The following is a 288,358-nucleotide window of genomic DNA, read 5'->3' on the forward strand; positions in this document are numbered from 1 at the left end:
ATGGAACTGGACACCGGATCTGCCCGTTCTATCATGTCCTGGAGCACCTTCTCTTCTCTTCTGCCTAACTTCCGAACACGTGACCTAACTCCTGCCCGCTGCCGTCTTCGAGACTACCAGGGCAACCCAATTCCGCTGCTGGGTTGCGCGACGCCTACTGTTACCTATGGTTCTTTCAATGGGCGTCTGCCACTATTAATTGTAAAAAAAACCCTAGCTTCTTTACTAGGGATGGACTGGTTCCGTTCTCTCGGTCTATTTGTTTCGGGGATCCACTCCACCCGGTGTTCTTCTTCCCTTGGGGATGACCTTTCTTCCCTTCTTTCTGAATTTTCTGATGTCTTCTCTTCTTCTCTGGGCTGCTATACGGGCTCTCCTATTTCCCTCAACCTTGATCCTACTGTTGCTCCTATCCGTCTCAAAGCCCGACGTCTGCCTTTTGCCTTAAGGGCAAAGGTAGACGCTGAAATTGATAAGCTTCTTGCCCAGGGGGTGCTTCAACCTGTGGACTTTTCTTCGTGGGAGACTCCTATAGTAGTCCCCTTGAAGTCCGACGGATCCGTAAGCCCATCCCTATTCTGTTCCAGTTGAGCAACACGTCCTGCACACACTTGGCCAGGGCAAGATTTTTGCTAAATTGGACCTTGCGCAAGCGTATCAGCAGCTCCCTGTTGACGACGCCACGGCGCTTGCGCAAACAATCGTGACCCACTGCGGCGCTTTTAAATGCAAAAGGCTCCAGTTTGGCATTAGTGTTGCTCCTGGCATATTTCAAAGTCTCATGGAGCGATTGCTCCATGGGATCCCTGGCATCACTCCCTACTTCGACGATGTCCTGATCGCTGCTCAGGATCAATCAGGACTCGCCAAAGTTCTTCGCTCCGTCCTACAGCGTTTCCGTAAAGCTGGCCTCCACCTTAAACCCTCCAAATGCCAGCTTGGTGTTCCCTCTGTTGAATTTTTAGGTTTCCTCATTGACCGGCATGGCGTCCATCCCTCCCCTTCCAAAATAGACGCCATTCTCTCCGCCCCCACTCCCTCTCACAAAATTGAGTTGCAGGCCTTTCTTGGCCTCCTCAACTTCTATTCCTCTTTCATTCCTCATAAAGCTTCCCTCACAGAGCCTCTCCATAGGCTTTTAGATAGCTCTGCCGCCTGGACATGGACTAGCCGCGAAGCGCAGGCGCTCGCGGCTGTCAAGGAATCTCTCAAGCACCCACCTGTCCTGGTACAATACGATCAGTCCCTTCCTCTGCTCCTTGCTTGCGACGCCTCCCCCTTCGGCGTCGGGGCTGTTCTGAGCCACGCTTACCCTGATGGCTCGGAAGCCCCTATTGCCTTTTACTCCCACACTTTGTCCAAGCCTGAGCGAAATTACAGCCAGCTGGACAAAGAGGCGCTGGCCGCCGTTGCGGGGGTAAAACGTTTCCACCACTATCTCTACGGCCGTCCTTTCTCCCTCCTTACGGATCACAAGCCTCTTTTGGGCATCCTCGCAGGGGATCGCCCTACTCCTCCCATCCTCTCCCCTCGCATGTCGCGCTGGGCGGAATTCCTCTCTGCTTACAATTACTCCCTCATTCATAAGCCCGGCCGCCACATGGGCCATGCGGATGCTCTTAGCCGCTGCCAGCTTCCCCTGCTTCTTTCCGACCCAGCTCCCATCGAGCCCATCCACCTCCTGGACGAACTCCATCTGCCCATTACCGCCTCCGATATAGCCCTGTCCTCTCTCTCTGATTCCACCATTTCTGCTGTCCTTAACTATGTTCGCAGGGGATGGCCTCCCTCCTCTGTCGAGCCCCGTTTTCTCCCTTTTTACCGGCGCCGCACAGAGCTCTCCGCGCTTCAGGGTTGCCTCCTATGGGGCCATCGCGTGGTCATTCCTGACCGTTTGCGCCAGTCTGTGCTTGCAAGCCTCCATGAAGGGCACCCAGGCATAATCCGGATGAAATCCCTGGGCAGGGGGTATGTCTGGTGGCCCTCCATGGATGCAGACATTACGGCTTGGGTGCAGCGCTGCACCACATGCCAACAGGTCTGTCCCGCCCCTCCCTCCGCCCCTGCTCGCGAGTGGGAACATCCTAGGGCTCCGTGGAGTTGTCTTCATATAGATTTCATGGGCCCCCTCGCAGGCACTTCCTTTTTCCTTGTCATAGATGCCTGGTCTAAGTGGGTGGAACTTTTTCCTATGCCCTCTACCACCTCCGCGGCCACTATCCGCATCCTTAATTCACTGTTCAACACCAATGGGTTGCCGGACGTCATTGTCTCGGACAATGGCCCCCAGTTCACTTCCCAGGAATTCCAACAATTCCTTGCAGTTTTGGGTATTCGCCATGCCCCAGTCGCTCCCTTTCACCCTGCAGGGAATGGCCTGGCTGAACGTGCTGTGCGTTCCGCCAAGGAATCACTTGCCCGCATGGTTAATCTTCCTTTATCCTCCCGGATTACTACCTATCTGCGTTCCCAGCATTCCACCCCGTGCCCCAGGCAAAAGTCCTGCTGAACTCCTCTTGGGCAGGAAAATCCGGACCACCCTGGACCGTTTACACCCTCTGTATTCCTCTTCCCCTCTTCCTACCTCTCCCCCTCCTAGGGCTTTTCGGGTGGGTGAGAGGGTTTTTGCACGGAACTTCGCAGGTGATCCGAAGTGGGTACCCGGAAGTATTGCGGACATAATGGGGCCCTGCTCTTACAGGGTCCTACTCGGCGACGGACGAATGTGGCGGTGCCACATAGATCAGCTGCGGCGGCAAACTGACGATGGGTCTCCGGATAGAGCATCAACTCCGAGTAGACTAGGCCCTAGCGACGTCGCCTGCCGGCCCAACGACAACAACGCAGCTAGCTCCGAACCCGTGTCCCCCACCACGTTTAGATCTGCAGACTTATCTTGTAACTTTGGTGCACCTCCTGGGGTGGGGCCTCTGGAACCGCTCTGCCTGCCTTCTGGACCGAGCCATCCTCCTACGTCAACCACAGACACTCCTCCCCTGCGAAGATCTCTGCGCGTGCGCCAGCGTCCCGAGTATTTACGGGACTACGTCTGCGCGAACCAGGGGAAAGGGGTGTTGTGTACTGAGCCGATCCACCAGTAGGTGGCGCGCGTAGACCTTCCTTTTATTGGCCCATACATCCAGCGGGAGAATCCTGATTACCCTATTGGTTCCCCGACTGTCGGCGTTTGTATAAATTGCTGTCAGCCGGGGATTGTGTATCTTGGCTTAGTCAGTTACTGTTGTTTTTTTAAATAAAGATTAACGTCTAGCAGCCGTCTTTTACTCCTTGCCTTGGAACACAAAAGGCACGCAAAAGGCACACTGTTTAAGTACAGTGCTGTGTAAAATGTTATTTTCCGGTTCTGGCCGCATATAAGGTAAGTTGTTTTGATATGGGGATCCCAATGGGTCATTCGTTTGGTATCTAGACCTGGCAAGACGTGAGTGAGCTAGGGAGTGAGTGCCGGAACGTCCACTGCCCTCTCCCCCCCCCACCCTGCACTGCCGCCGACTCGCTGCCCATCCTTCTCCCACTCGACTGCCCGCTCCTGAAGGACAGCTGTGTCCGCCACTGAAGGGGGAGAGTTGCAGCCAAATTTCAGGAAGGTGCGGCTCGTGAGTAGGCAAGGCTTCCTTCCGTGCAAGCGGGCAAGTTGGCAGGGAGCTACCCAAACCAAAGGCCTTCTTCCTCCAGCCTTGGCTACCAGACCCAGCAGGCGGCGCTCTATCCCCCATTTCCTGCAGGGCCTGCTGGCAAAGTGCCCCTCGCGTGCACCCACAGCTGCAGTCAGGTGGGTGAGGGGAACATGCTTCCCGTGTAGGCCAAGAACAAGACCTGTGAGGGGGGCCAAGGAGATGACCAGTGGTGACCTGATGTCCAACCGCAAGCCAAAAGAGATGGGATGGAGTAGGCAGCAGCCGCCACACACCCATCTCACCTTGTCTTTGCCCACAGTGGGAGCAGTAGCCGAAGGCAGAGGCACAGGGGAGAGGAATGCGGTCCCGTGGGCTGGATGCATCAGGCAACCACGTACCATGTCCCAGCCACATGGAACGGAGCAGGCACGTCCGGTGGTCTGCATCACGTGCCTCACCCGCCCCCCCAGCCTGTTGCTGATGCAAGTGCTGCCGCTGCCATGCCTGTTTCTTGGAGGGCCAGCTGCGGAGTCCCTGCTGCCAGACATGGACCTTGCAGTCCCTGGCCGTCCACCACGCCCTCTGGCAGCCATGGCAGGCGAGGCACCTCTTCCCCAGGCCCCTGTCAGCTGGGAAAAGCCAGTCATGTGAGGAGTGGCTGGGAGGGGAGGGGTGGGTTGCTGAATCCCACCACTGCATGGGCCGGATACATTGTGTCAGTGGGCTGTATCCGGCCCGCGGGCCGTATCTGGTTGCCCTAGAGGGTAAGATGTTCCAAAGGGTGGGCACTGCAGCACAGGCGGCTCTTCTTCTGGCTCCTGATAGACTCAGTTTTTTCACTGGTGGGATCTGAAGTAGGCCCTCTCTGCCAGCGTGACTCAGATGGGCTTGTCCTAGTGCAGTGATGGTGAACCTTTTCAGCACCGAGTGCCCAAACCGGAACATGCATGCATGTGCATGTGCCTCACTGCTGGAAACCTGAAGACCAGCTGGCCAGCACATGTATGCCTGGTTTTCTGGGGGGTTTTGGACTGTTTTCAGGATGTTTTTTCAGGCCATTTTCAGGCTGTTTTTGACCTGGAAAACACCCCAAAAATTGCCTCAAAAACGACCTGAAAAATGGCCTGTTTTTTGGCTGGTTTGGGGGCCTTTCCTGGCCTTTTTCCAGCGCCCCAGGACCTGCAAAGACCAGCTGTGCATGTGCGCACCGGAAACCAGAAGAGCAGCTGGAGATGGCGCGCATGCCCACAGAGAGGGCTCTGCGTGCCACCACTGGCACGCATGCCATAGGTTCACCATCACAGTCCTAATGGGATGAGGCCTGAGACCAGGTAGTCTGGTGATACAGTATGTATACATTTCCATCTGATAGGAAAGCCCAGTGAATAACAAGAACCAGGAATGTTTCTAGTACCAAATGGCCTTCAGAATTGCACAGGAAGAATATGTTAAAAGATTATGTAAACTTCAGAATATGGCTCAGACCACCAAGATGTTTAGATCAAAAGCCAGAGCATCATGCTTCAATGGGAAAAATAGATCTAGGCAGGTTTTCCCCACTATTATCCTAGCCCACTTCTGTCCTCCTTTTTCCCATGGCCACCCCAGTCTCAACAAAATGAACAAAGCTGTGTTTCAGGCATTTGTTTTTGCAAAGAAAGGTGTTTTTCTCATTTTGTTGTGTACACAGTATACAATGTGAGTTTTACATATTGAAAGAAAAAAACATCTCAGACACTAATAATGAACAATAAAAATATATAGGAACATTCAGTAATACAGAACACAAATCCCACACCTTGAGGCGTGAACAAGATACACAGAAATACACATTGTAAAAAAGGGGGCCTTTCAAGATCCAAATACAAGGGTGGGTGGCAGAGGAGGAATGTCTCTTTTTGTCACAGGAAACTGGGTTGTGCATGTGTGTGTGTGTTGTGCTTGTCCTTGTTCAACTCAGAGCTGGGTCTGTCCAATTCTGGCTGCTCAAGTTTGGCTACACTGTCCCTCCAACCGGGAGCAATCGTTTAGCAAGGTTCTCCATGGGATTGGTGTTGCAAGTCTACAGGTGAAACTTGAAAAATTAGAATATCGTGCAAAAGTTCATTTATTTCAGTAATGCAACTTAAAAGGTGAAACTAATATATGAGATAAGACTCATTACATGCAAAGCAAGATAGTTCAAGCCGTGATTTGTCATAATTGTGATGATTATGGCGTACAGCTCATGAAAACCCCAAATCCACCATCTCAGAAAATTAGAATATTACATGCAATCAATAAAGCAAGGATTGTACATAGAACAATATCGGACCTCTGAAAAGTATAAGCATGCATATGTACTCAGTACTTGGTTTGGGCCCCTTTTGCAGCAATTACTGCCTCAATGCGGCGTGGCATGGAAGCTATCAGCCTGTGGCACTGCTGAGGTGTTATGGAAGACCAGGATGCTTCAATAGTGACCTTCAGCTCTTCTGCATTGTTCAGTCTCATGTCTCTCATCTTTCTCTTGGCAATGCCCCATAGATTCTCTTTTCTGATGAGAACAACTTTTGCCAAAAGCACCAAAAACTGGTTCAATCACCGTGGGATTACTGTGCTTGATTGGCCTCTCCATTCTTCCTCCATACTCTGGGTCCTTGGTTTCCAAATGAGATGCAAAAGTTGCTCTCATCAGAAAAGAGGACTTTGGACCACTGAGCAATAGGACTTTGGACCACTGTGTTTCATTAAGACCAGGGTCAACTCAGCCGTCTACCAGGAGATTTTGGAGCACTTCATGCTTCCTTCTGCAGACGAGATTTATGGGGATGCTGACTTTATTTTCCAGCTGCCCACACTGCCAAAAGCACCAAAACCTAGTTCAATGACTGTTGGATTACTGTGCTTGATTGGCCAGCAAACTCGCCTGAACCACATAGAGAATCTATGGGGCATTGCCAAGAGAAAGATGAGAGACATGAGACCGAACAATGCAGAAGAGCTGAAGGCCGCTATTGAAGCATCCTGGTCTTCCATAACACCTCAGCAGTGCCACAGGCTGATAGCTTCCATGCCACGCCGCATTGAGGCAGTAATTGCTGCAAAAGGGGCCCAAACCAAGTACTGAGTACATATGCATGCTTATACTTTTCAGAAGTCTGATATTGTTCTATGTACAATTCTTGTTTTATTGATAGCATGTAATATTCTAATTTTCTGAGATGGTGGATTTGGGGTTTCATGAGCTGTACATCATAATCATCACAATTATGACAAATCACGGCTTGAACTATCTTGCTTTGCATGTAATGAGTCTTATCTCATATATTAGTTTCACCTTTTAAGTTGCATTACTGAAATAAATGAACTTTTGCACGATATTCTAATTCTTCGAGTTTCACCTGTATTGTCCCAAGAAGTGCCAAGGCTTTAGATCCCTCTAAAATTAACCCTATACTATGAAAGATTCCCCTCAACTTATTCTTCTCATTTCCACAAACCCATGTTCAGCTAACCCCACTTCCACACACAGCTATTTGTTACAATCCATCACTTCTAAGGCCAAACAGCTATCAGTAACCCAGTTTATTATGGAAAGCTGTTTTTGAAAAAAGTCTAATTTGTAAGTTTTAAAATACTCAAAAGAAACTAGGCCACTCTTCCCTTTAAAACCATTCTCTTTGATTAGGGCTCATTCACCAAATCTCCCCCCCCCCCCCAATGCACACTCACATACACACTTGCCAACCTCTATTCATCCACAATAAATAAGAAGGGGAGAAAATGAGATTCACCAGTATCTGTGGTGAATCTAGGTATCTAGGGACACTAAGGTAAAGTTATAAGAAAATTCAAATGGAGGAATGGTTATGGTTAGTGAGGAAGGAAGAACAGGGTTCTACAGGAGATGGGCCAGGAATAAAGGATTACTTGACGGGGAAAGAAATCTAATTTATTTATTTATTCAATTTATATAGCCACCCATCTCAAACAAGTGACTCTGGGTGGTGAATGTGGAAAAGGGAGAAATAGCAATGGAGGAAGAATGAGGTAGACTTTGGCATGGAGTTGGGAATCTGACATAGGAAGATCTACATTCAAGTAAGGGACTGCTTTGGGAGGTCAGTAGAAGATCTGGGGTGAGGAATGATGATAGCTGGCCAAAGCATATGACTGATTTAAGGTTACCAGGAAAGGGGGGGGGGTTGCAGAACCACGCAAGATAATGAATAGCTGGATAAGGGGTGGAGAGCCCGCCTGAGAATAGAAGAGGACAAGATCTTCATCCTCTAGCTCAGTGATGGCGAACCTTTTTTGGCTCGTGTGCCACAAGTGGGGGGAGCGCAGGGGGGTCGAGTGCGGGCGTGCTGCACCCATAATGCAACGCGCGACCCCCCAGTGCGCATGCGCGCACAACGCATGACCCCCCCATTTTTACATTCTTTTTTTGCCCTCCCCAGGCTCCAGGGGCTTTATAGGAGCCTGGGGAGGGCGAAAGGAGCCTCCCCCGACCCCCCGGAGGCCCTCCAGAGGCTTCAGGGACCGTCCGAGGCTTCCCTGAAGCCTTCGGAGCACTTAAAACCACCCTCCGAGCAACCCGGAAGTGACTTCCGGGTTGCTCGGAGGGTGGTTTTAAGCGCTCCCTGAAGCCTTCGGAACGCTTCGGAGCGCTCCCTGAAGCCTTCGGAACGGAAAAATAGCTTTTAAAAAGGTGAACTCAGCTGGCCAGCGCGCACATGCACGCTGGCCAGCTTACAGGGCAGCGCCTCACGTGCCCTGACAAATGGCTCCACGTGCCACTTGTGGCACGCGTGCCATAGGTTCGCCATCACTGCTCTAGCTCATCAGAGTTTATCATTTCAGTTTAGGGTTGGATTGGGAGCTTTGTTTAGGAGGCAGGATGGGGTAGGAGTCACAAAGTCTCCCTTCTCACCTCAATAACAATGATAAAAAAATTAACCTAATAAAAATTTCAATCAAAACCAAAGAACGTCACAGCTACAGATGAAAGGAGAGAGAGGGAGAGCAACTCCTGCACATCATGAATTTCAAGTTAGTCAAATACAATATGGTACATAGACTTTTTATGCTATACAGTATATACAGCTTCAGGGAGGGGGCAGCAGAATCCTGCCTTGCCATAATATGTGGAGAATGGGGAAAATAAAAAATATTCCTCCCTCATAGAAGTGCAGATCTACCACTGGGGAAGGATTTTTGTCATATGTGTTTTTATGTTGTACGCCGCCCTGAGTCCTTGGGAGAAGGGCGGCATATAAGTCCAATAAAACCAAACCAAACCTTATCTAAAGCCTTCTATACATTCCTCCCATGATCCAAGGGTGGGGTGGGGTGAATTGTGAAATCTGGGGGAGGAGAGGGGAATTGGCAGATTGCTATAGATGTCACTAGGCTCTCCCCTGCCCATTTACTGCTATCTATTTAGAAAGTATAGGGAAATGTTCCACATATCCAAATGAGTTAGAATCACCCAAATCAATAGCAATAAAAGTGAATCCTCCAGCAGCAATTGCCTCATGAAAACACATGGGGAGGGAGGGAGAGAAAGGGAAGTTTATCTAGAAAGGGAGAAAATTGGTGCTATCAGATATGATTGGGAACAACAAGTTTGGCAATAAATATTCTTGTTGGAAGCAAAAATAGAAGTGATCGCCATTAGTGTATGGATGGATGGCTTCCCTTCACTCCAAACATTTATTTGGCAAAGATGGGATTAGAGATGTTGGAGAGCAGGGGTCATATTTCCTGATCAGACTGTGGATAAAAGGAGCTAGACACTGTATAAAGAGTGGCCAATGCACCATCACCCCTTGCTCAATTCTCAGCTCTCCCTAAGGAGAAGTAAAGGTTCTTGATGGAAGAGATGTAGGGTAGAACTTCAGAAGACCCTGGTCCTTCTCTTTTCACCAATCTCACTACTGTCAACTCACTCCACGGTGAGAAATCAAGAAGTCTTTTGGCTCTAAATCACACACCGTCATTTCTCTGACTTTCCAATAGGTTCCCCTGTTCTCAACCCCCACCCTGAGCAAGAGGCAAGACTGTTCAATTAGATATTTATACATTTATATATAAATAATATTTCTCTGTACAGCCAGGGCAAAGGGGAAAGGGGTGTTCCAACCATCCAATTATTTGATGAGAACCCTCCTCAAAAACCTCCACCCTCCACCAACAACACAGGCTTGTCCCATGTCCTGTTTAAGGAAAAAGAGAAACCCCCAAGGAGAAGGGGTGGTATTGGTGGTGGTGAGCTGAGTCTGGACTCGTTGCCTGTATTAGTACCTCTCAAATTTCCTCTTCCCACTTCTTGCTCTGGCTCTGCAGAGGGGCTGGCATTAGGCAGCCCCTCCTGGGGTGTGGCTCTGATGATGATGTCACACACATTTGCTTTGAGCCTGTGTCAGCAATTTGCTGAAGGAGTCAAACAGTTTCTCCAGCCATGGCTGGTTGCGCATGCACTGCTGCACCACCTCCTCCTGGCCCAAGTCTTCGTTTTGACCCTCAATTGCCATTGTCTGGAAAAAAAGGAAATGAAAAGGTTGAAATATTAGCCATGAAACCACACAGGTGGCTCTTTCAAGAAATCCACAAGTAGCCAAAACTGATTAGTCTGTACTTGGGGCCAAAGCTAAAAAAACATCACTAAAAGTCCTGAGACTTTTTAAACATGACACCATTCTGTATTTTTAATGAGCTTCAAAAACTACAGCTTATTTACAACTCTACTTGTACATATTTGTGATGTAGGTGTAGATGAAGACCTCTTAATTTAAGAAAACCCACATTGTTATGTTTTTAGTAATTTGTGTACTTATTTTAGTCTTTTTTTGTATTTTATTTCATTGCTGTGTGGTGGAATTTCCAGCTAGACTAGAGGCAGAGGTCAAGAGGGCGCCAGGTTTAGAGTCATTACACTGCAGTAAGCAGCACAGCCAGACCTCCCCCAGAAACTTTGAAGCCTTATGTTATTTCCAAGGGAATGCAGTCAGTCTTGAGATTATTATTATTATTATTTCTTTGGATTTCTAAACCGCCCCCTCTCCCAAAAAGGGACTTGAGAGATTCTTGTACCAGTGGTTCTGGTTGCTTTCGCCTGACAGTTGTAAGCCACCCAGAGTCAATTACAGGTGGCATCCAATAATAATAATAATAATTATAGTTAACTGTATAAAAAGTATAGTTAACTGGACACAAGCTGATTTGGACATTTTGGACCGAAAAACCAGGAAACTAATGACAATGCACTACAGTTTACATCCACGTGGTGATATTGATAGACTATACCTACCCCGAAAATCAGGTGGCAGAGGATTATTACAAGTGAAGCAAATAGTTGAAGAAGAAAAACATGCACTGGCTGATTATTTAAAAGAAAGTCAAGAACATCTATTAATCGAAGTAAAGAACAAAAATCTATTGAAGGCCCAACAGACGAAACAAGAATACAGAAAAGATGTGATAAAATTAAGAATGGAGAGTTGGCAGAACAAAGCATTGCATGGCCAATTTCTGGAAAACATAAAAGATAAAGTGGACAGTGAAAAAACTTGGTTATGGTTAACAGCAGGTACATTAAAGAAAGAAACAGAGTCACTAATCCTGGCTGCGCAAGAACAAGCTATCCGCACAAATGCCATTAAGGCCAAAATCGAAAAATCCTCTGATGATGCCAAATGTAGACTTTGCAAAGAGGCTGATGAAACTGTTGACCACATACTCAGCTGCTGTAAAAAAATCGCGCAGACTGACTATAAAATGCGGCACAATTCAGTGGCACGAATGATCCACTGGAATTTGTGCAAAAATTATAATATTAAAACAGCAACAAACTGGTGGGAACATAAGCCTGAAAAAGTCGTTGAGGGTCAGATGGTCAAGATCTTGTGGGATTTTCGCATACAAACGGATAAAATACTGGCGCATAATACACCAGACATCACACTGGTTGAGAAAAATAAGGTTACAATCATAGACATTGCAATACCAGGTGATAGCAGGGTCGCCGAGAAGGAATATGAAAAAATCGCGAAATACCAGGACTTAAAAATCGAAATTCAACGATTATGGCACAAACCAGCAGTGGTAATTCCAGTGGTAATCGGCACACTGGGTGCTATTCCAAAAGCACTGGAATTACATTTAAAACAGTTAAAAATTGACAAAATCACCATCAGTCAAATGCAAAAGGCCGCACTGCTTGGATCCGCACACATATTACGAAAATACGTTATGACGTCCTAGGCCCCTGGGTGGGGCCTGACTAGTAATTAATGCCAAATCCGGCGAAACAACTGGCCGCTGTGATACAATTCTGTTGATGCAATAATAATAATAATAATAATAAATAACAACAACAACAACAAATGCCAAACGAAGAAGAACACATTTAAATATGGTGTGGGTAGATTACAAGAAGGCATTTGACACATTACCCCACAGCTGGATTAATGCCTGTCTGAAAAATTTTGGAATCAGCAAAAATATCTACATTTTTGAAAGCAAATATGGAAAAGTGGAAAACAGTTCTAATAGCAAATGGAGAGAACATTGGTGAAGTCAACATCAGATGAGGAATCTTCCAAGGGGACTCACTTTCACCACTACTGTTCAACATCGCATTAATTCCCCTGACAATAATTCTATGAAGCACAAAACTGGGATACCAAATCTCAAGCCAACATGGCAAGATAAACCATCTACTATACATGGATGGCTTAAAACTGTATGTGAAAAGCTCCACTGAACTTGAATCAATACTCAACACAGTTCAACTGTTCAGCAGCAACATCAAAATTAATTTTGGACTTGAAAAATGTGCTATACTATCCATGCAGCGAGGAAAAATGGAAAAAATAGAAGGAATAGACCTGGGAAATGGAAGCACAGTGAAAGCATTATCAAAGCATGCCAGCTACAAATACCTAGGCATATTGGAAGCAGATAACATATTGAATGGAAGAGTCAATGCAAAAGGAGGGGCTGCAAAATATTAAAATCAAAACTGAATGAATAATCAAAGCCATTAATACATGTGCAGTGCCAGTGATGCGCTACCCAACTGGAATCATCAACTGGACTGTGACTGAACTGGAAAAGCTGGACTGAAAAACGCGTGAACTCTTGAATATGTACCATGTTTTACATCCACAAAGTGACACCGACAGGTTGTACCTGCCAAGAAGAATAGGGGGCAGAGGGCTATTGCAAATCCATCAAACTGTAGCAGAAGAAAAATGAAGTTTGAATGATTATGTGAACCAAAGAGTCAATAGTCGTAGGCTGATGGTGTGTAGTGGCCCGAATGGTGTGGAGGTGAGAGCCTGTAACGCGATGGACAATTCCCAGGTAGGGAAGCAATGCACTGCAGTTCTGAGGTTCGCTGCCCCCTTCAGGAAGGTACGCACCCGTGGGTGGTGAGCAAGAGTCTGGCCCTCTCTGCCTGAGAGAATCGTAGACAGGGCAGCCAATTGACAACACAGAGTGTTAGGAGTCAGGCCCCTGTCCAGCCCATCCTGCAAAAAACCCAATAACTGTGGTATGGAAGCAGACCTGGGATCTATGTGTCTAGAGCGGCACCATCTGCAAAATGCAGTCCAGGTGGCATTGTATATGCGCGTGGTGGAAGGTCTTCTGGCTGCCTGAATCGTGTGGATGACTCTCCTGGAGAAGTTTTCCCGTGCTAGGATATCCCCCCTTTTTTTTTGCCAAAAACTTTTTTATTTATTTTTAATTTTCAAAACAAACATAAAAATCCTCCTTCTTTACATCCTGTAGAAAGTGTATCAGTTGGTTACAAACGGTTTTTGTGCATCTCTTATACCGTCATCAAGTATAAGTCATATTAACTCTAGTATCTTAACTCAAATGTTTATACATATTACCATCATCATACCTCCACTTTTATTTGACTATAATTGTTTAAACGTCCTTCATCATGAAATATAGCAAAATTTAATACATAACCACATACTGGCATTTCATTTACTTATTTATAAAATCCTCCATTAACATTAAATCCTTATATCCTATTCTAGCTAAACATCCATAATATTTAATAACAGTTTTCTAATCCTCCTTTCCAAATCGTTGTTTACAATTTACATCCAATTTCCTTATATTATACCCATACATTATATAGATTATTATTATTATCCTTTCTTTATTTGGCTATATTCTATGTCACAACATTTTCCCCCTAATAATCAAAACTTAACTGTGTCTAATTTAGTTCTCTTTTTTATTGTTATTATTAACCTTTATATATAATCCCGGGTATCATTCAATATTCATATCCAATTATTGCTTATCATAACACTACACATTGTATACAGTATTATCATTATCAATTTTTTATTTGACTATACCTATTGTCACTAAGTTTCACTAGGTTTAGCTAGTAGTTTTAAATTATACTCTTCCATCTATCAACCTGTATCTTTCCAATAACAAAACAATCTTATGTCCTCTGCCATTTGTGGTATCAATCTTCTAAGCTTCTTCTTAATCAGCTTTGTATGGACTAGTCCTAGCAACTCCTTGCTTGTAAGATCTCTCATATAATCCTGATGCCCTCTTTCTGCTTCTTTATTCCACTTGTCTTTAGTTGTCAGCAGTGTTAGCAATATTTTCGTTAATAAAGTTTCATAGTCCATAAATTCTTTACTTTTTTCTTCTTCTTCTATGTCTTGCCCTTTGAAATAGGTTTCCTCTCCATTTATTTCCTCTTTCAGTATTCCATTCTTTGCATTTTCAAAAACAAACCAATTACCATAAATGTCAGCAAGTTTAATTGCTTTATATTCATTTTCCACTTCAATTCTTTGAATTTTAATCCCCTCATTTTGCATTTGGTGAACATCATCAAATTTTCGATCACGTCTTTCTGTTAACTGTTCCAAAAGTTCCAGTTTTTGTTCAATCCTCTCATATGTATTTGTTAATTTTAGTAATTCTGAAAATATTGTCTGCAGGCTTACAGTCTCTCCATTTTCCTGACACTCCGCTATCTTAAACAAAGAGCTCTCGCTTGGAAGGTTTTTTAAGTTAAAACATGGATTCACAAAAGCCGTTTTTCCCCTCTTCTCTGGTTGAAAACATGCTTCAAAGGGACATTTGGCTTACCCCTATCTCTCTGTAATGAGCTGTCAAAACAAACCGCGAAGAAAGGGAAAAGTTCCGCTTGAATACACAAGCTCCAAACAACAAAACCTCCCGGCACGTAGCACTTTTAAAATATTTCTTTTTTTATATCTGTTTTACATTTCAAATTAGAAAAAGAGGTCCAGTCTTTAAATGAATTAAAAAATAATAATACAGCGATGAAAGAGGAAAGCTTTGGTTTATAAATCACCGAGTCACAGAAAAAAAAGATAAAAACAGAAGACTTAATCCGTCCATTTTAAAAAGCTTGTAAAGGTTTCATCCATGAAGATAGCATATAAAAAAATGGGATAACCACTGTCCAGAACTGTTGCAAGATTAATTTCGCCGCTTGATTCTTCTATTCTTCAATTTAAATCAATTTTTAAGTTTTTATAGGCAGTCTCTCTTTTAAAACAATGAAGATTCCTCACCAGCTGGAAACACTTTCACTTTCCATTCCTTCCGTTTTGGGGCCGCCCCGACTTCATCAGCCTTGGCTGGATTTTTTGTCACCGGCTTGAAGAAATTTCTCTTGCTTCTTTCGGGGATTTTGCGATATCCCCGAGTTCAGCAAGACGTATTCTTCCTGTTCACTGTCTCTACGTGACAGTTTAGATCCGTTTGGACCCCCCCAGTGGCAAATGTGTCAACTGCGATCTCAGAGCATTGAGACCGCACATCGTGTCGTTGCGACTTCGACCCCGCCCCTCCAGGATATCCCTTTCAAGTGCCAAACGGCAAGTTGCAGCCACTAGCACTCTGGATGTAGAAGAGCCCCCTGGCTAAGGGATATCCTGTCTTCTGGAATTCTCCAGGGCCTGGTGATTGAGAGGTTGACTAGGTTGGCATACCAGGGGCATCTGGGCCAGTGGGGGGTTGACAAGCAGGACCTCTGCCCTCTCCGCAAGCACCTTCCAAATGACCCTCAGGATAAGAGGTAGAGGTGGAAATGCATAGAGCAGGCCCTGTGGCCAGGGACTGCAAAGAGCGTTGATGCCTTCTGCCCCCAGTACAGGAAACCTGGAGAAGAACCTCAGGAGGTGAGTGTTGCTGGGATGGGCAAACAGGTCCACAGTTGGCTGGCCGAACCTTTGGAACAGATCCGGATGAAGGCGCCATTGGAACAGATCCGGATGAAGGCGCCGGATGAAGGCGCCATTGGAACAGATCCGGATGAAGGCGCCATTCCATGTGGTCCACTGTGGCCCTGCTCAGCCAATCCGCTTGCATGTTCGTGCTCCCGGAGATGTGCTCTGCTCTGATCGATAGAATGTGTCTCTCTGCCCAGAGGTGCAGTACCTCCACCTCCCGCATGAGGGTCCTGGAGTGCGTGCCCCCCTGGTGGTTGATGTGCGCCTTGGTGGCCACGTTGTCGGTAAGGATCAGGACGTGGCACCCCCTCACTAGATTCTGAAAGTTCTGAAGAGCAATGCGGACGGCTCGGAGCTCTAGCTAGTTTATGTTGTTCAGGAGCTCCTCTGGGTCCCGTGTCCCTGGGCTACCAAAGATTGGGCATGGGCTCCCCATCTGAATAGACTGGCATCGTTTGTTACTGTGATGCGGTCTGGCTCCCTGAATAGGCACCCCTTCTGAAGCACGGGGGACTTCCACCAGACCAATGATCGGGGTGGTACTCAAACCCTGGTGTTGGACCTGCTGGTGCGGGCCCTCTGGAACGGGAGCAAGAACCATTGAAGAGTCCGTACGTGTAGTCGCACCCAGGGAACAATATCTATACAGGAGATCATTTCCCCCAGGAGTTGGGAAAGGACCGTTAAGGGCACTGACCTCTGAAGCAGCAATTGACTCACCAGCTCTCGGATGCTGGCACATCTCTCCTGAGAAAGGTAGACCACGCAGGCCTCGGAATCAATCACAGCTCCCAGATGCAGTAGACTGGTGGATGGCTGGAGATGGCTCTTTTGCAGATTCACAGAGAACCCGTGTTGCTGGAGGACCTGTATTGTGGTGTGAAGGTCTCAACGTGCGTGCGCTGGGGACGACAACAGTATTAACATGTCATTGAGATAACACTGTATCCTGATCGGCAACTCCTGTAGATACGCCACGACTGCTGCCAGCAGCTTTGTGAAAGTCCTGGGGGCTGATGACAGGCCGAATGGCAGGGCCCTGTACTGGTAATGTCACTGTGCAAAGTGGAATCTCAGGAACTTTCTGTGCAACGGGCGGATAGGCACATGAAGATAAGCCTCCCAGATATCTATGGAAGTTAATCAATCTCCCTGCCGGATGCAGTCCAAGATGGATTGGAGGGACTGCATCTTGAAGCGCTTGTACGCCAAGTGTATATTGAGCTGTTTTAAATCTAAAATGGCTCTCCAACCTCCTGAGCCCTTTGGAACGAGGAATAGGATTGAGTAGAATCCCCTTCCCTCTTGCCCCGATGGAACCGGCTCGATAGCGAGAATGTCCAACAGGTGTTGGATCTCAGTGTCCATGAGACCCCTCTTGACCTGGCACTTGGGAACAGGGCATCTGATGAAACGTCTCGTAGGAGTGGTGAGAAATTCTACAGTAAGGCCCAGCCTTACCATCTGCAACACCCAGGCGTCCGTGGTGGTTGCATCCCATTGGCTCATGAAATGCGTGAGCCGACCGCCAATGGGATGAGATGAGCGGGAATCACTTGTATCTGCGAAAGGATTGGTTGCCTGACCCTCGAAATGGCCGCTTAGGCTGAGGCTGTTCCTGCTATTGTGGCCTACCTCTGTCACGAAACCCAAATGATCTGTCCTGAAACCTGTCCTGGAACCTGTTGGAGGAGGACTCATATGCAGGAGGACTCATGCAGAAGAGGAACTCAGCAACCTAAAGCAGAGAGGCTGCCCCATCAAAGAGCACATCCGTGAATTTAGGAGGGTAATAGGGAGGCTACCCCTTTTACCAGAGCGGCTGCTGGTGCATTTTTTCAGAACAAGCCTGGACAAGCAAATTGCCCAGGTAACTGCATACTGCGACATCCCAAATCAACTCTGAGTGGTTCCGAGTAGCAACAAAAGTCGACAGTGGGCTGTGCACCAACGACATGCCAAAGCAACCGGACACACAAGAGAGAGGTCAACCCGACCTGAAACCACCCAGCCAGCGGGGAACCACAGCACCACAGCAGGCTCTGAGACCAGCCTTCCCTTGAAGTCCGCTGAAATGCTACAGATGGGGGGGGATGGGCCACTTGGAAGCTGCATGCCCAACCCCAGCCCCCAAACCAAGGCCAGACCCACTGCCCCGGGCACGACCAGAACGAGGGTCCAAATGGACCACCAACACCTCCGGGAAAGCCCTCCAGGCTGCAAAGGCCCCTTTCCCCTCAGGCGAAAGTGATGGAACCCCAGGTAACGACAACCAGTCGCCTGAATCATATGACAGCGAGGACGAGGGAGAAAATGACCCAATGGTGAGTGAATCAATTCACCCTTTCCTTTTTCCAATACGCCTCACAGCCCCAAAAACAGGAAACCAGGGGGATTTTCAAGCCCTAATAGACTCAGGCTGCACAAGGTGCTTGATCAACCTAACCACAGTCCTGAAACTGGGGATCAGAACAAAAAGACTGGCCCACCCGATCCGGTTCGAGCAGGTCAACGGGTCCCTAATGGGAGGAGCCTATGCCACCCACCTAACTGAACCAGTGAGGATAGAACTAGCGGATCACTGGGAAATAATTCGATTCATAAACCCCCCAAAATGACAGACGCAGTCATACTGGGACTTTCCTGGCTAGACAAGTGGGGACCGACCATCTGGTGGCAAGGGTGTACCCGAAGACTTAGGATATCAAGGGGCCCCCAACCCCTCCCACACCAGCAAGCAGAAACACCATCCACACTGGAAACCCCCCAAAAGAGCCCAGGAGAACAACTTGCAACCGCATCCGACAAAACCCCAGAAGCCGAACTGATTCCGATGGAATATCAGGACCTCGCAGAGGTATTCAGCGAGGCCGAGTGCGATGTTCTGCCTCCTCACCATGAGACAGACTGTGCCATCGAAATCATCCCTGGGACAAAACTACCCAAGCCCAAACTGTACACCATGACGCCCCGGGAAATGCAAGAGATGCGCAAATACATACACAAAAACCTAGCAAGGGGGTTCATTGAGCCAGCCAAGCCACGGGTCGCGGCACCAGTCTTCTTCAAGGAGAAAAAAGATGGAACTATGAGGCTGTGTGTGGACTTTCGAGGGTGCGTACACAACCTATACCCCCTCCCCCTCATGAAGGATATGCTATCTCATCTGGCCAAGGGAAAAGTCTTCACCAAACTAGACCTCAGAGAAGCATACTACCGAGTACGAATCAGAGAGGGAGATGAGTGGAAAACAGCGTTCAACTGCCCCCTAGGGAGCTTTCAATTCAAAGTGATGCCTTTCGAACTGCAGGGGCCCCCAGCGGTATTCATGCAGTTAATAAACGAGGTGTTGCATGAGCACCTCTGCAAGGGGGTCCTCGTCTACCTAGATGACATCCTTATCTACATGGAGACCATGGACGACCACGTACCCCTGGTCCGCCAAGTACTGGAGAAACTTCTGGCAGCCAACCTGTACGTCAAGTGTTCTGACCCCCCTTCCTCCGTTGCCCACACAGAACATACACTCCGGTACAGTACAAGGGAACAAGGTTTATTGCACAAACAAACAAGAGGTTCCGTGGCAGCAAGCCACCAAGACAAAGCTCACAGGAACAGAACACAAAAGCAGCTATCCAGCTTGCTAGACTTCCAGACTGGAACTTCTGGCATAAGTCTTCTGTTGACTGCTGCAAAGGGCGTATGCGGAGTCAACCCTTTTATAACCTGGAAAGGGAGCCTCCCAAACAGCAGCTGAGAGCTCTTTACCGCCTATAATTACGCCCATGCTCCTTGTGTCTGTGGGCGCGCCGGTAACGGGCGTCCAGAAACGCCCTGCTGAGTTCTGACTCACTGTCTCGTGAGTCTTCCCCGCTGCTCCAAGGCATGGCATCGGGAGCCCCCCTCCTCTGGCTCTCACCGCTGCTGCATGCCTCAGGCGCCTCCTGGTGGCCGACCAGACTCTCGGATCCCTGCTCAGCGTCCGAACCCTGTCCAGGGTCGCCCATCTCCTCTGGGGCTGACTCGTAGGGACCCTCACTCTCGGAGTCTGGTGGCAACGGCAACGGCAACGGCTGGGCCACAACAGTCAAGGTATCAAAATGCGAATTCCACCGTGCACGGTTAGACTACCTGGGTTACCGAGTGTCAAATGTGGGAATAGAGATGGACCCAGCGAAAGTGCAAGCCATCCTAAGCTGGCATCCCCCTCGCACCCGCAGACAGCTACAAACCTTCCTAGGGTTCGCGAACGTCTACAGGCAATTCATCCCCTCCTTTGCAAAGATTGCCAAACCCCTGACAGACCTCCTGAAGACAGGGACCCCAGGAACGAAACCTCATCCGGGACAACCCCAACCATGGGATCTAACCTGCCAAGAGTCATTCGAGACACTAAAAGAAATGTTTGCAAAGGAGCCAGTGCTGAAGCATCCTGACCCCGAGCAACCTTTCGTGATCCAGGCAGATGCCAGCGATGTGGCAGTGGGAGCGGTGCTACTCCAAAGAAACAACCAAGGAAACTTACAACCCTGCGCCTACACCTCCCGCAAGCTCACACAGAGAGACGATGGGCTGCATGGGAAAAGGAGGCTTTCGCAGTGAGATGGCCACTGCTAACCTGGAGACACCTGCTGGAAGGGGGCCAGAAACCGTTCAAATTCTGGACTGACCACAAAAATCTAGAGGTGCTTCGGACCCCACGGAAGCTATCACCCAAACAAGTCCGAAGGGCTCAATACTTCAACCGTTTTGATTTTGTTTTAAAGCACATTCCAGGGGGGAGGAACTTTCTAGCTGATGCCCTCTCCCGCATGCCTCGGTACAAATGCGAACGGGAGCACGTAGTGGACGCCATCATTCCCTCTACCCAAACCGCTGCCCAAGTGACCACCAGACGGCAACGCCGTGACCGGCAAGACCAACTTGCAAGCAACCTAACCACGAGGCTCAAAACTGAACTGCTAGCAGACCCCTGGTTCCAAACCAAGCAACACATCGTACACGTACCCTAGTTCTCCAGAGGAGTCATGATGCCAAACCAGCAGGCCACTTTGGGTTCCTAAAGACTTTACACTTAGCCCGGAGGCAATTCTGGTGGCCTGGCATGAAGAAAGATGTAGATAGTTACGTGAACAGTTGTACCATTTGCACCACAATGAAGAGACGACCAGGAAACCCCCCCGGACTACTGCAAACAGTAGCAGAGCCAACGAGGCCGTGGCAGGAGATCGCAATGGACTTTATAGTAGAGTTGCCAAAAAGTGGGGGAAACACAGTGATTTGGACAGTAATACACCTGTTCTCCAAACAGGCACACTTCATACCCTATAGCGGACTACCCTCGGCTCACAAACTGGCTAAACTGTTTGTGAAGCATATCTACCGACTGCATGGAATACCTCGAAGAATTATCTCAGACAGAGGGGTCCATTTCACGGCTAAGTTCTGGAGGGAGTTCCTGCGGTCCATTGGATCATCATAGGGTCTTAGTTCAGCTTTCATCCGAGCACCAATGGGGCAGCAGAAAGACTGAACGCCATGGTAGAGCAGTACCTGAGGTGTTACGTGAACTATCAGCAGTCCAATTGGGCAGACCTTTTAACTTTTGCTGAGGTCGCATACAATAATGCTGTCCACAGTAGCACAGGACTCACGCCATTCAAAATAGTGAGCGGTATGGACTTCATCCCAATGCCTGAGTATCCAAGGGATCCCCCCTCCTCAGTCAGCTTGGCTGACTGGATGTCGATGCTGAAAGCAACCTGGGAAAATGTCAAAAAGGCACTGGCTAAAGCGGCACAAACCTATAAGAAACAGGCAGACAAACACTGGGCTCTGCAACGGCCATTCCGGGTGGGAGAGAAGGTTTACCTCTCCACAAAATATTTGAGATTAAAACTGCCTAGCAAGAAACTGGGGCCAAGGTTTATGGGACCATTCCCCATAGTAAAGATCATCAACCCAGTCACAGTGCAATTGAAACTGCCTCGATTGTTGGGGAAGATACACCCAGCATTCCATAGCAGCCTCTTAAAACCCGTGATTGGATCCACTCTGAGACCACTACCCCGGGAGCCCCTGGGCCCTATGGACATAGGGGGCCAAACCCATTATGAAGTTCAGCGTATCCTTGATTCAAGGCGGCACAGGAGACAACTCCAATACTTAATCAAATGGAACGGCTACCCCTTGTCAGAGGCATCTTGGGTGAAAAGTAGAAATATCCAGGCTGATCGCCTTATAGCAAAATTCCATGCAGAAAATCCAAGCAAGCCTGGGGGAGGGACACATTCCTAAGTTATACACCTGTACTCAAATTGCTTTGTTTTATACAGGTTGCTTTCAGGAAGTGAGGGGAGCCGGATGTCAATGCCTAAGGCGTTTCCATGACTATTATCAACTTGAGAAGGGGGGGGGAATGCCATGCATACTTTTGGCCAGAGTAAAAGTCTCATATTTCTGTCCTGGGATGTGAATGCGCACGTCCAGAAACCTGCCATAATGTCCTGTTGGAGAATGTGATTGATGACCTCAGCCAGAGAGGAGGGGGCACAGGGGTAAAGGTCAGATGCCATTAAGTGTGATTTAGTTTCAGCTACACAGAAGTCCGTGCCAAGATGTTAGTCCTAATAAATGAATGGGTTTTTTTTTAACCTTGTCTCGGGGCTCGTAAATTAATTAGGGCAACTCTTGGAAACTTCGCAATGAGATCACGAATCTCCCTAGGAAGACTCATGGGTTGTTCCTCTTCAGGGCGGAGCCCCGCCGCTGTGGGGGAGAAGGTAGCCACTGGTGCTGAGTGCCTGGTCATAAGATTGGGGGCCAGACCCACCCCTGAGAGACAAGCTGGGGAAGCGGGCCCCAATCCAACCTCCTCCACTAATAACCCCTGGGGAATGGTGACATCAGGGGACCATCCCTGAGTTGTGTCCAGAGCAGGGGGGGGGGGGAATCAGGCTGTGAGTGGGAGGAGAGAGTCTCCAATGCCAAAGGCAGAGGAGAGCTGCTGACCTGTGCTCTTTTGGAGGCCTTGGAGAATTGCTTCTCCCATGTCTTCTTCCCCCTCTTAGCAATCCCTATCAGGCGCAGTGGAAGTGGCCTGAACCACCGACCTGCTTGCCCGGGACCTGCTGGAAGTGCCCCTGGTGGTGGGTCTGCCCACCCTGGCACTGGATGTCCCTGGGGTGGGTTGCGTTCTTGGGGAAACCTCTGCCCCGGTACTGCTACCAGAGATGGAATGATCAACCATTCTAGGAGCTACCTGTAGGATGTAGTGCCTTAGCAATTGGAAGATTGGCAATTAATGGAAAGGCCCTGAGCAACAGAAAACTAGGCTCTCTGTATAACCGGGCCCTTCCAGGGAAGCGGTGGAAGCAAATTTTGCTGTCAGGCTGCCTACTCCAAACCACAGTAATAGTCCAGCCAAACTCCACTCATGCAAAACAGCGATAGAAAAAAACTCTGCCTGGAGGGACCAAGAACCTTTACGGCGAGAACGGCTGGGGAAATAGCAAGCTCTGATGAGGTATGTGAAAACCCAGGCGGCAAGGTGTCGCTGAGAGGTTCTTTGTGGACCAGAACTGTCCTGTAGGGATGGGGCACAAGGAGAGGTGTTTCGGACGTGTGCGGGGAGAAAGGCAAGCTCCCCAACAGGTCCGATTCCAAGCTCTCTGGAGATCAGCGGCAGCAGTGGTGGCCATCTTCGTATGACTGCTCTGGAGCCGGGGCATCTGGAACAAGATTTGTGCAGGTGCAGAGAAGCAGACAGACTGTTCTGTCAGAAAATTTCTCCTTAATTCTAAGTTGCTTCTCTCCTTGATTAGTTTCCACCCATTGCTTCTTGTCCTGCCCACAGGTGCTTTTCAGAATAGTTTGACTCCCTCTTCTTTGTGGCAGCCTCTGAGATATCATAACACTGCTATCACGTCACCCCTAGTCCTTCTTTCCATTAAACTAGACATACCCAGTTCCTGTAACCGTTCTTCATATGTTTTAACCTCCAGTCCCCTAATCATCTTTGTTGCTCTTCTCTGCACTCTTTCTAGAGTCTCAACATCTTTTTTACATCGTGGCGAACAAAACTGGATACAGCATTCCAAGTGTGGCCTTACCAAGGCATTATAAATTGGTATTAATACTTCACAAGGTCCTTTGTGGACCAGAACTGTCCTGTAAGGATGGGGCACAAGGAGAGGCATTTCAGACATCTGCGGGGAGCGCGGCAAGCTCCCCAACAAGTCCGATTCCAAGCTCTCTGGAGATCAGCGGCAGGGGTGTAGCCCTTCTTCGTATGACCGCTCTGGAATCGGGGCATCTGGAACAAGATTTGTGCAGGTGCGGAGAAGTGGACAGAGTGTTTGATCCAAAGGAAGATTGGCCGATGTAAGAGTAAGAGAAACAAACTTTGGAGTTTAAAAATTTTCCGGAACTAAACCTAGCGGCTAAATGTCACTTGGAATACGGAGGACAGAAAGAAAGGAGGGGAAAGCTATCGGTGAGAGAGTACTGAGACCAAGAAGAACTTTGTTAATAAATTTGGAATTGGAAAAACCTAAAGCTAAAGAAGAGAAAAAAAAGAGGGAAGATCAGGATAATTGGAATATGGATTTTGAATTTTTGGTTCGACTACTGATAAGATTTGACAAATTAGTGATCTGATTACATAAAGGAACATTAAAAGCCACCTAGTGGAGAGAGGAGACATAATACCATCTTGAAACAAAGGGATAGAAGAAGGGTGTGGTCCGTCTTTTTACTTGATTTTACTTTGTCTACACTGGAAGAAAATATAGAACTTTTGAAGTTTGGAAAAGGATTGGATTATCTTGTGTCACTGCGTTTATTTGGCTTGCCAGATGTGCTTACATTCCAGGTTATATGGTAGAATGAACTGACTCTTATCTCAGCTTCACTGCGCATGTACACATTCCTTCATCATTATTATTTCACCTTACTTTCTTTTGTCCATCTGCCAAGGCAGACAGGAACTCTGCCAAAATGTAATCATTAACTTAGTAAGTTTTGTTTTTACTATATTTACAATAAAATGTTTTTCTTAGAATATATCTCGGGTTTATTTTGCTTATTTAAGAAGTATGCTTCAAGGAAATGCCACGATTCATACCTCGTTAATTACAGGGCTCAATTTACCCCTGACAAATGGTAGCAAGAGGATGGTTGATTTATGGCTTTTTCCTTGCTTGTTACTTTGAAGAGAAGCGCCTAGGCCAATTTAGACAGATGATTTATCTCACAACTGAGGAACGCTGATTTTAAATCACTTCTAAGATGCCGAAACATTAAAAGAAATTTAGAACACATTCCGATGGCTCTAGTCTCTCTGATGAAGAAGTGAAAAGCATCTTACACAGATTTACAACTCTTGAAGCCCCGTTTGCTTCAGCAACCGGACTGGGTGGAGAAACATCCATGGGAGAAACGTTCTTACACAGGTCTCAAGAAGAAAGGGCTGCTTCTGAAGGCGACGTGCTCCGACCGAGCTCAGTAACGCCTCCTTATAATTATGCATGCTCCCAAACACTTCTTGGAGATTTTGAAACACTTGGTGCCAGGCCAAAGCTTTCACACCCGGAGCAATTTCACTCCAACACAGAGAGACAAATGTATAATTCTCCCTGAAGCTCTGAGCAAGCTATAAAAAGCTATCGTGATCACATAGAATTTTTTGAACATGAAATATTCCAGGCCAAGAAGATTTTTTCCATGCTCGAGTCAGATAAGAGGGATTCTCCTGCTTTTCAAATTTCTGAAAACGCCATCTTGGCTCCTTCTTCACAGCCTAAGGCACACCCCCTGGAGGATATTGTGTCAGGCAAATCAGAACAGAGAACTGTGTACACGCCACAATTGTCACGTGATGTCCTTTGTTCTCCAATTGCACATGCCACGCAGGCAGAAATATTACAGCCAAAAACTGTAACTGCAGCACCATCTCCTGTCAGAAATAATTTGCTACAGAGAGCCGACATGCATGTTAAAATCCAGGAGCAATTACAAACATTGCAACAGACTTTATCAAACATGTCATTAAATTACTCAGATATTCAGGCTGCAATGCAACAAGTGCCTCCACAGGCCCAATTTTCAGCACCCCCTGGTGGTGCTGGTGCCTTCTTTGATGGAGCACAACAGTACTTAATGCCTCCAGCAAGCCATGTTAATATTGCTGCTCAAGCCCCAGCCCCAGCTGTAGTACAACAACCACAGTTTCGATTACAGCGACCATAGGTGCAACAACAAGCATTTTTACCTGCACAACAAGCTTTTCAAATGCACATTCCTCAACAGGCGTTTTCTGTCACTCCATTGACTGGTGAGTCAAAATTAAAAATGTCAGGACAGAATTATAAGGCCTGGGTCAGTGAGGTTACAATCTTGCTTTGCAGAGAAAGTACCCATTGTATGGTGTTTAATCCTCCTGCCCAGCCATGGACTCCTGCAATAAGATACTTAGAGACTAAGGCTTGCACAACATTATTGATATCCATGGATACTGAACTGCAGGTTACTTTTCTGCCTGATGCAACAGCCCAACAAATTTGGGTCCAATTGGAAAATTGCTACAGGCCCGTTTCAATTGAATCTTCATGTTTGCTCATGTCTGAGTTCCATGGTTCGAGATTGAAACCTGGTGAACAAATTGGTGGACATTTGACCAAACTGAAAGGCATGAGAAAAGAATTGAGAGAAAGAGGCCATTTTATTGATGATGTTCAAATGATCAACATTATCATTAACTCATTGAATTATGAATGGAAAGATACCATTGCAAAGATTAACCATGTGCCTATTGCTCAACGCACAGTGGACAATGTTTGCAGGCTCTTAATTGAAGAGGGGGCCCTAATGTTAGCCATGTTGCATTTGCGAGGACTGCCCGCATCAAGAGCTCCAGCTAGACATCCCTTCCGAGGAAGAGCCTACGCTCCAAGGATGCCAAGATGCTACATCTGTAACCGTGTGGGACATGACACCCGGGATTGTCCCTAATGAGTTCCAGCTCCCGTCACATACCAGCCCAGAGGAACAGACTCCAGAGGCAGAGGTAGAGGTGGAACACAAGGTCGTCGTGGTCCAAGGCGTGATCCACAAGCTCCACTTGCCACATTGGCCTTAACCAACGATCCACAACCTGATCCAGAGTACAACAGACAGCTTTTGTGGACTTTGGACAGTGGTGCAGCGTTGCATGTTACCTACAGAAAGGAAATTTTCAGAGATGCACGAGCCTGAACCTGAACTACGTGAACTTCATTCTTTCTCCAATCATCCTTGTAAGGTCATGGGAAAAGGAACTGTTTATGTTGAAGAGCTCGATGCATTCATCCCTGATGTTCATTACATACCTACAGCAACTAGTAATTTGCTTAGTCAAAGTCACTTGTCTAGAGTGTTAAAGTTCCAGGTTCACCACCTCGAAAAAGCAAGTTACATAGTTAAAAATGGAGATATTGTTGCTGAAACCATGCTAATTGGTGGTGTTTATGACATAAAACCATTGCCTAAACCACAAACACAGGCAAGAATACAAACTCCAAAAGAGGAGAGCACAGGCACAGAGAGAGATGTTCCAGTGAGAGATCCTGTAGCTACTTCAAAGGCTCCAAAAGCCAACAAACAGAAAATAAGGAAACAGGTTGCTCAGAGCAAGCCTGAGGTTCCTCATGAAACTGTTAATGTTGAAAATTCACTAACTGGTAAACCTTTGCATTCCAGGTGTATCCACAAGTGGCATAGAAGATTGGGGCATGCCAGTTTCCGTGTTCTTAGGAAAATGCTGGAGTTCGCAAAAGGTTTGGATCTAAAGGGATGTAAGGTGTTTTTGGATTGTGCCGTCTGCAAGAAAGCCAAATCCAAAGCAGCAGCCATTCCCAAACACGCTACATGCCTGTCAACACGCATTTTTGATTTGGTACATACTGACATAGTGGGTCCTTTTCCACCAACACTTGGTGGTAAAAAATATTTTCTAACAATTGTTGATAATTACTCTAGATATGGATATGTATATCCTATGAAAGAGAAGTCTGAGACCTTTCAGATCTTTAAAGACTTTGCAGCTCTTGTTTCTACCCAACACCAAGTTCGCATCGCCAGAATCCAGAGTGACCGTGGTGCCGAATTCATGTCTCAGCGTTTCCAGGACTGGATGCGTAAGAATGGAATTCTTCATCAGACATCCGCTCCGTACACACTGGCTCATAACAGAGTCGCAGAATGAAGACAAGGGGTCCTACAAACCATGATGTGTTGTCTCCTAGAAGACGCCAATTTCAGTAACCCATACTGGGGTGAAGCTATCAAATATGCAAATTACATTGTCAACCGTACTTGGAGCAGTGTAATAAATCAGACTCCTTTCTTCATGATGTATGGCTACAAGCCCGATCTCAAGAACCTCCATATTTTTGGTTCATACGCTATGGTGAACATTCCCTTAGCTCAAAGAAGAAAAGGAGGTCCAGCAGCAAAGAGACTGAGATTTATGGGTATTGATGATAATTCAAAATGGAGCAAATTTATTGACTCTAAACATGTAATTGTGATTTCCCAATCTGCTAATTTTGAGGAAGATGTTGACTGGTCCAGGATTCATTCCAATGATCCTGGAGTTTATTTTCCTAGAGATGATATTGTAGATGCCATGCAGCCTGATGACCAAGATTCACAGGCAGATATTCCATCTACTAGTTTTTCTCAACCTGATGTTCCGTCTTCGCGAGCCGCGGATGCTGATGCTACCGACAAATGTGAGGACGAGGACGAAGCAGAAGAATGGACTGTTGTTCCGAGACGTTCCAAGAGGGTCACAAAGGAAATCCCTCCACAGCGATATTCATGGCAACTGACAAAAACACCTTTGCCTTTGATTTGCAATGTTACACTTCCTCCTGATACATTCACACAAATCAAGCATCTTCCTGATTTAGAGCAAGAGAAGTGGTATGAAGCAATGCAGGATGAAATGGACAGTTTAAAGAAACTTAATGTATTTACACCTGCAAAACCTCCAGCAAACAAAAAAGTCATTGGCACTCGATGGGTCTACAAAATAAAAAAATAGCCAAATGTTGAGTCATTGTACAAGGCCAGACTTGTAGCTCAGGGTTTTGCTCAACGTTATCCTGAGGACTACACAAACACCTACTCACCAACAGTCAGAACTGAGAGTGTAAAAATTGCTTTAGCCACTGCAACTATTCTTGGTTTAGAAGTTTTCCAGTTCGATGTTGACATGGCTTATCTACATGCTGACCCAGATGAAAAGATCTACGTGAGAGGCCCTCCAGGATTCCGACAGCAAGAAGGGGATACCTGGTTTCTAAACAAAAGTCTTTATGGTCTGAAACAGTCAGGTTTAATGTGGTACTTATGTCTTACTGACAAACTAAATTCAATGGGCTTTATTAAGTCCGAAACTGATGAATGCGTGTTCACAAAAAGATCTAACAATGCATATGAGATAATTTTTGTTTATGTTTATGATATTGTTTATTTTGGTCCAAATAAGAAAATGAGTGAGATTTTTGCTAAAGCTTTGCAGAGATACTTCACATTGAAATCTTTAGTTCATATTAGCACTTACTTAGGTGTTCAGATTGACAAAACACAGAAGGGGTTTAGTCTTTCACAAGAGGATAAAATTGACCACATTCTGCATCATTGCAATATGAAGGATGCTAACACAACAAAGACACCCATGCAAACAGATTTTCACAACTTGACACATGAATCAAGTCCTGAGTTCGAGGACCAAACACTTTATCGTTCAGTCATTGGGTCACTGTTGTACATTAGTAGTTGGACCAGACCCGACATTGCACTCAGTGTTAATCTCTTATCACGACACGTAGGTAAGGCAACACAATTTCATTGGACATGCGTTAAGAAGTTATTGAAATACCTGAAACACACTAAACACATGAAGTTATTGTTAGAACCAACACATACTGATTATGCAGAATTATGTTGTTATGCAGATTCTTATTGGGCAAGTGATAAGAAATCACGTAAAAGTACTTCAGGTTATATGATGGATGTCCTGTTTACTAGCAAGTGAGAAAACAGAATTTTGTTTCTTGTTCATCTACTGAAGCTGAATATGCTTGTGTTTCAGATGCATGTAATTCTCTAACATGGTTTGATGCTTTGGTCACAGATATCTGGACACGTCCGATTCGACCGATCACCGTGATGGAAGACAATGAATCGGTGGTTTATATTTCTGAGTCACATTTCACAGGTTCTAGGTCCAGACACATTGACATCCGTTATCAAAACATAAAGCAATTAGTTAAACAAGGTTTTGTTAAATTGCAATATGCATCTACACATGATCAAATTGCTGACATGCTCAACAAACCGCTTTCAGCAGCTCAACACAAGTATCTGCGTAAGAAGATGTGCCTTATTTGATGAGGTACCTGATGTCCGCTCAACTGGCAAAAGAAGGGGTGTCACTGCGTTTATTTGGTTTGCCAGCTGTGCTTACATTCCAGGTTATACGGTAGAATGAACTGACTCTTATCTCAGCTTCACTGCGCATGTACACATTCCTATATTTACAATAAAATGTTTTTCTTAGAATATATCTCGGGTTTATTTTGCTTATTTAAGAAGTATGCTTCAAGGAAATGCCACGATTCATACCTCATTAATTACAGGGCTCAATTTACCCCTGACATCTTGGGATATGATATCAAAGAAAAGAACTAAGGAGGACTAAATTAATTGTGGTAAAATATAAAAATATTAAAATTGTATTAAATTTGATCATGGAGGGTGGGATGTTTGAGGAGTTGGAAATGTTAAAAAGTGCACGAGCAACATTAAAAGGTAACAAAGAGGTAGAAAAGGAACCAGAAAAATTGTTGAAAGTGGAGACCGGAGGGGAACAGACAAGCAATGTAAATGAACAAGAAATTAACAAGATAGAAATGGAAAATGAAACTCAATGGGGTAAAGGCACAAAGAGAGCAGAGAGGAAAAAAGGGAAACGATATCCGAAAAAGAAATTAGCCAAAAATAAAGAGAAAAATAATGGGAGATGAGAAAGAGAAATTTGGGGGAGAGATACTCAAAAAATCTATCGAAAAGTGAGAGGGAAAATGCAGAAGAAAAGATATAAGACACATAAAAAGAAGAAAAAGCAAATAAAATTTAGAAGTAGGAGAATAGTTGAATGATATATTGTAGAAAGAAATATTGTAAACAAGGTAAAAATATGTTTTAATTAAAATATGTGGGAATTATATTAAGAACCTTAAAGCTGATAAATAATTATGTTATGTTGATTATATAAAACCTGAAATTTGAAACTTGAAGATTCATATTGTTAATGGAAAATAGATGGAAAAGAAATGATAAATTGTTCATTTTTGAAGAGAAAGAAAAATTATACTGTTTGTACATGTTAAAAACTAGAAATTGGAAAATATGAGAAGAAAACTAATATGGCTAAAATTGGAAATAATGGAAATATAATGTAAAATGAATTGTTTTTTGGTGGGAATGTTAAAGGGGGAATTCAGACAACACTGTTCACAAAAGAATTTTTACTATGTAACAAAAATGTCAGTTGGTCTTACCTGAACTGCATGTCTCGAAGATGGCGTGGGAGTAGTCACACATGGGTATTAACACAGCCCTTTTGCCCTGGAGGCTGAGGTAAATCTTGAGGCCACACCTCCGCACCTCCTCTGACCTCCCAGATTAACCGATGGTCGTAGCAAAGAACCTGAAAGAGGAAGGGACAGATAAAACACACACACATCCTTTCTGCCTGGTCCCTGACTGACCACTGAACTAACTCAGGCCCCTGGCGCGGGGTGCCCTAACGGGGGGGAAGTGACTACTCCCACGCCATCTTCGAGACATGCAGTTCAGGTAAGACCAACTGATAGTCTCCGAAGAGAGGCGTGGGATGAGTCACACATGGGACATACCAAAGCTAGATGTCCTTGGGAGGGATCACTGGGCCTGAGCCCCACGAGAGTCTAAGACTCCCTGAAGAACCCTCCTCCCTTGAAGGTGGCGTCGCTCGTCCCGGCTCTCTGGTGTGGAAGCAGAAACCATTGGAGCTCTCTGGCGTGAAGGCGAGCCCAGGGTACGATCCCTATGAAGAGATGAACTTTCCGAGAAGCCTGGAAAGAAGAACTACAGGAACAGAGCGTGACTCCTGCACCACCTGAACAATGCTGTCCCTACGCTCCTGGGAGAGGGAGACCTCTCCAGACACCGAATCTATGATGGCCCCTAGGTGTTGGAGCCTGGTAGATGGAGCTAGTTGGCTCTTCTCGAGATTGATCGAGAACCCCAGGGACCTTAGGGTGTCGATGGTGAGACCTAGGTCCTTCTCGGCACTGGCTGGGGACCTGGCTAGGACGAGGATATTGTCAAGGTAGCAATGAAGCCGGACCGGGAGGGAATGAAGGTGACCCGCAGCCGCGGCCAGTACCTTGGTAAAGGTCCTGGGGGCTGAGGCCCACCCAAAGGGAAGGGCCCTATACTGGAAGTGGTTGCCCTCATGGGAAAACCTCAGGAATCTACGATGCTCAGGAGCGATTCTAATGTGTAGGTAGTCCTCCGTGAGGTCGATGGAGGCCAGGAAGTCCCCTTGTCGGATACTCTCTAAAATGGATTTAAGAGAGGCCATCTTAAACCTACGGTAGACCACCCTGGAGTTGAGCAGGTTGAGGCTCTCCACCCCCCTGAACTCTTGGGAACCAGGAACAGGTTAGAATAAAAGCCCGAACACTTCTCCCCCCTCTGGGACCCACTCTACTGCCCTGATGTCCAGCAGATGCTTGATGGCCTTGCCCAGTAGGGCCCGTTTGGCCGGGTCTGAAGAAGAGGTGAAGGTTCGGAATCTATTCAGGGGCTGTGAGCGGAACTCCAGCTGGAGCCCGAGCCTAACGGTTTGGCGGAGCCACTCGTCCGAGGTAACGCAATTCCAGGCATCTGCAAATAGGGAGAGGCGACCACCGATGGGGTGATCCTGGGCCGGGTCACTTGAACCTGCAGAAAGGACGGCCGCCACCCCCTCGAAAGGGCCGCTTGCCCTGCTGCTGGCCCCTGAATCTGTCTCTGGGGAACTGCCTATCCCCCTGTCTGGGAAACCTGGAAGCCGTGTACCTCTGATTCTGGAAGTCCGAATCTGGTGGACGATAGGGTGCTCTCCTGGGATAGGGAGCCTGTCGATGCTCTGAACGCCTGGTCGTGGCTGGGAAGACCTTACGCTTATTCTTGTCTTCCACAAGAATGGGATCCAGCAAAGAGCCGAACAGCTTGTCCCCGGTATAGTCAGCTCCTGCCAGGTGCCACTTTGCGCAAGATTCTGCCTGCCAGTTGCGCAGCCACAGCAGGCACCGGGATGCTACAGAGAACGATAAAGCTCTAGAGGCATACTTAACCACGTCCAAGGTGGCGTCTGCCGAAACCTGGGTGGCTGCCAACACCTTGGAGATGCCCTGCAACAGGCGTACTTCTGAGGCCGGGGTCCTGTCTCTTAGTTGCTCCAACCATAGGACTGTGGACCTATTAAAAAAGGAAGCGGACGCAGCCGCCCTAATAGCCCAGGTTATCGCCTGAAATGACTTACGCATAACAATCTCCGCTCTCTTGTCCCCTGCTTTGAGACAGTTAGAGATGTCTCCAGTCACTACTGCGGAAGATGAAGCCAAACTAGCGACCGGAGTGTCCACTGGCGGTACCTGCAGAGCTTGGGCAAAGGTAGCGTTGAGATTATAAAATTTACGTTCATTGCCCCCTGGGTTAGGGAAAGATCCTGGCTTAACCCACTGGGATTTAAGCACCTCTAAAAACATGTCTGGAGTAGGGATCTCTTCCTTTTCCGCCTGGGGCCTGTGGAAGGGTCCCTTTTTGTTCCCCCCGCCTGTGCCGGGGGTGGCAGTCGCTGGAGTGGGCTCTGTAGGAGAGTCCAGGTCTGCCGTGGATCTGGCCTTACGCAGTAAAGAAATAAACAAAGAGGGAGGGAACAGCCCGGTAATATTTGGCGCCTCAGGGGTCTGGGCATCCTCATCCTCCGAAAACCCCATCTCTTTCAACTCTCCCTCCTCCAGCTCCGAGGTCTCGCTGGCAGTGGAGAGGGAGGGAGACCTGGATTCCATGGGGGCAGAAGACCTGGGGTGATCCTGATGACCTCTGGCAGGATGTCGGGAAGACCTTCTTCTGGAGCTCTGGGACTGGTGCTTCATCCCAGAGGCTATCCCCTGAGCTATAGCCCTGGCTAAAACCTCCTGGAAGCTTTCAGGAAGCTCAGGGAGGGCAGGGTGTAGATCTGGGGGTTGCAACCCCTCCCCTGGTACAGGGGATTGGGGGGCCAGTCAGTTCCTAGCGGGGCTGGATGCCCTGCGCCCAAAGGGGTCTCCCCGTGTCTCTGATGGGTGAGCAGGTGATGGGGGGGCGATAGGGAGCTAGGTCCTCTGCCTGAGCCCCTAGGGGAGGCTGGGGATCCAGACCTGGCCTCTTTCAGAGCAGGGAGTCTGCGAGGGGAGCGGGATCTGGAAGGAGAAGGATGATGGTGGCCCTGAAATTTCTCCTAGAGGCCCTGGTTACCCGTACCTCCTTAGAGGTGGTCTCTTTTCCTAGTGGCTCTGGGGTGGCCTTGCCTAGCGGAGGACCACCCTCTGGTGGCTGGGGGCCCTTTGGAGGTCCCCTCTCCCGGATCCGAGCCCCCTGGGGATCTAGGCCTGGTCCCCCTGCTCCTCGCCGCCTCTGCCATGGTACTCACAATTACGTTGTTCACCACCTCCTCCTTCTGCCGGCCTCTGCTGCTGTGTGCGTGCTTCTTACAAGCTCAGCGCTCTTCTTAGCAGTCCCTGCCGCCGATCCGCGGCCCGATCGCTGGCTCCCCACGCGTTTTGGCCCTCCCCGGATCACCGGCAGAGTTCAGGCCTTTTGAATCCTCTTCTGGCTTCGGTGGAGTCTTCTGAGCGCTCTCGGCGTCCGTAGGAGGATCGCCGGTCACGCGCTCTCCCACGTGCTCTTTTCAAGATGGCGGGGGTGCTAAGATGGCCCGATTCTCCGCCACTCAGAAGCGTTGGGAGCCGATCCTTCAGTTCCTGGCTCCAACGATGTCCAGCGAAGGTCTCCTGGAAGGCGCGCAGCCGCCTCAGCGGTCCTCGCGGCACGGGGCTTCCTCCCCTCTTACGCGGCCGCCCGGGGCTTGCGCTAGCAAGCGGAGAGGATTTGGAGCTAGCTGCGACGAGCACGGATGAGGAGGGGTGAAGAAGCAATCCGAAGGTAAGCAACCTAAAACCTGTGGAAAAAAACCTTGAAGTCTTCGAAGAGAGGGAGAGTCAGGAAAAACACTCCTTCTGGGCCGAAGGCTGAGGTTAATCTGGGAGGTCAGAGGAGGTACGGAGGTGTGGCCTCAAGATTTACCTCAGCCTCCAGGGCAAAAGGGCTGTGTTAATACCCATGTGTGACTCCTCCCACGCCTCTCTTCGGAGACTAAATAAAATCTTTTTCAAAAAAAAAGAAAAAAACTGCCTCAAGGCACTCTGGAACAATGAACCACACTGAAGGAATCGATCTGCGCAACAGCGCGAGAGCGGTGAACTGACCCTCCTGGCGCCAAAATCAACCGCCACGCAATTCAAAATCGCAGCACACCAAAATGGCACGAACAGCAAAAAACAAAATTGTGAGAAATTGTGGAATTCAAACCAACAGCCAAATGGAGTGGGAACGGCGTACCAGCTCCTCCACGCTCCGAACAACAATCGCCGCAGCTCCTGAAGCTATGAACAACAATGAAGCGGCACAAAAACCGCCATACCGGCTCTTCGAACGTCGCCAAAACCAATGCAGGGCTAAGGGAGGCTAGCCCAACTGATCAGGTAGTATCTTCGGCTGCTAAAACTCCTTGGCGCAAGGGGGGCAGCGATTAAAATTTCTGCCGTCCAGTCGCACTTGGGTAGTGGCGGTTCTAACCAGCGGACCGGGGAAACAAGCACACTCACCCGCAGCCAATGAATAAAACAAAAAATTCCAGCTTGAACAAAACAAAAGATTAACAAAAAACACGACAACTAAGCCGAAAAGGTCCAAAAGGTCAAAAAGGAAAATAAATAAAATTGAGAATTTGAGCTATGAGTAATCTTTGTCTAGATTGCATTAGAGAAAAATCATTTACATCTCTCCAAGGCTGGACTGAGTTAAAAAACTGAACATTGCCAGCCCGAGCAGGCATGGTCAAGACTTTTTCCTAACTCAGTCTCTAGGCAAATGGACAAAATTAAACCCATGCTTGGATTCTCCAAGCAGTGCACAGGAGAATGCAGGCTTGCATCCTGCGACGATATCTGTAACAACATCAAAAAAATAGTGAAAAATGAAGGAATCAAGATGCCCCAAAAAATAACATTAACAGTCTGTATGAAGACCATTAGAACAAATATCTGGGTAGCCTTCAAGCTGACAATATCAAGCACACTGAAGTCAAGAAAAAGATTAGAGGTGAATACAGCAAGAGAGTGAAGAAGATCTTAAAGTCCAAACTCAATGGAGGAAACACCATCAAGGCAATCAACACCTGGGCAATTCCAGACATTAGATACACAGCTGGAATAGTGGACTGGACTCAAGCAGAACTAAAAGCAATGGATAGGAAGACCAGAAAAAATGACAATGAATCATGCCCTTTATCCTCACAGTGACATTGACAGACTCTACCTACCAAGGCAAATAGGTGGGCATGGAATGTTGCAAGTACATCAGATGGTTGAAGAAGAAGAAATGGCTTTGGAAGAATATCTGAAGGGCAATGAAGAAGATGCCACTGACATTAGTATACCAGGAAGGCTTAACTGACTACTGGAGAGACCAAACTAGACTACAAAAAAGACCAAATGAAGAACAGAATGGAGGCATGGGAAGACAATGCACTACATGACCAGTACATTAAAAAAAACAGCAGGGAAAGCAGATAATAACAAGACCTGGCAATGGCTAAGAGCAGGAAAGTTGAAGAAAGAGACTGGGGGACTAATTCTGGCTGCACAAGACCAAGCCTTAAGGACAAATGCATACAAAGCCAGAATTGAGATGACAATAACAGACAGTAAGTGCCACCTATGCAAAGAAGCTGAAGAAACAGTGGACCACCTGGTAAACTGCTGCAGTAAGATTGCACAGACCAACTACAAGCAGTGACATGACAAAGTAGCAACAATGGTGCAATGGAAGATCTGCAAGAAATATCATTTGCCTGCAAGCAAAAACTGGTGGGACCATAAAATAGAGGAAGTCATAGAAAATGAAGAAGTTAAATTGGCCTGGGACTTTAGAGTTCAAACAGACAGGCACCTACCACATAATACCCCGGATGTAACAATTGTCGATAAGAAAGACAAAAAAGTCTGGATAGTGGATGTGGCAGTGCCTGGAGACAGCAGAATAGAAGAGAAAGAACTGGAGAAGATAACAAAATACAAAGACCTACAAATAGAAATAGAACGACTGTGGCAAAGGCAAGCAAGGGTAGTACCAATAGTAATAGGTGCCTTGGGTGTAATCCCAAAACAACTGGAACACCACTTGAACACCATTGGCATTGACAAACTCACCATCAGTCAATTGCGAAAGGTGGCTTTACTCAGAACAGCTTCCATCCTGCAACGATATCTGTAACACCATCAAACATCCACATCTGCCTATCCCAGATCCTTTGGAAAGGACTCGATAGGTAGACAAAATGCCAAATCCACTCTAAACATTAGGCTGACTGTGTGACGAAACAATAGAAGAACTGGAGAAAATCACAAAATACAGGTAGTCCTCCTTGTTAAGTGAATTTCCTTGTTAAGTGAATTTTGCCCCATTTTATGATCTTTCTTGCTAAAGTTGTTAAGTGAATCACTGCAGTTAAGTTAGTAACAAGGTTGTTAAGTGAATCTGGCTTCCCCATTGACTTTTCCTGCATCATATCTATCAACTACATAAGTTCCCACAAAGGAAAATATCTGATCGGGGGTGGGGTGGGTGGGTTTCAATTCACTTCAAAGTTTTGGAAGGCCTTTTTGGACCTTCTCAGAACCGGCCAAGGCCTAAGTTCTAGTCATCATCTTCAGAGTAACGGATTGACAGAGAGACTGAACTTGGTTCTGGAACAATATTTAAGATGGTTTGCCACGGTAGCTTCGACAGCCTGAGGTGAGACCAGCGACGCCCTGAGCGCCCTGAGCGGCTAGCGACGGGGATACGATGGCGTCCTCACTTGAGAGAAGGCGAAGGGAGGCGGGGGTGGCAGAGGCGGCCTGGAAGATCATCGGGGGCTCTAAACATCAGTCCCCGACCCGCTGGACCTGCTGGGAGCCCCGAGCCTACCAGAAGCCCAGTGGAGGTCGTGGGAGGTTTGAGCTGGGCGTGAAACATTGTAACATTGAAACATTGAAACATTGTAACATCTGAGTCGCCGGAGTTGCTGGAGGGCGCCGGAGGCCGGCAGAAGGTGTGGATTGAATAACTGAAGCCGCCTGAAATGTGGATTGAATAACAGAGGCCGCCTGAAATGTGGATTGAATAACAGAGGCCGCCTGAAATAGCGCTTAGGCGACGCTGGGGCTTGAAAGGTTCACGGGGAGCCGCCGACACCACCTCCCTCCCAGTATGGATGATCCGCTTGTCTTTGTACAAACTTTGAGGACGACTCAACCCCTTACCATCTGGGGCATGGAAGGACTATGGGGAGCTGTTGAGCCCCCCCCCCGCCTGCTATGGACTATCTGCTCACTCTCTTACGGTTTTTAAGATCTGCCTAACCCCCTACTATTAAGAACTGTAGATTATAGGCCCTACTTATTTTTTTAACCACTTCTACCTATTTCTCTACCCATCTCTCTCATCTCTTTCATCTTGTAATCTTGGTTGCCGTTCTGTCATGATTTTTAAGGGGTAGACTTATTTAACACCTCTAGCACCCAGTAACCATCTTTAGCCCGGTGTATTTATGTATCTATTATTTACCATTTATTATGTATACGAGGTCTGACCTTATTTTAATGCGGGAGTCCCCCCTCTCGCAGCTATGGCCTCCTGCCCTCTCAAGGGCCCACCTCGAGGACGGGTTCATTAACCCAGAGAGGTGGAGGAAGCGCACACTGAGGGGTTTTTTAATTAATTGTTTTTTAAAAGTTGTAAGGGGTTCCAGGGGTGGGGGGGGAAGTCAGGAGGGATGGGAGAGCCAGGCACCTAGGTGTGGTCGAGGGGGGAGGGAGCGGAGTGGGGGAGGAGAGGGAAGGTAGCATTCCTGTGCAGGGCTCCTTGATACCAACGGTCGTGGGGAGGGGCAGGTGCGAGGACAGATCAAGAGCGCGTAGTCGGTTGGGAGACGGGGGTTTTTGGTCATTCCCGGTCGTTCGTACCAACCCCTGCATACTAGGTGGTCAGGTTCTACAGACCCAAGGCCTGAGACTGATGTTATGCAACGCGAGGTCCGTTGTCAATAAGGCCCCCCTCATCCACGATCTAATTTTGGAGGGGGAGCCGGACCTCGCAGGAATAACCGAGACCTGGTTGGGCCACGAGGGTGGTTTACCCCTCGTGGAAATGTGCCCGCCAGGTTATCGAGCATTTCACCAGCCTCGGGCCCAGGGAAGGGGTGGTGGGGTAGCAGTGATTATCCGGGAAGACTTAGAGCCGAGAGAGTTCACTGTGCCACAGACATCCGGGTGTGAGTCCCTTGTCGTGAGATGGGGCCCAGGGAGGCAGTTGGGCCTGCTGATAGTATACCTGGCTCCTCGCTATACGTCAGCGGCCCTGCCTGAACTCCTCGAGCTGATCTCATCGGTGGCGGTTGAGACCCCCAAACTGTTAGTGATGGGGGATTTTAATCTGCCGTCGATGGGAGAAGCGTCTGAGGGGGTTCGGGAGTTCATGGCTTCCATGACAGCCATGGACCTGACCCAGTTAATTCAGGGCCCTACTCACGAGGGAGGCCACACGCTGGACCTTGTCTTTGTCTCTGGCCAGTGGACGAGTGATCTGGGAATAGGGGATCTAGCCATTATTCCCGTCATGGTCGGATCACTCACTTCTCCGGCTTGACTTCCCTGGTGCTACCCCCCACCGCGAGGAGGCGGAACCGGAAGGCATTAGATGGTTCCGCCCCAAGCGCCTGATGGAACCAGATAGGTTCCAGACGGAGCTTGGGCCACCTCCTGTGGATCTGACCCGCCCTCGAGTAGAGGACCTGGTGGACGCATGGAATAGTGCGACTACCGGGGCCCTAGACCGGGTGGCGCCTTTGCGGCCTCTCCTGCGGCGACGAACCACCCTGGCCCCTTGGTTTACTGAGGAGCTAAGGGTGATGAAACGCCACAAGAGACGCCTAGAGAGTCGTTGGAGATCCTCCCGTTCCGAATTTGACCGAGCACAGGCACGAGCCTATTTGAGGACGTACCTTGTGGCACTAAGAGCGGCCAAACGTCAATATTGTGCCGCTCTTATTGCGTCCGCAGATAACCGCCCTGCCGCCCTGTTTCGGGTGACTCGCTCCCTCTTGTTTGAGAGACCGCGGGAAGCCCCTTTACAGGGCAGAGCAGAGGAGTTTGGGAAATATCTACAGGACAAAGTCGCTCAAATCCGGATGGGATGGGCCCCTTTCAGTGGTCCAGTAGAGACGCCCGTGGCGAGTCTTGAGGGACCGCTTTGGGAGGAGTTTGACTCGGTTGCCATCGAGGATTTGGACAGGTTGCGTGGACGTCTGCGACCCACCACATGTTTATTGGACCCGTGTCCCTCCTGGCTTGTACTGGCATCCTGGGAGGTTACGCGCGACTGGCTCCTGGGCCTAGTGAACGCCTCGTTGGGTGAGGGGTCTCTACCGGCCGCCTTGAAAGAGGCGGTGGTGAGGCCCCTGCTCAAGAAGCCTTCCCTGGACCCAACGGACCTAGCCAATTATCGTCCTGTCTCCAACCTTCCTTTTTTAGCGAAGGTTGTAGAGAATGTGGTGGTACAGCAGTTCCCACGTCACCTGGAGGAAAATGATTATCTAGACCCGCGCCAGTCCGGCTTCCGACCCGGGCACAGCACGGAGACGGCCTTGGTCGCATTGGTTGATGATCTCTGGAGGGCCAGAGATAGGGGTTGTTCCTCTATCCTGGTCCTATTAGATCTCTTGGCGGCATTCGATACCATCGACCATGGTATCCTGTTGCACCGGCTAGAGGGGTTGGGAGTCAGGGGCACCGTTTTACGGTGGTTTGGCTCCTACCTCTCTGACCGGACGCAACGTGTGTTGGCAGGGGAGCAGAGTTCGACCCGGAGGTCACTCACATGTGGAGTGCCACAGGGATCGGTGCTCTCGCCTCTCCTGTTCAACACATACATGAAACCGCTGGGCGAGATCATCCGTGGCTTTGGGGTGGGATATCATCTGTATGCTGATGATACTCAGCTATACATTTCCACCCCGAACCACCCCAATGAGGCCGTCGAAATGATGTCCCGGTGTTTGGAGGCCGTACGGGTCTGGATGGATGGCAACTGACTAAAACTCAACCCTTCCAAGACGGAGTGGCTGTGGCTTCCGGCCCCCCGGTTCAACCAGGTGCTTCCATCTCTGGCCATTGGGGGCGTGCAACTAGCCCCCATGGAACAGGTGCGCAATTTGGGCGTCCTCCTAGATGCCCGGCTGTCCATGGATGACCATGTAACAGCCGTGGCAAGGGGGGCGTTCCATCAGGTCCGCCTGATGCGCCAATTGCGCCCCTTATTGGACCGGGATGCCCTACGCACAGTCACCCATGCGCTAGTGACGTCTCGCCTGGACTACTGCAATGCTCTCTACATGGGGCTTCCCTTGAGATGCACTCGGAGACTACAGTTGGTCCAGAACGCGGCCGCGCGGGTGATTATGGGGAGGTCTAGATACTCCCCTGTAACACCTCTCCTGCGCGAGCTGCACTGGCTTCCTGTGGTCTACCGAGTGCGTTTCAAGGTTTTGATTATGATCTTTAAAGCGCTTCATGGCATAGGACCTAGTTACATGCAGGATCGCATCCTGCCCCACACATCCCTACGACCAATTCGCTCACACAGAGAGGGACTTCTCCGGGTGCCGTCCGCCAAACAGTGTCGGGGGGCGACATCCAGGAGCAGAGCCTTCTCTGTGATGGGCCCAGCCCTGTGGAATGACCTCCCCCGTGACATCAGGATTATTTCCGATCTCCGCTCCTTCTGTGTACAGTTGAAGACCCACCTCTTTCAATTATCCGGCCTGGCTCAACCGTAATTTTTTCATATCCCTCCTGACTGTCTTTTTTAAATTTTAAATTTTTATTGTATATTGGGTTTTTATTCAACGGGGCATGTTAATGGTTTTAATTTGTCTAAATGTTTTAATCTATTACCTCCTCCGTGCATGTATGTCTGTGTATATATGTATGTTTATATATGTCTTAGTGTACGCCGCCCCGAGTCCTGCCCGGAAAGGGAGCGGCTAATAAATCCAAATTTATTTATTTATTTATTTATGGTTTATTAGCTATCAACAAGATAACTGGACTGACCTCCTGCCTTTTGCAGACGTTGCCTATAATAACTATGTGCACTCTTGTTAGGGATTTAACCCTAGGCTTGGCTTGGCAATGTATATAAGCTATGATTACTTTACTGTTACTTTAAATGATTAAGAGATGTAATTGGTTTGTTACCTCAAGCAGCCATAAGAGGGAGCCAGAATTACTGTTAGCTCTCTGTTTTGTTAGACGCTGGTCGGTGTATTGTGAGGTGTTGTGGTCCAGCAGGAGCCGTTGGAGCTGCCACCAGACTCCGAGAGTGAGGGTCCCTATGAGTCGGCTCTGGAGAATGAGGAGGACCTTGGGCAGGGTTCTGACTCTGAGCAGGGATCGGAGAGTCTGGTCGGCCACCAGGAGGCGCCTGACGCATGGAGCAGCGGTGAGAGCAAAAGGAGGGGGGCTCCTGATGCCATGCCTTGGAGCAGTGGGGAGGAGTCACGGGACACTGAATCAGAGATCAGCAGGGAGTTCTTGGATGCTCGTTACCGCCGCACCCACAGACGCAGGGAGCAAGGGCACAGTTATCGGCGGTAAGGGCTCTCAGCTGCTGATAAGTAGACTCCCCTTCAGGCTATAAAAGGATTGACTGAGCATACGCCCTTTGCAGAAGTCAACAAAGGAATTATTCAAGAAGTTCGGTCTTGGAAACGTAGCATGTTGGATAGCTGCTATCGTGTCTCGCGTCTGTGAACCTTGTCGTGGTGGTTTACTGCCAAGGATCTGTCTGTCTGTCTGTGCAATAAATCCTGTTAAAGTAGTATTGTTCCGGAGCGTGTTCTGTGTGGGCGAGGGAAGAAGGGGGGTCAGAACAGTGAGGTATTGTGGTTTGCTACTGTTAGCTATTTTGTGTGTTAAACTGAGACTATTTGATAACTGAATTACTGAACTGTGTATGACTTGGACTGTTAACCGGACTTTGAATACCTCTATATTTCTACATAGTAAACTACTATATTTTTATACTATTCAGTGTCTCTGTATGCTGGTTTGTGCGTGTTATTCCATATCACTCTCATTACGCTTCTCTGCATACTCGCTCTTCTAACGGGGAGCTTAATTACTTAACATTGGTTATGGGCCCAGAGTGTACCAGACGTAGCTAAAAAGAGAGTTGGTGTTGATACGCAATACCGTATACAGATAGCTGTTTAGTTTATAAGGGTTTACTATTATGGAGAAGATGGCACACGCACCATCAGCAAATTTATCACTGATAACCTTGTTGGATGGAACAAACTATGTTTCCTGGTCAATGAAGTGCAGCTTACTCCTGCGAACTGAAGGGTTGTGGGATGCTGTACAGAATCCACCGGACGTGACTTCTTGGAATCCAGATGACGAGGATGATGCCAAGAAGATAGCAGAGTTTCAAAGATGTAACGAACGAGCATTGTGTATAATTGGTCTAACACTGACTGACCAACAATTAGTTCATATTCGTGGGGAGAATTCTGCAGCAAGATGTTGGGAGAATTTGAAGAAGATATATGTACGTGACACTGTAGGTGCACATATACATCTTACCCGCAAACTGTTTAGGGCACGTCTTCTGAAGGGTGGAGATATGTTAGCTCATTTAAACTTTATAAAAGGAGTTTTCCAAGAGCTACATGAAAAGAACTTATTTTCTCAGAGTTACATCAAATTTACATCATTCTGTCATCACTGGATGAGAGCTATGATGATTTTGTATCGTCCCTCGAGGTCCTAACCCGAATTGAACTAACATTGACTGACATAACTGCACGCCTGTTTGAAGAGTCCAGAAGAAGGTTGGAAAGAGAGCAACTGAGAGAGAAACCACCACAACATGAAGAGTCTTCAACTGCCTATACTGTTAGAAAATGTTTTTCTTGTGGGGCAAAGGGGCATATAGCTAGATTCTGTAAAAATGCAAAACAACAGAATACTAGAAAGGCTAAGAAACATGCTAATGTCAACTTAGGTATGTCTACTTTGACTACCTCTAGAAATGCACCAATAAGCCATGATTCATGGGTTGTTGATAGTGGAGCACCACAGTGCATACTAGAAATAAGAATTGTTTTATAAAAATGTCTGGCAGCAAGCAACATGTATTTTTGGCAAATGGATGAAGGGTGAAAGCACCTGGTGAAGGTATGGCAAGCTGTTCGTTTGTAAATGAGCATTTATCCATGTTGTATATACCTAAACTGAAATTTAATTTGTTATCAGTAAGAGCTCTAGTTAACATTGGCTACGTAGTAACCTTTAGGGGAGATAACTGTATCATAGAAAAGGAAGGTAATAGGATTACTGCAGAATTAACAAATGGTTTATATATTATAACCGACGACCATACTGCTAATTCATTGTATGATAATGTGAAGCCACATGATGAATGCATACATCTACTACATAGGTGTATGGGGCACATTAATTTTAAAACGCTGCAACAAACTGTAAAGTTGTCAGAAGGAGTGAAATTAAAACCTTGCCGTAAGTATTTAAATTGTAATGTATGTAGTAAGGAAAAGAGCAGGGTTACTCCAGCAAACAGACTTAATGGGTTTAAAACAAAGGAACTTTTAGAAGTTGTTTTTGCTGATCTAATTGGACCTATAAAACCCAGTTTGGGAGGTGCCTGTTATGTTTTGAGTATCATGGATCATTACTCAAGATATGGTTTCTGCTACTTAATGAAAGACAAGACAGAAACATTTCAATATTTTTTTAATTGGCTGAGATTTGCGGAAAGAAAGATAAAAGCCAAGGTTATTACCGTAGTTACTGATAATGGGATGGAGTTTACAAATTATAAGTTCCAAACTATGTTAAAAACAGCTGGTATTGAGCATAAATGTTCTGCTCCTTATAGACCTCAACATAATTCGTTTGTAGAACGGAGAGGGCAAACATTACAAGCTATTACTAGAACCATGTTAGCCGATTCAGGATTGCCTGAAACATTATGGGGTGAAGCCATGATGTGTGCTAATCATTTACTGAACAACGTTGTAAATGCTTCTACTGGAGAGGTACCATTTACTCGTTGGCATGGTAGGAAACCTGATTTGAGCTACTTGCACACATTTGGAGTTCCTGCATGGGTGCATATTCCAGCACAGATCAGATTAAAGGGAAAAACTCGTGCAAGGCAGTTAATATTTGTAGGTTATGACTCAAACCATAGATCTTATAGGTTTTGGGAACAAGGGACAATCAAGATCTACCACAGTTCTAATGCAAAGTTTCTGGAGCATGTTGGTTGGAACAAACTAGAAACTAATGATGAGGTAGTAATTGAAACCCAAGTAGATCAAAATAATGTATCAGGAATACCAGAAACGTGTGATGAAGGGAAGGAGTCTACTCAGGAGGATGAAGTGCAAAGTCAGGATGAAGTGAAAAGTCAGGAGGAGTTAGAAGAATGGGAACAGACGCAACAAGAGAGTCCAATAGTGAGCCCTGAGTTACTCAGAAGGTCAACCCATGTAACGTGGCCATCTGATAGGTATCAGGCATCTGTTGCATGTAAGGTGGATAAGGTACCTGCTGCATACCATGAGCTGACTACGTATCCAACAGAGGATAAAAAGGTAGGGCAAGCTGAAATGAACAGTGAGTTTAAGTCATTGCAGGATTTGGGAGTGCTTGACAAGACTGATTTACCTTCAAGTAAATATGCAAGGGGACGCAAACGGGTATATAAGCGTAAAACTGGAGTGAATGGGAATTATGTAAACCATTATGGATGGAAATTATGTAAACCCCGATGAGTTAGATGATGTTGATATAAAAGGTTCTATGTTTGATAAGGGATGCATTATGCAATGTATCTTGAACCTACATTATGTACTGTATTGTGTGTTAAAGAAAAACATAAACAATGTTGTGATGTTTATGGATTGAGAATGTGAAGTTGTGTGTAAATACATTGACAACCCAAGAGGGGAGAATGTTAGGGATGTAACCCTAGGCTTGGCTTGGCAATGTATATAAGCTATGATTACTTTACTGTTACTTTAAATGATTAAGAGATGTAATTGGTTTGTTACCTCAAGCAGCCATAAGAGGGAGCCAGAATGACTGTTAGCTCTCTGTTTTGTTAGACGCTGGTCGGTGTATTGTGAGGTATTGTGGTTTGCTACTGTTAGCTATATTTTGTGTGTTAGACTGACTATTTTGATAACTGAATTACTGAACCGTGTATGACTTGGACTGTTAATTGGACTCTGAATACTTCTATATTTCTACATAGTAAACTACTATATTTTTATACTATTCAGTGTCTCTGTATGCTGGTTTGTGCGTGTTATTCCATATCACTCTCATTACGCTTCTCTGCATACTCGCTCTTCTAACGGGGAGCTTAATTACTTAACAACTCTAGCACTGGGTTCACCCCATTTCGAGTTGCCACTGACCAGGACTTCATCCCAATGCCAGAATTACCAATAGAGGAACCAACCATACCCTCACTGAAGGAGTGGATACAACAACTACAAAACACCTGGCCAGTAGTGAGACTAGCCTTGAATGAGGCTAGAGCAGCTTTTAAAGCCCAAGCTGACAAAAGAAGGACAGAACCAAACCCATTTAAAATAGGTGATAAGATTTACCTGTCCACAAAATTCCTATAATCCTTACAACCCTCAAAGAATTTGGGACCCAAATTCATTGGGCCTTTCCCAATCACTAGAATCATCAACCCAGTAGCAGTAGAATTACTACTCCCCAAGACACTTAGACAGGTCCATCCAGTTTTTCGCTGCACCCTATTTTGAAACCCAAAATTACATCCCCTTTTAAGGCCCCAAGAAAAGGCTCCTCTGACCCCTATTATGGTTGAAGGGGAACAACACTTTGAAATCAAAGAGATCCTTGACTCCCGCACCCACCGGGGTTCAACTCAATACTTAGTCTCCTGGAGACTTTTACCTCCCTCACAAAATGAGTGGGTAGCTAATATGTTAGGGCCCCTGCATTGCTGAAAAAGTTTCACTTGAAGTATCCTAACAAACCGAACTAACCCTCTATGATGTTCATCTTTCTGTTCTCTCTTACAGGTAATCCCCTCATTTTTTTGAAGGGGGGCAGAATGTCAGATCCCTATTGCGACACTGCCATTCAAGTGGGGAGCGCCCCCCCCCCCCGGATTCTTTTACTCATTTATTGCTCTCATCCTGTTTTCCTATGTATCCTGTAATTCCCTAGTTTATAACTTTTACCCTGTCACCTATTCTGCCCTGTGCTTTGATTTACCTTGGGGGGTGTACAAGGGAGGGAGGGCCATCTGTTTTCTCTCTGTTTGGAAGCCTCACAGAAGAAGCACATGGGAATGACTCCTTATCTCTTTCTCAGGATGACTTTCTTAGGATGACCTGGAACAGCTTGCCTCCAGAGGTTGTGAATGCCTCAACACTGGAAGTCTTTAAGAAGATGTTGGATAGCCATTTGTCTGAAACGGTATAGGGTTTCCAGCCTAGGCAGGGGGTTGGACTAGAAGACCTCCAAGGTCCCTTCCAACTCTGCTAGAGTGCAGAGAAGAGCAACAAAGATGATTAGGGGACTGGAGACTAAAACATATGAAGAACGGTTGCAGGAACTGGGTATGTTTAGCTTAAGAGAAAGAAGGACTAGGGGAGAGATGATAGCAGCGTTCCAATATCTCAGGGGTTGCCACAAAGAAGAGGGAGTCAAACTATTCTCCAAGGCACCTGAGGGTAGAACAAGAAGCAATGGGTGGAAACTAATCAAGGAGAGAAGCAACTTAGAACTGAGGAGAAATTTCCTGACAGAACAATTAGTGGAACAGCTTGCCTCCAGAAGTTGTGAATGCCCCAACACTGGAAGTCTTTAAGAAGATGTTGGATAGCCATCTGTCTGAAATGGTATAGGATTTCCTGCCAAGGCAGGGGGTTGGACTAGAAGACCTCCAAGGTCCCTTCCAACTCTGCTATTGTATTGTATTATTGTATTTCCACAACATCTTTGCATCTGTGGATTGGCTCATTCAACATCAAACTGAGAAGAGGGGTTTCTAACCACTTTATCCTAACGAAATTGCCTGGGGGGAACTCAGACGCTGCTTTGCATTGTCTTGCATTCACTTCAATAAGTTTCTTTTTGAAATGCTAACGTTTCGAGAGTCCACAGTTTTTTGAAGAGGAGGGAGAGGCAGGACCTTACAGTCAGTAGTGATCACATGACCCCAGGACACTGCAACCATTATAAATATGAGTCACTTGCCAAGCATCTAAGTTTTGCTGTTACCATGGGGATGCTGCAACAGTTGTGTGAAAAATGGTCATAAATTAATTTTTTCAGTGCCGTTGTAACTTTGAAATGGTCACTAAACGAACTGTTCTAAGTTGAGGACTACCTGTATCAATCAATTGTAAAAGGCAGCTTCACTTGGAACAGCTTACATCCTGTGGCAATATCTTTTAACACACTTATCTCAGGTCCTTGGGAAGAACTCAACAGGTAGAGTGATGCACGTTCAAGTCCACCCTCAGCCACGGAAACTCACACAGGATAACTTTTGGTCATTCACTCACTCTCAGCAAAACCTACTTACCAAAGCTGTTGTGGGGAAAAAAAATTAAGAGGAAGCAATCCTATGCCTGCTGCCTTGAGCTCCTGAATGAAAGATAGGATATAAATCTAACGAACAACCCGGAAACTCAAATGGGGTTACTCAGGGCCTTTACTTACCTCATTTTTACAACGCAGAAAGGTGTGGTACTTGTAGTGGTGAAGGGAATGGTACAGAGTGTAGAAAAGGGAGTTCTCTGCTTCCACACTGAATTCCTGTCAGCAATAAGGACAAAGAGTGAAGTGAAACCCCACTGCATGTTATATTTCCATACAACTTTACAACAGCCATGAACTTCTAAAATCTTATATTCAATATTCCCTCTGAGTGATTAATTAAAAAAAAACCTAGGAAGTTTTCACCTGCCCTCATCTTCTCATTTAAGCCTTTGTTAAACTGATTAACAAAGTTAAAACTCTTTCCTTCCTGTTACATGCAGCCATCCCCACTAATTATGGCAATTAATGGGCCTGGTCATGCAGGAGAATGAGGTGCAGGGATGAAGCCACAGAATCAGGTGTTTGATGGACAATGCTGTTTCAGAATGCCGGAGGTGGGGATGAAAGATGCCATTGTAAAGTCCATTTTACAATTTACAAGAGCTATTTTTTTTCTCCAAGTTAAAAGAGAAAACATAAATGAGCGTCCACACAGTGGAATGGAGTATTCAAAAATATGATATGAAAATGTAGATTTTCTTACCCCTCACTTTCATGTCCATCACTAAGTTTCCACTCTTAACTTACCTTCTTTTACTCCCCTTTCCTGCCAAAATATACTATACGGCTTTCCAAAAGTGATTTCCTCCTGAAGGGATAGGCTTGAACTTCCATAACTGGCTACATCTGTTGGCTGAGAAATCTATTACTATCATTCTTCCTTTCATCTACATTGGTTTACTTCACAAGTCCTGCATTGGTTGAGCCTTTCATCTCCACAGCTGTTGATGGCAATAGAGACTTACAGTATCTCTTTTTTTCCTTTCTCTGCCCATTTTTCTTAGGACAAAGTGCATTTCAAGCCAGTGTAAAAAGCAGGGAGAAAAAAAAATTCCAGTCATATTGCTAATAAATAGAAATTTGTAAACCCTAATGGTTTCTTGGACTATCAAGATCTGAGTATTTTCTTCCCTTAAAGACATACAGGTCCTCACTTAACGACCCTTTGTTCAACAACCATTCAAAGTTACAATGGTGCCAAACCAATGGTAGTAATGGCCAGTCCTTGAGGCTACAGCTGTTGCAGTGCCCCTGTGGTCACATGTTAAAAAATTGGGTGGTTGGCAGCCTGCCTGCATTTGTAACCATAGTGTGTGCTTCAATTCCCCCCACCTGCCAATTCCCCCTCCCCATCTCTGATCTTGCACTCCACTGCCACCTATTCCTGCTGCCCCCCCCCACTGCTCTAAGCTGACCTTTGCCTTCTTCCTCCTGCTGCTGCTGAGGCATGCCCAGAGGCCTCATAGTCTTGTGGAGGGCCAGATACTGTCTTGACTGAGTGCACCTCATTAATAGTGGGAAGGAAGAAGACAGCAAAGGTCAGCTGGGGTTGGTGGGGGGCAGCAGGGGTAGGAAGTGGTGGTGGAGTGCAGGGCAGCCAAAAAGCCAGAGATGGGGGAAAGACAGGTGGGTGGGGGGAGTTGGACCAGAGGTGAGTGCGACAGGGCAAGAGAAGTGTGAGGTTCTCACCTAACATTGGCAATTGAGACTACAGGAACTGCCATCGCTAAGTGGTGCGGTCACATGTTTTGTCTAATGACCATTTTACTTAGTGATGGAAACTCTGGTCCCAATTAGGGTTGTTAAGTGAGGACTATCTGTATTAAATTTTCAAAACTGAAAATGTAAAATACTCGAAAGTTACAGTTCCCAATATCAAATGTTTGTATATTTTACGTATACACTCAGAATTCCCAAGGGAAAATATTAAAAATGGCATTTATTTAAGGTATTCCTAGTTGTAATACCTCAAATAGTTTAAAGAAGTGTTTTTCAAACTTGGCAACTTCAAGATTCTGGCTGGGGAATTATGGGAGTTGAAGTCAGTATGTTTTACAGTTGCCATGTTTGAACAACACTGGTTTAAACGTTTTTTTAAAATTCCAATTACCCTAGATATTTGGGCATACATGCACATATATACACACACACATTTTTCTCCTTCACATCCCCCTAACTGGTGTCTGCAGAGATTTAAAACCTCTTTATAAGTATTTTTATGGCTACTAAAAAGTTGCTTAACAACTTTTGAGCCTTAATTGTTAAGGAAATTTAACAAAGTGTGCGAACTATCATACAATATCCTTAATTTTACATGCTAGTAAAATAATGCTTAGGCTCATGTAACAGATTAGAGCCCTATATGGAAAAAGAGTTGTCAAATGTTCAAGCTGCCTTTAGAAAAGGCAAAGGAACACAAGACATTGCTGATGCACGCTGGACAATTGAGAAAGCCAAAGAATACCAAAAAGAAGTACCGTATTTTTCAAAGTATAAGATGCACCCTTTTCCCTCAAAAAAGAGGGTGAAAATCTGGGTGCATCTTATACACTGAATACAGCATTTTTGGCCTCCCCAAACCCTGCCCCCTTCACCAAAATGGCCATGCAGAGCCTTTAGGAGGCTTCCAGAGTGCTGCTGAGGGCTGGGGAGGGCAGAAATGAGCAAAAAATGGGGCATTTTTTTCTCAATTTTGACACCCCCCAAGCCCCCAGAAGCACTCTATAAGCCTCCTAAAGGCTATGCATGCCCTTTTTTTGCCAAAAAACGGCCCGTTTTTGGGAGGTCTGCAGAGTGCAAAAACTTTTTTTTTAATTTGCCTTTTTGAAATCTTGGTGCGGCTTATACTCTGAAAAATATGGTAAGTCTTTATTTTTATTTATTTATATCCCAACTTCATTATTTTTATAAATAATTAAATGTGGTGAACTTAATGCTAGTATGCTAATTCCCCACAACAACCACCATGTAAAGTGGGTTGGGCTAGTATGTGCTTCATCAATTATACTGTAGAAAAGCCTTTGACTAAATTGATCATGTCAAGCTGTGGAAAGTGCTCAAAAAAATGGGAATTCCAGAACATCTAACTGTCCTCCTGAAAAACCTATATATACGTCAGGAAGCTAAAGTGCAGAAAGAACTGGTTGAAATAGACTGGCTCCAGGTCAACAAAGGAACGTGACAAGTCTGCACATTCTCTCCTTATTTAACTTACAGTCATGTGAAAAAGAAAGTACACCCTCTTTGAGTTCTATGGTTTTACCTATCAGGATATAGTAAAAAAACATCTGGTCCTTAGCAGTTCTTCAAAGTAGGTAAATACAACCTCAGATGAACAACACATGACATATTACAGCATGTCATCATTTATTTTACAAAAAGAAAGCCAGTATATATTAAGGGAAGCTGGATTGGAAGTAGAAAAGCATACTTTTAAAATTGGAGTAAGAAATATCAATAACCTGCACTATACCAATGACACAACTCTGATAGCTAAAATTGCAAAGGATCTGCAAGCCCTAGTAAAAAATAGTCAAAAAGCACAGTGAAAAATGGGACTAAAATTAAATATAAAAAGACAAAACTATTGACAACAGGTAGAACCACCAGCCTCAGAATTGACAATGAAGGTATCAAAGCGGTGGATAGCTTTTGCCTTTTAGGATCAATTATTGACAGTAAAGGATAAAGCAATCAAGAAATACGATGCAGGACTTCCCCCAAGATAGCGTGCTGAGCTGTGGGCAATTCTTTTTCTCCTGCTGAGAAACAGCTGATTTCGCCGCCAAAACTTGTTATTTCGTGGCTTTGTTCCCAGTTTTTTGAAGGGAAGACTAGGAAAGACCCAAGACAACCTTCAGACGATCGTGTCCTGACAGAGAAGAGGGAATCCTGAAGACTGCAATTCTTGGTAAAGGGTCACTCCATGTCAAGTGGTCTGATTTCAGAAAAGTGCCCAGCTCAACCATCACGGATTTCAATGAAATTTGTCATGAACATGCACACACGTCCCCAATGAACATTGGTAAAGTTTTACGTGTGCCAATGCAATATTTGCAGAGATATAGTCATTTGTTTGACCCCACACCGCAGCCTTCTACAGTATGACCCTGAGGGTTCAGCAACTTTGAGACATAATATCTCTGGCAATATTTTGTTGAGAGAAACAAAGCTTGGCCATCTTGTACAACTTGTTGTGCTCTATTAAACAAAATAATAAAAACATTCTCATGAGCGATCTCCATCTAAATAAATTGGAGCAAAGCACAAGGTTTTTGAATATAAAATTTCATTCTCCTACTGCTTTCCAATAGTTCACAGATTGAATGTAAAGTTGACGGTTTTTGTAAAAACGCCAAAAATAGGGTATTTTCAGTCCACCTTTACCAAAAAAGACATTCTGGAAACTGTGAAATCATTCTCATTAGAAAGAGCATGTTTCAAACCTCCTAAAAAAGTAGGGTTGGTGTTTCATCGCTGACGTATAAAGCCCTAAAAATAGGGACAAAGTTGAGGATGGTGCTATGGCAATATCACATGCATTCTATTATTGTTTCATCTTGTTTGTTTTATATTGACATCATTACTACTATATTTGGTTGGTCCATGGTGACATTGTCACTACCAGTTCAGGCACTTGACCCAGCAACCTCATCGCCATAGGGGGCACACCCGATAGCCATGCAATACCAGTCACGGGTGGGTTTCTTGGATCAGGATCCCAAGCCTGTAGCTTGTTTTGTTCATCAAGGTTCCAAAACCTTGTGTGGGTATCTGTCTGGTTCCCAAGCTGACAATTGGACAGCTTATCCTAGGTTCCCAAGGCTAAAGTGCATATCTTATATGGTTCCCAAGCCGAAGTCCGTACTATTCGTATAAACTGCCAAATTCCAACGATCGCTTATTTATTATTGAATTTATGCACCTTGTTCTTTAGCGTAGCTTCTGGGAATTGATACTGTCGACCTGATGATGTAACTGAAGGCGCTGGAAGCACGGAAATAAGATGTGGTTCTGGAACCCAACAAACATCTTGTCTTTCAGGCAAATAAAATGAATGAGCAGGGCCTCACAGATGCATAAATGTTACCAACACATCATTTTGTTTGATCGAAATTTCCACAATGTTGCCTACCCACCATTTTTTGTCATAAATGCAGGCAACATAACAACTGGGAAATATGTCAGCCAATTTTAAATTTGGATTGACGGTATTGGACATTTTGGCCACAAAGTTAATTATGTCATTTGAAACTTTGCTGACAGAAATCGAATTTGAATCAACTGGCACAAACTGGTGATGATCTCTTGTGCCAGCTATTGTGCTACCTTTCCATCTTTCTTCTTGCAGCATCCTGCTTTCTTTGATTTCTTCCTTCGGAACGTATATATATTTAATTCTGTGAATGTTTCTGTCGCAAAAGTTCAACAGATCCGTTGGCGTCAGTATTTGGTTGGTTGATGGAAGCTGGAGGCTGGCTCGAGCAGCCAAATGTTTAGTCGTGCCACCAACTCCATTGCATGGTGATTTGGTGAAACAAAATCACATGGTGAAACATTAAAACAAGACAAAACAATAATAGAATTCATGTGACGTTGCTATAGCACCGTCCTCAACTTTGTCCTTATTTTTTAGGGCTTTATACCTCAGCAATGAAACACCAAACCTACTTTTTAGGGGGGTTGAAACATGCTCTTTCGAATGATTTCACGAAGTTTCCAGAAGGTCTTTTTTTTTGTAAAAGTGGACTGTCAGGGTTCCAAATAGCATCCAAAAGTAAATCAGAGTCCAAGGCAAAGTATTGCTCAAAGTTCCAATTTATTAAGAGAGCCATGCTGGCACATCTAGGAAAACCCAAATCTGAAAGCTTCCCAGTTTTCCCCACCCATTTGAAAGTTAAAGATCTTGCCCCCACACCCACAAGTCCGTCACATGGTCCAATCTTCCACTGCCATGCTGGCAGTTCCACCCATCTAGTTCCGGTCAGGTGTAGAGGTGCAAAGACAAAGGATGACCTTGGCTTTCTAGAAAGAATTTTGTTATGGCTACATAGCATCTAACTCCGTACAATCCCCTCTCCCATTTTCCCACAATAGAAAATGCATAGTAGAATAATAGAAAGTGTGGCATGCCAAAGATCCAAAAGAAAAGATGGCTACATGCCTGACAGGGTGCCGCCCCTCAGAAGAAAAGTGTATCCTGTAAATAGAATAATATAGGGGGTTAACATAAGCATAACTAACCTCCTCTCCCCCCCTCCCCCCAGGGGGGCCCTTTGGCTTATCGGGAAATTTAACATGGAATTTTTTACTAACTTGTCAGCATTTACATTCCAACTTTTCACCCATGTAGCTTCCGACAAAGGGTACCCCTTCCAATTCGCTAAATATTGCAAATGACCTCTATACAATCTAGAGTCTAAATTTTTTTTCACCTCATACTGAGTTTCTCCCTGTATTACCACTGGGGGAGGGAGTGGTTGGGTCAGCGGTCTTAGATTAGACCCAATCACAGGTTTCAGTAAGCTACAATGAAAGACTGGGTAAATTTTCCATAGAATTCTAGGCAGACTGAGGTGAACTGCAACTGGGTTAATTATTTTTACTATTGGGAAGGGACCTAAAATTTTTGGTCCTAATTTCTTGCTAGGCATTCTTAACTGTATATATGGTGGATAAGAAAACTTTATCCCCCACACAGAAGGGGGGTTGGAGCGACCAGTGCTTGTCAGCTTGTTACTTGTATTCATCTGCTGCTTCTGCCAGAGATTTTTTTGTATTCTCCCACCCCTTTTTAAGAGCGTCCATCCATTCAGTCAGAGACATGGAAGAGGGGGGCTCTCTGGGCAGTTCAGGCATGGCAACAAATTCCATGCTGCTGGTAACTTGAAAATGAGCTAATCCAGTGCTGCTGTGGACACCGTTGTTATAAACTACTTCGGCGAATGGTAGCAGGTCCGACCAATTGTCCTGCTGGTAACAACGGATGCAGTGTTCGACCATTGCATTCACACGTTCTGCTGCTCTGTTCGTGCTCAGATGGAAGGCCGAGCTGAGTCCTTGCGTGGACCCAATGGACCTCAGGAACTCCATCCAGAACATGGAGGTGAATTGAACTCCACGGTCAGAGATGATTCTCCTGGGTACACCATGTAGGTGGTAAATGTGTTTGACAAACATCTTCGCTAGCTTCTTAGCGGATGGTAATCCTGAGCAAGCGATGAAATGAGTTTGCTTGGAAACTAAGTCGATGACTGTCCAAATTTCTTTATTCCCACTGCTGTATGGGAGCTCTACGATGAAATCCATTGCTATCTATTCCCATGGTCAGCTGGGGCTGGCCACCTGTTGCAGTAATCCAGGGGGCTTGCCTGGACGTATTTTCATGGCTGCGCAAGTGGCACAACATTTCACCTAGTCTTCCACTTCTGCTTTCATCTTAGGCCACCAAAATTGACGTCTGGTGAGGTGGAGCATTTTTAAGAATACAAAGTTACCTAACTTTGTGTCATAGCTTTGCTGTAGTACTTCCAGCCTCATGTTCGCAGGGACATATGGTTTGGATCCTTTCTAGGCTAAGCCATCTCTCATTGTCAGGATGTCTTTGTTGTCCTTGAGCCAGGGGTCATTTGGCAGCGGCAATTCCATTGCAGCGGTCAGCTTGTCCTGGCTGAGAGTAGGCAGCCATCTGGTCTGGCCTCGGGTGGTGACTTGAGCTGCCATTTGGTTGGGGGGGGATTTATGGCATGAATCACCTCCTCCCTTCAACTGTTGTACTGCGGTTTCCTAGATAAGGCATCCGCCAGCAAGTTCTTTCCAGCAGGGATTTGCTTCAGTTCGAATTTAAATCTCCTGAAGTATTGTGCCCAGCGGACTTGCTTTGGAGACAGCTTCCTGGGGCTTTTTAGGGCTTCAGGGTTTTTATGGTCAGTCCAGATCTCAAATGGCACTTTCCCCCCTCTAGGAAATGTCTCCAGGTGACAACGGACCGCATAGGCTTCCTTCTCTCAAATGGCCCACCTTCTTTCAGTGGCGGTGAGTTTTTTGGAGACATAAGCGCATGGCAAGAGGTGCCCTTCTTTCTTCTTTTGCAACAGCATTGCCGCTACAGCCACATCACTGGCATCTGCCTGGATTATGAATTGCTGTTCTGGGTCAGGGTGGTGCAGAATGGGCTCTTGGGCAAAAAACCATTTTAATTTCTCAAATGCTTTTTGACAGTCCATTGTCCACCCAATAGGCTGGTTTGGCTTAGGCTTTGTCAGTGATGGCCCTGTTTTTAACAGTTCAGTCAGGGGCAGAGTGACTTCTGCAAAAGCCAGGATGAATTGCTGATAGAAATGAGCAAATCCCAGGAAACTTTGTAGCTGTTTGCGGGTGAGTGGGGGTTGCCAGTCTAGCACCGCTTTCATTTTTCCTGGATCCATTTCTATCCCCTCACTGGAAATACGATACCCAAGATAATCCAGGGAGGTTTTGTGGAATTCAAACTTTGATAATTTTGCATATAGCTTGGCAGCCAGAAGTTTTTCCAGGACTTTCCGCACCAGCTTTACGTGCTCCTATAAGCTCTCCAAAAAGACGAGAAAGTCATCAAGGTAAATGAGCACCCTCCTGTACAGGTGCTCATGCAGCACCTCATTAATGAATTGCATGAAGACCACAGGGGCCCCTTGTAAGACAAATGGCATGACTTTGAATTGGAAGCTACCAAGGAGGCAGTTAAAGGCGGTCTTCCATTATCCCCCTCCCGGATTCGTATGTGCTATTACGCCTCTCTCAAGTCCAGTTAGGTGAACACCTTGCCTTTGGCTAAGTGATTCTACATGTCCTTCATGAGGGGGAGGGGGTGTTTTCTACACACATGGCATTAATCCCCTGGAAGTCATCGCAAAGTCTCACACCCCCCCCCCCCCCAAATCTTTCTTCTCTTTGAAGAGGAGCAACGGAGCTGCTACTTTTGACTTGGCTGGTTGGATAAAACCCCGCTCCAAATTGGCATCAATGTACTTCCTTAATTCCTCCATTTCTTTAGGGGTCATGGAGTACATCTTAGGCTTTGGTAGTTTCGCCCCAGGCACGAACTCTACTGCGCAGTCGGTGGGTCAGTGAGGGGGGAGACAATTACAAGCTTCTTTACTAAAAACCCCTTCCAAATCCCAGTATTCTTTTGGTATTTGCTGGATACCTGGAAGTTTAATGTATGCTGCAGGGGCTGCAGGCTCTGGATTGTCTGCTTTAAGGGGCTTGATGGTCCCCAGGTGGCCTTCTGGCTTCACGGGGTGGGGGGTAGCAGCCCAATGCCTAGGGTCGTTTGAACACCATCCTCCCACTTTATGGTAGGTGCCCATTTGTCCAACCATGTAAGCCCCAAGATGATTGATTCATTCATTTTTGGTGCTATGATGAATCTGCGGAGTTTATGGTGGTGCCCTATCTGCAACTTCACCAAGTTGGTGATTAGCTTGGCCGGGGGCCCTCCGATTAGCGTCCTGTCAACTTGCTCAAACCGGATGGGATGGGCTAAGGGTCTTGTGTGTATGTCCAGCTCAGTGGTGGGTTGCAAATCCCGTTCCAACCATACCGCAGTGCGCACATGCGTTCCAATTCTGGATACGTTCTGGCACCCCTCTAATGCTGCATGCCCTTCTCAGTTCGGGATCTAGGGCATCTTTGAACATGTGCACAAGGAGTCATTCTGGTCAGTCCTGTAGTTTTCCAGCCACCCTTCTAAACTCCCAAACTAATTCCTTCACAGGATGGATGGCCTACTGCAACACTTGGATTTGCTCTTCTGCTTCCACATGTTGGGCCACATTGTTAAATTGGAGCTGCATCAGTTGAACGAATCCGTCGGCATCTTCTAATCCAGGAGCCGCCTCATTGTGGAGCTCCACTACCCATTTGGACACTTCCCCCTAGTTCATTTCCTCAGTTATGGTCGAAACCAACTCTCGGGCTGAAGGGTATTGATCTCCAAATTGATCAATGTGCGCCCGACGGGGCTGGTGCCTGAACTTGCGTGGGCGGTTGGGGTTGCCCCTGTGGTGGCGGTTGGGCTGGAACCGCTTGAGGGATCACTACTTGGGGTTGAACCGGGCCAAGTATCTGAGTTGGTGCCATCTGCTGAGTGGGGGCCAGGCATCCACTGGTACTGTGCCCATCCGTGGCCCGGGAAGAAAGCCCACCCTGGTGGGGCTTGACTTGCTGGTTGCAACCCACATCGGTGTCTGGCTAGGGGTCGAAATCCCCCCAACACTTTGCTGCTGGCTGGGTTGGGGGCCCCAGCCCGGTTGCTGGGTCATCTGCACCCCAGGGTGAAGTGGCGCTACCGTTGGTCTTGTTCCAGCAGCTAGGTTGTGGGCTGACCCGCTTTTCGCTGTATGGAAGGAGCATAAATCTCCATTGGTCCCCTCCACTCCACACCCATCTGTGGCTCCAACAGCAACTCCTTAGGGCAGGTGAATCCCGAGGCTCTATCTTTCGAAGTCAGGTCCAGTTGCGAGGTGTGCCTAGTAGCCGGCTCTTTGCGCCTGGCTCCCAACCCTCTCCACGGCCTCCTCAGCGTCCACCATGGCTTGGGAAGGCACGTAGATGGTCTCAACATAGATAGGCGATCCGTCATCTGCTGCTTCCCCCATGGGTTTCTTCTCTTCCTCCATCTTCCCTGAGTCTTTACACCGCCCGGGTTTGGGTCAGTGCTAGGACTCAGGACCCAGGACAGCACCCCGAAGGTTGGGATAGCTGGTGAAGTATTTTAATGGAGATTCAGGTTAATGTCAGGGTTCCAAATAACATCCAAAAGTAAATCAGAGTCCAAGGCAAAGTATTGATCAAAGTTCCAATTTATTAAGAGAGCCATGTTGGCACATCTGGGAAAACCTGAATCTGAAAGCTTCCCAGTTTTCCTCACCCATTTGAAAGTTAAAGATCTTGCCCCCACACCCACAAGTCCATCACATGGTCCAATCTTCCACTACCATGCTGGCAGTTCCACCCATCCAGTTCTGGTCAGGTGCAGAGGTGCAAAGACAAAGGATAACCTTGACTTTCTAGAAAGAATTTCATTATGGCTACATAGCATCTAACACCGTACAATCCCCTCTCCCATTTTCCCACAATAGAAAATGCATAGTAGAATAATAGAAAGTGTGGCAGGTCAAAGATCCAAAAGAAAAGATGGCTGCAGGCCTGGCAAATACCCCATTTTTTGGTGTCTTTACAAAAACCGTCAACTTTACACTCAATTTCTGAACTATTGGAAAGCAGTAGAAGAATGACATTTTATATTTGAAAACCTTGTGTTGCTATGTTATTACGCACAAAGTTTCACATTTCTCATACCTTTCCTTCCAGAGATTTTTTCGTGCTGCAGTCATTTTCAGCCAACTTTGCTCCAATTTATCTAGATGGAGATCGCTCATGAGAATGTTTTGTTTAATAGAGCACAACAAGTTGTACAAGATGGCCAGGTTTTGTTTCTCTCAACAAAATATTGCCAGAGATATTATGTCTCAAAGTTGCTGAACCCTGAGAGTCACACTATAGAAGGCTGCGGTATGGAGTCACACAAATGACTATATCTCCGTAAGAGTTGCATCGGCACACGTAACACTTTACCAATGTTCATTGGGGATGCGTGTGCATGTTCACAGCAAATTTCATCGAAATCTGTGATGGTCGAGCAGGGAGCCCCTGACCACTTGACATGGAATGACCCTAAGGAGTTATCAGAAGTTTTGGTCTCCTACCACCTTTCCCTTCAGCTGTTCGTTTTTTTAAAGCATGCCTGGGTTTCAATTGCACCCTTTAACACTTTTCTACCTTCTGATTTACCACTAGTTGACTGCTGATCTATTTTATACCCCCTTGCTGGACTTTTGCAACTTTTTCCCCCTGTTCTTTCATTGTTTACTATTGAAGTCTAAACCAATTTCACTTTTGCCATAAGGAAATCCATGGTGAAAATACATTTTCTGGCAGTGAAAGTCATCAGATTGGATTTATACAGGATTATATTACACATTTTGTAATTTCTAGCGCTTAAAAAAAGAACTCTGGCCTTTATTTTTAAACTTTTGATGGGGAAATTACCCCCTTTTTTAATCATTTTATTTTGAGGGGGAAAAAACTGATCTCAACTTTTATCTGTGGACACTGGGTTACGATTTATCTGCTTCTCTTGTCCTTGGAAAGAATAGTGTTTTTCAAAATGTCTCTAAAAGGAGATAAATTTTCTGGGAAGCATTTTGAAAAAGAATGCTCTCCAATTTACAGGTTTTATTTGAAAATATAAATAAAAAAGCTGATGGGTCAACAACAGCTTTGAACCAAACACAGGACAATATCCAAAAGCAGGAAATAACAGTTCGACTTAATTTGCAACTTGATGAATTTGAATCTGACCTGCTGCTGCCAGATGTGAAGAAAGTTCTTGGTTTGAAAACTATAGATGTCCCAAAAAGATTGAAAGGAATATGAATACAAGAAATTCTGAGATAATGGTATTGATAAATGATGGACTAGACTTTCTTGGCAAGATGAATGCTCTGTTTTTAAAGAGAATTTTTCAACAATGGATGCTGCAGAGATATTTACAACAGAGACTTACAAACTTTGGAAATGAGGTGTAATTTCTGTTCCCAATTAAAATCCTTAGAAAAGGTTTTATTATTAACAGCCAAAAGTGGAAATTTAATCCTTCATGTGTCAAAGATGATTGGGATGATCTGTGGTAAATAAGAAACTGTTGTAGACTTTCTACAAGTAAATTACAGTAACAAATTGTTAACAGAGCACCCTGAACTTCAACTTTGCTATTAATTAACATGTTAACTATTTTTTCTGGATATACAGTATACAATGTATGACAGGTCCAATTAGGTTGCAAATAGATGTAGAAGTTTATAAATTTTGGACCTGTTTCGCAAGGGGGGAAGCTATTATTATTGCAATATATTTGTCAGTGTTCAACTAGGGCGGATATGCGTTTTTGTTCTTTGTCTTTTTAAGTCACATTAAAAAAAGTTGTCTAGTTTTGTCTAATTTTTTTTCTTTGTATTTTGTATTTTAATCTTTTGAATAAAACATTTTTATATAGATTGATAGAGATAGATACACACACACACACCGAGTTTCCCTGAAAATAAGACTTGAGTCTTATATTTTTGGGGCCACCAAAAAAGGCACCAGGTTTTATTTTCGGGGAGGTCTTATTTTTTCCCCCCAGTACCGGGAGGCAGTGGGGTGGGGGTGAGCTGCGCCTTGCGCCTCCTTGCCTAACGGTCTTACCAGCAGCTTGGTCTGTGAAACAGCTGATCTGCAGGTGAGCTCCTGCTGCCTGCTCTAAGAAGCATGGCCACTTTTGCAGACTCAATCTGCAGGCGCCTGGCATATAGCTACACTGACCCCGGTGCTCTTCAGGCGCTGTAGCTCTCTTGCTGGCTGTGCGAAGTAGGTGTGGAGCCACCCCTGGTCGCCTTCAGCGTCTGTCTCACCAGCAGCTGCTCTGCAGCCATCTCACCTTCCGCCTGGCCCACCGCCACTGGAGCTACCCCATGCAGAGCCAGCAAGAGAGCTGCAGCGCCCACCATGGCCCAAAGAGCATCAAGCTCAGCGTAGCTGTAAGTCAGGTGTCTGCAGCACCGTGTAGGTGTGCAGGCCAGCGCTCAGCAGCCCAAAGGCGGCAGCTGGTGAGGCACACAGGCAGCATGGCTCCACTGGTGGCTGCTCGCAAAGGGGCCCTGGCAGCCCGGCAGCCCAGTAGGGAGGCTGAGAGCACTACTGCCAGTAGGGTGAAGAGCCCCCGTGAGGCCAGCAGCAACAGGGGCAGCTGCTTGGCAGCCAGCACTGGGCCTGCTGCAGCCGAGAAGTGTCCCAGCAGTAGCCGGGCCAAGAGGCAGGGTGCTGGTTAGTGAAAGTAGGTTAGTGAAGGGTTGTGGCTGCCTTAGGGTGGGGTGGGGGGACGTGTGTGTGTGTATGAGAGAGAGAAAGAGAGAGAGAGGGGGAGGGAGGGAGGGAGGGAGGGAGGGAGGGAGGGAGGGAGAGAGAGAGAGAGAGAGAGAGAGAGAGAGAGAGAGAGAGAGAACATCGCACCAGTCCTGGATAACTCTCAGAGGTTGGATCGGATCTCTCTCTCTCTCTCTCTCTCTCTCTCTCTCTCTCTCTCTCTCTCTCTCACACACACACACACACACACACACACACACACACACGCTGATTGTCCCTCACCCCCCCACACCCCAGGGCAGCCACATCCCTTCACTAACCTGCTTTGCAGCTCCATTCTCCACCGCGATTGCAGGACAAGAAAAGTAGTCTTTGGGACTACAGTAAAAAAATAGTTTAGACCTTCCAACTTGTCATGAAAAGAAAAAAGATCTCACGAAGTTGGAAGGTCTGAACTATTTTTTTTACTGTAGTCCCACAGACTACCGGTACTTTTTTTGCCCTGCACGTGGTGGCGGCGAACAGAGCTGGAAAGCAGGTTAGTGAAGGGATGTGGCTGCCCTGGGGGGGGGGGGGGGAAACAATCGACCCCATGCACGCATGCCGCCTCTTGCACTGGCCACGCCCATCCCCCGGGCTTATTTTCATGGTAGGGCTTATATTTGGCCCACCCCAAAAAAAATCAGACCAGGGCTTATTTTCGGGAGATAGATAGATAGATAGATAGATAGATAGATAGATAGATAGATAGATAGATAGATAGATAGAAGATAGATAGATAGATAGATAGATAGATAGATAGAAGATAGATGATAGATAGATAGATAGATAGATAGATAGATAGATAGATAGATAGATAGATAGATAGATAGATAGATATCAAAGAAATATGATACAGACTAGCACTTGGTAGAGCAGCCAAGGCGGCTGTGGAAAATATATTCAAATGCAGAAGTCACCTAATAAAGATCAGAATTGTGAAAGCCCTGGTATTTTCTGTGACATTCTATGGAAGTGAAAGTTGAACTTTTAATGAAGCAGGATAAGAAGAATATTGATGCTTTTAAACTTTGATGTTGGAGAAGACTTCTGAAAATATTGTGGACAGCCATGAAAACAAACTGATGGTTCACTGACCAAATCAACCCAGAATTCTTACTTGAGGCACAAATAACCAGAGTCAAATTATCCTTCTTCAAACACATTATGTGAAGACCCAGCTCTCCGGAAAAGGCTCTAATGGTGGGAAAGGTGGAAGGAAAGAGACGAAAACAACTAGAAGCAAGATGGACAGACTCAGTTGCAGTGGTGATGAGTGTATCATTGACAGACTTGAAAGAACAAGTTAGGGATAGATTGTCATGGAGAAGATCTATGTAGTCACTAGGAGTTGAAAATGATTTGATGGCACATAATCAATCACTCAATCACTCAATCAAAAAGTTGTTAAAATATGTCTAACAGTAAAAAAAAAATGACTTAATTTTCTCATGTCTCTAGTCCCTAGTTTCAATTAGGTTTTTAGTTAGGAAATAGAACACAGACCCTTGTGGTCATCTAAGGGAATGATTTACCCCAGGAACTAGGAAGGAAGGGGAGTTACAGCAATTCCTTTTTGTTCTCTTGGTGGATTTTGATATAATGGACCATCTGATGTGGTTGAGCCTTGAGAAGATTCTTTTACAATAGTTCCAGTCTTTCTTCTTAAGTCAAGTGCAGAAAAGTGTTAGGATTAGTGATCAGCACTTGGACCACTACCATGTGACAGAGTTCCATTTTTTCACAAACTGCTAGAAGAGAGAATCCATTTTTGTAATGAAGAACTTTCAGCATGTTTTTCTCCTTTCTTGCTATTGAAGCACCAGAAAAATAGCTGATTGCCTACATTGAACATCAGTGTGAGTGAAGGTAAACAAGCTGATGTTAAATCCAGATATGGCAGTGTTGGTAATTAAAAATCCAAAGGTTAAGTCTACTCTGGAAGAGGGGCGGGGCTCACTTCACAGTGCTACAATGTGCCTCACGGAAGCTCCATGGGATCATCAAAATCCCAGCTGCCGGGGTGGTCCTGTTTGGACCCAAATCGCCTCGAAGGGAAGATAAACAAAGGAAGCACACTCTGCTGGTCTCAGGGAGCTCGCAAACTCCCTGATTGATCTGGAGAAAGCTTCCTAAACTGACAGCTGGGAAGGCGGCCAGTGTGAGTTGCTACAAAACTGGAGCAGTCACCGGAAGAGTGAGAAGAAAGAAGGTGTGATCGATCTGGGTGAGATACTATTACTAAAGGACTTTTAAGTTTCAAAAAACTTTTTTTTAAGAAGAGCCCCTGTGAGGCGTGCCTCATTCAGTATACAAGAAAGAAAACCCCCAATTCCATTTGAGTAGAGATAAAGGTACTTTTACTGGACATGAAATGAAAACAGCTAAAGTGAAGCAAGATCTGAAGCAAAAAAGCGTGAACGTGTACATATCAAACCTTTGCCCAAGACCCTCCCCCCAGTTACCCCAACCCATGGCCATTATGCAACTCCCAAAGGTGTCATGTGGGGTGCATCTTCAAGTGGCCTCATTCAGCTAGTATGCAGAGATGGTTGACCATGACCAAGTCCAAACATGAGCCATCAGCATGCGCAGAAGATGGTGAGAACAAAACTCCCTTCATGATAACTTCTCCAGTGCCTAGTACTTCCCCCACAAATACCACAAGCCCCCACCCTCCCTGTTACTATGGCAGCCAATAGCAAGCAAGCAAAATAGAGGCTGACAGCCCCCTGGGGATTGAAAAAGGAAACTGTGACTCAAAGTGGAGGTGGAATGGGGTTTTCTTTCCACCTCTGGAAGAAAAGCTGCGAGGAAAGCTTTTTTGGAGCCATTTTTTTTAAATAAGAGGAAATTGGTTTACAAGAGTCTGTTTGAAAAGAAAAGTCAGAAATCCGGACTGGGTATCTTTACTTTTAAAGTTGGAACTATTGGTTAAAATAAAAGAGACTATATGAACTTGGTTTTTCTTATAAATATAGCATTTTATAAATTGTTTGAGATATATTGTCTCGAGGCTCGTAAATTAATTAGGTCATCTTCTGGGAACTTCACAGAGAGCCAAAACTGACTTTTAAAAAGCTATCAAGATTTACGGGTTTCCTGAATCCTGGGCTCTCTGAGCACTCCACCCATATTTGGGGTGCTTGGAGGGAAAATCAGGCAACAGGAGGTATGCAGCAATGCCAAGCAGCGATGCCTTTCCCAGCAGCAGAAGCAAGAAAGGATGAGTACTGTTGGAAATTAGCCCCTAAGGCAGCTGAAGTAGAGTTCCCTAGTCCCCAAATACAGGGAAGGGTCTCAAGCAAGCTGGCAAGGGGGACTGGAGGTGGGACTGAGCACAAGCCAGGCTCCCAAAGCCCCAGATGGAATCCCTGGAGAGTGCAATAGAGCAACAGAGGGAGGATCTTGACCGGACCACCCTTGCTGATGAGGGGCCATCATGCCGCCCAAAAGTGAGGGGAGGGACATCTGATCCTGTTGAGGGGAAGAGACGCAGACTGGAGCGCAGCCCCCCTCCTCCACCCAATAGAAGGAGGAGCAGCCCGAAACTGCAACCAGTGCCTCTCCCACGCAGCAGGCAGGCTGCCCAGGTCAGACAAACCCCTCCCTCCCTCCGAACTAGAGGTGAGGAAGACAGGCAGCCATATCAGGCACAAGCATACAGAGATCGACAGGAGGTTGGAGGAGTAGGGGTGAATGACCCGCCCCAATTCAGGGGAAAGTTTGATGGTGACTCAGACCAGCTAGCTCTATTCCTTGATTCAGCTGATATCCACCTAGAATGCTATGGGCACCTCTACCCATCCCCCAGAGCCATGGTGAATGCCATCGCAGAGGGTCTAGAGGGAGAAGCAAGGGAAAGGTTAGCAGCCCTCCACAAGAGGAGGGCCCCCAACTGCAAGGCATAGATGACTTCCTGCAACTGCCAGAGGCCAGATTTGAGGAGGAGGACCCATATGCAGAAGAGGAACTCAGCAACCTAAAGCAGAGGGGCTGCCCCATCAAAGAGCACATCCGTGAATTCAGGAGGGTCATAGGAAGGCTACCCCCTTTACCAGAGCGGCTGCTGGTGCATTTTTTCAGGACAAGCCTGGACAAGCAAATTGCCCAGGTAACCGCATACTGCGACATCCCAAATCGACTCTCTGAGTGGTTCTGAGTAGCAACAAAAGTCGGCAGCGGGCTGTATGCCAACGACATGAGAAAGCAACCGGACACACAAGAGAGAGGTCAACCTGACCTGAAACCATCCAGCCGGTGGGGAACCACAGCACCACAGCAGGCCCTGAGACCAGCCCTCCCTCGAAGTCCGCTGAAATGCTACCGATGCGGAGGGATGGGCCACATGGCAGCTGCATGCCCAACCCCAGCCCCAAAACCAAAGCCAGACCCACCGCCCAGGGCACGACCAGAACGAGGCCCCAAACGGACCACCAACACGTCTGGGAAAGCTCTCCAGGCTGCAGAAGCCCCTTTCCCCTCAGGTGAAAGTGGTGGAACCCCAGGCAACAACAACCAGTCGCTTGAGACAAATGATATCATCATTGATATCTGTTATAGCATTGAAGTCACCAGTTAGACATATAGCCTCATATTCTATTTCTGTTATTTTTGGGTGGATCTTCTTGTAAAATTCTTTTTGGTTTTTATTTGGGGCGTATATTGCTGTGAGAAGAATTTTTCTTTTTTCTGTTTCTATTTCTATCATTAAAATCCTCCCTTCTTCATCTGCATATTTTTTTTTTTTGCATTTATCCATTCCTTAATGTATATTGCAATTCCTCTTTTTTTTGTTGTGCTAATGTTGTAAATAGTTTTCCTAACTTTGGATATTCTAGAACAGTGATGGCGAACCTTTTTTGGCTCACGTGCCATAAGTGGGGGGAGTGCAGGGGGGTCATATGCAGGCGTGCTGCACCCATAATGCAATGTGCGACCCTCCCAGTGCGCATGCGCACACTACAGGCGTGACCCCCCCCATTTTTGCATGCTTTTTTCGCCCTCCCCAGGCTCCAGAGGCTTTATAGGAGCATGGGGAGGGCAAAAACAGCCCCCTGCCCCCCTGGGAAGTCCTTTGGAGGCTTCAGGGACCTTCAGGAGGCTTCAGGGACCGTCAAGAGGCTTCCCTGAAGCCTTCAGAGTGCTCAAAACGACCCTCCGAACTTCCGGTTTGCCCGTAGGGCCGTTTTTTGTGCTCCAGAGGCTTCAGGGAAGCTCATGAAGCCTCCGGAGGGCCTCCGGGGGGGGGGAGCTCTTTTCGCCCTCCCCAGGCTCCTATAAAGCCTCTGGAGCCTGGGGAGGGCAAAAAATGGCTTTAAAAAAGGGTGAACTCAGCTGGTCAGCGAGCGCATGCGCGCTGGCCAGCTGACAGGGCAGCGCCTCTCGTGCCCTGACAAATGGCTCCACGTGCCACCTGTGGCACGCATGCCATAGATTCGCCATCACTGTTCTAGAAGTTTGTTATATTGGTTTTTAATATGTACCTCTTGAAGGCATACTATATCCATATTCATTTTTTGTAATCTAGTCAGTTTGCCTTCCCTTTTCCGGTGAGTTTAATCCATTTATATTTAGTGAGAGTAACTTAATTTCTTGTTCCATTGAGTTATTTGTGTGCCGCCCTTAGTTTCCTTGCGTTTCTTGTCTCTATTCCTAGTTTACTACCTTCTTGTTCTATTTGTTCTCTTTCCTGTCTTCTTCTTTGTTCTCTTTCTTCCTCCCTGTTTTCAACTGACTGTTCTTGACTTCTACTCTCTGGTTCCTCTTTACTTTCTTGTTCTTCCTCAGCGGTGAAATGATGTTCAAAGAACTCATGTGCTTTCTCGACTGTGTCTATTTTATATCTTTTATCCTGCCAGGTAATCATCACTCCCTCTGGTGAGAGCCATCTGAACATTACATTGTACCTTATTAGTTGTTGTGTAAGGAACTGATATTGCCTTCTCTGGTCTCTCACTATTTTTGGGATTTGTCTCAGGATTTGTATCTCTCTTCCTTTATATGTTATTTGTACTTCTCTCACTTTCTTATATACTTCATCTCTTACCGATTTTCTAGCATTTCTTTTGGAAGCCTGTGTCTCCTGGCGTAATTTGTGTGGATTCGACACACCTCGTCTATGTCCCTTCTCGTTTCTTGATTGTTCTTTTGTAATATGTTTGCAACAATCTCTGTGATTGTTTCCCCTAAATCCTCCTCCTTTTCTTCTACTATATTTTAAAAGCGCAGAAAGAAGCCAGCTTTTTCCAGTTCGAGAAACACTATTTTTCCCCCTAATTGTCTGTTTAGTGTAGTCAGCTTCTCATCTACCATCTCTATTCTCTTCTGCGTTTTTTCTACCTTTGTTTCTACTTTTTGAATTTTTTGTTCATTTTTTGTTATTTCACTTTGTATTTTCCCTAGTCTATCATCTAGTCTTCTAATCTCACTCTTCATTTCTCCCATTTCTAGTTTAATTTTTTCATGATTTCTCCTAGTTTCTTCGTGATTTTTTGTAATTGTTTGTGTTTTTGTAATTGTTTCTTGTGTTTTCAGCATTGTTTCTTGTATCATTGCTAATGCATATTGCATACACTGAAGGTTCGTTGTTGAGCTCGCTTTCTCTATACCCAGTGTGCTCTCAATTGTGCGCTGATTTGAGGGTGAAGATGTTGCTGAAGTTGGATTGGATACTGCCTTTCTATTCATTTTATTAATTGTTGTATAAATACCTGGGCGGATCATAACCAGATAGAAGCTATATGGAAGGGACAAAAGAAGAAAGTAAGGTGGACAATGAATCAAACAATTTTAAAAGACAAAGAATTTGTACAATACATGGAAAGAGAGTTGGACTTTTTCTTTAAAGAGAATAGAAAAGAAGAAACTTCATTACAGAATGTATAGGACATGGCAAAGGCATATATTAGAGGACTAACTATAATGTATGTGGGAAAGAGGAATAAAAAAAAGAGACAAACTCGAAAGAAACTAGAAGAGGAGTATAAGAAGTTAGAGATGGAATTACAAAAAGAGCCACAAAAAAGAATGTAAAAAATCAAATGGTGCAGGAATGGTGTTATATGGGAGTATCTTGTTCCTCCCATGATAACCCGCGCGGCCGCATTCTGAACTAGCTGTAGTCTTCGGGTGCATCTCAAGGGGAGCCCCATGTAGAGAGCATTGCAGTAGTCCAGGCGAGACGTCACCAGCGCATGAGTGACTGTGCGTAGGGCGTCCCGATCCAATAGGGGGCGCAATTGGCGCACCAGGCGAACCTGGTGGAACGCCCCCCTCGCCATGGCTGTCAGATGGTCATCCATCGACAGCCGGGCATCAAGGAGGATGCCCAGATTGCGCGCCCGTTCCACGGGGGGCAGTAATTCGCCCCCCTTGGCCAGCGATGGCGTCCACTGGTTAAATCGGGGCGCCGGTAGCCACAGCCACTCAGTCTTGGAGGGGTTGAGTTTAAGTCTGTTGTCCCCCATCCAGACCCGGACGGCTTCCAAACACCGGGACAACATTTCGACGGCCTCGTTGGGGTGGTTTGGGGTGGAAATGTACAGCTGTGTATCATCAGCGTACAGATGGTATCCAACCCCAAAACCACGGATGATCTCACCCAGCGGCTTCATGTATGTGTTGAACAGGAGGGGCGAGAGGACCGAACCCTGCGGCACCCCACAAGTGAGTGGCCTCAGGGTCAACCTCTGCTCCCCTGCCAACACACACTGCGTCCAGTCGGAGAGGTAGGAGCGGAACCACTGCAAAACGGTGCCCCCTACGCCCACCTCTTCCAGCCGGCGCAATAAGATACCATGGTCGATGGTATCGAAAGCCGCTGATAGATCTAATAGGACCAGGATAGAGGAACAACCCCTATCTCTGGCCCTCCATAGATCATCTACCAACGCGACCAAGGCCGTCTCCGTGCTGTGACCGGGTCGAAAGCCGGACTGGCGCGGGTCTAGATAGTCTGCTTCCTCCAGGTGACGTGGGAACTGTTGCGCCACCACACTCTCTACAACCTTCGCTAAAAAGGGAAGGTTGGAGACAGGACGGTAATTAGCTAGTTCCTCCGGATCCAGGGAAGGCCTCTTGAGCAGGGGCCTCACCACCGCCTCTTTCAAGGTGGCCGGCAAGGACCCCTCCTCCAGTGAAGCGTTCACCAGACCCAGGAGCCAGCCTCGTGTAACCTCCCAGGATGCCAGTACAAGCCAGGAGGGACACGGGTCCAGTAACCTGTCCAAGTCCTCGGGGGCAACAGAGTCAAACCCCTCCCAGCGTGGTGTCTCAAGACTTGCTTCCGACGTCTCCCCTGGTCCACTGAAGGGGCCCCATCCACTCCGGATCTGATCGATTTTGTCCTGCAGATATTCCCCAAACTCCTCTGCTCTACCCTGCAAAGGGGCTTCCCGCGACCTCTGTAATAAGAGAGAGCGGGTCACCCGAAACAGGGCGGCAGGGCGGTTATCCGCGGACGCAATAAGAGCGGCACAGTGTCTACGTTTGGCCGCTCTCAGAGCCACAAGGTTGGTCCGTAAATAGGCTCTTACCTGTGTTCGGTCAGATTCGGAGCGTGAGGACCTCCACCTGCTTTCTAGGCGTCTCTTGTGGCGTTTCATCACCCTCAGCTCCTCGGTAAACCAAGGAGCCAGGGTGGTTCGTTGCCGCAGGAGAGGCCGCAAAGGCGCTACCCGGTCCAAGGCCCCCGCAGCCGCCTTATTCCAAGCGGCCACTAGGTCCTCCGTCCGGGAGCGGGTCAGGGCTACAGGAAGTGGCCCATGCTCCGTCTGGAACCTATCCGGTTCCATCAGTCGCCTGGAGCGGAACCATCTGGGACAATCAGGTTCCGCCTCCCCGCGGTGGGGGGTAGCGCCGGGGAAGTCGAGCCGGAGAGAAGAGTGGTCTGACCATGACAGGGGTGTGATAACTAAATCCCCTATTCCCAGATCACTCGTCCACTGTCCAGATACAAAAACAAGGTCCAGTGTGTGCCCACCCTCGTGTGTGGGGCCCTGAATTAATTGGGACAGGTCCATGGCTGTCATGGAAGCCATGAACTCCCGAGCCACCTCGGATGCTTCGCCCATCGACGGCAGGTTGAAATCCCCCATAACCACAAGTTTGGGGGTATCAACTGCCGTCTCCGCGATCAGCTCGAGGAGCTCAGGCAGGGCCGCTGATGCATAGCGAGGAGCCAAGTATACAATCAGCAAGCCCAACTGTCTCCCTGGGCCCCATTTCACACCAAGGGACTCACACCTGGAGATCTGTGGCACAGTGAACTCCCTCGGTTCCAGACTCTCCCGTATAATTACCGCCACCCCGCCACCCTTACCCAGGGCCCGCGGCTGATGAAATGCACGGTAACCTGGCGGGCACATCTCCACGAGGGGCAAACCACCCTCGTGGCCCAGCCAGGTCTCCGTTATCCCTGTAAGGTCCGGCTCCCCCTCTGAGATCAACTCATTAATGAGGGGGGCCTTGTTAACAACGGACCTTGCATTGCAAAGCATCAGCCTCAGGCCCTGGCTCTGTAGGTCCTGGCCACCTAGGCTGTGGGGGGTTGGTACGAGCGACCGGGCGTGTCCAACAGCCACGGTCTCCCAACTGACTACGGGATTTTGTTCGGTCCTCGCATCCACCCCTCCCCACGACCGTTGGAATAAAACGACCCTCTGTAGGAATGTCATTTTCCCTCCCCCTCCCCCTCCCCACTCCGCTCACTTCCTCAACACAGTCTGCTGAAAATAATACTACACAAACATTAGATGTTGTCATGGTTCAATTGAACATAACATGTAAACATTCACAGTGCAGGGAGGAAAAAGTATGTGAGCCCCTAGCCTAATTACTTCTCCAAGAGCTAATTGGAGCCAGAAGTGAGCCAACCTTGACTCCAATCAGTGTGATGACATTGGATGTGTTGCTGACAGTTGTCCTGCCCTTTAAAAACACACACCTGTTTTGGGTTTACTGGTTTCAAGCAGCACTGTCTGATATGAACCATGCCTCGCAGAAAAGAGCTCTCAGAAGACCTACGATCAAGAATTGTTGACTTGCATGAAGCTGGAAAGGGTTACAAAAGTATCTCCAAAAGCCTTGATGTTCATGTGTCCACGGTAAGACAGACTGTCTACAAATGGAGAAAGTTTAGCACTGTTGCTACTCTCCCTAGGCGTGGTCGTCCTGTACAAATGACTGCAAGAGCACAGCGCAAAATGCTTCATGAGGTAAAGAAGAATCCTAGAGTGTCAGCTAAAGACCTACAGAAATCTCTGGCACATGCTAACATTTTTGTTGACACATCTACAATAAGGAAAACATTAAACAAGAATGGAGTACATGGGAGGAAGCCATTGCTGTCCAAAAAAAATATTGCAGCACGTTTGAAGTTTGCAAAAGAGCACCTGGATGTTCCACAGCACTACTGGCAAAATATACTGTGGACAGATGAAACCAAAATTGAGTTGTTTGGGAAAAACACACAACACTATGTTTGGAGAAAAAAAGGCACAGCACACCAATATCAAAACCTCATCCCCACTGTAAAACATGGCGGAGGGAGCATCATGGTTTGGGGCTGCTTTGCTGCCTCAGGGCCTGGACAGATTGTTGTCATTGATGGGAAAATGAATTCCAGAGTTTATCAAGACATTTTGCAGGAAAACGGACGACCATCTGTCCGCCAACTGAAGCTCCGCAGAGGATGGGTGATGCAACAGGACCAATGTTCCCTCTAATTTTTTTTCAGTGTGAGCAGAAAAGTATAGTGTTTGAGCGGCACATTTTTATGCCTGAGCACCTGAATTTTTTTCACAGATGTCACCTAAGACAACAACGAAATCAGTATTATTTGAAACTCAAAGTTATGTTTCTTCAAGGTACTCGCTTAATTAAAAGTGTTATATAATGTCAGTATCACTTAACAACGCTCCTGCTTAGCAACCAAAATGTTGGCTCAGGAACTCTGGCATTTGAAGCACGCAAGACTTAAAGCTGTCAAGTTACAAGACCCTTGCACCCCTAACCCTTTAGGGAAAAAACCCAGGGGTGTTCAAACTTGACAGCTTTAAGACTTCTGGACTTCAACTCTCAGAATTCCTCCTCCAGTCATGTTGGCTCAGGAACTCTGGCACTGAAGCATGCAAGTCTTAAAGCTGTCAAGTTGCAAGACCCTTGCACCCCTAACCCTTTAGAAAAAAAAAACAGGGTCTTCAAACCTGACAGCTTGAAGACTTGTGGACTTCAACTCCCAGGATTCCTCCTCCAGTCATGTTGCGGTGACGTCATCTGCGTGGATCTGCTCCATCTTCGGTTTTTTTCACAGGGGGCAGGGCTGCCGCTGAAGATGCCGACGACGAGCCCTTGCCGCCACCAGAATAACAGCTGCCTCCTCCTCCAACAGCACCACTACATTTGGAGTGAAGCCGCCAAAGCTCCCACTGGTGCCCCCTCCACTCGGAGCACCTGAGCTGGGCACCGCGTTACCCCTGCTGCCTTCTCCGCCGCCTTCCTACTGGCTCCCGCGGCCTCATGGCTCCTCAAAAGCACAGCAGAGGGGGAGGTGCCGCTGCCATGGGCGGGGGCGCCGGCGGGAGCTTTGGCGGCTTCACCTCTGCCGCAGCGTTGGGCAGCAAATGTGGTGGTGCTGTTAGAGGAGGAGGAGGCGGCAGCAGATATTCCGGTAGCGGCAGGGGCTTTACTTTAGCTGCAGCGCCGGGCACAAGCAGCTAGGATTGGCCTCCCACAAAGGACCTCCCCGGGCTTGCTTTCCTGAACTAGCATCAGTCGCCCCGCGCTCACCAAAACAAGTCCGGGGAGGTCTTTTGCGGGCGGCCAGTTCTAGCCGTCTGCAAAGGACCTCCCCAGCCTCCGGTGCCTGTGACAGTAGAAAACACCGCACGGCAGTTGGAAACTGCTGCGCAGTGTTTTCTTGCCACCTGCGCGGCCGCGCAGCCACGCACCTTAGAGGGAACAGTGAACAGGACAATGACCCAAAGCATACAAGTAATTCAACAACAAAATGGCTTCAACAGCACAGAATACGCCTTCTGGAGTGGCCCAGTCAGAGTCCTGACCTCAACCCGATTGAAATGCTGTGGCATGACCTTAAGAGAGCGATTCACACCAGACATCCCAAGAATATTGCTACACTGAAACAGTTTTGTGGAGAGGGGTGGTCCAAAATTACTCCAGATCGTTGTGCAGGTCTGATCTGCAACTACAGGAAACGTTTGGTTGAGGTTATTGCTGCCAAAGGAGGGTCAACCAGTTATTAAGTCCAACGGTTCACATACTTTTTCCTCCCTGCACTGTGAATGTTTACATGTTATGTTCAACTAAACCATGGCAACATCTAATGTTTGTGTAGTATTGTTTTCAGCAGGCTGTATTTTTCTATTGTTGTGACTTAGATGACGTTCAGAGCACATTTTATGACCAATTCATGCAAAACTCCACGTAATCCCAAGGGGTTCACATACTTTTTCTTGCAACAGTAGATGTCAGAGTTTCACCCCCGGGGCAGAAATATGTAATAACCATCAAACAAGTGCTTCTAAGTGTAACTTTGAGTAAAAGTGAGAAGTTCACTAAAACAATTAGGAAGAATCCTGAATTGTAAATAGACCCGACTAGTCCTTTAGGGAAAATATTTAAAGGTTGGGAAGGCCCTCCATACGTTGGGACAGACCAAAGACGTTATGGTTAGCTTATGCTGTTATGTCTGGTAGGACGACCTAGGAGTAGAAGGAAAGAAATAATGCAGTGTTATAAAGATCTTGAGAATTTACCATTCTCAAAAGAGCCAGAAAACTGTGAAAGAACTAAGAATAAAGAAGAAAAGGTTTATTGTCTTTTTTCCCCACCCGGGGTTTAGCAGGTAATAAAAAAAAAGGTAAAGCCTGTCTAAATGGGAAGACTCTGATAATTTGATTTGATCAATTTGATGTGATTTCTGTTAAAAAGTCTTAGATGTGAATCTAAAATAATAGTGTGTAGAATTAAATGGGATTGAATTGATTGTGATATGTTTGGCTGGCCAGCAAATTAAGTAAATAAATTTCTCAGCTTGGGCTTAGAGCTATGGGAAACAGGCAGTGGTTAGGGCCCAAAATCACATTTCTGATTAAAATCACACTTTCTGAGTTTTCCCACTGCTTGAAGAATGAACTGCAGATTGAACAAGGAAAGAGAAAGTGGAGATTTTGTCTCCACAGGCTGGAAATGTTTGGGGGTTTTTTGTATATGTGTATGTATGTGTTTGTGTGTAATCATTTCCAGACCTGAAAAAATTGTAATGATTGGTTTGCATGAAATGGGATTTTTACATGTGAAATTGGTTTACACAAGTAGTTTGATTGCAGTGCAAATGTTGAGAGTAAAAAGTTGGTGTGAACATATTGTGATTCCCTTTCGTTTAAAGAAATGGAGAAAATTATTTTGTTGAGAGAATGCAGAGTGAAAAAAAAGGAGTGAGATTCCTGTGTGGTCTATTAAATATTTTTCCTTGTCCTCGCTGGTTGTTAACTCAAGGACTTTTTTTCTTTGAAGAGCGAGTAGCAGGAAAGGGGGTGGGGAGTGCGGCTTTTCTGCTCCTTTTAACCATTTTTCTTCCTTTCCCCTTCTGCCGAGCCTGTCTGAGAAAGGAGGGGCAAATGGGTGAACTGCTCATGTAGCTTTGCCTTTCATTGTTTTGGTTTTCTTATATTTTCTATTCTGCTCTAAATATAATTTTAATTTTGTTTTTTTCTGGGAAATTTTTGATGTTTAAGACGCTAAATTAAACCTATATAAAAAATGATTTTGAAAGATTTTGTTTGCATTTGTACATGTTTTAACCTACTTAATGAGAATTTGCCTCCATCTGAATGGAATCTGAACCTAACTCACATTTTACTAAAAGCAGAGAACTGACACTAAAGTTTGATCCAAATATATTTCAGAGCATTGACCCAAAATACTTCATTTAGATTGTTTGTTTATTTTTGTAGCTGTTCTTCTTACCCCTATTTTCCCCCTTCTTTAAATGTCTTTATGTCTGCATGCATTTTGAATGCTTTGTTTGGGGATCACAAGTTGTTGCCCTTTTATGAAGAAAGTCTAAAAGATGGAAAATTGTGGAATGGAAATGTGGAATGGAAATTGTGGCAGAAGCTCAGAAAGTATACGTGAATAGAGATGTGCAAGATAGAAGAGAGGATAAGAAAGTGTTGCTGTCAGCTGTAGGAGTAATGATGGATAAAAAGTTAGGAGACCAGAAAAGACAGAGAAGGGACTTTGGAAATCGAGGACAATGGAGAGGAAGGTGGCAAGGCAGGGGAAGAGGAATGTGGGCAGGACAAAGTGGAAGAACTCAGTGTTTTAGATGTGGAAAGGATGGACATTTTTCTAGAAACTGTCCACAAAAGGAAGTAGAAAGAGAGAGGGAACAACAAGTATATTGACTGATGGATGAGGATGAAATATTTGTTGGTCATTGTGGATCATTTGACTCGACGGTTGGAAGCATTCCCTTATGTAACTGCAAATTTAAATACTAGTTAGAATTTTGTTGGAACATATTGTACCCAGAGAAAAGAAGTGGGAATATCACCATTTAAGATGTTATTTGGAATACCATATATAGGGAGGGAAGGTTTACCAAGAATTGAATTAAAAGACAAAATGGTTAGAAAATATGTACAGGAACTGTCCAGGTGTTTTTCTCTCTTAAGACAGAAAGGCATCCATGCGCAAATGCCACCCTTGGACTTTGCAGTACACCAGTTAAAAGCAGGACAGTGGGTGCTGATAAAGGCCTGGAGAGATGGAAAAGAAACTCCCAACTTGGGAAGTACCTTTCATTGTCCTGTTAACTACTGGGACTGCAATTCGGACTGCTGAAAAAGGGTCTCATTTCTTCTGAATGAGAGGGCCCGTGCCAGCCCCAAAGGAGTGGAAGGTGGAGTCTCAGGCGCCTACGTACAAGTTAGATAGGAAGCCATCTGCTCAGACGAAAGGCACCAGAAAAAAACCCAAATAAGAGATAGGGGCCTCTCAAGAAATTGTCAAGTTGACCCTTTACAGTATGGAATGATGAAAGAAATGACTTAAATGAATAAGCAGAAGGGGGAGAGTTTCTTAGGAGTAGAGTATAAAATGTATTGTTTGAATGCTAGTCTTTGCTCTCCTTGTACTCAATCCACTTGAGAAGTCTTGGAAGTCCCCTTTGCAAATGCTTTTTATTTTTCTGTAAATAAACCTTTTTGAATTGTGAACCAGACTTGTCTCTGTGTTGTGAGGATTTAATAATTGGGTTTTTATCTCACACTTTCAAGGCCCGAGGGACCCGGGACTGCCTTGTCCTGGTCCTTTGGTCGTTCCTCTGGGGCCAGTGAGGCCATGCTATCCTCCTCCATCGGCCCTGGCTCCATCTTGTCCTCCTCCTTGGACCCAGGTTCTGACGGGGCCATGACAGTTGATAGAATTGCTTGTGGAGTGCCAGGCTTCAATGAACTCACAAGCGTGGTGGGTGGTAACGTGGCTGATGATTTTTGTGTTGCTACAATCGAACTGGTGCTGTTTGGTGTCTGTGTGGATAGAGATTAAGTATTTGGGATCGTGGCATTTGTCTGCCAGCTGGTGTTCGTGGATCCTGTTTTTTAATTGATGTGATGTTTGTCCCACATAGAATTGGTTGCAATGGTTACAGTTGATTTTGTAGATTGCATTGTTTCTTTCATCCTTCTGTATTTTGTCTTTGGTTCTGAATAATTCCTGGTGGAGTGTGGCTGTGGGATTGTGGGCTATTGTTATTCCTAGGGGTTGGAGGATTCTGGCTGTCATTTCTGAAACCCCTTTTGTGTATGGTAGGGTTAGTTTTTGCATAGTGGTTGGCTGTGTGGTGTGTTGTGGTTTGGGTGCTGTATGAAGTTTTTGCATAGCCGTTATGGAGAAAGATGTTGAGTAGTCATTTCTCTTCCGCTTTTCTTAGTGTTGTGGTGCTGCAGTGTGTCCTAGCCCTTCTGAACAGGGTCTAACACAGCTTCTTTTGTGTGCAGTTGGGTGGTTGCTTGTGAAGCTGAGGATCTGGTCCATGTATGTGGGTTTGCGGTAGACACAGTTTTCTAGTTCTCCGTTGTCTAGTCTCCTTATTATCAACATCGAGGAATGGGAGTCTGTTGTCCGTTTCCTCTTCATGTGTGAATTTGATCCCAGGAAATATTTATTGAGTAGGTGGAATGTGTCTTCAATTTGACAGCATTTGATGACGAAGATGCCATCGATGTAGCGTGTCCAGAATTTTGGGTGGATGGTGGGTAGAGCTATGGATTCAACTCATTGCATGACTTCTTCTGCTATTAGGCTTGATATGGGTGATCCCATCGGGGTACCTTGTATTTGCTTATAGATTTTCCCATTGAACTTGAAGTATGTGTTGAGGCATGGATCCAGGAGTTTCATGATGGAAGAGCTTTCTGTAGAGCACATTTTGAACAAGATATAGGAGGTTCCATGGAGCTCCATTTGAAGAAAGACTGCATCCGTGATGCACCAGCTGTTGAAGACATTCCACTTCTCCTGTTTGATTGCAAACTGTATTCTGCAGAAAGGGCTGTTTAATTTAGATCCTTATTTAAAAACTAAAAAAATACTGGGATACCTTACGTCTTGCAGGGAAAAACATGCATATATATTGCTAGCAAGGGTGCAATTTTTATATCAAAGGCCATTTCAAAGAGAACAGACAACCTAGAACAGATTGGGGTTAACTGTATGAGTGATTTGTTATGAATATGTCCTACTGTTTTCTCTGTATTGTTTTTATATTGATATGGTCAGACGACTAATCAATAAAGTTTCTTGGGGTTTTCATTGTACTAATAAGAAAAGTCAATTTGGGTTTCATAATGGATAAAGATTTACTAGGTGAGGTTTAATTCAAGAATCTCTATTTGTTCTCTTTGGATGATCATTTTACATGAGTTCCATCACCTGCTGGCATTACACAAGATGGGCCAGTTCACATCCTGGTGGATCCAGGTTACTATCTTAGCTAAGCATGTCTATGTGCATTTTAATAATTACAAACTAATTTCAAGGGAATTTTCAAAGGGAAATCTACCACTAAACACCTGTGGCTCAAAACTGTATCAGCACATACAGTGGGGCAAAAAAGTATTTAGTCAGCCACCAATTGTGCAAGTTCTCCCACTTAAAAAGATGAGAGAGGCCTGTAATTGGCATCATAGGTAGACCTCAACTATGAGAGACGAAATGTTTAAAAAAACCCAATCAATCACATTGGCTGATTTGGAAAGAATTTATTTGCAAATTATGGTGGAAAATAAGTATTTGGTCACCTACAAAAAAGCAAGATTTCTGGCTCTCACAGACCTGTACCTTCTTCTTTAAGAGGCTCCTCTGTCCTGCACTCATTACCTGTATCAATGGCACCTGTTTGAACTTGTTATCAGTATAAAAGACACCTGTCCACATCCTCAAACCGTCACACTCCAAAGTCCACTATGGTGAAGACTAAAGAGCTGTCGAAGGACACCAGAAACCAAATTGTAGACCTGCACCAGGCTGGGAAGACTGAATCTGCAATAGGCAAGCAGCTTGGTTTGAGCAAATCAACTGTGGGAGCAATAATTAGAAAATGGAAGACATACAAGACCACTGATAATCTCCCTCGATCTGGGGCTCCACGCAAGATCTCAACCCATGGGGTCAAAATGATCACAAGAACGGTGAGCAAAAATCCCAGGACCACACGGGGGGACCTAGTGAATGACCTGCAGAGAGCTGGGACCAACGTAACAAAGGCTACCATCAGTAACACACTACGTCGCCAGGGACTCAAATCCTGCATTGCCAGACGTGTCCCCTTGCTTAAGCCAGTACATGTCCAGGCCTGTCTGAAGTTTGCTAGAGAGCATTTGGATGATCCAGAAGAGGATTGGGAGAATGTCATATGGTCAGATGAAACCAAAATAGAACTGTTAAGTAGAAACACAACTCGTCGTGTTTGGAGGAGAGAGAATGCTGAGTTGCATCCAAAGAACACCATGCCTACTGTGAAGCATGGGGGTGGCAACATCATACTTTGGGGCTGTTTCTCTGCAAAGGGACCAGGACGACTGATCCATGTACAGGACAGAATGAATGGGGCCATGTATCGTGAGATTTTGAGTGCAAACCTCCTTCCATCAACAAGAGCATTGGAGATGAAACGTGGCTGGGTCTTTCAACATGACAATGATCCCAAACATACTGCCTGGGCAACGAAGGAGTGGCTTTGTAAGAAGCATTTCAAGGTCCTGGAGTGGCCTAGCCAGTCTCCAGATCTCAACCCCATAGAAAACCTTTGGAGGGAGTTGAAAGTCCATATTGCCCAGCGACAGCCCCAAAACATCACTGCTCTAGAGGAGATCTGCATGGAAGAATGGGCCAACATACCAGCAACAGTGTGTGCCAACCTTGTGAAGACTTACAGGAAATGTTTGACCTCTGTCATTGCCAACAAAGGATATATAACAAAGTATTGAGATGAACTTTTGATATTGACCAAATACTTATTTTCCACCATAATTTGCAAATAAATTCTTTCCAAATCAGCCAATGTGATTGTTTGGTTTTTTTTTTACATTTCGTCTCTCATAGTTGAGGTCTACCTATGTTGCCAATTACAGGCCTCTCATCTTTTTAAGTGGGAGAACTTGCACAATTGGTGGCTGACTAAATACTTTTTTGCCCCACTGTATATATGTGGATAGTTGCATGATTTTTGTTTTCCACTACTAAATTGTCTCAACTGTCTCAAAAATACCTCCTCTGAGTGCTGTGCTTCATAACATCTCTATAACTTTCTTCCTATATACGTTATGGCAAGTCCCCAGAAATACGCCTTAGCTGTATCCCATAGATTTTGCAATGAAGTCTCTTCTCTTCTTTTCTATTCTCTTTAAAAAAGAAATCCATTTCTTTTTCCACTGTTTGTGTAAATTCTTTGTCCTTTGATATGGATTGGTTCAACAGCCATCTCAGTTTTTTCTTTTGTCCTTTCCACTTAACTTTTACTGGATTATGGTCCACCCATATGTTTGATTCTATTTCTATCTCTTGCACGTTTGCTCTTAACTCCGGTGACATCCATATCATATCTATTCTTGATCAAGATTGGTGTCTATTTGAATAAAATGTATATTGATTTTTCTTAGGGTTTATTTCTCTCCATATATCTTGAATACATACTTCTTCCGCCATTTTAAAGAAAGTTTTTGGAAGAGTTTTCCTTGCCTTTTTGTCTACTTTACTACTTCTATAGTCAGGTTTTGCATCTACAATTGCATTGAAGTCCCCTACCACGCAAATATTTTCATAGTCCATTCCTATAATTTTCTTATGGAGATTTTCGTAAAATTCTTATTATTTGGTGCATATATTGCTATCAAAAGTGTATGTTTGTGGTTTATTGTTACCTCCACTATCAAAATTCTCCTGTCTTTGTCGGTATAAATTTGTCTGGCATTTGTTGTCTCTTTAATATATAAAACCACCCCTCTTTTCTTTTGTTGTGCTAATGAAAAATAAAGTTTCCCAATTTTAGGGTGTTCCAGTAATTTGTTTTGTTGTTTTTTAATGTGAACCTCTTGTAGACAAATCAAATCTAGTTTTAGTTTTTGTAATTTAGTAAAAGTTCTTTTCCTTTTCATAGGTGAATTCAATCCATTTATGTTAATTGACAATAACTTTAGTTCTTCCATCGCTTCACTTATAAATCAGTCTTGTCGTTCTAGTTGATCTTATTTCTCTCTGTTCCACTGCTCTTGCTCCTTCTCATTCTGCTCGTTCTTTTTTTTCAGTTTCACTTTCTTCTTGCTGTGTGTTTCCCCCTCCTGTTAATTCTTCTTGTCCTTTACTTTCTATTTCCTCTCTTCTCTCTTGTTCCTCATATGGACTGAAGTGGTGGTCGTAAAAATCATATGCTTTATTTAAAGACTCTAATCTGTATCTTCTATCATTCCAAGTGACTAGCATTCCCTCTGGTGTCCACCATCTAAAGTTTATGCTATATCTAATCAACTGTCCTATCAGAAATTGATACTGCTTCTGTAGGTCTCTTACTCTTCTCGCTATCTGTTTCAGGACCATAATTTCTTTCCCTTTGTATTTCAATGGTTCATCTCTTGCTTATTTATTTATTTATTTATTTATTTATTTATTTATTCAATTTTTAGGTCGCTCCCTCTCCACCAAGGGACTCGGGGCGGCGTACAATTCAATATACAACAAATGACAAGGAGGAGGTATATACAGCTCTTACTGTCTTTTTAACAAACCTCACATGTACTTCTCTTGGGAGTTTATTCCTTCTCACATAGCTCGTATGTATTCTAAATGCTTCCTCCATCTTGGCCTGCATCTCCTGCTTATTTATCTCCAAGGCATCTGCCAGCAACTCTGCCATCATATCAGCGAGATCTTCCCCTTTTTCTTCTTCAATGTTCTGAATCTCAGGAAATAATCAGCCTTCTCCATCTCCAGAGTAATTACTGTACCCTCTTTGATTCATCCCATCCACTTTTTTCTCTGCTTGTTCTTATTTCTCTTCTATTATCTTAATATTTTGTTCATTTTTAACTATCATTTGCTGAAAGTTTCCTATTTTTTCATCCATATTTTTTATTTTCTCCTTCATCTCTCCCATCTCATTCTTCATCTTGTTATGGTTTTTTGTCAAAGCCTCTTGTAGCGATTGAAATATCATCTTCATTTATGTTTGGATTGTATTCATTTTCTTTTGCTGAAGCAGACTATCTATTGGTCTTTGGCTTGATGGACTGGATGCTGCTGCTGATGGTGCAGATGTGTTTTTCCTCCCTATTTTACTTGAATTTGAAGTACTTGTCATTTTAAACCGTATTAGTACATTTAAAAAGGATAAACAGCAATGATTCACAGTAATACCAAAATAATCCAAAATCACCAGCCAACTCCTCTTCCCACTTTTAGAATATTACCAAGATAGATTCACCAAAGGGTCCTTTTCCTCCCCTCAGGCACCAGCCAGCTTCACAGTTCTTTACTATTGTAATCCACAAAGTCAGTCTATAAGTTAGTCCAGGAAGCCTCTTGAAGAACAGCTGTTATTTTTTCTTTTAGCAAATAATAATTGTAATCCACAAGGGCCCACCAAATCCCTAATATTTTATAAACCACAGTGTCTTGCAGATCAAGAAACCTTCCACTTAGTCTCAGGATAAATCCATGCTGTTTCCCAACTTCAAACTGCTTCAAACTACTCAGTATATTTATAATCCACAAAGGTTCAGAGAGGTACAATGTTCACAGAGTTTCAATGTTTTCACTGTCTGCTTCCAACTGTCCAGTATAAACAATTTGCAGGTGTTACTTGTAACAAAAACAATCTTATCAGCAGTAGACAGTCAAGGTCTTTTCACTTTCCTGGTATCCTTCCCCACCAGTAGGTGTCACCCTTACTCTATTTCTCTTCTTTTGCTTCTGAGTCTCTGAAATGTCCAAATCCTTTCTTTTTTTAAAGTTCCAAAAGTCAAAGTTTCAAAGTTTTAAGTAAAAGATTTACCGATGATTAAGCAATATACTCCAAACAGACTGCAAAGGTGATTGTAAATGGTGACATGACAGAAAAATTCAATATAAAAAAAGGCACAAGGCAAGGATGCCCATTGTCCCCTGGACTATTTATATTGACATTGGAAGTGGTAAATAGCAACATCAGACAAAATATAGAAATAAAAGGTATAGAAAGAAAAAAAGAAAAATATAAATTACAGGTGTTTGCAGATGACCTGGTATTTATTCTAGAAGAACCACAAGAAACTGGACCCAAATTAATAAAAAAAATAGAAGATTATGGCGAAGTTGCAGGATTGAAAATAAATAAAGAGAAAACTAAAATGTTAGTTAAAAATCTTACAGATAAACAGAAAAAAGACTTAATGAAGAAGACAGATATCCAGACAGTCAAGAAAGTGAAATATCTAGGAATTCAATTAACAGCAAAATGTGCAAATATTAAAGAAGATAATTACATTAAATTACTGTAACAAATCAAATCAGACTTGGAGAAATGGAGAAACCTACAACTATCCTTGATAGGAAGAATAACTACTATAAAAATGAATATTTTGCCGAGATTAATATATTTGTTCCAAACAATACCGATAAAGCTGGAAAAAAATATTTTGAGGAATTAAATAAAATAATGTCAAAATATATTTGGCAAGGGAAAAAAGCTAGAATAAATCTGAAGAAGACTGTTGGTCCTACCTGAACGGTTGTTTTCTGTGCGCTGCAGGAGAATCCAAGCATGGGTTAACTTCTGTCTGGTTGCCTAGCGACTGAGAAGAAACTTTTGGCCACGCCTCCTCCACTCGTCTATCTCCAGTTCTTTCTACGAAGGCGTGGACTCCAAAGACGCTGACCATAAAGATGTCCATCTCACCCCAACACTGGACCAACGTCACTCAAGGTGGGTTGGATTCTCCCGCAGTGTACAGAGAACAACCATTCAGGTAGGACCAATGGTCTTTCTCATGTGCACTGATTGAAGAATCCAAGCATGGGATATACCCAAGCTTAGAGTCTCAAGGGCGGGAAGTTGACTGGTTCAGGGGCTGCTCCAAAGAATGAACCCTCTGAAGCACTCGCTGACCAAAGGAGGCTTCTGCTGAGGCAAATAAGTCCAACTTGTAATTCCTGATGAACGGCGACAGTGAAGCCCAGGTAGCCGCCCTGCAAATCTCTTCAACTGAGGCCTGAGTGGCCCAAGCTTCTGATGTAGCCACAATGCAAGTTGAATGGGCTGTAATATGTCTTGGAACGGGACGAGCTTGTTGTTCGTAAGCTAACGCTATGCAAGCCCTCAGCCAGCGCCCGATAGTAGATGGAGTCACCCTTTGTCCCATGGATGCTGGCTGGAACGAAATGAAGAGTGACTCCGTCCGCCTGAAAGATGCTGTCCTCTTGATATGACGACAGAGGGCCCTCCGAACATCTAAGGTATGCCACTGCCTTTCGAGGTGGCGGGTAGGTCTCAGGCAAAAGTCTGGCAAAACTATCTCTTGAGCCCGGTGAAAGCATGAGTTCACCTTTGGGACGAATGATGGGCCGAAATATAGAGTAACCATACTGAGTCTGATGATGCACAGATCCTCCCGAACAAACAGGGCTCCCAGCGCCGAAATCCTTCTGGACGAAGTCACGGCCACGAGGAAGGCCAGCTTAAGGGTAAGTAGTCAAAGACTGACAGAATGCAGGGCCTCAAATGGAGCCAAGGTGAGAGCCTGTAGGACAATGGAAAAATCCCATGTGGGATAACGATGAACCACGAGGGGTCGGGGGGGGGGCTCAAGTTTGCTGCACACTTCAGGAAGTTGCGTAGTCTCGGATGATGCAAAATGGGATGTTTTTCGTCGCTGGTCAAAATCATGCACAACGCTGATGCCTGCCACCCAACGTTGTTGGGAGCTAGACCCCTGTCTAGGCTGTCCTGAAGGAAGTCCAGGAGCTGCGGAATTGACACTGAAAGTGGGTCAATGTGACTCCTGGCGCATCACCTGCAGAAGGCTACCCAGGCTGCATTGTAAATCCGATTGTTTGATTGGCGTCCAGATGCCTGAATAGTCCGGATGACCCTCCCAGAGAACTCACCCCATCTCAAGATGTCCCTCTCAAGTGCCAAACAGTCAACTGGAGCCACTGAGGGTCTGGGTGGATTAGTGACCCCTGGCTGAGAGAGACCCTATCCTGGGGAATTCTCCTGGGGTGAGACATTGAGAGGCTGACCAGGTCCGCATACCAGGGGCGTCTGGGCCAGTGGGGCGTGACAACGAGAATACCAGCCCCCTCCATGAGCACCTTCCTTTTTTTTTATATACATTTTTTTTATTAAACACACACACACAAAATAATCATCTTACATTACATTTGTAGAAAGTGCGTCAATTGGTTTAAATTAGCTTTCATGCATCTCTTCCACAGACATTACTTACATTCATATCAAATGTCAAAGTTCTTAATTCTTACTTTCAACGTATCATAGTTCTCATTTGACTGAAATTGTTTTAGTGTCCTTTTGCCTAGAATAATCCATAGTTAAAAACACAACCACCTAATGGCATTTCATTAATTATTACAAAGTCATCCAAAAGCCTTAAACCTTTATAACATATTCTAAACAAAAATTAGTTGACAAGATTTCTAAACCCTTTCCCCCCAAAAAATCATTGTTTACAGTTTGTGTCCAGGTTCCTTTTGTTATGGTAGTACAGATAGATGATAGATAGATAGATAGATAGATAGATAGATAGATAGATAGATAGATAGACAGATAGACAGACAGACAGACAGACAGACAGACAGACAGACAGAATATATATCATTAACTGTATCCCTTATCCTTATCATTCCATTGTTAATTGTTATAATTACTATTGGTTAACAAAAAAATCCTTTACTGTTATATCTATTTTCTTCTCATCAAACATATATGTATACCTTATTGCCCTTATTGATTATTTATTTAACATAACGATCTATAAGTTACTAAATTACTACTTACTAATTATAAAACTTAGTTAATTTTTTGTTATCTACTTTCATATATCCAATAGCATTACACCTTTATAATATATTCAAAGTAAAAATTAATTAATTAAATTTCTAAACCTTTTTTCCTAAATCATTATTTGCAATTTATATCCAAATTCCTTATATTAAACCAGTACATATATATGTCATTAACTATATCTCTTATCATTTCATTATTATTATCATTAATATTTGTTAACAAAATTATTTATTACTTATATCCAGTTTCCTCACCTCCAGCCAACATAGAAATATACCTTTCTATTATCAACTATTTATTTAAGCAAGCAATCTAAAATTTACTAAATTCCTACTTGCTAATCATGAAACTTAGCTATTATTATTTTTTATTATCAATTTTCATATATCAACCTGTGTCCTTCCAGAAGGCATGTAGTCTTATTTCTTTTGCCATTTGTGGAATTAATTTTCTGTTTATTTCCTTGGTAAAGTTTTTATGGACATCTCTCCGCACCTTGTTGTCTGTTGGATCTCTCAGGTAATCTCGGCGCCCTTTCGCTGCTTTAATTGATTTATCTTTGATTGTCAATCCTGTTTCTGATACATTTTTTCTCTTTAAAACCTTCCTTTTTTTCTCTTTTTTCTTCTTTTGTGCCTTGAAATTTGGGGTAGAGCTCTGGACCATCAAATTCTCCCCTCCAAACTCCCGTTTTTTTGCTTTCAACTACTATCGTTTCAGAAATCAATTCATTAGTTTTCTTATCTTTGTGTTCATTTTTCTCCTGTTTTTGGAGCTTCATCTCCCTCATTTTTTTCTGATATAGACTCTATCTTCTTATCAATTCTCAAAGTTACCTCCAATAACTTTTGAATTGTATCCAAATCTTTTGAAAAATTAAAGATTCCTCTTCTGAAAATTGCTCCATGTTCCAAATTATAAATTACTACCACTGTAGCTTTAATCTTCACAAGAGAGAGGTTCCATTTTCCCCCCCTCTCCCAGTGCTGATAAGGCTCTCAAGAAACAGCTGTGGTAAACAGTTTGTGCCTTTGACTCTTATTACTTTTAGTTACCGAGCTTTGAAGCACGAAGACAGTGAGATCAAAGGAGAAACAGGAACAAATGTGTAGTTTCAAAAGAAAAAAAACAACCTCTAGCCTGTAGCCTTCGAGCAACAGACTTCAAGCATTTTTTCACTTTCTTGTGTTGTCTCAGATTTAGGAGGGACAAAGTTCTTAAATGGAGTTTAATAGCAAATAATGACGATTTTTGTTAGAGTAGAGAGGGAGGTTTTAGTCCTTGAGTTGAAAAATAAAGCAGGAAGGAGCCAAAGAAGAAAAACCAGTCCGTTCACTTTAAGAAGAGGGGAGGGAGAGAGAAAAAAAAATTGCGAAGAGCATTTCAATACAAGAAGACTAACCAAACCAAACCAAAGAAGATCAGATCCGCTGCTAACTTCTGCTTAAGGATTTAATTTAGCATGAAAAAAAGAAGTTTTTTTTTTTAGGGCAGTCTTTTTCAAAACAAAAAGGATTCCTCACCAGATGGGCACACTTTCTCTTTCCATTTCTTCCGTTCCTTAGCCGTCCCCACTTCATCAGCCTAGGCTGCCTTTAGTCGCCAGCTTGAAGTCCTTCTCTTGTATCAATCAGAGACTTGCGTTGTCCCTGATATCAGCAAGATGTGGTCTTCCTGTTCACCATCTCTTCGGGACGGTTTAGGTCCAATTGGACTCCCCAGTGACAAAAGTATCAGATGCAGTCTCAGAGCATCGAGACCGCACGTCTGTACCGTAGGGACATTGGCTCCTCCTCCCATGAGCACCTTCCTGATGACCTTCGGGATGAGGGGAAATGGAGGAAAGGTGTACCGGAGCCCTTGTGGCCAAGGGCTGTGGAGAGCATTGATGCCTTCTGCCCCTGGTGTCTGGAACCTTGAGAAGAATCTTGGAAGGTGAGAGTTCTGCGGAGTGGCAAAGAGGGCCACTATCGGCTGGCCGAACCTCTCCGACAGACTGGAACAAATCTGGATGAAGTTGCCATTCAGAATGATCTATGGTCAATCTGCTGAGCCAGTCCACCTGGGTATTGGCTGCGCCGGAGGTGTGTTCTGCCCTTATGGAGAGGAGGTTGTGCTCCGCCCAAAGTCCTAGCTTCTCCTCTTCGTGCATGAGAGCTTTGGATCGGGTGCCCCCTTGATGGTTCACATGTGCCTTTGCCGCCACATTGTCAATAAGAGCACATGCTGACCTTCAATCCTGGGCTGGAACCACCGGAGGACCAGATGGGCTGCCCTGAGGTCCAGCCAGTTGATATTGTTTTCTAGCTCCTCCTGGGACCACCTCCCCTGAGTCATGCGGAACTGGCTGTGGGCGCCCCAGCTGAAGAGGCTGGCGTCTGATGTTATAGACACATGGTGGCGCTCCTTGAAGAGGCATCCCTTCTCCAAGGCCGGAGACATCCACCAGAGAAGGGAGCGAAGGACCTTTTGAGGTACCCTGATGGGGGAGATGGAGCTGGCCCTGCCGGATCTCTGATGCGGTTAACAGAAACCATTGCAATGTCCTGGCGTACAATCGCGCCCAAGGGACGATTGCGATGCATGAGATCATTTTCCCTAAAAGCTGGGAAAGAAGAATCAATGGCGCTGACCTTAGTGACCGGATTTGGTTCACCATCGACCTTATGCTGGAGCGACGCTCGGGAGAAAGGAAGACCTGGTTATGGTGTCTATGATGGCTCCTAGGTGGAGCAGGCTGGTTGATGGAGTCAGAGTGCTCTTCTCCCAGTTCACAGAGAAGCCATGCTTCTGCAGGGACCGGAGCATGATGCATAGGTCTTGCTGTGCCTGCCAAGTGGATGATGACTGTATGAGGATGTCATCCAGATAGCACTGTATCCTCATGGGTCTGGACCTGCGATCTGCGGCGACAGCTGCTAGAAGCTTGGTGAAGGTCCTGGGAGCTGAGGAGAGGCCAAAGGGAAGAGCCTTGTACTGGAAATAGCGTCCCTCGTAGCAAAACCTCAGGAACCTCCTGTGCGAAGGACGGATGGGGATGTGGAGGTACGCCTCTTTGAGGTCAATCGATGTTAGTAAATCTCCCTCTTGGATGCAACCCAAGATGGATTGGAGGGATTGCATTTTGAAGGACTTGTATGCTATGTGAACGTTGAGCTTCTTCAGGTCCAGGATAGCTCTCCACCCCCACCCCCTGAACTCCTTGGGACTAGGAACAGGATGGAGTAGAACACTAGGCTCCCCTGCTCTGGTGTAACTGGCTTGAGCAATCTGATGGTTAAGAGATGTTGAATCTCGACCTCTAGAAGTTTCCCTTTGGAAGGAGAAGTGGGAGTAGGGCACTGAAGGAAATGCCTCGGGGGCCTGGAAACGAACTCTAGGGTGAGACCCAACCTCACTGTCTGCCTGACCCTTGGCGTCCATGGTCTTTGCCTCCCATTTGTCGGTAAAAAGATGTAACCGGCCACCAATGGGAGGACTGTGAAGGGAGTCACTTGCTCCTGCGATAGGGTCTATTACCGGACCCTTGAAATGGCCTTTGGAAGTAGGGTTGCTGTCTACCCCTGTCACGAAAGGACTGCCTATCCTGAGAGTGGTCACCCCCTGGGGATACTGGCGCAGGAACTGGGGAGAACGGAAGCCAGAGTCCATGGGCCAAAAGGACTGCCCACGAAAATAAGGCAAAGGCCTTCTGTCGGTTCTCCTGTAGGAGAGAGGCAAAACCTTCCATTTATCCTTATCCTCCACCAAAATGGGGTGAAGGGACTCCCCAAAGAGGCTGCCTCCCTTGAAGGGAGCGGAGGCAAGATGCCATTTGGATCTCATATCCACCTGCCAGTGACGGAAACACAAAAGGCGGCGGGAAGTTACGTTAGCTGCCAGGGTCCTGGACGCGAAGTTGACTGCGCTCAGCGTGGCGTCTGCCAAATATTCAGTGGCTGCAGCCAGTTTGTTGATATCCTGACGTAACCTGGTGTCCTCAGAACGAACCCTGGCCTGAAGCTGGCGAAGCCAGAGGAGAGAGGTCCTATTAAAGAAGGAGGCAGCTGTAGCTGCCTTGATAGGCCAGGAAGCTGCTACATGGGCCTTGCAGAAGGAGGCCTCTGCCTTCTTATCTTCCACCTTCAGGCTTTCCTACAATTCAGATGGAAGGACGGCTAAAGAGGCCAGGGAAGCTACCAGAGTGTCCACCTTAGGCCATTGCAGTAGTTCCTCTAGCTGAGGGGCAGCGGTATAAAGTCTTCTATCGCTGCCGCTGGGAGCTGAAACTGAACCTGGTTGGTTCCATTGGCGTTGAACAACGTCAATGAACAGCTGCAGAGCCGGGATGATGTCCTGCTCCGCCGTAGGGTCCTTGAACAGACGCTCACTGGGATCCTGCAGAGCCAAGGAACTGTCTGTAGCCTTGTCTGAAACCCCCACATGGGCCATTGACTTGGCCTTGAAGAGCAGTGACTTGAACAAGACTGGTCTAAATAGGCCAGTGAAAGTGGGCTTGTCCGGAGCCAGGCCCTCATCCTCAGACAACTCCTTATCCTCCTGGTTCCCCTCCCCCACCAAAGAGTCCTCACTATGCAGGGACAGAGGGGGAAAACAATGGTCTCTGAGCAAAAGCAGGTTCGCCTCTAACTGGGCCTGAAGGTTGGGTGGGTGGTTGGGGCTGTTCCAGCTGAGAAGGGCGTAAATGACTCCTGCCAGAAAGAGCAGACTCAATGCCCTGGGAAATGACCTGTGTGATATAAGAGCGCATTTCAGGGGTGAGGGCAGGACCATGACCTTCCTCTGGGCAGAGACCCACTGTGATGGAAGTAAAGGCTGCTTCAGGCACCGGTTCTCTAACTCTATCTGAGGTCCCTGCCCCTGGTAATGTCAGACAATCAAAGGGAGCAAATTCTTCCTCAAAGCATGCAGCCTGAATGGAAGGAAAATCAATGAAGTCCTCTAGGGACCAATCTTGTCTCACGTCCTCCCTCGATTGGGAAGGAGAAACTGAGTGAGTGGAGGCTGGCTGAGGAGTAAGGGAGGCCTCCCTAACTTCGGTGTCTACCATCGAAGCTTGCTGTGCCTTGGCAAACTGTTTCTCCAGGGCTTTCTGGCAATGCTGGGCCTCCCTATTTGAGGTGGTGGAGCCAGCCCTGGAAGTGGAACCCTTGGATTTGGCTGCCCTGGAGATAGCCCTCGCTGATCTGGCCTCCTTGGGGTGGGTGTTGGAAGGGCCAGCCTCAGGGAATTCCCTGGTAGTGCAGTCCGCCATCTTGGAATCTCTGCTGGGCCTAAGCGCCATGTAGCAGCCCTGCTCTAGAGTGATGCAGCCTAGATCAATTGAGGCCAAAATTCATGGCTGGGAGACTCTGTGGCAGGGGAAAAATCACTCGCCACCTGCCCAGCTGGAACAATGCTGTGCTTAAACCACCCACGCGGTTCCTCTGAACCTAGAAACCTGCTGAGGCACCCAGGGCATGACCGAGTTCTCGGACAGAGGCTCTGGGCGTTGAAGGTCCTCTGATCCCACATGTACCTTGGCAGGGCAAGGCATTGAGTGGCAAGATGCGATCAAATTCCAGGCACCCAGGTGGCTTCGGCTGTGGAGCGATGCTGCCAGTCTGCCTGCCTGCTTCGCTCCACGAAGTGTGCCTGAGTTACAGGACACACTTGGGAGTCGTCCGCCTCGAGGGAATGGCGATCGGCGGCTGGTGCTCTGCAGAGGCAACCGGGGCCGATGTCTGGATCGGACAAGGCTCCGAGAGCCACGGAGTGGCTGGGCTGCTTCTCCCTACCCTCTGTAGCCGGCTGTGACTATGAAGAATTTAAGATGGATAGAAATGTCTGACTAATTGCCTAAAAACGGTAGAGATAATTGATTCATGTCTGCTAGGCTCGACTGAGAAGAACTGGAGATAGCCGAGTGGAGGAGATGTGGCCAAAAGTTTATTCTCAGTCTCTAGGCAACCAGACAGAAGTTAACCCATGCTTGGATTCTCCAAGCAGCACACAGGAGAATGTTACCAGATTCCAAAAACAAAGGGGATTTTGGGTTGCCAGATTAGAAGTTGTATTATCAGGCCTCTGTACTTACATAGGTGAAAGAATGGATAAATTTGAGGCATAGACGATTATTAACACTGGAGGGACATGATCTGCAACTGGGGTGGCACCCTTATGGGTATGGGAAAAATAAAATCCATGGATATTTTCAAAGACATTATGTTAGAAATGCATTATTGTTAGTGTGGGCAAAATCAAAGAAAAACATTACCGTATTTTTCGCCCTATAAGACGCTCCGGAATAAAAGACGCACCCAATTTTAAAGGAGGAAAATCTAGAAAAAAAAAGATTCTGAACCAAATACTATAGTAAAATATTTTATATCAACTGTATAAAGTTAACAGCAGTTTAAGAACAATTTTATGTCAACCATGTAACACAGGGGTGTCCAAACCTTTTTCAAAGAGGGCCAGATTGGATGAAGTGAACATGCTGGAGGGCCGAACATTTTTCCGAACATTCTTTGAACAATAACAATTAAATGCAAATGAATTATTTTATGCCAAGTTAATTGCAAATGGCATACTTTTCATTTCATAACATTAAGATCAACTGACAGCTGAGTTTTCACAATGTATCCATCTTTTCCCTGAAGACTCGTGTTTAGTACATTCAGATGCTTTCTTTCCTCTTTCCCTCTTACTTGTCTATCCTTCCTTCCACCCTCCCTTCCTCCTTCCCTTTCTTCCTGCCTCCCTTCCAGTTCCCTCCTTCCTCTTTCCTCCTGCCTGCCTGCCTTCTTTCCCTCCTGCTTATCTATGCTTCCTTCCTTCCTTGCACCTCCCTCCCTTCTGCCTGCCTGCCTTCTTTCCTCTTTCCCTATCCTCCTATCCTTCCTTTCTCCCTCCCTCCTTCCCTGCCTCCCTTCCAGTTCCATCCTTCCCTCCTTCCTTCTGCCTCCTTCCTGCCTGCTTGCCTTCTTTCCTCTTTCCCTCCAGCGTGTCTGCTTTTCTTTCCTTCCTTCCACCTCCCTTCTGCCCTCCTGCTTTCTTTCCTCTTTCCCTCTTACTTGTCCGGATTTGGGGTGGGGGGTGGAGAACGCTAGATGGGACACAATCAAACTTGATGGCAGCGCACCGATCTCAGGAGCGAAAGCCTTTGAATCAAGTTTGATTGTGTCCCATCTAGCGTTCTCCACCCCCCACCCCAAATCTCTCCGGATCCGGAGAGATTTGGGGTGGGGGGTGGAGAACGCTAGATGGGACACAATCAAACTTGATTCAAAGGCTTTGGCTACAGAGATCGGTGCGCTGCCATCCAAAATGCTATTACTACGATCTCTGCCGCCTGGAACCGCCCGAGAAGCGGCAGGTAAAGCGGGCGCTGCAGCGATCGTGGTACCAGCATTTTGGATTGCAGCGCACCGATCTCAGGAGCCAAAGCCTTGAGGCACCTTTCATTTGCAGGAGGAGGGCAGCTTAAAGCAGCGCCCCAGCAATGTGAGGAGCCGCTGCCACCGCCACCACAGCCTAAGCCCGCTCGGGAGCCCAGCCGAGCGGGAGCTCTGAAAGCAAAACCTCTCTCCTTTCCAGCCATCACGATCTCTGCAGCCCCCTCTTTGCCTGCCCCATTTTCAGATGACCCAGTGGCTACATTCGGCTTACAAGACGCACTCAGATTTTTACCCTCTTTTTTGGAGTAAAAAAGTGCATCTTATAAGGCGAAAAATACGGTATTTGAAAATACCAGTCTGGCACTGATACATCCGAATGTGGTTAACACACAAAACATTATAAGATATAAGGACATCTTGAATGAAAAAGGGGAACTTAAAACTAAGCAAGAACTGAATACTCTAGAGATTGATTTGGCATGGTGGCCACATGTGCAAATACAATCAAGATATGAGAAAGATGCCAAAATGTATGGGTTTTATAAAGAACCAACAGAACTGGACCAGATATTAACAGGGACAGATGAAAAACTAATTAAAAATTTATAATTACCTATTGAGCATTAAAATGGAAGAACAACAATTAAAGGAAACAATGATAGTATAGGCCAACAATTTTGGTTATACTATAGAGTTACATACATGGCAGAAACTGTGGGATAGGAATTATAAATTAACAATGTCATCTGCATATAAAGAAAATGTATATAAAATGTTTTATAGATGACATTTTCCACCAGCAAGATTGGCAAAGATGTTTAAGGATATGTCTGCTAAGTGGTAGAGATGTAATCAGATACCAGGTTCGTACTATCACATGTGGTAGACATGCCCAAAGGCAAAAAAATATTGGACAAAAATATACACATGGTTGGAAAAAATAGTAAATCAACACAGAGATTTAAAGCCAGGAATATTTTTGTTGGGTATTCTACCAGAAAAATATAATAAAGGGAATACATATTTAATTTTACATGTGTTAACTGCAGCTAGAATTGTGTTTGCACGCCAATGGAAAAATGAAAAGATCCCTACAGAGGAAAATGTTATTTTAAAAAAAACAGAATGTGCAGAAATGGATAGACTAACATTCAAAATTAAGGAGAAGGAAGAAACTGAATACTCTTTAACATGGGATTTGTTTTATCAATGGCTAACTAGCAGAAACAGAAGTTAGAAACCTAAAAGCATAAATAAGGAAATGATTAACTATATAGAAGATTTATTAAAATGGATAAGTAATTATTATTATTATTAGATTATCATTAATGTTGTAATGTTATCATCAATGTTTATCATTAATGTTATGAATAATATTGTTATTAATACTATTTCTCAAAAACAATTGTACTCAGACAACACACTGTTCATATAGACATTGAATTTTTATGTTTAATATTAAACAATTTAAAATAAAAAAAGAGATTCCTTATTTCTTTTTTAACCAAATGACAAAAAATACTAACATTAAATTGTTGTTTTATTCAGTGATGGGAGAGGAGGTTATACCATTATGCTTAAATTGAGATTTCCTTCACCCTCAATTTTAATTAAAGCCTTGTGGGACTGCCCTTTTAAACCAATTTTCTGATTTTTTCTGTGTTCATAATCCATTGGTATGTTTAAAAAGTTTGTGACCTTGTTAATAGAGGTAGGGAGCGTAAATGTTGCCAAATTTTCCTTACAGCATTGGAGAAATGTATTTTTCTAAGTATACTCCAATTTCCCACTAAAGCTTCTTCTCTGTATCCCGTCTAACATCTTCTATACTTTTCATATCTCTTATCTATCTATTTATTTATAAATAACTATATAAATCCTATCTATTTTATCTAATATCCCTAGGATTCAACAGGAGAGGCCAAAGTTACATAGAACCACTATTATTTTTAAAAAATAATAATGGATTGAATTTTTTTGATTGGAATTTAAAATTATATTTCAAATGAAGGCCCATGAAAAACTGAGTGAATGTAATCTGTATGAGAAAAAGAGTGGTCCTAACCTGCATAAATTTAGTCAGAGCTGACTGCTGCAGAAGAGTAAGCATATCTGCTAGCAATGTGAATCTAGAATAAGTTGTTATATTAGGGAGGAAGGGAAGGATGAATTAATATTAATCATCAATGCATAATTAAGTACAGAATTAATGGCTTCTATAATGATACATATGCTGTTTAGAGGCAGAGGCTGCACTTTCCAATTCATGCTTTTCTTTGGTCTCTGAGGATGCACTGGTGATATGATGGGAGGCCAGAGGGCTTTTTTAAAAAAACATTTCTAAGACCTTAGAATTTTTGAAGGTACAAATTAGGTGCACTGAGAACTGCACTTTAGATAAAACAGAAAAACACAATTGCATGTGGCCCACAGGCTTAAGTCCAGTGTTTCTCAACCTTGGCAACTTCAAGATGTGTGGACTTCAACTCCCAGAATTCCCCAGTCAGCTATTTGAGTTGCCAATGTTGAGAAACATTGCTATAAACCAGGGGTGTCAAATTTGCATTGTCACAGTGTCGTCACGTGACGTATCGGGACTTTTTCCTCTTTGCTAAACTGGGTGTGGGCGTGGCCAGCGCGTGACGCATCTGGCCCACAGACTGCGAGTTTGACAGCCCTGCTATAAACTATTAATTTCTGATTACCAATAAGCTATGGAGAGCATAATACAAAACCAGAGCAGCATTTCCCAAGAGGGTACCAGGTAGGGGAAAGCTGGGGTCAGTGTATCGAAGTAGGAAAAGGTAATTTTAATGGTATGTGGGAATGACCTTGAGAGACAGGAGAAAGAACAGCAGACTAGGTAATTGTCAGAGAAGCAGCAGCTGAGTCCACAGAAGGAATGGAGGTGTGGTAAATGTTTCAGAAGGGACCCTCTCTAGTGTCTTGAACTGTAAAGGCAAGGGGGGTGGGAGAGATGTACTTTCAGACTTGCAAAATTATGTTAATGTAACCTTACTATAAAGTTAAAGCTAGTACTGCTGGGTGTGCTTCTTGTCTGGACTACCTTACAAGGCTGACAATGACCCACATTCAAATCACTTCTCAGTCATGAAACTCACATAAATGGCCTATGGCTCTATTATTCACTCTTGCAATATGTGAGTATAAAAGAGAAGATGAGTAGGAGAACAACTATTCTTACCTTGAGCTCTCTAGTGGAAAAGAGAAATAAGAGTAACCAGTGTAAATGAGTAACTTTACCACAGATCCTTGGCATCACCTGCATCCACAACACTTACCTGTGGTTTGGATACATTCTTCTTGAGTTTGTTGAGGGTCTTGCGGTTGTAGGGATCACCACCTGGGAGCAACTTAACTGTTGTATCACATGTCTCGGTATGGAGTTGGGGGAACATGTGGAGTGCTTCCTGTATGGGGAAGAAAGTAAATGTGAGAAGAAGCTTCTTTACAACTTCCAGTTGTTGGGTCAATTCATTCCACTTTCTGTTGTTACAAAGATCCCAAGATGTTAAGGACTAGACAAATCAGATATTTAAATAGAGAGACAGATGGCAACATCCTGAAATAATAAAGTTGGGTATAGCCATTGAAAAGAGTCGAGAGACAGGGGCGGGGCTTGATGTCGCAATGACACGACATGCAATCTTGGGTCTCCAGGATTGCTGTCGATATCTCTGTTTCTGGATGGTCCTTTTGGACCTAAACTGTTCTGAAGGAACAGTGATAGAGAAGAGCATGTCCTGCTGATCTCAGGGGCATCGCTAAGCCCCTGATTGATCCAGGATAAAGGTCTTTTTGCCAGCTACAAGAGAAGCAACCAAAATGGCTGCCAAAGGTTGGGACAAGCCTCTGAAACAGAAGCTGTGCAGGAGTGTATCGAATTGGTGAGAAAAAAAAATATTATTAGAGAAGGGAAAACCCAAAATAATTGGAATTTAAAATAAAATTGAAGACAGAAAAAAACAAGCGGCGAATCAACTCTGGTTTAAGACGATCATGTTATCTTTTCTACCTTAACTTTATTTGTTTTCTATGGATGGACTCTTTACAAATGCCTCTTAATTTTAAACAGGACTGGTCTCCTTTTTTTCCTTCTTCCTTTATACTTTCTCCATTTTTTTGTATTCATGGATTAAAAGCTTCTTCTCTCGTAAGGCTGGGATGCAGCATAATTTTTACAGGGTTTTTTTTTCCTTCTCTCGGACAGAGAGGCAGAAACAGATGGAAAAGAGGTAACACTGCCATCTAGTGCCTAGAGGCTTGGCAATATCTGATAAAGCTATAAGCTTTGTTTACTGAAAGGCACAATGGAAAACATTTTGTTGATATAGGTGTTCCTTTGAAAGAAAGAGAAAGCTTTGATTTGAGAAACTCCCTGAATTTGTTTGACTTAAAAAGTCTCGGATGTTTTGGCAGTATTTATAACCTGGAAAATGGCACAACGTGAAGAAGAAAAGGCACTAACTTTGCAAACAATTTTCTTAGAAATTCAAAAAGTTTCAATAATTACAGAGAGAATTGAAAAGAGATTTGAAATTATAGATCAAAATACAAAAAGTATGGGGACAGTGATGAAGTTTGAGGACAGAGCTGAAAAAATAACAGAGACATATGAAAGTGATAAGAAAATTGTTGACACTGACAGCAAACTAAGAGTGGAGGGAAATGACAGGCGTGAAATATGGAAAGGAGAAATTGATGAACCGGATCTTCATTTCGGATGTCAGAAAATAGATGAAGAAAGGAGAGAAAATTTGGCAGAAATAATGAGAGTAATCTCGGCAAAAGCACTAATGATAACAAAAGTGAAGCTGATAAACAGAGCAGATAAAGGGTTTCGAATTCTTATAATGAACAAGTTCTTAAGAGAAGTCCACATAAGACTTATCAAGAAAATATTTAGAATACAGACTTTACAAATGGCAAGAGATATTGAACTACACTATCTCTGGAAGGATACAGGATGATGAAATGAAATGTCACAATAAATTTTAGTTAAATGTAGTTAAATTTTGAGTGCTATGTACAACGTAATAATAGCTATAGTCAAATAAATTATTAATATTGATAACAAAGCATTTATATATACTGGATTGATAATATGAAATTTTATACAATACTGTGAGGATATGGAGATGATGTTGAAAAGCCTTTTTTATAAAAGTTAAATAATTTTATACAGAATAGAATATAAAGATGTAATATCATTGGATGATTTCAGAGGTGATGTAATAAAATGTCATAATATAAATTTACTTTAAATTTAATATGCTTTAAGTTGAAAGGATGTAATAATAGCTAGGCTTAATGGATGTTTAATAATTATATCAATTTGTATACAAGTATATTAGATTGATGATACTAATAATGGGGAAAAACATGGAATTGAAAATTATTAGATAATGTTATCAATGCTAAAATAATGAATGATGTCACAATAAATTTAGTTAAATATAGTTAAATTTTGAGTGTAATGTACAATGTAATAACAGCTATAGTCAAATAAATGATTAATAATGATAACAAAGCATTTATATATACTAGATTGATAATATGAAATCTTATGCAAACTGTAAGTGAGGATCATGGAGATGATGTTGAAAAGCCTTTTTATAAAAGATAAACAATTCTATATAGAATAGATTAGAAAGACGTAATATCATTGGATGATTTCAGAATAATGTAATAAAATGTTATAATATAAATTTACTTCAAATTTAATATGCCTTATGTTGAAAGGATGTAATAATAGCTGGGCTTAATGGATGTTTAATAAGGATAACAATTTGTATACATGTATATTAGATTGATGATACTAATAATGGGGAAAAAACATGGAATTGGAAACTATTAGAGAATGTTATCAATGCTAAAATGATTGAATGACTTAGAATAGGAGGAAGCATAATAACAATGTATACAAAGATATCTTGATTGTCAATATGTGAATTTTGATAAAATTCAAGTGAGAACCACAGAAAGGACGCAGAAAGACTTTGTAACCAATTGACACACTGTGTGTAATTGAAGAGTCTTTTATGTTATACAGTGGGGCAAAAAAGTATTTAGTCAACCACCAATTGTGCAAGTTCTCCCACTTAAAAAGATGAGAGAGGCCTGTAATTGGCATCATAGGTAGACCTCAACTGTGAGAGACAAAATGTAAAAAAAAAGACCAAACAATCACATTGGCTGATTTGGAAATAATTTATTTGCAAATTATGCTGGAAAATAAGTATTTGGTCAGTATCAAAAGTTCATCTCAATATTTCGTTATATATCCTTTGTTGGCAATGACAGAGGTCAAACGTTTTCTGTAAGTCTTCACAAGGTTGGCACACACTGTTGCTGGTATGTTGGCCCATTCCTCCATGCAGATCTCCTCTAAAGCAGTGATGTTTTCCGGCTGTCGCTGGGCAACACGGACTTTCAACTCCCTCCAAAGGTTTTCTATGGGGTTGAGATCTGGAGACTGGCTAGGCCACTCCAGGACCTTCTTACGAAGCCACTCCTTCATTGCCCGGGCAGTATGTTTGGAATCATTGTCATGTTAAAAGACCCAGCCACATTTCATCTTCAATGCCCTTGCTGATGGAAGGAGGTTTGCACTCAAAATCTCACAATACATGGCCCCATTCATTCTGTCCTGTACACGGATCAGTCGTCTTAGTCCCTTTGCAGAAAAACAGCCCCAAAGCATGATGTTGCCACCCCCGTGCTTCACAGTAGGTATGGTGTTCTTTGGATGCAACTCAGCATTCTCTCTCCTCCAAACACGACGAGTTGTGTTTCTACCAAACAGTTCTATTTTGGTTTCATCTGACCATATGACATTCTCCCAATCCTCTTCTGGATCATTCAAATGCTCTCTAGCAAACTTCAGATGGGCCCGGACATGGACTGACTTAAGCAGGGGGACACGTCTGGCACTGCAGGATCTGAGTCCCTGGCGGCGTAGTGTGTTACTGATGGTAGCCTTTGTTACGTTGGTCCCAGCTCTCTGCAGGTCATTCACTAGGTGCCCCCGTGTGATCCTGGGATTTTTGCTCACCGTTCTTGGGATCATTTTGAGCCCACGGGGTGAGATCTTGCGTGGAGCCCCAGATCGAGGGAGATTATCAGTGGTCTTGTATGTCTTCCATTTTCTAATTATTGCTCCCACAATTGATTTGTTCACACCAAGCTGCTTGCCTATTGCAGGTTCAGTCTTCCCAGCCTGGTGCAGGTCTACAATTTTGTTTCTGGTGTCCTTTGACAGCTCTTTGGTCTTCACCATAGTGGAGTTTGGAGTGTGACTGTTTGAGGTTGTGGACAGGTGTCTTTTATACTGATGACAAGTTCGAACGGGTGCCATTGATACAGGTAATGAGTGCAGGACAGAGGAGCCTCCTAAAGAAGAAGGTACAGGTCTGTGAGAGCCAGAAATCTTGCTTGTTTGTAGGTGACCAAATACTTATTTTCCACCATAATTTGCAAATAAATTATTTCCAAATCAGCCAATGTGATTGTTTGGTCTTTTTTTTTTACATTTTGTCTCTCACAGTTGAGGTCTACCTATGATGCCAATTACAGGCCTCTCTCATCTTTTTAAGTGGGAGAACTTGCACAATTGGTGGTTGACTAAATACTTTTTTGCCCCACTATATGTGTTGTGTGTTTGTGTTTGTCTGAAAATAAAAATTTTATTTAAAAAAAAAAGACTCGAGAGACAACAGATTAGATGTAGGAGGTGGCCCTGTATATAAGTAGGACCAGACTGCTACTTTGCTTAAAACAGACAAGAACATCACTCATTGATCTCATTGATTAGAAAAATTGAACTACAGGTTATTCAAGCAGACACCAATAGTACAAAGTCCTGAAAATCAAGTGATCCTAAAGAACCAGTTCCATACCCTTGGTCCAACATGCACTGCATGTCTAGAGCCTGGGCAATGTGACTTCAAAGAAACCTCAGTTTTTCCCCTGTATTTGAAGATTTTATTTTTTCTTATTTCACAAACTGTTTTTAAGCAGGATGGGGAGGATATTGCTTTTCTTAGCTGGGAGCAGGATGCCTCATTTTAAAATATAGAAAAATGGCTTTTTCGTTTGACTTGTCTGACCATTCCAAGAAGGCATACAGGTAGTCCTTGTTTAGCGACCACAATTGGGACTGGCAACTTGACCATTAAGCAGAACAGTTGCTAAGTGAAACCTTAACTGATTATATTATTTCAGCTTTCCTTTGCTTTACAGACTCACAAACGTCACAAATGCAATGGTTGGTTGTAAAGTTACTTTTTCATAACTGTTGTAACTGTGAATGGCCACTAAATGAGGCATTTGCTAAACAAGGACTACCTGTATAAATCCTCTTCCCAATATGATACATGCAAAGTTAAAGCTGACTTTCACATTATATTGCTAACAGAAGGGGGGAAAGGAACAATCAAGCTCTCCTGTTTATGGTGAAGATTTTGCAAAAATCTCTGGGGTTAAGAGTACACTATACAGTAGTGGTCAGAATTGTGGAAACCTTTTGGGAAAAGTGTATTTTTGAGGTTTGATGGCTATTAATATCACTTTTTTTTTTGGGGGGGGGAGAGTTTCAAGATAATCATATTCCACTGCTGGAATGGCCTGGGAATAGCCCAGACCTTAACCCAACTGAAAAGCTATGGAGCCGACTAAAGAAACTTGTTAGTCAGAAGCGACCCAGCAATAAAACCCAGTCAATAAAAGCAGTCATTCAATCCTGGTTTCACATTATAACCGCTGCAAAACTAAAAGACTTGGTTCACTCCATGGGAAGACGTTGTAAGGCCGTAATTCATGCTAAAGGTTACCCAACTAAGTATTAACTGACATGGTGATAATTTTTGTATATCTCATTTTTCCTATGGTGATAAATTTTGTATATCTTTTTCACTTTTCTTCTTTATAACTGCTATTCTAATAGCAAATCCTTCATAAAAGTTATTGCATTACATTCTTGATTAAATTATCTTTCCCTTGATATATAATTTTATGGCACTACTCCAAAAAAAGTGGTGTTATTAGCTAGTTTTAGAAAATATACTTTTCCTAAGAGGTTTCCACAATTTTGGCCACTACTGTAAGTAGAAAATGTTAAACAAGTGGCCAGCAAAGTAGTACTTGAAATGCTTCTAAATACCACCCATAGATCTTCAAACATAAAATACACCCCCCTCCCCACAAAAAGACATGGCTAAAACTCATGAGATAAATTTCGGCATTTTGCCTTAGATTTTGTGAGGCCATAGGAATAAGGTCACTGAAACCTTGTGCAATGTGGTGATCAAGCGAAATATCACTCTCATTTAAAATGCCAATTTAAATTTCTGGTATTCATGCCACCATATATGATTAATACCAACCCCATACGAAAAAGCTGCTGACTCATGAACTGAAGGGTGACAGTGTAGAGCCATTAACAAGCAAGATACATGGCTAGAGGAACTGAAACATCAAAGGCAACATGGAGTTAAGGCTTGGATTCTTAGCCTATGTAAACTATGATTGTGTTACAAACTTTTTGGTCTTCAGGGCCTCTCCTTGCAACTGTTGTTGTGAAGGTGAATGAGAAGAAAACACTTGAACCAAATCTTGGCAACAAATCAAAGTCTACACTTAGAATAAATACCCTTTTCCAAAATCAGTCTGTGGGGGAATAGCATATTCTACTTGCCCTCTTTACGTACCTGTAGTGATGGATTCAGTGACACTCTCTTCAGCACCTTTTTCTTATGATCGTTCAAAATCCCATCAATTTTCCTCATGGGCGGGAGATACAGTTCATCTGGGATAGGATTGTCAAAACAGATGGCAAAGGTCACAAAAAAAACCATCCAGGATGGGCAGGGACAGGAAACCTGCAATGCAGGACATGGGCAGCCAGCATCGTGCTCTAAGGAAACCTGGCTGCAGTGGACTAAATTCTAGACAAGCAAGTGAAAGGAACATAACAAGGTTTCAAAGGTCACGTTTCTTTTTTGAAGAGGCTGGATTTTTTAGGCAAGACCAGAGTTCTCAAAATACTATGTGTTACAAATAAGCGCTTGCTTAAGGACCACTCTACTCCAAGTGTTCTCAAATGGTGGATCCCCTAAGAAAACAATTTAGAGGAGGCACACTTTTGGGGGGAGGGGAGTTCATTGGGCTTAGGCAGGCAAAACTGAAGCACTGTTAAAGCTCACACCTGCTTTTCCGGGAGAAGCCTACAGCAAGTTTACATATGCAAAGCAACAAACAAAATCCAGAGAGCACTCGGAACAATGGTTAAACCCATGGGTCAGCCAATAACAATTAGAGTTTTATTTATTATTTAGTTTTATGCAGAATTTCACTGATAATTTTAAAGGGCTGTGGGATTGCAACATTTGGGAACCTCTCCTCCAACCAGCCCTTCATATCTTTATCTAATACAGATAACTGCTACAAAGAAGTATACTGAAACATTCAGTGGTGTTCTCTAGTCACAAGAGATTAAAGTTGGGGGATTTATAGTGCATTTTGCAACATCAGGCATCTTAGGAAGAATATGGAGATGTCTATACTTTTTTTTAATAGCATATTTATAGTTCTTACTATGGCAACATAGAACAAGAATGTATATATTCAGTCTGTTCTGGCCCCAGGAATTTCCTAAGCAAGTATAGCTAGGTAACGAAAAGCTTCTGTATCTCCAGAAGGCCAACCACAATAAAGCAAATATGAGTGATCAGAGAAAAGCAAGAGAGCAAACAGGAGGGCTACATGGTTCCCGAAGAATGGCCCATGGACACAAAAGCCAGTGGCTTTTCAAAGTGGCCTATGAGCCCATCTAAGCACCTCTACACAAAAATGCGCACCGTTTGTATCCTCAAGAGCTTGGATCATGTCTGGATCAAGGGCAGTGCTGACCAGCATTTCCACGTAACTGCGGTACATCTCCTTCATGGCTCGTGTATTGAGAATGTGAACTGTGGGCACATGTTCTGAATGGGAAATGGAGCATTATTTTATTATGGAAGACAGCTATAGCCCTGCTTTTCAAAAAAGTTCAATACAGGTTAACAAACAAATGCAAAACACAGTAAGTTTATACCAGTGTTTCTCAACTTTGATAACTTTAATATGTGTGGACTTCAACTTCCAGAATTCCCCAGCTAGTATGCTGGCTGGAAAATTCTGGGAGTGGAAGGCTGCTGATTATACATACAGTACAACCAAATATTAGAGGAAAGGAGAGAGAGACCAGTCTTGCTCTCCCCTTGACTCATCTGGAGTTTCTTCTCATCTTACACCTTAAAAGCCCCCCCCCCCTTCTTCTTTCTATTCTCTATTGTCAGCTTTCTATAATTTCTCTAAGTCTAGCTTTTAATGATAAGATCCTTTCCTAAGGCTTTTCAGAGAGCCAGTGGCATTTCAAAAATGGCTGGATCACAACTGCCAGGATTCTTTTCTCTTCTTATTGTGGGCTAGAACTGCTGGGATTTCTAATCGGGATCATGTGGAGAGCTCCAGATTCCCCACCTTTGTAAAATCACAGACTCTCCTTAATCTAGTTCATACATACGGCAGTGAGCCACAGTACGATCTGTTAAATAAACCCCAATGGCTAGGTTTATACAACATACCAAACTACCAACAAGCACATAACAATGTAATGCAGTGTTTCTCAACCTTGGCAACTTTTAAGATGTATGGACTTGATCTGCCAGAATTCCCCATCCAGCCTGCTGGAGCTGAAGTCCACACATCTTAAAGTTGCCAAGATTGAAAAACACTGGTATAATGTGTGATGCCTGCCTTTGGATCAAGTAGCTCTGCCACATTTCTTCTCTTCCCAAGACTACAGAGGTCCTTGGTATCCTTTTTAAACTTTCTGTTTCTGATGCCCACCACCTGGGTGGAATTTCTTCCGCCTTCTACTCACCCTCCTCACTCTGCTGGTCAGGGCTGGAATCTGAGTCTGAAGAAGATGCTGCTTCCTTGAGCCATTTTTTCCTCTTCTTGGGGGGTGGCTCAGCTTTCACTTTGGCTGGCTTTGGCTTGGGTTTAGAAGCTCCACTGCCTGGGGCATCTTTTGTAAGCATGGTCACAGGAGGGTCTGCTTTTTCCACTCTGGGGGGCTTCTCTGCCTTGGGGGGCTTTTCTGGCTTAGGTCCTTTCTCCACTTTAGGAAGATTCTCTGTTTTGTCCATTTTTTCAGCCTTGGGGAGCTTCTCAACCTTAACAGGCTTTTCGGGTTTCTCAACTCTCTCTGGGACTTCCAGCTTCTCTTGTTTTTCAACTTTGGGTGTCACTGGAACCTTGAGGGTAGAAGCCTTGGGTTGACTTTGTCTCCTGTATCAGAAAAACAGAGCACTGAGAGCCAAAACCATGTGCCTTGGGCTGTGAAAAGAGGGAGCTGACTTGAGAGGTCAGTTTTACAGCAGCAGGAGAGTTTGAATGTGAAGAAAGCCATAATGGAAAAATCAGTGAAACAGTAAGGCCCTGGGAATCATTTTATCCCAACAGCCAGCGAGCACAACAAACGTTTAGGCAATCTACAATCTAATTTGTAGAAAACCCTGGTGGTGCAGTGGTTAGAATGTAGTATTGCCGGCAAATTGCCCACAGCCTGGCGTTAGATTCTGATGGGGCTCGAGGTTGACTCAGCCTTCCTTCCTTCCGAGGTTGGTAAAATGAGGACCCAGATTGTTGAGGGCAATATGCTGACATGTAAACCACCCAGAGAGTGCTGGCGTGGTATATAAGTCTAAGTGCGATTGCTATTGCTAATTTGCAGTTCAAGATGAATCAGAGGCAATGATGGGCAACGCAAGGGAAAGGATGCCAGAAAAGCAAGAGCCAGTGAGGGAAGTAAAGGCACCCTTGACCTTAGAAGCTGCTCCACGATTAGAACAGAAAAAACAGGAAAAAAAGAGGCTGAGCTCTGCACCCCTTAAACGGGAAGAGTGAAAGGGCAGTGACAGGAGCCAATCACTCTCATTTGTGAGGTGATGTAACTAAGGATGAAAAAACAGAAGGCAAAGAGCAACTGCTAAAGGGAGTTTTAAAAAATGAGAAAAGTTTCTTGTATGGAAGTCATCTAGACAATTCTATTTGACCTTGAATTGGAGGGATATAGAGATGAAATAAATGCATGTATGTACTGTATGTATGTCCCAAGGCAACTCTGGAGAAAATAACAATTTAAAAGCAGCCACTTTAGAATGAAATCTGCATAAGTAAGCAATTACCCAGAGGTATTACTGTTCCTCGGCTAGAACTGGACACTCTTACATGTACCCACCTTCCTAATCCTTTACCTGACAGCTTGCAGAGGCCGATGCCAAGGTTTCTTGGAACAGACACGGACATAATCTTTCTTGTTGATATTCTCCAAGAATTTAACATAGAGTCGTTGGTAACGGTTCTTAGCATCACCAAAATAGCCCAGATACTGAGGAGTGAAGCAGGAAAAGAAAGGATTAAATACAGAAAGAAAAGGGAGTGGGAGACCATCCCATTCATAACTTCTCTTCTTCCAGACGTAATGAGGGAACAAATGGAACTGAAATTGCAATCCTTTGCCCAATACAATAATAGATCAAACTAATTGTTCAATTGGACTATCTCCCCCCCCCCCCAAAAAAAGGGGGGGAATTCTTTTATTAACAGGCTAACAAAAGAAAATAAGTATTTCTATACTTGGCTTGGCCCTGTGCTACCTTTATGGTAGAATCACACTGAAGGTGGGTGGGAGCAAAAGGAGGAATAGGAACAGAGCTTAATACTTGAATATAATTTGCTGATTTCATATCTAACATGTTGGTGAGATCCCTCATCTCTGAAATTCTGGCTTCCCTGAGAGTATGTTAGTATTTAAACAGATAGTGTTGACGCTCACATTGCTGGTTGCACAGAACTGACGCTGCCCATCCTTGATTTCTGGTGTAAACTTTTGAAGCAAAGCTTTCTGTACTCGCCAGATTGGAGGTGGTTCCCGCCCAGTCTGAAGTGCAAGCTACAAAAGGACAAAGGAGTAGTTACAATGATATCAAGTATTAACAGCTAATAAGCTCAACTACTGTCTTCTAGCCAATATTCCCTAGCAGAAGAGAATTGCATGGAAGGACAACAAAGAGCACCCAGAGTTACTGCATTTCTTCACAATTTATTCTTCTGTATGAGGCTATTAATGATAAGCTAACCTGATTCTTCATATGCCCATAAGCAGGGGTGAAATGCTACCAGTTCGCACCAGTTCGCGTGAACCAGTAGGGACGATTGCCATTGGTTCTGCGAACCAGTAGTAAAAAAAAAGCTTCGGAGGATTGCCGGATCAGCTGTGAGCCACGCGATCCTCGGAAGCTTTTTCCCCACTTTTTAAAGCATTTTTTTCCTGCCTATTTGCCCGAACCGGCAGAAAGAAATTGCTTTAAAAAGTGGGGGGGAAAGCTTCCAATGAAGCTCACAGCTGATCCCTGCAATCCTCGGAAGCTCCCCCCCCCCCCCCGCTTTTTAAAGCATTTTTTTCCTGCTGGAATAGGGAGGAAAAATGCTTCAATAAGCAGGAAAAAAAGCTTTCGATCACACAGCTCACAGCTGATCCACGTGATTGTCAGAAGCTTTTTTTTAACTTTTTAAAGCATTTTCTTCCTGCCGGTTCAGGCGAATAGGCAGGAAAAAATGCTTTAAAAAGCTAAAAAAAAGGTTCGATGACAATGAGCTATGCTGTGCGATTGTGGGAACCTTTTTTTCCACTTCTTAAAGCATTTTCTACTACCGGTTCCACCAGAGAACTGGTGACAAAATGTTTTACATTTCACCACTGCCCATAAGTATTCATAAAGATATAATAGCTTGTCAACAATCACCTAATACAATTTTAAAAGGGAAGTAAAATTTTGGGGAAATAAATGGACTCTATAGGTTGCTTCTAGAACTAAACCAGTCATATGTAGGACTCACTGAACTTATATGATACTTCACCTATGGACATTTTTTATTCCTGATCTCAATGGGAATGAAGTGCAATTAAATTTAGTTTGGACTACAAAGCCTATAATTTATAACTGACCCATTTTAATTACACAATTTTCCCTCCCTCAAATATTTTCTGAAGTTTTCTTTAAAGTTTAGAATGTCAAAGTTTAACTCAATTAAACTTTTGCAGCTCAATTTTTGAGCTGCAACACTAAATGTAGTGTTTGAGAACACTAAGAGTTTCTAGTTTGAAAAAAGTTCAGCTAGCATGCTCCAGGTATTCTGCATTACAATTCCCACAATCTTTTGCACAGGCTGCAGCTAGCAACAGAGGAAGTAAAAAACATGCAGAGAGAATCAAGTCACCTATTTCTGCTCTTAGAGCATTTGAACAATATCTTTCAATTTTAATATTTAAAGTGTTTCTTTAATGTACACAACCATGTCAATGCTCAAGACTCATTACATACCTTGAGAGTGTGAACATCCTCAACACGTATGACAAACTCATCCCGCTCTCGGAAGATCCCCTCACCACCACTCTCCACCTCCTCTTCATCTGTCTCTCCACAAATGGCTGCAGTCTCTTGCTTTTTAGCAAGGTGAAGAGGCCGTGTGCCCTCAGTCTTTTCTGGTTCAGGAGATCCCTGTGGTGGTGGCTCTTCTAGCACTGGGGGAGGCTCCTTCAATGAGGGTGCTGGGGAGGTGGGTGGGGGCGGTTTTTCTTGCTGGGCATCTGCCTCCACCGAAGGAGTGGGGCTAGGGGCCTTCACCACAATTGGTGGGACATCTACAGGAGGAAAACGTAGAGAACAGGAGGGGTCATCGAACAAGGTAATTCATTCTTTGACTCTGGAACCCTTTTGGATTTAAGGATGTATCCATTTGATAATTAGTACACCGTATTTACCAACACATACTGCAGAGGACGACCATATGCTGCTTATAATGAAGGAACTGATTTCTTAACATTATCACATACTAGCTGAATATCCATGCTCCGCTACAAAACTATGTGATCAGGCTTGATAACTCAACAGTTACAGCTTGAAAATTAATGAGTAGTTATAATCAGCCTCTTCTCTCCCCTTCTCTCCCTCAGGCTGGCCCCACAGAAGCCTCACCTATCCCCTTCTCTCCCTCAGGCTTGCCCCACAGAAGCCTCTCCTATCCTATCCTCTTTCTCTCCCTCAGGCTCCTCTCCAAACTCCCAGCACACAGGCCAGATGAGTCACACACTGGCCACACCCACGTCCAAATGGCAGTTGGAACAGAGTTATTTTCAGGTTGGGAGGGGGAGTAGAACGTCTAACTCCAGCTGTCAGGCCTGCAGTTATATTCCTTTTAGGATCTTTGGCCTGCCACACTCTATATTATTTTTCTATGCTGTTTCATTAGTGTAGTAATTGGGAGGAGGAATAGTAAGGAGTAGAATTGTAGAATGTGTTGTCGGCATTCCTTTCTAGACGCCCAAGGTCATTCTTTGTCTCTGCACTTCTGCACCTGACCGGAACTAGATGGGTGGAAATGCGAGCGTGGTAGAGGAAGATTGGACCATGTGATGAACTTGTGGGTGTGGGGGCAAGATATTGAACTTTCAACTGGGTGGGAACCCGGGAAGCTTTCAGATTCAGGATTCCCACAGACGTGCCAACATGTCTGTCTTATTAAATTGGAACTTTAAGGATAGCTCTGTCTTGCACTAATTTAATTCTGCATGATATTTGGAACACTGACACCAGCTGGACAGACGTGGGGGTGTGTGGGCTCTTAAGAGTCTCACATGAACCCTGTCTGACAAACCATCTCCGAGATTCTTTTGAATCAGAACCCCCGCTGGAGGCGGGGGTGAAGAAGGGCAGCGTCTCATCAGACCCTGAGGGAAGCAACAGATCCCTTGTGGGTTAGAGATTTGCCTATGAATCGGAGTTGGGGCAGCAGCCATCAACATGGCTGACAAGATGCTGGCTTTTTGTCAAGCAAATGGAACAGGAGGGGAGCGGAAGAGATGAAAGGCCTGGTAAGATAATTTATCTAACCCACAACTATAAATTAGACCTGGAAAAGGCAAAGAAATCTTGAGAACATAAATAATATTGATGGTCAGATCGGGACTTTTTTTTTCCAAAAGAAAAGGAAGAAAGGAAGGTGGAGGGTTGCAACACCAGCCCCCCCAGAAGCTCTTTGTTTGAAATGCTTTCGAACAGAAGGATAGAAAGCAGAGAAGTGACAAACCCACTCAATTATAAAATCTAAATTTGGTTTTGGATCTTAAACAGAAACCAATACCCCGAAAGGTTTACTTTTACTTTGTTTGAATTCCTACCAGCTAATATAATCAAGAAAAAAGCATGTCTTCTTACTGATAACGGATAACTTAACCTTGACTGTGTGGGAAGTTTTAATTAACCAACTGCCATAAATCAGAATTTGGAAAAGCAGGAGGCAAAGAAACTTTTGGCTGATTACAAAACAAGTGATTTATTTTGAGCAGTTATTAAAGGAAAGAATAAATATTGGACCTGGGAAACACGAAGGTTTTTTTTTCTTCTCCTCTCTCTTCCTTTTTTTTCTCTCTGCTGCAAAAGATTAAGATGGCATTAGCTTCTCTTCCGGTTTCAAAATAGTTGGATCAACTAAACTTAAGGTGGACCAGAATTTTGAAATAAGATTTGTACAACTAAATGCAATCTTGGAACTGGATATTAAGGAAGAACAAAAGACTAAGATGGCTCCCATTGCTTTTTTCCATAGCAGTTGAAGCAGATAAATTTAAGGTGGATTAGAACTCTGAAACAAGGATTGTATAACTTGGAACTGGACATCATTGAAAACTGGGAACTAGAAGAACTACATGAAATTATAAAAAATATGCATAAATCTTTAAAATGAAGCCTAAATAGAATTCTGAACCCAGGGAAGCAGAGTTCTAAAGAATAATCTAAAGAAGAAGAAGGGGGACAAAACGAAGGGGGAGAAACGGAGGGAAATAAAAAGCAGACAAAAAACCAGTCTTGGCAGTGGTATAGGGAAAACTGTAAAAAGAGGAGATGTCCCAACAAAAGGGGGGAAAAGCAGACAAAAGGAGGTTTTGGAGGTTGTTAGTGGCATAAGGAAAATTGAAGCAGGAGGCTATGCCCCAACAAAGAGAAATATAAAATACTTTTGTGAGGGTGGCCTGGGGAAAATCAGTGGGAGTGGAGATGTTAAAACAAAGAAAAGGAAGAAGACAGGAACAGAGAAGTGGGACAAAAGACTTACTAGGAAAAAATCAGATAGCTAGATATGGGAAAATATAAAACAAGATAAGGGTGTTATTCTTAAATATGAGAATAAAATGGAGTTGTTACCTGGTTGAACATAATAATGGAAAAATAACTAAAAAAGGCCAAATATATGGAATATGGATAAATATGAAACTGATATGGGGAGGTTGTAAAGCAGAGGTTTGTCTTTCACTTTTATACATGATAATTAAACTGAATCGCGAATTGACTGAAAATGACAACAGAAGGATAACTAAACATGGGTTAAAATATATGAAACATGGATATATATAGAACTTTTAAGATGATGAATGAAGTGAGATGTTTACTGCTTGTTATTTTACATAATAGATTAAGGGAATTGTAATGAACATTGAACAGTGTGGTTTGTCATTTATAGACAATTTAAGGGTAATTTAATTCAAGATATGGAAAATGGAGAGGGAACATGGAATATATCTAAATGGGAAATTACTGAGATTTAAAGACAGAATCACAAACTGGGGGCGAGTAAGGATGTATAATTATATAAAGATAATGATGAGAATAGCTGGGAATTGTAACCAGGTCTACATCTCAACCAAAATTAGGCTGGGGGTGTGGGGTGGGTTTAAAAGTACAATGACTATATATGTGTACTTTTTTGTTCTATTTTGTTTTTTTTTAAGAAAGAAAGTTGTGGAGGTGTTTCTCTATTATTATGGAAGAATAATTATGGAAGCTATCGAAATAGAAAAAGAGAATAATTATGGAAGCTATCGAAATAGAGAAACACTCCCACAGAGAAACACTCCCACCTCGCCGAAACGTTGCCAAGACAATCTCAATCTTACATGGGAAAAGACCAGCATATACATACACATACACATACACATACACACACACACACACACACACACACACACACACACATATGTATATATATATACTGGTCTTGTTGTATTCGGAAAGACCCGAATACAAGACCAGCATACCTACACCCGTGAAAATCTACAAAAACACACACACACACACACACACAGAGTTACACTAGTATACCTTCAACTTTTCCTGCTTTTAATGTGTTTCATTTTTAGGTTGTTCAGTAATTTAGATTTTAACTGTGCTGTCAGGTGCAATTAAATACAGGGGCTTCTCACATGTAACAGTTAAGCAATTGTCACCTAAGAAATCATAAACATAAATAAACTACAATTTTATTGTACTTGGGTTTATTTGCTCCAGTTCTGTTCCTTACTTTGAGCTAGTGGATAAACAAATTATATAGATACCAATTTTATGTGATATATACCTTCGATAAATAAGCCATAATTTAGAAACCAACTGCAAAGTCTACTGCAAAATGGGCTAATGAATCCTAGCTTGAGAGAATTTAACCATAACCTCAGGTTGATCTTCATGCAAATTAGTTCAGCTCCTATTTACTTGTTTGTGTAATAGCAATAGCACTTAGACTTATATACCGCTTCATAGTGCTTTACAGCCCTCTCTAAGCAGTTTACAGAGTTAGCATATTGCCCCCAACAATCTGGGTCCTCATTTTAAGAGGTAATAAGACTAAACAGGAATGCATTACAGTAGCATGCCATCCAGTTCAGATTTGTTAAATTAGAAATCCAAGTTTATCATTATGTCCATGTACCATATCTGTACATGTATGTGTATCTATTTGGTATGGATAATCACTTGAAAACCAGATCATTATACCATGAGAGTTACTAAAACATAGTAGTTCTCATGGTATAATCACCTGGTTTTCGGTGAATCATACTACAGTATATTCACTATGCTATTAATTTAATGAGAAAACAGCACTTTAAAAATATTTTCCACAAGTAAAATATAATGAAAAAGTTTTCCAAAAAAAGTTAACTACCTGTGAGTAATATTTCTCTGAATGAAGAGTACAGCTTTTCATGATTTTATATCAGGACTATAAAGCTTTAAATAAGTCAAGAGTTGCACTCAGCCCTTGAGTAACAAGCAAGGGAACATACTACAAAAAGTGAGCATATCTAAGACAACAAAACTGGCAATCAAAATCAGTAAAATAGGATAATTATTTCAATCACTTTCATCATTTTCTCCTGCAAAATTAATAGTCGCAATCTGCAAGCAATTTGGAAGCAGTGGTGGGTTGCAGGCACTACGCCCCGGTACAGGCTTACCAGAGCCTGCCCGGAGCACCAGGTACCGTTCCGGTAAGGTGCTCTGGAGGGTCCACCCGCCCGCCCTCCTTTCCTGTCCTTTAAGCCTTTGGCGCTTCCGCGCATGGTGCGTACAGAGCCTGCGCGACGCTCCACCAAGCAGCTGGAGCATCACGGAGGCGTCGCTGGCAGGTATGACGCATGCACGTGCTGTGCGCGTGTGTACCGCATGCGTTCATGTGGCCGACGCCAGGCCCATTCCAACCGTTCTAGTTGGAACAGGATCAGGAACCCACCACTGTTTTGGAGGGACTCTGAGGACATCACCCAAGACTTCTTGAGCTGGATACAGTGATAACTGTGGAGTCCTTGGTGTTCTCTGAGCTTGTTGTTTGCTTGCAGATGTTTCATTACCAGACTAAGTAACTTTTTCAGTGTTAGAGGGGAGTGCGGTTTACTCTATCACTCCCTTCTAGCACTGAAGGTATTACCTACTCTAGTAATGACATGTCTGCAAGTAAACAGCCAAGCTCAGAGAGCACAAAGACCACCACCATTCAGCCCTAAGCTACATATATTCTCTTCTATTGGTACAGTAATGTAAATGATCTAAAATCTAAAATGAATGCTGGGTGGAAAAGGGTAAGAAAGTTTACAGGAAACAACATGTGTATACTCCAATTAGGTAAATTATAGTGTTAAGGCAATCTATTTGGAAAAGAGGGGAGCTCTTAAGCACTACAGAAAAATGTTCACAATTTTACATTAATGATGCAAAACGTATTACAAGTAGGAATAAGGTATATAGTAATAGCAGAACTGTGACATCTTCTGTATCCAGAAGAGGCCTCCTAGCTTCCCCAAATTAAATCCAAATTTTTTTTTTTTTTGAAAGGCTGAATACTCCTAAGGCTGCCATTTGCTTGGGGGGGAGGGTACCTTTGTTTTTAACTATGTCTTAAGGATTGTTGTGAGCTGCCTAGAGAGTGTGTATGAGAATAGGCGGCTGTATAAGTCCTGTGAGTAAATAAAATAATTTCTGTCCAAGATGTCATGGTGATTGTGCAATGTGGGCCAAATCCTAGAAACATTGCTGACTTATTGTTAAAAGGAAATATTATATCATTAACACTATCATGTAGTGATAGAGACAGAAGTCACAAAAAGTAAGGGTATACCATGATCAGAACAAGTGGTCCTGGTACTCACCACTGAGTTCTCCTTCCTTACGATCAGTGGGATCATAGAGTGCTGAAATGGCTGAGGAGATGCTCTTCTGCAGGTCCTGGTTCTTGCTAACAGAGTCTTCCTCATCTGATGAGAATGAGGGCAATGTCTCCAGGTTACGCTTCAGTTCCTCATCAAGCCGTTTGCAGGGGCTGGTACAGCTCATGACAAGCCCAGCTGGATCTCCTTCTGGCCCATCCAAACCACCAGACAGCATTGGGGGTGCCATGCTAAAGGGGGCTGGGGGTTGGGAGGATGAGGATGTAGCTAATGAGGGATGAGATGTCTTGGATGGGCTGCCTGCAGAACAGTCCACAGGAGCTGCTGCATTGGAGGTCCCAACTGTGGCTGCCAAGGAGGTGGCGGATGAAGGCAGTGTCTGGCGCTTGCCTGACTTCAAGAAGTCCAGGAAGGAGGCCATGAACCCTGACTTCATCTCAGGCTGCTTGTCTTCCACCTCCTTGATCTTCTGTTTGATCTTCTCTCTTGTCTGGTTGCTATCCAAGCTGCTCTCTTGGGTGGACTGGTGAGATGGGGTAGGAGCCTCCAAATTAGATCCCTCCAAACCTTTGGGGACTGGCAGTTTGATCTGGGGAAAAAGAAGGGACAGGAATTGGGGGAAGGGAGGCGATGGAGAGCAATTTCCTGGCCTGCTGCTCCCATATGCTGGCTGGTGATCTTGACTTAAGGGCCCTTTTTATTTTAAGATTTTTGTTTTTACTATCTACTAGCTTTCCTGTGGACCGTCAATCAAATCCAGGTATATGCAAATTAAATGCATTGTACATATATCTTTATTTCTTATTTCTGTTTCCAAAATGATACGCCTTTTGAAGAAGCTGGGCATTTTTTCCCCACCCCCAAACAACTGGGTAAAGAGCGTAAGAGCAGGATAGTACTGCTTGTGTATTAAAGGAATAAACCACAAAGATAGAGCCCTGTGGTACATTATTAACAACCTGTATTTAACTGAAAATCCTGCTTGGTTCAATTTCACTTTTGCCCTTCCTCTAGAAACACCCATTTCCTCCACTATCTTGAGGATTAGAGATATTTCTAATTTAAAAAATCAGAAATGGTGCAGATATTAAAGTGTACACCAGTGACAAAATTTTGCAAAACCTGAGTTATACACCACAAAGGTCTAATGACCAGTAAACCCATCCCATTCATTCACTGTCCTCAAGTAATCACATTATCTTAGTTACTCACATATACAAGAACCACGCAAACCATTAGTCCATCATCTACAGATTCTGCCAGGACTGAACTCTATGCTAAGGGGGAAAAACAGCTAATGCTAAAAATACACAAACACTAAACTTTGCACATCTTACTTTTGATCTCTGCTTAAAGTTTCTTTTTGAACTGACAGATTAAACATTGTTTTAGAACAGTAGTTGTCAAAGTGTGAACTCAGGACCCCTGGGTGTCCTCAAGACCCTTTCAAGGGGTCTGCAAAGTCAAATAAATAGTTCTAAATTTCTGTTTTAATTTCTGTTACTGTACATACCAGTAGATATGATCCACAAACTAAAGCTCTTTGAGGTCTTCTAACATTTTTAAGAATGTAAAGGGGTCCTGAAACCGAAACATTTGGGAACTGCTTTTTTAGAACATGTTTGAAAGAAGATACACAGAAAGGTCTCCCACATAGTGACACTTTTGATATGAAATCACTGAATGTGGTTGGACTCAAGAGCCATCAGGAACCCAGTGACACCATTTGATTTTCTCCCACTCCCACTGGAGGGAAAAAATGAGGAAAAATATGGCCCTGAACCAATTTCTGTTGTCTTGTGAGTGAATGGAAAGAGGTAGGCAAACAGAAGCATAATCTGGGCAAGATAGAAGCACTATTGATTATCACATTTGCGGATCTAGAATGAGATGTATCACAGGCCCCTTAAAATCAAACACAAAGCTTAGGAGGAACAAATACTAGTCCTGAATTTCCATATGTCTATGTGGTACACAAGCACAGGAGTGCTTTTCAGCAGCTTCTGCAGTTGCATCAGCTGGATCCTTTCTTGAAGAAACATACCTAAAAATGGTCAAACAAGCCTTAATTGTATAACAAGTAACCTTACATTAAGTCAGATCACCAGATACAATACAATACAATACAATACAATACAATACAATAGTAGAGTTGGAAGGGACCTTGGAGGTCTTCTAGTCCAACCCCCTGCCTAGGCAGGAAACCCTATACCATTTCAGACAGATGGCTATCCAACATCTTCTTAAAGACTTCCAGTGTTGGGGCATTCACAACTTCTGGAGGCAAGCTGTTCCACTGATTAATTGTTCTAACTGTCAGGAAATTTCTCCTCAGTTCTAAGTTGCTTCTCTCCTTGATTAGTTTCCACCCATTGCTTCTTGTTCTACCCTCAGGTGCCTTGGAGAATAGTTTGACTCCCTCTTCTTTGTGGCAACCCCTGAGATATTGGAACGCTGCTATCATCTCTCCCCTAGTCCTTCTTTCTCTTAAGCTAGACATACCCAGTTCCTGCAACCGTTCTTCATATGTTTTACTCTCCAGTCCCCTAATCATCTTTGTTGCTCTTCTCTGCACTCTCTCCAGAGTCTCCACATCTTTTCTACATCGTGGCGACCAGAACTGAATGCTTATGATGTTTATGTTTATGTTTAAACATTTATATGTTTATGGTCAATACTAATCAATATGCTGACTGCTAATAAGATTGATTATCTCCATGTATTATCTCCAGCTGTTACATAGGAATGTCTCTATCCCTTTCTCTTGATGTCAAGAACTAAACCTGTGACTTTGTGCCTAAACAAATGTGTTCTATCACCAAATTACAGTTCTTCTTTAGGACCCATATGGATTATTATAAGTCAAAGTAAAGTTTCAACAGCCAAACTGCTGTCACATGTAAGCTCTTCTGGTGTTATTCTATCAGCCAACTTGGCTGCCAGTCTCTTGGAGACCATTTCAAAGTAGAGAGTTTAATCCTTAAGGTCCTCAAACAAGCTTGGCATGGGGTTTCCACAGCCCCTCAAAATTTTCAATTTAATGGAACAAAAAGGGAAAACCAATTCAATGCATGTGAAGTAAACATATGAACAATGTTTGATTTTTTAAAAAACTGAATTTGATCTTAGTTTAATATAAATGTACATCATGTACAATGGTAAAAGTGCAGCCCAGGGAGCTACTCTAGTGAACAGACCCCAAAATGGAATATTCTTTTCATATTTGGGGGACAAAGCACATGTCTTAAGCCTTGTAGATTTACAATACACACTTCACCTCTCAAAAGTCTCCCTCAAAATCCTGACCCTAGCTAGTCTAGTTCTTCAACTTCTTATGCAAGGTTTACTGTGGCTGACCAAATGTGTGTACTTTTTATGTAAATTAAATTAAAAAGAATTTAGCATTTGCTCAGGTCCTATCCATTTTATGAAGTAGGCTCCCAGCACACAATTCAAAGGCCAAAGCAGCCTTTGGTCTAAAAGGTTTGAACACTGATGTCCTAAATTAGTGTATTTTAAACTTGGCAACTGTAAGATGTGTGGACTTCAACTCCCAGGATTCCCTAGGCAGCATATTGGCTGATGAATTCTGGGAGTTCAAGTCCACACATCTTAAAAGTTGCAAAGTTTGAAAAACAGTCCTAATAACCCTCTGAGACCAGGCTATCTTTATCACTGCTTCATTCTGTATGTACCTATTCACATAATCAATCAATCAAAATGTATTGGCTGGCCATCTTACAAGGTAACTCTGGTTGGCTTACAATTATAAAACATAATATATATTAAAAACAAATACCCGCAAACGTTATGATCCAAGTACAAGTGGAGGCAGAATGTGGGCGAGGTGGGATCTGTTGTTAATCAACTACCTTGACTGTAATGCTCCCCCATTGGGGCCCCAAGCAAACTGACAGAGCCAGGTCTTTAGGCCCTTATGAAAGGTCAGGAGGGTTGGGGCCGACCACACTTTGGGGGACAAGATGTTCCAGAGGGCAGGTGCAATGGCAGAGAAGGCCTTTATCCTGGACCCTTCTAGCAGGAATAATTGAGCCAAGGGGGCCTGCAGCATGTCTCTTCTACCTGCAAAGGTGGCATGGGCCAATCCCAGTGGGGTTAGACAGTCCCTCAAGTAGCCTGCACCCATGCCATGAAGGGCTTTAAAGGTGATTACCAACACCTTGAATTGCACCTGGCAATTCAACTGGCAGCCAATGCAGCTCAAGGAGAAATGGTCTTACCTGGACCATTCTTTGGGCCCCAAGAACTGCCTGCACTGTCGCACTTTGCACCAGCTGTAGTTTCTGAATGTTCTTCAAGGGTAGCCCCATGTAGAGCACATTACAATAGTCCAACCGTGAGATGACTAGGGCCTGAATGACTGAGCGCAGGGACTCCTGATCCAGGAAAGGCTGCAACTGGCGCACAACCCGAAGTTCAACATCCAAGCCACTGTCTCCCTGCTGTTTCTGAACCATGACAGATGGACACATGAGACAGGGCCTTTTCTGCTATAGCATTCAGAGCATAGAATGTCCTTTTCAATAACCTCTTTGAAGTAAGTGGCCCCAAACCTGACTTATCTCTCCCATTAGTTGTTTATTAGATACTGTTGTTGGTTTTGCTTTTGATTATTTCCAATATTGTAAGCTGCTTTATGAGTGGTTCATGGAAACGTAGGGGATAAATGTTTTAATAAATAAAACATGTACCCCTTTACAATTATAATTTTACAAAGAAGTGAAAGGCACCTCACATACAATTCTTTTTTACATTAAAGTGCAGCTAGGGAACTCAGACATTCAACAATCAAAATAAGGTACTAATTTGTTTGCCTTAGCTATACTGTTAGCAATTTTTCATCACATCTCTCAAGGAGTGACATTACTATGATGGCAGGAAGAATATGATGGCACAAACCAGGAAATTATGGCAAAATTCAAATAGCCCAGCTGGGTGTGAACACACAAAATCCTAGCCCACCTACTGCAATCCTGGTGCCTTCACACAGGTCTAGGACAACTTGGCGTGGCCAACTTGCTGTGGCCAATTCGCCACAGGACAACTTGCTGCAGGACAAGAGTTACACTAATATCAGAGAAATGGTGGAATAGAATCTTTAAATAATGGATGCAAAATGAGGGGCAAAATGAGGGACAAAATGAAATGTGACTGACAAAAATTAAAATATTTTTAAAATTATTTTAAATACTTCAATTGAATTGTTAAATTGTCCCATGGCGAGTTGGCCACACCAACTTGTCCCATTCCACCCTCACACAATCTACTGCTGGCATCTATCTTGTCTCCCCAACCCAATGAATCACAGCAAGCCTCTAGTCTAGTGGGTGTTCTAAGATTGCCATTATAACTGTGCTTAATGCACTCAATACAGTGTTACTCCATGACACTGATCTATCGCTCTGGTGCTCTCTGAAACATTGCTGCTCCCAAAATTAGACAAGGCTTTTGGGTGGGGGGAAAACCTGTCTCAGAACAGAGCAGAAGTTGGCAAAACCTATGCTTAGCCCCCATTAAAAAGCCCCGATTCTTGTGGGATTGTGGCAGTCTTGTTCATGATGCCAGTATCCTTAACTCATGCCAACCTCTCTATGCAACAATAAAGAGCAGGATGGAAATAAATGAGCCCAAATATTGAACAAAGAAATGATTTTTTAGCAGTGCTGTATCAGCAAAATGATTATAACCCTGGATATATTCTCAACCTAAGCACTGAACCTGAATTCTGACTGTTGCCTCCCTTATTCAAAAGCCAGCTTTTGTGCCAATGGTATTAGAAATACAGGTACTCCTCTAATTACAAAGGTAATAGAGTCCAGAATTGCCATCATAAGTCACGATCATTGTAAGTCAAGGCACCTACATGACCAGACCCAATTTTATGAGTTTTTTTGTGGCAGTCATTACATGAATTAATGTATTCCTATGGTGTTTTTTGTTGGAAACCAGCCAAAAAGGCCGGGTCATGTGACTGCAGTGTGTGTTTGTGCGTGTAGCCATCAGAACTCCAGGACTAGGTCATAAGTAGCTTTTTGGGGGGGGAAGAACCATTGTAACATTGAATGGTCACTAAGCAACTGGCTGTTAAGTGAGGATTACCTGTACAAGCATCTGTATAATAGTTCTATGAAAACTATCTGTACTAATTCAGTTCCTGGGGAAACAGTCCTGAACCATTATTATACCACTATGGTCATGTACAAATTACCCTCCAACTTCACTGGTACATCACCACAGATAACCTCAGAAGCCTAAAATATCTTCTCTTTTTTGCAGGTAGAAGCTATAGTTCAGCAGTAAGCACAACCTTTGCAAAACAAAAGCGTAGATTAAATCCATACTATCTCAAGGGACAAAGGCTCAGGTATAAGTAATGGAAGAGACTCATATTTGAGACTCATCAATACAGAGTTATTCAAAGAGTGCAACAGTGGTTTAGATGGATACATGTGATCTGCTCTAAGAGAGCTTCCTATGTTCCCCCTCCATTGCACTCTCCATTTAAATCACTTTACTAAGCCAGTCTTCTATTTCTATTCATTCTACCCTATGCTCTTTCCAAAATTTCCTTTCTTACACCTAGGCATTGCTACCTGACAAGCACATCTCACCTCTTTGCATTCCCAGCTTACCTTGAGTGGTTTGAGGGATTCCAAGTCTGCACCTGGCTCAACCCCCTCCTCCCTGGCTTTCTTGGCCTTCCCTCTTCCCCGGCCACGGGGCTTCTTGGTGCCATCATGAGCCACACCATGGGGCGGTTCAGTCAGGGGCCGGATGCGTGGCCTCCCACGAGGGCGGGGTGGGCCCTCCCGCTTAGGCTTGGTGGGCTTGCGGCCTCGCCGCTTGGGCCCCTCCATGAGGCTGCTGTTTGGTAGGCAAAAGTCTATGTCGCTCATGGGGTTAAGGCTGGTCCGGTTTGTCCGGCAGCTGGAAATGAGGTCAGGTAGCAGATCAGGCAGGCGGCGGCTATTAAGGCGGATGTCAGCTGGAACATCCTCCTTGTCCTCATCATCTTCAAATTCATACTCTTGGGCATAGTTCTTTTTGGGAGGTTGGAAAGGTGGTTCCCGTTTTTTCAACAAATGGAAGGAGGAAGTCTTCAGCAGCTTCTTGGGCTTAGAAGAGCAGAAGATCGGTGAGGTCAGGCCTGACTTGGATTCTGAAACTGGAGCTGTCCCAGTTTGCTGAATCAGTCCCAGTTGTTCTGTGTTGACTGTAGAAGGCAACTCATGTTTCACTGACACTGTATCTAACCCCAAGTGCTGTCCATCCCCACTTTCTGATTGGCAGTAACTCTGGTAGCCTTGTCCACCAGGCATTATATCATAACCTCCTTTCATTCCTTCACCCCTCTCCATACCCTGTGTGCCATCGTCTTGCTTAGGGAACTCATCCCCGGCACAGGGAGGGGGGCCAAACATGTCCTCCATGCCAGGGAAGAAGCTACGGTCTTCATCTTGTAACAAAGAGTCTGGGAAGCAGATGGAGGTGAGGGGAACAAATCGCTGCTTGGCTCCTTGAGGGCTGGGGCTCTCAAACTGGTCCTTGCTTTCAAGTTGGCCTTGAGGAACTTGCTGAGAGGAGTCGGGGTCCAAACTGGAATCGGGAAGGAGATGCTGTTGACTCTGCACTGTCCCACTTTGTCCCAGGTGGGATTCCAAACTCAGCTCGGGCTCTAAGAAGTCCTGGATCTCTTGAGACTGGGAAAGGTTGCCTTGGGATATCACCTCCATGCCCTCAGACTGCATCCTTTCTGGCTGCAGCTGGCCTTGAAGCTGAGGGGACTGCTGTGGCTCAAGAAGCTGTGCTTCCATGCTCTGAGAACGAACATGGGCCTGGTGGAGGTGGACTTCCAATGCTTGCATTTGAAGCTGTGGTGAGGATGCTTCAGCCTGATGCATGCGCTGAGGCTCCAGAAGATGGACATCCAGCGAGGTGTGAACCTTTCCACGAGACTGCATGTGGGTTTGGGTGTGAGTGAGCACTGACTGGAGCAGCTGGGACTGCTGCTGTTGCTGGGAAAGGGAAAGAGGTGGCAAATCAGGAGGGGAGTCCAACATCAGGGTAGCACCCTGCTGGCCAGCCATCAATCCATGGGACTCCATGGGATGTGGCTGGGAGGCGTGCTCAGGAGTCTTCTGCAAATAAGAATGGGCCTGAGATATTTCCTTACTGCCAGAATCCATGTGGCCACCCTGGAGGTGCTGCTCCACTGACTTCTTTATGTCTTGTCCATAAGAGTCTATAGACCCAGTTTGATGGCTGTAATGGACCACAGATGTGGCCAAAGACTCTGGAGTTGAGCGTGTGTGGGGGTACTCTTTGGACCTCTCTCCTTTCTTTTTGTCCTTTAAGCTTTGCAAGGACATCTCCAGGCTTTGGTTGTCCAGATTAGAATTGGTCCGAATTACACTCTGCAAGTGATAACGCTCTTCAGTCTTGCCCAATTCATAGCTCATCCCTTTCCCTGCCCTCTCCTCACACTCCACCATGCCTTCTGTGGGCACCCTTGGTGGGCTCTGCGACTGCAGCAAGTGCTGGATTAAAAACTCTTCATCTTCAGTCCGCTCAGATGACAGAAGGTCCGAGTCAGCCTTGGCTTTACTGTAAGATGATCCCCTCTCTAACCCACCCTGGGAACCCTGGTAGCTTTGTGTGTGAGCTGTCTGCATGAATGAAGGGGACAATACAGAAGTGAGATACTTCTGGGACTGGCCAGGTGATGCTACACTCTGGGGCCTGTTAGTGGTAGGTGACTGGAGAGGTCGGATGATCTGGGAAGGACTTGAATCTGGAAGGTTCTGCCCATGGGAGTAACCAATAGACTGGCTGTGCCCTGGTATAGCTGGAGAATGGCCAGTGCTGTAACTCAATGATGGGCTAGCTGTGGGCATTCTTTGAGAATGAGCCGGTACATAGGTCGGTGTCTGGCTGACAGAAACATGGGGTTCAGCCTGAACACTGTACCCAACAGATGACAAGCCTTGCAGCTGCTCAGGAGAGTAAGTCTGATTTTGACAAGTCTGCAGTCCTTGTCCTCCCTGCCCAGCTTGGCCCTGCTGAGCTTGCCCATTGGTCGAATAACTCTGAGTTTTACTAACACTTGTAAGGTCCTGGGCCTGGTTGCTGCTGAAGCCCTGTGAGGCCTGGCTAACTGAAGAGAGATTTTGTGGCTGGCTGACAGAGTAACTCTGTGTTTGGCTCATGGAAAGGAGACTCTGAGTCTGACCAGGCGAATAGGCCTGTGACTGGCTTGCAATGACAGAGCTGGGCTTGGGCGTGGATGAACTGTAGTTGCTTTGGCACTTGGGTGTGGCTGTAGAACAAGGTGGTTGGCGGGAGGCAGAGTAACTCTTGGATTTTGAAGAGGTGGTACCAGAATAGCTGGAAGATTGAATAATGGGATGGTAGCTTTGAGAGGGCTCTTGTCGTGTGGCCTGGGGGGTCTTCTGCTGCTGAGAGCCTTCACTGCTGGCAGGAGACTGCTCACCCAAGGGACTACATGAAAGGCTGGAGCGGTGGGGCATCTGCTGGTAGCTGCCACTGCAGCTCAGATAATGCTGGAGAGAATGGGCAGCAGACAGCTGTGGCTGGGCACTGGAAGGTCTCTGGTAATGTTTGATCACACTATCTTGCCGGGGGATGGCCCGCTCAATGGAAGAGGCAGCAGAACTGGAGAAGACTGAGGTGTTGTAAAGTTGGGATGTCTGGTCAGATGGACCAAGTGAGGATGACAAAAGGTTGAACTGGGAGGGGAGGTGACGGGAAGCCGATTCTTGAGCACTACGATATGCTGAGCTCTGAGAGGGTAAGCCCGTACCCAATACCGCACTGCCCAGCCGGTCAAAGCTGAGGGATGAAGGAACACTGGGCTGAGAGGATTTGATGTGAAGCAGAGGATCATGGGGGGATAGCAGGCCATTGGACGTTGGGCTGAAAGTAGCATCCTGGAGGGTAAGGGATGAAGTGACTGGGAAGCTGCGCCCGCTGAAAGAGGCTGGATGCTGGTAAGCAGAGAGTGCTGATGAGGAAGGGAAAGTGCCAGAGCCCGGGAGAGCCCCTGAGATGAAGAGTTCAGTGGGTGCTGGAGTGTGCATGGCTGTAAAGAAAAAACATAGTATCTGTTTAGGTACAGTACAGTGTACCAAATTAAAAACTAATCCAAAAACATAATCTCAAACTCACACCAGAAAGTACTGAGGAAGCACAGCACACTTAACCTAGCTGCAGGTTAAAAAATTAAACTGCTGTTTTGTTTCACATGTTACATGCTACAATCCAATATATTATGGCTTAATGTAGTAATCAGGTTTATACAACATAGGAAGATGATGGTTGAATTCCTGTGCTGAATCACAGGGTACGTAATCCAACTTTAGCCTTATCTACCATTTTATGAAATTCATCCACTGCATGCCAAAGAGTCAATAAAGCGTATTTCCTAATGTCATGTCATTACAAACATGTTCCCTCATCCGCAAGCCGAATATCTAGCCAGGACACCTATGATCAGGCTGTACCTTAGTAACAAAGCACACAGTTTTCGTGCATAAGATTCTATATCCAGTGGTGGGATTTAACCGGTGTAACAACCGCTTCACTTCGCTCGCGCATTGTGCCTGCGCTTTGCGCACACACACACACCAAATGCGCTCTGCGTGCACGCACATTGTATTTGAAATCAACACTAAATCTTACCTTTTCCTGCAGCCCCGGTGAGTAAAATAACTGAGACGCGGCAATCCGCTCTGCCGCGCCGATCAGCTGGGCTTCAAATAAAGGAAATATAGGACGGAATACAGCAGGGGTGGGTGGGTGGGACCAATTGATCGCCAGAACTACCAGTTCGCACGAACCGGTCTGAACTGGCTGAATCCCACCTTTGTCTATATCTAATTCTGAGCAAATTCCATTAAATAAGGGAGCAGAGGATGGTGGAAAGCTGTAGCCAATTAAAGTACACTAAATAGGAGTAGTTTAAGAAAAGGCAATCCAACACCTTCCAATTACAGTCATGTGAAAAAGAAAGTGCACCCTCTTTGAGTTCTATGGTTTTACGTATTAGGACATAGTAAAATATTCTGATCCTTAGCAGTTCTTAAAATAGGTAAATACAACCTCAGATGAACAACACATGACATATTACACCATGTCATAATTTAATTTAAAAAAGGAAAGCCAAAATGGAGAAGCCATGTGTGAAAAACTAAGTACAGTAGAACCTCTGGTCAGGAACGCTTCTGACCATGACCAAACAAGTCACAATTTTTTTTAATCTGGTCACGAATACATACCGGGTGGTGATCAAACACGGCCGTGGCCGATTTCCCCTTATGCGTCATTTTTTTTGTAAGCGCCAAATTTCCTGTTTGTTTACAAACAACAGCAACCCACACATGGCCGCTGCATTAATTCGGGTCACGACCAAATCGGTTTGCGACCAAAGTTATGGAACAAATTATGGTTGTGACCAGAGGTTCTACTGTACACCTTATGATTCAATAGCTTGTAGAACCACCTTTAGCAGCAATAACTTGAAGTTATTGTTTTCTGTATGACTTTATCAGTCTCTCACATCATTGTGGAGGAATTTTGGCACACTCTTTACAACATTGCTTCATTTCATTGAGGTTTGTGAGCATTTGTTTATGCAAAGCTCTCTTGAAGTCCCGCCACAGCTTTCAATCAGGTTGAGGTCTGGACTTTGACCGGGCCATTGCAACACCTTAATTCTTTTCTTTTTCAGCCATTCTGGTGTAGATTTGCTGGTGTGCTTGGGATTGTACTTAGTTTTTCACACATTACTTCTCCATTTTAGCTTTCCTTTTGTAAAATAAATGATGACATGGTGTAATATGTCATGTGTTGCTGTTCATCTGGGGCTGTATTTACCTACTTTGAAGAACTGCTAAGGACCAGATGATTTTTACTATGTTCTGATATGTATAACCATAGAACTCAAAGAGGGTGTACTTTCTTTTTCACATGACTGTACTTTGAATTACAAGTCATAAAAAGCTTGTCACTGGCTATACTACCTGGGAATGAGATAACCCAAAATATAAAGATGGCAACAGACTGTTTCCGAGTTACGTAGGTGGATCAAGGGTCTGACTTAATGCCTAGGTTTGCACAGCACACTTAAGTAAGTGAATTAAAGACTCAGTAGCTGAATTTTCACTGCATGCTAACTTTGGTGACCTTTAATCTTAGATTTTTAGCATGTTACATGAACCAAATCAAATTGATTATTTTATGATTCACTGCATTATACAAACCCAGCAAATGGTTTAATTCAATAATGTGGATTGAAAGCAGTCAGTATTTCATTCAATTCATTTATGTATTTATGAACTTTGCTTCAATCACAATACAATAAACTCTAAGTGATGTATAAAATAACTTGACAGAAGTATCAATAAAGTGTTATTTCCCAGGAAGATAAGCTACTCCTCCCCAAACACATTACACATACATGCCAGATCTTCGCCATAAAAATATAGAATAAGGCTTCCTATAAAAGTTTGCCCAACCCTGCCATCAAATTAAGACAGGGGTGTCAAACTCACGGTCCGTGGGCCAAATGCATCACGCACTGGCCACACCCACCCCCGGTTTAGCAAAGGGGAAAAAAGTTGTGATATGTCACTTGACGACAATGTGACACCATGGGTTTGACACCCCTGAATTAAGACGTCCACTCTTCCTTCTATGGTGCTGGCAGAACTCCATTGGTATTACCATATTTTTCGGAGTATAAGACGTACCCTTTTCCCTCAAAAAACAGGCTGAAAATCTGGGTGCATCTTATACACTGAATACAGCATTTTTTGCCTCCCGAAACCACACCCCCTTCACCAAAATGGCCGTGCATAGCCTCTAGTAAGCTTTTAGAGAGCTCCTGGGAGCTGGGGAGGGCAGAAATGAGCAAAAAACAGTCCAGTTTTTGCTCAATTTTACCCCTCCCCCCAGCCCCCAGGAGCACTCTATAAGCTTCCTAAAGGCTATCCATGCACTTATTTTTATGAAAAACGGGCCCATTTTCATGAAAAACGGGGCATTTTTAGCTCGCTTTTGCCCCCCCCCCCCCGAGCACTCTTCAAGCCCCCTAAAGGCTATTCATGCCTTTTGGGGGGGGAAACGGGGCTGTTTTTTGCAAAAAAACGGCCATTTTTAGGAGGTTTGCAGAGTGCAAAAACTTTTTTTTACATTTGCCTCTTCAAAACCTTGATGCGTGTTATACTCCAGTGCGTCTTATACTCCAAAAATACAGTACCTGTTTGCCAAGATGGGGTGCGGAATTGGGACAGTAGGGAGGAAGCAGAAGGGCCTGGTTGTGGTGCCCGTGACTCCAGAGCTGAGATGAGGTTCATGACAGAGGCATCGGGGGTGGCACTGCTGGCATGATGGAGCCCAGTCTCAAATAAGCCAGAAAGACCTAAAGAATGAAATGAAAACGAAGAAATTAAATGTTGTGAAGTGCTGAGAATCAGTGAGGGGATGACAGATACAGCAAAAGAAAACAGGAAGAGGTTTGTCACAGGGGACAGGCAAGTGTTAGGGTTAGGGTTTAGGGTTACAAGCATTATGCCTCTCAAAGGAACCACGGAGTGACAAGACAAACATTGGAAATCAAAAGACACACCAACGATAATATACCTGTTTTAGTGCAAAAGGGAAGATTTCAATCAGTCAAAGGTCAGGCACATGCAGACAAAAGAGAAAAAATGAGAAGCTGTTGACCTAACCGATGTCTAGTAAAGGAGAGGGAAGAGTCAGACAAGCCAGAAATGAAGAACATGTGAGGAACTGGGAAACCTAAGGTTGTGCGACAGAAAAACCAACTCTGGCTCTTACAGAGGCTGAAGTGTAGGTTTTCAGAAATCCATCAAGCAGTGGTGTCCAAAATGTCTGTCTGCCTTATGCAGAGTTTATTTGGCTTTTATACAGTTTTAACAAGCAAAGCACAAAAAGCAACAGTATTGTTTTTGGTTTACTCCCTCATTTTTCCCTTGTGAATCCAGAAGGCTATCCCAGCCAAGGTTGAATCTCACATAACTCCCTGATACGGCCTGTCTCTGCTCAGGGAGATAATGGGCAAAAAGATAACTGGCCACTTGAGATCATGGCTGTAATGCGCATGTCTATATGTAACCTTTCCTCTTTTCCCAAATCTGGTTCTGCTAATTAGGTGAGCTTGTAGGTATCCAAGATAACCAGCTACTGAGATCATGGTAGCTTCCTACGCATGTCTTTACGTAAGGTTACCTCTCATTCCTTCACTGAAGAATGGAGGACGAAAGGATTTTTTATCTCAACAGTATGTTACTTTTCACATCTTAAATATGAGATACAGTTTTGGTTAACCAATACCAGCTGCCAATCAGAAAGAGAACCACACAGTAGAAAATGCCAAGAGTAAACAGTGGCTCTAGGTGGGGAACAGAAGAATTAAAGCATGAAAGGGGTTAACCTTCCTTAATTTTCCCTATGCCACTGTTCTAGTCGCCAGCCCAACCCATGTTCTAGTTAAGAAAAGATATGTTAAGCATATTTTTAAAAAGTAACATATCTTGGTAATACAGAGATTAGTCTTGGAATAAAAGTAAGTAAAATGAAGCTGAAACTAATGCAAAACAGTATCAGTGTATCCAGACCTGCACAGAGGGGACATATGAACAAGCGTGCAGAGAGGCAAGGAAGAGAAGACATGGTTAAAAACATTTCTCTTTCCAGACTTCAACGAGAATGGCAAGACCGCCACCATACCTGCTGGGTGATGGTTTGTGGCATAGCCCTGCAGAGGATGGGGAGCAGCATATGCTTGGCGGTGTAAAATATCTGTGTCTGGATGCGAGGTTCGGGATCCACCATACACCAAGCTGAATGAGAGAGAAACAAGGCTTCAAACATGGTAAAAGAGCTGAGATCTTTTAATATACCGCATTTTTCAGAGTATAAGATGCCCTCCCCACCCTAAAAGATTTGGGTGCATCTTATACAGCGAATGTAGCCCCACCCACCCACCAGCCCCCACCCTTTGGCCTCTGCCTCCCAGCAATTTACCTCCTTGCAGCAAATGGGTAAAATGAGGCTTGCAGAGACGGCAATAGGATATGGCAATCCCTGCAGCCTGAAACAGCTGATCGGGAGGCCCGTGCTGAAACTGAAATTGAAATGGGCTGTTTGCTGTAAGGAGGCAAATTGCTGAGAGGCAGAGGCAGATTTCTTTTTCTTGTGCTAATCAGGCTAAACTGAAACAGGCTGTTTGCTGTTAGGAGGTAAGTCAATAACTATAAATGCCTATACAATGTTCAAATTATTAGACTTATTTTTTAAAGACTGCTTTATTATTGTTCTAGACAACTTAACAAAATGAAGCAGCTTTTTAAAATAAATGCTTCGTCTGAAGAGGCCCAGTGCTATTGTATCTTCTTTTAAATAGCAGAGAATAACATATACTTCCAGAAAGCCACATCAATTTTAACAGCATCTGTACAAGTATAGTCTGAAATGTAACACCACAAACAGTGTATATCATCTGTACTGTTTGCTGTTTGCTGCAAGGAGGCAAATTGCTGGGAGGCAGATTTTTTACCCTTGTTTTCCTCCCCAAAAGCTAGGTGCGTCTTATACTTCGGAGCATCTTATACTCTGAAAAATATGGTATGCCACATTCAATATCCCAATTGAATACACCAGAATAGTTCCTTCAAAGATCATCAAGAGCAGGCTTCTTTTCCTGCTATTCTGATCTGTGAACTGAACCAAGAGCAGGGGAACAAAGAGGCAATCATTTGGAAAGCATTGACTTTGAGTACAAAGGAGTATCTAGTACTTGTCTACTTCTGAAGTTCAGATCTTCTGTTCATCTATGTTCTCTCTAGACCTTGGGGAATTGTAAGCATCACTCCATAACAGTAAGATGGGCTTAACAATTTTCAAGATGAAAATTATGACTTTGACTGAGACAGACCGCAAGCTTTGAAGCGTATTATGGGAATTAAACCAGAAGCACACAAACTTACGGAGCAACTTTCTTTCACTGTTTTTGAAGCTCAGAGGAATTTATTTATTTATTTATTTATTTATTTATTTATTTATTTATTTATTTATTTATTATTTATTTATTTATTTATTTATTTATTTATTTATTATTTATTTATTATTTATTTATTTATTCACATTTCTAAACCGCCCCCTCTCCCAAAAAGGGACTCGGGGCGGTGTACAGTCCACAATAGATCACAGATAAAATACAAATATAAATAGAACTATAAATATATGTATGTATGTGTGTGGAGGAGGTTAAAATTAAGAGTACTGTACAGAAGAATAAATATGAGGCTAAAAGCCCTAAAAACAATTAAAACTAAAACATTACCCTTAAAATAACCAGATGAGAATATACTACCAGGAGTTCATAGATGTAACATTTATAATCATGCCAGGCCAGCTAATCGGAACAGGTGAGTCTTCAATTTTTGTCGGAAGGAGCGGAGGTCCGAGGTGGTTCTAATGTCAGGGGGGAGGTCATTCCAGAGGGTTGGGCCCATCCCAACCTGCCTTGAACAGACTTCTCTGCTCAACCCAAGAGGAATCCACATACGCAGGAAAGTAGACTGGAATGTATAATCACCAATGATGCATGATGGGAAATATGGTTCCCAGGCCTTGGTTTTCCTCAGTATCTGACCTGTATCACTCCTCCCCCTACACCCCTTGCACAGGAAGACCCACTTGCCTAGCCCAGCAGCCAAACACAGCTGATGGAAGAATGTCCTCAAGCTTAATCTGTTTCCTGAGCCACAGGCACCACTGAAATATTGTTTTAATTGCAGTTCAATCAGCTCAGACCTGCTCTGACTATTGTACATAACCTGCCGTTCTTCTCAATCCTCTACCAGTCGAATATTCCTGAGTAAACTTCCCAAATATTTCCCCATTTAGTGTTATTAAAACAGACGCAAACTTAATTCCTAGATCAATTATGCAGCCCACTGTCAGAAAAAGATACACCCAGGAGGCCTTGTATTCTTTCTTACATTAAGATACAAATATCTGCTTTTCAGGCCCTATGGTTTCTAAGATGTTCCATGCCCTGGTCCTTGGCACCCTAGCACCACCACCTCCCCTATGAAAACACATACATGTGTCATAACATCCATGGTACAATCTGATAACTCTACTCACATATGCCTCACTGAATTCAGAGCTCTATCCCCCATATGTGAGTATATCAGCCTTCTCCAATCTGGTGCCCTGTAATGGGCTGAGAATACAACTTATAGAATTTCCAACCATAATTCCCTCAAGTCAGGGAAGGCTAGAATAGAGGATTACAGCCACAATCAAGTCTACAGCCATCCATTTGGACAGCAATTTCTTTACAAGAACATCAGGTGATTTTGTATGAGTCTCTGTTTTTAAATATATTTCTTTAAAATAGGACATCATATTCTCTAGCTCTTGAACATGTAGGTTTTGATCCTACACAACAGGCTATGCTCTTTTCTTCTAGACTCCCTTTGAGAACTGTGTATATAATTTATATGTAGTGCCACCCTCCCATCCTTCCAGCACCAAACCAACCAGACACCATTACTAAATCTGTGTGTTGTGGTATTCGCCACAATTATGCATGTGCCATACAAGAAGTGCAGGAAGAGTCCTGGGACAAGGGAAGTAGCATGGGGTGACACGCCTCTCTGTAAAGGGCAATAGAGGCAGGCATGACTTGCAGATCACTCACTGAAAGTAAGTGTGTCTGTCTCAGGAATGCAACTACCTGCAGGAAAGTTTAAAAAAACTTTCCTGTTCCCATTATTTCTAAAGAGGAAAAACCTTTTAAGTTAATGCAGATGACAAAGCAAGCATCTGAATGTTTGATAGCAGAGCACACTGCAGATGCTTGTTTCGGTACCTGACATTTTTTACAAAATACTGTAGTGTAGCCTGTGTCAAGAAGGAAAAAAAGTTTTATTTCCATTACTTTGTATTGCAATTTTTAATATGTTAAAAGGTTGTTGACAACTTGGCATAAAGTTCAGCAGCTCGGAGTTTTTTCAGGACCGAGAGTACAAGTTTTATGTGTTCCTCGAGTGTTTCCATGTACACGAGGATGTCACCAGGTAAACTAACACCCCCTTGTACAGGTGTTCATGTAGCACCTCATTAATCAACTGCATAAAAACGGCTGGCACCCCCTGTAGTTCAAAGGGGAGCACTCTAAACTGGAAACACCCCAGAGAGCAGTTGAAAGCAGTCTTCCACTCATCCCCTTCTTTTATTCGGACCCAGTAATAGGCCTCCCTTAAATCTAATTTTGTGAAAAATTTCCCCTTTGCCAAGTGCGCCAACATGTCCTTCATGGGGGGCAAAGGGTACATGTTTTCCATGCAAATGGTGTTCAAGTTTTTATAGTTCACACATAAGCGCAGAGAGCCATCTTTTCTCTTGGAATAAGACCGGTGCAGCCACCCGTCGCCTAGCTGGTTGAATGAACCCCCTCTTTAATTTTTTATCAATGAAGTTGCGTAATTCCTCCAGTTCGCGTGGGGTCATCGAGTAAATCTGTGGTTTAAGGAGTTTCTCCCCTCGGAGGATCTCTATGCCGCAATCTGTGGCGCAGTGGGGGGGAAGCTTGTCGAAACCCCTTTCACTGAATGCCTCTTTTGAGGTCCCAATATTCTTTCGGAATTCTTTCCTCTCCCCCAATTTTCTCACGCGTGACAACTGCTAAGTCCATTGCAGCTCTGGCTAGGTGGGAAGTCTTTCCCTCCCCTTCTGTTGGCTTAGCCGAATGGATGCGTACCCACCCTTTCCACCAGTTCACGTGTGGGTTCCATTTCCACAACCAAGGTAATCCCAGTATGAGAGGCCGTTTCATCTCTGGTGCCACGATGAAACTCAGGGATTCTTGGTGGTCCCCCATCCACATCTTCACCGGTTCGGTTACAAAATGAACTGCCCGCCCCCAGCAATTGACCCATCCAGCTGGCAAAAGGCAATGGGTACTTTCATAGTTCTCAGTCTTAGACCCATTTTCTCCACCACCTCCGTGCTGATTACACATCGGGTGCATCCAGAGTCTAAAAGGGCCAGCGTTTTCCCCTGGGCTCCAGTTGAGGGTACTTTTAATTCTACTGGGATGGTCATGGGGCCCAATCAGGGAATTACCAAGTGGTCATCATCTGAATCAGTTTCACTTTCTCGCACGGAAAAGGAGGGTTCCTTCTCATCCTGGTCTGGAGGAAGGACATCAGCACCTTCCACAGCGGTTTCACAGCGTCTCCCTAGCTGCCAGCCGGTTTCTTCCCACCAGTCGGGGTCGGTTTTGGGCCAAGTCTAGCGTAGCAGTTGGGCTCCCAATGCCCTCCTTTCCTGCTCTTGGTGCCTCCTCGGACCACCCCCGCATATGCACAAACGGCTCACGAAACTCCTGAGTGTACTCAGCCTCAGGCCTCCCCTCCTGGGTTAAGGGTTTCATCCTGCTTCTTGCCTTTTGATTTAGGAGGGGGTCATCAAAGCGTTTCCTCAGAGCTGTCATAAACACCTTGCAATCCCTCAGCGGGGGGGGGGGGGGAATCATCATTACGCAAAGTTACCATCCAGGCAATCGCTTTGCCTTCCAAAGCCATAGTAACACTTCTCACTTTGGCCACTTCTGATGGGAAATCCTCACCATAATATTGCATGTAATCCCAAACTTACACTAAAAAAGCCCTCAGTTCCCTGGGATCTCCTTTGTACTTCACTCCAAGAGGAGGAATCTTTGGCATTTGGTGCTTTCGGGGGTTCCCCCCCCTTCTTGGAAGAGCTTGAATTGCTGCTGCTGCTGCGGCTGGGGCCCCTCCCTCTTGCCCAGCACTGGTAACCGTTCCATGGGATGTTTCAGGGCTAGCCAGGTTTTCTGCTCCCCCCTCTGCCTGCTCGGCTAATCCACTCCCACTTTCAGCGAGACTTACACGGAAGTGGCATTGTTCCCAAGCCTCCTGAAGAAGGTGTAAATCATGGGTCATCATGAGATCTTCTTTCAGCTGCCTGCCAGTCATCCTCTGGTTGTCGGCTGGTTGTGACCCCTGCCATCGTCTTCTCCTGCTTGCTGCAGGGGTTAGACATTTGGGTGCTCCCCCCACGGAAGCTTTTAACTCTGGGATGAGTGCGAAGTGAGATCTTGCTTAATGTCAGGCATGCCTCCTTCAATATCCAAGAAAGAAAAACCTCAACTCCATTTGATTAGAGATAAAGTACTTTTACTAGATATGAAATGAAAGCAGTAAAAAGGAAAGCAAGATCTGAGCCAAAAAGGCGCGAACATGTACATATCAAACGTTTACCCAGCACCCTCCCCCCAATTCCCCAACCGAATGTCCAATCGGCTGGCACCCCCTTTTTCTATGCTGACTTAAGAGCAGATTAATAATTGAAGTCCTTCTCCAGAGCAGCAGTCCTCAGTTTGCAAGCATTTGGTTTCTCTGCTGGTCTCAGTAAAGCATCCTGCCTTTTATATTTCTTTCTCCTCTTTTTTTCCTGCTTCTAGGACAAGGCTGCCCAACAATGATCCATCTTTATTACAGTCTTTTCAGTTACATTTGTAGGCTTTTGAACAATTGCATTTGCATTTCAGGAAAGGCATGGCAAACGTTTTGAGGCTTTGCGGGCTAGTGGGTTATTAAAACACACACTTTCATTGTCCAACTCATAGTTCTACTGTATGTGTATCCTTCTCTTTGTTGGCTCCCTTTGAAAGGAGTGATCTTGAATTTGATGGAGATGCCTTTCTTCCCTTTCAAAATACAGGTATAGGTGTGCATACAGTGCACTCTCTATTGCCTGTATTGCAGATTTTATGTAAAAAGGTACTTCAGAGCATGTGCAGAATACATATTTTGACAAGTCTTTGTTCTTCATCTTCCATACAGCAAGACTACATCAGTCTAAGGTTGGCGGTTAAGTCAAAGGGCACACTTTTCAAGGAGCCTTGAGGACTGATTTTTTTCTGAGTAAAAGGTAAGTTGGCTCTATCGTTGGGTCAACAAATGGCTTTTGAGGTAGCCTTGGAAGTAAGTCTCAGTAGTCCACAGCATTTGTATTCACTCACATGCACTAAAATGCAATAATTTAAATACCAACAGCCTTAGAAAAATGCTTCTCCCCCCCCTTCAGTTTGTGAAATCTTTCTGGTGTAGGAACCTAAAAGTAAACCTTTCAACAGATTTAACAGTTGAACAGCTGTTAGCAAGTTTAATTTGAAGAGTCACAGAATTAGCTGGTGTGAGAAGACTATGTGATAGGATAGTTTGAAGCTGAGAAGACCATGATATAAAGTCCCTTGTTTTCTTTCTAAATTAACTTGGCCTCCTCGGTCTAAATTGGTTCTAATTCATGTCTTCTGATTTTTCCATCTTTTGCTTGACCTTTAAGGGTCAAATCTCATGCTTTCCTTCCCAGATTTACTGGAAACTTGTGGTACCCTTAGGATGTAGAGCTATTGATGTCAGTATGCATGCTTTGCTTGTAGTGTATATTACATGTAGATCTTGGATCCTCCAAAGTGAGTATTTCTTCTCTTATAAATCATAGTATCCAAAGTGAACATTTCTTCCCTTATAAATCACAGTATACTATGATATCTCATATGCATACAGAATACAATTAGATCTGATACTATACATTACTGAGACATACTGTATATTCCATCTAAGATTGTACTGGTTGGTCTGTTGCTGGGATTTTTGCAATTAGTACCTTTTCTTTAACACTGAGATTACTCAAATATTGACTAAAACATCTATAAGTAGTTTAAATAATACAGCTTTGCATGTATTTGCATATTTCTATAATGTGTATTGTTTTAAAGCATGAAAAGAAAGTACAGTAAACTAGACAAGTCAATCAGCTGATCCCAAAACCTGGATTGACAAGTCATGTCATCTACCTGCTGAAATTTTGCTAGGAACTGATACTTGTCTTCAATGATGCTGTGTTCTGCATCCACTATGAAATACATGTTTGCATGGCAGCGCAAGTGACTGAAGTAAAGATTAAGCACTACTAGTTTATAACGTTGAATGTTGAAAGGCTGGAAATCTGGTTGGTTGGCTGCTTTGTGTGGAAGGTAGGTTCTTTGTGTAACAGTTGTACTTTGTGATGCTGCATGCATTTTTTTTCACTCACTTCTATAGCTTGCAGTCCTTATTTCATATGCTTCTTGCATCTGTGACCTGCTTATTGGTAGCACTCTGAATGCTGTATAGTTTGGCAAAGGCTTTACTGTATTAGTGTTGTAGGCCAACAGCGACCGGCTCAGCTGTTGGTGGAATCTGACAGCGATGAACACTATGGGACTGCCCTGGAGGCTGAGGAAGACTCTGGGTTGTGTTCGGAGTCAGAGCAGGGACTAGAGAGGCCTGTTGGCCACCAGGTGGCGTCTGAGTCAGGGAGCAGTGAGGAAGAACAGAGGGAGGCTGTCCCTGACATACGTATGCGTAGGGCTGCGAGGAGGAGGGAGCAGCTTTGGAAAAAGGATCACAGAAGGAAATAGGAACAGGTGGCTACTGATTGGCCCCTCCCAGAGAGCTTATAGGTGGGGCAATGGGAGGGGAATTTTGCAGGAAACAATTTACTGATCCAGCCGTAGAGAAAGATTGGGAGAATTTCGTGAGTTCAAGCCTTGTTTCATAGAGATAGCTTTCTGGGCTCCCAGCCAAGGGGTTGCTTATCTCCTTCCTTAGTTGTGGCAGACAGCCAAGTCTGCATCCGTATATATTGTAGAGGCTTGGGACAGAACAATTAGCAACTAGAATAGAATAGACTAACAGACTTGGAAGGGACCTTGGAGGTCTTCTAGTCCAACCCCCTTGTTAGACAGGAAACTCTATACCATTTCAGACAAATGGATATCCAACATCTTTTTAAAAACGTCCAGTGTTGGAGCATTCACAACTTCTGGAGGCAAGTTGTTCCAATGATTAATTGTTCTGTCAGGAAATTTCTCCTTAGTTCTAAGTTGCTTCTCTCCTTGATTAGTTTCCACCCATTGCTTCATGTCCTGCCCTCAGGTGCTTTCGAGAATAGTTTGACTCCCTCTTCTTTGTGGCAGCCTCTGAGATATCGGAACACTGCTATCATGTCACCCCTAGTCCTTCTTTTCATTAAACTAGACATACCCAGTTCCTGTAACCGTTCTTCATATGTTTTAACCTCCAGTCCCCTAATCATCTTTGTTGCTCTTCTCTACACTCTTTCTAGAGTCTCCACATCTTTTTTACATCATGGTGAACAAAACTGGATGCAGCATTCCAAGAGTGGCCTTACCAAGGCATTATAAAGTGGTATTAACACTTCACGTGATCTTGATTCTATCCTTCTGTTTATGCAACCTAGAACTGTGTTGGCTTTTTTGGCAGCTGCTGCACACTGCTGTCTCATATTTAAATGGTTGTCCACTAGGACTCCCAAGATCTCTCTCACAGTTACTACCATTGAGCAAGGTATCACATATACTGTACCTTTGCATTTTGTTTTTCTTGCCTAAATGTAGAACCTTACTTTTTTCACCATTGAATTTCATTTTGTTATAGTGCCCAATGTTCCAGTCTGTCAAGATCCTTCTGTATCTTAAGCCTATCTTCTGGAGTGTTGGCTATTCCTGCCAGATTGGTGTCATCTGCAGATTTGATGAGTTCCCCATTTATCCCCTTGTCCAAGTCATTGATGAAGATGTTGAAGAGTACTGGGCCCAAAACAGAGCCTTGGGGTACTCCACTGCATACTTCCCTCCATGTAGATGCAGTTCCATTGAGGACTACACGTTGAGTGTGGTTGGTCAGCCAGTTACGAATCCATCTGGTGGTGATGCTGTCTAATCCACATTTTTCTACTTTATCTAGTAGTAGGTTATGGTCTACTTTATCAAATGCCTTACTGAAGTCCAAGTAAATTATATCGACAGCATTCCTCTGGTCCACTAATTTTGTCACTTTGTCAAACAATGCAATAAGATTAGTCTGGCATGACCTGTTTTTGACAAATCCATGTTGGCTTTTGGTTATTACTTGGTTTGCTTCTAGGCGTTCGCTGATTTGTTGCTTATCTTTTCCAGAATCTTCCTTGCTATTGAGGTCAGGCTGATAGGTCTGTAGTTTCCTGGATCTTTTTCCTTTTTTGAAGATGGGAAGTACATCAGCTCTTTTCCAGTCCTCTGGCAGTTCCCTGGTGCTCCAAGATCTCTGAAAGATATAGTTCAGTGGTTCTGAGATCTCGTCTGCCAGTTCCTTCAGAACCTTGGGGTGTAATCCATCCGGTCCTGGTGATTTGAACTCGTCTCGGAGAGACAGGTGTTCACTTACCATTTTCTTCTGTATTTTAACTTGTGTTCCTAATCTGTTTTTTGTGGTGCTGTTTTTGATAGGTTGGACTGTTTTTTCCCTTTGTGTAAAGACAGATGCAAAAAATGAATTAAGTAGTTCTGCTTTCTCCCTGTTGCTTGTCACCTTTTTGCCACTTTCTCCTAGCAATGGACCAATTGCTTCCTTGAGTTTTTTCTTGTTTTTAACATGTTGGAAGCTTTTTTTGTCATTTTTTGGTTTTGTCACAAGCCTTTCTTCTTAGCTTACCTCACTTCATCTTTACAGGCTCAGGCTATTTGCTGATACTCTGCCTTAGTTATGTGTCCCTCTTTCCACTTTTTATACAGTACTTGTCCTTTTTGTCATTCAATTTGTCAAAGAGTTCTTTATGTAGCCATGCTCGTTTCTTTTGAAAGCTGTTATTTTTCTTCTTCATTGGTATTGTGGTAGACTGGGCTTTTATAATCTCACTTTTCAAAATTTCCCAAGCTTCTTGAGTTGTTTTCCCCTTGAGGATTCTCATCCATGGAATCCTTCCCAAGCTCTCTCTAAGTTTATTGAAATTAGCTCTCTTAAAGTCCAAGACTCTAGTTTAACTTTGTTCTACTACTTGTGCTTGCATAATGTTGAATTCCAATATTTGCCCCCAAGGTTCCTGTAGCTTCAACATCTTCTATCATTTCCTCTCTGTTAGTGAGAATTAAGTCCAATATGGCTGATCCCCTTGTTCCCTTCTCTACTCTTTTGGAAACAAAGTTGTCTGCTAGATTTCTTAGGAACCTGTTGGATCTTCCACTTGGTGCAGAGTTTGTCTCTCAGTTGATGTCAGCTTAGTTAAAATCCCCCATTAACAGGGGTCAGCAATCTGCGGCTCTGGAACCGCATGTGGCTCTTTCATCCCTCTGCTGCGGCTTCGTGTGGCTGGTCGGCTCCACAATTGATAGGGCTTTCAGTTAGGACAGGTAGAGGAAAAAGGATGCCACACTAGGAGGAGACTCTATGGTGGGGGAACCGACTTCTGGTCTGCAGAGGAAAAAGGACGTCACGCTAGGAGGAGACTAAGATGGGGGAAACGAACTTCCTGTCGGCTCCAGAATTGAACGGGGGGCTTCGGGTTAGGACCTTTGTGGCTCTTTTAATCTTTAAGGTTGTCAGCCCCTACCCATTACTATTGTGATGTGCTTCCTACATACCTTAGTTAGCTGACTAGCAAAAAGTTCATCTATTTCTTCTGTTTGGTTGGGTGGCCTATAGTATGCACCTATGGCAATGTCATTTCCCCCCCTTTAATAATGATCCAAATGCATTCAAGATAATTTAACTCCAAACCACAGTAATAGTCCAGTCAAACTCCGGTCGTGCAAAAGAGCGATAGAGAAAAACTCTGCCTCGAGGGACCCAGAAGCGTTGCGGCGAGAACTGCTGGGGAAATAGCAAGCTCTCACAAGCTATGCGAAAACCCAGCTGGCAAGCCATCATCAAGAGGTCCTTTGTGGACCAGAACGGTCCTGTAAGGATGGGGCACAAGGAGAGGCATTTCGGACATCTGTGGGGAGCGAGGCAAGCTCCCCAACAGGTCTGATTCCAAGCTCTCTGGAGATCAGCGGCAGGGGTGGAGGCCTTCTTCGTATGACCGCTCTGGAGTCGGAGCATCTGGAACAAGATTTGTGCAGGGGTGGAGAAGTGGACGGAGTGTTTGATCCAAAGGAAGATTGGCCGATGTAAGAGTAAGATAAACAAATTTTGGAGTTAAAAAATTTCCCGGAGCTAAACTAGCGGCTAAATGTCACTCAGAATATGGAGGACGGAAAGAAAGGAGGGGAAAACTATCAGTGAGAGAGTACTGAGACCAAGAAGAGCTTTGTTAATAAATTTGGAATTGCAAAAACCTAAAGCTAAAAAAAGGGGGAATATCAGGAAAATTGGAATATGGACTTTGAACTTTTAGTTCGACTAACAACAAGATTTGACAAATTAGTGATCTGATTACATAAAGGAACAATATACGCCACCTACTGGAGAGAGGAAACATAATACCATCTTGGAACGAAGGAATAGAAGAAGGGTGTGGTCTGTCTTTTCACTTGATTTTATTTTATTTACACTGGAAGAAAATATAGAACTTTTGGACTTTGGAAAAATATTGGATTATCTTGAGATCTGATATCAAAGAGAAGAACTAAGAACAAGGACTAAATTAATTGTGGTAAAATATAAAAATATTAAAAGTGTATTAAATTTGATCATGTACGGTGGGATGTTAGAGGAGTTGTTGGAAATGTTAAAAAGTGCATGAGCAACATTAAAAGGTAACAAAGAGGTAGAAAAGAAACCAGAAAAATTGTTGAAAGTGGAGACAGGAGGGGAACAGACAGTCAATGTAAATGAACAAGGAATTAACAAGGTAGAAATGGAAAATAAAACTCAATGGGGTAAAGGCACAATGACAGCAGAGAAGAAAAAAGGGCATCCGAAAAAGAAATTAGCCAAAAATAAAGAGAAAAATAATGGGAGATGGGAAAGAGAAATTTAGGGGAGAGATACTCAAAAAATCTATTGAAAAGTGAGAGGGAAAATACAGAAGATATGACACATAAAAAGAAGAAAAAGAGAAAAGAAAATTTAGAAATAGGAGAATAGTAGAATGATATGATCCAGTAGAGAGATTGTTAACAAGGTAAAAATATGTTTTAAACAAAATATGTGGGAATTATATTAAGAACGTTAAAGCTGATAAATAATTGTTATGTTGATTAAATAAAACTTGGAAATTTGAAACTTGGAAGATTCATATTGTTAATGGAAAATAGATGGAAAATAAATGATAAACTGTTTATTTTTAAAGAGAAAGAAAAATTATACTGTTTGTACATGTTAAAAACTAGAAATTGGAAAATATGAGAAAAAATGTAATATGGATAAAATTGGAAATAATGGAAATATAATGTAAAATGAATTGTTTTTTGGTGGGAATGTTAAAGGGGGAATTCGGACAATACTCTGTTCACAAAAGAATTTTTATTATGTAACAAAAATTAATTAAAAAATTAATTAAAAAAAGATAATTTTCATCATTGTTGTGCTCTATTTCTGTAAAGATGTAGTTATTTCTTATATATAGTTCAACTCCACCTCCTCTTTTATTTGGTCTATTTCTTTTAAATAATTTAAATCCCTCTAGCTGTGTGTTCCATTTGTGAGTTTCATCCCACCAAGTTTCCGTAATGGCAACAATATCATGTCTGCCCTCATTTACTTGAATATCTAATTCATCCTGTTTATTCCTCATACTCTGTGCATTGGTGTATAGACATTTGAGTCCATTTTGATTGACCCTGTGTTTACTGTCTACATAACCTGTGTTGTGCCTGACTGCCCCTACTTTCTTGCCACCTGTTTGATTAGTGCACATGGTATGGCACTCACAATTACAGGCTTGGTTTTGCTTGACAGCAAGTTTGATAATCTTACCCGCACAAACATCTATGTTACATGCACTGATAACCCTATCAATTTTAGATTGCTGGGGACAGAAATATTCTGTACAAATTAATTCTCTGTCCCAGCTGTTCAGTTTAAATGTTTATCCAGAAAATCTGTGAATTTAATGCCAAGTAACTCAGTCCCTTTCTTTGATGGATGCAACCCATCTCTTTTGTACAGTTTTTCATTGGACCAGCTGCAGACATCATGACTAATAAAACCAAAGCCTTCCCTTTTACACCACTCCTTTAGCCACACATTAAACTCCACTACACGCTGGCCTTTCCCTTTTTGTTCCTTATATACTGGTAAAATCTCTGAAAAGATAAGCCTAGGAGGGCGGGAATGATGTCGCGGTGACACGACATGCCTCACTGGAAACTAAATGGAACTGTCAAAATCCGATCAGCACTCCACTGATCTCAGGGAGCCCGCAATCTCCCTGATTGATCTGGAGAAGTGTGACCCTATTCCACCTCCAGAAAAAAAGTGTCAAGGAGGGCTTCTAGAACCATTATTAAAATAAGAAATTGGCTTAAAGGACTTGTTGAAAGAGCATAGTTAGAAAACCGGACTGGAGAGAACCCGGAAGAGTCGCAGTGAGAACAGCTGGGGAAATAGCGAGCTCTGTGGATTTTTGAAGTGGACTGGACTATTTTGGGACCTGATATTAAAGAGTGGAACTAAGAAGAAGGACTGAATTAATTGTGGTAAAATATAAAGATACTAAAAGTGTGTTAAACCTGATCATGGTGGGTGGGATGTTTGAGGAATTGTTGGAAATGTTAAAAAATGCACGAGCAATTTTTAATAAAGTTAAAAATTTGTAATAAAGAGCCAGAAATGGAGCCATAAAAATTGTGGAAGGTGGAAAAAGAAAACTTGGGGGAGAGCCATTCAAACAATCTATCGAAAAGTGATAGAAAAAATTCAGAAGAGAAGATATAAGATATATAAAAAGAAGAAAAAGAGAAAAGAAAATCTAGGAATTGGAGATTAGTAGAATGAAATATAACTAGTAGAATGAAGTGAAATATTTTAAACATGGCAATAGTATGTATCTAATTAAGATGTGTGTAACCTATATTAATACTTTTAAGTGTGCAAAGTAATTATGTTAAATGCTTACTATATAAAATCTGAAATTGAAGATATATGTCATTTGTAGAAAATAAATGAAAAGGGAATGATAAATTTGGTTTATTTTTAAAAGGAAGAAAAATGATATTGTTTATGTATATAATAAAAATTAAAAGTTGGAAAATAAGAGAAAAAAAGGTAATACGGCAAAAATTGGAAATGGAAATATAATGTAAAATGAATTGTGTATATGTGAAAATGTTAAAGGGGAAATTTGTACAACACTTTGTTCATAAAAGAACGTTTAATAAGACAACAAAAAAATAAAAATAAAACTTTGAAAAAAGAAAAGAAAACCGGACTGGGTATTTTAACTTTCAAGTTTGAAACTATTGTACATTATAAAAACTGATTATATGGACTTTTTTCTTTTTCTTTTTTCTCATAAATATTGCATTTTACAACTTGCATTGGGTATACCAGTGATAACGAACCTTTTAGACACCGAGTGCCCAAACTGAGTGCGTGCACATGCCCAAATATGGATATGCACGCACGCATGCATGGACTTGCATGCACGGACACGCATGCATGTTTAGCAGAGATATGAAGACCAGCTGGCCAGCGAGAAGCAGGGCATTTGAACACCGTCAGCACAGCAAGAGGTAAAATATTTTTATTTTGTGAGCTTCTGTTCCGTCATTTGCGAAATGGCACGGAGATCTGATCCGGGGCAATGGTGTGCATGCCAGCAGAGAGGGCTCTGCATGCCAGCTCTGGCACATAGGTTCGCCATCACGGAGGTATACAGTTAAAGGAGGAAGAAAGAGAGAAGCAGAGTAACAGGCAAAAGTTAAAATTGGAAGACATAAGAGAGAAAGGGGAAAATATACAAGCAGACAAATAACCTTGGGAGCCTATGAATATTATGACAAGAAGTTGTTTTGGCTGAAGAACTAAAATAGAGAGTGGAACTCTGGAAATTATTATTATAAATAGTGTAGCTCTTGGAACTTAAATGGAAAAAACCAGATAAAGCAAATAGAAGCTGAACAGTAAAAGAATTTCCTTTCTCTCTGATTTGGGTTCTTTTTTTCCCTTTTTCTTTTTTTCCCCCTTTTGCTCTATGAACTCTCTCTTTGGATATAAAATAACTGGTGGTTGAACTTTTGGGTTTGGTGGGCTGATTTGGATTACAATTTGCTATTTTATTAATTCCTTTCCTTGTGGAAAATTGGATTATGGTTTGAAGAACCTGAAGAAAAGAAGGTCTCTACAAATTGATAAGATTTGGATTAAAAGTCATATTTTTATCTTGGATTATAACTGAACTTTACCCCTTTTTTGGTGGATTACAAATACTAAAATATTTAAAAATGAAGAAAACAACTTCAGCACCATCCTCAGGATCGTCTGCAGCTTCCAGTCCTGTGGGTCAGAGGACTCTGGAGGCCATGTTACAACAAGAGAAGACCAACGTTATGCAAGCAGAATTAAAAACCATGATACAAGCCCTTCATGAGGACATGTAGGAAAGAATAGGGAAAGTAGATGAGAAAATAGAGAAAGTAGAAGGAAAATTAGAGAATTTTCAACGATGGCAAAAAACGAACAACGTATACAAAAAGTAGAAGAGAAAGTGAAATCAACAGAAAAAAGAGTGGGAGAGCTTAATCATAGACTTACACTGGCAGACCAAAATAAAGAAAAAATAATATCTTTAGAGATGGGTAGGACAGATTATTATTTGCGATTTCAAAACATGGAAGAAGAAAAGGGAGAAAACTTAGTGGAGATAATGCAGAATTGTTGGCGGAAGATTTGGAGGTGCCCAAGGAAAATTGTTTGGCTGAGATCGAAGAAATATTTAGAGTGCACACCAGATATGCGATGAGAAATAGACTTCCTAGAGAGTTTCATGTGAGATTCACTAAGAAAGCAATAAAAACAGATATTTTGCAGAGAGCGAGAGATGATCCCTTGAAATATAAAGGGAAAGAAATAGTAGTTTTAAAACAAATTCTGAGAAGAGTTAGAGAATTAAGGGAGGAATACCAGTTTTTGACAAAGTACCTAATTAAAAAGGGAGTGAACTTTAGATGGCTGATACCAGAGGGAATATTGGTGACTTGGCAGGAGCAAAGACATAGATTAGATTCAATAGAGAAGGCGGAACTATTTTAGGAGGAGTATTTGAGACCACAAGAGGAAGAGAGAACGAGAGAGGAAAGAGAGAATAGATGTAAAGAATCCATTGGAGAAAGAGATACACAACAAAAAGAAGATGCAAGAGATCGGGAGGAAACAGCAATAAGAGAAGGAGCAAAGGCAAAAAAGCAAGAGAGATAAGAGTGACCAGAACAGCAAAACCCATTTATAAGTAGAATCATGGAAGAAGAAATAAAGTTAATGTCAATAAAGATAAATGGACTGAATTTGGCAATAAAAAGGAAAATGACCTTTAGCAAATTAGAAAAATTAAAATTGGATATAATTTGTTTACAGGAAGGTCACATCAAAAAGCAACATAATGAAGTATTGGAACATCCGAAAATTGGGAAGTTATATGCCTCTCTCCCACAACAAAGTAAGAGGGGAGTAGCGCTCTACATTAAAGAGACAATAAAGGCCAAACAAATCTTCATGGACGAGGAAGGGAGGATCCTAATGCTGGAGATAACGATGAACTACAAACAGATACTTTTAGTGGCAATATATGCACCAAGTAATAACCAAGAGGATTTTTATGGTAAACTGCACAAGAAAATAATAGAATTGGAGTACAAAAATATATGCATTGTAGGAGATTTCAATGCAATTATTGATGCGGAATTGGACTATAAAACTAGAAAAATAAACAAGACAGCTAGGAAAACCCTTCCAAAAGCTTTATTCAAAAAGGTGGAAGAATTAGGTATTGAAGATGCCTGGCGAGGAACTCACCCAGAGAAAAATCAATATACATTTTACTCAAATAGATATATGTCTTGGTCCAGAATAGATATGATGTGGACATCAGCAAAGTTAATACCTAATATACAAGAAATAAACATTAAAACAAGTATCTGGGCAGATCATAACCCGATAAAAGTTATATGGAGGGGAGAAAAAAAGAAGTTAAGATGGACAATTAATCCATCAATATTAAAAGAAAAGGAATTTATTCAATTTATGGATAGAGAACTGGACTTTTTCTTTAAAGAGAATAGAAAAGAAGAAACTCCATTACAGAATGTATGCGATACAGCAAAAGCATACATCAGAGGATTAACCATAACATATGTGGGAAAGAGAAATAAAAAGAAGAGACAAGCTCAAAAGAAATTAGAAGAGGAATATAGGAGGTTAAAGACAGAATTACAAACAGATCCACAAAAAAGAATATAAAAAATCAAATGGACTTAAAAAAACAAGTTGAACTTAATAGATAAAGAAGAGTCAGCACAAAAGATTAAAAGATCTAAACATTTTTTTTTGAAAACGCAAATAAGCCAGAAAGATGGTTGGCGTATAGATTGAAAAAGGAGAAAGAAACGAAATTGATTTATCAACTAATAGATGATGAAGGGACCTCTTGCTATCGAAACGATGATAAAAAGAAAATAATTCATGATTATTATGAAAAACTATATGATCAAGAGACAATTCCAGAGGAAAAAATAAAACAATACTTAGAAAAAGCAGAGTTACCCATAGTACCAGAAACAGTTAAAGAAGCATTAGAAGAAAGAATAACAACGATGGAACTAACAGAAGCAATTAAAAGAAAAAAGAATGGCAAAACACCAGGTCCAGATGGGTTACCAGCAGAGCTACAGTATATAAAACCTTACAAAATTTTATAACTAACTCAATGATGGAAGTATTTAATGAATTACTGTTAGAGGCGAAGGTACCCAATTCTTGGATGGAAGCATACATTACTCTCATACCGAAAGAAGACTCAGACTTGCAACGGATAAAAAATTATAGATTAATATCTTTATTGAATGCAGACTACAAAATATTTACTTCAATAATTGCAGAAAGACTAAAGAGATTCTTAAACCAATTTATACATGCAGATCAAAATGGCTTTTTACCTAAGAAACAAATCAAAGATAATATAAGAATAATCTTGAACACAACTGGAATACTACGAAGTGCATCCAGAGAAGCAAATGGCATTGATTTTCCTTGATGCACAGAAGGCGTTTGACAACGTGAACTGGCAATTCGTGCTGACACAACTAAAAGGTAAAGACTTTGGGGAGAGATTTATCAAGATGATTAAGGCAATATAGTATAAACAAACAGCAAAGATGATGGTAAATGGAGATATGACTGAAAAGGTTAATATTAAGAAGGGTACAAGACAGGGAAGCCCCCTGTCACCATTATTATTTGTATTGACACTGGAAGTATTAAATAGAAATATTAGACAGAATAAGGAGATAAAAGTTATGGAAATAAAAAAGGAAGAACATAAATTACAGGCATTTGCAGATGATTTGGATTTTATTTTAGAAGATCCACAAGAAACAGGGCCAAAATTAATAAAAAGAATAGAAGACTATCGTGAAGTAGCAGGACTGAAAATAAATAAGGAAAAAACCAAAATGTTAGTGAAAAATGTTACAGAGAAACAGAAAAAAGAGTTAATGAAGAGATTAGACATTCAGATTACTAAGAAAGTAAAATACTTAGGGATTCAATTAACAGCAAGATGTGTAACAATTAAGGAAGATAATTATTATAAGCTGATACAACAAATCAAGATTTGGAAAAATTGAAAAGTTTGCAATTACCGTTAATAGGAAGAATAGCTACAATTAAGATGAATATATTACCAAGATTATTGTATCTGTTTCAAACAATTCCAATAAAATTGGCGAAAAAAATACTTTGAGGATCTTAATAAAATAATAATAAAATAAATTTGGCAGGGTGGAAAAGCAAGAATTAATTTTAAAATGTTACAGGGTACAAGAACTAGAGGTGGTTTTGGATTACCAAATTGGGAACTATACTACCAGGCCGCGGTGTTAACATGGATGAAAGAATGGATTGTATTGAGAAATACAAGATTATTGACATTGGAGAGACGATCTGCAATTGGGTTGGCATGCCTTCTTATGGTATGAGAAAAGTAAGATACATGGTTACTTTCAAAGACACTATAAAAGAAATGCTTTATTGTTAACATGGGAGAAAACTAGAGAACAGCATTACTTGAAGATACCAGTTTGGCTTTCAACAATGGAAGCACTTATTCATCCAAATATTATTAATATGGGAAATATCATAAGATATAAAGATATTTTGAATGAAAAGGGTGAGCTCAAAACTAAACAAGAATTGAAAAGAAACAAGGGATTGATATGGTTTGGTATACACAACTGCAAATGCAATCTAGATATGAAAAAGATGCTAAATTATTTGGTTTTTATATGGAATTGACAGAATTGGATAAGATATTAACAGGAATAGAAGAGAGGGTGATAAAAAAACTGCATAGCTATTTATTGGGTATCAAATTAGAAGAAGAACAAGTGAAAGAGACAATGATAGCATGGGGAAAAGTTTTTGGTTATATGATAGAATTAGAAAAATGGCAGCAAATATGGGATAGGAATTAACAATGTCTACTACATATAAAGAAAACTTGTAGAAAATGTTTTATAGATGGCACTTTCCACCGGCAAGATTGACAAAGATATTAAAAGACAAATCAGCTAAATGTTGGAAATGCCACCAGACAGCTGGGTCGTATTACCATATGTGGTGGACATGTGTAGAAGCCAAAAAATATTGGACAAAAATACATACATGGTTGGAGAAGATGATACAACAACATAACTGCAGCTAGGTTTGTATTTGCACAATATTGGAAAAGTGAAGAGATTCCTACGGATGAGAATGTGATTAGGAAAATATTAGAATGTGCAGAAATGAATAGGTTAACACTTGCAATTAAAGAGAAGGAACAAACTAAATATTATACTATATGGGAATGATTCTACTGATGGCTAGAGAATAAATATGAAAGTTAGAAATGAAAGTAGATTAGTGGAATATAGAAAATATATCAATAGAATTTAATAAGTTAAGAATAGGATTGTTATAGAATTACATATGTTACATATATCCGTATTAAGTTACGAGTAGATAAATAATGAATATGGCTGTAAATTCAAATTGTTATTGTACAAGACATTTTTACCCAGACGACACACTATTTAATGGAAGATGGATTGTTTGTATTAAAACAAAATTAAAAAATTGTTAAAAAAAATAAAAATTGAAAAGATAAGTCTACAACCTATACTACTAAGTTCATACCCCAAGCACTGGAAATCATTCTGCACAGAAAGTACATCTTTTTGGGACAGATCATTTGTGCCAAAATGTATAATAGCATCAACATCACAGTCCTTACTGGCATTCTTGACTATCTTAAGAATACATCTCTTGTCTCTCCTGGCAGTAGCACCTGGCAGACACCTGACCTCTTTCAAAACCTCCATATCCTTTCCTAAATTTGTTATAACTTGATATTTTCATTTATGCAGACAGTTGTATCAAGGAAAAAAGTATGACTGCCCATAGACAGCAGAGTACAAAAGGCATCTTTCTTTCAAAAGTGAATGTGCATTTGTTCCTAGTCCTCATGACATCAGAGATCATTTGAATAGGGCTCAGATAAAGTTTTGTCAAACTCTTGCAATGTTTCCATAGTACTTTTCTTCCTCCATCCATCCCTGCTTTCCTTTGTTTCTTTTCTTGTGAAGGGACATAATAATAGTAGAATAGGTAGAATTACTGGGACACAATAATAACTTGTTATTTCACTTCTGTAAGAATTGCTTTGCTCCTGTAAGAATTAGAATTTTCTTCTACCAGTGATCTAACTCATGTTATCTTGTTTTTGTGTACAACTCAGTGCCTGGTGCGGGATATGTCATGGCCTGGCAGGGTTACATCAGGCAAATACCTGTGTTGCTAAGCACCCAGCCCCATTCCTTGCTGCACAGCCAATGCAGGGCTACAAGGAAGGCATGGGCCAGGGGGCCAGAATTGGGTACTAAGCTGATGTCTCTGAAGGTATAAAAGGACGCCATACCTTCCCCAAGGTGTGGCCTTCCTTACATACACCTTGTCTGTATGTTCATGGAATGGTCTACCCAGCTCTTTGCTTTGATCAAAAGTAAAAAGCTGTTTCTTTTTCAAGCCTCCGCTTAAGCTCTTCTTTTGGCCTAGTGTTGACTTAAGCACATCGCCAAACCTTACATTTTTGGGTGCCCAACGTGGGGCTTGAAGGCACTGTTTTCCTTCGAGGTGGACACATTCAGCCCCTCACAAGCTGAACTCCTTTGAAATTCAGTGGCCTTCACTATGGCAGATGAAAGAAACAGACCATTGTCTTACCTGAACGGTCATTTTATGTGCGCTGCGGGAGAGTCCAAGCATGGGTTATCTTCAGTCTATTTGGCCAGAGACTGAGGAGTTAAAGCTTTAGTCACACCTCTTCCTTCAGCTGCTTCCTCAGTTTTTTGATGAAGGCATGGTCTGGAAGATGCAGTGTCTCTGATGCATCGACCACAAGGCCCTAGGGTGGGGTTGGACTCTCCCGCAGCGCACATAGAACGACCGTTCAGGTAAGACAACAGTCTTTCTCCTGTGTGCTGCTTGGAGAGTCCAAGTATGGGACATACCCAAGCAATGTCTCAAGGGAAGGAAACAGGCTGATCCAGGGTCCCCACTTCTGTGTGAACTCATTGTAGCACTCATCTCCCGAAGGAAGCCTCAGCCAAAGCAAACATGTCCAGTTTGTAATTCCTGATAAAGGGCGTTGGAGAGGCCCAGGTCGCTGCCCTGCAAATCTCCTCGATCGACGCCTGCGTAGTCCAAGTGGCTGTAGTGGCCGCACTTCTGGTTGAATGAGCTGTAATGCGACCTGGCAAGGGCCTGGCTTGATGGTTGTAGGCCATGGTTATACAGGCTCGTATCCAGCGACCAATGGTGGATGGTGTCTCCTTCTTCCCCATAGATGTTGGCTGAAAGGAAACAAACATAGATTCTGTTCGTCTGAAGGCGGTCGTTCTCCTGATGTATTTACGTAGAGCTCGCCTCACATCCAAATAATGCCATCACCATTCCCAAGGGTCTCGGACAAGTCACGTAGGATGACCTCCTGGGCCCTGTGGAACCAGGAGTTGACTTTGGGACTGAAGGCCAGATCCAACTGCAAGATGACTCTGTTAGGGGGGAAGATACAAAGGTATCACCCCCTCACTGTGAGGGCCGCCAGTTTGGAAATCCTCCTGGCCGAGGTGATGGCCAAGAGGAAGGCGACCTTGAAGGTTAACAGCAGTAGACTGGTGGACCCCAGCAGCTCAAAGGGAGAAGTGAGGGACTGTAGAATCAGCGAAAGGTCCCTAGTTGGATATCTATGTATCATAGGGGGCTTCAAGTTAGTCGCCCCCTTTAGAAAACTACTAATCCTTGGATGGTGGGCTGCAGTTCATCATATTTCAAATTGTGGACAAAGCAGCCACTTGTCTGCGGAGAGTGTTGGGGGACAGCCCCCTATCAAGTCCCTCCTGAAGGAAGTCCAAAATTTGTGGGACTGACGCTGAAGATGGAACAATCCTGTCTTTGGCGCACCATCGGCAAAATGCGGTCCAAGTCGAGTTGTAGATGCGGCTCGTGGAAGGCCGTCTGGAGGCAAGTATAGTCTGGATCACCCTGTTGATAGATGATCCACCCTCAGGTTCTCCTTCTCAAGTGCCATATGGTCAACTGAAGCCACTGAGGCTCTGGGTGCTCCAGAGCCCCCTGGCTGAGGGAGATTCTGTCCTGGGGTAACCTCCAGGGGAGAGATATGGAAAGTCCTTTTAGATCGGCGAACCATGGCCTCCTGGGCCAGTAAGGTGCCATGAGAAGAACCTCCAACCCCTCCGACAACACCTTCTGATGACCCTCGGGATGAGGGGAATGGGAGGGAAGGGGTATAAGAGGCTGGGAGGCCACAGACAGTGGAGAGCATTGGTTGCTTCTGCTCCTCGGGATGGGAACTGGGAGAAGAACCTCAGGAGTTGTGTGTTGTCCGGGCTGGCGAACAGATCGACTGTTGGGCAGCCAAACCTCTCAGAAAGCTGTTGGAACAGGTCTGGATGCAGGCACCAGTTGGACTGGTCGATGGTAGTCCTGCTCAACCAGTCCGCCTGCGTGTTGGAGGCTCCTGAGATATGCTCTGCCCGTAGGGAGAGGATGTGCTTCTCTGCCCATAGGACCATCTGCTCCGTCTCTTGCATGAGCGCCTTGGAATGGGTGCCCCCTTGCCTATTTCCATGCGCTTTGGCCACTACATTGTCTGTGAGCAAGAGAACGTGTCGGCCAGTTATCTGTGGCTGAATGTGGCGGAGCGCCAGATGTACTGCTCTCAGCTCCAGCCAATTGATGTTGTGCTGAAGGTCCTCCAGTGACCACCACCCCTGGGTCACCAAGGACTGGAGATGTGCCCCTCAGTTGAAGAAACTGGCGTCTGACGTTATGCTCACGTGGCTTGGTTCCTTGAACAGGTGTCCTTTTGCCATGGCTGGCAACTTCCACTACTTCAGGGAGTGACTCCTGGACCTCTGACATGGTAGCAGGAAGCATTGAAGGGTTCATGTGTGTAGCCTCGCCCAGGGAACGATGGTTATGCAGGAGATCATTTTCCCTAGCAATTGAGAAAGAAGCAGCACCTGCACCCTGCAACAATGTGACCTGGTTCACGATGGATCGGATGCTGGCCCAGCGTTCCTAGGAAAGGGAAACTTCGCAGGTCTCTGTGTTGATCACCTCTCCCAGATGGAGAAGTCTGGTGGTGGGATTCATGTGATTTTTTCTATGTTCACAGAAAATCCATGACTCTGGAGTACTTGGACCATGACCTGGAGATCCTGACCTGCGTGAAGCGGTGATGACGACTGGATGAGGATGTCATCCAGGTAACATTGTGATCTGACTGGTTGCTCCCGAAGACAGGCCATCACCACTGCTAGCAGCTTGGTGAAGGTTCTGGGGGCCGATGAAAGGCCAAAGGGCATGCCCTGGTATTGGAAATGTAGCCCTGCATAGGAGAAGCTGAGGAACTGCCTGTGGGAGGGCCGAATGGGGGCATGGAGATAAGCCTCCTTGAGATCTATAGATGTTAAGAGATCTCCCTGTCTGATGCAACCCAGGATGGACTGGAGGGTTTGTATTTTGAATCGCTTGTACGCTAAATGTACATTGAGCCATTTCAAATCTACAATGGCTCTCCATCCCCCCGAGGCCTTCAGGACCAGGAAAAGGATGGAGGAAAATCCTAGTCCCTGATGTCCCTGGGGCACTGGCTCTATGACCTGGATGTCCAGCAGATGCTGGATCTCCAATTCTAACTGCACCCTTTTTTGGTTGTCCCTGGGAATGGGACACCGGATGAAGTGTCTCAGGGGAATGGAGCAAAACTCTAGAGTGAGGTCGAGCCACACTGTCTGCAGAATCCAGGCGTCCGTAGTGGTCTGTTGCCATTGGCTGACGAAAAGAGCTAATCAACCGCCAATGGGGTAATCCAATTGGAAGTCACTTAGACTGGTGAAAAGGCCGGTTGTTAGACCCTCGAAAGGGCCGCCTGGACTGAGACTGTCTGGTCCTATCCCTGAAGGAGGACCTGTCCTGAGGTCTGTCGACCAACTGTGGGTAAGGTCTCTGATATGACAGGGAACTAAACCCTGTCTCTAGGGCCTGAAAGGACTCCCTACAATAGTAGAGAGTGGTCCTTCGCTCCACCCTTCTGTACATGTGCCGGAGAGTTTTTACCTTGTCCTTACCCTCTACTAAAATAGGGTTTAGTGTCTCCCCAAAGAGATGGCCACCCTTAAAGGGGGCGGAAGCTAACTTCCATTTAGACTTCATGTCTGCTTTCCAATGACGGAGCCACAGGAGGCGACAAGAGGCTATGTTAGACGCCATGGCCCTGGAAGCGAACTTGGCTGCGTTGAGGGTGGCGTCTGCTGAATACTCAGCATCTGCTATCAACTTTTTGATGTCCTGCAGTAACCTGGTGTCATCTGGAGAAGCCCTGCCCTGCATTTGACGGAGCCAGAGTAATGAAGCTCTAGTGAAGAAAAAAGCTGACGTAGCTGATCTAATCGCCCAGGCAGCCGACTGGTAAGTCTTGCAAGAAGACAGCACTGCCTTACTATCCTCTGCCTTCAAGCCTTCCGCTATGTCGGAAGGAAGGATGGATGAGGAGGTAAAAGTAGCCATAGGAGCATCCACAGTTGGAATTTTAAGGAGCTCGAGTTTCTGGCCTACCCCATACATCTTCCTATCAATCCCACTAGGAGCTCTGATGGCACCTGGTTGGTGCCACTGTCGCTGGATGACATTGATAAATAACTTAGGGGAAGGAACGACCTCTTGTTCCATCACTGGCTCCATGAACAGAAGGGAATTAGGATCCTGTGGAACTAGAGCCGAATCTGTGGGTCTATCCCCTACCCACATATTGGCCATTGATTTGGCCTTAAAGAGTAGGGTTTTAAATAGGGTGGGATGAAACAGCCCAGTGAAAGAAGGTCTTTCTGGGATGAGGCCTTCATCCTCCAATAAATCCTGTTCCCCAGGTTCCTCATCGCCCATGATTGAGACCTCACTGCAAAGGGAAGGAGGAGAATGGGCATCCTGCCTATGAGGTAAGCCAATTGGAGGCTGCAATTGAAGACTAGATAAGCGAGAGATCCCTACTGGAGGATGGCCCAGGAGACCTCTCTGGGTCAGTGCTGAATCTATGCCCTGTATAATGTTCTCAGCTATTATGGCACACCATTCTTGAGAAAGAGCAGGGACTGGATCCTCCCCAGAGCGAAGGCCTGCTGCTGGGGGAGGTAAGGTAGCTGAAGGGCCAGAGGGCCTGGTAGCTGTAGCAGCAGATCCCAAAGGATGCAGGTGGCAGACAAGAGAGAGGAAGGAAATCCTCCTCCTAAGGCACTGCCTGAAAGGGATGCATCTCACTGGTATTGGGTGACCATTCTAGTTGACTATCCTCCAAAATCTGTGAAGGCAAATCAATCTCCAAATGTTGAGAGATCTCAGGCCTAGTCACTGGAGGTCTGGAGGCTCTATCCGCTTCTGCCTGTTTGGGGGCTTTGGAGAATTGTTTTTCCAATGCGTTCTGCCTCCTCTTGGCATCCTTTTCAGCAGCTGAAGAGGCCCTACTAGAAGATGGGGTTGAGATTTACCAGAGGGCCCTTTGAGGAAGACCTCTGCTGTCTGGGGGAAGGTTCAGATGGACTGCTGCTTGCAGGCAAGACACAATCCGCCATTTTGAAAACGACCATTAGTAATCCTGAAACTTTTCCCGCTCTAGCAGCAAGTTAAAAGTGGGGCAAAACCAAGCCTGGAAAGAATCCCCTTTTAAACAATGCCGGGCAATAAGCTGGATTTACAGTAGCCTGCACCTTCATGACACAAAGGGACTGCTAAACATTAATCTGTATGCAACTCACTGTGAATCCCAGCCATGGTAGAAAAGGGTACTCCAGAAACTGTAGGCTGGAGCAGGATCCCACGGCTCAGTTGCACACTGAATTGATGATCCTCTGGAACTATGAGATGCCTGCAACTGCAGGAGGCTGGCAGTGGAGCCTGGAAGGCTCCCTCATTGTAAATAGCTCCAAAGTTAAGCCTGTGTCATTTGACTCTGTGACTTCGACCAGGTCATTTCCTGGCAGATTCCAATTCCAACCAAACCTGAATGCCTTAAAGAGTCTTGCACTGGGGATTGTGGAACTGCACTCTTCTAGATGAGTAGAATTTGGGGGGGGGGGGGGGGGGGAGTGTTGCCTTGTGTGTGTGAGTGACTGAGATGTGGGAAATACCTACTAGAGGTTTGCCTACATTTTAAAAGGAGTGTGACTATTGGAATAAGAACTTTTAGATTCATGGGAGGGTTCTGACCAACTCCGAGCCAACGAAAAGGTCCGAGAAACACACTTAGGAAATATGGGCAACAATATTAGAAGCCTCTATGGAACAAACAACCTAGTAAAAAGAATAGGACTGTGTTCTCCATTGTGCTGCATGTTAGCCCACTGGAACATGTTAAAAACATGTTGTAAAAAACAAGTACAATTTTTTAAAATGTATAAATAAATTTTTTAAAAAATGTGGCAATAAAGGTTGCTTTAAAATATCTTTTAAAAAGAAAAATAAATGAAAAATACCGTTGGTCCTACCTGAACGGTTGTTCTCTGTGCACTGCGGGAGAATCCAAACATGGGTTAACTTCTGTCTGGTTGCCTAGAGACTGAGAAGAAACCTTTGGCCATGCCTCATCCTCTCAGCTCTCCTTCCAGTCCATTCGACGAAGGCTTGGACTCCAAAGACATTGATAACGGAAAAACACTGTCCACCACATCCCAATACTGGACCAAAGTCACACAGGGTGGGTTGGATTCTCCCACAGAGCATAGAGAACAACCGTTCAGGTAGGACCAACTGTATTTCTCCTGTGCGCTGCTTGGAGAATACAAGCATGGGACATACCCAACCTTAAGCCTCAAGGGCGGGAAGATGATTGGTCCAGGGACCGTTGCAATGAATGAACCCTTTGAAGCACTCGCTGACCAAAGGAAGCTTCTGCCGAAGCAAAGATGTCCAGCTTGTAGTTCTTGATAAATGGCGACAGCGAGGCCCAGGTAGCTGACCTGCAAATTTCTTAAACTGAGTCTTGCATGGCCCAAGCCGCTGATGTGGCTGCACTGCGATTTGAATGAGATGTAATGTGTCTAGGAATTGGACAAGCTTGATGCTCGTATGCTGTTGCAATGCAAGCTGTCAGCCAGCGCCCAATAGTAGAAGAAGTAACCTGCTGACCCATGGAAGCCGACTAGAATGAAATGAAAAGCAACTCCGTCTTTCAGAAAGATGCTGTTTTCTTGATATAATGACGGAGAGCCCTCCGAAAATCCAAGGTATGCCAATGCCATTCAGGATCGTGGGTAGGGTTCAGACAAAAGTCCGGCAATACAACCTCTTGAACCCTGTGAAACCACGAGTTCACCTTCAGGATGAACTGTTAGGTAAGCTCCCCGTTAGTAGAGTGAGTGCGCAGAGAAGCGTAATGAGAGTGGTGTTGGAGAACACACAAACCAGCATACAGAGACACTGCAGTTTAAATAGGTTTTTACTTATGTGGAAAAATAGAGGTATTCAGAGTTCAATTTACACACGGTTCAGTCAGTCAGTTATCCATCGAACACAGTCCAGTATCATATAATCAGTTCAGCACACAAAGTCGCTAACAGTAGCAAAACCCACAGTAACTCACGATACGTCTCAAGGAGTATCCAACGATCAGCATCTAACAAACAGAGAGCTAACAGTCATTCTGGCTCCATCTTATGGCTGCTTGAGGTAACAGCAACCAATCCCATTACAGCAGTACTTAAAGAAACAGTACTACTCTCATGGTTTATATATTGCTGACCCAACTGTTAGCTTACATTCCTAACATTCTCTCCTTTGGGTAAGCAATATATATACCCTTACAGTCTGAGTCCGTATTCCTCATAGCAATGTTTATGTTTTACCATACCTTGGGCTTTGGTAAAATGGTCTGCAATGTTCTCTTCAGACATACAATACTCTAGTGTAATCATATTACTACTAACACTTTGCCGTACATTTGAATATCTTAAGTCAGTATGCTTTGTCCTTGTCTTTACAGCAAGATTGGATGCCATCTGAATCGCTGCTTGGTTGTCTTCATAAACAACAATAGGCTCCCGTACATCAATTCCCATATCCAGTAAGAGTTGCTTGTAACAAACCAAATCCGTACATAACAAAGACAAACATGAGAATTCAGCCTCCATTGTTGATAAACCTAAATGTTTTTGACGAATAGACCGCTATCCAATTAACGCTTTTCCTAAGAATATCGCGATATCCTGATGTGGATTTACGTGTAGACACGTCTGTAGCAAAACTTGCATCAGCGTATGCAGTTAATCTCAGTTCATCCTTAGGCTCTAAATATAAGGCATAGTGTATTGTCTGTTTTAAGATATCTCAATACACGTTTAACAGCTTGCCAGTGCCATTTAGTAGGTTCAGCATTAAACTTGGCTAATTGATTAACACTATATGCTATATCTGGCCTTGACCAATTGCTAAGATAAGATAAGCTTAGGAATAGCCAACACTCCAGAAGATAGGCTTAAGATACAGAAGGATCTTGACAAACTTGAACATTGGGCACTATCTAATAAAATGAAATTCAATGGTGAAAAGAGTAAGGTTCTACATTTAGGCAACAAAAATGGAATGCACAGGTACAGTATAGGTCAGTGATGGCGAACCTTTTTTGGCTCGCGTGCCACAAGTGGGGGGAGCACAGGGGGGTCGAGTGCGGGCGTGCCGCACCCATAATGCAACGCGCGACCCCCCCAGTGCGCATGCGTGCAAAACGCACGACCCCCCCATTTTTACGTGTTTTTTTTCCTCCCCATGCTCCAGGGGCTTTACAGGAGCCTGGGGAGGGCGAAAAGAGCCTCCCCCGACCCTCCGGAGGCTTCAGGGACTGTCCAGAGGCTTCCCTGAAGCCTTCGGAGCGCTTAAAACCATCCTCCGAGCAAACCGGAAGTGACTTCCGGGTTGCTCGGAGGGTGGTTTTAAGCGTTCCGAAGGCTTCAGGGACGGTCCCTGAAGCCTCCGGTGGGGCGGGGGAGGCTCTTTTCGTCCTCTCCAGGCTCCTATAAAGCCTCTGGAGCCTGGGGAAGGCGAAAAATAGCTTTTAAAAAGGTGAACTCAGCTGGCCAGCGCGCACATGCGCGCTGGCCAGCTGACAGGGCAGCGCCTCGCGTGCCCTGACAAATGGCTCCGTGTGCCACTTGTGGCACGCGTGCCATAGGTTCGCCATCACGGGTATAGGTGGTACCTTGCTCAGTAGTAGTAACTGTGAAAGGGATCTTGGAGTCCTAGTGGACAACCATTTAAATATGAGCCAGCAGTGTGCAGCAGCTGCCAAAAAAGCCAACACAGTCCTAGGCTGCATCAACAGAGGGATAGAATCAAGATCACGTGAAGTGTTAATACCGCTTTATAATGCCTTGGTAAGGCCACACTTGGAATACTGCATTCAGTTCTGGTCGCCACGATGTAAAAAAGATGTGGAGACTCTAGAAAGAGTGCAGAGAAGAGCAACAAAGATGATTAGGGGACTGGAGACTAAAACATATGAAGAACGGTTGCAGGAACTGGGTATGTTTAGCTTAAGAGAAAGAAGGACTAGGGGAGACATGATAGCATTGTTCCAATATCTCAGGGGTTGCCACAAAGAAGAGGGAGTCAAACTATTCTCCAAGGCACCTGAGGGTAGAACAAGAAGCAATGGGTGGAAACTAATCAAGGAGAGAAGCAACTTAGAACTGAGGAGAAATTTCCTGACATTTAGAACAATTAATCAGGGATCCAAATCTTTTAATTACGTTTGTCGATTAGTCTAGAGAGATTAGAATTGCGTCTCTTCAGGCTGGACTGAGTTAAAAAACTGGATCTTCCAGGCAGAGGAGGCGTGGTCATCTAATTTACATAACTCAGTCTCTAGGCTAATGGACAAAGTTAACCCATGCTTGGATTCCCCAAGCAGCGCACAGGAGAACGGTATAGGGTTTCCTGCCTAGGCAGGGGGTTGGACTAGAAGACCTCCAAGGTCCCTTCCAACTCTACTATTGTATTGTATTGTATTGTATTGTATAAGCTACCAATTAGATATTGATAAATACCTTTATCAAATACAGGGCTTTTTACATCATCATGACTAAATTCTTGACTCATCGGAGTTTTAGCCGGTTTACACAGTTCCATTTTAAAAGTCCTGAGTAGCTGGTTGATCTTCTCAGTTTGTGATATTTTATATCCTCCCCTAGTTTTATCTATTTTCAAACCAAGATATTGCTTAATTTCACCAAGGTGTTTTATTTTAAACCGCGTTTTTAATAGTGTAAGAATCTCAATAGCCTTTTGCTCGGTTTTAGTAATTAATGCTATGTCATCAGTGAACAATAGCAACAATGAAATCATACCATCGCTTTCTTTCTTAAATAAACAAGGATCAGCCATTCCAGCTTTGAAACCTATCTTTGCTAATTCCTTCACTATGCACTGATTCCATTCATAGCCTGATTGCTTTAAACCATAAAGACTCTTTTTTAACTTCCAGCAATCAGTGTTGCTATCAGTGTTTAACCCGAAAGGTTTCTATAAATATATAGTATGTTGCAACGGTGCATAGAGATATGCCGTCTCGACATCTAAATGATTCACTACATATCCATGCTTAGCTGCCCAAACTAATGAAGCACGTAATGTTGTAGCTCTTAAACTAGGTGCAAAGACCTCATCATAGTCATTGGCTGACTGATCAAAACCTCGTGCTACTAATCTGGCTTTATGGGTAAGTCCCATCTACACTTGTTTTAATCTTGTAAATCCATTTACATCCTATGGCATGTTTACCTGGGGGTAACTTTACATTTTCATATACCTCCAACTCTTGTAAGGATTTCAGTTCCCTGTTTATTGCTGTTTTCCAAACTATCTGCTCCTCCTTAGGCAACGTGGATAGTTCATGATACGTAGAAGTAACTTTATCTACTTGACATGCTATACTAGCTTGATATCTGTCAGGTGGTCGTGTTACACGGGTTGAACGTCTAGGCAACTCAGGGCTCACCAATGGACTCTCCTGTTGCATCTGCTCCCGTTCTTCTAAAAAAGTATTACCAACGACTTGCTTTGAGCTAAATTTAATTGATATTTGGAGAAAACTGGAACCAGAAAAAAAAAACAATTTACCTTTTACTCCAATCCACATCAATCCTGGTCACGGATTGATATGGCATGGATGAATGGGGAAATTGGGGCAGAAATACATACAATTGAAATATTACCAAATACGTGGATCACAGTCCCATTAAAATAATTTGGAAAGGTAAAAAAACCTAGACGAAGTTGGATGCTAAATTTGCAAATACTAAAAAGGGCGTTGGTACTTACCTGATACGCCTCTTCTCATAGTGGGTGGGGGGGAGAGTATCCAGAATGGGTTGACCTTGTCCTCTCTTGATTGGACTGAGTCAGATAAGCTCTTTTAGCCACGCCTTGGTCACCAGGCTCCATCCAGTTATCGGCGAAGAACTCTATCCGACTCGCTGTGTCATCTACTCTAGACTTTTAGTTTCAAACCTTTATTTATTACTTCAACAGAACAGTTCAACAAACAACATAACAATTTCGCAACATACCCATATCAGGGAGGGGCTGGATACTCCTCCCCCACTATGAGAAGAGGCGTATCAGGTAAGTACCAATGCCCTTTCTCCATAGTGAGGGGAGGAGTATCCAGGATGGGACGTACCAAAGCCTACACGTCCCTAGGGAGGGTTACACATTTGAGTATATGCCAAAACGTATGCCTGGTGAGACCTCTCCCCCGCCTTGTGAACAGCCTGCAACACCCTACGTCCGAATGAGGCTTCCGCAGAAGCAAAGGAGTCCAACTTGTAATGCCTCTTGAATGGTGAGGGGGAAGACGCCGTGGCTGCCCTACAGATCTCAGATAGTGAGGCCCAGGCCGCCAAAGTGGCCGTGCTTTGTGTAGAATGCGCTGTGATAGAGCTCGGTGTTTGCAGACCCCGTGCCTAATAGGCAGAAGCCATACAGGTTCTTAGCCACCTGCCTATCGTGGTGGAGGTCACCTTGTTCCCCAGGGACCCCGGCTGGAAGGAAACAAATGGGGCTTCCGACTTTCTGTTCGGCCTTGTTCTTCTGAAGTAAATCCTCAGAGCCCTCCTCACGTCCAAGGTGTGACACTTCCTCTCTAATGGGTGAGAAGGGTCCAGGCAGAAATTGGGCAATATCAGCTCCTGCGAGCGATGGAAGCAAGAGCACACCTTGGGTATGAAGGAGGGGTCCAACCTTAGCACTACCCTGTCCTGGTGGAACACACAGAGATCTTCCCTGGTAGACAGAGCCTGCAGTTCGGATATCCTCCTATCGGAGGAGATGTCCACCAAAAAGGCCATCTTAAGTGTCAGGAACTTCAGAGAGACCGTACGTAATGGTTCGAACTGAGGGCCTGTCAGAGCGTCCAACACCCTGTGTAAGTCCCAGAAAGGGTACCTGTGCACCGTGTGCAGTTTAAGATTGGAGGCCCCCTTTAGGAACCGCCTGACCATCGGATGGTGAGTCAGTGTCTGAGATCTGCCGCCCAGGAGTACCGATGAAATGGCCGAGACCTGTCTCCTAATCGTGTTGGGAGCCAACCCTCTGTCCAGCTCCGCCTGAAGGAAGTCCAGAACTTGTGCAACAGTGGCCCGCACCGGATCAAGGCCCCTAGAGATGCACCATGTTGAAACGGTCTGCCATGTAGCGCCGTAAATGCGCTCCGTGGAGGGTCTGCTAGCTGCCTGGATAGTCTGTATAACCCTGGGGGAGGAGAGATCTTCCCTCAGGGTGCTCTGCTCAAGCGCCCAGCGGTCAACTGGAGCCACTGAGGGTCCGGGTGTTCCAGCGACCCCTGACTGAAGGAGATCCTCTCCTGGGGGGTTCTCCAGGGCTTGTCCACCAAGAGGAATTGGAGATCGGCAAACCAAAGCCTACGGGGCCAGTGTGGGACAATCAGTACCACCTCCGCCCCCTTCCGCAAGATTCTTTGTATGATCCTGGGGATCAGGGTGGATAGGCATAGAGGAGCCCCCCCGGGGCCAAGGGCATCGGAGAGCGTCTACCCCCTCCGCCCCCGTGTCCGGTACCTGGAGTAAAACCTCTGGAGCTGGATGCTGAGAGGCGTGGCGAATAGGTCAACCTCCGGGTGTCTGAAGCGCTCTGCCAGCTCCTCGAAGTTTGCTGGCTGCAGCTTCCACACCGAATTGTTCACCTCGATCCGGCTGAGCCAGTCGGCTCTGACGTTCTCCACCCCTGCTATAAGTTCTGCCCTCAGCGAATGCTGTCTAAGATCATAGGCTATCTGAGGTGCTTCTGCGATTTCTCATAGTCAGACATCCATTCTGAGTTTGTGGTGGGTTCCGGCATGGGGGACCGGCCTGTCTGACACTTTTGCCATGGCTGGAAGGGTGCTATGATTCTATGACTAGGATTAGCTCAATTTTTTTCCCTTTTTCTAAATGTATTATGAATTCTTTTGAGTTCAATTCACTTGTCGGCCTCTAGGGTGCGATGCCAGACTTTGTAGATGCAGGCGCAGTTCACGTGTCAGCCACTAGAGTGCATTGCAAAACTTTGTAGATGCATACGCAGTTCGCTGGTCAGCCACTAGAGTGCATGTAAGATGAAGTGAGGAAAGCTAAGGCTCACAATGAAGAAAGGCTTGCCACAAAAGTAAAAAAAATAACAAAAAAAGGCTTCTTCCAACATGTTAAAACCCAGAAAAAAGTTAGGGAAACAATTGGTCCATTGCAAGGAGAAAGTGGCAAGAAGGTGACAAGCAACAGGGAGAAAGCAGAACTATTTAACTCATGATTGGCATCTGTCTATACACAAAGGGATAAAACAGCCCAACCTATCAAAAAAACAGCACCACAAAACACAGATTAGGAACACAAGTTGAAATAGGGAAGAAAAATGGTAAGTGAGCACCTGTCTACCCTAGACGAGTTTCAATCATCAAGACCGGATGGATTACACCCCAGGGTTCTGAAGGAATTGGCAGACGAGATCTCCGAACAACTGAACTATATCTTTCAGAGATCCTGGAGCACAGGGGAACTACCAGAGGATTGCTGATGTGGTTCCCATCTTTAGAAAGGGAGAAAAACAGATCCAGAAAACTATAGACCTCTCATCCTGACCTCAATACCAGGAAGATTCTGGAAAGGATAATCAAGTAACGAATTAGCGAACACTAGAAGCCAACAAAGTAATAGCCAAAAGCCAACGTGGGTTTGTCAAAAACAGATCATGCCAGACTAATCTTATTGCATTCTTTGATAATGTGACAAAATTAGTGGACCAGAAGAATGCCGTCGATATAGTTTACTTGGACTTCAGTAAGGACTCTGATAAGGTAGACCATAACCTACTACTAGATAAAGTAGAAGAATGTGGGTTAGACAGCATCACACCAGGTGGATTTGTAACTGGTTGACCAACCACCCTCAACGTGTAGTCCTCAATGGAACTGCATCTTCATGGAGGGAAGTATGCAGTGGAGTACCCCAAGGCTCTGTTTTGGGCCCAGTACACTTCAACATCTTCATCAATGATTTGGATGAGGGTGTTAGGTATGTAAGCTAACAGTTGGGTTAGCAATATATACGCCATGATAGTAGTACTGTTTCTTGAAATACCGCTGTAAATGTGATTGTATGCTGTTACCTCAAGTGGCTTTGCAGATGACACCCAGCTGGCAGGGATAGCCCACACTCCAGAAGATAGGCTAAAGATACAGAAGGATCTTGACACACTTGAACATTGGGCACTATCTAATAAAATGAAATTCAATGGTGAAAGGAGTAAGGTTCTAAGGTTTAGGCAACAAGAAAGAAATGCACAGGTACAGTGTAGGTGGTACCTTGCTCAACAGTCGTAACTGTGAAAGGGATCTTGGAATCCTAGTGGACAACCATTTAAATAGGAGCCAGCAGTGTGCAGCAGCTGCCAAAAAGGCCAACACAGTTCTAGGCTGTATAAACAGAGGGATAGAATCAAGATCACGTGAAGTGTTAATATCACTTTATAAGGCCTTGGTAAAGCCACACGTGGAATACTGCATTCAGTTTTGGTCACCACGATGTAGAAAAGATGTGGAGACTCTAGAAAGAGTGTAGAGAAGACCCACAAAGATGATTAGGGGACTGGAGGTTAAAACATATGAAGAATGGTTGCAGGAACTGGTCTGTCTAGTTTAATGAAAAGAAGGACTAGGGGAGACATGATAGCAGTGTTCCAATATCTATGGGGTTGCCACAAAGAAGATGTTGGATAGCCCTTTGTCTGAAAAGGTATAGGGTTTCCTGCCTAGGCAGGGGCTTGGACTAGAAGACCTCCAAGGTCCCTTCCAACTCTCCTATTGCATTGTATTGTATTGTATTGCATTGTATTGCATTGTATTTCATTGTATTTTGCTCTTTGCCTAGTCGCCCCCACCCTTGCATGGACCTTCAGGGGTAATCTCTAACCTGATTGGAGGCTCTTCTGCCCCTCCAGTGGGGCTGCCTGCTTTAGAAGCAAGGACTTGATTCCTGCCTGTGTCCTCCAAGCTGCAGGGGGCTGCCATCTTGGGCCACGTGGGGCCTCTCCTCCCCCTTCTTTTCAAATGGCTCTGCGGGGCAAATACAACAGCCCTGCCCTCAGGACTTTGAAACAATGGGCTTGTGCTGCTAAGAGCTGCCGCTCTCACCTGTGGCCTCCTGCTGTTAACACCAGATCGCTGAGAGCCTTCTTGCCACCCCCCCCCCTTCACTGCTTTCTTTTCTCTTCCTTAAAGGGAAAGTTATTCCTTAAAGGGAAGACCTCCTTAAAGGGAAAGCCTCAATAATTATCTGAGCCTCGTTGCCCTGTCTGGGGCTTCTCCGGCTAGTCAGGCCCTCAGAAGAGGATTGAATAGGGCTTGCATAAATCGTGATAGCAAGGTTGCCGGAACACAGGAGGACAAAGGCAAAGGGAATCCTCACCTGGAGGGAGGTGTCCCCTTCTGCAGCCCTGCCAGGTTAAGAGAAACCTGGTAATCTTTCCTCTGGTTCCAGGCTGCGGGGGGGGGGGGGGTGTTCCTCCTGCTGCTGGCCTTGTGGCAGATGCCTCTGCCTTTCATACTTGGAGGTAGGCTGGGGGGGGGGGTTGATCCACCACCTGCCTCTTTAGCCTCCTTGATGGAGGTATTCCTCCTTTTGGCCTTTGCTTGCCTCCCCCGCCCTAGCTACTGCCTCTGCGATGGTTTCTAACCTTTTTAAGGGCTCCTCCTTGCCTCCGGTGGTTGCTGCTGCAGGGCTGAGAGCTCGGCTCCTGCCAGCCTCCTCTGAGCTGCTGGGGGCCGCCATCTTGGACCACGTGGTTTCAAAAATGGCCCCCGGCTCCAAATTCAAAAGGCTCCTCTTTGCTGGAGCACATGGAAATGGCTTGTGCCTTTGTAGGCTGCCACGCGGCTTCCGCTGCCACTGGGGGAATCTCTCTCTTGCCTCCCTCTGCCTTCTGCAGCTCTTTCTGAGCCTCTCCAGCTCTCACCTTGTTCCCTGGTGATCGCTGCCAGCGCAGGCACTCCGGGGCATTTTAAAATGCAGCGGTTCGTCGCTCAACCAGAGGGGAGCGGGGAAGCGCTCTGGCGCCCTTAGAGCCTCCTTGGGCGTGCCCATACTGCAGGGGCCTCTGCGGAGCTCGCTTGCCTGTGTTTGGTGAGAGTCCTCACTTAGCGCCCTGGGTCTCACTCTGTGACCTGGCTGCGTGCCGCCTTAGCGGTTGCTACGTGGGCTTTCTACCCCCGCTGGGGATTTCCTCAGCCCCTAGTGATTGATCAGGCAGCCTGGAGGCAATTTCAATCGCTTTTGCAACAATTTAAAGTTTCCTTTAAGTTTCTTCAGGATCTCATGATGAACACAGACGTCCATAGATGGACTGAGTCGATAACTGGGTGGAGCCTGGCAACCAAGGTGTGGCTAAAAGAGCTTATCTGACTCAGTCCAATCAAGAGAGGACAAGGTCAACCCATCCTGGATACTCCTCCCCTCACTATGGAGAAGAAAAAGAATTTATTCAAAAATGTAGAAATGAATTGGAGTTATTCCTTAAGGAAAATACAAAACAACAGACATCTATACAAAATCTATGGGACACCATGAAAGCTTATTCCCGCGGAATTATTACAGCATATTCAGCAAAAAGAAACAAAGAAAAATGGGCACAACAGAAGATACTAGAGGAGGAAATTAAAAATTTAGAAATAGAATTACAAAATAAGCCACAGAATGACAAAATTAGAAAGGATTGGATGTTAGTAAAACACAAATTAAATATATTAGACCAGGAAGAAATGGTAAGGGGGCTAAAAATAACAAAACAAAACTGGTTCAAGCAAGCAAATAAACGGGGAGGTGGTTATCATATAGATTGAGAAAAGAGAGAGAAAAAAGGACTTGATTCCTGCCTGTGTCCTGTATCAACTTCAAGATGAAACTGGGGAATTACAACATACAATGGAAGGGAAGAAAAAGATTGCCTACAAGTACTTTGAAAATCTGTACAAAGGGGATCAAGTAGATGGAAAACAAATAAAGGAATATTTGAACGGAGAAGAAAGCCCATCAATAACAGAGGATATGAAAGAAATGCTATCAAAAGAAATGCTATCAAAAGAAATAACGAGACTAGAATTGAAACAGGCAATCCAAAAACAGAAAAATAATAAAATGCCAGGCCCAGACGAGTTTCCAGCAGAGTGGTACAAAATGTTAGATGAACTGATAGAACCCTTAATGTTGGAGATGTATAATGAGGTACTGATGAAAGCAAAAATACCAGATTCATGGAGAGAAACACACATTACATTAATATTTAAAGAAGGTCCAGATAAAAACCAGAATCAAAATTATAGGCTAATCTCATTGTTAAATGCCAACTATAAAATATTCACAACAATATTAGTGGAGAGACTAAAAAAATTAATGAATGATTACATACATCCAGACCAAAATGGATTTCTCCCAACAAGGCAAATTAGGAATAATACCAGAATAATAGTAAATATCTTAGAGTACTACAAGGCGCATCCAGAGAAACAAGTGGCACTTGTTTTTCTGGATGCACAGAAGGCATTCGATAATTTTAATTGGGAATCCATGTTACAACAAATTAAGAATATGAAATTAGGGGAGCAATTTGAAAGACTAATAGAAACGATATACTCTACGCAAAGGGCAAATATATTATTAAATGGGGAAAGTACAGAGACCTTCAAAATAATGAAAGGAGTAAGGCAGGGCTGTCCACCATCACCTCTGCTCTTTATTCTGACGCTAGAAAGTCTGCTAATAAGAATCAGACAAAATTCGGAGATAAGAGGAACTAAAATTAAAAGAGAGGAGTATAAAATTCAAGCCTTTGCAGATGATTTGGTATTCATTATAGAAGATCCCCTAGAAACAGGAAGTAGCTTAATTCGAGAATTAGAAAAATATGGAGATGTAGCAGGGTTAAAGATCAATAGAGAAAAGATTAAAACGATAACTAAAAATTTGAAGGAAGAACAAAATAAAGAATTAGAAAGAGTAATAGGACTGCAAGTGACAAAGAAAGTTAAATATCTTGGAATATGGCTAACTGTAAAGTGCTCCACTATAAAAGAAAATAATTATACAAAATTAGTGCAACAGATAAAAAAAGATCTAGAATTATGGGGGAAGCTACAACTATCATTATTAGGGAAAATAGCAGCGATAAAAATGAATGTATTACCGAGACGTCTATACTTATTTCAAACAATCCCCATAAAATTAGAGATTTTTTTTATTGAACTGAATAAGATTATATTAAAATTTATATGGCAAGGGAAGAAAGCCAGGATAAAATTGAAAGCGTTACAGGATGACAGAAGCAGAGGTGGTATGGGACTCCCTGACTGGGAGCTTTATTATAAAGCAGCAGCGTTAATATGGATTAGAGATTGGATTAATTAAAAAAATTAAAGAGTATTAATACTAAAGGGCCACAATTTGCAAACGGGATGGCAAATCTTCTTATGGGAAGAGGGAAAAAAGTAACAAAAATATTTTAATAGACACTATATTAGAGATGCACTGATACAGGTCTGGAATAAAATTAGGAAAAAACACTATATGAAAATACCGACATGGCTTTCCACTATGGAAGCCATGACACATCCCAATACACTAGGATCTATTGAAAATGGTTAGATATAGTGAAATTTTAGACATTCAGGAGAATCTGAAAACAAATCAGGAATTAAAGGAGCAAAATATAAATATAGATTAGTGGCCATATCTTCAACTACAATTGAGGTACAAAAAAATGTAAAAGAATATGGAATCTACACAGAATTACAACAAATAGATAAAATTTTAACAGGCCCGGAAGATAAATTTAACAAAAATGTACAAATATTTATTAGAAGTAACATTGGAAGAAGTAGTAGTTAAAGGTTGCATGATAGCGTGGGCCAAAAATTTTGGACACAATATAGATCTAGTGGATTGGGAAAGAATTTGGAACACAAATTATAAATTAACAAGATCAGTAACATACAAAGAAAACATGTACAAAATGTTCTATCGTTGGCATTTACCACCAATGAGATTGGCCAAAATGTATCAGAACATGAATCCGACCTGCTGGAAGTGCAAAAAAATGCAAGGGACTTTCTATCATATATGGTGGACCTGTCCGGAAACTCAACAGTATTGGATTAAAATTTAGAAATGGATACAACAAATTACAGAGGAACAAATAGAACATAAACCGGAACTCTTTCTGCTGGGAATAACCAAGGGGAAATATGAAAAGAATATTAAATACATACTAATACACCTGTTGACTACAGCCAGAATAACGTTTGCCCAATGTTGGAAACAAAGTAATATTCCCCCAGATGAATTAGTGATTCAGAAAATTCTAGATTGCGCAGAAATGGATAATTTAACATTAAGATTAAAGGACAAAGAAGACTCTGAATACTATGAAATTTGGGATAATTGGTATAAATGGTTGCATAACAGGAATAAAGTTAATTCAGCCAAGAAACAATATAGAAATGTATAGAACTGTAGATGATTGTATATAAATATAGGAGTGATATAAGATTGATATACACAGGTATGATGACACAACAATGTTAATGTGATGATTGTAAGATGTTATAGAGGGAAAAAACAATAAAAATTTGATCATCAAGATGTCCTTCTCAAGTGCCAAAGAGTTAACTGGAGCCACTGAGGGTCCGGGTGGAATAGTGACCCCTGGCTGAGAGAGACCCTGTCCGGGGGAATTCTCCAGGGGTGAGACGTTGAGAGTTTAGTTAGTTTAGTTTATTAGACTTCTAGACCGCCCCCTCTCCCCGAAGAGACTCGGGGCGGTGTACAGGTACCAAATTAAAACCATACAATCGATAATAAATATAATTAAGATTGGATTAAATAGACCCCTGTACAAGTTTATAAAAATTAAAAAACTTGACCTTAAAACCAAACCGTAAAATTTAAAAATACAAACTGAGGTGGGAAAGCTGGAATTAGGCCAGGCCGGTTAGCTGAAACAGGTGGGTTTTGAGCTTCTGGCGAAAGGAGCGGAGGTCCGTGGTTGTTCTAATGTCAGGGGGAAGGTCATTCCAGAGGCTCGGGCCCATCACAGAGAAGGCCCTTCCCCTGGGCGTCGCCTGCTGGTACAGCCTAGTGGACGGCACCCGGAGGAGTCCCTCTCTGTGTGAGCGAATCGGCCGAAGGGATGTGTGGGGCAGGATACGATCCCGCAAATAACTAGGTCCTGTGCCATGGAGCGCTTTGAAGATGATAATCAACACCTTGAAACGCACCCGAAAAGCCACAGGCAGCCAGTGCAGCCCACGCAGGAGAGGTGTTACGTGGGAGTATCTAATGACTCCCGAAACTGCCCGCACGACCGCATTCTGAACCAACTGCAGTCTTCGGGTGCATCTCAAGGGGAGCCCCATGTAGAGAGCGTTGCAGTAGTCTAGCCGGGACGACACAAGCGCATGGGTGACTGTGCGAAGGGCGTTCCGGTCCAATAGGGGACGCAATTGGCGCACCAGGCGAACCTGGTGAAACGCCCCCCTTGCCACGGCTGTCACATGGTCGTCCATTGACAGCCGGGCATCTAGGAGGATGCCCAAATTGCGTACCCGATCCACGGGGGCCAGATGTTCGCCCCCAATGGCCAGTGATGGAATCAGCTGGTTGAACCGGGGTGCCGGTAGCCACAGCCACTCAGGCTTGGACGGGTTGAGCTTGAGTCTGTTACTTCCCATCCAGATCCGTACGGCTTCCAGACACCGGGACATCACTTCGACGGCATCGTTGGGGTGGTTTGGGGTAGAGATGTACAGCTGGGTGTCATCCGCGTACAGATGGTAATCTACCCCGAACCCACGAATGATCTCGCCCAGCGGCTTCATATATGCATTGAACAGGAGAGGCGAGAGGACCGACCCTTGTGGCACCCCACAAGTGAGCGGCCTCGAGGTCGACCTCTGCCCCCCTGCCAATACAAATTGTACTCGGCCAGAGAGGTAGGAGGAGAACCACCGCAAAACGGTGCCCCTCACCCCCAGGCCCTCCAGTCGATGCAATAGGATACCATGGTCGATGGTATCAAAAGCCGCTGAGAGGTCTAATAGGACCAGGATGGAGGAGCAAGCCCCATCTCTGGCCCTCCAGAGATCATCCACCAACGCGACCAGTGCCGTCTCCGTGCTGTGGCCGGGCCGGAAACCGGACTGGCGCGGGTCCAGATAATCAGTTTCCTCCAAGTGGCGCGGAAACTGTTGTGCCACCACACTCTCTACAACCTTCGCCAGAAAGCAAAGGTTGGAGACGGGACAGTAGTTGGCTAACAAAGCTGGGTCCAGAGAAGGCTTCTTGAGGAGGGGCCTCACCACCGCCTCTTTCAGGACGGCCGGCAAGAACCCCTCACTCAAAGAAGCGTTGACTAACTCCTGGAGCCAGCCTCGTGTGACCTCCCAGGATGCCAGTACAAGCCAGGAGGGACACGGGTCCAGTGAACATGTGGTGGCTCGCAGTCGCCTACGCAACCTGTCCATATCGTCGGAAGTAACAGAGTCAAACTCCTCCCAGGGTGGAACCTCAAGACCAACCTCCGACGTCCCCTCCAGACCACTAGTAGGGACCAACTCGCTTCGAATCTGAGCGATTTTGTCCTGCAGATACTCCCCAAATTCCTCTGCTCTACCCTGCAAAGGGGCTTCCCGCGGCCTCTGTTGAAGGAGGGAGCGGGTTACCCCAAACAGGGCGGCAGGGCGGTTATCTGCGGATGCAATAAGAGTGGCACAATACTGACGCTTGGCCACTCTTAACGCCACAAGGTAAGTCTGTAAATGGGCTCTCACCTGTGTTCGGTCAGATTCAGAGCATGACGATCTCCATCTGCTCTCTAGGCGTCTCTTGCGGCGCTTCATCACCCTCAGCTCCTCGGTGAACCAAGGGGCCTGGGTGGTTCGCTGCTGCAAGAGAGGCCGCAAAGGCGCAACCCGGTCCAAGGCCCCGGTGGCCGCACTGTTCCATGCAGCCACTAGGTCCTCCATCCGGGTGCGGGTCAGGGCTACAGGAAATGGCCCAAGCTCCGTCTGGAACCTATCAGGTTCCATCAGGCGCCTGGGGCGGAACCATCTTGGACATTCCGGTTCCGCTTCCCCGCGGTGGGGAGTAGCGGCTGGAAAGTCGAGCCGGAGAAGTGAGTGATCTGACCATGACAGGGGTGTGATGACTAAATCCCCTACTCCCAGATCACTCCTCCACCGGCCAGAGACAAAGATAAGATCCAGTGTGTGTCCTCCCTCATGTGTGGGGCCCTGAATTACTTGGGTCAGGTCCATGGCTGTCATGGAGGCCATGAACTCCCGAGCTACCTCGGATGTCTCCCCTACCGATGGCAAGTTAAAGTCCCCCATGACCAACAGTCTGGGGGTCTCAACTGCCATCTCAGCGATCACCTCGAGGAGCTCGGGCAGGGCTGCTGATGCATAGCGAGGAGCCAGGTATACAATCAGCAAGCCCAACTGCCTCCCTGGGCCCCACTTCACGCATAAGGACTCACAACCGGTTATCTGTGGCACAGTGGTCTCTCTCGGCTCGAGACCTTCCCTCACAATGACTGCTACCCCACCACCCCTGCCTAGTGCCCGTGACTGATGAAATGCGCGGTAACCTGGCGGGCACATTTCCACGAGAGGGAGACCTCCCTCGTGGCCCAGCCAGGTCTCCGTGATTCCTGCCAGGTCCGGCTCCCCCTCCGACACCAAGTCGTTAATGAGGGGGGCTTTATTGACAGCGGACCTGGCATTGCATAACATCAGTCTCAGGCCCTGGCTCTGTAGGTCCTGACCACTTAGATTGCGGGGGTTGGGACATATGACCGGCCGTACCCAACGACCACGGTCTCCCAACCGGTGATGAGATCTCTGTCTACCCTCGCACCTGCCCCTCCCCACGACCGTTGGAATAGAAAGACCCTCTTAGGGAGTATCAATACTCCCCCCCCCTTAATGGCTCCGCTCACTTCCTTGCTAACTCCACCCGCCGGCTTGGCACTGGTCCCTCCCTCAGTCTGACTAGCCCCTCCCCCCACCCTAGAACCCCCTAAAAAACGAATCAAAAATTTGGCTAAAAACCCCCTAAGACTACACCTCGCCCACCTCTCTGGATTAATGTATCCCTCATCGAGGTGGGCCCTCGTAAGGGCGGAGGGCCAAACCTGCGAGAGGGGGGACTCCCGCAATAGGATTAGGTCTGCCCTTGAGTATAGTATTTGGCTGGCTTTCTCTTGGGGCACACCTGTCACAGGATGGACTGCAGGGATTTGCTTCCTTCTGCCACTGCTCCCGATGGTACCCTTGAGTAGCATAGCCCTTGATCCCCCAGGCACGGTCCTGCGCTGGTAAGCAGGCCCAGCCCCATTTCCCCTTAAGCATTTCTCAATCCCTGCAACGGCTCTCGGCGCTTCTCTCGCCGCCTCTCCAACTCCTCCCGCACTCGCTGCCGAAGGGCCCCGTGCAAAGCTGGCTCCAGCTGGTGGAGCCAGCTTTGCTTTTCCTGGTGTCGAAATGCCCGGGCTTGTTGCTGAGCGAGACCCATGGGTGGCAAATGAATAGCTCGATTCTTACGGAACAAGGTTTTAGCTTCGCTGATGATGTACTGTTTTTCTTTCTCCGTCTCTTTCATCTGTCCAGTTGCCGACCGCCCCTGCCCCTGGTGTCTCAAACCTGGAGAAGAATCTCGGAATATGAGAGTTCCGTGGGTTGGCAAAGAGGTCCACTGTCGGTCAGCCGAATCTCTCCGACAGACTCTGGAACAAGTCTGGATGAAGTTGCCATTCGGAGTGATCTATGGTCGATCTGCTCAGCCAATCCACTTGGACATTTGCCGTGCCGGATATGTGTTCCACCCATATTGAGAAGAGGTTATGCTCCGCCCAAAGCCCCAGCTCCTCTGCTTCTTGCATGAGAGCTTTGGAGCAGGTGCCCCCCTGACAGTTCACATGAGCTTTTGCAGCCACATTGTCTGTCAATAAGAGAACATGGTGTCCTGCAATTCTGGGATGGAAGCACCGAAGGGCCAGGTGGGCGGTCCTGAGCTCCAGCCAATTGATATTGTGCTCCAGCTCCTCCGGGGACCACCTGCTCTGAGTCATGCGCAGTTGGCTGACGTCTGATGTGAAGAGACTGACGTCTGATGTGATGGTCACGTGATGAGGCTCCTTGAAGAGACATCGTTTCTCCAGGGCTGGAGAGGTCCACCAATGGAGAGAACCAGCGGTACCAATCTCTGCGTCTGGGTCTGGTTCACCATCGCACGTATACTGGAACGACGATCGGGAGAGAGGAAGACCTTGCACATGATGGTATCGATGATGGTGCCTAGATGCGGCAGTCTGGTCGACGGGAGCAGGGTGCTCTTTTCCCAGTTCATGGAAAACCTGTGTCTCTGCAGAGACTGTCCCGTTTCACTTGCTGGTGGGACGACGACTAGATGAGGATGTCATCCAGGAAGCACTGAACTCGAACCGGTTGAGACCAGAGGTCTGCCGCGACCACTGCAAGACGCTTGATGAAGGTCCTGGGAGCTGAGGAGAGGCCGAAAGGAAAGTGGTGGTATTGGTAGTAATGCCCTGCGCAGCAGAACCTCAGGAACCTTCTGTGTGATAGATGTATGGGCACGTGGAGGTACACTTCCTTGAGATCGGTGGATGTCAGCAGATCTCCCTCTCGTATGCAACCCAGGATGGACTGGAGGGATTGCATTTTGAAGCATTTGTACACGGGAGTCACTTGCTCCTGCGATAGGATCTGTTGCCAGACACCCGAAATGGCCAACGGGAGTAAGGCTGCTGTCTGCCTCTGTCACGAAATGACTGCCTCTCTTGAGAGCGGTCACCTGCCTGGGGATACTGTCGTTGGAAGCGGGAAGTGCGGAAACCTGGGTCCACAGCCCAACAGGACTGCCTGTGAAAGTAAAGCAAGGAACGACGGTCCGTCCGCCTGTAAGAGGAAGGCAAAACCTTCCTCTTGTCCCTGTTCTCAACTAAAACAGGATCCAGAGAGTCCCCAAAGAGGTTGCCTCCCTTAAAAGGAGCCAAGACAAGGCGCCACTTGGACCTCATGTCTGCCTGCCAGTGGCGGAGCCACACAACGCCGCGAGATGTTACGTTAAATTTGGCTGCGTTGAGTGTGCCGTCTGATGAATATTCAGTGGCAGCCGCCAACTTATTAATGTTGGCAGCCTGATGTCCTTGGTGGGAATCCTGCCCTGCAGCTGTCGAAGCCAGATGAGCGAGCATCTGTTAAAGGAAGCAGCCGTGGCCGCCTTAATGGCCCAGGCAGCCGCTTAATGAGTTTTGCGGTATAACGACTCCGCCTTTTTATCCTCCACTTTCAGGCCATCTGACAATTCCAATGCAGGCACCACCAAGGAGGCCAGAGGGGCCACCAGGGTGTCTACCTTGGGCCACTACATCAGTCCCTCTAGTTCCGGGCTGATGGTGTACAGCTTCCTATCGCTACCACTAGGTGCTGAGGCTGAACTTGGTTGGGACCATTGGTGCTGTACTACACCCACAAACAGCTGAGAAAAAGGAATAATATGCTGCTCTGCCGCTGGTTCCTTGAAAAGAGTGTCACTAGGGTCCTGAGAAGAGAAAGCTGCCGCTTCAGGCTTGTCTGATACTCCCACCTTGGCTGCAGTCTTGGCCTTAAACAGAAGAGATTTAAACAAGGCTGGTTTGAATAGGCCAGTAAAGGCGGGGTTGTCAGGGGCAAGACCTTCATCTTGTGACAAGTCCTGATCATCTAGATCACCTTCTCCCAATAACGAATCCTCACTATGGACAGATGTGGGAGGAAGGTTTTGCTCTCTAAGGGAAATCAAATCTATCTGTGGCTGCAGATATGGCAGAAGGACCTGCTCCGGAATAGGAGGACGAGGGTGACCTCTGCTAGAAAAAGCAGCCTCTATACCCTGAGAGATGGCCTCAAAAATATACATGCGCAAGTGGGGGGAAAGGCCAGAGCCCTGACTCTCCTCAAGCCTGCAATCAGCTACCATGAGAGATATGGGCCTGCCTGTAGGGGCTGCCCCTGATGATGTTAAGCAATCGAAAGGGGCGAAATTCTCTTCAAAACAGGTGGCCTGAAGAGATTGGAAATCTGGAGAACCTTCCAAAGACCAATCCTGTCCCTCTTCATGCCTCGATTGGGGGGACGAGGGAGGAGGGGATGTTGGCTGAGGAGTGGGAACCTCCCTCTCCTCAATTGCCACCATATTGGCTCGCTGGGCCTTGGTGAATTTTTTTTCTAATGCCTTCTAGTGGTGTTGGGCATCCCTATCCAGGACTGAAGGGTCCCTTGAGGAAGAAGAGCTCTGAGATCTAGTAGTCTTAGAGGTACTTCTGGTTTTAGCGCCCCTGGGACAATTGTGAGTGCTGGAAGAACCAACCTGAGATCTCCCTTCTGTGATGATCCGCCATCTTGAAAGGCTGGGCCTGCTCCACGTGGCAGCTTCAACAAAATGGTGAGGCTCACTTACACGATGAAGTAGCTGAGTCAGTGCCACTCACCACCTGCAGGGGAGGAAGCACCCTTGCGCAGGCCATTCCCGCGGCTCCTCTGCAGCGAAAATCAAAGGAGGCGTTGTAGGCATTGCCAAAAGTTTCGTCTCAGTCTCTAGGCAACCAGACAGAAGTTAACCCATGCTTGGTGTGAAGTTCCCAAAAGATGACCTAATTAATTTACGAGCCTCGAGACAACGTTCAAAAGAAATCCAATCATTTATTAGGATCGACATTCTGGCATGAACTCCTGTGGAGCCAAAACTGCTTTTGCTTAATTGCATTTGAACTTTACCCCTGTATCCCCTCCCTTCTGTCCTGCGTCATAACTCATATTCTCCAACTAGGCTGTAGACATGAGATCCGACGCCAGCCGAAGGCATGCATGGAATTTCCCCCTCCATGCCAGCCTGTTAATAGTCATGGCAATGCTTTAGAAGTTGACACTTGGAGAATTTGAAGAGACAAAACCTCCACAGGTCTGGAAATGTTGTTTAATGGTATGTGTAATCATTTCCAAACCTGCAGGAAGGATGAGACCCTCTAATAACAGTACACAAAATGTTATTTAGTAAAGGGTAACATCTGATACTTGCCTTTGCAGTTTTGAAATTTGCAGTTTTTGGCCTGCATATAGAAAGCTATGCAGATATATTTTTCTTTTCTGAACACAATTTTGATTTTTTTTTCTGGAAGTTTTTCTGAATCTTAAACACTAATTTTGAATACTTAGGGAGTCACGGTGCGACATCCTATGACAATATGTAAAAAGAGATAAAAAACTTAGGACATTTAATTAGTGAAAGAAGTAGAAAAATAAAATCTGAAAGAATTGAGGGAAAAGTGACTCAACCCTTGCCTAAAACGAAGGAGTTGAGGAAATTTCTAGGATTCACTGGATATTGTAGGTTGTGAATAGATAATTATGCTATTTTGAATAAAGACTGGTGTTATGTCCACGCAGGCACGAGCAGAGGCTTTTCCTTCTGCCGCGCAAATTTGGGATGTATTTTAAAGTTATTGGTTAACGGCTGACAGCTTCCCATAAAAGGGGCTGTCAGCCGGTAGTTGCATGTTGGTTTATAGTGAGTCCTTATCTTGAATAAAGAGTACTGCTGGAATCTGTCTCCTCGTCTGTTTCCCACACTCAACATTGCATTGGCGACGAGGATGGGATTGTCTGGGCTTGGAGCCAACGCAGAAAATTGCTAATTGAGAGGTCGCAGAGATTAAGGGGCACACGTGAGTGACGACTGTGTTGTTTTGGAAAGAGAATGGCTAACCCACCACAGTTTGTACCATTTGATCCTGAAACACAGATGTGGGATTCGTACTTAATCCTTTTTGACTGTATATTAGAAACTAAAAACTATACAAATATCACACACAATCGCAAACGAGAGCTTTTCTTGAGCATTTGCAGAAAAGAAGTGTTTTCAGATGTTGAGGGCCCTCATTACGCCCCAACCCCTTCAGACGGTTCCTTGGGACATTTTATTAGGTAAATTGCGGGAACATTACGTTTCCTGACCATCTTGCATTTCTAGAAGACATGCTTTTTACCATAGGGACCAGGCGGAGGGTGAGTCTATCAGCTGTTATATGGCAGCCCTCCAGAAGTCAGCTATCTACTGAGAATTTAACAAACTAGATGAAGCCCTTCGAGACAGATTGGTCTGTGGGGTTCAGGATGTTCGGTTACAGAGACAATTACTGGCAAAACTGATGTTAATGCTACAGACAGCAGTAGAGGAGGCTCAAGCCACCGAATTGACAAAAAGATCAACGGAAGAGATACAGAACTCAGGCAGCCACCAGGCAACTAGAAGGGGGACAACCATCCATCGAGGAGAGGCAGAATTACAGGGGGACACTGAAGATGAGGATGATAATCAGGATGACGTCCATCATTTGAGGGCAGCCAACAAGGATCGCAGATTGACCGAGGATCGGAAGCTGTCCTCCTCGTGCACAGGTTGCAGCGGAAACCACCCGAGAGCTACGTGTCGCCATAAAAACACCATTTGCAGATGGTGTGGGAAGAAGGGTCATCTAGCACAAGTTTGCTGTGCCGCGTTGCCTACCGCCCCAACAGGACAGACTCCAATTCGTAACGTTGGGGGGAAGCGGGGGCTGCCGAGACTGAGAACCCCAGAGGACAAGTCTTTTACCATTAATATGGACACCAGTCATTCAGAGCGGGTGAGCAATCAAACTGGGATTCCGGGAAGTAGTAAAATTTACATTATTGTCTGTATTGTGGGATCGCCTTGCCAGATAGAAGGAGATAGGGGCTCGGCAAAAACAATTGTATCCTGGTAAACCCTACAGAGATTGGTGCCACACAGAGCCGAGCGAAAGCTTACGCGTAGCCGTATCCTTTTCAGAGATTATCAGGGAAATAACATCCCCATTAAGGGAAGAGGAACGTTCCATGTAGAATATAAAGACTTCTCTGGGCCACTTAAATTGGTTATTGTAGAAGGCTCACTGCCTAACCTCCTGTGACTGGACTGGCTTGTGGCTTTGGGGTTAGTGATCACTGGGGTTCAGAGAATCCTGGGGGAGACCGTCAGAGAGTTGAGTAAAGAGTTCGCTGACATGTTTGACTGGAAGTTGGGAGAATATAGGGGTACACTGATATCCTTCAATTTGGACCCCAAAGTGACACCAATAAGAATGAAACTGAGGAGGGTGCCGTTTGCATTAAAGCCCAAGGTTGACGAACAACTGGATAAATTGATTCAACAAGGCATACTGGAACCGGTGGACCATGCCAAGTGGGAAACCCCTATCATGACACAAGCATACCCATTACCAATGGTGCAGCACTTGTTACATTTGGTGGGAGGGGTGGGTGTTAAGATCTTTGCAACATTAGATATTGCCCAAGCTTATCAACAGCTTCCCATGGATGATGCCACTGTCGAAGCCCAAACCATTATAACACATCGGGGGGCATTCTGTTGTCGGGTAAGCGTGGCCCCAGGGTTGTTCCAACACCTGATGGAACGTTTGTTACACGGCATCCTTGGGGTTGTCCCCTATTTCAATGATGTGCTTAGATCCACTGCCAGTAAACCTGAACTATTTGAATGACTACGACTAGTGTTACAAAGATTCCAAGAGGCCGGGCTAAAGGCAAAGGAAGAAAAGTGTAAAAGTAGCTGTAAACCAAGTCGAGTTTCTGGGATACCTGGTTGATGCATCCGGATTGCACCCCACCAAGGAGAAAATACAAGCAATACATGCTGTGCCAACACCAAAAAATAAGATGGAACTCCAAGTCTTCTTGGGACTCCTCAATTTCTATAGTGTGTTTTTGTGACAGAAGGCATCTGTCGCCGAACTACTACACCGGCTGTTAGGAAAAAAGGTGCCGTGGGTTTGGGGACGCAGAGAAGCGACCACATTTGTGGGGGTGAAGAAATTAATTTCCTTGGACAGCATCCTAGTCTAATATAATGAACGTCAACTGTTAGTCCTAACGTGTTATGCATCACCGTTTGGAGTCAGGGGAGTTTTAAGTCATTGCCTTCCAGACAATTGTGAGGTTCCAATAGCATTCTTTTCTAGGACGCTATCTTCAGCCGAGAGGAACTACAGCCAACTTGATAAAGAGGCGTTGGCTGCGGTTGCTGGTATTAAAAAGTTCCTCAAATATGTTTATGGAAGGAAATTTGATTTAGTAACAGATCATAAACTGCTGCTGGGACTATTTGAGTGGGACTGGCAAACACCGTAGGTCCTGTCCCCAAGGATGATGCGCTGGATGGAGTTTCTAGCAGCATATATCGACTCATACATCAACCCAGCACAGAACTGGGCCATGCTGACAGCCTAAGCCATTGTCCGCTACCCAATTTAATGGAGGATCCAGCTCCAGCAGCATCGGTATTGCTGATAGACACTATGCCGTCTGAACTTGTTACGGCCGCAGAAGTGGCAACCCAGTCAAGAAAAGATCGAATGATCATGCAAGTATTAAACTGGGTATGGAGGGAATGGCCTAAAGAGACAGGAAGTGTAGAGTTTAAGCCATTCTGGACAAGGCAGTACGAACTTTCTGTACAAAAGGGTTGCCTATTGTGGGGGAACTGAGTAGTGATACCCGCAATAAGGAAATCATTGCTAAAGACTCTACATGAAGGCCACCCTGGGATCATAACGATGAAGGCGTTGGCTCATAGTTATCTGTGGTGGCCAAATATATAGATATCGCGGAGCGGGTAGCATTGTGCCAAGCATGCCAGGAATCAAGACCGACATCTCTTTCAGCACCACCACAGGACTGGGAAACACCAAAAGGTCCCTGGTCAAGAATTCACATCGATTTTGCGGGGCCAATAAATGGAATGTCCTTTCTGTCGTCGACATGTATTCCAAATGGCTGGAGGTAGCCATGATGAGGTCAACTACGATGGACACCATTACCAGGGTACAAAACAAATTGTTTGCAACACATGGGTTGCTGGACGTGTTGGTATCGGACAATGGGCTGCAATTTACGGCAACTGCATTCGAGGTATTCCTAGCAAATCAAGGAATACGTCACGCCCTTGTCACACCATTTCACCCCAAAAGTAATGGGCAAGTGGAATGAATGGTGCGAATGACAAAAGAGGTGTTGACTCAATTGGGCCCTGGGGACCACTAGAAGAAACTTAATAAGTGTTTGTTCAACCAACACGTCACTCCTTGTGTAGCCACCAGCAGGAGTCCAGCCGAATTACTTATGGGTTGCCGCTTGAGAACAAATTTAGATAGAATACATCCAGATTATTCGACAGAAACCCTTACAGACTGGGAAAATATGCTCAGAACATTTGAGCAAGGTGACCGAGTATACGCCCGGAATTATACAGGTCAACCCATATGGATGCCAGCACATATCACAGAAGTCACAGGTCCCTGTTCGTATCAGGTGGAGCTCGAGGATGGACAACTGTGCGCTGACATAATTACCAGCTTCAGAGTCTCACGATGGGGACAGCCGCTAGGGAGCTGGAAAACGCGAACCAGGGTGGGGAACCAGAAGAGCGAGAGGAACAACAAGGCAGTGAAATGGTATCAAAAGGAACAAGTCCAGTGCAAAATGAAACACCTGTTATTGAGGGTCCACTGCCGTGGAGTCTGTCTCGCTTTCTTCGTCTGAGTGAGGGATATGCTCAGTTGGATGTTCCAGAGAGTATTAGTAATACATCTGATGTAGTTGTAGAAGCGTTGAGGATGCGGTCAACGGGTGGGGGCCAAATAGAAATACAGGCGAGTCGCAAGTTGACACGAAGCCATTGTAGACCAATGTATCTGGATGATTATGTTTGTGTAGTATGAAGTTAATGGAACATCCCGCAGGTGGGAAGGGGTGTTATGTCCACGCAGGCACGAACAGAGGCTTGTCCTTATACATATTTTAAAGTTATTGGTTAACGGCTGACAGTTTCCCATAAAAGGGGCTGTCAGCCGGGAGTTGCATGTCGGTTTATAGTGAGTCCTTATCTTGAAGAAAGAGTACTGCTGGAATCTGTCTCCTCGTCTGTTTCCCACGCTCAACATTGCAACTGGTATGCAAAGAGCCTAGAGTTACATGGATAAGGTAATGGCTTTTAGGGTTTTAACCCAGAAGTGGGGAGGAAAGAGAATGTCAGCGGAATTTTTGTCTAAAATGTTAGATCCTGTCTGTTAAGGATTGCCAGATTGTGTTCAAGTAGTGGCGTCTATGGCAGTGTTAGTGAGAGAAAGCAGAAACTTTCTGTGCAGAATGATTTCCCGAGCTTGGGGTATGAACTTAGTAGTATAGGTTGCAGGCTTATCTTTTCAGAGGTTTTACCAGTATATAAGGAACAAAAAGGGAAAGGGCAGCACGTAGCGGAGTTTAATGTGTGGCTAAAGGAGTGGTGTAAAAGGGAAGGCTTTGGTTTTATTAGTCATGATGTCTGCAGCTGGTCCAATGAAAAACTGTACAAAAGAGATGGTTTCTATCCATCAAAGAAAGGGACTGAGTTACTTGGCATTATATTCACAGATTTTCTGGATAAACATTTAAACTGAACAGCGGGGACAGAGAATTAATTTGTACAGAATATTTCTGTCCCCAGCAATCTAAAATTAATAGGGTTATCAGTGCGTGTAACATAGATGTTTGTGCGGGTAAGATTATCAACCTTGCTGTCACGCAAAACCAAGCCTTTAATTGTGAGAGCCATACCATGTGCACTAATCAAACAGGTGGCAAGAAAGTAGGGGCAGTCAGGCACAACACAGGTTATGTAGACAGTAAACACAGGGTCAATCAAAATGGACTCAAATGTCTATACACCAATGCACAGAGTATGAGGAATAAACAGGGTGAATTAGAAATTCAAGTAAAAGAGGGCAGATACGATATTGTTGCCATTACGGAAACTTGGTGGGATGAAACTCACAAATGGAACACACAGCTAGAGGGATTTAAATTATTTAAAAGAAATAGACCAAATAAAAGAGGAGGTGGAGTTGAACTATATATAAGAAGTAACTACATCTCTACAGAAATAGAGAACAACAATGATGAAAATTACCTTGAATGCATTTAGATCAATATTAAAGAGGGGAAAATGACATTGCCATAGGTGTATAATATAGGCCACCCAACCAAAGAGGAAATAGATGAACGTTTTGCTAGTCAGCTAACGAAGGTTCGTAGGAAGCACACCACAATAGTAATGGGCAGGGGTCGGCAACCTTAAAGATTAAAAGAGCCACAAAGGTCCTAACCCTAACCCCCCATTCAATTCTGGAGCCGATGGGAAGTCTGTTTCCCCCATCATAGCCTCCTCCTAGCGTGGCGTCCTTTTTCCTCTGCTGACCAGAAGTCGGTTCCCCCACCATAGAGTCTCCTCCTAGTGTGGCATCCTTTTTCCTCTACCTGTCCTAACTGAAAGCCCTATCAATTGTGGAGCCGACCAGCCACACGAAGCCGCAGCAGAGGGATGAAAAAGCCACATGCGGCTCCAGACTTGCTGACCCCTGTTAATGGGGGATTTTAACTACGCTAACATCAACTGAGAGACAAACTCTGCACCAAGTGGAAGATCCAACAGGTTCCTAAGAAACCTAGCAGACAACTTTGTATCCAAAAAAGTAGAGAAGGGAACAAGGGGATCAGCCATATTGGACTTAATTCTCACTAACAGAGAGGAAATGATAGAAGATGTTGAAGCTACAGGAACCTTGGGGGCAAACAATCATGCAACATTGGAATTCAACATTATGCAAGCACAAGTAGTAGAACAAAGTTAAACTAGAGTCTTGGACTTTAAGAGAGTTAATTTCAATAAACTTAGAGAGAGCTTGGGAAGGATTCCATGGATGAGAATCCTCAAGGGGAAAACAACTCAAGAAGCTTGGGAAATTTTGAAAAGTGAGATTATAAAAGCCCAGTCTACCACAATACCAATGAAGAAGAAAAATAACAGCTCTCAAAAGAAACGAGCATGGCTACATAAAGAACTCTTTGACAAATTGAATGACAAAAAGGACAAGTACTGTATAAAAAGTGGAAAGAGGAGCACATAACTAAGACAGAGTATCAGCAAATAGCCTGAGCCTGTAAAGATGAAGTGAGGTTGTTCTTCCGGGTTGTTTCCTGGCGCCGTCGGCAGGCTTTTTCTGAGCTTGTCAGATCAATAGACAGTAGAGGTGTTTTTTTACGATCTTTAACACCTTGGACACTCTTAAATTCTTGGAATTTATGAGGGAGAGATTCAGCTGTCGGGTTGAGCCTCTCGTGTAGCCCTCCAGAAGGATTTATAGCCTCTGGAGTGCGACGAGGTCTGTCCCCCCTTGCAGTTGTTGTATTCTCCTGTCTTTTGATAACTTCTGCTACAAGCAGAACCAGTCGCCGGGAGCAGCCTTAACTTCTAAAACATCTCAAGAAGGAAGGAAGGAAGGAAGGAAGGAAGGAAGGAAGGAAGGAAGGAAGACTTTTGCAAGTATTTTAAGTTTTAACTGGGGGAATTTTTTTTAAAAAAAGAACGCTACTGCTGAGTTTGAGAGGCGTGGGCTTAGAACAAAGGATTCAAAATGGCGTTGATTTATAGCTGAAAACCTACAGAAAACGAAAGCTAATTGCTTGCTGATAGCCGGGGCAGTAAAGGCGGAACGGCTGAAACAACTGTTAACAATTTCTAAGCCAGTTTACATAACTTGACCTACTTAAATGACAACGTTTTAACTCCGAGCAACTTAGAAGGAAACATTTGCAAGTATTAATTTACAGCTGAATACCTAAGGAAAACGAAAGTTAATTGAATGGTGACAGCTAGAGGCGGCTGAAAGAATTATTAACAACTTTAAAGTTAGTTTATACAATTTGACCTATTGGGAGGAGTATTTTGTGAGAAAGTGGTGTTTTTTTTTGTTAAACATGGCAACGGAACAAAAGGTGGCTTTCCTAGGTGCTACAATAAATTTTCAGGATTTCAAGGACTTTATAAGGGAAGAAAATGCTTTTTTACGCAAAGAAATTAAGGAGGTTAAAGAAATGGTTCAGGATACCATTAAAAAACATGATCAGCTTGATAAAAACCTACACACTATAGCCACAGGTCTGTCAGAAGTTGTTCTTAAGGTGGACAGTAAAGTTGAACATCTGGCTTTGGATTTGGAAACTAAAACGAAGGAAACGGATTTGAAATTTGTTGAAATGGAGGGGAATATGCAAAGGATGGATAAGGAGATTATTATGATGCAATTCAGATCTATGGAGTACGCTGTTAGACTGAGGGGTATCAGAGAAAACCCTAGAGAGGATTTAAGAAAAGCTTGTGCTGATGCTTTGGCCACGTTATTAAAGATCGAGGATTCTTCTGAGATTTCTGCTAGGATTGATAAAATTTACAGAGTAAATTCACGTATAGCATCACAAAGGCAGCTACCAAGGGATGTTGTGATATACTTTACTGAGAGAAATTTTAGAAATGATATTTAGCTTATATGCGTGGGGTCCTGATACATATGAACTTTAAACATAAACAAATTAGACAGAAAAGGAGAATGGAATTGGAAGATGAAATAAAAAGCAAGGAACAGCTGCTTATAGCAAACCCGACTGACCAGGCGCTCCAGATGGCGCTAAAGCTGTTGAAAGACCAATTTCAGATGCTTATAGCAGAACAAACAGCAACTAACTTACAATTTGCTAAACATAACACCTTTGCTAACGCTAATAAACCTGGTAGGTGGTTGGCTTATACTTTGAGAAGGAACACGAATGATAGAATTATTGATAAAATTGAGTATGGGGGGAAGACGGTATATCAACAAGATTTGATTAAAAAATCATTTGTGGACTATTATACTAAGCTATATATACAGGATAATATACAGAACAAGTTAATAGATGATTTTTTGGAAGGAAAAAGGGTTGCTAAAATTTCTGTGCTTCAAAAGGCAAATCTGGAACGTCCGATAACTGCTGATGAGATCACTTTAGTTATAAATCAACTTAAATTAGCTAAGGCTCCAGGGACTGATGGTTTGACTGCAATGTATTATAAAACTTTACAACTGGAAATGATTGAATATCTTACACAACTATTTTGTAATATACAACAAGGAGGTAAAATACCCTCCTCATGGAAAGCGGCTTTTATCTCATTGATACCTAAAGACAAAGAGGGCCCTAAGAAACCAGAGGATTACAGGCCAATATCTCTTCTGAACACAGATTATAAAATATTTGCTAAGGTACTAGCCAACAGATTGATGCCGGTTATTCAAGAGATTATTCATCATGATCAAGCAGGATTTATTGAAGGCAGACATATGAAGGAGAATGTAAGGCAACTCATAGATTTAATTGACTATCTTGATAAGAATAAGCAGATCTCTGCAGTGCTGGTTTTCTTGGATGCAGAGAAGGCCTTCGATCGAGTGAATTGGAATTTTCTAACCAAGACTTTGGAAAAGATGGATATGGGACCACGATTTTGGCAGGCGATTAGAGCAATTTATCAGCAACAAAATGCACAACTTATTATTAATGGAAATTTGTCAACAACTTTCGAGATACAAAAAGGTACAAGACAAGGTTGCCCATTATCCCCATTGTTATTTATTTTAACTTTGGAAGTCTTGTTGAACGCAATTCGGGACTCAAAATCCTTAGATGGCATAGCTATCAGGCAAAAGGAATACAGAACTAGAGCATTCGCCGATGATCTGGTTGTTACCCTTTCACATCCTTTGAAATCAATAATCCAGATGAAAAATATCATAGTAGAATTTGGCATGGTGTCTGGGTTTAGACTAAATCAAAACAAAACGAAAATGATGGTCAAAAATATGACAGAGACTCAAAGAAAGAGACTTGTAAGTTTAGCAGGTTTTGAAATAGTTTCTAAAGTCAAATATTTAGGAATACAAATATCAGAATCAAACACAAAACTTTTCTTAAATAACTATGAAGTGTTGTGGCAAAAGATACAGAAAGATCTTGAAGTGTGGAAAAAGTTACAATTGTCCTTGCTTGGAAGGATCTCAGCAATTAAAATGAACATTCTACCTAGATTTATCTTTCTATTCCAGATGATACCGGTGCTTAAATCAGATAAAACCTTGTTAAATTGGCAAACATTAAATAAATTTGTTTGGAAGGAGAAAAAACCGAGAGTAAAGATGAAGATTATGCAAGATACTCGTGAAAGAGGCGGCCTCAGACTCCCAAACCTCCGATTGTACTATGAAGCTGCGGTACTAACGCATGTAGCAGATTGGTTTGGGAAAACAAAAATGGATTTGCTGAATATAGAAGGCCATGATCTTGTTCTGGGATGGCATGCATACCTTTTTTATGAAGATAGGGTGGATAAAGTGTTTAACAATCATGTTCTCCGAAGTGCCTTGATGAGAATATGGAAGAAGCACCGGCCCAATTGGGATTATAAAATACCGCTTTGGCTGGATCTTGCAGACACCATGGGGATTATGCATACTAAGTCACTTGGGGGTTGTTTATATAAAGATGTGCTTATTGCTGATGGGGACGAATGGAAGTTAAAAACTTTGGAACAGCTGTTGGAAGAAGGAATTACTTTAAATTGGTTACATTACATACAGCTACAGAAGAGATGGGAAGAAGATCATAGGGTCGGTTTTATGGATAAAGAAGTGGAACTGATTAAGCAGATAAAAGAGACTGGCCCAAAACAAGTTAAAAGAATATATAATGTATTGTTAGAAAGAGACTCAGAAAGTGAATTGGTTAAGGATTGTATGATTAAATGGGCTCAGAATTTTGGTGAAGTGGTTATGTTGGAAACGTGGGAAAAAATATGGGTTCAGAATGTTAAATTTACACAGTCACAGAATTTAAGGGAGAACTTTTACAGATGGTATTTAGATCCTAAAAAATTATCATGCATGTACCCAAATGTTCAACCAAAATGTTGGAGATGCGGGTGTCTAGATGCTACCTTTTTTCATGTATGGTGGACTTGCAACAAGGTTAAAGCTTTTTGGATAAAAATATGGTGGGTTATGCAGAATGTATTTAAGAAAAGAATACAATTCACTCCGCAAATGTTTTTATTGGGTATAGCTAAGGATTTCTCCAAAGGGGAAATAAAATTGGCCTTGCATATGGTCACAGCAGCTAGGTTGTTGATTGCGCAACATTGGAAAAAAGATTTTTTACCGACAATTGATCAATGGATTCAGAAGGTGGCGGGGTTCGCCGAAATGGCAAAAATTTCAGCTTTCTTAAAAGCTCAGAAACAGGAGGATTATACACAGGAATGGGTAAAATGGATTGATTATATAGAGAATAAATACCAGACTAGGAGTTATTATGTAGCCTTTAGGTAAGAATGTTTAGATTGATAGATGATCAGAGTAAATAATATATGGGATGTTTGGAATTGTTAGAGTGGTATACAGCGGAAGTCAGGGGGGTGGGTTTGTGTGGGAGGTGGGGGAGGGTTAGGGTGGAGGGCGGGGCATTATATATGTATGAATAAATTAGAAGATGGGATTAACGAAACAATGTTATTTTAGGAGAAATTTATATTAAGAGTTATATATGTTAAATTAGCTTAGAAGATGGGATCAATGTGCTATTATTAATCTAAGAGAAATTTATATTGCGTTTGTTGGGAGGAGAGGGGATACAATATGAGTAATTTACTTTAAGACGGGGGGAGGGGAGGGGGCAAAGTATTTGGTATAATATTTGAATGTGAATTTTTGCGGGGGGGTTGGGGGGGGCATAGCATTTGTATGAGATTTACATTGTATGGCGGGGGGGTGAAAAGGGGGAAAATCTGTTTGTACAAAACTCTTTTAATAAAAAAAAATAAAAGATGAAGTGAGGTAAGCTAAGAAGAAAGGCTTGTGACAAAACTAAAAAATAACAAAAAAAAAGCTTCTTCCAACATGTTAAAAACAAGAAAAAACTCAAGGAAACAATTGGTCCATTGCTAGGAGAAAGTGGCAAAAAGGTGACAAGCAACAGGGAGAAAGCTGAACTACTTAACTCGTTTTTTGCATCTGTCCTTACACAAAGGGAAAAAACAGTCCAACCTATCAAAAACAGCACCACAAAAAAACAGATTAGGAACACAAGTTAAAATACAGAAGAAAATGGTAAGTGAACACCTGTCTCCCCGAGACGAGTTCAAATCACCAGGACCGGATGGATTACACCTCAAGGTTCTGATGTACTTCCCATCTTCAAAAAAAGAAAAAAAAATAGATCCAGGAAACTACAGACCTATCAGCCTGACCTCAATAGCAAGGAAGATTCTGGAAAAGATAAGCAACAAATCAGCGAACACCTAGAAGCAAACCAAGTAATAACCAAAAGCCAACATGGGTTTGTCAAAAACAGGTCATGCCAGACTAATCTTATTGCATTGTTTGAAAAAGTGACAAAATTAGTGGACCAGAGGAATGCTGTCGATATAATTTACTTGGACTTCAGTAAGGCATTTGATAAAGTAGACCATAACCTACTACTAGATAAAGTAGAAAAATGTGGATTAGACAGCATCACCACCAGATGGATTCGTAACTGGCTGACCAACCACACTAACGTGTAGTCCTCAATGGAACTGCATCTACATGGAGGGAAGTATGCAGTGGAGTACCCCCAAGGCTCTGTTTTAGGCCCAGTACTCTTCAACATCTTCATCAATGACTTGGACAAGCAGATAAATGGGGAACTCATCAAATTTGCAGATGACACCAAGCTGGCAGGAATAGCCAACACTCCAGAAGATAAGCTTAAGATACAGAAGGATCTTGACAGACTGGAACATTCGGTGCTATCTAACAAAATGAAATTCAATGGTGAAAAAAGTAAGGTTCTACATTTAGGCAAGAAAAACAAAATGCAAAGGTACAGTATATGTGATACCTTGCTCAATGGTAGTAACTGTGAGGGGGATCTTGGAATCCAAATGGACAACCATTTAAATAAGCCAGCAGTGTGCAGCATCTGCCAAAAAAGCCAACACAGTTCTAGGCTGCATAAACAGAGGGATAGAATCAAGATCACGTGAAGTGTTAATACCACTTTATAATGCCTTGATCAATCAATCAATCAATCAATATTTATTTCTAAGCCGCACCCTCTCCCGAAGGACTCGGGGCGGCGTACAACAAAACAAATAAAATACAAAGTACAATACAATACAATACAAATCTGGACAGGACATACATATAACAAGAACGTATATAAGACGTATACAAGGAGGAGGTAGGCTGATACCTAAAAAACAATTAAACAATTAACAATTAAAACAATTAAAAAGTCACATTATTTAAAACCCCAAAAAATAGATTCAATTGATAAAGCCACACTTGGAATACTGCATCCAGTTTTGGTCGCCACGATGTAAAAAAGATGTTGAGACTCTAGAAAGAGTGCAGAGAAGAGCAACAAAGATGATTAGGGGACTGGAGGTTAAAACATATGAAGAACGGGTTACAGGAACTGGATATGTCTAGTTAAATGAAAAGAAGGACTAGGGGTGACACGATAGCAGTGTTCAGATATCTCAGAGGCTGCCACAAAGACGAGGGAGTCAAACTATTCTCGAAAGCACCTGAGGGCAGGACAAGAAGCAATGGGTGGAAACTAATCAAGGAGAGAAGCAACTTAGAACTAAGGAGAAATTTCCTGACAGTTAGAACAATTAATCAGTGGAACAACTTGCCTCTAGAAGTTGTGAATGCTCCAACACTGGACATTGTTAAGATGATGTTGGATATCCATTTGTCTGAAGTGGTATAGGGTTTCCTGCCTAAGCAGGGGGTTGGACTAGAAGACCTTCAAGGTCCCTTCCAACTCTGTTATTCTATTCTATATATTACAAGCAAGGGTGTTTTCTTCACTTACTGTCACCTTTCAGTCTGGAATTAACCTGACACAACCTAGTAACGCATTTGAAAATATAACTACAGTAGACTGAGTGGGTTATAACAGTTGTGGTAACTCTTAATTGGCATTCTCCACGTGGCTTATATTGGCTATGTGGAAAGTTTGCCTATATGCAATTGCCTGGCCTATGGTATGGAGTATGTGTCTTAGGAACTGTGAAACCGAGTTTTTTTTTCTACTGCCCATACAACAAGGTGACCGACTGGGTGTACCTGTTTATGGGAAAGTAGGCCACAGATCTAAGAGAGTGTTGAGAATGGATGATATGTGGCCTCCAGAAAGAATAATTCAGGTATACGGAACAGCCACATGGGCAGAAGATGGTATGTATGGTTATAGAACTCACATATGCTGATTAGAATTATAAGGTTAGGCAGTGCTTGAAATCATAACTAATGAAACCGCTATTGCTTTAAATTTAATAGCTAAACAGAATACTCTGTTTAAAACAGCAATATCTCAGAATATGTTTGCTTTACACTATTTGTTAGCAAAAGTAGTAGGTTTGTGTGTGGAAAATTTAATTTCACAAACTGTTATTTGCAAATAGATGATCAAGGACAAGCTTTAGAGGAGATAACTGCCAAAGTGGGAAAGGTCAGGAAATGTCCGGAAGCTCTGCGACGAGACAGACTGGAAATAGCAGGCTCCGTGGAGTGCTGTGAAAACCAGGGCTGACAAACCGTAGCCGGGGTTTTTTAGGACCGGAACCTTCTTGTAGGGAAGGTGAAGAAAGAGCTGTGTCTCAAGCGGTCAAGAGGAACGGAAATGGTTCCTCAAAGGCCAGAGACTAGCTCTCTGATCCGCCGGTGGGGGCAGTGGACATTGTAAAATGTTTGCCACAAAGTCAGAGCAACTGGGCTAAGCATTGGTGCAGGAGCGGTGTCTGGACAAAGTGTTGAGAACGGGTGAGAAGATATAAAACCTACTGGCACAAATAACTTGGAATTCAGAACTGGAAGATAATTATTTTATACTGAAAACAGTGTTTAAAATTGGGAACTTTGTGGAAAGGGAAGAGGGAAAAATATGGCGGTTTAAATTATCAAAACCCAGAGATTTGTTTCTTCTAAGCATTGTGGAGGCGGAAATGAGAAATGGATTGGATAACTACAAACTTTGAAATTGAAAAGATTTGTATTTTTTTTAAAGAGACTAATTCAGCAATTGGAAACCTCACAGAAAGAGAGGTTGGGTGGGGAGAACAGGGGCTAAAACATCAAGATTAAGGGGACTGGACTTGTTTCAACATATTAGTTTCAATTAAACTTGGAGGTGGATAATTAAGAAAAAGAAAATTGAAAAAGAAGAAGCCTTTGTCTCTCCTTGGAAATATACTGGAGTGAAATATTGAGGAGTGGAGTCAGCTATTGGAAAGAAGAAAGTGTTATTTTGTAGCAACAGAGAAACAGAGAAAGCAAAACTTAAACACCTGTCTTTGAGGCAACAAGGAACGGTGAGAACTACTAGGGAGGGGTTGTTTGCACAGGCTGTTGGGCTTTGTCCCTCTGTAACTGTGGAAGGGGGAACTTTCTTTTTTGTTGGAGCGGAACTGGAACATCTAAATTGGACTAGAACTGATATACAAGAAGAAATTGTGGATTTTAAATTGTAACGAACTGAGATATAAATTTAAAGGGGGAAAGCTGCAAATTGTTAATTGGGAACTATGGAACGTTGGGAATTTGAAGAAATATGTGAGATTATGAGAAACATGCAGGCAATCATTAAAGCTGAAAAGAGATGATAAGATAGAAAAAGTATTAGAAGGGAAGGAAAACAAAAAACAGATAAATAACATAACGGGGTTGGGTAGAGTAATAGGAAAAACAGAAAAGGAGGAGCATGTCCCAACCAAGAAAGGAAAGGGGAGAAAGAAAGAAAGAAAGAAAGAAAGAAAGAAAGAAAGAAAGAAAGAAAGAGAAAGAAAGAAAGAAAGAAAGAAAGAAAGAAAGAAGATCAGAAAGATATAGAGAAGAAAGGAAGCACACCACAGGGAAAAAGCATAATAATGAAAGAAAAAGGGGAAATAGGGTGAAGAGACAAAAGAAAACATTGAAGAGGGCACACCGAATGGCACAGCAAAAAGGGATAAAAAAGATTTGGAACGGAGGATATAGAAAGGGTAAGAAGAAAAAGAAGAAGCAGCTTAGAGACTGGGATAAAAGCCTCACTAGAAAGAAGTGGAAAGGATAAGGAAAGAAAGTTGATAGGAGAGAGGAAGAAGGGAATTATATAGAGAGATAATACTAGTAATGATATTTACAGGAAATAAGCATGGTTAATTGAACAATTAGTTTTCTTTTTCCCCCCTCTTAAGTGGAGAAGATATCTGAGATGTGGGGATTGTTATATAATAAAATGGGAATTGAAAATATGCTAAGTGCTAATGTGAGAGTTAAAAATCTGGGGTGCTTAACGATATATAACTATGTAAAATTAGTATGAGTTTAGCAGGAAGCTCGAATCTGACTCACCCTTTGTCCAAGAAATAGGCGGGGTGTGTGTGTGTGTGTGTGTGTGTAAAATCATAACTATGAAAGATGTTTATTGGAATGTAATTAGCAATACCAGCAAATATTAAATGAAGTGTGCTCAGATGCTGAAATACACCATGTTAATTAATTGGAGAGAGTGGAAAGGAAAGGTAGAGGTAAGGAGAATGACCGTTGTCTTACCTGAACGGTCGTTCTCATGGCGCTGCGGAGAGTACAAGGATTGGGTTAACACAGCCTGTTTGCCCATGGACTGAGTAGATTTTTTCCCCTCTGGCCACGCCTCCTTTGCCTCTTCTGGCTCAGTTTTAAAAACGAGGTCTTGTCCGACGAAGACGTTCTCAGCTCACACCTGTGCAAAGATACAATCTCGGTGCTAAACAATCACCCTGGGTGGGTCTTGTACTCTCCGCAGCGCCATGAGAACGACCGTTCAGGTAAGACAACGGTCATTCTCCATAGCGCTGCTTGGAGAGTACAAGGATTGGGACATGCCCAAGCTATTGTGTCCCAGGGCGGGAAGAAGTGACCTTGTCCGGAGCCTCAATAACCTTCTGTAAAACTCTACGGCCAAAGGAGGCTTCGGCAGAGGCAAAGGAATCGATCTTGTAGTTTCTAATGAAAGCCGTGGGAGACGCCCACGTGGCTGCTCTGCAAATGTCCAGAATAGATGCTTGAGTCGCCCAGGCCGCGGTCGTGGCTGCACTTCTGGTGGAATGTGCCGTTACACGAGGTGGAACCGGCTTGCCCTGAAGGTCATATGTCATCTTAATGCAAGCTCGCAGCCACCGACCTATGGTTGAAGACGACACCTTGCGACCCAGGGAACCTGGTTGAAAAGACACAAAGAAGGCCTCGGAGTGCCTGATATCCTTAGTTCGTTTCAGGTAAATACTGACTGCCCTTCGCACGTCTAATTTGTGCCACCTGCGCTCCTTGGCGTGTTGAGGGCTGGGACAGAAGTTCGGGAGGATGACCTCCTGAGACCTGTGAAAATGAGAATTCACCTTCGGCATGAAGGCGGGGTCTAACCGTAGGATGACCCTGTCTGGGTGGATGATGCACAGCTCTTCCTTGGCCGAGAAGGCCGCAATCTCAGATACCCTTCTGGCTGAAGTAATGGCTATGAGGAAGGCAGTCTTAAGAGTCAGATGTCGAAGAGATACCTTCCTCAAAGGTTCGAAGGGAGCCGCTGTCAATGCCTGCAGGACAAAGGGTAGGTTCCAGGTCGGGTACCTGTGCACCACCTGGGGTCGGATGTTGTAGGCCCCCTTCAAGAAGCTCTTGACCTGAGGATGGAGACTCAGGGATTGAGGTTGGTGTCTGGCTAAGATGGTGGATAATGCGGCAACCTGGCGCCTGAGAGTGGCTGGTGCCAGTCCTTTGTCCAAGCCCTCTTGTAGGAAGTCCAATAACTGAGGGATGGACGCTTCCACACTGTCAATGTCCCGTTTGCTGCACCAGGAAGAAAAGGCAGCCCAAGTCGCGTCATAAATGCGAGTAGTGGCCGGACGTCTGGAAGCTTGGATGGTTTTAATGACGTTGTCTGAGAGGCTCTGGTCCTTCAGGAGCTGCCTCTCAAGTGCCAGACGGCTAACTGCAACCATTGGGGCTCTGGATGGTTGATGGCCCCTTGACGCAAGGATACCTGGTCTGGAGGAATTCTCCACGGTTGCTCCACAGACAGATCGACCAGGTCCGCGAACCAGGATCTCCTGGGCCAATGTGGAGCCACCAGAATGAGCTCCGCCCCCTCCTTCAGCAGCTTGTAGATCACCTGCGGGATCAGAGGGAGGGGCGGAAACGCGTATAGAAGCCCTGGAGGCCAGTTGGACCTCAGGGCATCCGTCCCCTCCGCTTGTGCTGACTTGTAGCGGGAGAAGAACCGCTGGAGCTGTGTGTTTGCCGCCGAGGCAAACAGGTCGACCTGTGGGAGACCAAACCTCCTTACCACCTGTGCGAACAGGTCCGGATGAAGTTGCCACTCCGAGTTGTCGATGGTCTGACGGCTCAACCAATCCGCACTCACATTGCTGGTTCCGGAAATGTGATCCGCCCTCAGCGACGCTAAGTGGATCTCTGCCCATCGTCCTATGGCCTCCGCCTCTGACATGAGTCTTTTGGAGCGGGTCCCTCCTTGTCGGTTCACGTGAGCCTTTGTGGCCACATTGTCGGTCAGCAGCAGAACGTGGTGCCCCCTCAGCTGTTCTGCAAATCTCCTCAGCGCAAGCCGGGCTGCCCTGAGTTCTAGCCAATTGATGCTCCGGGCTGCCTCCGCGCTGGACCACCTGCCTTGCGCCAGCTGGCCTTGGCAATGCGCCCCCCAACCGTAGAGACTGGCGTCGGTCGTTACCACGATCCTGTCGGGTTCTCTGAATAGGCAACCCTTCTCCACTGCTCGAGACTGCCACCAACTCAGAGACCGAGTCACTCTTGGTGGGATGCGAACTTGCTTGGTGGAGTTGCTGATCTTTGCTCTTTGCATTGGAAGTAAGAACCATTGCAGTTCCCTTGCATGAAGACGTGCCCAGGGAACTATGTTGAGACAAGAAATCATGATCCCTAACAGTTGGGATAGCTGCACTACCTGCCAGGACCTGTTCCTGCGACACAACCGGATTCTGTTCCTGATGTTGCGGATTCTTTCCGGAGACAGGGACACCTGGCAAGACACCGAGTCTATTATGGCGCCCAGATGTTGTATGCGTGTGGCAGGAGTCAGGTTGCTCTTTTCCATGTTTACGGAAAACCCGTGGTCCTGTAAGGTGTGAACTGTGACGTTTACATCTCTCACCGCTTGCTGCTGAGTTCTTGAATGGATGATGATGTCGTCCAGATAGCACTCCAGGCGGACTGGAAGCTTGCGCAGGTGGGCCGCCACAGCTGCAAGAAGCTTTGTGAACGTTCTGGGTGCAGAAGAAAGTCCGAACGGAAGCGCCCTGTATTGGAAGTGCTTTCCGTTGTAACACAAGCGCAGGAACTTCCTGTGTGCAGGATGGATGGGCACATGTAGGTACGCCTCCTTGAGATCGATGGAGGTGAGCAGATCCCCTTGTCGCATGCAGCTTAGGATCGACTGGAGAGACTGCATTTTGAAGCGCTTGTAGGCCAGATGCCTGTTCAGGCGCTTCAGATCTAAAATGGCCCTCCACCCCCCTGAATTCTTGGGGACCAGGAAGAGAATGGAATAGAACCCCCTCCCTTCCTGTTCTGGAGGAACTGCCTCTATTGCGTTGATCTGCAGAAGATGATCTATCTCTGCCTGCATGAGAGCCCTCTTTACCGGGTTCTTGGATAGTGGGCAGCGAACAAAGGTCCGCGGAGGAGAGGATAGAAACTCCAGGGTTAGACCCCTCCTGATGGTATTTAATACCCACTTGTCCGAGGTTGTTTCCTCCCAACGGTCTGCATAGAATTGCAGGCGGCCCCCGATGGGAGGAGACCCCAGACGGTCACTTCCCACGTCTAAACTGACGGTTGTGGGCTCCCCCACGAAAGGGCTTCCGAAAGGACCCCTGATTGGATTGTCTGCCCCTGGAAGAAAAGTTGTTTCGTTCCTGGGACCTGTCAGAGGACTGGTTAAACTGTCTTTGGGAGGAATAAGAAGAGGAAGAGGCCTGGCCACCTTCCTGTGCCCGAAAGGCCTGTTTCCTGAACGAGCCCTGACCTTTCCTGTCATGCTTCCTGAAGGTGGAAGGAAGAACCTTCCTCTTATCCTTTGTCTCAATTAGGAATTTCTCTAGGGAATCCCCAAAGAGGTTCTCTCCCTTGAAAGGAGCTGAAGCCAGCTTCCACTTAGCCTTCATGTCCGCCTGCCAGTGCCGAAGCCAAAGCAGGCGGCGAGAAGTGATGTTGGACGCTAGTGCCCTGGAGGCGAATTTCGCTGCGTGCAGGGACGCATCAGAGGCGTATTCCACAGCCGTAATGATCTTGTTAAGATCATGTCGCCAACGAGATGCTTCAGATGGGGGCTGAGATCTGAGTTGGCGCAGCCATAATAAGGATGCCCTCGTAAAGAACGAGGCCGAAGTGGAGGTCTTGATCGCCCAGGCAGCCGCCTGGTGCGTTTTGAGACAAGCCTTTTCTGCCCTCTTATCCTCTGCCTTTAACCCTTCTAATAACTCGGCCGGGAGATTAGAATTAGAGGTCAGAGAGACCACAGGGGCATCCACTTCTGGAGGCTTCAAAACATCCTCCAGTCTAGGTTCTAAAGGGTACAGAGATTTGTCTGCGCCACTGGGATTGGCCAGGGTACCAGGCTGAGCCCATTGGCGCTGAATAACCTCCATGAACATGTCAGGGACTGGTATCAGTTCTGGGTCAGGGGTTGTTTCGCTGAACAACCCTGCCATGAGGTCCTGGGAAGTAGAGGGGACTTCCTTGTCCTTAGGTTTGGCACCAAGCTCAGTAGAGGCTCTGGCCTTGTGTAAGATGGACTTGAATAGGGCTGGCTTAAAGAGACCAGTGAAAGAGGGCTTGTCTGGAGGCATGTCCTCATCCTCCGAGAGGGCAAAGTCCTCAGCAGCCTCCTCCTCCCACGTAGACACCTCTGTGGTGATAGAAGTGCCCGGGGAATCGAGTACTCTGGTCCTCTTTTCCCCCAGGGGGCGAGTAGGCCTAGAGGCCTTGCCACCCCTGCCTTCCTGTAGCCTCATGGCTTCTACCACACCCTGGGAAATAGCCTGCGTGATGAGATCCCTCATCTCTGCTGACATAGCTGGGCCCTTGTCCTCTACAGGTCTGGCTTGGGCATAGGCCTGTCCCCTGGCACCCCTAGGAGGATCTCTCTGATCCTCTGCATGAAAACAATATTGAAAGGAGGGGAGATCCTCCCTGACTGAAGAGCTAGGAGAACCTGGGTAACCCAGAGAGGCTGCAGGGGATCCTGACATGGAATCCCTATCACAGAAGGATGGGGATCTATCCCCCATCTCCTCCCCCTGCTCTATCTCCCTCTGGATGGGTGGGGAAGGAACTGGCCCAGCCTCACTTGGTAAGGGTGCAGAGGGAACCTGGGGCCTAACAGACTTATCCTTCAGGGAGTCCTGCCCCTTGTCCCCTTGAATTTTGGGGGCCTTACTCCCAGCAGCAGAGTGGGAAGCTTTCCCCCCAGCGCCCTTGTTTCCCTTTCTCCCCTGGCCTGAGGGATCTGGCCTACTGCGCTTTGCAGATGGCCCTGCCAGCTCCTCCCTTCGCTCCAAACCTTCATCAGCCATCCTTGGTTGATCTTGAGTCGAAGAGGTCGCTGCTGAGGGAAGGGCAGTGGACGCTGGCCCGACGGCTCCAGAAGCGTCTGCAGACTCAGATGGGAGGCTGGATCAGGCACCAGGACACTCCTTGCCGCTTCCCCTTGGGTGGCTGGGGAACTTCAGGCTTGCTGGAGACCCAGACAAGCCCTCGCAATCCTCTGCGGCTGTCTGTAGAGGCGGAGAGGCTCTGCTGCTTGCTGCTGCTTTCCGGAGGCAAAAAGGACTCAAAAAAATGGCCGCCGGTTCTTCTGCGCGCCAAAAGCCTCACTTAAGGGCCAGGCGCTTCTCATTGGCTGCAGCCGAAAAGCGCGCCAAAGCAGCGCTTTTCAAAATGGCCGCCGCTCTCCCGATCGGCAAAAGACGCCGTTTGGAGAAGCAAGGGCTTTTTTTAAAAGCCTCTCCTCCAAAGCGACCAGGGAAGCACGGGGATTGCCGTCCTTCCCTGCGCTTGCCAGCAGACGCCGGACAAGCGGCCTCGCTTGTTCCCCCAGCTGCGACTAAGCAGCTGTGGAACCGATCGCTGCCTCAGCCTTAGTTAGGTAAATCCTCTTGATAAAAAATAGAAAAAAGGGAAAATAAAAAATCAAAATAATAAAACCTGGGGAAAAATCCTAATAACAGCTAAATATCACATAAAATTACTATTGGAGAACCCAGCCTATTTGCTCAATGCTGAGTGTTCCCCAAACTCGTCCTATCGGGCGGACTGAGTTTTTAAAACTGAGCCAGAAGAGGCAAAGGAGGCGTGGCCAGAGGGGAAAAAATCTACTCAGTCCATGGGCAAACAGGCTGTGTTAACCCAATCCTTGTACTCTCCAAGCAGCGCTATGGAGAAAAAGTGGAGACAGGAGAGAGGGAAATAGAAGGGAGAGGAGAAGTAGGAGAGAAAGAAGGAGTGGAAAGAGTAGAAGAGAGAGGAGAAGGAGACAGGAAGTAGAGAAGAGAGGGATGGCAGAGGGAAGAAAGGAGGTAGGGAGGAGGAGAGAGGAGATAGGACGATGGTGAAATAGGGCATAATATGGTGTATTGAAAGCAGAAGAGCAAATGACAGCTGTTCTGGATTGAGGGAATTATATAACAATGGACAATACAAAAAAAAATTGGTTCAGATGTAATGGTATACTTATATGTATGAAATTAAAATAAAATAAAATAAAACACTTTTTTAAAAAAAGTAGGGAAGGTTGCACACATCCCAGTGCAGCCTTGGACTGGGGCAGTAGACTTCAACTCGTTTGGCAGTTATCTTCTCTGACTGGTAAAGTATTGGGTTTCTAATGTTGTTAACCTTGTGAGGTCTCCTTCTTCTCCCGTTTCATCCCTTTAATACAACGCATCATGTCTTCTACCCCTCCCGATAAACCGGCAAATATCAGACCATCCCCATTAAATATACACCCCTAGTCCACCATTGCATCCTGTCCTAAAAGAAAAGGGAGGAATGAAGGGAGATAATAATGGTAGAATAGGTAGAATTACTGGGACATAATAGTAACTTGCTATTTCGCTTCTGTAAGAATTGCTTTGCTCCTGTAAGAATTAGAATTGCCTCTGCCATTTGCTTCTACCAGTGATCTAACTCCTGTTATTTTGTTTTTGTGTACAACTCAGTGCCTGGTGCAGGGTATGTCATGGCCTGGCAGGGTTGCTAAGCACCTAGGCCCCCTGTTCCTTGCTGCACAGCCAATGCAGGGCTACAAGGAAGGCATGGGCCAGGGGGGCAGAACTGGGTATTAAGCTGATGTCTCTGAAGGTTTAAAAGGACGCCATACCTTCCCCAAGGTGTGGCCTTCCTTACATGCACCTTGTCTGTATGTTCATGGAATGGTCAACCCAGCATTTTGCTTTGATCAAAAATAAAAAGCTGTTTCTTTTTCAAGCCTCCACTTAAGCCCGTAATGGCGAACCTATGACACGCCACCAAGCATGCACATTCGCCTCCCACCGGTCAGCTGATTTTCGGGTCTCTGCTGTGCATGCATGGGGGGCGGGGTGCATGTGGGAGACACACGTGCATGTGCAGGGGGCATGGGGGTCATGCACACACAGGGGGCGGCGGTCCCAGGAGGCTGCAGGGAGGCCTACTAGGCCCAAAATGGGATGCAGGGGGGTCACACGCACATGCGCAGGGGGGTTGTGGGGGGATCGCATGCGCAGGGGGGCGGGACACACAGGGTGGTGGTGTCGCATGTGCATTGAATTATGTGTGCGGGCACTTTCGGCACGCAACAACAAAAATGTTAGCCATCACTGGCTTAAGCTTTTATTTTGGCCTATCATTGACTTAAGCACATCGCCAAACCTTATATTTGCCTCTTATTCTACTTCCAGAATTTGGGGGGAAATTGCAAAACATATCAAACTTGTCTATGTTATTTGCATATTGCTGCTAAACTTTGCGGATGCACAGTTCTGCAGGCAACTGACTGCATACTTTCAAAGCCTACTCTAACTTTGTTGTTTGAATGCCCACATCTTTTAAACCTCAATGGTCACCACTCCATTCCTATGTTAGAAACAAGCATAATAGAAAAATTTATTTGAACAGCGGAAGAAGCCAATTTATCATTTTACACCAAGGTACCCTAGGACAGAGTAGAGAAGGGTAGACTGCAGTAGCTTTTTTTCCTTTTTAAAAATTACAGTAGATTGTCTTACTCCAATTATCATTTCAACTAGATGTACATTTTAATTTCATATCCAATACAAAGATAAGTGTGGCTGAACTCTGCTTGTAAGCCCAGGGTCCTTGTACTAGCTCATCAATCTAAGACCCCACTTCTCAACATATTTTGACCTCAGCTTCAGTTCCAAGAAAAACTGAGGAGTCTGATCCTCAAAGCTCTATAAGCTAAGCCACTAGACCACAGGTGTCAAACTCGTGATGTTACGTCATCATGTGACGTATCGTGACTTTTTCCTTCGCTAAACCAGGGGTGGGCATAGCCAGCATGTGACACATCTGGCTTGTGGGCCGTGAGTTTGACACCCCTGCACTAGACTCACACCCATCAGCGCTGGGTCCCAACCTCCCCTTTCCTAAAATACCAATTATTTCAAAAGAAACCCGCTATGACAGTCTTCTTCACCATAGTACCTTCCAGATACAGAGGAACCACAACACATAGAATTCCCAATCTACGCATCTGTTGGCTAAGCTGGCTAGCAATTCTAAGTGTTCAGGTCTTAACACATCTGAAGGGGTCCATGTAATGAATGCTGCACTATATATTCCATTGGCACCACAAACTCATTTAAATTTGCATGTGCAAATGCAGCTGTGCAGTGTTAGCCTACCAGTGCTATTAGTACTCTAGTTCTCTCACCTATCGGACAAATTGTTGGCATCATAGTGCTGCATACATGGGTGCTAAAATAACAATAAGATGCATGGCAAGATGCCTGGTATTACAGTCATATGTCCCTGTGGCTAGTGCCACATTTAAATCAAAACGTGTTACTCCTTTCTTACCAAACACAACATAACACAACACATCAACAAAATCCATGCAGCTTTGGGGGAAAGGATCAGTTCATTTTTACATGAATGCAACTGTTTTTAGGATAACTGTTCCTGACCTGGCATCCTCCAGATGTATTGGATGGCAACTACTATAATCTCCATTTGTGGTCCAACACACCTGAAGGCTAGAGGAGAAGAACAAGATATATTCGCAAAAAAACCTCTCAAACATAGTACATTGATTCATATAAGGTGGTGTCACTGTATTTCCTCACCTATCAAGACTGAGGTGAAGATGCAAATTAGCCACATGTGTCAACATTTTAAGTGATGGACATTACAGAAACAGATTAGTGTTGGACCTTAAGGAACATCTTATTCTCATGGATTTTTAAAATGTGATACTGAGGATTTAGGACTTGGCTTGGCTTGGGAAGTGAGCCAAAGTTAATATGATCCCAAATTCTTGGGTCATCTAGGATGGAAGAAAGGATGACCAAATCAAAGCAAAGATTCAGATGAGTGTATGGATCCAGACAGTTATTCAAGACGGGTAAATAGCTACTAAGCTAAGGAGGTGTTCTTTGGAAAAACTGAAACAACTGTGTCTAGCAAACAACAACAAATGAAAAATTCATGTCTGGTCAAAAGAGCTTTTGACCTCTCACGTTTCTATAGGAATGGGGAGATCAGATTTCTATCTAGAGAAACCCTTTAAAAAGTACAGTATCTCATTTCTTAAAAATTCAGAATTTTACATCCAAGTCTCATCCCCTCCCTTCTTAAGCCCATAGGATTCTTGGGACCAACTCTTACCTTCTGCGGCTTTCCTCTGCAAAAGATGTTCTTACAGGCATAAACTTCACAAACAACTGTGAACAAGTGTCCCAGTTTACAGGAAAAATATAGAGTTACAGGGCCTGCAACTACCTATCTGTATTTTATTTGACACACACAAGGAATGGGAATACCTAGGGTTCCCAAAATCAAGGATTTCCTTTTTACATTTAGCAAAAAATGACTTTCCTTTAACCATCACTATCTGCAAAAGCTGAGTTTATATTCAGCTTTTTTTGAGACTGTCTACCAAAAACCTGAACTACAATTTTCTACTTCCATGTACTGGGGGACATAGGTGCATGTTAGGTGCATAAACAGGGGGTGGGCTGGGAGGAAATCTTCCAAAATAATGCTGATTGTTTTCCCTCCTAGAATAATGTTCCTTACCCCAAAACATGGAGGCCAAATCTTATTGCTTTGTCTCATATAGTGACAGGAAATGCAATAAAACGTCCTTCATGCCATAAAGAGGGCAGGAGGGTTGTCCTCCACAGGACATCTCACTAATCGTCCCACTACTCTCACTCACCCTTCTTCATATGCAGGGAATTAAAGCACTTTCCCCCTGCAGGGCTTACAGGGTTGCCCTGCATTAGAAGTGAACATCAGCCACCTTTTCTTCCTCCTTTGCCCTCTGTACACACATATCTGCCCCTACTACCTTCCCCGTCTTTCAGCGCCCAAGGGGATACGCACCTCAGTCAGGTCCCCCATGACACCATAGGGCCTAGACGCTCCGGCGTGGGCCGCCTCCTCTCCCACCCTCTCCTCTGCAAAAGACGAGCCTTCCAGCGCATGGACGGTCCCAAGATTGCACCCTAGTGCCACGCCGTTGGCGAAGGAGACAGAAGCAGGTCCCCCCTTCCCGGCATTCCTTTCCCTGAGGGGCCTCTCGGGTTCTGCCCTCCACTTCCCCCCCCCCCCACTCCCAGGCCCAGAGAAGAAGGCCCGTGAAGAAGCCGAAGAAGGGCTGGAAGGACAGGTGGTGCCGTGCTTGATCCCCGCCAACACCGGTCTCTCCGGCATTGGCCGGGAAAGGAGTAAACGCTCCCTTTCCCTCCCCTCCACCACCCCCGGCGGCCTAACCTGGCCTTGGCCGAGCGCTCGTAGCTCCATCCCGGGCCGGCGCCCAGCGGATCCCCGAAGCCGGCGCTCGGGTAGTTTCTATCCATGGGGAGCGGGGGCACGCGGCCAGTCGCGGTCTGTCGGTCCGTTTCTCGGTTCAGTTGGGGGGGCCCTGCGCCTCCTCCCGCAGCTACGGTCGAGGGGGGGTGCGATCGGGGAGGAGATCGGGGACAGCTGTCCCTCCTCCTCCTCTTCTTCCCCCCCTCGGCCGCTGTGCTCCCCCGCTCGGCCTTGGCTCAAGCCGCGGGCTGGCGCTAGCGCTCGGGCGGCTGGAGGAGGCGGCAGCGGCGGTGGAGACGAGCCTCTGGGAGGCAGCTCACGGCGCAGCCATGTTCGCTGGGTGTCTATCTCCGCTCCGCTCCACTCCGTTTCCTCCCACAATCCCATGCTGGGGATAGGAGGAGGAGGAGGAGGAGGAGGAGGAGGAGGGAGCGAGCCAGCGATGGAGGGATGGTGGACAAACGGAGGGACGGCGGAAAGAAGGAAGGGGGGGGGGGAGCCACCAAAATAGAAAGAGAAATGCAGTGGCAGAGAAAGATGCAGGAAATGGAGCATGGAGGAGAAGGGAAGGAAGCGATCAAGAGGAGAAGAAGCGAAGAATGAATGGAATGATGGAGTGAATGGATGGACGGCTTGGGCAAGAAGAGGGGATAAGCACAAAGGAGTACGCGGAGAGATGGAGTGGCAGGAATTAGATAAAGTGGACCTGACAAGGTGGAGGAGAAAGGGTGAGGGAGAGGGAGAGAAATGGGAGTGTTTGTTTTGGCATGACTTTATGTTTTTCTTGTCCTTTGTACAGGTGTTCAAAGGTGTGGGGAAATGTTATACTGGCATGTGTTGGGAGCTTGGGTTGACTATGTCTGCAGTTATTTCACAGGCTGTAATGTTTTAAAAGTAGCAACCCCATAGGAAGTTTGAATTCTATGTACACACTAAAAATGCATCCTTTTTTGTTTAGAAGATACTTTGTTAATAGCGTACTCTGTATACATGCTCACACTGAAGTATATTAAATGTCTGTGGGTTGGACTAAGTCATACATTACTCATGGTGCATCACATTAAGCCATAAATTATGGTTGATAAGCTACAATTGCTAGGGTTACACAGCAAGCCACAAACAAAGTGCATTTAGGCTTAGCACAGCCATAATAAAAGAACAATATCCATGCCTTTGGTGGTGGGGATTTATTTTGACAACAGTGGGGCTTGTGGGATGGTGAATCCCCGCTCATGGCGCGGCGGCGAAGGCAGAAGGCAATGCCCCCCACCAGACCAGACCGGTCTGGTGGGTGGGGTGCAGAGGTGGGTTGCTACCGGTTCGCACAGGTTCAGGCAAACCGATAGTGGACATTGGGAGTGGGTCGCCAAACTGGTAGGTACGGATGGCTGGCCACACCCCCAAACCGGTTCCCTGGTCACCAATGCTGTTGCAGAAAATGACAGGCTTTAGACTTCTCAGGATACAGGAAAATATAATATTCTGCCTTTTCAATATTTCCTAGGATATTTCATTTTTCTAGGAGAGGGATGGGTTTTAACTTCCTACTGTTGCAGAGGTTGACAGGCTTTAGACTTCTCAGGATACAGGAAAAGTTTATTTGGCAGCCAGGTTCAGAAAAGTTAGCCCATGGCTAATGTTGTGAATTTCTGAACAACCTTTATTATTGATGCACGCATTCTTATACATTCTCAAAGACAGTGTAACACGGAAACACTTAACTCATTTCTTATTGGTTACCTTGAGAAAAAAGCCTTATAAGGAGATGGGGGTCTTACTTCTCCTTTTGTTACAGGTATGGACTACGTGCCATTAACGAACTTTAATTGAACCTTGTGGTTTTGGACTTTTGACATAGGGACATTTGCTGGAACATGTTGTGGTTGAAGGCTGATGACATTTCCCTGTCCCTTTAAGCAAGCTTCTAACTGTCCCTTTTATGCCACGTCTTCATTCTTATATTTTAATCCATATTTTATTCTACTTTATTTTCCCCCTTCTAGACTCTATTAATACCCACAATTGAGTCTAGCCTGTTAGATTAACAATATAAGCATGCAGGATACAGAATAGCGAAAAAGCAAGGATACAAGCAATACACATATCTTCCAAAATCACTTTCTCTACTTCTAAGAGTGCAATTTGAATATCATCTTCCTTGAGGGTATGTGGGATTAGGCTTTCTATTTAACATTAACTCCTTTTCACCCCGTGTTTCCTTTACAGACCTCATAACAAGTTTTTTAAGCAAGGGTATTATGCAAGGGAGGAAGGCTAAACTTGCGATTCCACATAATAAAAGAAATAGCATTTGCTTGATCCAACCTGTTCCCGGTAGCCAAGAGAACCACACATCTGTTCCTTGTACTTTTTGACCAATAGAGGAAGCTCGAACTCGTAGTTCTTGGACCAACCCTCGGACTTCCCCTGATCTATTCATATAGGAACAGCAAGCTTTTCCCACATAAGAAGAAGACTCCATTTTTCCCTACACACACTCCTATGTTCATAGAAAAGGCATGGGCTCGGAGGTTCCTTTCATTAGTCCAGATCTGTAAGGTTCCTGCCAAGTACATACCAGTCAGGGGCTGTAATGGAACTTCTTGATTAGGGTCCATTAGCTTATTCCTGAGGACTGGTCCTTCAAAGAGATATTGAGAACTGGCGTTTCCAGGGGGAAAGTAAACACAGACTCCCATAGTGGATTGTATTGAAAGCCAAACGGAAAGTCGGGGTGGTTGGAATGGCCTTGGGCACCTTCCAGTAGTCAGATTCCCCTCCCATCGGTTAAAAACGAGTGAAGGTGGGAGCGAGAAAGTGACTTTCTGTTGGAAGAGCTCGTGAGCAGAGGGAGACATGCTGCGAGTTAATTTCACATGTACAAGGGTTTTCCTGGGGGCAAGGTACATTTCAGATGGGCATTGTTCCTCTGATAGTCACCCCACAGGAATGCCAGGTTCCTGATATCGTTTGATGCACAAGGAGGGTGACCCTATAATTTCTACACCAACTGCTATGGGGCCAACGATGGGGAGACGGCTCATCCCCAGTCTTTCAAGTGTGTCATACAGATCGCCATGTAGCTGGGCTTCTGCCATTTTAGTTCCCCGTCTACCTCCCTTGTCAAAGGCGATCGTAGCTCTGGTCTTTTCCCACAAATCTGACTCAACTGAAACAGCATGATAAGGTAAAGGTCCAGCAGACAGACACAACCAGTATTTTTGACCCAGGGCAGGTTCAGACTGATTGATTAAGCTTTGACCTAACTCCAGCACTCTTAACATATAGTCCCCTTTTCTCAATTGTTGCAGGGGTCTGTTTTCCCTATGCTTTGCCCTTTTTCTTACAGGGTTTGTCAGATAATTGACTTTAGGTGTTGGGATTGGCTTACAGTTCCATCCCCAAGCATAAATGATGCGCCGTTGGCGGGAGCAGACCTGTTCCACATCCTGTAACTTGATTCCACCCTGTTCTCCAGGATTTTTTTAACATCCTTGGATCTTTCTTCAAGAGCAAGGGGGGTTGCTCGGGTATTTTTGCAACATTCAAGACGTTATCACTTAACAAGCTCGTTGCCAATAACAGCCAGAGCCACAAAGGCTCATAATTGTCCCTCAGACAAAACTTATCCTAACACAATTCTTTTATCCTACTGAATCACCCCATCAGGGAGGGGTTATATGTAGTTTAAGGAATGGCAATATCAGCTTTGGGCAATCCACAAAACCAAATCTTATTTGCTAAACAGATCACCCACAATCCGAAAACTCCTTTTACACTGCAAAGAACCCATTCCCACGGTTCCCCAAACATAAGTGTCATCAGATGATTCATTTTCTTCTTTATTACAATTAATGATCTTAGCCTCAGCACCTGTCTTCCTCTGGAGGGGACAATTCCTGAGGAATGAATATGCAATACAACAAATAAGTACATTCACTAAAGCGAGAGATAGTGCAGTTATGACTATGAATACTTCTCTTGCCATTTCCTGACAGGTGCTCACACTTTCTAATACATCTTATATCTAATAAATGGAACGTTGTCTTCCTCCTCCAAATCTTCAGCCATACATCGAGAAGTCAGCTTCCAAGGCGTGACTTCAGTAGGGCCTCTTCTGCCCCGTATATTCTGCCCGTTGCCAGTAGGGCAGTTTTTAGGGGGCGTTTCTTTAAGCATATCACTAGAGGAAGGGCTTCTTCCTCTGCTCCCAATACTCATCAGCAGCTGGCTTAACTCGAGTCCAGTGAATCCAAAACTTGGATTCCAACACTTTTACTGCGAGCGGAGAACACATGACCACAGTATACGGGCCCTTTCATCTAGGTTTCAAATTCTTCCCTTTCCAGTGTTGTACCTACTCTGTCCCCTATCTGAATATTATGACTGGAAGTTGTTAAAATGGTGGGGTAAGGGAGACACAATACTGTTGGATTTCTTGTATTTACTTATTCAATTCTCCCACCATTTGATTCACCCATGAGGACCCCAGCTGTCCTAGGTCCCTTATATGATTTTTCAAATTATGGCTTATAACCGGTGGCCGTCCAAACATCATTTCAAAAGGAGATAATTTAAGTTCTTTACATGGAGTACATCTCACAGACCAGAGAGCTAAGGGTAAGGCATCTACCCATTTAAGGTGGGTTTCAAAACACACCTTATCTTTTCCTTAACAGTGCGATTCACACATTTGCTTAATTTCTTTCCTGAGGCCGTTAAAAGACCTCTTTCCCTATAATCGGCAGTATTGATATGCAAAGGAAGGCATACAGAGTCAGTTCAGATGTTCACCCTTTCATTCTTTGTCCTCTCTAATGCACGGATTAAAGCCCATATTCTGCTACTTAGCATTAGTGCCTTTTGAGTCAGGAGTGCCTGATATTTGTAAATTCTAGGGTTTGTTAACCATAAATGTCCCTTTGTTTCTAAAATTCTTTGAATTGTGTGGCTGGTGTGCTGGTAGGCTGTCTGAAAGTCAATTTATTAGCTTCCTCCATTAGGAGAGCCGTGGCGGCTAGAATTTTTAGGCAATGTGGCCAGCCTTTTGCAACATAGTCGGGTTGTTTAGATAGATAAGCCACAGGTTGTTGCCAACTTCCTTTTTCTTATCAGCGCCTGAGATAATTCTGACTTTAGGGGCTTTGTACACTTTTCTGCTTTAAACCCCAAAGAGTTCTTTTTCACCCCCCTTTGTAGATGCGTAAGGAGGTTTGGCTAGAAGCGCGAAATTTGAAATTCTTATCCTGCAATATCCTGCCGCGCCCAAAAGTCCCCGCAACTTTTTCCTAGTCGTTGGTTCCGCAATTTGGCACACAGCTTCTTTTTGCTCATATCCTATTGCCCTCTATCCTCGACTTATGGTGTACCTTAAGTATTTAACTTGGGGCTTTTCCAGCTGAGCTTTTTGCCTTGGGGTATGATGTCTCTTGTCCATTAACAGACGAAGCAATTGATTGATTGGTATTTTTTTTTCAACAAATCTCCTTCGTCTGTTCGGTTACTGAGATATCTACATATTGGAGTAGCACATCTCCATCTCTGCAAGGCTGGAAATTTTCTAGGTTTAAGGCCAAGGCTTCGCCAAAAAGGTAGGTGAATTTTTAAATCCTTGGGGAAACCTAGTCCAAGCAAACTGCCTCTTTTGACCTGTTACTGGGTCTTTCCTACTCGAAAGCAAACAGTTTTTGGCTGTCTCTATGTATTTGAGATGGTGAAGAAGGCGTAGGCGAACAGGCAAGGCTAGAGGCTTTACTTGTATAATTATAGGTGCATGATGATACGCATGGCCTGGTGGATTCTTAAACCACCATTACTTGCCATCTGGGGGAATGGTGCCTCATCATTAGGGCCATTTTATCTTCCTCAAAGGACAGTGTAGCTCCCATTTTGCATAGGATATCACGACCCAAAAGAGGAACTGGGCATTCAAGCATGTCTTGGGACATTCTTGTAGCCAGTGGCCTTTTTCCCTTACACCAATTACATCGACCTCTGCTTTGGGCTTTGGAATTATTTGACAATGCAACTATCAGCAATTCAGCTTTATGTTACATCCTGTCATCTTTCTTTCTTTCTTCTACTTTTCACAAAGACCTTTCATGCAATTTCCATTTTATTCAAGCCACACAGACCGTTCCATCCTCAGCGAAATATCGCTCTAAGTCCTGCCGCAGTTGCCAGAATTGTTGCAGAAAATGACAGGCTTTAGACTTCTCAGGATACAGGAGGAGTTTATTTGGCAGCCAGGTTCAGAAAGTTAGCCCATGGCTAACGTGAATTTCTGAACGACCTTCATTATCGAAGCACGCATTCTTATACATTCCACAATTGCTAGGGTTGCACAGCAAGCCACAAACAAAGTGCATTTAGGCTTAGCACAGCCATAATAAAAGAACAATATCCATGCCTTTGGTGGTGGGGATTTGTTTTGACAACAGTGGGGCTTGTGGGATGGTGAATCCCCGCTCATGGCGCAGAGGCGAAGGCAGAAGGCAATGCCCCCCACCAGACCAGACCGGTCTGGTGGGTGGGGTGCAGAGGTGGGTTGCTACCGGTTCGCACAGGTTCAGGCAAACCGATAGTGGACATTGGGAGTGGGTCGCCAAACCGGTAGGTACGGATGGCTGGCCACACCCCCAAACCGGTTCCCTGGTCACCAATGCTGTTGCAGAAAATGACAGGCTTTAGACTTTTCAGGATACAGGAAAATATAATATTCTGCCTTTTCAATATTTCCTAGGATATTTCATTTTTCTAGGAGAGGGATGGGTTTTAACTTCCTACTGTTGCAGAAATTGACAGGCTTTAGACTTCTCAGGATACAGGAAAAGTTTATTTGGCAGCCAGGTTCAGAAAGTTAGCCCATGGCTAACGTTGCGAATTTCTGAACGACCTTCATTATCGAAGCACGCATTCTTATACATTCTCAAAGACAGCATAACACGGAAACACTTAACTCATTTCTTATTGGTTACCTTGAGGAAAAAGCCTTATAAGAAGATGGGGGGTCTTACTTCTCCTTTTGTTACAGGTATGGACTACGTGCCATTAACAAACTTAAATTGAACCTTGTGGTTTTGGACTTTTGACATAGGGACATTTGCTGGAACCTGTTGTGGTTGAAGGCTGATGACATTTCCCTGTCCCTTTAAGCAAGCTTCTAACTGTCCCTTTAATGCCACGTCTTCATTCTTATATTTTAATCCATATTTTATTCTACTTTAATGCCATTGCCGGTATGTTTTTTACTCATTTTATAATGAGTAATTATAAAATAGTAGAACAATTAACAGGCAACTATGCATCCGTAAGCAACGCAAAGCGCGCACGAAGCAAACCGGCAGTAACACCAGCAGCAACCCACCCCTGGTAGGGTGGGAAAACGAATGGCGCCGCTCTGCTTGGTTTCCTAACCCACCTCCGCCAGCCGGGTCTGGTCTGTTCTGGTGGGGGGGCATTGCCTTCTGCCTTTGCCGCCATGCCACAAACGGGGATTCACCATCCCGCAAGCCCTGCTGCTGTCAAAATTAATCCCAGGCGTTATGCTGCAATGAAAAGCACAGCTTTTGTCTGAAGGAGGAAGAGGAACGGGAGAAGAAAGAGGGAAAGCGGCTGAGTGAGAAGGGCCCCGCTGGCCAGGCACTAAAGCGCCACCACTGTCGCTGCAGCGAGAGAGAGAGAGAGAGAGAGAGAGAGATTGATCCAATCCAACGTGTGTGTGTGTGTGTGTTGAGAGAGAGATCCGATCCAACCACAGAGAGTTATACCAGGGCTGGCGGCGGTGCTCTCTCTCTCTCTCTCTCTCTCTCTCTCTCACTCACTCACACACACACACACACACACACACACGTTGGATCAGATTGTTATCTCGCTCACCCCACCTCATGGTGGCATCAGCCATACTTTCCATGGCGACCTGCACTGCTTCATCCTGCACCCCCCACCTCCTCGCTTTGTTCTTCACCACTTCTTCTCCTTGCTTGCCACCGTAACGGAGTAGGAGGCTGTGCTGACACAAAGTGAGGCAGTGGGGGGGGTGGAGGACGAAGCAAGGCAGGATGTAGGAAGCTGCTCCCCACGGCCCGCACTGGCTTACCTGAGTGCCCCACAGCCAGGCCATCAACATCCTGACAACTGCCTCGTCTTGCGGCAGCTCCAGCAGCCCCGTCCAGGACCCCACGTATGTCACTCAGTCTCCTGCTAGTGGGCCAGTGGCCACGTGGCATCCTGCACAGGGTTTCTGGAGCCGCCACCGTGAGGCCAGGCAGTTGTCAGGACCTTGATGGTCAGGCTGCAGGGCCCTCAGGTAAGTCAGTGCAAGGTGCATGGGGCAGCTCTGCACCCCCCTGTCTCGTTTCATCCTCTAACCCCCCCCACCTTGTTTCATCCTCCATCCCCCCACCACCTCGTTTCGTCGTCCATCCCCCAACCCCCACCCTAGCTTGATTTTACAGCTGCTTTAGTGGTTCCTGGCACTGTCCTTTTGGGGTGAACTTCCAAGGGGCAGGATGCAAGCTTGGCACTCTGTTTGGTTTTTTTTACTGCCTTTCTTGGGGCATGTGATCTTTCCTTAAATCTGGATGATTTCCTTAGGATATCTTTTTTTTTTAAATATACTTTATTGAAAAGACAGTGCCATGTCAGGGTAACAATTACAAATAAAGCAAAGCCAAAGAAAAATCAATAGCAAATATTAACATACTTAGCAAGCTAATAACTATAACAGTAATATATTTACAGTAATTATAATAATGCAACCAATGGGAAAAAAAGAGAAAAGAAAATGAGCTTTAACTAAATTTCTACTTACATTAGCCTATTTACAATTTTTCCATATTATATCCATAATTCTATAGCATCTTTATTTTCCATACTAACAGTTATTGACATTCGTCAACTTCCCTCTCATTTCTACCTCTTGTCTCTATCCATTCATAAAATTTATTCCATGTCCTATAATATTTCTTGTCTTCTTTATCTTTAATTTTTAAGGTTAATCTATCCATTTTAGCACAATCCCAAATTTTCCTAGTTATATCATCATCCGATCGAGTGTTCGCATTTTTCCAATATTTAGCATACATGATTCTTGCTGCCGTCAATATATGTAACACTAAATATATGGTTGCTTTGTCATATTCCGACAGTATACCTAAAAGGCATATTTCCAATTTAAACTCAGTATGTTTCTCAGTTATTATTTCTAACAAATTATGAATTTTCACCCAGTAATTCCTTGCTTTCTTACATGCCCTCCACATGTGGTAGTATGTTCCTGGAATCTAGTTACATTTCCAGCATTTGGCGGAGGAGTTCTTATACATTTTGGCCAGTCTTGCAGATGGCAAATGCCACCTATAAAACATTTTGTAGAGGTTTTCCTTATAGGCCGTGGCCATCGTCAGTTTGTAGTTTCTCTCCCAAATTTTTAACCATTTTTCTAATTCTATATTGTATCCGAAATTCTTTGCCCAGGCAATCATCATTTCTTAAACTATCTCTTCCTCCATTTTATAGTTCAGTAAATAATTATATATTTTAAAATCGATTTTTCATCCATCCCCATTAAAATTTTAGCCAATGCTGTTTGTTCTTTATTTACACCCCATAATTTAACATCTTTTTCGTGCCTTGATTGGATCTGAAAATACGGCCACCAGGATAAGTCCATCCCCGACTCTGCAATTGTCTGGATTTAAGATCACCCCTTTCATCGAAAATATCCTTGTAACATACAATTTTTCCCCAATGTATAAGATTTGGATATATTATTGCCTCCACTGGAGAGAGCCAGACTGGTACTTCCCTATAATGTTGTAGTTTATTTTTTTCCCAAATGTTAAGCAATGCGCTCCTCACATAATGCCTTTGGAAATATTTGTGCGCCATATTTCTGCCATACCAGAGGAAGGCATGCCAGCCTAATTGCAAGTCATGCCCTTCTAGTAACAATAGTCTTCTGTTATTTAAATTTATCCAATCTTTTAGCCAGGTGAGAGCTAATTCCCAGTCTGGGAGCCCAAAACCACCGTTATTCCTAGAGTCCTGTAGTAATTTCAATTTTACTCTCGATTTTTTTACCTTGCCAAATATACTTCAAAGTCATTTTATTTAGTTTGTCAAAAAAATTCTTTTCAAATTTTACTGGTATGGTTTGGAATAAAAAAAAGGAGTTTTGGTAATATTTTCATTTTCACAACTGCAATTCTCCCTATCATCGATAACTGTACATTCTTCCACCTTTCCAAATCTATTTTAATTTGTTGTATCAGCTTTGTATACTTGTCCTCTTTGATTGTCCCACACCTTGCTGTTAAAAAAATACCAAGGTATTTAACCTTTTTTTCTATCTGTAAACCAATTTTTTCTGTCAATTCCTTTTTCTGTTTGTTGGTGAGATTTTTGACTAATACCTTGGTTTTATCTTTGTTTATTTTCATCCCTGCCACTTCTCCATATTCCTCAATTTTCTTTATCAATTTAGGACCAGTTTCTATGAGTTCTTCTAATATAAATATTAAATCATCAGCAAAAGCTTGGAGCTTAAATTTTTCATTTCTAATTTCCAGTCCTTTTATCTCTGTGTCTCGTCTTATGTCCCTGGTCAATACTTCTAATGTTAAAATAAATACTAATGGAGAGACGGGACAACCTTGCCTTGTTCCTTTTCGTATAGTAAAACTTTCTGTCACATCTCCATTAACCAATACTTTTGCATTCTGTTGAGTGTAAATTGCTTTTATCGTATTGATAAATTTCCCATCAAATTCCATAAGACTTAATTGTTGCAACATAAATTCCCAATTTATATTATCGAATGCTTTCTGTGCATCCAGGAATATTAACACTAGTTGTTTTTCATTATGTATTTCATAATATTATAGTACATCCATAACTACTCTGACATAATTTCTAATTTGTCTCTTAGGTAAAAACCCATTTTGATCTGGGTGAATGAATTCATTTAAAAAGCTTTTTAATCTTTCAGCAATTATTGATGTGAAAATTTTATAGACTGTGTTTAATAACGAAATCAGTCTATAATTTTTTATTTGTGTTATGTCCAAAACTTCTATAGTCCAGTGCATTATTAACAATTGTGTTGAAATCTCCCATGATACAGATATTTTCGTATTTTATTTCTAGAATTTTATTATGAAGTTTGTTATAAAACTCCTCTTGTCCAGTATTTGGTAACAACTATAAGAGTCTGTTTTTGATTCAAAATCACCTCCAACATCAAAATTATCCCTTCTTCGGCATTAAAAACTTGTTTGGCATTTAATGTTTCTTTCACATAAAATGCCACCCCTCTTTTTTTTTTTTTTTGCTGTGGTAATGAGTAGAATAGTTTTCCCAATTTAGAAAATTCCAATTATTTATATTGTTGTCTCTTAATGTGCACTTCTTGGAGCGCATAATATTTTAATTTCAATAGTTTAGAAAAAATCTTCCTTTTTATTGGTGAATTCAGCCCATTAATGTTGACTGATAATAACCTTTATTTCGTCTTGCATTATTTTATTTATATCTAGCCTTTATAGTCCTAGTTCTAACCGTTCTTTTTTCTCCTTTTCTCCCTGTGCTTGTTTTGGGTATCTTCCTCCTGTTATTGGTACCTCTTGGCTTTTATATACTAACTCTCTTGTTTCTTGTTCCTCTTCTAAAGCAAAGTAATTTTCATAAAAATCCGTCGCCTTATCCAGTGAGTCTAATCGGTACCTTTTTTCTTGCAAGGTGACTAGAATCCCTTCAGGAAACAGCCACCTGGTTTACATTATGTCTAACCAAGACTGTGGTGAGAAAGTGATATTGTTTTCTTTGATCCCTTACTCTCCTAGGGATTTGTTTCAAAACCACCAACTGTTTATCTTTATATTCTAGTGGTTTATCATTCGCCTTATAGAGTATCTCACCCCTTAACGATTTTTTCACTAGTCTTACATGTACATACCTCCCTAGGAAGATTGTATCTTCTTGCATAATTTGTATAGATCCTGTATGTTTCGTCCACCTCCATATCCATTTCCTGTTTGTCTATGCCTAATGCCTTTGCTAACAGTTCTTTCATTATATCTGGTAGGTCTTCTCCCTTCTCCTCTTCTATGTTTTGAAACCTTAAATAATGATCAACTTTTTCTGTGTCTAACATTATCACAGTATTTATTCTTTGTTTGCTTGTGTCAGTTGCTGATTTAAATCATCTACTTTCTTTTCCATATATTCTGTTTTCTCCTCCATTTTTTGAATCTTTTGTTCACTTTCTAATATCCTTTGTTGGAAGTTCTCAAATTTTTCATCCATATTCTGATTTTTTTCTTTCAGCTCTCCCGTATCGTTTCTCACTTCTCCGGCTGTAAAACACTTTCAACTGACCTCTGATTTGAGGGTCTGGAAGATGTTGAGGCCAATGTTGAGGATGCCTTTTTACCTATTTTTGCTATATTTGAAGTCGACATTTTAGCAATTATTTTTTTTTAGTCAGTAGTTATTATCACCACCCCTACTACTCCCTATAAACGTAGACCACCCCAGAATTGACCACTTAGAATATTCCAGTACGGCGAGTGTTCTGACACCCCCCCCTCGTCCCACACCAACACACTCCGAGCCAAAGATACTTTACAGGATTTATTAACAGACAGACAGGTCCTTGGCAGCAAACCGGCACAGACAAGCCAGGCAGCAATCCAACACAGATAAGCCGTGGCAGCAATCCAGCCTGCCAAGCTCACAATCCTGTTCTCCAACATTAGTTAATGCGTTGACTTCTGCAAAAGGGGCGTGTGCACAAGCAGTCCTTTTATAGTCTGGAGAGGAGCCTAATTACCACCAGCCGAGTGCAATTACCTCCTGTAACTGCGCAACTGTTCCTTACGCCTATTAGCTCTCCGGTGCCGGGCATCCAGAAACAACTCACTGCTGACGTCCGGATCACACTCCCTTGTCTCCTCCCCACTGGTCCAAGGCTCAGGCGCCTCCTGATGGCCAACCAGCCTCTCTGCGCCCTGCTCAGAGTCGGAACCCTGTCCAGGGTCCTCCACATCCTCCAGAGCCGACTCATAGGGACCCTCGTTGTCGGAGTCTGGTGGCAGCTCCAATGGCTCCTGCTGGGCCACAACAGGCGACTATCTCCCCATCTCAGTATACAACAGTTCTTGAGGTCCATTGGCTCCACGCAAGAACTCAGCTTGGCTTTTCATCCAAGCATGAATGGAGCAGCGGAACATATGAACACAATGGTTGAAAAATACATCCATTGTTATGTGGATTACCAACAGGACGATTGGTCAGACCTGCTACCGTTCGTCGAAGTAGCATATAACAATGCTGTCCATAGCAGCACTGGATTAACTTCTTTCCAAATTACCAGCGGCATGGAATTTCCTCATGCCTGAGCTGCCCAGGGAGACCCCCTCTTCAATGTCTTTCACTGAATGGATGGACTCTCTCAAAAAGGGGTGGGAGAATACCAAGAAAGCCCTGACAGATGCGGCGGAAGAATACTGTATAAGAAACAAGCAGACAAGCACCGCTCGCTTCAACCCCCCTTCCGTGTGGGAGATAAAGTTTTTCTATCAACCAAATACATATGGTTGAGGATGCCTAGCAAGTAACTAGGACCTAAATTTTTAGGTCCCTTCCCAATAGTAAAAATAATTAACCCAGTTACATTTAAGCTCAGCCTGCCTCGAATTGTAGGGAAAATACACCCAGTTTTCCATTGTAGCCTGCTGAAACCTGTGATTGGGTCTAGTGTGAGACCTCAGACCCAACCACCCCCTCCCCCTATAGTAGTATAAGGAGGGAGACATTACAAATTGAAAAAATACTAGATTCTAGATTGTATAGTGGTTGGTTACAATATTTAGTGCATTGGAAAGGGTACCCTTTGTCGGAAGCTACGTGGATAAAGAGTTGGAATGTGAAAGCTGACAGATAAGTTAAGCAGTTCCATGACAAATTTCCAGATAAACCAAAGGGGTGGGGGGTGGGGGGAGAGAGAGAGGTGGTTAGTTACATAATTTTAACATCCTGCATTACTCTCATTACAGGATACCTTTTTTTGCTGAGGGGGACAAGCCTGTCAGACCTGGAAGCCATCTTTTACTTTTTGGATTTCAGGCCTGCCACACTTTCTACTGTGGGAAAATGGGAGGGTGGATTAAACAGAGTACAGCAAAGTACTGAAAAAACTCCTCACCGACAAACTCTACACAAAGCTGTCAAAATGTGAATTCCACAAAACTTCTCTAGATTACCTAGGCTACCGGATATCCAGTGAGGGAGTAGAAATGTATCTGGGTAAGATAAAAGCAGTACTTGACTGGCAACCCCCACACACAGACAATTTCAGAGCTTCCTGCAGTTTGCCAACTTTTATAGGCAATTCATCCCTGCTTTTGCAGAAGTCGCCCTGCCCCTAACAGAACTGTTGAAAACAGCTGACAAAGCAAAACCCATCCCAACCACTTGCTTGGACAATGGACTGCCAAAACCGTTTGAAAAGTTGAAAGAACTCTTTGCCCAAGAGCCAATTTTGCAACACCCGGATCCAGAGCAACAATTCATAATATAGGCAGATGCCAGCAATGTGGCTGTGGCAGCAGTACTTTTGCAAAGGGATCCAAAAGGACAACTCCTGCCTTGTGCCTATGTCTTCAAAAAGATCACTGACACAGAGAGATGATGGTCCATTTGGGAGAAAGAAACCTACGCAGTCCGCTGGGCCCTGCTCTCATGGAGACATTTCCTAGAAGGGGGTGGAGTGCCTTTCAAGGTCTGGACTGATCATAAAAACCTCAAGCTCTGTAAACCCCCATAAAATTCTCTCCCGAGCAAGTCCGCTGTGCACAGTACTTCAGAAGATTCAAATTCAAACTGAAGTACATCCCAGCAGGGAAGAATCTGCTATCAGATGCCTTGTCAAGAAAACTGCAATTTGACAGCCACCTGGAGGAAGTGGTCCATGCCATCATCCTCCCCGCACAACCGGCAGTGCAAGTCACCACCATAGGCCGAGCCAGGTGGCCTCCTGACCCCAGCTGGGACAAGCTGACAGCCACATTGAAAGCCGTGCTGCCCACCGACCCCTGGCTCACTGACAACAAGGATGTTCTGACCATGAGGGATGGACTAGCATGGAAGGGGGCCAAACTATACGTCCCAGTAAGCTTGAGACTGGAAGTGTTACAGCTCAGCCGTGACTTTAAGCTAGCTAGCCACTTTGGATTCCTGAAAACGTTACATCTCACTAGACGACAATTCTGGTGGCCAAAGATAAAAACAGATGTGGAAGACTATGTAAAAAACTGTGCCATGTGTGCTGCCATGAAAATGAGACCTGGAAAAACCCCTGGACTCCTTCAGCAAATGACAAGTAGACCTTGGGAAGATATCACAATGAACTTTATAGTTGAGCTCCCAGAAAGTGGAGGAAACACCATAATCTGGACAGTGATTGATTTATTTTCCAAGCAAGCTCATTTTACTGCTTGCTCTGGACTGCCTTCAGCAAAGAAGCTAGCTAATCTATTTATCAAACACATCTACCACGAGAATGGAGTACCCCGGCAAATCATCTCTGACCGTGGCGTCCAATTTATGGCCAAGTTCTGGAAGGACTTCCTGAGATCCATTGGGTCTACGCAAGGACTTAGCTCGGCTTTTCATCCGAGTACAAATGGAGCAAACGCAATGCTGGAACAATATATCCATTCCTATGTGGATTACAAACAAGAAAATTGGTCCGACCTGTTGCCGTTTGCAGATGTGGCTTACAACAATGCAGCACCCCTTTTTCAGAGAGTCCATCCACTCTGTTAAAGACATTGAGGAGGGGGGTTCTCTGGGCAGCTCTGGCATGGGGACAAATTCCATGCCACTGGTAACTTGGAAAGGAGTCAATCTGAAGCTGCGGTAGAATATAAGAAGCAGGCAGACAAGCACCGCTCGCTTCAACCCCCCCTTCCATGTGGGGGATAAAGTTTTCCTGTCAACCAAATACATACAGTTAAGACTACCTAGCAAAAAATTAGTACCTAAGTTTTTAGGTCCGTTCCCAATAGTGAAAGTAATTAACCCAGTAACAGTTCAGCTTAGCCTCCCCTGCATCTTAGGGAAAACACATCCCATTTTTCATTGCAGCCTGCTAAAACCAGCCCTTGAGTCTAGATTAAGACCTCATACCCAGCCACCTCCTCCTCCTATAGTGGTACAAGGAGGAACCCATTACGAAGTGAAGGAAATTTTAGATTCAAGGCTGTATAGGCATCATTTGCAATATTTAGTTCACTGGAAGGGGTACCCTTTGTCTGAAGCTACCTGGGTTAAGAGTTGGGATGTGAAAGCAGACAGATTAGTTAAGCAATTCCATGACAAATATCCTGACAAGCCAAAGGGTCCCACGAGGGGGGGTGGGGGTGGAGAGGTGGTTAGTTGCATAATTGTAACCCCCTGCATTACTCTCATTACAGGATGCATTTTTCTGCTGAGGGAGGGAAGCCTGTCAGATCTGGAAGCCATATTTTACCTTTTGGACTTCAGGCCGGCCACATTTTCTACTTTGGGAAAATGGGAGGGGCGATTATACAGAGTGTGGGTGATATATAGCCATAACAACATTCTTTCTCAGAAAGTCAAGGTCATCTGTCCCTGCAGCTGTGATGAGGTGACTGGGAGGCATCTCCTGTTTTGGATGGTACATGATTGGATCATGTGATGGACATGTGGGTGCTGGGCAGGGTCTTAAACTTTCTTTTGGGTGGGGAAAACCTGGAAGCTTTCAGATTTGGGTTTTCCTAGATGTGCCAATATGACGTCTCTCTAATGGAATTGGGGAAAGTACACCCAGTCTTTCACAGAAGTCTACTGAAACTCATAGGGGAGGCAACCACTCGGCCCAGGCCACCGCCATTACCCGGCCCTATAGAGGTGGAGGGAAATCCATTATGAGATCGACCATGTGTTGGATTCCTGGGTACATAGAGGACGGTTGCAATATCTGGAATGGTGGAAAGGTTATCCCATCACAGAGGCCACCTGGGTGACAAGTAGAAACACTAGGGAGGCCCGACTGATAAAGAAATTTCACAAGGAACATCCCCACAAACCAAGGAGGGGCCTGGGTGGTCAGGGATAATGGTCCGCTAACGTTTCTGATTAATGCTTACTGCTTGTGCTTTCTGTTCTTACAGGTGCAGGCCTGGTAGAGGGGAGCTGCCTGTCAAACCCCAAACCCAGGGTTTGCCATACCTGGGGGAGGGACCCCTGCACTGGTGATGGGTGGTGGGTGACTGGAGACTGTTCCGGATGGAAGCACATGGAGCCAGAAGCGCACAGAGCTGACGAACAGCTGGTCCCGGTTCGGCTGATGATCAGCTGTTCGGAGCTGATTGGAGGACCACAATGCCGAGGTCTCCCAAGCACAGAGCAGCTGGCCAGCGGACCTGAGCAAGGTTGCCAACAATCAGCTGTTCGAGGCTGCTCAGAGGTGCGGTGAGGACTACGGGGCCAGAAAGCCTCGGCTGGAGAACAGCTGGGTGGTAGGCCTGATCGAGTCTTCTGACGATCAGGTGATCCTGACTGAAAACTGGCCGCTGTGGTGGTGAGAGGGCGTGGCTCAACTGTTTAATCCTGACTTTAGTCCTGTTTTGCTTTTGCTCAATGTGTGCTGAGATTCTGGCTCATTAAAGCCTGTACAATGCAAACTGCATGGTTTAGGTCAGACCATTGAGATTCATTCAATCTTTCATGGCTTCTCTCCTGGTTACCAAATCTCAAATGGCTAAAAGCTCTTCTTGTAAGAGCACTACAGTAAGTATAATAACAGTATAGGTAGTCCTTGACGTATGACCACAATTGAGCCCAAAATTTCCATTGCTAAGCAAGACATTTGTTAAGTGAATTTTGCCCCATTTTACAACCTTGCTTCCACAGTTAACTGAATCCCTACAGTTGTTAAGGTAGTAAGTTAGTTAATAGCATGGTTAAGTGCAGTGGTGGGATTCAAATAATTTAACAAAGGGTTCTCTGCCCTAATGACCAACTGGGTAGGCGTGACTGGGTGGTCATGTGGCTGGGTGGACGTGGCCAACTTAACGTCACTCACATCAAGGGGCACTTCACCTCACCCAGCCTCTCATGACCTTGGGGATGCTGCAATGGCCGTAAGTGTGAAAAACAGTCATAAATCACTTTTTTCAGTGCCATTGTAACTTTGAATGGTTACTAAATAAACTGTTGTAAGTCAAGGATTACCTGTACAAAAATAAAAAAAGCTTCTTTGCTTGCAAAAAGCTGCCCTAAATACCAATCATTAGATTAGAAATACCTGCAAGCCAGAGTTACAAATCAGGCAGGGTTGTTAGGAATGTAAGCTAACAGTTGGGTCAGCAATATATAAACCATGATGGTAGTATCATTTGAACCTTCCTGAAGCTGGGATTGGAGCTGCTAGATAGAAGGGGGGTGAGTCAGAGAGACAAAGAGACTGAGGTGGGGGCCCTTTAACTCCATATCATTTGAGCCTTCCTGAAGCTGGGATTGGAGCTGCTAGATAGAAGGGGGGTGAGTCAGAGAGACAAAGAGACTGAGGTGGGGGCCCTTTAACTCCATATCATTTGAGCCTTCCTGAAGCTGGGATTGGAGCTGCTAGATAGAAGGGGGGTGAGTCAGAGAGACAAAGAGACTGAGGTGGGGGCCCTCATATATCATATATCTATAAACCAAAATAGCAATAATACATTCTTGATTAGTGTGCTTGAGATTGTGATTTTATTTTATTTCAAAATGACCGGCTTAGTTCAATGTAATAACTATTTTGCACCAGTCTTTCGCAGTACTCTTTTCAAATTTGGATACTGTCCCCTTTGTAAACAAATTACTAGTCTACATAGACAGATTACCTATCTAGAATCTCTAATCTGTGCTCTCCAAGCAGAAATTAGGTGTTCAATTCGGCCATTCCACTCTATGGAGATGCCACGCTATCAGCCCGCTCTGCCACAAAGATCTTGCAGGAGAAGAGCAGTCTGAACAACCGTGGGATCTGGCAGGTTGAGAGCTGTGAACCATAAACACAAAGCTTTTGCTGTGACCCAGCAAAACAGATATAGTGCCCTTGCTGACATTAATGGGGACACTAAAGAGATAGGTCAAGGTAGTTGTGATAATGATGACTCAAATAAGCAGGGGATCGTGGTCCAAAATGAAGAACTTTCTTCGGAAAGGTGAAATGGGGAACCAGGTATCACACATCAGTCGCAGAAGAAGAGCAAGGTATACAAAAAGAGAAGTCACCTTTTGGTTGGTGATTCAATCGTAAGGGATCTAAATTTAGGAGAGGATATGGAGGTTTTAAAAGCGGTCAGGTGTCTGCCAGGTGCTACTGCCAGCAGAGACAAGAGGCGTATTCTTAAGATAGTCAAGAATGCAAGTAAGGACTGTGATGTTGATGCTATTATACATCTTGGCACTAATGATCTGTCCCAGAAAGATGTACTTTCTGTGCAGAATGATTTCCAGAACTTGGGGTATGAACTTAATAGTTTAGGTTGTAGGCTTATCTTTTCGGTGGTTTTACCAGTATATAAGGAACAAAAAGGGAAGGGCCAGCATGTAGCAGAGTTTAATGTGTGGCTAAAGGAGTGGTGTAAAAGGGAAGGCTTTGGTTTTATTAGTCATGATGCCTGTAGTTGGTCCAATGAAAAACTGTACAAAAGAGATGGGTTGCACCCATCCAAGAAAGGGACTGAGTTACTTGGCATTAAATTCACAGATTTTCTGGATAAACATTTAAACTGAAGAGTGGGGACAGAGAATTAATAGATACAGAACATTTCTGTCCCCATCAAACTAAAATTCATAGGGTTATAAATGCATGTAATATAGATGTTTGTGTGGGTAAGATTATCACTCCTGCTGTCAAGCAAAACCAAGCATTTAATAGTGATTGCCATACCATGTGCATGAATCACACAAGTGGCAAGAAAATAGGGGCAGTCAGGCATAACACAGGTTATGTAGACAGTAAGCACAAGGTCAATCAAAATGGACTCAAATGTCTATACACCAATGCACAGAGTATGAGGAATAAACAGGGCAAATTAGAAATTCAAGTAAAAGAGGGCAGATATGATATTGCCATTACAGAAACTTGGTGGGATGAAACCGACAAATGGAACATACAGCTAGAAGGATTTAAATTATTTAAAAGAAATAGACCAAATAAAAGAGGTGGTGGAGTTGCACTATATATAAGAAATAACTACATCTCTACAGAAATAGAGCACAACAATGATGAGAACTATCTTGAATGCATTTGGGTCAATATTAAAGGTTGTGGGGGAAATGATATTGCCATAGGTCTATACTACAGGCCACCCAACCAAGCAGAAGGAGTAGATGAACTTTTTGCTAGTCAGCTAACTAAGGTATGTAGGAAGCACACCACAATAGTAATGGAAGATTTTAACTACCCTGACATCAACTGGGAAACAAACTCTGCACCAAGTGGAAGATCCAACAGGTTCCTAACAAACCTAGCAGACAACTTTGTTTTCCAAAAAGTAGAGAAGGGAAAAGGGGATCAGCCATATTGGACTTAATTCTCACTAACAGAGAGGAAATGATAGAAGGTGTTGAAACCACAGGTACCCTGGGGGCGAGTGACCATGCAATATTGGAATTCAACATTATGCAAACACAAGTAGTAAAACAAAGACAAACTAGAGTCCTGGACTTTAAGAAAGCTAATTTCAATAAACTTGGGGAAAATTCCATGGATGAGAATCCTCAGGGGAAAACAACTCAAGAAGCTTGGGCAATTTTGAAAAGTGAGATTATAAAAGCCCAGTCTACCACAATACCAACGAAGAAGAAAAATGACAGCGCCCAAAAGAAACCAGCATGGCTGCATAAAGAACTCTCTGAAAAACTGAAAGACAAAAAAGATAAGTATAATAAGTGGAAGGAGGGGGACATATCTAAGGCAGAATATCAGCAAATAGCCCAAGCCTGTAAAGATGAAGTGAGGAAAGCTAAGGCTCACAATGAAGAAAGGCTTGCCACAAAAGTAAAAAAATTTTTAAAAGCGTCTTGCAACATGTTAAAAACAAGAAAAAAGTTAAGGAAACAATTGGTCCATTGCTAGGAGAAAGTGGCAAGAAGGTGACAAGCAACAGGGAGAAAGCAGAACTATTTAACTCATGTTTTGCATCTGTCTTTACACAAAGGGATAAAACAGTCCAACCTATCAAAAACAGCACCACAAAAATCAGATTAGGAACACAAATTGAAATAGGGAAGAAAATGGTAAGTGAGCACCTGTCTACCCTAGATGAGTTCAAATCACCAGGACCGGATGGATTACACCCCAGGGTTCTGAAAGAACTAGCAGACGAGATCTCAGAACCACTGAATTATATCTTTCAGAGATCCTGGAACACCGGGGAACTACCAGAGGACTGGAAAAGAGCTGATGTGGTTCCCATCTTCAAAAAAGGGAAAAAAATAGATCCAGGAAACTACAGACCTATCAGCCTGACCTCAATACCAGGAAAGATTCTGGAAAAAATAATCAAGCAACGAATTTGCGAACACCTAGAAGCAAACCAAGTAATAGCCAAAAGCCAACATGGGTTTGTCAAAAACAGATCATGCCAGACTAATCTTATTGCATTCTTTATAATGTGACAAAATTAGTGGACCAGAGGAATGCCGTCGATATAGTTTATTTGGACTTCAGTAAGGCATTTGATAAGGTAGACCATAACCTACTACTAGATAAAGTAGAAGAATGTGGGTTAGACAGCATCGCCACCAGATGGATTCCTAACTGGCTGACCAACTGCACTCAAAGGGTAGTCCTCAATGGAACTGCATCTACATGGAGGGAAGTATGCAGTGGAGTACCCCAAGGCTCTGTTTTAGGCCCAGTATTCTTCAACATCTTCATCAATGATTTGGATGAGGGAATAAATGGGGAACTCATCAAATTTGCAGATGACACCAAGCTGGCAGGAATAGCCAACACTCCAGAAGATAGGCTTAAGATACAGAAGGATCTTGACAAACTTGAACATTGGGCACTATCTAATAAAATGAAATTCAGTGGTGAAAAGAGTAAGGTTCTACATTTAGGCAACAAAAACGGAATGCACAGGTACAGTATAGATGGTACCTTGCTCAGTAGTAGTAACTGTGAAAGGGATCTTGGAGTCCTAGTGGACAACCATTTAAATATGAGCCAGCAGTGTGCAGCAGCTGCCAAAAAAGCCAACACAGTCCTAGGCTGCATCAACAGAGGGATAGAATCAAGATCACGTGAAGTGTTAATACCGCTTTATAATGCCTTGGTAAGGCCACACTTGGAATACTGCATTCAGTTCTGGTCGCCACGATGTAGAAAAGATGTGGAGACTCTGGAGAGAGTGCAGAGAAGAGCAACAAAGATGATTAGGGGACTGGAGGTTAAAACATATGAAGAACGGTTGCAGGAACTGGGTATGTTTAGTTTAAGAGAAAGAAGGACTAGGGAAGACATGATAGCAGTGTTCCAATATCTCAGGGTGTCAAACTATTCTCCAAGGCACCTGAGGGTAGAACAAGAAGCAATGGGTGGAAACTAATCAAGGAGAGAAGCAACTTAGAACTGAGGAGAAATTTCCTGACAGTTAGAACAATTAATCAGTGGAACAGCTTGCCTCCAGAAGTTGTGAATGCCCCAACACTGGAAGTCTTTAAGAAGATGTTGGATAGCCATCTGTCTGAAATGGTATAGGGTTTCCTGCCTAGGCAGGGGGTTGGACTAGAAGACCTCCAAGGTCCCTTCCAACTCTACTATTGTATTGTATTGTATAGTACTGTAGCTTTAAGTACTGCTGTAATGTGATTGGCTGCTGTTACCTCAAGCAGCCATAAGAGGGAGCCAGAATGACTGTTAGCTCTCTGCTTGTTAGATGCTGATTGGATGTATTGTGAGGTACTGTGTTTTTGCTACTGTTAGCAACTTTGTGTGCTGAACTGATTATATGATACTGGACTGTGTTCGAAGGATCATTGCTTAACTGAGAACATTGATAACTGACTGACTGAACCGTGTATGACTTGGACTTTAAATTGAACTCTGAATACCTCTATATTTCCACATAGTAAACTACTGTTATTTATACTATTCGGTGTCCCTGTATGCTGGTTTGTGCGTGTTCTTCCATACCACTCTCATTTCACTTCTCTGCACACTCACTCTCCTAACGGGGAGCTTACTTACTTAACAAGGGTGCCAGAACACCTTGAGGAATTAAAATAGTTAAAATGCAATGATAACTATCAGCAGCCAGCTCTTGCTCATAAAGTGAAACCCTTTAGCAGAGAGGTCATTTAAGTGACCTGGGTGGTCACTTCACCTGGGTGAGCATATTTGGGCTACAAAATGACAAGCTAAAGAGACAAATTAACAAATCATATAGGGGACCCAGGTTCAAGCCTCCCAAGCTTGTCAGGATCACAATAAAATTAGTACATGCCACCGATATCTAAATAAACTTCAAGCCCGGTGCCATGTTACTAAGCCTTATTATCATGAGAGAAAACTAAAACGAATTGGAGGATCCACACCCCTATTTTTTTAATCTTACTATCAGTGAGCAATCGTGTGCCTTGGCCACTCCAAAACAATGCAAAAGCACCAAAGGTGCTTTTTGAAGAGGAAACTGGACTTTCTGGAAACCAAGGAAGTCCAGTTGCCTCTTAAAAAAGCACCTTTGGGACAGCCGTGACCTAGGTGACTGAAGAATCCCCATAGACAAAAGACTCCTGTGCTCAGTGAACTGACAAAGCACCCTTTCACACCCAGGAGAAGCAATCATTAGATCCATTTGCACCACTTAAAGATACCAGTGGTGCGATTCAAATTTTTTTACTACCAGTTCTGTGGGCATAGCATGGCTTGGTGGGCGTGGAAGGGGAAGGATACTGTAAAATCTCCATTCCCACCTCACTCCAGGGGAAGGATACTGCAAAATCCCAATTGCCTCCTGATCAGCTGGGACTCGGGAGGCAGAGAATAAATGGGGGTGGGGCCAGTCAGAGGTGATAGTTACCAGTTCTCCTAACTATTCAAAATTTCTGCTACTGGTTCTCCAGAACTGGTCAGAACCTGCTGAATACCACCTCTGCAGCTGGTCTCACAATATCCTAAGGAAATCATCCAGATGTAAGGAAAGATCACATGCCCCCAGAAAGGCAGTAAAAAAACCAGTGCCAAGCTTGCATCCTGCCTCTTGGAAGTACACTCCAAAAGGACAGTGTCAGGAACCACTAAAGCAGTGAAGGAATACCCCCTCCCCAGTTACAAAAAGAAACCACAAGGCAGGAAAAAATGCAAACACAATACAAATAATAAAATCGCAAGTTTAAATCCTTTTAAAACTAAAACACATAAGCTCATTGCCAGAGCTCACACCACAGGCAAGCTCAAGTGTAAACACTTGAGATAAGCCTAACTAGAAAGAAAGAATGAAGCAAAGGAGCAAACACAGTAGCTGTTGCTTGTTAAACCAATTACCAGAACAAATAGACACAGGAACTAGCCAGATTTCTGAAGCTGCTTCTTTTCAGGAACAGAGATTTAAACTTCACCAAAAACCAGTTTTAGACTGAAACTCAGAAAGGGTATATAACAGTGGTGGGTTACAACTGGTACTCCCTGATACGGGTGTACCGGTGCCTGCCGGGAGCACTGGGTACCGTTCCGGTACGGTGCTCCGGAGGGCCACCCGCCCGCCCACCATCCTTACCTGTATTTGAACTCTTTGGGGCTTACGCGCACGAAGCGTACGGCACCTGCATGACACTCCGCCAAGCAGCTGGAGCACATTCATGTGGTGGAGGCCGGGCCCCATTGCACAATACCGGTTGCACCGGAATCCGGAACCCACCACTGGTATATAAACACGCGTTTTGATGACAGTCTTTCTAGCTAGCCAAGAAGCCTTGCTGAATGTCACTCATCTTGGTTCCTTGTCATTAAAAGCTTCTTTCCAGCAGCTCTGCACTGTTATTCAATTATTTCTTCAAAGTGCTGATCATTGCATCCCAGCTGGAAGAACTCCAACAGAGGAGCATTTCCTCCCAACAGTAGTGTAAAAAGCTTAAAACAACCCTTCCCCTTTAAAAAAGTCAAGCCCCTAATAAAGCAAAGTACCAGCAAAGGAAAAAAAAACTCTGGAGAAGCTCAGGGACAGTAAGCCTGGGTGTACTGTCAAGAATTATACAATGAAATAAGGGTTAACTGGAGAGGCAGTTTCTGTAAGCAGGGCAATAAAGATTAGGCTAGAAACACCAGAACGTTTCCTTCCTGCCTTCCTTACAGGATTAGCCCTGTAAAGTGGAAAAAAACAAATGGAGATTTCTTTCAACAACTGGTTCTCCGAACTGCTCAGAAAGTTAACAAACGGTTCTCCCGAATAAGTGTGAACCGGCTGAATCCCACCACTGGTTAAGTGAATTTGCCTTCCCCATTGACTTTGTCAGAAGGTTGCAAAAGGTGATCACATGACTCCAAGTCACTGCAACCATCATAAATACATGCCAGTTGCCAAGTGTCTGAATTTTGATCATGTGACTATGGGGATGCTACCATGGTTGTGAAAAATGTTCATATGTCAGTTTTTTCAGTGCAATTGTAACTTTGAACAGTCACTAAACGAATGGTAGTAAGTTCAAAGTTATCTGTAATAATTTTATCTTGTTGCCTCATTAAATGAGCTGCTCCATGTTTAAGAAGTTTGCAAAGTTGTTTTCCAGCTCACAACCAACCAGCCAGCCATTCGAACCAGGCTTCCCACATGATGTTACGAATAGATAAAAAACATGGATTTTACACTAATGAACCCTAACGTGCAGCACATTACAATGCTTGCACAGAAGGAGGGACTTGTGGAAAGTATTTTTATATATCAAATTAACCTTATTTCTGCACTGTCTCTGACTTTCCCTTAACCATTACACAATCCACAATTGACTGAGACTAGAAACAATGTTGCAAGCAAAGGTAAATGCATTGTTGCAAAAGATCGCTGAATTGCATCTCCACTAAATAATTGACAGCTGAGCCAAAACTGATTGAATCAAGTAAAAATAGCAAACACGGAAAATCCTTTACACAAACTTCCTTGAACCCACAAATGAATTTCCTAAGTCTGCAAACATAAGAGAAGTTAATTAAAATATTTTTGCCACTGAAGTCACACAACACATAAGGCATGCACACACTCACACCCCACAAAGACAACCTTCCCTATAAATATTTCTAGCCTCTCTACCCCCATTTGTAGCTTACCTCCGAGGGTGGGTTCTTTGCTCTCAAAATAAACTACCTCCTTTCCATGCAGTGTGTTTGGCATCCTTCTTGTGAGACTCCAGCTCCAATCAGGATCTTAGATTCTTCTTACCATGCCTTGCAAATACCTAAATAGACGGCCAGTTCTCTCTTTTAACTAAACAATACCATAATTCAGTTTCTGTAATATTCTGGAAATATTGATAGATTGAGACCAAACTAAAAGAGGGAGAACTAAGGGAAGCTGGCTTGCTTTCATAAAGAATATTAAGATAATGGCAACCCTGTTGCAAAGTAGTTGTAGAAGCAGTGTCTATTGGTGTGAATGTGAATTATGAACCTCAGTCTCTATGCTTGTACATAGGCTGCAAAAAGAAGTTGTTAGAGACTTCACTGTCTCTTTGTTTCTATCTACTGATTGTTCAGAGTTCTGAAGCTGAAATCAGATAGCCCTCAAATATTGTAAAATTCTTGTAACTCTCTCCTAAGGTTACTGAGACTGCTTTGAGAACCGAGTTCTATATGGCAGAAGATAAGCAGACTGGAATCAGAACAAACCATGAATGTTACTGAAAAGAGAAGCAAAAACCAAGAGATACAAAAATATTAACAAAGAGTTTCAGAAAGCTGTTAGAAGAGACAAGAAACAGTATTACAACATCTGTGAAAACATCAAAGATAGAAACTCAGGGTGCACTGTTGAGAGATCTAAGGGGATAGATTGGGGAGAGATCATCCTAGAGAATGTCTGTCTCTGTAGTCACTAAGAGTCAACACTGTGTTGGAAGAAATGTCCTTCTGGGTCAGTGGTGGGTTTCAAAATTTTTTGGAACCTCTTCTGTAGGTGTGGCCTGCTTTGTGGGAGTGGCTTGCTGCCCATGTGACTGGGTGGGAGTGGCTTGCCATCCATGTGACTGGGTGGGAGTGGCTTGCCACCCATGTGACTGGGTGAGAGTGGCTTGCCATCCATGTGACCGGGTGGGAATGGCCAAGACGATATCACTGAATTCTTTGCCCCAATGGATAAACTACAATAAGAAATAAAATAAGTACACAAAACAATACAAGAGCTACTTACAGGAGGAAGATGACTGTCCTTGCCAGTCACTGACTCCAATGAATGGCCTGCACAAAGAAGAGACACAGAAATGAACTCTTCCATTGCATGCACTGCATTAGGATGAAACCAGCACACAAAACAATAAAGACAGCTACTTACAGAGGGAAGATTACTGTCTCAATTGTGGTTGTAAGCTGAGGACTACAGGTAACAGAAGGGACCTCTGCTTTCACTCAACAATGTACAGTCTTTTCAGGAAGGATGTCCCCCAACAAACAGAAAAGATATAGTCTTTCATCCAAGAAGTTAGATCAAGAATGAATGACATAGGTAGATTCACAGAGGAATACAGATTTCTTTTTCTGAAATTTAGTTCTCAGTTCAAAAAAACAGGAATATATGAATTAGGTTCAGTACTTAGGTCGGTCCAAGTAGCTATTCAAGAGTTAGTGGTTAGAAGCAATGGTAAAGCAAGATATGGATTTAAAACCAGAAATATTTTGTTGGCTATTTGAAAGGGAATACAATACATATTTAATTTTACAAATGTTAGCAGCTGCTGGAATTGTGTTTGCACAACAGTGGAAAAACAGAGATATGAAAATGAATAAATATTACAATGTGCAGGAATAAATACATTGACAATTAAAATCAAGAAGGCTTTGAATACTTTTTCACGTGGGATTTGTTTTAGCAATTGCTAACTAACAGAAACAGAAATTAGAAATCTAAAAGTATGAAAGAAAACACCAATTATGAAAGGAAAGGTCACTAAAATGTATAAGGAAATATTATTAGTACTTGATCATTATTAATGCATAGATAACTGTTCTGACCCCCCTTCCTCCGTTGCCCACACAAAATACACTCCGGAACAGTACAAGAGAACAAGGTTTATTGCACAAACAAACAGAAGGTTCTGTGGCAGCAAGCCACCAAGACAAAACTCACAAGAACAGAACACAAAAGCAGCTATCCAGCTTGCTAGAATTCCAGACTAGAACTTCTGGCAAAAGTCTTCTGTTGACTGCTGCAAAGGGCGTATGCACAGTCAACCCTTTTTATAACCTGGAAAGGAACCTCCCAAACAGCAGCTGAGAGCTCTTACCGCCGGTAATTACGCCCACGCTCCTTGCGTCTATGGGCGCGGCGGTAACGAGCGTCCAGAAACTCCCTGCTGAGTTCTGACTCACTGTCTCGTGACTCCTCCCCGCTGCTCCAAGGCATGGCATCGGGAGCCCCCCTCCTCTGGCTCTCACCGCTGCTCCATGCCTCAGGCGCCTCCTGGTGGCCGACCAGACTCTCGGATCCCTGCTCAGCGTCCGAACCCTGTCCAGGGTCCCCCATCTCCTCTGCAGCTGACTCGTAGGGACCCTCACTCTTGGAGTCTGGTGGCAGCGGCAACGGCACCTGCTGGGCCACAACAGATAACTGCGGGACATTACACACCCACAAACTATGACAGTTCCAGGAAAACACCAAAAAATAACAATTTCCCCCCAAAAGACTGTAGATGAAACCAGTTTTTTTCCCTAACCCTAAGGACAGGAAAGACAAAGCCACTGGAATAAAAACCATCAAGGCATTGTGGGAAATTATAAAGGACAGTGCCAGGAAGCTCACAGAACCAGCAACCACCTCACAATTACCTAAACAACCAGGTATCACACAGAAACACACAAAATCTGGCAAAGCTGCCTTGCACCAACCTGGCCTGCCCATAGAAAAGCAGCCACTTTCAGAAACATAAACCATGCACCAAGCTGCACACTTAAAAGCAACATATTGCATCACAAATAAACCATTTGCAAAAAGGAATAACATTTCTTGTAATAAACATATTCTATAAACAATAAATAAATAAAAATTTGCTAAAAACAATTTGAAAAATATATTCTATAAATAATAAAAAAGTCCTTAAAACCATTAAAAATATTCCATACACAATACATTACAATAAAGCCATTAAAATATTTTATACACCATACTTTTAAATGTATTGAGTATAGAATATTTTTAAATGGTTTATTTCAATTTATTGTTGATAGAATATTTTTTTAAATAGTCTAAGACAATTTAAAAAAGATTCTACAAACAATAAATTGAAATAAAATATTTTTAAAAATTCTATACTCAATACTTTTAAATAAAACAATTTAAAAAAATTCTATACACAATAAATAAAATATTCTTTTAAAAAAACATTAAAAGGATAAAAGAAAAAAAACCAGAGTCACTTACCAGCAGGCAGAATCAGCAGCTCTCCGATGCGATGAATGCTGCAGGAAGCAGGCAGGCAACGAGGCAGCAGGTAAACTGGACTAAAGGGAGAAGGGACAACTGGGACAGCTAGGCCCACCGCCTGGCAGGCTTAACAAGCCAGGCGAGACTGGAGATGGGGGGGAGGGGGCAGGGGGGGTAGCAGGAAACCCCCTTTAAGCCACGCAGCGTACGCAAGCTCGCCGCTTTCGAGTTGGCATGAGCTAGCCTCTCCCCCCTGCCTACGCCTACGCAATCTCGCCGCTTTAGCGAGTGAAGGCCTGAAGGCCTTCCCTCATGAAAGCGGCGAGCTGGCGTAAGCTAGCCTCCCGCTGCCCCCTCCGCCCCCCCTCGCACTTAGTTGCTTACCTGACGGAAGCAGCAAGCTTCTGGAAGGTGAAGGGAAACAAAACGAAACGAAGGGAGGACCCGGTCAGCAAGCGCGATGCGACAGCTGCTCGGGAACAGACTCTTTTCAAAGGAGAAGGACTTTTCAAAAGAGGAATGTTGGCCGTTGGCGCCACACTTTTAAACGGTTTTAAGACTCCAGCCCGCTGACTGATTGGCTAGACTCCAGCCAATCAGTGAGCAACGGGCTGGGCTTGTTTAGTGCGGACGGGTGGGGGAGCGAGCGAGCTGCGACGGAATGGGCATGGTGAGCAAGTGACAGGGCCGGCCCGGGCAGGGTGTTCCGGAACTTACTTCCGGGTCCACTGGTGGAACCTCTTCTAACCGGTTCGGTAAATTTGACCAACCAGTTCTACTGAACCGGTGCAAATCAGTCAATGTTCCCTCTAAGCTGCGTGGGTGCGCGGCTGCGCACTTGACAGGAAAACACCACGCAGCAGTTTCCAACTGCCATGCAGTGATTTCTAATGTCACAGCATAACATTTGGCAAACGCCTGACTTTCCTTCCCCACCCATCTCCGAAATAAAAAACTGCTGCTTGACCTGCCTCCCCACGAAAGTACCCACTCCTGGTCTTCTCCTGGGTAGTGGTGGTGGTGGTGAAAGAACCTGGACAGTAGTGGATCAATGCATCAATGCATAAAAAAAGGGGGGGGGGAGACGTCGAGGACTGCTCCCACCTTCTTCGTACCCAAGAAGCAAGACCATAGTAGGTGTTGTGGCCCAGCAGCGGCTGGCTGAGCTGTTGGTGGACTCTGACCGCGATGACCATTATGGGACTGCTCTGGAGGATGAGGAAGACTCTGGAGGGTGTTTGGAGTCAGAGCAGGAACTAGAGAGGCCTGTTGGCCACCAGGTGGCATCTGAGTCAGGGAGCAGTGAGGAGGAACAGAGGGAGGTTGTCCCTGATGTGCATGTGCGTAGAGCTGAGAGGAGAAGGGAGCAGATGTGGAGAAGATGTCATAGAAGGAAATAGGGACAGCTGGCTATGGTTGTGGCCCCTCCCAAAGAGTTTATAGGTGGAGCGACGGGAGGGAAATCTTTGCAGAAAACAACAGTCCATTTTACTAACCGTTGAGAAAGCATTCCGTAACTCTAATCTTGGTTTCTTGAAGATAGCGTTCTAGGCTCCTAGCCAAGGGGTGGTTTTATCTCTGTAATTAGTCGTGGCAGACAGCCAAGCCTGTGTCTGCATATTCATTAGAATCATGGGACAGAACAGTAGGTCTAATAATGGTGAGAACCCCCCCCCTCCTGAGAGTGGTCCATGATTACAAGGCTTTAAATGCAGTCACAGTAAGATACGATTATCCATTGCCGTTAATTGGATCACAAGCTTCCTAACAGACAGGAAGCAGCAGGTGAAGCTAGACAAAATCACATCAGATACCTGTACAATTAGCACAGGAGCCCCCCAGGACTGTGTGCTCTCTCCACTTCTCTCTATATACCAATGACTGCAAGTAGTAAGAGTACATACCATTTTTAGGACTAGTTAGCCCCACCACTTTTGTTTATGTTGTAACCCTGCCCCTTTTGTGATGTGTTTTGTTTACAGTTTAGCCCCACCCCTTTTGTGACATTGCCCACCCCACCCTTCCCTGACCCTCAAACCCCTTTTTACAGGAAGTACTTTAACGTCATTGCAAGCCTGTCAGGGAAAAAAAATGCCCTGGGAAATCTGAGATCAATGGACCGTGGCTGTTTCCCTTCCGCATATCTTTTGAGATATTGAGAAAAATAAAAATCTTCAAAAGTATTCTAATTAATAAACAAACTTTAATAAAAGTAAATGAAACAGAAAATAACTAATTGGTTACATTTTGATAATGAAAGCTACGTCTGCCAAAGTTGGCTGCCGAACAAAGAAGAGAGGAATTTTGGAATGTGTAACGCGTGCGCAATAAATCACTTTCAGATAACATTTTGTTTTATGACCTGCGCAATAAAGCTTTCTTAGTTTAACTCTTGAGTGTCAATTCAGGCAGTTCAGGCCTAGCAAACTTTTTAACATCGTGACACCCCTTCTTTTGCTAGTCTGGGCTGACGTCATCAAATCATCAATTAAGGCACATCTTCTTTCGCAGATACTCGTGTTGATTTGCGGCAAGTGGTTTGTTAAGCATGTCTGCAATCTGATCATGTGTAGAAACATATTGCAATTTAACAAAACCTTGCTTAACTAATTGCTTTGTGTTTTGATAACGAATGTCAATGTGTCTGGACCTAGAACCTGTAAAATGTGACTCAGAAATATAAACAACAGATACATTATCTTCCATCACGGTGATTGGTCGAATCGGACGTGTCCAGATATCTGTGATCAAAGCATCAAACCACGTTAGAGAATTACAAGCATCTGAAACACAAGCATATTCAGCTTCAGTAGATGAACATGAAACAAAACTCTGTTTTCTCACTTGCCAGTAAACAGGACAACCATTTAGGAACATCATGTAACCAGAAGTGCTTTTGCGTGACTTCTTGTCGCTCGCCCAGTCGGAATCAACAAAACAAATCAACTTTGGTTGATCAGTGTGTGTTGGTTCTAGCAATAACTTCATGTGCTTAGTGTGTTTCAGGTATTTCAACAACTTCTTAATGCATGACCAATGAAATTGTGTTGCCTTACCTACGTGTCGTGATAAAAGATTAACACTAAGTGCGATGTCAGGTCTGGTCCAACTACTAATGTATAATAGTGAACCAATGACTGAACGATAAAGTGTTTGATCCTCGAACTCAGGACTTGGTTCATGTGTTAAGTTGTGAAAATCTGTTTGCATGGGTGTCTTTGTTGTGCTAGCATCTTTCATGTTGCAATGATGTAGAATGTGGTCAATTTTCTCCTCTTGTGAAAGACTAAACCCCTTCTGTGTCTTTTCAATTTGAACACCTAAATAAGTGCTAATGTGTCCTAAAGATTTTAGTGTGAAGTATCTCTGCAAACTTTTGGCAAAAATCTCACTCATTTTCTTATTTGGACCAATATAAACAATATCATCAACATAAACAAGAATTATCTCATATGCATTGTTAGATCTTTTTGTGAACACGCATTCATCAGTTTCGGACTTAATAAAGCCCATTGAATTTAGTTTGTCAGTAAGACATAAATACCACATTAAACCTGACTGTTTCAGACCATAAAGACTTTTGTTCAGGAACCAGGTATCCCCTTCTTGCTTTCGGAATCCTGGAGGGCTTCTCACGTGGATCTCTTCATCTAGGTCTGCATGTAGATAAGCTGTGTCCACATCAAATTGAAAAACTTCTAAACCAAGAATAGTTGCAGTGGTTAAGGCAATTTTTACACTTTCAGTTCTGACTGTTGGTGAGTAAGTGTTTGTGTAGTCCTCAGGATAACGTTGAGCGAAACCCTGAGCTACCAGTCTGGCTTTGTATAAAGACTCACCATTCGGTTTCTTCTTGATTCTGTAGACCCATCGGGTGCCAATGACTTTCTTATTTGCTGGAGGTTTTGCAGGTGTGAATACATTAAGTTTCTTTAAACTGTCCATTTCATCCTGCATTGCATCATACCATTTGTCTTGTTCTGAATCAGGAAGCTGTTTGATTTGTGTGAATGTCTCTGGAGGAAGAGTAACGTTGCAAATCAAAGGTAATGGTGATTTTGTCAGTTGCCATGAATAACGTTGTGGAGGGATTCCTTTTGTGGCCCTCTTGGAGCGTCTAGGAACATCAGTCCAGTCTTCTTCTTCATCATCATCATCCTCGTCCTCACGTTCGTCGCTAGCATCAGCATCCGCGGCTTGCGAAGACGGAACATCAGGTTGTGAAGAACCGGTAGAAGGAACATCTGCCTGCAAATTGTCATCAGGCTGCGTGGCATCTGGAACACCATCTCTAGGAAAATAAACTTCAGGATCATTGGAATGAATCCTGGACCAGCCAATGTCTTCCTCAAAATTAGCAGATTGTGAAATGACAATCACATGTTTGGTATCAATGAATTTGTACCATTTTGAATTATCATCAATACCCATAAATCTCAGTCTCTTTGCTACTGTACCTCCCTTTCTTCTTTGACTTAAGGGAGTGTTCACCATAGCATATGAACCAAAAATGTGGAGGTTCTTGAGATCAGGCTTGTAGCCATACAGCATGTAGAAAGGAGTTTGATTGATTACACTGCTCCAAGTACGGTTGACAATGTAATTTGCATATTTGATTGCTTCACCCCAGTATGCGTTACTGAGATTGGCATCTTCTAGAAGACAACGCATCATGGTTTGTAGAACCCCTTGTCTTCTTTCTACGACTCCGTTATGAGCCGGTGTATATGGAGCAGATGTCTGATGAAGAATTCCATTCTTACGCATCCAGTCCTGGAAACGCTGAGACATGAATTCTGCACCACGGTCACTCTGGATTCTGGCGATGCGAACTTGGTATTGTGTAGAAACAAACGCTGCAAAGTCTTTAAAGATCTGAAAGGTCTCAGATTTCTCTCTCATAGGATATACAAATCCATATCTAGAATGATTATCTACAATTGTTAAAAAATACTTTCTGCCACCAAGTGTTGGTGGGAAAGGACCCACTATGTCAGTGTGTACCAAATCAAAAATACGTGTTGACAGGCGTGTAGCGTGTTTGGGAATTGCAGCCGCCTTGGATTTAGCCTTTTTGCAAACCGCACAATCCAAAAACACCTTACACCCCTTTAGATCCAAACCTTTTGCGAACTCCGGCATCTTTCTAAGAACACGGAAACTGGCATGCCCCAATCTTCTGTGCCACTTGTGAATACACCTGGAATGCAAAGGTTTACCAGTTAGTGAATTCTCAATATTAACAGTTTCATGAGGACCCTCAGGCTTGCTCTGAGCAATCTGTTTTTGTTTTCTCTGTTTGTTGGCTTTAGGAGCCTTTGGCACAGTAACGTTTTCTCTCTCTGGGACAACTCTCTCTGGGTCTACGTTGTGCCTTTTTGGAGTTTGCATACTTGCCTGTGCTTGCCCTTTAGGCTTTGGCTTTAAGTAATAAACACCACCAATCAGCATAGTTTCAGCAACAATATCTCCATCTTTAACTAAGTAACTTGCTTTTTCGAGGTGGTGAACCTGGAACTTTAACTCTCTAGATAAGTGACTTTGACTAAGCAAATTACTGGTTGCTGAAGGTATGTAATAAACATCAGGGATGTGTGTATCGAGCTCTTCAATGTAAACAGTTCCTTTTCCCATAACCTTGCAAGTGTGGTTGGTGAAGGAATACAGTTCTCGATACTCGGGCTCTGGTTTGCCCATCTCTGTGAAAAGTTCCCTTCTGTGGGTAACGTGCACAGCTGCTCCACTATCTAAAGTCCACAAAAGACGTCTGTCGAACTTTGGATCAGGTTGTGGAATGTTGGTTATGGTCAGTGTCACAAGTGGAGCTTGTGAATCACGCCTTGGACCACGACGACCTTGTCTTCCGCCTCTACCTCTGCCTCTGGAATCTGTTCCTCTGGGCTGGTACGTGACGGGAGCTGGAACTCGTTGGGGACAATCCCGGGTGTCATGTCCCACACGGTTGCAGGTGTAGCATTTTGGCATCCTTGGAGCGTAGCCTCTTCCTCGGAAGGGACGTCTGGCTGGAGCCTTTGATGCTGGAGGCCGTTGCAGATGTGGGGTAGCTAACCTGATAGCTTCGTCTTCCACTAAAAGTCTGCAAACGTGGTTAACTGTGCGTTGAGCAATAGGCACGTAGTTAATCTTTGCAACAGCATCTTTCCATTCATAATTCAATGAGTTAATGATGATGCTAATCATTTGGATATCATCGATTACATGGCCATTTTGTCTCAATTCACTTCTCATTCTTTTCAGTTTGGTCAAATGTCCACCAATTCGTTCACCAGGTTTCAACTTCGAACCATGGAACTCAGACATGAGCAAACATGAAGATTCAATTGAAATGGGCCTGTAGCAATCTTCCAAAATAGCCCATATTTCTTGGGCAGTTGCATCAGGTGGAAAAATACCTTGGATCTCAATTTCCATTGACATGAGTAAAGTCGTGATTGCTCTGTTTTCGAGGTCTCTTATTGCAGGCGTCCACGGTGGAGGAGGAGGATTAAAAATCATGGAATGTGTGCCTTCTCTTCGAAGTAAGAGCGCAATTTCACTGACCCAGGCTTTATAATTCTCTCCTGACTCCTTTAATTTGGACTCACCAGTCAAGGGGGTGACTGTGAATACCTGCTGAGGAACAATTTGTTGCTCTGGTTGCAAATCTGGTTGTTGAACCAGGGGATGCTGGGGTTGCATCATTGGCCTTTGCGTGGGAACATCAAATTGGCTTCCTCGAATTCGCCTTTCGCTTTGCCTTTTTTCATCTAGGGAGGATTCGACACCGCCAGGGGGTGGGGGCAAAGTTTGGGCTTCTGTAAAACTCATAGACAGATCTCTAAAAATCTGGTCCAATTGCTTTATCTTTTGCTGTAATAATTTTTCTCCGCCAGCAGATGGCAGTGCAGCTTCACTTTTTGGCTGCCTCTCCTTTCTATACGTATGCGGGAGTTCAGTTGACTCAAAGGGACCACGTGACCTCGGTGACGTGTACATGTCTCTTTGTTCTAATTGACCAATGAACTCTGTGGGGTGTGTCTTAGGCTGTTGTTTTGAAGACAAGATGGCGTCCTCAGACATTTTGGGAGTGGGGGAGCTTCTCCTACTTCGCCTTATCTCTTCAAAACACACTCTCGCCTCCCTAGCATATTTTTCAAACAGTTCTATTTGATCAAGATAGCTTTGCATTTCTTGCTCATCATCTGGGGGGATTTCATAAAATCTGCTTTCTGCGTGGGAGGATTTTTTTTGTGCCGGCAGTTGCCATTCATCAATCGTTTGATAATCTGCGAGGGTCTGGGAATGGAGTGGCTCTGGCAGAGTGGGAAGTTTTGGCTTGGCCCCCAAAAATTCATAATCTCCTGGAGATATTTTAGAAGGAGGAACCACTGACCTCGTTTCGTGGATGTCGTGTCCTGTAGCTCCTTCCCCCACATTTGGCTCGGCACTTTGTTGCTCCTGAAGCACGTTTTTTTCTTGCTTCTCTGTGTCCGAGGGGGCCTCCTTGTCAGAAAAAGCTCTTTCCATTTTTCTTCTTTTTTCTTTTTCTCCGACATTGCTAATTAGCGTAGTCGGTTATCTTTAGATAGCATGAAGGAAAAAATACAGCCATAAATTGTAGCCATCTCAGCTTGTATCATCGAACCATCCTCTGCTACCAAGTTGTCAGGGAAAAAAAATGCCCTGGGAAATCTGAGATCAATGGACCGTGGCTGTTTCCCTTCCGCATATCTTTTGAGATATTGAGAAAAATAAAAATCTTCAAAAGTATTCTAATTAATAAACAAACTTTAATAAAAGTAAATGAAACAGAAAATAACTAATTGGTTACAGTTTGATAATGAAAGCTACGTCTGCCAAAGTTGGCTGCCGAACAAAGAAGAGAGGAATTTTGGAATGTGTAACGCGTGCGCAATAAATCACTTTCAGATAACATTTTGTTTTATGACCTGCACAATAAAGCTTTCTTAGTTTAACTCTTGAGTGTCAATTCAGGCAGTTCAGGCCTAGCAAACTTTTTAACATCGTGACCCCTCCGTGCCCCATAATCCTTCTCACCTGGTTGTACAGGTGCATCAACACAAACCTCCCCACTGTGACACACGTTGCCTTTCAAACAGGGGCGCTGTAACAACAAACATGCCAGTCCTACGTGTCCCACAATCCCTTTCATCATGAATAATTGTGACATAGTAATTTTTCACCGGAGGTCCTCCACATTGGTCAAATCAAAAGAAGTCCATCTAGACTACATGGGGCCTAATACTAAACTGAGGTTTTTCTGATCGATTGATAGATGTTTGAGCCGCAGGGGATCCCAAAATTAATTAAAAAGCATGTTTATGCACTGCAAGGTATATTTACCAATGTAAAGTAAGCATACCATGACTCAGTTCCTGAGACAGGATCCTGTTGTAATGCAGGGAATTTGGGACACCATCTTATCTTTGCTCTGGGGGGGGGGGGTATGGTGTAGGGAGATAAGAATAAAATGCAATTTTGCAAAAGGCCTTTTTGTAAGAATGCTTTGCTTTTCTGAAATGGTTCAGGGATAGGAGGGTAAACATTAAACATTAAAAATAAAATGTGGTACTTATGTGCATGCTTATTTATGGCAATAGGGCACAGGGCAAGTTGGGGCCTGCCCCGGGGTGGTTTGGCATGTGGGCGTACTCAGTATACACTTGTTAGAGAGCATGCGTGCGACGCTCATGATTGCACGTGTGACAAGCTTGCTTAGAGGCTTGTTCGGACCTGTCCCAGGTGTGACCTGCTTTTCACAGGGTTGATAAAAAGGAGTTCTCTGCAGACAGTAGCCGATTTGGCTGCCTAAAACATAGACAGTGCTTAATAATAACATGGTCCCTTGCACCAGAAATAATAAAAAGGCTGTAGATCCTTCTACATCAAGGTCCACGTTAAGACCTGTTTTGACAGTTTTTCATAAACTATGCTGTACTCTGTTTGACGAAGACATGCATTACTTCAGACCAATTTTGTATGGCTGTCATCTACCTTGTTGTATATTCAAATGTGTAATTCAAAATAACACTCATGATAGGTAATGAATTAGTATATTTTCCAGGATCTGTTCTGGGTTATAGTTATAGCATCAGTGACTCCTTAATAACAAACTTATCAACTGATGAAGAGTCTGCAGAGGAGTTCTTAGGTAAATGAAACTAAATTTACTTTTTACTACTGCTATTGCTGATAAAGTTATATAATGAATGGAGACAGTTGCTGTTAGCTTTAGTAATGGGCTATTTTTTATATTTTACCATAAATGGATTTTGGATATAAACATGACAAGAGTCTGGTTCTTTCAAGAAGCGCCTCAAGTGAGGAAGAATCTACAGAGGCCAGAGGTGATTGTCAGTGCCCTCCGAAGCCTATTAACAGCATGCCTACTGTTGATGTTAATGATGATATTAATGAGGCCGTTCTAAAACTTACCGAATACCCCTTTTGTCTACTGGGGAATGTAAAAAGAGACATTGCAAATGTAGATAACATTGCTGAAGGATGCGCATGTTGTTGTGTTGGTTGTATTTGTGTGATTACTACAGAAGATGAAGGTAATGATGATGACGATGATGATGAAGGGTATTATTCCGATGGCGAAGTTTGTGTTAGCGTACTCTAAATTACAAATAAAAGGGTTGTGCTAAAGAGTAAAGTGTGTTTATTGTACGGGGTGAACGGAGCAGAATGAAGTATGAAAAAATTCTAAAGGAGCTTTATTATAAACCCAAGTGTATGGTTTATTTATTTATTTATTTATTTATTTATTATTAGCGTTTATATACCGCCCCCTCTCCCGAAAGGGACTCGGTTAGTTATGGGGGTGTAAATGCCCTATTTAAGGCTGGTTGGAAGCGCATTAAAAACTTAACATTGAAACATGTCAAGACATGGCTTTCCAGACAAGGTGCTTATAGCCTTCATAAACCCTCAAGAATTAACTTTCCTAGGAACGCTACAATAGTTTCTTGCATAGATTGACAATGGCAAGCCAATCTTGTGGACTTATCAGAATTTGCCGTCAAAAACAACGGCACAAAATTTATTTTAACAGTAATCAATGTGCTATCCAAATATGCCTGGGCTGTCTGTTTATCTGATAAGTCAGGATGAGGGTTGCAGATGCCTTCCAGAGCATCTACCAATCAGGAAGGGCCCCCAGAAAGCTAGACAGACAGACACTGGAAAAGAATTCCTAAATAAACCTCTGAAGCAGCTTTTGGTACGTTATGGCATACATCATTTTGTCACACATAGTGAAACTAAAGCAGCGGTTATAGAGAGGTTTAACCACACTCTGAAAAATAAACTCTAGAGATATTTTATCTCTAAAAACATGCACCATTATGTGGATGTTTTGCCAGCCCTCATTCAGGGCTACAATAGTGCTTACCATCTGTATCCTGACAGCTCCCAATATGGTAAAGGGATCTAACGAAAAAGAGGTGTGGATGCACCTATATGGGAAAAAAATTAAAATGAGCAGAAAGTTTAAAACTCTTAAGGTGTGGGGAACACTTTAGGATATCCAGACTAAAGGGAAAGTTTGAAAAGGGTTACCAGAAAACCTTTACAAATGAAATACTGTATTTATCGTCAAAGAACGTGTTAGGAGGGGGAAAAGGGAGATATATAATTAATGGATTATTCAGAGGATCCCGTACATGGTTCTTTTTACCCAGAAGAGTTGCAAAAGATTCCTAGTGATCAAGAACGTGTCTACAGAATTGAAAAAATACTCCAGAAAAGAGGGAGGGAAAAACAAAGAGAACTCCTAGTTAAATGGTCTGGTTGGCCAGAGAAATTCAACAGTTGGATTAAGGAGGCCAAAGTGTGTGACCTTTGACATGGCTGGCTTTTATATTACACTGCCCAGCAATGCATCTGCAGTTGCATTTCCCAACAACAAAAGTTCCAACTTTACTATTCAATTAGCAAAGGCGCTGGAGCTTCAGGGTTCATGGGAAGTAGGACTGGTCGAGATACAGTACCTGCACACTTGGAATACAATAAATTTAAGGGAATATTTTGAAATCGCTAATGAGAGAAAAAATTGGCATTTTTCTTTAAAAGCTTCACACTACACAAACATCCAGCATGTGATAGAAAATATGAACGAAGTTATGGCAGAGGCTGAAGAACCTCCAGAAGTGTTCATGAAGTATGATGCAATAGGCCAAAAAATAAGACTGAAAACTGAGGGGCCCTACAGTATCCTAGTCACTGAAGGACTTGGGAATATATTAGGCATACAACCACTTGTTTATTTATTTAATTAGATTTCTAGACCGCCCCCTCTCCCCGAAGGGACCAATAAAATCAACTTTGTCTCGGACATTACTGGAGGATTCAATATGCTGTATATTTATACAGATATTGTACATCTGCAGATACTGGGCAATTTCTATGTGCCTTTACTACGGTGTTTACCCGTGCAGGGTAATGACAACGAAATAATAATGACAAAATTTGAGCGACCGCATTATGTGCCCATCAACAAACATTACATTGATATGGCCACTGTAGAAATCAAGACAGATCAGAATGAAAACATAGCTTTTAACTGCGGTAAGGTGGTTGTTAAGCTTCATTTCAGACCTCAGAAAAGTGAAGGATGGTCGTGATAAAGACGTGTGGGAGTCCTCAAGACTATGTTGCCTATTACAAGGCTCAGGCAGGAAACGGTCTAGCAGGCTTCTGAGGTACCCCTGTTATGTACGGTACTGGCATAGGAGGCCTGTTCCGGGGGCTTTTTTGAAAAGCAATGCCATTACTGAGGGGAGGCTTAGAAATCATTAAACCTTACATGAAAGTGGCTGCTAATAACATTGTCAGAGATGTGTCAGGCCATCTTGTATCACGCATTGTAGGGGGTGGTCAGGAGGGGTCTGGTATGGCTGTAATCAGAAAGAAACATTCTGTTGGGCCACCTATGCCTCCTAAAAAGAGGAAGCTTGTGAAAAAAACACGTCAGACAAAGAGGAAATGTTCACAAGGGAAGGAAGCACACTGCCAAACAGAGCATCTTTTAACATAAAATGGCTTTTATCCATGAGACTTCAGAGGAATGTGTCAAATTGGAGCTAGATCTTTTTCAAGTGGCCCCTACGCAAACCAGCCTTGAAAACAGTATGTACATCAAGATACCCACTTTATCAACACTGATGCCAATGCGCCCTTGGAATTTTTATAATGTGGCACGGCGAGCATTACATGGATCTAAATCTGATGGCACAGATATTGGTGATGGTGCAAGAGTGAGCCTGTTCTGCCTCAGCAATGTCAGTTTGCCAGAGGCAGGCAGCTAAACTCCACGCTTAGGAATCTCTTTCAGATCAAGTTCATTATCAGGCATCCTTAATAGCAAAACTTACAGTTCAGTGTTAAGATACTTCTGACTTTCCATGATCTGTCCCATCGCGTAGTGTAAAAAGTCTGTGGTTTCCTATATCCCTCGATGAGCGGAGATGAGGGGATGAGTGGTGGCTGCCATCCCAGTTAACAAAAAGGCGATTCAGAGAGAGCCCGGTAATAAATCACTTTTCCCGGGCAGAATACCCGCTGCCCAATCAGGGAACACAGATGTGGTCACATGTTATGGAACTACATTTCCCATAAGGTGGATACATTTCCCATGAGGTAATTTCTTAAAGGCGACAGTTCTTAATTCCTACATTAGCTATACATACTGTTGGGACAGCACACTCCCCGCCTGGAATTATAAATTCCACTACTTACTAACTTTTAACTAAAGGCAAACAAAACATGGCATAAAACAATGCAAACTTGACTATCTAATTAACTAAGTTACACAAAGGCATAGCATGACTATCTAATTAATTAAGATAAACAAAGGCATAACATCAAACATGTAACTAACTGACTAATTAACTGAGCATGAGAACCTAACTAACTGATTAACTGGGTTACACAAAGCCATATCATCAAACAGTGCAAACAATCATGTAAACACAAAGCATGCAAAGCTTGAGGTTCAATCTTCTAGTTCAGTCTTCCATAACAGCAGTTCTGGATCGCTGATTGGTCTGGTGTAGAGCTTCTTGGTGGAAATCTGCTTTGCGACCCGAGCTTCCATCTGACAAACTAGTTTAATCATTACTGGGTAGGGCTTGGTGCACAAGTCCCATAGGCCGTGAGTTCCAATGGACACAAGTCCCTTAGGCCATATGTTCCAATACATGTCTTTGGGAACGAAGTTCCCTGCTGGTGCTGGCCAGTCACCTATCTTCTGGGTCAGTAAGGTGGTTGGGGTGAGGACAGTTGGTTTTTCAGGATCCAAAACCTCTGGAACCAAGGCTTGAGAGTTGATGACGGCTGCCCCCTCTACCACGAGGGTGGTGATAATGATCACTGCTAAGCCCAACACGAGAGGCTTCCGTCTGGAGAGGTGTTTGAAGCGAGTTGGTTTTTGGGACTGGTTGACGGGTATTTGTGGTGCTAGTTTCACCATTCCCATGATGAGACTGATGTTAGCATTGTTCTCCCCGCTGTAGATGAAGTGAACATTGTTCTCCCCGCCGTAGACCCTGATGTATCCTATGGCTGCTATTGCCTTCGTTGTGGCAGTAGGCAAGATGGGGACGTACTTCTGCTGGACAGGAACACTTTGGAGACAACTCAGGGAGTCTCGCCATATTTGCCATTCTTGCTTTTGTTGGTTGTGGTGTTTGTCGCTGGACCACATGAAACATAGATAGCTTTGATGGTCTTCTCCAACAAGGAATAAGTAGAACATCTGCTGGATGTTCTCCAGGATGGCTATGACTTCCTTTCTGAAGTGGTGGAGCATGCTGAGCAGACTGTTGGTGAGGTCAGGTCCTGTGAGAAGCACTTTGTTCAGAGACAGACCTTGGGATTGCACGCTGGTATCGAAAACTGCTCGAATCTGGCCTGGCTCTTGTGGCTGGCACTTTCTAAAGGATGGCAGGTGCCAGCATTCCTCATCAATTCTTGGAGGTGGAGCAAGTTCTATGTGTCCGTTCTGGACCATCTTGTCTGGGAACTCCACTAAATGAGCTTTCATGTTTATGATTTGTCTCAGATTGAAGAGGCGAGAGAGAGGTTGCTCATAGTTATTTGGAAACCATTGTCTTGGTATGCCAAAGGGTATTGGAGCCATCCCATTCTTGGTGGCATCCTGTTGGAATTCCTTGACCATGAGCCTCAGAAATTCTTTGTTCTCTATCGACAAGGTCAAGTTGTTGTCTTCTTTGCTGGTCTGGAACACTGTTGTTCCTAGAACTGGTTTGACTGACGAAGTCGAGAAGTGTCCTTGATACGGTCTCGAGTGGGAAGTTGTCCCATTACTGAGAGCGTAGTTTGCAAAGACATTCGCCTGGGTTGGGACTTGTGGTTGATCGACACATATCATCCCAAAGATGCCCCTTCCAAGTTCTGTCTTGAGGGCGAATGGTGAGCCCTTTGGACCTTTGACCACTTCTTGAGGGGTGAAAGTGTTGGAGGTGTCTGCTCCTGGCAAGAGCAGGATTTCAGCTTTTGGATCTACAGCAGGAGTGTGATTGCTCATGTCCTTCAGTTGAGGTGTGGTGCTTGCTACCTCTGGTGTCGCAATCTCACTGCGATCATCTGGTAGATCATCCCATTCTAGTAATGGCGGCAGTGGGAACTGTGCATTCTCATCTAACAGTTCTATGCAGAGTCTATCCATTTTCCTCCCTGCCGTGCACTGGGACCCGGTGCACGCCGATGTCATGAAGTGTGTTTCTTTACTTTGGATGTTAATGAAGCTGTCGAGTGCTGAACTGGCTGATGTGCTGTAACTTAGCACATCTACTATTTCAGGCATCTTTTCGTCTGTGCTCGAGTCGCTTTGAAGGTCTGCCAAGGGTTCTTTCACCTTCACATTGAGGCTGTGAACCACGGCTGCTTGTGTGTTTGCCTGCGGAAGATCCTTCACTGTTGCTGATGGACTACCCTGGTCACCTCGTGTTTCTTGGTTTGTCGGGGTAGGCTCTCCAATTTTAAGGGAGGGGTCGAGTTCCGACACTTGAGATTCCCCTCCTTGTTCCTGTTGTGTTGATCATCTATGTAGGCTTTGACACGTGTGTCTGGGTTTTCCTCTCCTAACTTCGTAGGATCGAGGTTGGGGGAGGCGCCATCAGCCTCGGCCTGTCGAGCTTTGGCTCATATCATTCTTTTCTTCACTTCCCGCACGCGCTGAAGATATTCCATTTGAGCCTGAACTTTGGCTCCTGCAGCTTCTCTCTCTGCTTCTATGGTCGCCATCTTTTCCTTCAGCAGCTGCTCTTCCTTTGTGGTCTCCAGATCCATCTTGGCCACCTTGACTTCTGCTCGTGCTTCTGCAGCTGCGGATATCCGTGACCTTTGGCTGTAGCGGGAGGATTGCTGCGAGACGCTGCTACCAGCTCGCAATCAAATGGCCTTTGGTCGGAAAGATGAGGCTATTTTGGAGACGTGGGAGGATGCTGCGTGTGACTGCCAAAATGTTGCATACGAACAATGAGATACTTTGAAGTTGGCCTTCTTGTCCGGTGCAGTCTCCCTCTTCAGATAGGTTTGGATAACGTCTTTGCTGCGTTGAAACTTCTTGTTACATTCTCTGTTTAACTTCTGAATGCGCAGCATCTCCCTTCGAATGTTTTCGTCATCATTTAGTTGTCGCTGGATGCCATTGAGGCGGTCTTCATAATTTGTCCATCGTCTGTAGAAGTAGTCCATGTCCTCATCCAATAAGCGGAGGCACATGGGGGTTAGGTGTTCTTTGGGTTGGTCACAGAGATGCTGTAACTCCTTCCAGCGACTCTCATGCCTTCGATAGGCCTCGTCCCATTCCTCCAGGAGGTTTGCCTGCTTAATCTGCGTAGGCTTTCTATGCTTTCTTAGGTCATAGGCTATCTGACGTGTTTCTGTCTTTTCTGATAGTTGGACATCCAATTCTGAGTTTTGTATGACCAATTCTGAGTCTATGGTGGGTTCAGGCATGGGGTTCGGCATGTCTGACCCGTCTGCCATGGCTAGAAAGCTTCTATGACTAGGAGTAGCTCAGAAAATTTCTCGAATGTGTTACGAATTCTTTGAGTTCAATTCCCTTTTTGGCCACTAGGGTGCATTGCAAGACTTTGCAGATGCGAGCACAGTTCACTCGTCGGCCACTAGGGTGTGTTTCAAGACTTGAAGATGTAGCCGCAGTTCACTTGTCGGCCACTAGGGTGCGTTGCAAGACTTTGAAGATGTAGCCGCAGTTCACTTGTCGGCCACTAGGGTACGTTGCTTGACTTTGGCGATGTAGGCGCAGTACACTTGTTGGCCTCTAGGGTGTGTTGCAAGGCTTGAAGATGTAGGCGCAGTGTACTTGTTGGTCTCTAGGGTACGTTGCTTGACTTTGGCGATGTAGGCGCAGTACACTTGTTGGCCTCTAGGGTGTGTTTCAAGACTTGAAGATGTAGGTGCAGTGTACTTGTTGGCCTCTAGGGTACGTTGCTTGACTTTGGCAATGTGGGCGCAGTACACTTGGTGGCCTCTAGGATGTGTTGAGGAACCTTGGAGATGCAGGCGTAGTGCACTTGTTGGCCTCTAGGGTGTGTTGCAAGACTTGAAGATGTAGGTGCAGTGTACTTGTTGGCCTCTAGGGTACGTTGCTTGACTTTGGTGATGTAGGCGCAGTACACTTGTTGGCCTCTAGGGTGTGTTGAGGTGTTGTCTTGAACTATTTGGTTGCGGTTTGTAGAGGAGACGCTAGAGGGTGCTGATTGTGACTACTGTTTGGAGTGACTGGTAATGGCATTCTCCCTGATGAGGTGACCATCCAAGCTGACTTTCCAGTTTTGGAATTCCTAAGGGATTTTCACCCGAACTCGGAATTCGTTTTGGACCTGGCTAGCTTGGTACCTTCTATAGGAGTTGTGCCCTTTCTCAATAATTCACAAACAATAACACATTGGTTTCTTCGGCTGGACTACCTCTAAATAAATAATAAATCACTTTTCCCGGGCAGAATACCTGCTGCCCAATCAGGGAACACAGATGTGGTCACATGTTATGGAACTTCATTTCCCATAAGGTGGCTACATTTCCCATGAGGTAATTTCTTAAAGGAGACAGTTCTTAATTCCTACATTAGCTATACATACTGTTGGGACAGCACAGAGCCTTATCAACTACCCCATAGCGGCCTTGTTTAATCAGGTGGCTGTTACATTAGGTGACCGTGTGATTACACAGAGTCACAACTGCTATGCATACAGAGCTCTTATTGAACTTATTCTGAACTTTGGAGGGGGTGCCTTGTGTACACAGTTTTCAGCTACTGGTTTTTACAAGGATGAAGCATCGGTCATGGAGAGCACCCTGCTGACAGCTGCTGGTAACTCTGGTTTCAGAGCGAGAGGCAGACATACAGGGGGCAGCTGTAAATGGGACCTGCTAGGACCATTGCATAGCTATCTCTTTTTTCAAGACAAACTACTGATTAACGACGTGGATGTGAAAATTAAATTCTCAAGAAGTAAAAATAAGTTCTGCCTGATTAGGGACGGTAATGAGAATTACAAAGTACAGATCCTGGCAGCGTCCCTCTTTGTAAAACGTGTAAAAATGTCCTCTGGTGTGCAATTAGGTCACGCTGAGGCACTGCTTAACTCCAATGCCAAGTACCCCATTGATCATGTTGGTATGAAGGTTTACAGCATTCCTGCAGGTAGTCTTGTGTGTAACCAGGAAAACCTATTTCTAGGGCAGTTACCTAAGCAATTAGTGATTAGCTTCGTGGACCGCTTTTAGTGGTCATTATGAAAGGAATCCTTTCAATTTTCAACACTATAATGTCAACTTTTGCACCCTGTATTTCCACGGTGAACAGATTCCTGCTAAACCCCTTCAGCCTGATGATGGACATAACCTTTTTATAAGACAATATATGCAGTTGTTACAAACGTCTGGCAAAGCAATGAAAGATCGGTCTGTGCTAATCAACCGTGAGGAGTTTAACAATGGATATACTTTATATTGTTTTGATTTAAGTCCCAATAAAGGCTGCTCAGAGCACTATTCCCTGATCAAAAACGGAAACCTCAGAGCAGAAATTAGATTTGCTGTACCTTTCCCCAGTACCGTCAACATGATACTCTATGGAGAGACGACTTCCGGTTCCTGAAGGCGACGGACGTGTTGTCCGCCGCTCGTCTCCCCGGCTGGCTCCGTAAGGAGCACAGGGGGCCCTGGAGGGGTTCTCTGCCGAAGGGTGGCTTGCTGAAGCCTCCCGGAATCGGCGGCAGCCGGCGGGGGTGCTTTTCAGCTTCGCCTAGGAGCCAAGGAGAGGAGGGGGGGTGAGGGACAGCGTTGTGCTGCCCGCCCTTTTGCCGAATGGACCCGGAGGAGAGAGCATAACTAGAGAAGTGCGGCTGGATCCTGGTGGTAGGGGACCCATCCTGAACTCTCTGATCGTTTAAAAGAAAAGCAGCAGACTTTTGTAAGTCCTGTGTTCAACCTATTTGAATGGAGATTAGAGGGGGGTGTTTCTTTCTTCTACCCCTCCCTTGGATTAAGCGGCGTTTGAACGATCTCTCTTAGAAGAGAGAGAACAAAGGCTGACCTGTCACTTCAGCTAGCCAACGGAGAAAGATCTTTATCACAACTGCTAGTAATGACTGTGGAGCTGTTTTTCCTTTAAAAGCTTCGATAAGAGATATCTGTTTTCTTTCTCCCTGTGGAAAGAGGAGCCAAGATGGCGCCCACCCTTCTCTGTTTGTTTACTTATAAATGAAGTCTGCCCTTTGAAACTACCTTCAGCTTTATTACTCTCTCTGAGGGAAACTGAGACCCCTCCCTGAATGTGGCTCTTCTGAACTTTGACTATTTGATACCTTTCATCTGGTTTGCCTCGGTGCCTTGGAACTGTGAACTGTCGCTTTCGGCTTTGTTTTGCATTTTGGGATCAGCACAGCTGTGCAATTCTCGGACGCCATCTTCCTGGGAAAAGACTTACATCTCTGAATTTTAAACAAATGGGGCCTAAGAAGCCACTGACGGGCAAGTCACTCTTGGCCCCCTCATCTGTCTCCTCCAGTCCTAGTATGCAACAAACAAAGATCACCTCAATGTTATAGCAAGAGGGGTCTGGAGAGGGACCAAAAGAACTATCTGTCTCTCAAATGTTTCAAGAACTTATGAGGGGTCAAAATGATTTGAAAAAAGAAATGACAGAGCTTAAAGAAGAACTCAGAGATGTTAAACACCATATTGCAGAAAATAAACAAAGGATTGTGGTGTTGGAGGAGGGAGCGGCTGGGTTGGGGGAAGAAATTAAAACAATCCGGAAGGGAAATGTAGACTTGGAAAACTTTTTGGCAAAAGTAGAATTTGAAAGAATGTCCTTTTTTCTTAGATTCCAGAACCTACCAGAGACAGAAAATGAAGACCTTAAGGATATCATGAGTACAATTTTAGCAGATTATATTAAGAGAGATAAAAATCAACTGTGGTGGGATATGGACTTAGTTTATAGGATAAATTCAGCATATGCTAGAAGTCATAATGTTCCAAGGGAGGTACATGTTAAATTTCTCAGGAGGACCACAAGGGATGAGGTGCTTGGGACCCAAAGGGAGAGACCATTGAAATATAAAGATGAAGAAATCACCATTCTTAAGCAGATTCCAAAAAAGATAAGAAAGAGAAGGAGGAAGTATTCCCCCTTATCAAAGAAATTATACAAGAAAGGAATTTGGTTTAGATGGTTATTGCCAGAAGGAATGTTGATCTTTTGGGAGGGAAACAGGATTAGAATTAATACAGTGCAGGAGGTGGAAGCCTTCATTAAAAAGAATTCTCTCCTCCTAGAGGACGAACATAGTGAAGGTGGTGGAAGGGACAGTATGGTGCAAGATAAGAAGGAGGGGGGGCTGAGGCCTCCTCTGGGGACAGGGAGGAAGGAGCAATATCGAAAAGGCTCAGATCACAAAAATAAAAGCATTTGAAATAAATAGCAATTGGTGATATTCTAGAAAGTGACAAAGGAAAATGAATGAACACATGGTTGACAATATAGAATAAGACCTTGTTTTCTGCTTATCTTTTATATCTTGTTTTTAAGATTGTAAAATTTGTGAGTGTTGGATGGGTTTCTATCACTAGTGTGGGAGCTGCCAAATTTTTTTTTTATATCCCTATACCTTTCCCCGTATATGTGTAAAAGCCAATAAATTTTTTTGGAAAAAAAACCCATGATACTCTATGCAATCTTTGAAAATCTTATTGAAATAAGTCATACAAGGAACGTTTTGTTTGATTACATGTGAGAATGGACACCATATAGATATTACATGTGTTGTCTGGAAATGCGGTCTTTCTAGGTGTATACCCCAGCAATTTGTTACCCAAGAGAAAAATCTCCAAGAGGCCTTTCAGGTTAATTGTAAACACACATCCCAAAACTCTACCGGGTGAGGACTGGTTGGCACTCTACTTTCCAACTCACAGTGATGGTGAATTTTTTGACTCCTATGGAAGGGCTCCAGACAACTCTGACTTTCCCATTGACATAGTGAAGTTTCTAGAACTGAAAGCTAAGAAGTACACGTAACAACCACTTCAACTGCAGCATCCCCTGGCTATAACCTGTGGACAGCATTCATTATTTTATCTAGTTAAACGCTTTAAAGGGCTACCTTACCTTATTTTAACGCTATACTCTGACAAAGATGTCAGAAATGATCAAATGGTGAAGCATTTTGTAGTAAATATGAAACCTGAAAGGATTTCCGGAACGTGCTACAGTTACCAATGTATGCAAACATGTATGGTACATTATAAAATAAACACAATACGTTAAAAATGTTGCGTGTTTTACAGTGTTTTTATTCATTCAAAATTGGAACCAGTCACCAAAATTTAGAACACTTTTAGGATCTGACATAGAACTTGCACCAGGTGCAGACATAGCAGAGGGTGATTTTGTAGTACTTACAGCCTTAAGACTACCGGTGTCTTTCAACTTTTCCAGTTGCTCTTTAACAGAGTTAGAACCTAGCAATACCATTGGTACGTTAATCTCAGCCATAGCTGAAATAAACTCATTCCAGCCCTTAGGATAATATTTTGAAGTACTTGTCCAGTGTTGAGAAACCCCTTTGACCAGATCTACAATGTTAGATCGAGGCACCTTTGTACCCTTGTAGGAAATGGTGCCGTAATCATCCCACCCCAAAATGTCTTGATGTTGTTTCATTTTGTTCAACAAATCAGAAACATTTTTCTTGTATCTCTTGCTTACTCCCTCCAATATCTCATGCATCATTGGATCTAACGATGAGAGCAGTGGTGCATAATCTGGTACAATGGGTGTTTGTATAAAGGCTTCTGGAGTTTCAATAAGATTCAGAACGCCTTTCTGAGTCATTTTGTCTGGTCAACCTTAGAAATCTCTGCAGCACTGAGTTGTACAGTTTTATCTTGTCATCCTCATATAGATCCGCTCTCTGAAGAATGGTCCTCATGTCATCATCCATGTCACTGTGTTAATTGTTTGCTAGCCGAGCTGAAGATTTACTGCGCAAGTCATAGGCCTTATCAGCAAGTGATTTACTGTGCATGCTTCTTAACACGTTTTTTAATACATCACACATTCCAGAGACTTCTGATCTTCGTCTGCCTACCGAAGAAGGTGGGCAGCAATTGCTCTTGCCAAAATGTAACAATTAGATAGATTTGTTTTTTATTTTATTTTTATATATTAAAGTTTGTTTTCATTAGAACATGTTTTCGGGTTTTATTTCTTATCTGGAGATATGCTAACAAGGAGGGCTGGCGATCCACACCTCGATCGAGGGGGAAGGGAAACTTTCCATTCCTTCTTATATTTGGCAGCAGACAATGGTTTCTTAATAGACAGCCTTTTTCCTTGTTAAGCTATCTCTAAAAGAGATAGAAAGCGGCTAGCCTAATTAGCAGAAGGAATGATTTGTAGCTACTAAGGCACGCTTAAAAATCAACTTCCTAACCATGCCGAAGAAGAAAAAGAAAAAAGGAAAAGATGAAGCACGTTCTGAGGGGTCCCTCTCCTCTGACACAGAATTGGAAGATTTCTCAAGCTGGCTTCCAAATCTCCAAATTTCTTCAACAGCCGGGCCGAAAGGAGAATCTGCCATGGGAGGAACATCTCACACAGGAGATAAAGATGCTTTCAAGAATGGAACAAACAGATTGAGGTCAGTCAATCTTCCTTCTGATTATGCATGCTCCCAAATATCTCCAAGAGATTATGAAATGCTCGGGGCTAAACCAAAGCGTTCCTTGCCAGAGCAAATTCACCCTCAAATATCTCTTAAAGATTATGAAACAATTGATCAGTGGCCAAAACCCTCGCCGGCAGAAGAATTCCACCCCCACAGAGAAAGTGAAACTTATGAATTCTTCCCAGGCCCTGGGGAAGATATTAAAAACTATCGTGACCAGATAGACTTTTTTGAAAAACAGCTTTTTCAAGCTAGAAAACACTATGATAGATTAGAGGCAAGTAGGAGGGGTTTCCCCATTTCCAAAATGTCTGAGGACGCCATCTTGCCTTCTTCTCCACAACCTAAGACACAACCCCTGGTGGATAAAGTGTCAGGCAAATCAGAACAGAGAGATATGTACACGTCACAGAGGCCACGTGATCTCCTTTGTTCTTCAGATTTTGCCACGCACACAGATCTGTTACAGCTGAAAAGTGATGCTGCACTGCCATCTCATGGTGGAAGTAATTTATTACAGCAGCAGTTAAAGGAATTGCAACAGTCTTGGCTGAATTTATCTGTAGCCCGTCCAGATGTCCAAGCAACAATGCAAATGCCTCCAAAGGTTAAATCTTCAACTCCCCCTGGTGGCGTTGGATTTTCCCTAGATGGAACAAGGCAAAACCTAATGCAGCAAAGGCAAATGTCAGCTCCAGTTCCAGCTGTAACAATACAAAGACCAACGGTCCAATTACAGCCTCCTCTGGTTCAACAACCAGCTTTTCAACCTGCACAGCAAGTTGTTCAAATGCATATCCCTCAACAGGCATTTTCTGTCACTCCTTTGACTGCTGAGTCAAAATTAAAGATGTCAGGACAGAATTATAAAGCCTGGGTCAGTGAGATTGCACTTTTGCTTCGCAGAGAAGGTACCCATTGTATGGTGTTTAATCCTCCTGCCCAACCATGGACTCCTGCAATAAGAGACCTAGAGACTAGGGCTTGCACAACATTGTTGATGTCCATGGATACTGAATTGCAGGTTACCTTTCCACCTGATGCAACAGCCCAACAAATTTGGGCTATTTTGGGAGATTGCTACAGGCCCATTTCAATTGAATCTTCATGTTTGCTCATGTCTGAGTTCCATGGTTCGAAGTTGAAACCTGGTGAACAAATTGGTGGACATTTGACCAAACTGAAAGGAATGAGAAGTGAATTGAGAGAAAGTGGCCATGTTATTGATGATATCCAAATGATCAGCATCATCATTAACTCATTGAATTATGAATGGAAATATGCCATTGCAAATATTAACCACGTGCCCATTGCTCAACGCACTGTTAATCATGTATGCAGACTTTTAATTGAGGAGGAAGCTATCAAATTAGCTACACCACATCTGCAATGACCACCAGGGTCAAAAGCTCAAGCTAGACGTCCCTTCCGAGGAAGAGGCTACGCTCCAAGGATGCCAAGATGCTACATCTGCAACCGTATGGGACATGACACCCAGGATTGTCCCCAACGAGTTCCAGCTCCCATCACATACCAGCCCAGAGGAACAGACTCCAGAGGCAGAGGTAGAGGCGGAAGGCAAAGTCGTCGTGGTCCAAGGCGTGATCCACAAGCTCCACTCACAACATTGGCCATAACCAACGATCCACAACCTGATCCAGAGTATGACAGATGTCTTTTGTGGACTTTGGACAGTGGCGCAGCTTTACACGTTACCTACAGAAAGGAACTTTTCACAGAGATACACGAGCCGGAATCTGAATTCTGAGAATTGTACTCCTTCTCCAACCACCCTTGTAAGGTCATGGGAAAAGGAACTGTTTACATTGAAGAGCTCAATACATTCATCCCTGATGTTTATTACATACCTTCAGCAACCAGTAATTTGCTTAGTCAAAGTCACTTGTCTAGAGTGTTAAAGTTCCAGGTTCACCACCTCGAAAAAGCAAGTTACATAGTTAAAGATGGAGATATTGTTGCTGAAACCATGCTGATTATAGTTATAGTTATAGTTTATTTAATTTATAGACCGCCCCCTCTCCCCGTAGGGACTCGGGGCGGTGTACAGACCATTCGTAATCAAAACAATAAAATGACATAAGACATAAGACATGCAACATAAACAACTCACACACACGGTCTGTTATAAAATCCCAAAACCAATTAAATATTATGAACAATTTAAAAACCCATTAAAACCCCAATATAAAATTTAAAAATTTAAAAAGCCATCCAGGAAGGTTTGAATAGATTGGTTTGAATAGATTTGATTGGTGGTGTTTATTACTTAAAGCCAAAAGCACAGGCAAGTATGCAAACTCCAAAAAGGGACAGCACGGGCCCAGAGAGAGTTCGTTCAGAGAGAGAAGCCGTTGCTATTCCAAAGGCTCCTAAAGCCAACAAACAGAAAAAAAAGAAGCAGGTTGCTCAGAGCAAGCCTGAGGTTCCTCATGAAACTGTTAATGTTGAAAATTCACTAACTGGTAAATCTTTGCATTCCAGGTGTATCCACAAGTGGCGTAGAAGATTGGGGCATGCCAGTTTCCGTGTTCTTAGAAAGATGCCGGAGTTCGCAAAAGGTTTGGATCTAAAGGGGTGTAAGGTGTTTTTGGATTGTGCAGTTTGCAGGAAAGCTAAATCCAAAGCAGCTGCAATTCCCAAACACGCTACACGCCTGTCAACACGCATTTTTGATTTGGTACACACTGACATAGTGGGTCCTTTCCCACCATCATTTGGTGGTAGAAAGTATTTTCTAACAATTGTAGATAATCATTCTAGATATGGATTTGTATATCCTATGAGAGAGAAATCTGAGACCTTTCAGATCTTTAAAGACTTTGCAGCTTTTGTTTCTACACAATACCAAGTTCGCATCGCCAGAATCCAGAGCGACCGTGGTGCCGAATTCATGTCTCAGTGTTTCCAGGACTGGATGCGTAAGAATGGAATTCTTCATCAAACATCCGCTCCATATACACTGGCTCATAACGGAGTCGTAGAAAGAAGACAAGGAGTTCTACAAACCATGATGTGTTGTCTCCTAGAAGATGCCAATCTCGGTAGCATATACTGGGGTGAAGCAATCAAATATGCAAATTACATTGTCAACCTTACTTGGAGCAGTGTAATAAATCAAACTCATTTCTACATGATGTATGGCTACAAGCCTGATCTCAAGAACCTCCACATTTTTGGTTCATACACTATGGTGAACATTCCCTTAGCTCAAAGAAGAAAGGGAGGTCCAGTAGCAAAGAGACTGAGGTTTATGGGTATTGATGATAACTCAAAATGGAGCAAATTTATTGATCCTAAACATGTAATTGTAATTTCACAATCTGCTAATTTTGAGGAAGATATTGACTGGTCCAGGATTCATTCCAATGATCCTGGAGTTTATTTTCATAGAGATGGTATTGAAGATGCCACCCAGCCTGATGACAATTTACAGGCAGATATTCCTTCTACCAGTTCTTCACAACCTGATGTTCCGTCTTCGCAAGCCGCGGATGCTGATGCTAGCGACGAACGTGAGGACGAGGACGAAGCAGAATAAGAATGGACTGTTGTTCCGAGACGTTCCAAGAGGGTCACAAAAGGAATCCCTCCACAATGATATTCGTGGCAACTGACAAAAACACCATTGCCTTTGATTTGCAATGTTACTCTTCCTCCTGATACATTCACACAAGTCAAACAGCATCCTGATTCCGAGCAAGACAAATGGTATGATGCAATGCATGATGAAATGGATAGTTTAAAGAAACTTAATGTATTTACACCTGCAAAACCTCCAGCAAACAAGAAAGTCATTGGCACTCGATGGGTCTACAGAATCAAGAAGAAACCGAATGGTGAGTCTTTATACAAAGCCCGACTTGTAGCTCAGGGTTTCGCTCAACGTTAACCTGAGGACTACACAAATGCTTACTCACCAACAGTCAGAACTGAGAGTGTAAAAATTGCTTTAACCACTGCAACTATTCTTGGTTTAGAAGTTTTCCAATTTGACGTGGACACAGCTTATCTACATGCAGACCTAGATGAAGAGATCTACGTGAGAAGCCCTCCAGGATTCCGAAAGCAAGAAGGGGATACCTGGTTCCTGAACAAAAGTCTTAATGGTCTGAAACAGTCAGGTTTAATGTGGTACTTATGTCTTACTGACAAACTAAATTCAATGGGCTTTATTAAGTCCGAAACTGATGAATGCGTGTTCACAAAAAGATCTAACAATGCATATGAGATAATTCTTGTTTATGTTGATGACATTGTTTACATTGGTCCAAATAAGAAAATGAGTGAGATTTTTGCCAAAAGTTTGCAGAGATATTTCACATTGAAATCTTTAGGACACATTAGCACTTATTTAGGTGTTCAGATTGAAAAAACACAGAAGGGCTTTAGTCTTTCACAAGAGGAGAAAATTGACCACATTTTGCATCATTGCAGCATGAAAGATGCTAACACAACAAAGACACCCATGCAAATAGATTTTCACAACTTAACACATGAACCAAGTCCTGAATTTGAGGACCAAACATTTTATCGTTCACTCATTGGGTCACTGTTATACATTAGTAGTTGGACCAGACCCGACATTGCACTTAGTGTTAATCTTTTATCACGACACGTAGGTAAGGCAACACAATTGCATTGGACATGCATTAAGAAGTTATTGAAATACCTGAAACACACTGTGTTGAAGATTTACTGTGCAGGTCATAGGCCTTATCAGCAAGTGATTTACTGCGCATGCTTCTTAACACGTTTCTTAATGCATCACAGATTCCAGAGACTTCTGATCTTCGTCTGCCTACCAAAGAAGGTGGGCAGCAATTGCTCTTGCCAAAATGTAACAATTAGATAGATTTGTTTTTTATTTTATTTTTATATATTAAAGTTTGTTTTCATTAGAACATGTTATCGGGTTTTATTTCTTATCTGGAGATATGCTAACAAGGAGGGCAGGCGATCCACACCTCGATCGAGGGGGAAGGGAAACTTTCTATTCCTTCTCAATCCAAACGGCTAACAGTAGTGGTTCCTTTTGTAGGCGTCTGACCGTTTAGCTGCTCCATCTGATGCCTCGACACCAAATACATTTTCTCTGCATGCCCCATGTTTACCGGATTAATAGATTAGTCAGCAATGGTATAGCTGCCCCTAGTAATGGTCGTATAAGACCACCTGACTGAAGAATAACCTGTTTCTTCTTTTTCAGAGAGAGCTTACTATCACTCAGCTTTTTAATACAGTCTTTCTTTCTCTTTAAATTTTGATATTGTGAAGGCTTCAGAGGTAGGTTACCTTTTAATGTGTTCAGAGCTATTTCAGCTATGGCCCCCACCAGGTCATTATTAGCATTGCATAAAATGGCCTTTCTCTGTTTTGGCCCAACCTTTACTAAGATTTCTTTAAAAACCCAATTTCTGCGCACCCTCTCGGACACCCTGGATGAACTGCGGCCCCTTCCGTTAAAACTGTTACTTTTTACCCTTCTTTTTTATAGTGTAAACTACTGGCCTTTCAAGCGGGAAGAGCCCTGTTTTCAGCCTAAAGGCTTCTGGAGTAGCAGCTGCCAGATCAACTAAAAGATAGCCATGGGTTTGCTAGTGGAATCTTGGAATAGTTCTAAAAAGTACCAAGTGTTAGAAGGGTACATTTGTTGTGCCAGCGTGACTACTTGCATCTGGTCATGGGGACATCGGAATAACACCAAATATTTTGCATTTAGAGTTATTGTTCTCATTTTCTTACCTTGAAAAAAGATGTTTTGAAGTATGAGAATAATGCTAAGGTTTTTGTGATGGACATACTGTGTAAAAGCTTTCTCTATTTGCTCGCTGTCACTTGCAGTTGCCATGAGATTGTCTACCACTGCTAAATTGGTTTGATTCAGTGGAAACAAATCATTATCTTCAAAAGATTCTGGAAGACCCTCCATAAACTTAATGTTAGGAAATTTATTAAGCAATTCTTTGTACAGAGGTTTCCAACAGTTATAAAACCATGTTTTGAGGCATTTCAGATAATACATGTTCACCGTGTTCTAACATTTGTTTTATAAATTAAGATTTCCCAGAATTGGAAGGTCCACTTATAATACATGAGAAAGGATGTACAAACTGGGCACCGCTGTTCATCATACTTAATAGCTGTAAGGCAAAGTACAATAATCCTCTGTTTTTTTTTTTTGTTGCAGAATTTTTATTGGTTTTAAAATATATAGGGAAGGGTAAAAGGGTGTACAAAATTTTTTTGCAGCTTCCATACTGGTGGCGAGAATCTCCCCTAGAAACTCACAAATTTAACAATCTTAAAACTAAAATATAAAAGAAAGCATCAGAACAAATTTAACCAATATTATCAAACATGTGCTCTACTATTTTTTCTCTGTTACTTTTGTAGTATCAACAATTACAATTATTCCAAATACATTCATTTTTGTGATCTAAGCCTTTTCGATATTGCTTCTTCTTCCCTGTCACTACGTTAAAATGTTTGCTAGACTGAACTGACACTGAATAGTTAAACTGAGAAAGAGTTATTGCGCAGGTCATAAAATGTTCTTATCTGACAGTGATGTACTGCGCATGATTCACACATTCCAGAGAGAGAGCTACTTCTGATCTTTTGTTCGGCTGCCAGGAAAACTGGTAGACGAAACTTCTTTTATCAAAATATAACAATTAGTTAGTTTTCTGTTTTATTTCCATTTATTATTTTTGTATTAAAGTTTGTTTATTAATTAGAATATGCTTCCCCAGAATCTTTATTTTCTTTTTCTTCGCATCTTAAAGTATATGCTGTTGGAAAACAGCCCGATCCTAGACCTCATTTTGTTCAGGGTGAAATCTTCCCCTGACATTCCCTGCCCCTTGGAGGGGCCTCAACGCCCCCCACCCCCTCCTTGTCTTGCGTCTTGCTGTCCTTTTCCCTACTCCCACTAAATTCCTCCTCTGGGGGGGAAAGATTCTTTTTGATAAAGGCTTCCGCCTCTTGAATTGTATTAATTCTGATCCTATTTCCCACCCAGAAGACCATCATCCCCTCTGGTAACAACCATTTAAACCAGACCCCCATGTTATATAATTTTTTTGATAAGGGGGAAAATTTCCTCCTTCTCTCTCTTATTTTTTTGGGGATCTGTTTAAGAATGGTGACCTGTTCCTCTTTGTATTCCAATGGTCTCTCCCTTTGGGTCGCGAGCACCTCATCCCTTGTGGATCTCCTGACAAATTTTACATGTACCTCTCTGGGAACGTTATGACTTCTGGCATATGCTGAGTTTATCCTATATGCCAGATCCATATCGCACCATAATTGTTTCTTATCTCCCTTAATATAATCTGCTAAAATTGTACTCATAATCTCTTTAAGATCTTCATTTTCTTCCTCTGGCATGTTCTGGAATCTAAGAAAAAAAGACATTCTTTCAAATTCTATTTTTGTCAGAAAATTTTCTACATCTGCGTTTCCTTTGCGTGTTATTTTAAGCTCCTCCCCCATCTCCGCCGCTCAATAATCCTCTGTTTTGAGCACCCTTTTATTATAGACAACTTTTAGAGTTTTTCTGAGCACCCGTGTTTCCAGAGCCCACTGCTTCTTAATCCTAACAATGACCAGCTGTTGTACCTTGATCTCTTTCTTTTCCTCACTCTATGTTAGACAATATTCATCAACCAAATCTTTCAAGCTTTCAAAGTTAACCTTAACACTGTTGGTTCTATTTAATGTTAGACCCTTCACCTTTTAACACATTAGCACCTGTTGACAAAACATACCCGTAGGTTTTGGGGCCCGCCGCCACAAACCCGTTGATTGAAGTGTTTGGAGGAATTTCGCTTGTCAGCTGCCCTAAATAAACGCCTCATGAAGGTGACCATGCTCCCCTCTGCTAATGAAAATGACAGAATCGGTATCGTGATTGAAGCATCTGTCCCCCAAATGATCCAATGAACTGTATAATTCTAGTTGTGCATAAGCAGTTGTAAAACTGGCGATGAACACATTTGTACACGTTGACTTAGTAGGCTGATTTTTAGCTGCTTTCCACGTTACAATGGCTGCTTCGTCATCCACAAATTCACAGGAGGGCACATCATAATAGGGCACAAAAAGATACTTAAATAAGTCCTCAGGATCTGTCACCAAAGACATAGTCATCTGCTTGGTTGCCTGACCAAATTTACCCCACAACAAGTTTAAAAACAATTTAGCAATCTGCCTTTTAGCAGGATTGACGTCAATATGTTCCCAGCGTAAGCAGACTCCCTCCTTCTTTTCATAATCATGAACATAGTGCTCTTTATCTTCTTCTGTTTTAAACCAATTGGGGTATCTACTGGCCTCCTGTTTTTGATGGAGATGCATGTTAATGTAGCCTGAAAACAAGGTGTTTGTCTTCCTTTCAAAATGCCAAACTTCATAGATCTCTGCAAAACCCACCTGTTCCAGCTAGCCGGCTTGGCCTAATTCCACCTTTCCCACCTCAGTTTTATTTCTAAATTTTATGATTGGTTTTATGGTCTGTTTTTAACTTTTATAAATTCGTACAGGGGTTGTTTAATCTGATTTTTAGCTATTTATACGATTGTTTGTATGGTTTTTTAAATTTATTCCTGTACACTGCCCTGAGTCCCTCTGGGGAGAGGGGGCGGTCTAGAAATCTAATAAATTAAATTAAATTAAATTAATTAAATTCTGTAGCCTTTCTCCAGAGTGGCATTCAATTCAACAGTGCACCACGTGCCAGTTAGGGCTCTTTCTTCATTATTGTGGAGGCACTCCATGACTTGTTGTTTTTCTGTACAGGTTGCACATAGGTTTAGGTTTAGGTTTATTGGACTTATATGCCGCCCTTCTCCCATAGGACTCAAGGCAGTGTATAACATAAAAACACATATTACAAAAGTTAAAAGAAAGATTAAATAGAATATCCAAAAAACCCAATAGACATTTACAATGAGATTTAGAAATTAAATTAAAATTAACAATTAAAATTAATAATTTATTTTATTCAGGCCAGGCCGGCTTGCTGGAAAAGCCAACTTTTTAGGGCGCGCCAGAAGGACTGGAGGTCAGGAATTATGTGAAGCTCCAGGGGCAGCTCATACCAAAGGGAAGGCGTTCCCACAGAGAAGGCTCTCCCCCTGGGGGTCACCAGCCGACACTGCCTGGCTGACGGCACCCTGAGGAGGCCAACTCTGTGGGATCGTACTGGATGGTGGGAGGCTACCAGTGGCAGTAGGTGGTCTCGCAAGTACCCTAGGCCTAAGCCATGGAGAACTTTAAAGATCATAATTAACACCTTGAATCTCACCCAGAAAACAACCGGCAACCAGTGCAGGCTGCCTAAAAGGGGTGTAACATGGGAGCACCTAGGTACCCCCATGACAACCCGTGCGGCCACATTCTGGACCAGCTGAAGCCTCTGGGTGCTCTTCAAGGGCAGCCCCATTTAGACTAAACATAGACTAATCATAGACTAAACATTAATTTTCCCCCTAACATATGTGGCAGTACCGGAAAGTAGAGCCCTCTCAGAGGGTGCACTTTTACTTTAGCAAATCCAAAATACTGTTTTATATCCCCAAAGTTTTGGTATATTATTTCTGGATGGCCTAATACAGGGATGGCGAACCTATGGCACGCGTGCCACAAGTGGCACGCGGAGCCATTTGTCAGGGCATGCGAAGCGCTGCCCTGTCAGCTGGCCAGCGCGCATGCGCGCGCTGGCCAGCTGAGTTCACCTTTTTAAAAGCCATTTTTCGCATTCCCCAGGCTCCAGAGGCTTTATAGGAGCCTGGGGAGGGCAAAAAGAGCCTCCCCCGCCCCTCCAGAGGCCCTCCGGAGGCTTCAGGGAGCGTACGGAGGCTTCCCTGAAGCCTTTGGGACGCTTAAAACCACCCTCCGAGCAACCCGGAAGTGACTTCCGGGTTGCTCGGAGGGTCGTTTTAAGCGTTCCGAAGGCTTCAGGGACCGTCCGGAGGCTTCCCTGATGCCTTCGGAGCGCTTAAAACCACCCTCCGAGCAAACCGGAAGTGACTTCCGGGTTGCTCGGAGGGTGGTTTTAAGCGTTCCAAAGGCTTCAGGGACCGTCCGGAGGCTTCCCTGACGCCTTCGGAGCGCTTAAAACCACCCTCCGAGCAAACCGGAAGTGACTTCCGGGTTGCTCGGAGGGTCGTTTTAAGCGTTCCGAAGGCTTCAGGGTCCGTCCGGAGGCTTCCCTGATGCCTTCGGATCGCTTAAAACCACCCTCCGAGCAAACCTGAAGTGACTTCCGGGTTGCTCGGAGGGTCGTTTTAAGCGTTCCAAAGGCTTCAGGGACCGTCCGGAGGCTTCCCTGACGCCTTCGGAGTGCTTAAAACCACCCTCCGAGCAAACCGGAAGTGACTTCCGGGTTGCTCGGAGGGTCGTTTTAAGCGTTCCGAAGGCTTCAGGGTCCGTCCGGAGGCTTCCCTGACGCCTTCGGAGCTCATAAAGCCACCCTCCGAGCAAACCGGAAGTCACTTCCGGTTTGCTCGCAGGGTGGTTTTAAGCGTTCCGAAGGCTTCAGGGACCGTCCGGAGGCTTCCCTGACGCCTTCGGAGCGCTTAAAACCACCCTCCGAGCAAACCGGAAGTGACTTCCGGGTTGCTCGGAGGGTCGTTTTAAGCGTTCCGAAGGCTTCAGGGTCCGTCCGGAGGCTTCCCTGATGCCTTCGGATCGCTTAAAACCACCCTCCGAGCAAACCTGAAGTGACTTCCGGGTTGCTCGGAGGGTCGTTTTAAGCGTTCCAAAGGCTTCAGGGACCGTCCGGAGGCTTCCCTGACGCCTTCGGAGTGCTTAAAACCACCCTCCGAGCAAACCGGAAGTGACTTCCGGGTTGCTCGGAGGGTCGTTTTAAGCGTTCCGAAGGCTTCAGGGTCCGTCCGGAGGCTTCCCTGACGCCTTCGGAGCTCATAAAGCCACCCTCCGAGCAAACCGGAAGTCACTTCCGGTTTGCTCGCAGGGTGGTTTTAAGCGTTCCGAAGGCTTCAGGGACCGTCCGGAGGCTTCCCTGATGCCTTCGGAGCGCTTAAAACGACCCTCCGAGCAACCCGAAAGTCACTTCCGGTTTGCTCGGAGGGTGGTTTTAAGCATTCCGAAGGCTTCAGGGAAGCCTCCGGACGGTCCCTGAAGCCTCCAGAGGGCCTCTGGGGGGGCGGGGGAGGCTCTTTCCCCCCTCCCCAGGCTCCTATAAAGCCTCTGGAGCCTGGGGAGGGCGAAAAAAGCATGTAAAAATGGGGGGGGTGTCGCGCGTTGTGCGCGCATGCACACTGGGGGGGGGTCACACGTTGCATTATGGGTGCGGCACACCCGCACACTACCCCCCTGCGCTCCCCCCCACTTGTGGCACGTGAGCCAAAAAAGGTTCGCCATCGCTGGCCTATTAGATACATCTTTTTCTTGTTCACAAAGGGACATAAGCTTGTAAAATCATAATATAAGATTTGTTCCTTCTGCCTTGGTTTATAGTACAGACATGTAGCATTTGTTTGGCCCCCCAAAAATGCATCTCTGGGATTCAAAGGGATTGGAAATTTACTATCTGTTAGAAAATGTTTCAAACCCTCATCATTCTTCAACGTATCGGCCCATTCGTGTTCCCAGATGACGTGTACTACATACCCTACACTCTCCAGGTATTCTTCTCTAGTCCTAGAGCGTGAGTACAACAAGCTATAGGTCGCATCGAGCAGACTGTTGAAGTCATGGGCATTGTAGCATATAGGGCAGTGATGGCTAACCTTTTTTGGCTCCTGTGCCAAAAGCGGGGGGAGTGCAGGGGGGGTTGTGCGCGGGTGTGCCACACCCATAATGCTATGCGCACAAACCCCCCGCTCATACGCTTGCAACCAGCACTCCCCCCTGCTTTCAAGGAGCCTGGGGAGGGCAAAAACAGCCTCCCCCCGGAGGACCTTCGGAGGCTTCAGGAGCTTCCCTGAAGGCTCCAGAGGGCAAAAAACAGCCCTACGGCCAAACTGGAAGTGACTTTCAAGGAAGCCTCCAGAGGGCGAAAAACGGCCTCAAAAGAAGGCCAAAGTCAGCTGGCCAGCGTGCGCATGTGCCCTGGAGCTGACAGGGGTGTTTGTTAGCCCAGGCAAGCCCTTTGATGGACGATTTCAGGGGGTTTTGTGATCACCTCAGACTTATGTACGAGGACCCCATTAAAGAGGAAACAGCTGCCAGACGTCTCAAGACGCTGAAGCAGGGCTGGGGTTCCTTGCAGGACTATCTCAGTGAATTCCGGCTCCTTAGCCAAGATTCAGCCTGGAATGAGGCAGCCCTCATCCGTTTGTGGAGGAGGCAGATGCATCCGACATCGTGGTGTGTGCGGTGTTACTGCAGACTCACGCCCCTTGCAGTACCCTTTTCCCTTGCGTTTTCTTCTTGCGGAAACTCAATCCTTCCGAGCACAATTACGCCATCTGGGAGAAGGAGTTGCTGGCCATTAAGGTGGTGTTTGAGGCCTGGAGGCATCACCTGGAGGGGGCCAGGCATCAAGTCGAGGTCCGGATGGACCATAGGAATATAGAGTTCCTGAAAACGGCGTGCAAACTAAACCAGCATCAGATCCGGTGGTCTCTGTTCTTTGCCCGGTTCAACTTCCAAGTGACCTACCTTCTGAGTGCACGCAACCAAAGGGTGGATGCCCTGTCCAGGAAACCTGAGTACTCTTGCACCGCAGACCCACTCCCACCCTGGACAGTTTTGCCCGTCGAATCCTTCGCTGCCGTTCACGAGCCCGTGGACTTATGGTCTCGGATATGGGATGCTCAGTGGTACAACGAGTGGGTGGAGCAACTGAGGGCAGAGGTAGGGCCGGCCTCCCTGTGGACCTTCGACGATGACCTCTTGAGGTACCGGGACAGGCTCTATGTGCCTGCGGGACCCCTCCAGGGACGTATTCTCTCCCAGTGCAATGACAATCTGGCGGCGGGACATTTTGGCCTTTTGAAGACTTTGAACCTGGTCTCCTGTACCTTTTCGTGGCCCCGCTTACGCCACGACGTACAGACGTACGTCACCTCTTGTGTACAGTGTCGGCAGGCCAAGTCAGCGACGGGAGCTCCTCCAGGTGTCAGCGTTCCAAATACCATGCAAAAGTAAATCAGAGTCCAGAACAGAATCATCCTTAAAGTTCCAATTTAATAATACAGGCATGTTGGCATTATGCTATGAAATTTCAACTCTAATGTACATCCTGTGGGTTCACCCAGTTGAAAGTTCATATCTATCCCCACACCCCATAATTCATCACATGTTCCAATCATCATCTTCCACGCTGGCATCTACACCCCTCTGCTTCCGGTCAGGTGTCGAGGTGCGGAGACAAAAGATGACCCTGAGCTTCTAGGAAAAATCACAAGAATACATTCCATAATCCTACTCCTTTCTATTCCCCCCTCCCAACTACTACACTAAAGAAACACATAGGAAATTATAAGAAAGTGTGGCAGGCCAAAGATTCTTAAAGGAACCTCTGCAGGCCTGACAGGCGGCCTCTCTTCAAAAAACCCACGTTGTCTGCAAAAGAAGTAAAAGTATAAATTACTATACACAATTAACCACCTCTGCCTCCCCCAGGGGGACCCTTTGGCTTATCAGGGAACTTCTCATGGAATTGTTTCACTAATTTATCCACTTTCAGATCCCAACTTTTCACCCACGTAGCTTCGGACAAAGGGTACCCCTTCCAATGCACTAAATATTGTAAACGACCTCTATACAGCCTGGAATCTAATATTTTTTTCACCTCATAATGTGTTTCCCCTTCTACCACTATGGGAGGAGGTGGAGCTTGGGTGGATGGCCTTATGCTAGACCCCCTTACTGGCTTCAATAAGCTACAATGGAATACCGGGTAAATTTTCCCTAGGAGTCTGGGTAGGCTGAGTCGAACTGTAACGGGGTTAATTATATTTTCTATTGGGAAAGGACCTAGAAATTTTGGACCTAATTTCTTACTAGGCATCCATAAACATATGTATTTAGTAGACACAAAAACTTTGTCCCCCACTCGGAAGGGGGGCTATAGGGAACGATGTTTATCAGCTTGCTTCTTGTAGGCTTCTGCCGCATCTGCTAGCGCCTTTTTCGTATTTTCCCATCCCTTCTTTAGTGCCTCCAGCCATTCATTCAGAGACATGGAGGAGGGGGGTTCTTTAGGTAGTTCAGGCATGGGAACGAATTCCATGCCACTGGTAATCTGGAAAGGAGTTAATCCTGTACTGCTGTGGACCGCATAATTATATGCTACTTCGGCGAAGGGTAGCAAGTCCGACCAATTGTCTTGCTGATAGTCCACATAACACCGGATGTACTGTTCCACCATCGCATTGGCCCTCACCGCTTCCCCATTTGGGCTGGGATGAAATGCTGAGCTGTGTCCCTGTGTGGACCCGATCGATTTTAGGAATTCTCTCCAGAACTTGGTGGTGAATTGAACTCTGTGATCTGAAATGATCCTTTTTGGTACCCCATGTAGGCGATAAATGTGTTTCACAAACATTTTCGCTAATTTCTTTGCGGATGGTAGGCTTGAACAAGTGATAAAGTGTGCTTGCTTGGAAAGCAAATCAATAACTGTCCAGATTACTGTATTACCCTTGCTATCTGGAAGCTCGATGATGAAGTCCATTGCTATCTCTTCCCATGGTCGGCTAGGGTTGGCCACTTGTTGTAGTAGTCCAGGGGGCTTTCCTGGCCGGGTTTTCATTGTGGCACAAGTAGCACAGCTTTTTACATAATCTTCCACCTCCGACCTCATCTTCGGCCACCAAAATTGATGTCTGGCGAGGTGGAGAGTTTTCAGGAATCCGAAATGACCTCCTAGTTTCACATCATGACTCCGCTGTAGTACTTGCAGTCTCATCTCTGCAGGGACGTACAGTTTGGATCCCTTCCAGGCTACGCCATCATTCATCGTTAGGATGTCCTTGTTGTTGTTGAACCATGGGTCTGTCCGGAGGGCCGCTTTCAGCTCGGTTTTCAGCTTATCTTGGCTTCGAGCGGTGACTTGAGCTGCCTTTTGGTGGGAAGGAGATATGATGGGGTGGACAACTTCTTCCTTCTTCCTGTCAAACTGGGGTTTTCTCGACAGCGCATCTGCTAACAAGTTCTTTCCTGCGGGGATGTGTTTTATTTCAAATTTGAACCTTTGGAAGTTTTGGGCCCAACGAACTTGTTTAGGGGATAACTTCCGATGGGTAAGGAGAGCTTCGAAGTTTTTATGATCAGTCCATACCTCGAACGGTATATCCCCCCCTTCCAGGAGATGTCTCCAGGTGAGCATGCTCCACCTGATCGCGAATGCCTCCTTCTCCCAAATGGGCCACCTTCTTTCCGTAGCGGTGAGTTTCTTGGAGATGTAAGCGCATGGTAAGAGGTGGCCTTCTTTATTCTTTTGCAGTAGCACCGTGGCTATCGCGACATCACTGGCATCCGTTTGGATTATGAAAGGTCGCTCTGGATCGGGGTGTTGCAATATGGGTTCTTGGGCAAAGAGCCGTTTTAATTTCTCAAAAGCCTTTCGACAATCCATTGTCCATTTTAACGGTTGGTTTGCTTTTGGTTTAGTTTGGGAAGGCCCCGTTTTTAATAGTTCAATCAATGGTAGGGCAATTTCAGTGAATGTTGGAATAAACTGCCTATAAAAGTTTGCAAATCCAAGGAAGCTTTGTAATTGTTTGCGAGTGCTTGGAGATTTCCAATCTAACACCGCTTTCACTTTTCCTGGATCCATTTCTCCTCCTTCATTGGAGATACGATACCCCAGGTAATCTAGCGAGGTCTTGTGGAACTCACACTTTGACAACTTTGTGTATAGTTTGGCAGCTAGAAGTTTTTTCAGGACTTGCCGTATGAGTTTCACGTGTTCTTCCAGGGTCTCAGAGAAGATCAAGATGTCAGCCAAATAGACAAGTACTCTGTGGTATAGGTGGTCGTGTAGCACTTCATTTATGTACTGCATGAATATTGCGGGTGCTCCTTGTAGTCCAAAAGGCATGACTTTATACTGGAAGCTGCCCAGGGGAGTGTTAAAAGCGGTCTTCCACTCATCCCCTTTCCGGATTCGTATACGGTAATATGCCTCTCTCAAGTCCAGCTTGGTGAAGATCTTGCCTTTAGCCAAGTGGTTCAACATATCTTTCATGAGAGGGAGGGGATAGGTATTTTTTTCGCATACTGCATTCAAAGCTCGTAAGTCCACACAGAGGCGAACTCCGCCATCTTTCTTTTCTCTGAAGAGCACTGGGGCCACTACTTTCGATTTTGCTGGTTCAATAAAACCTCTTTTCAAATTGGTGTCAATGTACTTCCTCAATTCTATCATCTCCTTAGGAGTCATAGAGTACATTTTTGGCTTTGGTAAGGTTACCCCATGTTTGAACTCTATTGGACAGTCTGTGGGGTGGTGAGGTGGAAGGTAGTTTCCATCTCCCTCACTAAACACCTCCACCAGATCCCAATAGATGTTTGGGACTCGTTGGATTCCTGAAGGTTTAGTGTCTGCTGCGGTTGCTGCAGGTTCTGGATGGGTTGGGCTGTTGGGTTCCAACGTTCCTGGGTGGCCTTTTGGTTCCACCGGTGGTAATGGGCCAACCCCAATAATCACCTTTCTAACTCCTTCCTCCCACTTTATAGTAGGTGCCCACTTGTCCAACCATGCAAGTCCTAGGATAATTGACTCTTGCATTCCAGGGGCCACAATGAATCTGAGGAACTCATAGTGGCGGCCTATCACCAGCTTTACTAACTCAGTTACCTTTGTAGCCGGAGCTCCCCCAATTAGGGTTCCATCTACTTGCTCAAACGGAATGGGATGTTTTAGGGGTCTGGTACGTATACCTAGTTGCTCCACTATTGACATGCTGATTAAGCATCAGGTGCAGCCGGTATCTATAATCACCCCAACTTCCCCTTCTACCCCCGTTTTTGGTATTTGGAGTTTGGCTTTTATCTGGAAGGGGCGGATAGGTGCACTCACCATTGGGTCGTCTTCTGGATCTCCTTCCTCCTCCTCTTCCAAGGTGGCAGGGGCGTTTTCAGTGGCTTTGCTCTCCGCCTCTGCTGGCTGTTGTACCAGACGAGTTTTCTGGTGGTTTTCTGGTGGTTTTCTTGATTGTGCTGGCAGGTGGTTGGCGCAGTTGTGGAACTGGAGCTGGAGCCCGGCATGTTGATGCCTGGTGGCCAAGCTGACCACATCGGTAGCACTTTATTTTGGGGTCCCAGGAACGAGGGGTTGGTGGGGGCTCTTCAGTTTGCTGCCTCTGTGTTCGGTGGCCCGAAGGTTTTTTGGCAGGGGTTCTGGTACCAGGCTTTGGATAGGTGTTAATCTCGTGGTCCAGTATGATTGCAGTGGTGTACCAATCTTGGAGACGATCTGAGGTCCCCCTTACAGCACAAGCTTCTTTCAGTTTGGGATCTAAGGCCTTTTTGAACTTATAGACCAAGAGTCTTTTTGGCCAGTATTGTAGTCTCCCAGCTATTCTCCGGAACTCCCAAACTAATTCTTTTACTGGACGACCACCCTGTCGTAATTCCTGGATCTGGTCTTTAGTATCCACCTGTTGGGCCACATCGTAAAATCGGGCATGCATTAGTTGAATGAACCCCGTTACATCATCTAACTCGGGAGCTCCCCTCTGCTATTTCTTGGATCAATTATCGATCCATCGGGTATTGTGGGCCTACTTGGTCAACGTATGCCAATACTCGATTCAGGAAGTAAGCTAGCTTGTCTGGGGTCCCATCAAACATTGCACAAAAACGTGGGGGTGTTGGAGGAGGAGGGGGTTCTCGTGGTTCAACCGGAGCAACCTGTTGGCCTGCTGCTTGGGGTGGTAAGCCCCTTTGTTGGACCACACCCATCAGTTGGGCAAAAGCCTGCTGAGGCATCGGTGGGGGGGGGGGCTGGACCCAGTGGTTGGGCAAAAGCCTGCTGAGGCATCGGGGGGGGGGGGGCTGGACCCAGTGGTGGTCCCAGTCTCTGGCTCTGCCTAGGGGCAGCTATCTGGGATGGCGCCATTCGTTGGGAAGGAGCAGGCATCCATTGGCATTGAGCCCATCTATGACCCGGGAAGAAAGCCCAACCTGGAGTGGCTTGATTCATGGGTTCAGAGCCACTACTTTGCAGAGGGGGGGAGGTGAGAGTGCTCCAGGCCCCTTTCGGCTGGCTGGCTTTTACTTCCGAACTTTGTTGCACTCCAGGAAGGGGGGGGGTGCTGATTCGCTGGTGGCTGTGTGGAAAGAACCAAGGTCTCCACTCAACTGCACAGCAGTTTCTCTGCTGGGAAAGGATAATGTGGGCTTTGCCAGGCTCCACCTGGGTGGTCCTGGTGGGCCGAGGGGTTTGATTTCACTCACATTTAGGCGTCCGAATTGGTCTTGAAGGCCCATCAAAGAATGGCTGCGTGAGAGCGGCTGAGATCTCCATTCATTTGATCTTCTCCCCACCCTCCAGTTGTCTGTTGGAGTTCCCTTGGGGGGGCCCTCTCCTTATAGCAGGCATTCTTGAGAAGCTATAAATCCTGAAGCTTCATCTCGCAGGTCTAATTCCATCTGCGAGGGAAGTCTGGGTTTCGGTTCCTTTTGCCAGGCGCCCAGCTGAAGTTCCCTTTCCCTCACCTCTGCAAGTTCAACTATTTCTTTAGAAGGTGCATAGATAGTATCGACAAATATAAGTGATCTGTTATCCTTAGCCTTCTCTGCTGCATTCTTTCCTTCCTCCATCTTCACTGAAATTTTCTCCTGCCCAGGATTGGGTCAGAACTGGGATTCAGTACCCTTATAAAAGTAATTTTTTTTTGGGGGGGGGAGAGTTGGAATATTGTCAGCGTTCCAAATACCATGCAGATATAAATCAAAGTCCAAGGCAGAAACATCCTTAAAGGTCCTATTTAATATACAGGTATGTTGGCACATCTGTGGAATTCCATCTCTGATTTACATCCTGAGAGTTCACCCAGTTGAAAGTTCATGATCTATCCCCACACCCATAATCAATCACATGGCCAATCCTTTTCCTCCACGCTGGCATCTCCACCCAGCTTCTTCCGGTCAAATGTCGAGGTGCGGAGACAAAAGATGACCTTGGCTTCTAGAAAAGAATCACAACAACACATTCCACAATCCTACTCCTTTCTATCCCCTCCCCCCCCCATTACTACACTAATGAAACAGCATAGGAAATTATAAGAAAGTGTGTCTGGCCAAAGATTCTTAAAGGAACATCTGCAGGCCTGACAATAAGACTGTTTTGTTACTGGAAAGATACAGGTAGATAATGAAAGGTGATGATAAAATAGTAAATAATTTTTAGCTAATTTGGTGATTAATAAGTGGGAAGTTTAGTATTTTGTAAATTGTTTTAGATTGTTATTAAATGTTTTTTTCGTCAACAAATAATTAACTATGTTAACAACAATGAAATTATAACCTTAACTAGTAAAAACAACTTGGATATAAATTGTAAATCGGGACTTGGGAAAAAGAACTATAAATTTTATTAACAAATTTTTGTTTAGATCTTGTTATAAATGTGTAATTTCTTTTGGGTCTAACTTTTAACTAAATACAACAATAACAAGGAAATGTTAATGGATAATGTTTAATGATATACACATGTGTTGGTATTGGTAAAAGCAAATTGGATACAAGCTCTAAATAGTGAGATGGGTTAGGGGAAAAAAAAAGGGGGGGGAAATGCTTAGATATTGTCAGGGCAGCCTCCATCAGTAACCAAGAAAGAAACCACTCAACTCCATATTTCAGAATTAAGAGTACTTTTACTGGTTATGAATAGATAGCAGCTAGGCAAAGCAAGATCTGAGGCAAAAGTGCACGTAATCATAGATATCAATATGTGACCCAACTCCCTCCCCCTAGTAACCCCATCATCCAGTCCAATCCGCACACCCCACAGGTGTCATGTGGGCTGCAGCTTCAAAACCCATCATCAGGTTGGTATGCCGGACGGTTGGCCTTGGCAGCAATTCCACTATCTGCAGCATGCGCAGTAGATGGTGAGAAAACCACTCCCTTCTTCATTCACTCCTGTGCTGAAGCTTCCCCTCCCAAATACCATGTTATCCCCCCCTCCCCATTTCAATGGCAGCCGAAAGCAAGCAGCAAAGCAGAGGCTGACATCCGGCCCTCCGTCAGGAAAGGACATCACCCCTGGAAAAAAAAAAGTAGAGAAAAAAAAACAGGAACAAGACAGGTTAGACATATATATGGCAACATGAGTCAGGGTTTATCAGGATAGGTAGAGTAGAAATTCTGCAAAAGTCTAGGAGCTCTAACATGGGACTTATCAACCCATTCAGCTTGGGATGGGGGAAAATGTTTCCAGGAGACCAGATATTGAACCTGATTCCTACGTTTTCTGGAGTCCAAAATCTCTTTGATCTCAAAATGCTGCTCTCCTTCAATGAGAAGAGGGGGAGGCGGCGGCGGTACGGGTGTCCGAACAGAGGAAGTGTGCACTGGTTTCAAAAGGTTAACATGAAACACGGAGTAAATACGGTTGAGATACTTTGGCAATTCCAACCGTACAGAAACAGGATTAATGATCTTCACAATAGGAAACGGATCAACATACTTAGGCCCTAATTTCTTTGACTTTTGGGTAGTTTGGAGAAATTTGGTAGACAGAAAAACTTGATCCCCAATCTTGTACTCCCTTTCTTTCACCCTCTTTTTGTCAGCTTGTTTCTTGTGTGCTCGATGAGCAGCTTCCAATGTCTTTCGGGCTATGGGCCAGACTTGTTGGAGCTGGTCACTCCACTCGGAGAGGGACAAGACTTGTGACTTTTCACGGGGCAATTCTGGGATTGGCACAAAGTCCTGCCCAAACACAAGTCTAAAAGGGATGAAACCGGTGCTGCTGTGCACAGAGTTGTTGTACGCTACTTCAGCATGTGGTAACAGTTCAGTCAAATTATCCTGCTGATAATTGATGAAACACCGGACGTACTGCTCCAAAACAGAGTTAGTCCTTTCACAAGCTCCATTAGTCTGAGGATGGTGGGTGGAGCTTAACTCCTGGGCGGAGCCAATCAACTTCAAAAACTCCTTCCAGAAGAGGGAGGTGAACTGTACCCCTCTATCTGATATTATGCACTCCGGCACCCCATGCAAACTGTCTATATGTGTAATAAACAATTTAGCTAAAGATTTAGCTGAAGGGATCTTGGAACAAGGCACAAAATGAACCTGTTTAGAGAACAAGTCCATGACCACCCAGACCACGGTATTTCCTTGACTCTCCGGTAATTCGACAATGAAATCTATAGATATTTCCTTCCACGGGGGACTTCCGGTGGCAACGTAGGGGCTGATGGATGTTCCCTTGGGAACGCCAGCCCCGAGATTGCGTTAGGCTGCTAGAACAGCATAAATCAGCTGTCTGGCAGTTCGAAAACTTCCCCCTCAGGAAAAGAGGGGGAGGTGAGCAAACGGGTTAGGGTAGAGCTCCCTTAGACCCACAGGAGTAATTCTGGGGGTTGAAAGGTGAGAGCCCCCCTGCAGCCCGATAGTGCTCCGCTCCTGGGGCCTCTCTGCATCAGCAGAACAAAGCACCACGACCATTCCTGCTATCAACACATTAATCTACATTTGAAAAATAAGCAGGCGGAATGAAGACAGGAGGGACTATAATCGCAAGTATAAAACTTAACTCAGATTTACTACAACTTCCTTCTGTGAAGATTAAGGGGGATAAAAGAGAAGATGGCGCCTGAACATCAAAGGGCATGGTGAAAGTGAAACTTAACTTAAGAAGCAAGTATCTGTTAAATGCTTGCTAAAGTTGTAAAAAGAATCAAGAGATCGAGATTAAACAAAACAGCGTTGGTTTGCTAACAAGCTATAAAAATTAACAAGTCTGGGGGTTAGGTTGACTTTTTGGATAAGCAATTTGGCCGCTGAAAAGTTTGATTTGAGTATTTGGAAATGGCTTCAAAGCAAACTAAATTAACTGCCTCTAAGAGCGCTGGAAGCTCTCCAGCCCAGACACAAAAACTGCAATCTTTATTACCCCCAGCAGAAGCATTAACACTTGAAGCCCTTCAAAGTAATCTTCAAAATGCCTTAAAGGAACAAGCTTCTTCTCTGGAAGGCAAAATTACTCAAGCCCTTAAAGAGGTGTCTAACGAAATGTCTGATATTAAGGACTGAATTCAAACTCGTAACCAGCAAATAAGAGAAGATATAGTGGATACATTTAAGGGCTTGCTTGGTTACATAACATCACTGGAGGATAGAGTGGAAGAAATCACTCAGTCCAATGTGAATTTGGAGAATAAGGTTGTAGACATTCAAAGCAAGATTGATAAGTCAGAGGCAGAAGTCACAATGACACAATATAGAGCTATGGAGAGATGACTTCCGGCAGCCGAGGGCGATGGACGCGTGCGTCCGCTTTTTGCTGTTTCGGTGGGCTCCCCTGAAGTCTAGGGGGAGCACAGGGTGCCTTGGAGGGGCGCCCTGCCATAGGGGTGGCTTGCTGGGACCTCCTGGAACGGCGGCGGCCGCGGGGGGGGGTGTCTCCAGCTTTGCCCCAAGAGCCGGAAAGCGTAGGGGGTGCACGGAATGCCACAGCGCACTTTCGCCGAACGGAGCCTGGAAGGAAATGACCAATTTGAAAGATACAGCTGAAGTGCGGTGAGGTGAGAGGTCTTCCCAGGTCTTTTACTGTTTTACTATATTGACTGATCTGCAGTTGTTGTTTTTTTGAGACTCTGTTTCAACCCCTGGAGGAGTTAAGATTGGAGGGGGGGGAAATTTCCACTCCCCTTGGAAAAGCGGCACTTGGAAAATCTCTCCCTTTTATGGGAGAGAGAGAAAGTTTAAAATCTACTTTCACTTCCCTTAAATAATGGGGAAATTTTTTCTTTTTTTACTACAACTGCGAGAGAAAGGATGGTTGAACTGATTCTTCTCTAAACTATGTGTGGGAACTTTGATCTTGTTGTTTCCTGACCACCTGTACTGGCTGAGCCAAGATGGCCAACTTCCTCTTTCTTCTTTGTCTTTATGAATGAGACTCCTCCCTTGGAAAACTTTGCCCTGAACTAATTTCCACCCCAGAGATCTCCAGGAGCCTCTTCAAATACGTTTTTCCCCTGGATTTGGAATATTTTGACCCACCTATTTGCTCTAGTTTTGTACCAGAGGATTTACTCTCTTTTGGATTTGCTTGCCTGGTGGTCTCTAACGGCTGTGCTCTCCCACAGACACCATTTCTTTGTATAGACTAATAACTATCTCTGAGCTTCATGATGGGTCCAAAGAAGTTACCGCCTGGCAAGGCCTCATCGGCCCCGACATCTTCCACGTCAAGCCCGATTGCTCACCAGTCACAGCTGGGGTCTTTTCTACAACCTAAAGCCCCTGAAGAGAGTGCAAAGGACTTGTCAATTCACCAGATGCTTCAATCTATCTTAAAGGGACAGGATGAAATGAAAAAACAACTGCAAGACTTAAATGATCAGCTCAGAGAGACGAAACAACAAACCATACGGAATGAACAGAGGATAGGTGTACTGGAGGAGGGTGCGGTTGGGATGAGAGACGAGGTGAGGACAATCCAAAGGGGGAATGTAGAATTTGAAAATCACATGATAAAAATGGAATTTGAAAGGATGTCTTTTTTCCTTAGTTTCCAAAATCTGGCAGAAGTTGAGAACGAAGATCTTAAGGAGATTATGACCACAATACTAGCAGAATACATTAATAGAGATAAACAACAGCTTTGGTGGGATATTGACCTGATCTATAGGATTAATTCAGCCTATGCAAGAACGCACAATGTTCCAAGGGAAATTCATGTTAAATTTCTTAGAAAGACCACAAGAGATGAGGTTCTAGGAGCTCAAAGGGGAGGACCACTAAAATATAAGGATAAAGAAATAACCATTCTTAAACAGATCCCAAAGAAAGTAAGAGATAAGAGGAGGAAATATTCCTTCTTAGCAAAATATATATATATAATAATGGGGTCTGGTTTAGGTGGCTGTCACCAGAAGGCATGTTGATTTTCTGGGAGGGCAGTAGAATTAGAATTAACACAGTTGTGGAAGCGGAGGCTTTCACTAAAAAACACAGTGCTCTCTTAGGCGAAATGGGGGATGTTACACAAGAAACAAGGGAGGGAGGGGCTGAGGCTCTGCCAGTGGACGGGGAGGAGGATGCAGCAACTAGAAGACTCAGATCACAGAAGTGATTTGAAACATTATTGCAATTGTTGTTATAATGTACCTTTATGGAAGTGATACAAAACAAGATGATTGAAACATACTGATGATTTAGTGTTAAACTTAAAACTGCTAATACTTATGCAAATGTTGATATTTTTCTATTTTTGTTTGTAAAAGTTGTGAGACTTGGGGGGGCTGCTCCCCCCCCCGCACGATGTAGCTGTCAAAATGTTCTATAACCTTTTAACCCTTTTTCCCTGTAAAATTTGTAAAATCAATAAAATTTGCAAAATATATATATATAGAGAGAGAGAGCTATGGAGTTTGCTTTGAGAATAAGAGGCTTGAAAGAAAGTAACCAAGAAGAAAATTTAAAAGAGATATTTGCGGAAGCTTTTGTCCAATTAACTGGTGAATCCAAGACCGAATTTGACTGGCAGATGGACAAAATTTACCGTGTAAATTCATGGATTGCCAGACGGAGTCAACTACCAAGAGATATTGTAATCTATTTTGTTATCAGGAAAATAAGGAATGGGATATTACAAGCGACGTATAAAAACAAATTGCCGGTCACAGGTCAAGAGGTGACAGTATTAAAGGAAATTCCCCCTAAAATGTTGAGATCTAGAAACGATTATGCATTCCTAGTGGATGAACTCAGAATTCGACAGATACAGTACAGATGGGAGGTTCCAGAAGGATTGGTGGTGAATTACTTAGGAGAAAGATATCGTCTTAGTTCAGTCTGGAAAGCAAGAGATTTTTACAGCAATGTATTAAAGGCTGGACACCCTCCATCTCCAGGATCTAGAGGAAGAAAAGAAGCAAGGGAAGATAAACAGGAAGATATCCAGGCACAAGCGGGTGCTGCTCAAACCCTGGACTTGAGATAGAAGAAATCATGGAACAAAGACAAACCTGAGCGGTTACCAAACGTAAAGAGCAAGAATTAAAGATGCAAGAAGCCCAGACAACAATCCAAGAAACTATGAGCATAAATACAGAAGCCGTGGGGGGAGCCAGACCGAAGATGAAATTCCAGCAGGATTTCCAGGTCGCTCTTAAAAAGCTTCAGGGGGCTGAAGATGACAATTAAATTTCTAACCTGGAACGTTAATGGTTTAAACTCACCACAAAAAAGGAAAAAATATTCCACTATCTGAAACAATTTAAAAATGATGTGATTTGTCTGCAAGAAACACATATTAGAACACAGGATCAGAAATATTTGATGAATGCAAGATTGGGACTACATTTTGTGGCATCTGCTCCGGAGAAGAAAAATGGTATAGTTATATACTTAAAAAAAGATTTAAAGGCTGAATTAATTGAAGCAGATCCTCAAGGAAGATATATTGCAATTGAACTATTAATAGAAGGAAAGAAAATACTTTTAACAGGAGTATATGCCCCAATCAACAACAAGAAAATTTTTACAAGTTGCTTCATACCAAATTAATACAATGGGATTATAGATGGTGTATATTACTGGGTGATTGGAACAGAGTATTGGACACTATGAAGGACAAGAAGAGACTCTTGCAAAATACTCAAACACGAGCAAGATTGCCTAAATCTTTTTTAGGCATGATAGATGATATGGAACTGAGAGATATCTGGAGAGAACGGAATCTTAAAGAAAGGGACTTTACATTTTTTCCCGATAGGCATCAATCCTTTTCTAGAATTGATTTTATACTAATTACAAATGATTTCCTTTCCAGGGTGAAAAAGACGAAGATATGTCTGAGAACTCTAACAGATCATAATCCGGTTTGGATGGAATTGGAATATGGAGAGGGATCTAGGAGGTCTTGGAGGTTAAATGAAAATCTATTTAGATACGAGAGAAATGTTACAGAATGCAAAAAAATATTGAAAGAATATTTTGCTTTTAACTTGCATAAGGGAACATTTATGGAAATTGTTTGGGACGCAAGTAAAGCATATATGAGAGGTGTTTTGATAAACATGAATAACCTATATAGACGCAGACAGGGGGAAAAAATGAAGGGAATTAGTAGAGGAGATAAAAAAGAAAGAGCAGGACCTTATACTTAATCCAGATGATAAGAAGACAAAAGAAACAATTACTTTACTGCGAGGGCAGTTTAACATGTTGATGTCAGATCAAGTAGCCACTAATCTGCTATACGCTAAACATAATACTTTTTGTAATGCAAATAAACCAGGCAGGTGGTTAGCATACATGTTAAGGAAGAAACAAAAGTTTCGTACTATAGAGAAAATAGAATACAAAGGTAAAGAAGTCTATCAACAAGACACGATTAAAAAGGCTTTTTTAGAATTATATACTAGACTGTATGCTGGTGATAAAATACAAGGTTTAGATATAGATAGATATTTGGAGAAAGGGAAAATCCCTATAGTTACAGATGAGCAAAGGGAAAGTCTGAATCAACCGGTAACCACGGAGGAAACCCTCCTGGCTATTAAGCAGTTAAAAATTGGCAAGGCCCCTTGTACAGATGGGTTGACTATATAAGTACAATTATGAACCATTATGGCATAAAATACAGACAGAGATGACTAAATGGAAAAAAAATACAACTGTCTTTGTTGGGAAGGATAGCAGCAGTAAAAATGAATGTTTTGCCCAAGTTTCTATTTCTTTTTCAAATGATACCAATACTAAAAAAAAGCTGCAAATTTGGAAGAATGGCAGAAAGGTATTAATAATTTTGTCTGGGCAGGGAAGAAACCAAGAATAAAACTTAAAATAATGCAAGATATACGTGAAAGGGGAGGTTTGAAAATGCCCAACTTAAAATTATACTATGAAGGAGTAGTTTTATCAACAATCAGCGATTGGATTAATTTAACAGAGGATAGAATACTGAATATTGAGGGATATGATTTGGTATACGGTTGGCATGCTTACTTAATATATGATAAAAAGGTGGACAAGATTTTTAAAAGCCATATTTTAAGGAATGCTCTACTGCGTGTCTGGAAAAAATATCAATATAAGTTAAATGATAAGATACCTATGTGGGTAGTGCCCAGACACGCAATAGAGAATATAAGTATAGAACAAAAACAGGATGTAATTACATATAGAGAGCTTCTTAACATAGAAAGAGGTGTACTACAGTTAAAGCCTTTGAATGTACTAACAGAGGAAAGGGTAATTCAAACCTGGTTTCAGTATGGACAGTTACAGGCTAGATGGAAAAAAGAGCAGAAAATTGGTATCATGCAAAATGAGGATAATTTGGTAAAACAAATTAGGGACCAGAGTCAAATGCATATAAAAAGGTTGTATAATATACTGATAGAAACAGATTCTGAAACAGAGTTATTTAAAGACTGTATGATAAAATGGGCACAAAACTTTGAAGAACCAATAATGATGGAAACATGGGAAAAGATTTGGGTAAGGAATGTAAAATTTACACAAGCTCAAAACTTGAGAGAGAATTTCTATAAGATGTTTTATAGATAGCATTTAGATCCTAAAAAGTTAGCTTGCATGTATCCGAATTTACAACCTAAATGTTGGAGATGTGACTGTGCTGACGCTACGTATTACCATATATGGTGGACTTGCAAAAAAGTTAAAGCATTTTGGATAAAAATATGGTGGATTATTCAAATTATTCTTAAAAAGAGGATAAAGTTCACTCCCCAGCTGTTCTTGTTAGGGATAATTACAGACTGTACAGTTATAGAGACTAATTTGATTCTGAATTTAACAACGGCAGCAAGATTGCTGGTGGCACAGTACTGGAAGAAGGAAGAGTTGCCTACTACTCAAGAATGGACGTTAAAAGTAGTAAATTTAGCAGAGATGGCCAAAATCTCAGCATATCTCAAGGACCATTCAGATGAGAAATACAAGTTGGAATGGAGAAGAGGGACTGAATATATTCAAAATAAATATTGGACTAAGAAATTCCAATTACCTTATGAGTGAAAGAACAAGGATTGGTATAATTTATCTAAAGTTAGCTTAATAAAAGAAGAGTTAAAGTACAAGAGGAGGAAGATGTTAAAGTTACTTAGCTTATGTTAGCGTATGATTGTTAAATGTTTATACCCTGTATTTTGCTCTGGGAGGTTGGGGAGAGGGACAGTTGGAGGGCGGTGGGATCGGGGTGGAGGGAGGGGAGGGGAAGGGGATATATTTGTAAAATTTATTAAAACTCTTTAATTAAAAAAAAGAAAGCTAAAAGATATTTCCTTCCAAGGGGATTCAGGACGGGCTACACCTTGAAGCAGGCCTTGGGGCTTTCCTGGTGGCCGCTTAGCGGCAGCACGTACGGGGCAACTGGCCACATATGACTCAATGTCTTTTTTCAAAGACGGCCACCAAAATTGTCTTTTGATGAGATGCAGAGTTTTCACAAACCCAAAATGCCCTGCCATGCGGGAATCATGAGCTCGTTGTAGCACAAAAGACTTCATGCTTGCAGGAACATACAATTTAGTACCTATCCAAGCCAGTCCATCTTTCATGGTGCATTCATTTGAATGTTCCTTAAACCAGTAATCGGACTCAAGGCCTTCCTTGAGTTTGCAGATGAGGTCTGTTGTGACGTCCAAATTAGAGTTGCTTTGGCTTCTGGTAACCATTGGAGCAGCAAGACTTTTCGCCGGGATGACTGGAAGTACCACACTTAGCTTGGAACTGTTGTATTGTGGGAGTCTGGATAATGCATCCGCCATGAAGTTCTTCCCTCCAGGGATGTACTTTAGGGTGAAATTGAATCGGTTGAAATGTTGCGCCCAACGCATTTGTTTAGGAGACAGCTTTTGAGGGGTCTTTAACGCCTCCAGATTTTTGTGATCAGTCCACACCTCAAAAGGGTGTTTAGTTCCCTCAAGGAAATGTTGCCAGGTCACCAAAGCCCACCTGACAGCAAAAGCTTCTTTTTCCCATATAGCCCATCACCTCTCCATCTCTGTCAGTTTTCGGGAGGTATAAGCACAAGGCTGCAGGTGCCCGTCAGTGTTTGTTTGAAGTTACACTGCCCCCACCGCTACATCACTAGTGTCAGCTTGAACGATAAATGGTGCATCCATGTCCGGGTGTTTCAAAATGGGTTCAGCTGCAAAGAGTCGCTTCAGTTTTTCAAATGCGGCCTGACATTCCATAGTCCATGTCAATGACTTCCCCGGTTTGGGTTTGGCCCCTCCTTTAGACTTTAGGAGATTTGTAATGGGTAGCGCAATGCTGGCGAAGGATGGAATAAATTGATGATAAAAATTCAGAAATCCCAAGAAACTCTCATTGTTTGCGGTTCCGGAGGGGTGCCCA

General features: G+C 44.1%; 3 protein-coding genes across 4 annotated transcripts in view; 1 reads left to right on the forward strand and 2 right to left on the reverse strand.

Moving 5' to 3' along the window:
- Positions 1–2,752, forward strand: part of LOC309400282 (uncharacterized protein) — a gene marked incomplete at its 5' end in the record, with an annotated part of 3,502 nt that extends 750 nt beyond the window's left edge. Inside the window, one exon of the mRNA XM_081968695.1 lies at positions 2,702–2,752. Coding sequence (XP_081824821.1) covers positions 2,702–2,742 — 41 coding nt within the window. The 3' untranslated portion in view covers positions 2,743–2,752. The remainder of the gene's footprint in view (positions 1–2,701) is intronic.
- A 5,523-nt stretch (positions 2,753–8,275) lies between these two features.
- LOC309400680 (proline-rich protein 12-like) lies at positions 8,276–207,301 on the reverse strand. Its single transcript, XM_081969277.1, has 14 exons — positions 206,899–207,301; positions 131,366–131,478; positions 129,873–130,034; positions 123,229–126,695; positions 116,558–117,164; positions 110,406–110,725; positions 108,857–108,973; positions 108,276–108,409; positions 106,898–107,307; positions 105,831–105,956; positions 104,682–104,779; positions 98,256–98,384; positions 49,123–49,218; positions 8,276–10,159 (listed from the first exon to the last, which is right to left on the reverse strand). The coding sequence occupies exons 1-14, from the start codon at positions 206,982–206,984 to the stop codon at positions 10,019–10,021; spliced, it is 6,006 nt and encodes a 2,001-aa protein (XP_081825403.1). The 5' UTR covers positions 206,985–207,301; the 3' UTR covers positions 8,276–10,018.
- LOC309400682 (lamina-associated polypeptide 2-like) lies at positions 31,933–34,219 on the reverse strand. Of its 2 annotated transcripts, XR_014176692.1 has the most exons (3): positions 33,032–34,219; positions 32,355–32,527; positions 31,933–32,012 (listed from the first exon to the last, which is right to left on the reverse strand). XR_014176692.1 is itself a non-coding variant. In XM_081969279.1 (2 exons), exons 1-2 carry the CDS (start codon positions 34,111–34,113, stop codon positions 32,464–32,466), a joined length of 1,146 nt encoding a protein of 381 aa, XP_081825405.1. In that variant the 5' UTR covers positions 34,114–34,219; the 3' UTR covers positions 32,189–32,463. The 2 variants fall into 2 exon arrangements, 1 of the variants encoding a protein (XP_081825405.1); XM_081969279.1 differs by lacking the exon at positions 31,933–32,012 and having other exon boundaries at positions 32,189–32,527.
- Positions 207,302–288,358: the final 81,057 nt, after the last annotated feature.

The sequence above is a fragment of the Natrix helvetica genome (assembly GCF_964273705.1).
Source record: "Natrix helvetica genome assembly, chromosome: W".
NCBI classification, from domain to species: domain Eukaryota; kingdom Metazoa; phylum Chordata; class Lepidosauria; order Squamata; family Natricidae; genus Natrix; species Natrix helvetica.

Bases quoted from the DNA above. Each gene is read 5' to 3' on its own strand.
- LOC309400682 (XM_081969279.1), bottom strand. From the start codon at position 34,113: ATGAAGCACCAGTCCCAGAGCTCCAGAAGAAGGTCTTCCCGACATCCT. The intron at 32,528-33,031 runs GTACACGGCTTC...AATCCATTTTAG, and splicing joins TCGGACTTCCAGAATCAGAG to AGAGTATCCGACAAGGGGAC.
- LOC309400680 (XM_081969277.1), bottom strand. From the start codon at position 206,984: ATGGATAGAAACTACCCGAGCGCCGGCTTCGGGGATCCGCTGGGCGCC. The intron at 117,165-123,228 runs GTAAGCTGGGAA...CTTTTTCCCCAG, and splicing joins AATCCCTCAAACCACTCAAG to ATCAAACTGCCAGTCCCCAA. The intron at 104,780-105,830 runs GTGCGCATTTTT...ATCCTATCCCAG, and splicing joins AGCTCTTGAGGATACAAACG to ATGAACTGTATCTCCCGCCC.